The sequence below is a fragment of the Myotis yumanensis genome, unplaced genomic scaffold (assembly GCF_028538775.1).
Source record: "Myotis yumanensis isolate MYYU_CA2020_CCGP unplaced genomic scaffold, mMyoYum1.0.hap1 SCAF_12, whole genome shotgun sequence".
NCBI lineage: Eukaryota > Metazoa > Chordata > Mammalia > Chiroptera > Vespertilionidae > Myotis > Myotis yumanensis.
Window position 1 is genome coordinate 35,891,679 of NW_027223763.1, and position 288,358 is coordinate 36,180,036.

General features: G+C 40.6%; 1 protein-coding gene, 1 non-coding gene and 1 pseudogene across 6 annotated transcripts; 1 reads left to right on the plus strand and 2 right to left on the minus strand.

Annotated features, from left to right (window-relative positions):
* Positions 1-6,316: 6,316 nt before the first annotated feature.
* On the plus strand, positions 6,317-6,817 carry LOC139021123 (ferritin light chain pseudogene; annotated as a pseudogene).
* Positions 6,818-74,743: 67,926 nt separating this feature from the next.
* LOC139021363 (5S ribosomal RNA) lies at positions 74,744-74,862 on the minus strand. Its single transcript, XR_011473474.1, has one exon. It is a non-coding gene; the product is annotated as a 5S ribosomal RNA (ribosomal RNA).
* A 15,945-nt stretch (positions 74,863-90,807) lies between these two features.
* LOC139021165 (transducin-like enhancer protein 4) lies at positions 90,808-237,337 on the minus strand. Of its 5 annotated transcripts, none has more exons than XM_070431452.1 (20): positions 236,454-237,337; positions 235,492-235,589; positions 234,294-234,357; positions 233,074-233,118; positions 202,307-202,369; positions 185,799-185,873; positions 161,555-161,756; positions 160,044-160,060; positions 113,073-113,192; positions 111,995-112,048; positions 111,349-111,501; positions 109,808-109,940; positions 109,261-109,454; positions 108,694-108,770; positions 99,566-99,815; positions 98,190-98,437; positions 96,659-96,806; positions 96,051-96,201; positions 95,623-95,699; positions 90,808-92,485 (listed from the first exon to the last, which is right to left on the minus strand). In XM_070431452.1, exons 1-20 carry the CDS (start codon positions 236,496-236,498, stop codon positions 92,378-92,380), a joined length of 2,322 nt encoding a protein of 773 aa, XP_070287553.1. In that variant the 5' UTR covers positions 236,499-237,337; the 3' UTR covers positions 90,808-92,377. The 5 variants fall into 5 exon arrangements, with proteins under 5 accessions (XP_070287553.1, XP_070287552.1, XP_070287554.1 ...); XM_070431451.1 differs by having other exon boundaries at positions 161,555-161,759; XM_070431453.1 differs by lacking the exon at positions 185,799-185,873 and having other exon boundaries at positions 161,555-161,759.
* Positions 237,338-288,358: the final 51,021 nt, after the last annotated feature.

Genomic DNA, 288,358 nt, shown 5'->3' on the forward strand with positions numbered 1-288,358 from the left:
GGTGATTCGTTTGCACATTAAGTTTAAGAACCATTACCCAAATTTATAGCCATCCTTGCTAAAATGAAAACTAATCTCTCGATTAATTGATTATGAGAAGAACAGATATTCTTAGTACTAAAGTTAGTCAGAAATTTCTCCCTAGGGTCCTCCTAGCAAAACTCCCATGCAATACTTTCAGTAGCAACCTTTTAGAGAACACACAAAATGCACTTCTTGGGACTCTTCTAGAATATTCTTTGCTATATGATGATGGCGCCTCAGCAAAAAGCAGTTTATTAAACACAATCTAATGCTGAACCAACACTGTAAGAAGAGGATCTAGCTTATTGGTGGAGCTTGGTCCAGAGGGTAATTTTAGAATATCTGGTGGAATTGATGAAATGAATGGCTTTGGAACAAGCTTCCCTTCATAAATGTTGTTTCAGCTTGAATTTTGCTAAATGCTGAGTGGGCCCCTTGTGGGGCTAGCTTATGTGCCTTGTTAAATACAGACATATATCTAAACAAACAATAGATTCTGGTTTGATAGCCTTTATAAAATTTGAGTCATTTAATAAGAACTAACAATGGTGTATTCATTTCTAGTCTGGTCATAATGCCACAGACTAGGTGGCTTAAACAACAGAAGTTTTTCTTACTATTCTGGAAGATAGAAGTCTGAGATCAAGGTGCTGGCAGGGCTTGTTTCTTCTAAGGCCTCTCTCCTTGGCTTGCAGTTGGCATTCTTCTCCCTATGTCCTACTCTGGTCTTCCCTCTGTGCATGTCTGTGTCTTTATCTCTCTCTCCCCTTCTTATAAGGACATCAGTCATTTTGAATTAGGGCCCACCCATATGATCTCATTTTACCTTACTTACCTCTCCAATGGCCTTATCTCCAAGCCATGTTCTGAGGTGCTGGGGGTTAGGGTTCCAACATACGAATTTGGGAAAAGGTGGTGACACAATTCAGCCCCAAGCAAATTCCTAAGTAGGAGATCATACTGCTGGCAACAGGAATATGTTCAGGGTGAGCATGTTCCCCAAAGCCAGACCAATAAGAGTCTATTTCTCTGGGGTAAACAAGGGTCTCTTTTCATTGGGAGTTTCAGCTTTGGAAATGTAGCCAGGAGTTGGTCAAATGTGCATCCCACGTCTGGGATGGGCTAGAGTCAGTCCCCCTGAACCTCAGAGACTAAGAGTGTGGGGAAAGTAAGCAGACGTTGTGCAGGTTCAGGGCACGAAGGGCTGAGTGGTGCATTGAGAGGGTAAGGGCAGGATGTGTTCCAGTCTCCAAGGTACCATGCCACTCTGGAGCATGTTTTGTACATTCACAGAGAGTTGTCAAATGCACTAGAAGACCTGGTATAATTAGGAGATCGGGGATTGTATGCTAGGCACACAAAACTACCCAAGGTGCACTATACTTTCCCCAAACCCTTCTATTCCAGTCCCCCATCTCTTCCTAAACTTTTGTACATGCATATTCAATGTAATCTATGGGTCTCAAGTTTATAAATTTTGGTCCACTAAGTATGCAAAAACAAAGCTCTCTCTATGTCAAACTTCACGGAACCCTTGTGTCTAGAATTGAGCTCCAGGTTCCCAGGACCATAGGCCTCTTGGATTAGCCATTATTTTGTTCACACATCTCACACACAGGCCGCTATTGTAAAGAATCCTTTGATTTCTACCTCCAATCTATCCCTCAGTGGCCAAGGTCTTGCTACTGAGTGCTCCTTCCTTACTGAAGCTTCGTGTCAGGTTTAAGGTGTGTGTGTACTATTTATTTTTATTATTGTAACACTCAGCATTTGATCAGTCAGAAGTAGAACTTCTATGGATGGTCTCAAATAGAAATGTATTCCAGTGGTTAGACTGTGCCTACTCATGAGAGCTGATGAAGCAGTCTGTGCAATTATGGTAATTTGCAGACTGCAGCTGGGAAGGAAAGTGGATGAGGATGAGAAGACGGACAAACTGCAACCCTTGAGGACAAACTGGTGCTTGAATCTGCTGTTCGCCACCTCCAACCCTAGTGCTTTGGATGGTCTGCAGGAAAACCTGTGCTCTGAGTGGGACCTTCGTGCCCACACAGTTCAGGAAGTGAAGAAACTGAAAGAGCAGGTCTGGTGGAGCCAGGGTGGGGGTGGGGGTGGGTGGCCCCCCAGGCAGCACGGTGAGCTGGCGGACAGAGACAACATGTGTGAGCTGCCACCATGTCTGGCATACTGTACCAACCTTCCAAAAATAACAAAATGGCTTTGGCTTCACTTTGGCCTTCCAAATCTTGTACAAATTTTCCTGGTGGCCAACTTGAACCAGAAACCAAAAAGGAATGGATATTCTAGGAAGTGTAGTTCCGCTTAATTAAATTGGCACACTACAAACCACCAGACCTAGCAAGTCTAAATGTATTTATTTGACTATAAAAATGTTGTCTACTTCTTAACTGCACCATACATAAGTCTATATTAAGGCTATTCTAAGAAAAATACACTCAAAATAAAACTGCATAAACCTTAGCTAATGAGTAAATACAGGTTAATGTCTTTAGCTGGAAAGAAGTATTAATAGATCTGTGTTAAAAGGTAATCATTTTTTAGTCTAAATGTGTCATACATTGTACATATAGAGTTTACACAATGACTTCACATGTATTATTACTTAAACATCCAGTCCTTCCCATGATGTGTAGGGCCTGATGCCCTCTGACCCACTCACTATACAGGGTAGAGCAAAGGATATTTATAGTTGCTCATATGGCAAACAATACAATAATTAATAAATAATAATATAAGAATAAACTCTGTCTCACACACTCACAACTGTAAATCTACTTTTGCCACACCCTTTATAATACCCACAAGACTTCTGGCCCTCTCCACTTGGGACTTCCACAGGTTTCATTTTTACCAACAGCTTTAGGAACTTCAAAAGGTCAAATCTAGCCCTGGATGATGTTGCTAAGTGGTTAGAGCATCGGCCCACACACTGAAGGGTTTTGGGTTCGATTCCAGTCAAGGTTTGCAAGTTTGATCCCCAGCCTCAGTCAGGGTACGTATAGGAGGCAACCAATTGATGTGTCTCTCTCACATGGCTATTTCTTTCTCTCTCTCTCTCTCTCTCTCTCTCTCTCCCTCCCTCCCTCCCTTCCACTCTCTCTAAAAATCAATGGGAAAAAAATATCGTTTGGTGAAGATTAACAACAACAAACAAAGGTGAAATCTAATCTCTAATCTGTTTCCATGTTGATAAATTGGTGTAATCTTCTGTTATGTAATGTAACTGTTCACTTAAAGGGGAATGCACCTATATAATGTAGAACTATTCAGCTTTTACAACTGATATTGTAGAGAAGCATATTTAACACATTGTGGATGGATCACGAGAATTCTCGCTTCGTATTATACAGTGTTTTACAAGGTATTGTACTTTAAAAAGGTATTAGCTTGCAAGAACATGTAATAAATAACTTCAAAATGCAATGAGTATTTAATTTTAAAGCGTACCTTTAACATTTATGTAAAATGTTTTTTGTACTCCTTCAATAGAAACTTATCTGGCCACTGGGTAAAGCTAGCAATAAAACTACTGGTCCGTAATGTGTCAACTACTCAGAGCTATGGGAATGAAGAGAAAACAAGTTACATAAGAACATAGTCTCACTTTTGTAATCCACAGCATATGTGTGATAGAACCGTCCACGTGCAGACGAGCTGACTCTAGGTGCTTGGCTATAGTATTTGTTGCTGGCAGCTGAGAGTCATATGAAGCAGAGACACCAAGTATGTATGATACGAACTAACTTAGAAACTTGGTTTGTCTTTTATCCTTCCGCTCTAGTTGGCTTTAGAAACCTCAAAAGCTGCAAGATGCGTAAAGTTTATCTGGATTATCTTGTCATTTGGAGCACTCAAGTGTCTGCTTCAATATGCCTTAGAATCCCAATTGCCAAAGGAAAGCAATACTGTGTGCTTCTCACATAGCTTCTCCCAAGGATCCCAAAGCACTGGAGAAATGCTTTCATCTCCCTTCACTTCCCTGAAGAAACTCAGGATATAGTCCTGGACAACTTGACTCCTAAAATGTGTCAATTAATCCAAAGATAAACTGTCCAGAGCATGTTTCTACAAATAGATATATCTTATCCCTAATGTATATATACCATATAGATATAGAAATATAGATATAGATATAGATATAGATATATAAATATATAGATATATAGATATAGATATATAGATATATCTGAAAAAAATACCAAACTTTTTGTCCTCCTATGGATTGTACCATACTTTTTTTTTTCTTTCTGCATCTTTGTGCTGGCCTTTCAACTTTTAAAAGCAAATGGAATTACCTTACTATTTAAATTCATAACAGGAATGCAACCAGAGATAACGGATTCCCTTACATATGTCTTAGCTCTGTGATGCTGATATATATCAGCTTTAGTGATTACTGGGTAGAAGCCATTCTTTCAGGCCTGTCTTCCACTAATTAGCATAGTTGGATCCACATGGTACACGTCTTGCCCAAGCTCTCTCTGCACTCAGCGCCAGTGACCAAGAGAAAGCTCTTGGTGTCCTCACTCCACACTGCTTCACACCAATCTATTTTTTCTTCATTATTTTCATTCTCAAATTATGATTTGGTCACACAAGTTTCCTATATATACACTTATTTGAAATCGAAATCCAGGGTAGTTTTGAAAGACTGTACTACCTTCATTAATAATAAATACTTTAAAGCCATTTATTTGATAACTAGAGGCCCAATGCATGAAATTTGTGCGAGAGTAGGCCTTCCTTCCCCTGGCTGCTGGCACCGGCTTCCCTCTGGCACCCAGGACCCAGGCTTCCCTCGCAGCCTCAGCTTCATCTGGAAGTTCTTCCAGAAGGATGTCTGGAAGGATGTCCAGTCTAATTAGCATATTATGCTTTTATTATTATAGATTATTGCAATATATCTTTGGAGGTCAATTTTGCCTTCTATGAAGTATATGTATTATGTCTTAATTTATTTATATGCATAATTTTTAAGAGCCTTGGAAATCTAAAATGTCCAGAGTTACTGTTATCTGAATATGTTTAAGAGACCTATTCAGTAATTTGGTGAAAGAAAGTACAGTAGGATTTATACATACATGAATGAATAAGTTATATTTTTAAAACTGGGATTTTTCTCTCTAGAATGTGAAATTTTTTTGCTTTGCTTTTATTCCACACATTTAACTTTGAAATAAATAGGTTGCTCCATACCCTAGTAATTGTGGATGGACAGGGTCACCAGGAAACAATAAAACTGTCAACACAAACTAACGACAGCTGAGCACAGGGTAGCAAATAGGACATGAGTGTTTTATGAGAAGAGGTCGGGAGGTTCGATTCACGGGAAAGAAAGATGGGTTTTGCCATCCAAACAGAGCACAGTTTACAAGTTAATTAGGCTTCTAGAACTTGTTCCAGATGGTGGGGAAATCACGTGGGAGAGACATACATGCCAGTGATTGAGGAGTCAGGGATGAGACACAAAGCCACGTCTGGAGTTGAGATCTGGGAAGAAGTTGATTAGGTCAGGAAGAAGACAGAGACATGGGACCCGGAGCAACAGGATGAGATGAGGGCAGCATAAAGCCAGAGATGAGGCCAGAGGACCGGAAGTGGGAAAAGCACAGAGCCCTCACTGTGCCAAGGCCACGGGCATACCATTAGCTCTCTCCTTCACCTGCTGTTTGTGGCACCTGGTACTGATGTAGACAACAACTCAGCCTCAGAACCAGAGGCGGTGCTGTGCAGTGGGATTTCCCAGCTGAGCTAAGAAGCACGGAATCAAACCACCATGCTCGGATATGCTTTATGTGTCAACCTGCTGAATCTAAATTATACCTACTTTATATTTTTGAGGATTCTATAAGGTCAAATTAATTATATGTAAGCAAAAAGTTATATACATCAAAATATACATATGTTATTTATTATGCAAAATCTACATTAAGAGAGTACACATCTTATGTCTGGTAACAGTTACTAACTAGACATTGCAATATACACAAATATTGAATCATTATGTTGTATACCTGCAACTAACATAATTTTATATGCCAATTATGCCTCAATAAAACAAATGTTAAGCAAGAGTACACACACAGTGCCCTCGGCGGTCCTGGATCTGTCTCTTGCTTCACCAGTATTTGGACGAAACAGACCCAGGGACACCCCTTCTTCCAGCCCCTACCACTGTCCTGTGTCTAGTCACCACCTTCAGAACCACCTCCGAGACCAGCCAACACACCATTGTTGTTTTTCTACCTTAACTCCTTATTGCCGAACAACCATGAGCTCCCAAATTCGTCAGAATTATCCCACCCAGGTGGAGGCTGCAGTCAACCGCCTGGCCATCCTGCATCTGCGGGCCGCACACACCTACCTCTCTCTGGGCATCTTTTTGCACCTCGATGATGTGGTTCTGGGGGGCGAGTTGACTCTTAAAGTTGCAAGAAGCGCGGTGGCCACATTCTCTTCCAGGACATGCTGAAGCCTCCCCAAGATGAGTGGGCAGAACTCAGGACGCCATGGAAGCCGCCCTGGCCTTGGAGAGGAACTGAACCAGATCCTTTTGGAGCTGCAGGCCCTGGTTCTACCCATGCAGACCCTCAGCTCTGTGGCTTCCTGGAGAACCACTTCCGGGGTGAGGAGGTGAAACTCATCAAGAAGATGGGCGACACCTGACTCACCTCCGCAGGCTGGAGGCCCCCAGGCTGGGCGGGGCGGGTATCTCTTCGAAAGGCTCCCCATCAAGCACAACGAGGAGCCTTTGGAACCCAGAGGCCTTTGAGGGGCCCCTCTGCATCCTCCAGTGTCTGACTTTTACCTGAGCCTCTCCCAGAAACTACCAGCCATTCTTTTAGCCACCCTGAGGCCCTCTCCCATGCATTGGACCAAATGGAAATAAAGAAAAAAGGAAAAAAAAGAGTACACCTGGTACATAAATGCAATTATAAAAATGATACACTGCAAACCTTCCTTAACAAAGTCCTGTGACCTATGCCTACACTGGGAGGCAGGGCCAGGCTAGGGTGAGGAAAGTGAGGCAGGCACTTCAGCTACAAAATTTAAAGGGGTGCCAAAAATCTTAACCATCAAGACAGCTAACATTTAGTGCAATATTTTTTAAAAGATCAAAATGAATTTTATCTATGATGAACAAAATATCAAAATTTTAAATAAAGACAGAATCCCACTCGTGCCTTTCAGGACTCACCTCGCCCCCTCACCCTAACCCTGGTCCTGTAGGAGTCTGATTACAGAGGGTGTTTTTTTTTTTTAGTGCCTTCATGAATTTTCCACCCAGGAACCAGAGCCCAGTGTCTTGTTGGCCTCACCCAAGTTCCAGCCCTAGTGTGAGGTCTTTGATAAAAGAATAGGCCACCATTAACAGTCCTCTGTCCTCCCAAGTCCCCCAGCATTTCCACTAAGCTGCTGAAGGGGCAGCCCTTCTACCTCCTCAGATGCCAGAGTCCCCTCCAAACTCCAGTCCCCACAGATCCAAGGCCTCGCTCCAGAGTTAGAACTGTCATTATTAGGTTCTGCTGAGTGACTATCACCTGAGTCCTGTGCTCTCCCACCAGCCGATCAATCCTGGGGGAGTGGGACCCTCTCTATGAACTCTCACCAGATCACCAGCATCTACACAGTCCCTGGCGCACCCCAGACACCCACTAAACACTTGAATAAACAAGGCTACATGCAGAAGTGAATAAAATCAGAGACAAAGAAATCCCCAAACAAAAGAAAAAGTTAGTGGTAGTTAAAGAAATGAATTAGCAGGCTGTTTAAATTGCAGTCTGAAGAATCTCGATTCAGAACGTTCAAATCGCTTAGAAAATAAATTGGCAAACACTCATTTGACACACTTGTATACAGCAGGAGCTTGTAGCCTGAGGCCCACGGGGGAAGGGGCTTTGAAAGTTCAGAGCCCTTGAAATTAATTGCAAAACGTATATGCATGTTTCGGGGGTGAGTAGAAGGCAAATGCGTTTCTCGATTTTGTTAACAATCACTGTTCTAAAGACTATATTAAATGGCAAAGCTCATCCCAGACTTGGCCCAGTAAAATATATTTTATAAAGTAAAATACCACTAATTATGATGCATTTCACTCTACCGGGTGGGGGGGAGGTGTCATAGTGGCACCAATGACATGCCCTTTAAATTCTGTTACTACCAGTACACCTCTGTCCATAAGTGTTCTAAAGTTGATAATTCGGCTTGGGTTTGACAGCCTGGAGCCCTGCCAGAGATGGACAGAAAATCGCATCAAGTGTCCTAAACATAAATCACTTTACAAGCAGCCCTTGCCTCTGGCCATTTGGCAACTTCACCGGCCCCTGGAGGAAAAATGTCCGTGGAACACCTGGTGCTGCTTTCTTCACCCATTAGTGCAGTGGTTCTCAACCTTGGCTGCACATTAGAATCACCTGGGAATCTTTTTAAAATCCTGATTTCTGGGCCTCATCCTCCGGAAATTCTGTTTCTTTGTTATGGGGTGGGGCCACAACATTAGTAACAAAGAAACAGAATTTCCGGAGGATGAGGCCCAGAATTTTAAATCAGGATTTTAAAAAGATTCCCAGGTGATTCTAATGTGCAGCCAAGGTTGAGAACCACTGTATTAGTGCCTCTGCCCCTGCCCCTGCTCTCCACTACAATGCTAAAAGCTCCTGCACACTCAGACCTACAACTGTCCACAAGCATCTTAGATTTAATGATTCTAGGTACTGGCAGGAATCTAATGATTGTTCCAGAAGTTTCCACACAGAACCAGGGATTAAAGGGTCATATTTTATTTCCCACCCTCATCCCTGCCTCCTCCCACATACATACCAGAGAAATATCGGTGTTCTGTACAATACTTACTTGGGGGAAATAGAGTTATAAGAGGGCACTCATTTCACCAAGGAAGAGAGAAAGCATTAAGCCATTACTATATTACTCAGGACTCTTAGTAGCAATGATAGAATGCCAGTCAAACTGCCTTATGGTAGAAAAAGAGCAGAGGGATGTATCGGCTTATTAAGGAAATGACAGGGTCATGGGGATTACCAGCCTCAGGTGAGGCTGGACCAGCGGTTCTCACGGGGTACTCAGTACTGGATCGCTTTCTGTCTGTGGGTCAGTTCTCTCCCACCTGGCTTTATTCTTAGTCTGATCCTTCACAGTGACTGCCAGACAGCCCCAGGTGCCCACCCCCACACTTTAGAAATGTCAGCAAACAGCTGGATTGCTCAATAATTTCATATTCAGTCCTGACATTGAATCTCATTGTCTAGTTCTCTGTCACATGTCCATTCTTGAACCAGTCATTGTGGGCAGAGGGCATGGGACAATCTGATTGGCCAGACCTGAGTAACATGCCTGTATCTAGAACTCAGGCATGAGACCAGCCTCACCCAGACTGTGGGGTCTCAGAGCAAGGAGCTGGTATTTTCTCAGAGGAAACTCGGGGTGCTGTTAATAGAAGAAAATAATATGGTGCCGAGCAGTCTGTAATAAACAAGCATACAAAAACTAGACCCCATTACGAATGGGGAAATTAAATGACATGCCCAAGGTCAAATAGAACTCAGGAGTGACAGAGACAGCACAAAAACCTGTATTTCTTTTTCTTTGAATATATTTGACCTGTATTTTTTGATTTGCAAGTTAGGTGGATAAATTCATTTGCTAGGGCTGCCCTAACAAAATACCACTGCCTGGATGGCTTTAATAACAGAAATTTGTTTTCTCACAGTTCTGGAGGCTGGAAGTCTAAGATCAAGGTGTCAGCAGGGCTGGTTTCTTCTGAGGCCTCTCTCCGTGGCTTGCCGATGGCTGAGTCCCTCTGTGTCTTCACATGGACTTTCAACTGTGTGTGCCTATGCTCTAATCTCCTCTTCTTATAAGGATACCAGTCATATTGGACTTGAGCTCACTCTAATGACCTCATTTTAATATAATTATGTTTTTAAAGGTCCTATCTCCAAATACAGTCACATTCTGAAATGGGTTAGGACTTCAACATATAAATTTGGTAGAAGAGAACATGATGCAGAATATAACTTGGAGTTTCATTACACAAAGCAAGTTGTATGTACTTTACATGAGTGAGTGAAGGTAAAGACATAAACAGTGACCACACACACAGAGATGGGTATGAATGCATACCTGCCCTGGCCATATATGCATAGGGGAACACATTTGCCATCGGGATACCCTAGTGAGTACACATGTACCAAAGATGACCTAAACAGGTGAACAGCCTTCTGCCATCACAAATTTCGCCTATTCAAGGTTACATAAACTATGCTTGCAGCAATTCTAACATTTTTTTCAAATAAACTACTTTAAAAACTAGCAAGTTCTCATGAAATTTTTATCAAATAAGATAAGTCTTTTACCCCATTTATATAAATGTCAGCCTCCACATTATCTTTTTCACACTCCTTATGCATAGGGCAATAAGGAATGGAAAGTACAGAGATTAATTTAGGTAACAATTACCATAATGCACAATTGCATTAGCACCTATTAAGCTTCATTGTTCTGTGGAAATTTTAATGATACATTCTTGAGTGAATAAAAGCAGAAGATGATTGGAAATAAAATTGTTTCTATGTATGCTGACAGGACTGCTGAGTGTAATTATATATTTCAGAGGCGACCTGTTTGGAGTTTACTCCATAATTTTATGTAAATGTTAAATAACTTCATGTGTTCTTCCGCCTGGGTTAAATGCTAATTTGTGTTATTCCAACAAGGAGAGTGCTGCAGTGTTATTAACAAACTTGCTCTGCCAACGAAGCTGGCTTCTGAAAAATAGCTCCACAGACTTCAAAACAACAAAGGTATTTTCTTACTAGGGGGCTGCCAAACTTTTAGTTTCAAAAACAGCTACTCATTCTTAAAATTTGTAGCCAAAACCCAAGAAGTATGAAAGTATTTTCTTAAGTATAATCAAGTACATTCCTAATGTTGGTTTGCATCAATTTCTTCAGTCCCAAAGGAAAACAGGTAGATAGAAATCTTCTATTTCTAGGTACCATAAATGTAATATGTGATACAAATGGCTATGTCCTGGTTTCTCCTATTTCTTAGAGATTAGAGTCAGCACATAGTAGGTGTTCTTAAGTATGTGCTGACTGTAAGAAAACTCCTGATATTTACAAATGCTCATTCAACAAATGGGAATAAAATATGCTGAAGTGTAGTGGGTCTGTTTTGCATCTGCAGAAATTCTCACTCTTATTGCCCATATATGCATGTCCTCAAATCAATAGAGAACAAGAACAGACACAGATGGAGAAAGGAGAGGGTGTAACAAATAACACAGCCATTTAAGAGGGTTGAAAAACTATAGTACTTTCTTCCACAATTTCATTATCAGATCCTAAAGCAAGACAATCAAAACATTCTGCTTTAATATTACAAGGTATTTTGGAGATGAGTTGAAAAACAGTCAAATCATTTGCTTTGGCCTTTGAGTGCCACAGGGAGGAATTGGGGGATGTGAGTTTTTGAAGGAGACTTGAAGGTCATCCAGTGAGAGAATGCCCCAAGTGGTATGACAACCCCAGCCGGATTCACAAGCGAGACAGAGCAGTGCCCCAGCATTGGATGTCTGGCTTGTCTAACTCCAAGATCCATGTCCCTCTTCTTTCATCCACAGCCCAACCTAAGGATGACCAGGCTGAAATATCCTTCCTGCTTTCTCTTGGCACCATGGAGCAGTGTTTTGGGGTGAAGAAATCAACAGTCTTTGGTTGAGTCTAGTTAGAATGGGTCTCAGCTCTTCTGCTTACATGCAGTGCAATGTGAGCCAATTGCTGACTTGTCTAAACTATCCCAGCTCTTCGGCATGAATGTGTGAATGATCAATCATAGAAGTTCTTGTTCTGAAACAGTAGCAAGGATCTGGTTGAACATTCAGTTGAGTTCTGAACTATAATTAACAGAGGATTATAGGAATTATACTGATAGCTGTCTGATATTATATGAAAGCATAACCATATTGTTCAACATTGTAATAAGCTATACTATAATTTTTTAAATTCATTTGCACATTTTCTAGTTCCACAGAATTCTGGAGGTTAATAAGCTGTGCTTCCTAATTACTTTCTCATAAAAACAATTTCTCTCTCAGATATTTCAATATCTAAAGGTTAATCAGTGTTGATTTCTCTACCACTGTATAAGTTTGCTAAGGCAACTCTCATTTTGAGAAACATTTCTCAAATAGAATGTCATCATGAATGTTGTCATCAAAATCACCATCAACAAACCTTAGGTGATTTCCTCTAGTAGGCAAAGGCTTTGTTCCTAAGGGAGATGCTAACCTAGTTTCTAGGGACCAAAATCCGTAGTAAAAGTCTACAGTTATCTGAACTCCAAGGTGGTTGCCTGAATTGCACTGAAGTTCTTAACTTCAATTTGACTTTCCTTTGTGAGATCCTATTTCTCCAATACCTCTGCCTTCTCTGTTCTCCTTCTCTCTGTTCCAAACGTGCTTATGCCTCCTGTTCTACTAATGCAAAAACATGTTTCATAGATAGTCTCCTCCATAGCAAGTTTTGCCAACTTTATCCCAGTTTCACAAACACATATACAGAGATGTCACATGTAGTGATAACATGGCCTAGAGTAAGATAAAACAGAAGCCAATGGTGGATAAATTTTAAAACAAGGCACTATTTTGGTGATTCAGATAGCAGATGTCAACTCAGAATATATAGTGACACATATCAGGAAGCAACTGCTGTTGAGAATTTAGGAACTACAAATAACTATTGAATCATTTCCCAAACAACTCACCATGCTAAGGAAAGAGTCAAAAAATAGAAGTACATTGAGTACTTCAGTTTGTCTCCAAAGTTAGGGGCACTGATTACTTATTTTTATTCTTAAATGCTCTTCTACTAATATGAGCTAAGTCTGTGTTTATCGCCACCAGACCTAAAATTGTCTTTTCTGTCAATATCTGCCTTCTTACCCAGTTTTATTTTCCAACAAAGTACTTCAATTCTTGAAAATTTAATAAAAATATTTTTAATCTATCTGTCTTCCCAAGACATTAGAACCAAGCTGAATGACAGTAGGGCTCATATCTGTTTTGTTTATTGTTGTATCTCCAGTCCTAGAAGAGTCTCTGGTATGTGGTAGGTGCTTGATAATATTTTTGAAAGAATAAGTGAAGTGTTCATGCAAATAGCTGGTACCAACTACTTAGGAAAGGCAGGGTATTGGGTGACCAAGTAATTGATGCCATAGAACATTTTGGTGGGAATAGAAGCATAATGGGACTAGCAAGTGGCTTCTAAGTAAACTAGAGAATTTAGGAGGGAAAGAAAGTGATGAACTCAGGGCTTTGATTTATCAGCTCAAGGTCTGAGTAAGGGATCAGAATGCTTCTGTGATTTCCCTACAAATAACCATTTTTTCCCTGTAGACACAGGGTCAAAAGTTCTGAAAAAACAAAAAACCAACTAAAAATCAAATCTTTCTGGTAGTTGAATTACAAGGCGAATTGAATTCACAACCCCGAAGGGTTTCTTATAGTAAAGTTAGGACATTGATTAAGATAAAACAGAAGTATTAATTATTTTTATTCCTAAATGCTCTTCTACTAAAAATTAGAATTGGGACACATGGACAAATTGTAGTGAAGCTGGAGACCACGAACCCCTGAATTCTGCTGAGGATCCTTTGTAGGTAGAAGCCCTTCCTCCTGATGGAGGTCAGTATTCCATTTCCTAAAACTCTACAATAGCTTCCCTTGAGGAATTTCCCAACCAGCACTGCTTATCCTTGTTTCTAAACTTGAAAGCTGACTCAAATCTCACCAGGACCCCTGGTGTGAGCCATGAAAAGATGCGAGTCACCGAATATTGCAAGATTTTGTTAATTATACAACAAAACCCGAGGAACATGTATGGAAATGGATTCTAAGGGTATTGATTCAGGATGAAAGGAATATAAGGGACAAAGATGAAATCATTGATGTGAAGGTTCTAAGCCAAGATCCTGGATTCAATGGGCCACTTTGTGTGGCTCTAAGAATTTGCTTGGTTAAATCACTGAAATCTGGTAGCTGAAACACTAAATGAAGATGAAATGACAAAAGTCCAGTGGTATGTTGTAAAAGACAGTATCCAAGGCCCAGGGAAATTAGAATGCTAAACTAAAATTATCATTTAAAAATTGCTCACCCTCTGAAAGAGGGTCCAGAAATGCTTTGCCAAGGCAGTTAGAAATACCACTGTAAAGGGAGCAGCTGCGTCCTGGAAGCTCTCTTCAGTGTCTCTTCTCTGTGGATCAGTAATGACCGTTGAGAACTGCTGCTACTAAACTGGGCTCCCTGTGTCAACGCAGGTGACGGAAGCAGGTAAGGAAGGGTAAGCTGAGTGTGGGTACTGAAATGGCGGTGAGCTGAAGCAGTAATCAGGTAGCTTCATACAGAAATCTTTGTCATTGGCTAATTTATCATATATTCTTGCAACTGATTTGATTAAACAAGAAAGCTCTTGGTGTGATGAATAGAGGTCTAATATTGATCGCCACAAATGTTTATTCAAATCCTTTGCAACTGGAATCATTGCAGCATTATTCACAATAACCAAGACATGGAAACGTGTGTCCTTCAGTGGATGATTGAATAAAGAAGATGTGTTACATATATACAGTGAAATACTACTCAGCCACTAAAAAAAAATTGCCATTTGCAAAAACATGGATGGATCTTGAGGGTTTTATGCTAAGTGAAATAAGTCAGATGGAAAAAGAAAAGAACCATGTGATTTCACTCATATATGGGCTAGAAAACAAATAGCAACAAATGAACAAAGGAAACGAACATACAAACAAACTAACTAAACAATACTCATGGATATAGACAACAAAATGGTAGTTACCAGAGGGGAAAAGAGTGGAAGCAGGATGAAGAGGGTAAAAGGTCAAATATAAGGTGATAGAAGGAGACTAGACATCAAGTGGTGAGCACACAACAGAATATAGTGATGTCATATTATAGACTTGTATACCTGGAATTTATATAATGTTATTAACCAATATTACCCCAATAAATTTAGTAAAAATTTAAAAATAAAAAGAAAGCCCTGGCCAGTGTAGCTTGAAAATATGGTAGGTTTGATTCCCAGTCAGGGCATACACCCTGGATTCAAAATCAGTTTTAAAAAATTTTTATAAAAAGAAAACCATGTTCAAGTTTCTCAGAACTGATAACCAAGAATGAGATCTCTTTAAGGATATTTTATTCACTCTTGGCCTTTATATGTGACCTTTAATTTATAAAATAAGATTTCCTCTTGTCCTGTATCTTAACTTCTTACTTTCTTTGTGTGGGGGGATTTGGTGATGGTGACCAGAATTTATTATTTCCCTTCTTTGCATTTTGAAGATGAAAAAAAATTATCTGTGCATATTTTAAACTCCTGAATTATTATTAGTAATAATTATTAGTAATAATAGTTATATGTAGTATTTACCTGAAATGATTCTATAAATTAAGAAAAATCTAATTTTGATTTCTTTTTTAATGGTATTGAATTTGGGTACATTCAGAAAATGTCCATGAGGGTACTCTGTGGAGGGTGGGCTTCATGCTGCTCTGCCAACAGATTTCTGACATTAACATCTCAATTTCCTTTTTGTTTCCCCTTTCAGCTTCCCTTTATCTTCAAAGACTATCATCCTACAGTCACCACCTGCTTTCTCTCATGTGACATGAGCACACATTATTTCTCACTCAGCACTGCATACTACAGTTTACCATTAATTTTAATATCTAACTGTACATGAATGATTACTGTCCATCTGAAAGTCAAACCACACTATGAAGCCTCCACCTACTTCACCCCAAAGGTTATAATTTGTAACAATATTTATATTCCTTTAGGAAAATTATTATAGAAATTCCTGGAATATCTTCACACTCGCTATTTAAATTCACATGGTCATGCAATCAATACAGTAGAGGAAATCTTCCTGAAATTTTATATTGTCATTAAAAGTGTAATCTTGCTGAAAGAAAAAAAAGTCATTAAATTGGAAGAATTTTATATCTCCAAGTGAAGATTCTGAATACTGCATCTTTGAAGAAAAGAGCTACTTTGATGGAAAAGTCCACTCGGCCATGTGCCTGTCATGTTGTAAGTGCTCATAAATACTTGTTGCATGAAAATTGTAAAGTTCACCCACTCCTAAAACCATAGAAAGCTTTTCTAATTTTTCTTTTGCCACTTTTAAATAGCATACCAACTTATTTCCACTATAAAAAAAATTTCCTTCTACGCCTACCTAAAAATTTAATTATAATGAAGGAGTAAAGGAAGAGGAAAGATTGAGAAAGAAAAGAGGAAAATAAAGAAAAAAGAAGAGAAAGAGGAAGACAAGAGGAGGAAGGAAGGAAATGAAACAATCTGCCTCCACATTTGGTTGCTGTCCTGAGATTAAGCCCAACTACACAAAGCCCAAAGGAAGCAAGCATCATTTCACATTCAACTTGCGATTCATTTTGTGACTCTATCTTCATGCCAGCGCATTTGTCTGCAGTTTAAAATGTGTTATAAAGTCAAAACTTAGAAGTAAAATTCTTTCACTTCCTAACACTAGAGTAAGCGTAATACATCTGCCTGTTTTGGATCATTTCTAAGCATTTCTCAAAGGTTAGTTCCACTTTGCCTAAAAGATAGTGTTTTGAACCATTGAAAACTGTTTAATCAAAACTTCATCAGATCATAATTTATTTTTTAAAATTCCCCATTGGCAGATATTACTATTCAAATGGTTTAACATGAATCACCTTGCCCTCTTAATATTATTTCTAAAAGGCCTCTTGAATATGTGCCCTTGCCCATGCCTGAGGCACTGTCTGTACGTCCTGAACACCTCCCATCGGGCCTGGCATGAGGTCCTGGGCTGACGTCTGTTCCAATCTTTTCTAATGCAATTACTTCTTTAGGCTGTTATCAGGATTATTTTCCCATGACATAAAATAAATTGTGAGTTTATTTTCTCCCAAAGCCTTCAATGATTTTCATTTACTTACAGAATAAAGTCTGAACTGCTTCAAAATCTTTCATCATCTACTTCCCAAATACCTTCCCAGCCTCAACCTCTCCTTCATCCTTCTAGATTTTTGTACCGATAAGTTCCACAAACATTTTCACATTGCTTTGTCTTTGCTCATGGGAATTCCTCATCCAGAATGTCTTTACTCTGTTTTTATAGTTATGGAAATCCTAGCTCAACTTAAATACTGCCCCCTTATGCAGCCTTGGGTTCATTCCCAGCTGTAGGTCATTGCTCTTTACTCCGACCTCCTATAGCACCTGGAGTAAATGAATATAGTAGTGTTGGGAAAAGTTTTACAGTTCAATCAAATTCTGTTCGGGGATCATCTTGGTGTTAGAGAGATGATTTTGTTTCCAATGAAATACTAAGTAAATGAGGGTAAATAAAAGAAGTATTTATTTACTCCTATAACCCAAAACCCAGTTGAACTGGTTGAATGCAGTGCCCAGCCAGTTCTCAGGATCTGCCCTTCATTATATTTCTTGGCTCTGGTTTCTTCCATGTTGATTTCAGTCTTCAGCAGATCCTTCACTCATGGGTGATAGGAAAGTCGTTCTCAAAAGCCCCAGCTTTACATGGTATTTTTAGCTTTTAATCTCAGGAGAGAAATCGTCTTCCACAGCACTTATGTCAACACCCCCCGCCCCCTCACCACCACCACTACCACCACCACCACAGGCCACGGATTGCCCCTGTTTGGGTCATGTGTCCACCTTGGCTCTATCCCTGTTTCTGGGAAGTTTGGGTTCTCTGATTGGCCAGCATAGATCATATGCTTGTTCTATGATGAAGAAGGTGGGGCCAGTGATAGACAAGTACATCAGAATCCTGTAGACTTATATGCATTACCTCCTCTATTGGATACTTGTATTGTGTCCTCTGTTGAAGCTCACTGTTTAATTCTAAACTTATTGAGAACAAGTTACTGTACACATGCAATAAATATTAGCTAAATCCAGTAAATGTTAGCTGAGTAAAGGACAAATCAGGGAGCTGACAAATGAAATAGCAACCAAAGTTACCATTTTAATAAACTAAGTTGTTGTTTTTTACATTTCATAGCCTCATTAATTATAGGATATTTTTCAGTGATTAAAGGAGATTAAAGTTCACAGAAAGTGGGGGAGAGGTTAATATTCAAGAAACAATCGATTTGTTTAAAATATCACACCCCACATGCTTTTAGCTATGATTTGGCTAGGAAAAATACATTTAAATTAAAAATTTTTGACTTAGAAAAATTATTTTTCTTAGTAGATACAATGTTGATGTAGTTTATTACCATTGCTAAAACAATAATGCTTAAAACCTGCATTTGTAACTTCTCACAATTTGGCAGTCAGTTTTTTTTTATACTCTTAGAAAGTATAAAGTCTTGCCAACTAGATTATTTAAATCTTCAAAATGGAAAATTAAAGACTAGTTCCGCATTTCTTTCCTTTTCTTAGTAACTTTAAATAATCTAAGAAAGTAACCCTGCTTTGCATGTTTTTACTCGAAATAGCCCAAGTGCTTTATGTAAACTAGTCATTTCATTAGCATGATGCTACACAAGACAAGTGATCACACTTGGCCATGACATGGACAGCATAGCACTGTGAAGAACTAATTTGGATTGTTTCCTTCAAGAAACTCTTTTCTCTCTCTCTTTTTAAAATTGATTTTAGAGAGGGGGAAAGGGAGAGAGAGAGAGAGAGAGAGAGAGAGAGAGAGAGAGAGAGAGAGAGAAACATCAGTGTGAGGGACTAACATCAATTGGTTGCCCCAACCAGAGATCAAACCCAAAATCTGGGTATGTGCCCAGACCAGGATTTGAACTGCAACTTTTTGGTATACCAGATGACACTCCAACCAACTGAGCCACACTGACCATAGTTTAATGAGCTTTTAACAACGCAGTTTCTAACATTGTTTTCATCAAATTTTGATGGAGAGGTTAAGTGTTCTGGATTTGGAGCCAGACTTAATCTGATATTAAATCTAACTCTGCCACTAATTAGCTCTGGGCTACTTAGCCTCCCTGAATTTCAGTTTATTCATCTGTAAAATGGGACTAATAATATCTGGCTCATCGATTTGTGAAGATTAGGGAGGATTCTGTGACATTGCGTATGAACTACATGGCATATTCTAAAGGTCCAATATATTATTATGATGGCTATATTGTACTTCTACTGGTACCTATTAATTTAGAAAGAACACAAAGCTGGAAATCACAGGGAATGGAATTTTCTTTTTTGTTTGTTTGTTAATCCTCACCTGAGGATAATTTTTCTATTGATATTTTTAGAGAGAGTGGGAGGGGAAAGACAGAGAAAGAGAAACATCGATGTAAGAGAGACATATTGATTGGTCGCCTCCCAATCAAACCTGCAACCTAGGTACTTACCCTTGACTGGAATCGAACCCTTGACCCTTTAGTCAAAGGCTGATGCTCTAACCACTAAGCAAACCGGCTAGGGTGGGATGGAATATTTGAGCAGTTGTATTAAAAATACTCCTGTTTAAAATGGAAAATGTTTGTGATGTTAATGTTGGCATTTAAAAGACAGAACATTGTCCTTATTTCATCGCTGATATGATTGATGTTCTGCTTTCAATTCCTGATGAACTAATGTTTTATTCTTGCAACTCCTACCCCCAGCAATGCTCCTCCTCCCCAACTGAGACTACCAGTATTCTGTGCCTGAAGACACCGTCTCCATAGGTAAACCATGAGGATCACAGGCCAGTTCCCATGTGACTTTTCACCTCCCACAGGATAGAAATAGCTAACTCTATCTGAGATTAAATTTAATCTTCTGGGCAAATGTAAAGCTGCTGTACTCCAATTTCTTAAATATAAAGATGTGAGATGAAGCGAGGCATGGCACACTGGGAGATCTAACAAGGCATCCCTGGGCCCTAATGAGGCCACAAATCACGAAATGTCATTATGATTAGAGCCATGGTGGTATTAGAGTGACAGTGGCTTGCTTTACAGTTGCCATGATTCTGGATTGAACATACTACCTCCTGTAAAGAACACTTGTGTTTAGCACGTGACACGGCAGGTGTCCATTCTTATGCCAGTCCCTGCCCACTGGCATTAGAAACTTTTATTTTGCTAACATTTCAAAGTTACAGCAATGTTGCAAGACCAGTTAAGAAAGCTGTGTCACTTTTGCTCAGATTCACACATTTTGTTTTGAATGAACAAATGTTCAGGATGTTAACTCATTATTAATGAGGGAAACAGGTGAATTTATAAACAGTTTAAAGGTTCATTTATCGATCAGGAATATGGAAATGAATTTGCAAATGGATACAAAACTGGCTTCTTCCACAGTGGGGGAGGGAGGTCCGCTGAGCCTCCACTGGACAGAACTCATTTGCCCGCCTTCAGACAAGAATTTTTCGGCTTTGCCCTGATGATTCACTAATATTTAACATTTTGCCACATAGCTATGCCTTCTTCCTCTAATTAAATTTTTTCTGAACCCTTTGAGAATAATTTGCATGCATCACGCCCTATACCCATTCATACCTTTAATTCACTGTGAATTGTGAGAGAAAACACATTCCCTTACATAACCACAGCAAGTCATTAAATTCAGAAAATGTAACTTTACAGTCCATGTGATCAATTGTTCTAGTAAAAATTTTTTGAATATATTTTTATTGATTTCATAGATGAAAGAAAAGAGAGAATCATCATTGATTGGCTGCATACGGCATGCCCCACACTGGGGATCAAGACCACAACAACCCTGGCAAACTCCCTGACTGGGAATCGAACCATGACCTCCTGGTTTATAGGTCAATGCTCAACCACTGAGCCACTCTAGCTGGGCTGTTCTAGTAATATTCTTGATGGCGTTTTTCATTCTCTAGTACTGAATTCAGTCCAGGGCCACATATTTTATATAGTTATCGTGTCTCTTTAGTCCTCTTTATATATTTTAGAAAAATTTGAAATTGGAAATTTAGCCAAAGATTGTGGCATTTCTGTATTTGCCTGTGGGTTTGTGTTGCTTCATTGATGATAATATCCTCAGCTATTATGTCAAAAGCTGACTTTTTTAAAAAATGCATTTTGACTCCAAAGTAATACTTGAGGGGGAAAGGGAAAATAGCAAGCATAAATCAGAACATCAAAGTAAGTCCCATCATGCCTACAGTGTACAAATAGCTGTTGATGAGTTTGCCATGCTTACTGAACTGAGTAAGTATAAAAGCTTTTCGTGTGCATTTCTATTTTCAGGCCCCATACAGTGCGTTAACCTCAGAATATCAAAAGGAATCAGGGGTTCTGAGCAGTGCCGCCTGCGAAGCAGTTCGAGTGACACTCTTCATTACACTATCTAGATTCAGGCTTCCGACAAGCAGAACCGGCACTTTCCAACCTCTCCCCTAAAGTCAGACATACACAGCCGCCCAAATCAGCGGCTGCCTTCCCCCAAAGGCTCCCAGACCTCTGAGAATGTGGAGTCCACTGAGGCCCCCCCCAAAAGATGAGCCTGAAATTGTTAGGAAGAAGCTCGTTGCAAAGAATCTCTTCTTGCGAGGCCCAAATACCAGTAAACAGTCCCTGCAAGGCTGCTAGCCACACAGTATGTCAGCACGTATTATGCAGTCTGGAGCTGAGGGGATGTGTCAGCTGCCCATTAGACCACACTAAAATAGAATTGCTGGGCGCCTGAAGCATGAAGCATGATATTAGATAAAGTGATGAAATTGCACTCGATTAAAGAGCCAGGTCAAGGACAGTTACCTCAGGAAATTCCTTTTTTCCTCGAATATTCTCGCAACTTTGATGAATTTATCATTTTCTTGCTTATTTTTCATTATTGTCTGGGGCTTTATGAACAATAAAATGTGCCCTCAGCAGGCACTGACATATTGGAGCGATCAGGATCAGAGGGTATGTTGATTCAAAGAAAGAAGGTGGGGGCGGGGGTAAGGGGATTGACATTGCAGCAGGTCAAAAGCCCCAGGAAATGTTGGATTGATTTGCTTAGACAGTTGTTTGATATCTCTCTTCTCTCTCTCTCTCTCTCTCTCTCTCTCTTTCCCCCTTTTTCTCCCCCCTCTCTCTCTAACTCATTTTTCCCCTAGTAAAGGGATAAGAAAAAGAACAGAAAAGGGTAATCTTTTTTATTTTAGGCCAGTTGAAGGATAGGAGCAGAAGCATATGGCTTGGCAGAAATTTTTATTTTTATTTATTTGATTTATAAGGACAGGAGAGAAATGCTTCTTGCACAGGGCTTCTTTTATCAAAAGGACTTGCAGGCTGAAAGTAAATGACTGCATACCTGCCTTGCCTCTTAAAACCTGGGGTGGAAAACCACAGCTAGCCAGGAGAAAGCTGCCTGCCTGTTCCCAGAGAAGAAAACGCATTTTGGTTCATGAGGACTGTACTCTGACTTAATTTTACTTATAATAACATTTAAGAAGCAGAAGACAAGGAAACGTGAATATTCAGAGAACTTCAGTTTCACCTGTAGAGGGTACTGGTTCTCCCAATCCCTCCCCCGCCCCTCATACACTGCCTTGGAGACGGAGGTTCTGAAGTGAGAAGGACATCCCTGGACATCCCCAAGGGAGCAGCACCAAGGCCAGCCAGGCTGCAGGATCACGTAGAACTCTCATTCAGTTGGTTCTGTTTCTCCTTCTTTAGGCCAGAAAAATCCACAGTTGCAAACATACTCATATGGAGGGTTGGGAATATTTCTGAGGTATAAGCCTTCAGCATCATTACAAACTCAGTACATGATTGAGTAGCCTGAGTTCAAGGACTTTGTGTGCAATATTTTAACTCCGGTGCTCAGGTCTGTCCTAGGTATGTAGGCTGCTGGAGGATTTAGATTCCTTTTCCTCCCTTCATAAAACAGGGATAATATTAGCTTATTGTACCTCTTCTAACCAACAGGACTGTTAATGAAGATGAAATCAGTTCACCTATGCACAAGAATGTTGCGTTCTTCAGGGAAAATGTGTTATCTAGATCCCAACCAGTGCCATAATTATATTTCCATGACAATATTAAATTTTAATATTGGGGGACCAAGAATTTGTGGGACCCGCTGCACTTACTTGGAATGTGAACCAGAGATACACTTAAAATTTTTATCTTCTTAGGCATTACCTGAATGTCTCCAGGAATCAAATGTCTTTTATAACAACATTTCCTAGGTAAGAATCGATGTTCAAGGAAAGACCACGTTAAATAATAGTCTGGTGGGACAGGAAGAAAATGCAGGAGGGCTTGCTGGGCATAATATTGGTGCCTCAGAGCCTTCATATCTGATAGGACAAAAAAATTCCTTTTAATTACAGAAAAAATGCACAATTATTTGCTATATAGAAATGTTAGACAATTGCTTTCGGTTCTGATCAACTGTAATCCTTCCTTTCTTTGTCCCCTGGAACTAATGGGTTTTGGGATTTGTTTGTTTTTCAAAAGATTGAAGTGGTTTGAAAGATTGGAAGGCAGTTGTGCTAAATTCTCTATTATTAGCATGGGAGTGATAACAGCTTTCTCATCCCCTGGGAGCAGAGGCAGCAGTTGGAGGCTGTGGATTTCTCAGTGCAGTAGCCGCAAGCTTTTCACCAAAATAAAAGACGGAGCAAGACTAATAAAATGATGGCTCTGTTACTTTCTCTAAGTGGGATGTGAGGGTGAGAGACACACAGATAGAGAACAGTGAGGGCCAGGAAACGGGTGGAGCTTCAAACCCTCCCTTCCACGTTGTCAGTGAATCGGATCGTGGTCTGTCGGAGGCCATGGACTGCTGGGCTTCATTGGACACGTTTTCTTCCTCTTCACCAAACCTTGGGCAGCACCAGGCAAGAACTGGATTCTACTTCTGGTCATCTTGCTCATGATAAAATTACAGGTTTTATCCTGAGCAACAATTTTTAAAAAATTCCTTTGAAAGCTCTTCGTTGGCTCTTCTAATGAACACAGTAGAGAAGAATATGCTTATCCAAAATCACCCTCCTCTCTCCATGATACACTCAGCAAAGTTTCCATTAGAAGAAGGGTTTGCTTTCCCTCGTGGATCGTGAAATCTCTTGGGTTATATAAAGAGAAAATGCAGTTCAAAGTTCCTCAGAGCTTCGCTCGAGGCAATGGGTGCTTTTTATTTTTTCATTCTTTCCTAAGAGGCTCCGATTAGCCCAACGCTCATTTGGTGCAATAATGGAACAGGAAATTTCCTACAGGCGACTGCATCGGAGCCTGAGTGGAGTGTGCTCCCCTGGGAGAATCGGGTCATTTTCATATCCGCTGGGGAAACACACGCTCCCTGTGAGAAATGGATGGGGCAGCTGACCTCCCAGGCCCCGAGGGAAACTCCCCTAGCAGAACATTCCCAAGCAGTGCTGCGGTGAGGGCTTGTCTTCCCAATCAAGTCACCTTTGAGCTTTCTTCGCCTTTTTAAACCAGATGTGATTATTGTTTTTACTTCATTTTAGCATTAGAACTGCAAGGAGGGAATGCTCTTGTCTTCTAGTTTGAAGGGCGCGTCATTTCAGTTCTGAACACCGATTTCTGTCACCTCTGCCAGCCCGGAGAGAGACACATTTCTTTTTCTCACCCTGATGCCTTCAATGACATGACACACGAATGATGGACTATGTAATGATTTCACCAAGCCTGATCTTTCTGCCTGGGGGCACATGGCACTTAAAGCCTCAGCGAGGGGGGAGGATATTTACTTATTTATCTACTTAACCAGTGGTTCTCAACCTTCTGGCCCTTTAAATACAGTTCCTCATGTTGTGACCCAACCATAAAATTATTTTCGTTGCTACTTCATAACTGTAATGTTGCTGCTGTTATGAATCGTAATGTAAATACTTGATATGCAGGATGGTCTTAGGCGACCCCTGTGAAAGGGTCGTTTGACCACCAAAGGGGTCTCGACCCACAGGTTGAGAACCACTGAATCTCTCAAGTCAAGAAACCAAAATATTTAAAAACCTATCTACTCTTTAATCTTTCACACAGATAATTTTGTTTCTGAGCAACTGTCCCCAACAACCAAAATGGCCAAGTTCTAGTTACAAGAAAATTATACTAATATTGTAATTGTGACTCGTTCATGTTTTTAGTTGCTATGGTTTTTGTATGACACACTCATCCCACCTCCCACCCCTGCTTTGCCTGGGCTCTGTGCAGAGGACAAATTACTTGTCCTTCAATCTTAAGGTTAATCCACCAGTCACGTCACTTTGACTGATTATTTTCTTCCCCAAGGTACCACATGGCACCCGCTTTCTGCTGGATTCAGCCAGATTCATTCCCCTCTGGTTCATTGTGTCTCTGGTGATGGGATGTGCCAGAGAGCTTGCTCGCAGCCAACGCTGGATTTCCTAAGAGCACTCGAGCACCTCTTGAATGACATGGGAATTCCTCGAACACCACTGACATGGTGATTCTTTAGCATAAAACATGCCGTGGTCTTTTTCCCCCCCTTCCTGCCCAGTTTATCCAGGGAGGGTTTACTATAGGGATGAGTGAGTGAACAGAAAGGAAATGAGGTAGGTCACCTAGAACTGGGTTTTAGATTAATTATAGCCACACATCACATTAAAAATTAAACTACATTTGAAGTGGCCTCAGGAGAAATCTGTCAATTCCCAAGATCCAATGGCATTTCAATATCATTCAGGACAAAATTGAAAAGTGGCCAATTCATCTTAAAACCCATCATAAAGTGCGTAAACAAAGAGCATAAAGGAATAGCAGAAATATATTTTGTTTTGAAAGGCCTCGACAATTGAGATGTGTTCAAAGACGGTTCTCAGTGGCCCTGTCTGTAATATGTTGTTAATTGTGACAAAGGTTGATTGAATATCAGATCCCAAGCAATAAAGGAGAGAAGAGGGGTGGGTACTGCTGGTGAGGGAGGAACAGAGGGATAGAGGTTAAAGAAAGTGTCATTGAGAAATGGCATTTGATCAAGATCTTGAAGCAGATGATTATGCCAGCCTTATAGAATCTTTCAGGTAGAAATAACAGCAAGTCAAAGGCCATGAGGTAGGTTATGCCTGGTGAGGAGACCAGGTTTTCATAGACTGTTGCTGTAAATGGGGAGATAGAAGAACATGTGGGGCCATAAGGACATGTGGGGCCAGTGTCAAGATGCTTGATCCTGGCAGGCATGACCCAGTAGACTGGGAGAAATTCATAGTATAGAGAGAAGGTTGGGAGAGGGGAGGTCTGGGGGGTTAGGTTCAAATAAGAGAGGAGAGATGAAATCTGGTCTATATATGGAGAGTTGGCTATGGAGGAGCTTAACATTTTACCTATCCTTGGGCACTCCTCCAGGGAACAAGGGAGACTTGATATTGAGAGTTTTGAAAGTTCTCTTCTGAGTGTGTGTGTGTGTGTGTGTGTGTAGTCATTGACTGAGAGTAAGAACAAGGAATATATATATAGAGGTTTGAGGAAGGGGAAAACGTCATAAACTAGTCATGTGGGGCAGTGATTCTCAAAGTGTGGTCCAGGCCAGCAGCAGCAGCAGCACCTGGGCACTTGTTGGAAGTGCAGTTGTTCAAATCTCACCCCAAGCAGAATGATTCAGAAACTTTGGAAATGGGGCCTAGCAATCTGAGTGTTCACATGTCTCTTGCCAGTGACTCTGTGGTAGTCTCAAGTTTGAGAACCACTAGTTCTGGGTAACAGGAGAGTGACAGATTGTGGAAATGTATGATTGGTGGACAGAACAAAGGACTTCCTTTAGGACAATGGTCAGGAATTTAAAATGAGATCATTCAACAAGCTTGTATGGCTTTCTCCAGCCATGATCATCTCTGTGGGTGCCAGGGCAAACCAAGAACATTTAAACAAGACTGCTAAGAATATATTCAAATGCATAATATAGTGATAGACCATCACAAAGTAGGTAAGGGGGGAACCAAAGGATCATGAAAATCTATGACCAATGGTTAATAGCTCCTAGTGGGGCCAAAGTTTCTTAGAGTTGGGGTATTAGTGAGAATGGGCTAGAAAGAGAGAATGCTTGAAATTGCAATTCTGGAGGAGTTACACATGTCTAGGGTATGAACTTTGGAGTGAATGGTTGAGGCAGAGTAGAGATATGAGAAGTGGAGAAGATGGCGTAAAGAAACTGAGAGTCTAGGATATTGGAAAGATCATATATATGGATATTGAATTCACCAAATATGCTAAAGAAGTGGTAGTGAACCAGGAGCCAAAATTTTCAAGGAATTAAGATTTCAATCTGGAGGTTTGTAGGTGACTGTGACAAGTTGGAACAGTGATTGATAAAGACCAATGACATGACATTTAAAGATAATAATTTTGTTGTTGTTGTTGTGGTGGTGGTGGTGGTGGTCATAAGAGGCTATATGAAACAAAAAAAAATAACTACACTCACCTCCAGGCCTAGAAGTTCAATAATATTGCAAGACACAACAGTCACCAATTCAGGGGGCTGGGTGAAAAGCCAGTCATTTCCTGAGAGGAGAGTCAGTTCATTTAGAGCAAGTGAATGTTCTGAGAACCGTGAGGGAGCTCATGTCTGAGCATGAATTCCAGAAGGCAGGGTGGAAGGGCTCCAGGACTTGGGGACAGGTTGTGGAGTAGATGAAAAATGGGAAAATATAGAAATAGTTGAGGACAAGAGTTCAGGAAGATGAGAAATGATTGGGAGAACTAGGCTTCATGTGGGGTCCGACATACATCAGAGAACAGGGCACAATGAGGTTTGCCTCGATGTTCTCAAAGTAGACATTGAGGACAAGGCTGGGAGTGTTTTAGGGCAGTGAGTGTGGGGGTCTTGCCAGGAGCATTATCAGGCCCTGTCTGTATTCCTGTTAAAGGTGGTATGAGGCCAGGCATGGGCTGTCTTATCCGTGGTATCTGGATATCTAGAAGACAAGTAAAGACTGGGTATAGGTAATCTTCAGTTGGATCTATAAATGTCTCTCCAATCACAGTAGGTTTGGAGGTGTCTTGGAAAATGGTGTTGGAAGTGAGTTGAAGAATAGATAAGTGGAGACTACTTTAATTTCAACATCCTAAACTCCAAAGTTACGAGGTAGTAATAAAAGTTCCACTTACCTATTCTTATTTTTGTTAAGCCTTGGAAGTGAAAAAGAAAAAAATATGTAAAAAAGTCTGGATTTGTATCTATTTTCCCTTCAGTTTTGTGAGATCCAGTGATTGTACCTCAAGTGGATCCACTGATATGATTTCCAGCAGGAAGGACCTCTTCATCCCACATTGGTGCTCCATTCATTCCTCCTGGCATGTTTCCACATGAGGAGGTATTTGGTTTGTTTACTGGAGAAGAGATGCTCTTAGGAGTCATTCTGGTTTGGTGGCTGGAGCACAGGCCTTCGGTGGGAGGAGTACCTCTCTGATGTACGAGAACGTACTTTTCTGGGGATGCATACCTGGAATGCAGTGAGGAGGACTACTAAAACAGCAGTTGTTTTGGATGCCAAACCCTTTCAGAACAGCTAACTCCAGAGGAAACCTCTTCAAGTCTGGCAAAAATTCCAAGGTCTCTGGGCAGCATACACTCAGTTTTCACAATCTAAGCCCCTTGCTTAGTGTGGAAATGCTCAAACGCATTAGAATTCATGTAATGTGCCTTTAGTTGCGTAGGATCATATGCAGAGAGAGAAGACCCATTTAATGCACTCGCCCTCATAGCTAGGCTTAATGTGTGGCAAGGGAGGGGACTGATGAAACATAATGCCTCAATGATTAAAGATCAATTGTAGAAGTATTTAAAGAGGGTATTATCAAGGAAATGGGTAACAGAGGAATGTCTGTACAGCTGCTAGCCACTGGGAGTATCTGAAGAGAGCTGAAGGGATGACAGAAAAAGATTTGCTTCTCCAAGGCCTGTACTAAGAAACAAAACAACAACAACAACAAAGCGTGAAATGACAAACAACCCTTTAAACCTGTAAAGGGACTTATCTTTACAGTGGAATGTCAATCCCTTTCTCAGCCACTCACTTTTCATTACTGTTACCACTAACCACGTTAACAGTTTCCTCTCCTGATATTTTCTTCAATTAGAAAATATCATTTTAAAAACACAAATGGAATCAAACTATAAATATTATTCTGTAATTTTATTTTTAATTTCATGTGTTTTGGCATGAAGATTTACTGTAATCCTTTTTTCAATTGTCTAGTGTTCTATATATAATTATGGCATAATTTATACAACTCATCCTTGTGAACATTGAAATGGCTTTTATTTGGGTCCATTACAAAAGAAAAAACCAACACACCCTGCAATTGATATCCATGTGCATATATTTTTGTGCACTAATGCATGCCTATCTACGGCCTAAATTCCTAGAAGTGTAATTCCTGGGTCAGAGAATGCAGCATATTTTTTTAGCTTGATAAATAATGCATGTTATTTTAGTTTCAAAGTGTTCTTATGAATAAGTCAAAGATAAAAAAATTTAGGAAACTAAATTAAGAAAAATGTATATGATAGACAAAGAGATACAACTGGTTATTAAGAAATGAAAAGATACTCAATGTCATTTATAATTAAAGAAACAACAATTTAAACACAATTGTATTTTACCTGTAAAACTGATAAATACTTCTAAGTATTTGATCCTACATGTGCAAGCAGTCATCACTTGTTTGGAAGGCACCTTAGCAATAGCTTTGCCAATGTTTTAACTCCCTCATGCCCTGCCACTTGGCCTCAAGCTACATACACTCTGCTCACCTGATTAGAAGATCTTTAGGCACTAATTATAGTTTATTCCTCAGTTTAGAATGATATCTGACTTACCTCACTATGGATTGATTTACTAGTCTAACACTGAAAGCATTTTATTTCATTCATTTAATGAGTGTTTATTAGGCATCTACTATGTGCCACTGGAATGTAGCAGGAGGCACAGTGTTGAATAACAATGGATGTGGCAGGCAAGGCCTCTGCCCTCTCAGAATTTTTATTCTAATGGGAGAAGGTGGCAACAAGCAAACACACAATCTGATATATGATGTACAACAGGAGCTGACAAGTGCTGTGGTGGAAACAAGACAGGTAAAGTCATGGCTATTGATTGAGAGGTGGGGGGTTATTTAGATAGGACAACAGATACTCTCTCTAAAGAGATGACATTGAAGCTAAATGCTGAATGACAAGAAAGAGCTGTCATGCAAAGACCTGAAAAGAGCCCTCCCAGTAGAGACCACAGCATTAACAAAGGCCATGGGCTGGCAGAAGGACCAGTGCTGGGGAGTGAATTGTGTCCCCCCAAAATTTACATGTTGAAACCCGAACACCCAATGTGACAGCATTTGGAGGTAGGGCCTTTAAAGAGGTCATTAAAGTTAACTCAGTCATAAAGGCAGGGCCCAATTCTAATATGACTGGTGTCCTTATAACCAGTGGAAGAGACACCGGGAGTATGCAGGCCAGAGGGAAGGTGATATGAGATGGCAGCCACCTGCATCTCAGAAGAAACTGAGCCTGCTGCCACCATGATCTCAAGCTTCCAGCCTCCAGAATTACAAGAAAACAAATGTGTGTTGTTTAAGCCACTTGTCTGTGGTAATATGTTGTGCAGCTCAAACACACTAAGACAACCAGTATGGCTAAGCTTACTGGCCAGAAGGTAATAGGGCGGACATAGAGTTTGAGATGTAGGCAGAAGCCAGGATGACAAGGGCTTTAAGGTCTGGGGTTAAGTGGCTGGGTTTGGTTCTAAGAGTGATGGGAAGGCATGAGAGGGTGACATTTTAAAACCTCACTCTGACTGCTTTGAAGAGAATGGAATGGGATGGGCAAACAGAAAGCAGAAAAGACATAAAAAGCTCTTCACAGAAGTTCATGAGAGAGAACAAATGATGGTGTTGGCTAGAGTGTAGAGATGGAGATGGGGAGAGAGGAACTGACAGGGGCTATGGTTTGGGGTAGGTGAGGGAAGCCAAGGGGGTCCCCCCTGAAGGCAGGGTGGTGAGAATGATCTATCTTGGTAATACAACCAAGTGATACTGCGTCTGTAGGGAATTTTAAGACAATAATAACACCGACCAAAATCCTCCTCTGTTTTTTGTTATCATCATGCGCTGACAATCCTAGACAATGTCAGTAATAAAACATTCCTCACAGCAAGCATGGGCATCTACCATCCCACCACCCACCTTGGTATCCCACTGCCTGGAACTAGGCACTGGGAGAGGGAGTGTGAGCCCGGTAACTGTACCCACTACTTACAATGAGGTTAAATGAGTATTTCAAGTTCTCCTTATAAGACCAGTAACTTCTCCTTCCTCCTCAAAGGATGAGCGGCTAACGGTGTGAATGGAGAAAGCAAAGAAAGCAACAGAACCTCCTTTGCCAACATTTTCCCTCATGATGAGACAGAGGTCATCTCTCTTCTGTGCCTGAGGCACAAATATAGGGAAAGGTGGCAGGGTATCCCGAATTCTCCTCAGCCTTCTCTTCTATCTCCAACCTGTGGACTAATGGTTAAGGCTACAGTCAGCCAAGGACAAGGCTATCCGCTGAAGGAGGGTGCTAGCAGGGTGTCAGGGCAGTCCTGCCTCTCTTGGGCAATTCCCCAAAACCCAGCAAGACTCTACTCTGAATATCATTTCCTGGCTGAAGTGAGCTGCATAGCTTAGCTTGTGCGCCAAGGGATATGGAAGGGTCATACAAGGACATTAAGGTATTTCAAAGGCTCAAGTTGAACCGTAGGCTGAATTCTTATCTCAAACTATATCCCAACACATTGACCAAAATAGCTCATCAGAGATTATGGATCCAAATCACACAACATTGATGCTCCAAATATAAACAACGGATCACTTCTCTCACTGTTAAAGTTCTCAAAGAAATTAGTGTTCCAGAGGGAAATCAAAATGGAAATCCCTTTCCCTTTCCTTTAATTCTTACCTTCCTCTTCCATTTCCCAATCTGCTGAGAGCCTGGGAGTCCCACCCAGCTGCTGCAGGCTGTGCCAAATCCCCCTAAGAATGGATTTGTCCACCCTCTTAATTCTAACGTAACCCATGTTTCTTAAAGAGTCAAAAAGTCACCTGACTTAGGAGATGATTGAACGGTGCATCAGACCCGTCCAAATAGCATTCGTCTATGATCCCCAGCGGAAGCATATCAGAAATAGAAGCAATGTGCCCCTCTTGCTTGAGCCAGCAGTGGATCAAAGCAGAGAGTTGGTGGAGGAAATAGCACAGAGGGGGGAAAAGTATGAAGAAAAAAAATCAGCTTGTCTTTAGATTTGCCAGGATGCCAGTTACGCTATGCCAGCTGTCTGGAGTATACAACATGTTCACTTAAACTCAATGGGGAAATTTTTCCATCGTGAGCTTCCACATTCTGCCATATGCTCCACCCTGAGCCTTACATAAGGCCAAAGCTTCCTTGCCTGAGCCCCTGCTGTCGGAACTTTCTCCCTCAAAATGCTGAGGAGAAGCCGGCCTCTGTTTGCCATGTGCTTATTCCCCCAAAACCTGCAGTAGCTGTGGATTCCTTTAGCTTTAGCTTTGTGTGGCTATCAGAATCCCCCAAACACGTACTTCAGTGCCCCCTGAGAAATAATGACCCCAAAGGCTTTGTCTTCTCAATTTTTTTCTTAATTTAACTGCACAGAGGCGACAAAAAACACACAAAAAACCCATATTAACCACCCATTTCCTGGTTCATTAAGGCCACCAAGCAAGTATCATGGCAAAGCTGGCAACTACTAAATGTGGTGAAATGAACGTTTGATCCTCTAACCCAGCGGTTCTCAACCTGTGGGTCGCGACCCCTTTGGCGGTCGAACGACCCTTTCACAGGGGTCGCCTGAGACCATCCTGCATATCAGATATTTACATTATGATTCATAACAGTAGCAACATTACAGTTATGAAGTAGCAACGAAAATAATTTTATGGTTGGGTCACAACATGAGGAACTGTATTTAAAGGGCCAGAAGGTTGAGAACCATTGCTCTAACCCAAACAGCTCCATAGGCCAGGACTAGAAGTTTGCTGAAACAGGTGTGCACCCAGCTGTGCATACCTGGGCATGGGGTTTGAAAGAAGATGCCAGTCTTTTTCCAATTATAAGACAGAGTAACCCCACCCGTTAGGAAAGCATGAGCCATTGAATACCAGCTTCTGACTATTTGGATTGGCTACTTCTCCAGTAGGAAAGAGTAAGGTACAGAGAAAGAGGAGAGAGACAAAGAGATTGAAAACGGGAGAACACTAAGTGTTTACTGTAACACTTCCTTTGCTCAAAGTGCCAGACTGAGAGGCATGAGTGTATTAGTGGTCAGGATTCCATCAGAGAAACAGCAGCCGTAGGGTGTGTGTGTGTGTGTGTGTGCGTGCGCTCGTGTGTGTAAAATAATATGTATTGCAAAGAATTTGCTCACCCAGTTGTAAGGACTGGCTAGGCAAGTCTGAAATCCGCAGAGTGGATCATTAGGAAGGCCAGGCCGGAAACTCTGGGGCAGGAGCTGCCACTGCTGTCCACGAGGAATGTTTTCAGTCGGAAATCTCAGGCCTTCAGCTGCCTCAATCCAGCCCACCTGGATTATCCAGGCTAATCTGTTTTGTTTAGAGATGATTGATTACAGCTGATAATCACATCTACAAAATACCTCCACAACAACATCTAGGTTAGTGTTTGAATAACCAGGGACTATAGTGTAGCCAAGTAGACACATAAGACCAAGCATCACGAAGTGAGGAGAAATGTCTACCCTCCTCCAACCGCTGGGAAAAGATGAGGGGGAGAGTTTCAGACAGTGAGAGCAGCGAGCGCAAAGAGGAACTGGGGGAAGCTCAGAGTGAGGAAGGAAAAGCTCACAGAGTTGGATTGAAAAATAGGCAGAGGCAAAGTCATGAGTTCTCTGGAATTTTAGAGCTAGAAAGTTTGAATTTGATCCAGATAGAGATGTCTTGGGGTTTTAAGATAGGAATATGATGAGAAACGTGTTGTGCAAGGATTAAGTGGATGTCTTATTGGAAGTGCCTGGAAGAGGCAAAACTGGGGACCAGATGGCCAGCGAAGAGATAGTGGAAAGGATCCAGGTCGTCAGAAATGTGTTTCTAGGGGTAATGTGGGAGAGCAGGGTATAAATTCATCACCCCTTTAGAATATTTAGAAAGTTGAATTTTCAACACATGGTAAGGATTGAACGGGGTTGGGAAACAGAGAAGTCCAGTTGGATGTGATTTTGGTCATGCATGTGCTGAATTAGGGAATTGGGAAGGAGATAGGATTGGTGTGCCCTCTGTTCACGTGTCCTGTGTGTAATGGATTCCGTATGAGAGGGTGTCTGTGAACATCCACATGTCGACGGGCAATTCTGGAGCCCTGGGGAGATGGCTGAGCTAAAAACAAAAATTTGATTTGTGATCTGTTATATATATCTGATCATATATATTTAATAGTGATTTTTGCAACTGGAAGAGATTATTTAGGAAGTCTGAGAGCAGAAGACCCCGAAGAGAATAGGAAAAGAGGAAATGAGAGCATAAATGAAGAGAAAAGGGCCAATGAGAGAATCCTTGGGGACAGTGAAATTTAGTGGGTTGGGTAGGAAATGAATCTAGTGAATAACAAAAATGAGATGAAGAGGAAGCGCATGCTCTTTCCAACCACTCCCTAAATGATGATTTTTAATGAAGTGCTACCTTTCATCCTCCTCCATTGCATTTCACCAGGGATCTGTCAAATGCCCTCTGGTGTGAGACACTATTTTGGAGACAAAGTGATGAGCAAGTTATGACTTCAGCCCTCAAGTACTCAACACCAGGGTTCTCTACATGGCCACTGCTGACATTTTGACTCAGATAATCCATTGTTGGGAGCGGGGAGGCTGTCCTCTACATGTAGGCTGTTTAGTGGCAGTTCCTCTACCCCAAATGTAACAGGCCAGTGTGTATGTAAACATTGTCACATATCCCCTGATGAAGAAAAATCACAGCCAGTTGAGAACCACTGCCCTCAAATCAAATGGCAGAGACAGACACGTAACCAGAATAAAATTATATCACGATTAATATTACATCAGGTTTGCTATTGATCAAGATAGTTGCAAATGACTGAATCCATTCTTGCTATGTAATCAGAAATAAATGATAAATATTGCCAGATATTAGGTAGCTTATGGAATCCATGAAAGACTGCCCAGAACAACACAGCCAGAAGCATTGCGGCCAGAAAAAATTCTGAAGCACACCTCCGTGTGACCCTGGTGAAACACCACCACTCCACCGCCGCCACTTGACAGTGAGTATATGAGACTGGGTGCCAGAGCCCCGGTAGCTACCCTCGGGAAACCTGTCCACACTTCTGCCCCCAGAAGTTCCAAATGACCTACCCAAGTGATGCCTACCCACTCCCAAATTTTCCATCAGTATGTCTGATTGGCAAAACCAAAGTTACATGCCAGGTTGTGGGAAAATAGTGCCAGTTATGAAACAAGGAAATGAAACTTTATTCACAATTTTAAAATATAACATCCCTTTCCAGCTTACAACCTTTGAATTTTACATTCAAATTCAAAGTCATCAATAAGTATCTTCTTTATTCCTTTGCATGAGCCTTCTACTTCTAACTGACTTCTACATATCTTCACTGAATGACCCAACCTGTATTGCAGCTTAACTCCTCTTAATAACCACCCCATTCTGCCAGGTGTCTAGTCAAGAAAACTTGGCAACAACTTCGATGTTCCTTTAGCCTGTGTCTATTCAGCTGTCACATTCCATGGACTCTACTATCCCATTCCCTCTGTCCCCAGTTCAGGTTTTGGACATTTCTCTTAATTTATGTGAGTCTAGCCAGTTATCCTATTCAAGCTCCTTCTCTCCCTGGCTGCCTAAGTGCAGAAAGAAGGAATTAAATTCATTGAAATTCTATGATGTGTCAGATGTTGTGGCAGGGACTTTGCATAACTGATCTCATTTAGAAGCAACTGGATAGTGCGAACTTTATAGGAAGAACTATAAAGTAAGATAATTCTAAAAAAGCACAAGCAACCAAAAAATAGATCAATTAGATTTTACAAAATTAAAGTCTTTTGTGCATCAAAGGATACTGTCAAGAAAGTGAAAAAGACAGCACATAGAATGGGAGAAAATACTACAAATCATATAGCTGATAAGGGATTAGTCATCAGAACACTTAAAGGACTCACACAAAGAGACAAACCCAATATCACACAGACAAATGCATTAATTTAAAAATTAAAAGATAGAATTTACTCAATCAAGGATACCTGAGCTTTCAGATCTTAAAGAAGAGTATGTTCTTATCATTTCCTTTTTAAACATGATAACCAACTAATGGCTTAACAAAATGATGAGGGAAAGAGAAATCCGTAACATATATTTAATCTTGTGCTTTTGTTAGCAAAACAAATATGGAATGAATGTGTTTTTACCACATCTGCTTAACCTTGGAAATTCACCCTTCTGTTCGCTCTTGTTCTGAAAGTTTTAAATGGCAAAGTCGTCCCTGGTTTCATTTGCAGTCTGAATGAGTAATTCAATAATAACAGTGACATCTGAAATATTTGTGGTTTTGTATAACATTTCCTGTGAGAATTCTAAATAAACCAAAAATACTGAATAATGCAAAGAAGACCCTCCTTAAAAACTATAGAAGAAAACAAGACAGTGAAAAAAGACCTTTTTTTGTAGTGTAGCCTCATTAATAGCAGAACTCACATGACCCAGCCTTGTCTTGACCAGTCAATTCATTAATAATAAATTTCAGTAAACATTAATGAATCGGTATCTAGCTCTCCTGTTCTGAGCTAGTAACAATGTTTGCTTAGTAATAGTAAAATGCAGGTACTGTTTTTAAACTTTCCTTATTTTATTTATTTATTTTTGAAAGTATTACATATATTCCCTTTTTTCCCCATTGACCCCTTCTAGCTTGGCCCTGCCCCCAAAATACAGGTTTTTTTTAAAAAATTCGATTATGTAAGTTATACAATATGTTCATTGAATATAAAATGATTGTATGTAATATTCTAGTTAAAAAGATACTCCAGTAAACTGAGCCTAAATCCACTCATGCTCCTGTAGGTATCTTTTTAAGGTGTGCACACAATATTAACTGATCTCCCAAACTAATTGATCTCCCATTTTTAGAACATAAGTATTTAAAGTAACTATAAGTCCTTTATGAATTAAACAGACCACTAGCCGAAACATCAAAATACTTCCAAAGAAACTTCATTAAAAATACCATGCTTAAGCTTTCTCCGCTACTTCTGGCTAAATGAACTAAAAAAAAAAAGGGGGGGGGAAATTTCCTCCAAATATAGGAAGCAAAAGACTTCAGAAATCCAAGAGGAATGACACACATTTTAAAAATAATATTGGGTTTTAAATTAGAGACTTAACTAAATGTGGATCAAAAATTAATGTGCTCTGCCTCAGGGCCAGAGAATTCCAACAGAGGTCTAAGTACACAGTAGGTGCTCAATAAATCATTGCTGATTGGTAGAAAAGCAGTGACCAAATCTCAAGTTTTTCTATAAATGGGCTGAGTCAAGGTTTTCTCTTTGTCTGAGGGTCCACTTTTATTCTATGCGATGTGGATGAGCCAGAGAGTGTGACAGTAAGATGGCAAACTGAAGTAAGACAGAGACACCCATAAAAAGGTGTGAAAGAGGGACTTTGGAATTGGCAAAGACAAAAAGACCAGTTTTTCGTTTTCCTACCCCTAACTGATGGTATTTTCTCTATTTTCTAGTGTGGGAGCCACCAGTCACATGTGCCCCTTTAAATGGAAATTAATTAAATGGAGAATAAATCTGGGACAGGCCTAGATCTCCCTAATCAATTGGCCCTCATTATTCTAGTAGGTGGGTAAGAAAAAGATGGCTTCCATTTTTGAGTAATTATGGATTCCTTCACCTCTCCAGGTCCTCCTCAATACCCAAAAAGTACACAAAATGGGGGACAGTGGGACCATCTGGGGAACTCTCCCCCACTGTTTCTTTAATCTCCTATTGAATGACACCTTACGGTGCCCAGATGAATGTTATTGCTCCCTGGGTGTGCTGTGGGTGTTTGTACAGAAGGTGTAACCCCGAGGAGACTAAAGCACAGAGAAACTGAATGGTTACTGTTCTAGAGGATGACAGGTGGCACATCCACAAAAATTAAGGAATATTTTTCCAAGCGCACTGGTCAAGCGATGAACGTCACATGCACCTTCATCAATCCTATGCGAAAACACCAGTGCTTCCCTCTCTTAAAAGTGTTACCATTAAAAGGGAATTAGCCTACTTAGGAAAGAGGGCTGTGTGTATTTAACTTGAAAACAAGATTTGACAAGGTGACCATCTGTTTTCCCTTTCCCACTTAATTACAAAAAAGAATGGTACTTGAAGCCAACCAAAATACCCGGGGAGGAATTGGGATTATGACGTATTCATTTTCTCTGCAAAGCGGAAACCTCACGCTTGCTCAAATGGCCACACTGATGAGCAGCAGAATTAGGGACCCTGCGACTCATCTCCCACCACAGCCACTGGGCATGAAGCCAGCCAACCTGAAAACAGTGACAAACTCAACCCATTGGTAAAGCCTTCCCTGGGGAGGGACCAATGTCCCACTGGATGGCGCTTGCATGGATTCATCCCCCGCCCGCCCCCCCCCCCCCCCCCCCCCGCCCCAAAGTCAGAGTTTCTATCAGCAATTTATTTGGTGTTTATTTGTTTTCAAATAAATTATGCTTGAATGCCAATGTAGGGAAATAGCTCCTTGTAATGGAAAGCACAACACAGAAGTAATTACTTCAGAATATTTGCCCCTGTGTAGACATGAGTTTGCAAGAGCAAAAGTAAAATCTGTGTCCCTTAATTCTTTGGTATCTTCCTGAAAATACAGTGACCTTCATTCTAGTGCTGCACTCTCTAGTGTGGGAGCTACCAGCCACCTGTGCCCATTTGAATGGAAATTAATTAAATTTAAATAAATGTACATTTTAATGCCTCAGTCATACTAACCACATTTCGAGTGCTTTATAGCCCCAGGTGGCTGGTGACCAGCATGCTGGATAGTATAGAGAACATTGCCACATTGAAAGTTCTATTGGACAGCACACTAAAAACGTAAGGCTGCCCGCCTAGTGTGTCTCAGTTGAGCGTCAACCTATGAACCAGGAGGTCATGGTTCAAATCCTGGTCAGGGCACATGCCCATGTTGTGGGTTCAATCCCCATTAGGGGGCGTACAGGAGGCAGCCAATTAATGATTCTCATTATTAATGTTTTTCTCTCTCCCCGTCCCTTCCTCTCTGAAATCAATAAAAATATATTTTTAAAAAAGTAATGCTTTACTGAGATGGAAGTGGGGAGGTAGGGATAGTATATTCTTTCAAGTTCAAGCTTTGACTTGATTCTGCCTTTTACTTGGGCAAATGACTTAAACTCCCTAAGACTCAGTTTTCTTCATCTAAAAAAATGGGGATAATAACAGTAATGCTTCATAGGATAATTATGAAGGTTAACTAAAATAATATAGGCAAAGTATCTAGCATATTATACCACATCCCATAAATGTCATTACTGCATTTCATCAAGTCTAAGATGCAGAACTTTTCACATTTTAACATATCTCAAATTCACATGTAATTCATAGTCAGTGCCAAAAAAAACTTGGCAGAGGAGTGAGTTGTGACATGGATGTCAATGCCTGCACATGTGCATAATTAATATGTGCCTAGAAGGTTATAGATTCCTCTGAGTCTCACCTAAGCTCACATAGAAGCTCATTAGCATGAAATGCATTTGAACTTTATTTTAAATTTTGACTATAATTATTTAAAACTAGAGGCCCAATGCATGAAACTTGTGCATGGGTAGGGTCCCTAGGCCTGGCCAGTGATTGGGCCGATCTGTGGGGCAACTGGTAGGGCGATTGGGCGACCCCTGCTGGCACCCACCTTGGCTGGCCTGGGGCCTACGGGCTGGGGGCAGCTCCTGCGTTGAGTGACATTAATGTATTAATGTTTATTGTATGTAACATTATTGCATGGAAGCCCGGATCCTGGGTGCCAGCGGCAAGAGGGAAGCCCGGGTCCTAGGTGCCGGAGGGAAGCCAGTGCTGGAAGCCGGGAAAAGGAAGGCCTACTCTTGCACAAATTTTGTGCATCGAGCCTCTAGTAGTTTATTAAAAACTAGGGGCCCAGTGCACAAATTTGTGCACCTTAAAAGGAACTGTGATCCGAGAGGCTGCGGTGGGCACAGGGGCAGGTCTTGGCCCATCCTCCATGCCTCTGCCCAGCCCCTCCCACCATGGTCCCCAGTCCCTTGTCTGCTGGCAGCCCCGCTCCCACCACCGCTCCCACGTGCTGATGGCACCAGCCCCGCTCGCATCTGCTGAAGGCTCGGAGCGATTGGGGCTGGTGCCATCAGCAGGTGCGAGCAGCAGCTGCTGCCCCAATCACCCCTCAGGAACAGGGGGAGGTGGAGAAGCCCTGAGAGGTGATCAGGGCCAGCAGCTGCTGCTCGCACCCATTGATGGTGCCAAGCAATCAGGACCGGCGCTGGGCACAGGCAGCAGGTGCGAGCGGCGGCTCTGGCGCTGGCTGCGGGTGTGAGTGGGGCTGGCACTGGCAGTGAGTGTGAGAGACGGCTGCCAGCCCTGATCTCCCCTCAGGAGCAGGGGGAAGTGGAGAAGCCCTGAGAGGCGATCAGGGCCGGTAGCTGCCGCTCGCACCTGCTGATGGTGCCGAGCGATCAGGGTCGGTGCCAGGTGCTGGCAGTGGATGCGAGTGGGGCCAGCACCAACAGCAGGTGGGCAGCAGGTGGGAGCGCAGGGTGGGACCGTGAGGTGTGGGAGCAAAGAATTTTCAGGAATCACCAGAGACTTGCCCCAATAACAGTGACTGGTACCCTGCCTTGGTCTGGCGCCCCCACTCACCTGCTCGACCACCCCACCATTGCCGACACCCACCATGTTCTGCACACGCACCCTCCCCCACCGCCCCCCCGGGTGATCAGCGCACATCATAACAACCAGTTGTTCAGTTTTCTGGTTGTTCCGCCATTCGGTCTATTTGCATATTAGCCTTTTATTATATAGGATAGACTAGGAGATGAAGTGGAAGAGGTCACCATGACAATAGACAGTGTCCAAAATAGACTCAGGAGCACATTTGGACTCTAAACGTACAAAGGCTTTGGCTCAAACAAAACTTATGAACTAAAAGATGTATGTCTATCAGAAAGAGAAAAAAAGTTGTGCCCTAGCTGGTTTAGCTCATGAATAGAGCATCGGCCTATGGACTGAAGGGTCCCAGGTTCAATTCCAGTCAAGGGCATATTCTGGGCTTGCGGGCTCAACCCCCCGCAGGGGGCATGCAGGAGGTAGCTGATCAATGATTCTCTCTCATATTTCTATCTCTCTCTCCCTCTCCCTTCCTCTCTGAAATCAATGAAAATATATTTAAAAAAAAGAAAAGTTGTGAAATATTGTAGGTGTTCAGTTTTTTCTAAAATTCTGTTTCAAAATTAATGATGTATGAAACAACTTATGGTATCAGGTATCATGAAATGTCCTTGTGCATTAGAAAGAATTCAGGAAAACAATAACAATAACTGAAGAAAAAATTACTGTCCCAGAATCTCATCAATATTGGCGGCAATTTGATATATTTTCTTCCGATTTTTTCCTTGTACACTAATTATGAGAAGACTGATTATGCAATTTTGTTTGTACTGTTTTCACTTAGTATTTCCCAAAACAATAAATGTTCTACCAAAAAAATGCAGAAGGGAATCCAACAGGAATCACTTTTGTATTCAAAGTGATTGATTTTTGTATTTCCCCACATGATTTCATTGAAAGATAATGTATATTTTTAATAGAACTTGAGAAAGTGCTCCACTATTGACTATGGGCTTTTCTCCCAAGGGGCTGACACACTGTTGGCAAGTGCTGACGCTGCTACTTCTCTGACCTTCTCAGACAACGTTAGGACATATATTTCTTCTTCAAATGTCTCTACTTGGTTTGCTGTCTGAAATCTCAAAGGATCATAGTGGATCCAGTAATGAATAAATTAAATCCTTACCCTTCTGCTCTGTTTTTGTGTTTTCTACACACACAATGACTTTTTCTATCAATGCATAATCCATAGTATAATCTTTTGGGGGGAAATTTTTAGTAATGATTAAACTCAACACATGGAATAGTGATAATGCCCATAATAAGACTGAAGTGATAATAGTGTAGTCATACCACATGCTGAGGCAAGGACAGCATGGTATAATTATCAGCTGAGAAATTACACAATGCTTTTGATTATGGTAAGAATCACCTGATGGTAGAAAATGCCATCTTAAAAATCAATGACTATCAGTTTATAAGGAAATATTAAAGGTATACTAAACTAATATGGGGATCCAGTCAGCAAAACCCAGACCGCAGGAAACTCTACAGGTCAAACAAGCTGGTTTCTTCAAATAAGTTACGAGAGGGTGGGAGGAGAAGGAGGAAGAGAATAGATTAACAGAGACTTAGAAGACATTAAAAAATATATCAATCCAGCTCAATGTATTACCATATTCATGAGACAACTAGAAATGTGAACACTGATTGAATAGTTTAAAATATCAGATAATTATTATTCAACTAGAGGCCCAGTGCACGAATTTGTGAACCAGTGGGGTCCCTCATCCTGGCCTGCGGGATTGGGCCGAAACCGGCTCTCCGACATCCCGAGGGGTCCCAGATTGCGAGAGGGTTCAGGCCAGGCTGAGGGACCCCACCTGTGCATGATCAGGGCCAGGGAGGGATGCAGGAGGGCTCCAGGGCATGTCCGGCCCAACTTGCTCAGTCCCGATTGGCCAGACCCCAGTAACAAGCTAACCTACCGGTCAGTTAGCATCTGCTCCCTGATGGTCAGTGCATGTCATAGTGAGCAGTTGAGTGGCCTTAGCATATTACGCTTTGATTGGTTAAATGGCTGACTGGGCGACCGAACACTCAGCATATTAGGCTTTTATTGTATAGGATTTTAGGTGCAGAGATGGCATTATGGTTATATATATTTTTTGAAAGAGCCTTTATCTTTTAGAGATACATGTTGAAATATTTACAGAAGAGATAAGATGAAATCTGAGATTTGCTTCAAAATAATATGGAAGATAGAAGTGAACAGGGGCCTGTCTATGTAATAGGCAGACCTCTAAAAGAGCCGCCAAAGATCCCCACCTTCTAGTAGTTACACCCTCATGTAATTCCCTCCCCTTTAGCATGGGCTAGACCTAGTGACTTTTTTCTAAAGGATAGAATTCAGAATGGATGATGAAATACCTCTCTGATGATTCGGTTGCAATAGACCAGTGATGGCGAACCTATGACACGTGTGTCAGAGGTGACACGCAAACTCATTTTTTTGGTTGATTTTTCTTTGTTAAATGGCATTTAAATATATAAAATAAATATCAAAAATATAAGTCTTTGTTTTACTATGGTTGTAAATATCAAAAAATTTCTATATGTGACATGGCACCAGAGTTAAGTTAGGGTTTTTCAAAATGCTGACACACGGAGCTCAAAAGGTTCGCCATCACTGCAAAAGACTATGACTTCCTATCTTGCTTGTCTCCCTCGCTCTCTTTCTCACTGGCGCTGTGATGAAGCAAGCTGCCCAGTTGTGAGGTGCTTTGTAACAACGTCCACCTGGAAAGAAAGGGAGGGAGGTCTCTTTCCAAGGGCTCAGGGGTAAATGGATCCTCCCAACAACCACCTGAGTAAGCAAGGGAGGAAATCCTTCCCCAGTGAGATTTGAGATAACTACAGCAGTGGTTCTCAACCTTGGCTGCACATTAGAATCACCTGGGAATCTTTTTAAAATCCTGATTTCTGGGCCTCATCCTCTGGAAATTGTCTCTTTGTTATGGTCCCATAATGTTGTGGCCCCACCCCATAACAAAGAAACAGAATTTCCAGAGGATGAGGCCCAGAAATCAGGATTTTAAAAAGATTCCCAGGTGATTCTAATGTGCAACCAAGGCTGAGAACCACTGAACTATAGCCTTGTGGGAGACCCAGAGCCAGAGACTCCACATTAGCCCTGCCTGTAGAAACCATGAGATAATAAATGTATATGTTGTCTTAAGCTGCTAAATTTGTGGGTAATTTGTTTTACCCCAATAGATTACCAATACATTATGCGACCAGACTGGCCATGGTTTGTTGACTTTGAGGCCAGTGAAAAGTGTATGGGGGCTCATTTCTTATTCTTTCTACTTTTGTATATGTTTGAAATTCTCCTTAATAAAGAACACTTTAAAAAGCAATCAGTGAAATTTGGTGGTAAGAATTCACTGCTTTTCTTGTCTTCTGCCATTTAATGGCAGTACAGTTATTTTCCATATGGCTAAGGTTAGTCTGTTTCTTCCATTTTGGTATGTTTTCTATTCTGATTTGTCTACTGGGCTCTCTAAGACAGTAAATATTTATTGAGCATCTGCTAACGAAGACGTGGTCTAATGCACCAAAAAAGAAAACAATTAAGAGAAAAGACTCTTCTTGAATTAATTTTATAATCAATTTGGGAAATGGAAACAGGATAAATGAATATAAACTGAAGTGATGATTAAAAGAATCTATAATAATATTAGCATAATATGCTAATTAGACCGGACAGCTGAATGACCTTCTGGACGTCATTCAGGAAGTCCTTCTAGACAAAGTTAAGGTGGCAGAGGCTGAGGCAGAGGCAGTTAGAGGCAATCAGGCAGGCAGACAAGTAGTTAGGGGTGATTAGGCAGGCAGGTAGAGTGGTTAGGGGTGAACAGGCAGGCAGGCAAGTGGTTAGAAGCCAGTGGTCCTGGATTTCAAGAGGGGTGTCCGACTGCCGGTTTAGGCCTGATCCTGGGATCAGGTCTAAACCGGCAGTCGGACATCCCCTGAGGGGTCCCAGATTGTGAGAGGGTATAGGCTGGGCTGAGGGACCCTCCCCCACCATGCACAAATTTTGTGCACTGGGCCTCTAGTATATAAATAAAAAGTGGGGAGGTGCTCTGGAGTTAGACTTAGGAAACACAGATAAGGACAAATTTGTTAGTTCAATTTCTAGGCTATGGATTAATTGGTGTCTCTGTTTTTGTTTTGTTTTGTTTTGTTCTGTTTTGTTCAATGTGCCTTAATTTTTACTATTTCACTGGTTTTTAAACTTCTATTGGCAGGGCAGGAGAGAAAACATGTAATTCAGTAGTCAGATATTACCCCTTGTCAACACACGTAGAAAATACTAGAGATGATGGGAACAAATACCAAAAAATAAATATTGAGTTAATTAACGCAAATTAAATATTGAGTGGGGACTTGAATTCCTAGCATGCAGCTTGCAGATGCATTATAGGTCTAAGTTTATAAGGTCACATCTCGATAAAATTTAACAAGTGTTTTAGAAGAGATATAAAATGTTTTTTTTTTTATCAAACCCACATGTAATTTTCTTATCTTCTTTTGACAGGGATAATTTTAAATGAGCTATTTGCCACTTTGTTCTCATAAAACGATTATAGGATGTGACTCACTGAGGCCTAAATTATGTGAAAATGCTAGAAAGACATCTGCTGAGCATCAGCAATTAAGGGCCAGTAACATGGCATCTGTGGGAGCAGGTTTCCTTCCCTTGCGATCTAGTCCACATGGGGAGAAACTGTGTATAAGTAGTTCAATGTACAAGTTCTGGATGGAAGCACCTGGATTTAAACCTGAACTCTGTGACTTACTCAGGGTACAAACTTGGGCTGTGTGTTACAGGGATCCAGTGAAATAGCACATGTAAGTGACTGAGCACAGTGAGGCACCATAACTGTCCCTCATTATTATTATCACCAAAACCAACAGATCAGAGACTCTTGGCTACCCAAACCCATACTCGTAGGATGTATGAAGGTGAATTATGGTCTAGAGTACAATAAACCTCCCACTCCTCTTCACTTAATATTTTCATGTGAAAACTGGGGAGGTAAAGTTAGGAGGATAAGTTTATACACATAATTTGCTTTATTATGATACTGCAACGGAATATACTTTTAAGATCCTAGTACTGGCCTACCTCGGTGATTCTCAAGCTGGGGGCAGTTTTTGCCCCCTAGTGGGTCCTAGGGGACATTTGACAATTTGGGACATCTGAAGACATTTTTCATTGTCACAACTGGGAAGGTGCTACTGTCGTCTCGTGGGGAGAAATCAGGGATGCTGCTAAACATCCTACAATACACAGGACAGCCCTCAACCAGAAAGAATTATCCAAATCAAGATGTCAGTATAACTGAGGTTAAGAAATTCTGCCCGAAATTTCTCCTTTTAATTGGCCTTTAACGGTTTGGAGCAAGCATATAACAACAGCTAAGACTGCTTTGAAGCTCTTCTGCTTTCAGCCAATGGAACTGCTTGTGATTCTTTCATCACAATGGCCAAGACTTCGGAAGGCCTCTTCCTGATGCTGTTAGCTAAAACAGACTTTACTTTTTGAGAAGAAAGAGGAAAAGAATAGTTATAACCTTGAATAAACCAAAATCTCATATTGTTCCTCATTACTGTGACCTGGAAAAACAAATACATATATTGTATACGTTATAAATATATGACATATAAAGATAATGCACCATTTTGTACCTTCCTCTACCAAGAGCTTGTGACCCAACTGACCCAACCCCACTGCATGTTAAGGGTGAGTAGAAGAGGGTAGAATTGAGCACCACTTACATTTCTTCAGTAGCTCAGATCTCCCAACCAACCCTTCTCTCCACTTCAGTCAAAACACTTCTAACAGGCTCTGTGAATATTTCTCCACTAAAAACCAACAATAGACCCCCCACTGCCATCAGCTAACACACCATTTCACACCACCTCTTATTATTTGAAGAGGTTGAAATCAGAAGTCATATTTTTCCACACTGAAAATATTTGAATGGGCTGTCAAAAAGCCTCTCAGAAACGTGCCCCATCCAACAGCAACAAACCCTGTGCAAACAAATCAAGTGGTGCAGAAATCCTTTGCACAAGATGACAGGGGAGGCCTCCATGCTGACACTGTAGGCAAGCCAAGTTTTCATGTACTTGGATGGCTGACCTCCAACTTCTGACATATTCATTATATTCCAGCATGTCGGCTGCAGATTGCATTGAAGTGATGACAGCTACAAGACAGCCAACGAGGAATATGGCCATTCTGGCAACAGGTGGCCTTTCCCTTGTACTGGGAAAGTTAATCTAGTTTATCATCAAAGTATATTATGTTCAAGGAGTGTCATGTTTTGAGAGTTCTAGTGACAGATCAAATAGAGAAAGCATTCTTCCGTGGAACATGACATTTTGGGGAGACCAATCCTTTCAAACCCTTCATTGTTTATGCCTGATTCAGATCAGTTAAGTTACTCTATTGTCTCAAGGTTTACCTTACAGGTTCCAAATTATGGTTTGTGTTCCCTGTCAAAGGCTAATGGAGCACAATCTCACCTTAAATAATCAACTGCCTCTACTGTAAGGAAATTTTAATGACCTTAATTTGTCAGCAGAAAAATATACTGAAGAAAAGGCCAGCAGTAAAAGTATATTCATATCCAATGCAAATTGACCATCACATTTCCAGATGAATTTTCAAATTATAGATGTTCAAAACCAGCTCTGCCTACCCCCATTCAAAATATAATTTTTTAAAATAATCAGTAACATAATGTTCTACCCAAGGCTCATAATGGAGAAACAATGGCCCCTGGAGGGTACTAGCTTCTCTTTGGGTTTAACCTTGGATTTTGGCAGGAAATCCCTCTCCAACCTCTCTCCCATTCCCACGAAAGCCTGAGATAAATGATGCTACATGGTAATATTTATTCAGTCATCCACTCAATGGCTGCCTTCCAAGTTGGATGATTATGTTTTGCTGCACTTTGGACCCCATTTGAAGAACTCTTAATACTTCTAAAACATAGGGAGGCAATCAAACTGCTCATTTGCCTTGTGGAAAATAATTTTGATTTGCTTGAAAGTCTTATAGCCTATTTGGCTCATTCTTTATAAAAAGTCTTAATATGGGAGAAATAGAGTAATACTATTTATATTTATTTCATTCTATGCGAACTCTTTTTTGCCCAGGAACAGTTCAAAACATTTAATCTCTAAAAGCAAATTAATGTTTCTAATCCACAAATACTTTTCTGCATTTAAAAGGATGGCAATGGCCCCATAAGCATACATAGAGAAGGTTACCTATTCATAATGCTTACCTCCTAATCTTGGTCTCTTTTGAAGAACTAAGAGCTAGGCATCAGCTGGCTCATCTCAGATGTTGATTCTAGAGCATTAACCTTCCATCCTAGAAATCTGGCCAGTGCTTCCTTGGGTATTGGTCAAATTGAGTACTTTAAGGCCAACAGTCTCATATCATGTAGTTCTTCTAGCCACTGAACACTTCAGAGAAAAAGAAATATTGGCACATGTACATTAGAGTGACATGGTTTAGTTCTGTTCTATGAGTACTCCATCCACCAGTTACTTAAAACATGAATTCAGTATTTTGTTTTATCTTACTTAAACAATCACTTACATAGCACTTAGGATGTATTAGACATTGTTCTCAGTACTTTTCATATATATCCAGATATTTAATCCTCATAAAAATACCATGGGGTAGATACTATTATTATACAGGTGTGGCAAAAGTAGGTTTATAATTGTTCATATGGAATATAATACAATAATTAATAAATAATAGTACAAGGCTAAACTCTGTGTTTCACATACTCACAACTATAAACCTACTTTTTCCCCACCCTGTATCCTTTTTATTGACGAGAAAACTGAGGCAAAAGAGAATAAGTGACTTTCCATGGACACTTAGCTTTGCTCCAGAGTCCATGATATTAACCACAATGTTATGCTATCTCCACCAACAGCTTAAGAACAATACTAATAGTACCTAAAATTCAATGAGCCACTATGAATGACATCTTTAATCCTTACCACAACCCATGGAGGGAGAAGATATGATTTTCACCCCCACTATGCACATAAGGAAATTGAGGATTAGGGAGGTTCAATCACTCACCTAAACTCTCACAGCTAGCAAGTGGAACTTGGGCTGGAGATTTTGGAGGTAAAGAGGTGAAACAGAAAACAGTTCTGTGTCTTAAGTTTCTAATCATTTATGAAAGAAGATGTTCATTGGTCTGGAAGCAATTGGGGACATTTTAGAAATGTGATCTTTACTCTCCCTAGAAATGGAAAGTGAAGCTGATATTCTGATGTGCTGACTTCCTGGGACATTATAAGTCCTATTTCTAAAGGACTTGGAGATTTAGTTGTTACTCCACTAGGTTAATCAGACCCTAAATCTTTTAAAATACCCAAAGCTAATTCACTTATGAAAGGGAAGTAAAAAGAAAAAAATGAATTATTTCACAAAGGTAAAATTGCATTGCCTTTAAGAATCTCAGCATTATAATGCTTATTTTTTTTAAAAAATTATAATTAGAAATGTAAAACATTGACTTAGAAAATATACTGATATCAGGAAGTAAAACATACTAGCAAATGTCATTGTTTTATCAGGCAGAATACAAGGCTTTCATAAAAAAATGTAATACAAATAAATAATCAGAATAAAATATTAAGGTTAAAATCCCCACAAATACTGGAATATTGTGTAATCACTTAAAATTGTGTTTAAAAAGATTATTTTGGGCTTGAGATCATATTTATTTATGTTAAACAACAAAGTAGCATAAAGTTCGTATACAAAGTATAAATCCAATTCTTTTTTAAAACCCTATTCTTTTAGTCATTTATATGCATATAAATTTCAGGTGGTAAGTGCACCAAAATGTTAACAAAGGATAGTCCTAAATTGTAGGATTAAAAGTGGTATTTATAGTCTTATTTATACTCTTTATATTTTTAAAAATTTTTACAACTCAGCATATAGTATTACTTTTATAATCAGGAATAAAATAACAGCAATTAGAAAACCATGGACTAACATCCCACTCAGCATTTTGCTTCCACAGCCCAGGTCTGAAGGTCTGAAGACAGGTTCTCAAACTAAACTGAAACCTAGCTGGAGGGCTATTCAACCGAGGAAAGGCATGATATACAGGAATCATAAAAATCATTGTCAAAAGAGCCAGAGAAACAAATGAAGTCCGTCGATGGATGTGACAAGATCCTGGGTGAGAGCACAATGGTACCCTCCCCGTGGGATATGTGGAACAAAGTCCATGGTCTGGAAGAACAGAGCCAAAGAGGAGAGCTGGAGCAGAAGAGGATTAAATTCAGAAAGAGGACCAGGCATAGCCAGAAGCTACAGACCTTTACTTTTGTGAGTTAAGTAGCTTAAGGAAGGCATGCAAGGCTGGACTCAAATCAAAAAGACAGATAAGCTTTTTCCCCCCCTTTCCTTGGGCTGGTAAGTTGCTTTGTGGTTTGATGGTCGTTTGTTTGTTTGGTACCCACTGCCTCCATACTGCTGTCATTTAAAGTAATTCCTATATGTGGGGCTCCTATATGTGGGGATTTCTAGATACTTATTTATACACTTATATATGCAGCACATTTAGGCAATTTAAAGGGTGAAATAAAACTACCAGTATTTTTAAACATTCTGTGAATCATGATAACTTCACACTATCAATAGGTAATCCCTTTGTTGTGGGTATAAATTCACATGTGAAAAGGCCTTCCTGGTAATTTCCAAGCATTAGGTCCAATAAATTAGATGACTAGATTGTTATTGTTTTATCTTTTAAATGGATAAATACGCACTCATATTAAGGGTGGGTTAAATGCCAGCTCTGCCAAGTTCTTGATGTTTGCCTGTGCTTAATCATTGTTATTATATTTTATCTGGGATGTATTTGCAGGAATCCTTTAGCCCACTTCCCATCTAAAGGTTGAGATGCAAACAAGATTCCCTATTAAAATCAACCACTGAAACAGGCCCATATAGGCTATAAGAGGTTGCAGGATGCTGAAAGCAAGCAAATGGACGACCATCTGCCAACATCCCATTTTTTTGTGGAACACTCAAAAATAAGTCAACCAGTAAATTAAATACAGTATTAGTAAATTTAATTTCTTTTTTATAATATGTTAACAGAATTAGAAGATATAACAATAAGTAGAATTTTTAATATTTTCCCACCAAAGCTCAATAGATACTTTCATGGAGACATGCTTTATAGGCTAGACAGTCTACTATATTATTTCCCTGAGTTTAATCAACAAACAAGTTTTTTTTTCTTTTGTTTTTGGCAAATAAATGTAAGGTGAAAAATCAGATAATAAGTGTGCTTACATTTCATTAGCTTAAATTCATATTAGCTACAGGAATATGCATATGTTTTTGTTACTATTGGCCTTCTGAGCAAAAGGAGGGAGAAGCTCAATCTCAAGACTAAAACTGTAGAGCCTTTAAATATTTGTTATTCCAGTTGTCCTGCTTTCCTTCTTTGAAAATTGGCAGCTCTGGAGATCGATGCATTTAGATAGTTAGTTTATGTTAAATCAGCACAATTATCTTGTAAAAATTCTGCATCATAAGTGGTTTGGTAAGCACATTAGCTGATTCGCATATTACCCAAGAGGAGACATGTCAACCAGAGGTGCTGATAGATCTAAGTTTTAAATTTTCCAAATACAACAGTCACTTATCTGCATGTTTAGTAGCCGTGTTTGCCATTTTACTCATTATTCACCCGTGATCTAAACTTTTCTTCTTTATTTCTCTTGGTAATGAGAGAATTTAAACACCAATATCTCAGAGACATTCATAGTATGCCATCTATACTGATTAGCAAACTTTTTAAAAAAATTGTATCTACTTTTTCCCTGCTCTATTTTGTGAAAATTCCATTATCATTATTTCCTTCTACTAACAAACTCCATTTGCTTTTTGGCTATTATCTTTTCCTTGTCATTCGTAACAAATGGGGCCGAATCTTGTTTAATTTTTTCCCATCTATTCTATTCCTGTCATGCTTTTTTATTTTTTTAAAATATATTTTATTGATTTTTTACAGAGAGGAAGGGAGAGGGATAGAGAGTTAGAAACATCAATGCGAGAGAAACATCGATCAGCTGCCTCCTGCACACCCCCTACCGGGGATGTGCCCGCAACCAAGGTACATGCCCTTGACTAGAATCGAACCTGGGACCCTTCAGTCTGCAGGCCGGCGCTCTATCCACTGAGCCAAACAGGTTAGGGCCCTGTCATGCTTTTATTCCCCCCCTTACACATAGATCTTAAAATAAGTCAAAGGAAGCAGTTCATTAAAAAATTATGTGAATGCTTCTCGCAGCACACAGGCTTTCATTTGGGTGTCAGTTTAGATTCTTCATCTCATTCTTATTCTCCCAATTGGCTCTTTCTCCTAGCATGGAATACAAGGAAAACCTTTAAAATAATCTTCCTTAAAGTCTGATACCCACTGCTATGATCTGTAAAACTAATTTGTACGATAGCCTTCAGTTAACCATGGTAACTGAAAAACTATTGGCCTGTTATAATTAATTGAAAGCTCTTAAAAGCAGCCAGATATCATAAGACACAGCTCTTTATCCTCCACCAAACCTGCTCCAATATTCCAATAAATTACATGCATTCGAGACATAGTATCCTAAACTTTTCCATCTATTTCCAGTGGGCATGCTAATAGACATTAAATTAATTGAAGGGAGAACGCCAGAAACAATCATAAAAATAGCAGTATAGAGTACTGATAGCAATTCTTAAAAGTAATTACTTCTTGGAAGGAGTGTGTGATTAAGAAATGAGAGACAAGGTGAAGAGGCATTCAATTGCTACTATACCCCCTTCTGTATCAATTTAGTATTTTATAGCAAGCATGTATTTGTGATGGTTTAAAATAATATAAGAAAGGAAGAGAGCATATGAAAAATAATCACCTGTTTAAGTTCAATACTTCTACAAATAACTGTAAAAATTAATTAACTGCCTGGATAAGTAATTAGCTATTTCCAGCAAATAATATATCCTAAAGTGATAGTCAAAACACTAGTGGTTTTTCTGAGTTAAAAATAGCTATATTTAAAATATATTAAATGCACATTTATATTAAGTATACTTACCATATGTTAAAATGTATGTTTGTAAGTCAAATGTATCTTTTACACATCTTGCATATTATGTTTTAAGGTCATTTTATGGTTGAGGTCCATATAGGCTGTTTCTCTGTAGAAACAGAATTTCCGGAGGATGAGGCCCAGAAATCAGGATTTTAAAAAGATTCCCAGGTGATTCTAATGTGCAGCCAAGGTTGAGAACCACTGATATAGGCAGTAGTTGGATGCCCAGGCATTCAGTTCAGTTCCCACCTACTCTGGGTAAAGAACGAGGGACTTTATCCAGAGCACTTAAACTAGAGGCTCTGACCAGGCACACCTGATCATTGGGATCCTGCCTAAAGTAGAAAAGAGGGCAATTACAGTGAAAATGTGCAGACTAACCAGTGATCTCCTGGTCGCTTCCCTGGTTGCCTTTTAGAACGTTGGCAGGCAGTCTCCTAACCTGCCCCATCCTCACAGGAAAATGGAAAAATCTGAATGACCCAATGAAATTGTCAGTAAACCCACCCAGCAAAGACCACCAGTTGCTAGAGCCCTATCACACCCTAAAGCTTCCACTCACCTTTATTGCCTTGTTTTTCCATGTCATCATTTTGGCCAGAGATCTCCAGGGTTCACCAACAACAAGTATGAAGATGCAAGATCAAAACAAACAAATAAAGAAAAAATGCAGAAAAAAATAAGAGAAAATTATAACTAAAATTTCAAGATGTTAGAGGGACTCAATTCCATGAAACAAGAACAAAATGCTATTTTTTTTAAAAAAAGAACATGGAAACAATAAAAAATATCTTATAAAATTAAAAATATGACAGAAATAAATGATCGAAAAAACTTAACCTTCTGTGCCTATTTTCTCAGAAATCAACTGATGTATTCAACCAAAATAAATAAACTAAAACTGAGGAGTACTTGTCAGATAATTCATTTTTGTCCTGATTTACTTGAATCTGTTTATCTATCTATCTAATGTTTTATGTACTATCCTACAAGAATGATATCATACTTTGCATACTGTTTTATAAATCACTTCTCTCACAAAATAACATATCAACATCCTCTCATAGCAAGTAATACAGGTCTACAGATTTTCATCACTATTTTAAACCCTGTCTAGTAAGGCTTATAAGCATTATTGGACTTTATTAATCCCAATTTCATTTACATATATGAAATAATGTAGCATATACATTATGGAAGTGTCTTCTTATGAACTGGAATGTTTGAGGGGATCTGTAATACCTCTGCTCTATGACTTCCGTGGCCCACACACTGGAAACTACAGCATTACAGGGAAAAACAAGCTCATACGCAAGGAACCGAAGTCCCGTAGTCATGTGCATGTAACACACCGCAGGTGCCTTGGTGGAAGTCAGTTTCAGAACAAAGCCCTACAGTGTCTTGAATTCAGAAGGAAAAGGAATCTTAAAACAGCATGATAATGAAAAATAATATAAGAATACCCAGAAAGCCTAGAAGCAAATAGTCTATGAAAAAGATGTTGTCTGTTTATTTTTATTTAGATGGGATTTTTATCTTTAAGATGAACTATTTGAGGGTCTGTTTTTATTAATGCAACACCGAGGGGGCGGGGGTGCCTTTATGCTGATTTTTTAGCTCCTCCAGGGATTAAAAGTAAAAGCTACATGACAATTTAAAACTTGCTTTTCTGCACCTTTCCAAACCCACTACTTTTGCCAATTGCATTAAGGTTAGAATTTGCTGGAAGCCAAGAATATGACCCAAAATAAGGCACAGTCTCTGCCCAATATAAACATCACCGAAGACGTCTGCTTTCAACTGCATGAATGGTTTTGTGGTATTTTTCCTAGTTATTCTTCTGGAAAGTCCCTATTAACATTACCAAATAACTCCAGTCCAAGAAAGAAGTCAATCGAGATAATCTGAAGTCCAGAAACCTGGCTCCCAGTGATCCAGCACAATCCGTAATGTCTGAGAGCCAAGTAGACCAGAGTAAGATGACACTTCCTGTCCTTCCCTCCTGGCGTCCGCCTCAAACAGGTTTCCTGCCATGAACAGCTGTCATCATAGAGGACTTCCCAATTGCATCCTACCCGGTGCAATATGTGTCAAAAGAAAAGTTATTTTCTCATCAGTCTCGCTACCTTAATACCAAGACAAACACATAATTTTTCCAAGTTGAGAGGTAGGAAAGTCTGATGGCGCAAGCTGCTAACCAGTTACTTGTTGTTTCCGAAACACTCACTTCAGAAGACATATTTTATGTTAATGTCAATTTATACAATAATATTTGAATTTCGCTGGTGATTACTGCCAGTTGAAAATCAAAATCACAAGCATAACACCACTGAAAATATTAAGCTGTAACTGTATCGCCAGCCTCAGAAGAATGCCTGGCACACAGAAGGCACTCAATATATGTTTGTGGAGTCAATGACTATTCACAATAAATAGCAATTTACTAGCCAAAAAAGGAGATATGATTATGCTTGGGGAGTGTGGGGAGGGAGAAATAAAGGGAAAATAAGGGAAGAAAAAGAAGGCCTTAGAACTAACCTAAATGGGAAACACCTAAAAGAAAGGGTGGACAGAACAAAGAAAGTCTATAAAAACCTGAGTAGGGGAAGCCAGAAAGATAGAGGAACCCCCCCCTCCCCCCGCAAAAAAAGTATGGAAGAGTAAACAGACTATTTCAGGATAGGGTATAACATTTCCCCTTTTTTCACCACCCTTTTTCTTTCTCTACAGTCTTCTTAAACAAATGGATCCATCTTCACCTTCAAATTTCACTCTGATCTTTTATAAAAACCAATATTACATATCCATTATTGGATCCAGTACAAGAACAAATATTAGAAAAGAACTAATTTCTTTTTTTAATATATATTTTATTGATTTCAGAGAGGAAGAGAAAGGGAAAGAGAGATAGAAACATCAATGATGAGAGAGAATCATTGATTGACTGCCTCCTGCACGCCCCACACTGGGGATCGAGCCCACAACCCGGGCATGTGCCCTGACCGGGAATCAAACCATGACCTCTAGGTTCATAGGTCTATACTCAACCACTGCGCAACACCGGCCAGGCAGAACTAATTTCAATAGAAGCATTTTTCTCTCATAATAAGAAAAACAGATGGATATATCGAAGATACATGAATGGTTTAATACCTCACAGTATCAATTTCATTTTCATAGAAAGTAGCCTGAATAAGACAAGTGTTCCAATAAACAGTGAGAAGCTGCCTCACTTTTCGTATCTTGGAAATCACACAGCATCCCTTTTGCATATTCTACTGGTTGAAGCAATCACAAGTCCACCAGATTCAAGGGGAGGAATATGAGACTCGGCCTCTTGATTGGGGAGTAGAAAGTCCCATTGTAGAAGAGTGTGGAAGACTAAAGCTATTGTGGCCATCGTTGGAAAATACCACCTGCCCCCATGACTTTCTGAAGCTCCAGGTGCGGTCAAAGGCCTGGAGCCATCTTGTGCTACTGCCTTTCCCTGGGAATGCTCCTTACCCCGAGACCAAACCTTCTTCAATCACCACAAAATTTCTTGCTCAGCGGGAGTTGCTACATTCAGTACTGTCAACTGAATTCCTCAATCACTCAGTCTTCTGAATGCAATAAGAAAATAATGTTTTTCAAGTACCAGTCTTGTAGAAGAGAAATATTGCCATGGGAGACTGGGAGAAAGAGGTGAAGGGATTAAGAAATACAGATTGGTAGTTACAAAACAGTCATGGGGATGTAAAGTACAGTATAGGGAATATAGTCAGTAATACTATGATAACTATGTAAGGTGTCAGGTGGGTACTGGAAATATCGGGGGAAACACTGTAAAGTATATAATTATCTAACCACTATTCTGTACACCTGAAACTAATACAAAATAATATTGAATGTAAGGTATAACTGAAAAATAAAATTTTTTAAAATATATTTTTATTGATTTTAGAGAGGAAGGGAGAGGGATAGAGAGATAGAAACATCAATGATGAGAGAGAATCATTGATCGGCTGCCTCCTGCACGCCCCCCCTGGGAATCGAGCCTGCAACCCAGGTATGTGCCCTTGGCTGGAATTGAACCTGGGACCCTTCAGTCCGCAGGCCGACACTATCCACTGAGCCAGACCAGCGAGGGCTGAAAAGTAAAATTTAAATTAAATATTTTTTAAAAAGAAAAAATTCCTTCTCCTAAACACAAGAGCTTACACTTCCTCCCTATTCTGACTCTGATGAAATAAGGCCCTCCTTCCTCAGTGCTTCATTCTATAGTTCTTACTATTGTCCTTACCAAATAGCACTGCAGAAATCTCATGGCTTGTCTATCTCCCAAATAACGCACCCAAGAGGGATGGTATTTCATTCATCTTTGTAAAATGCAGGTCTAATCCTAACTAACCAATCCTGTCTTGAAAATCATAATGTCGTAATGACAAAACGCCAGGACATGGAGACAGAAAACCTGGATTTCTATGACACAGGCCAATGCACTCAACTTCTCTGAGCCTCGGTTTTCTCATCATTAACATGGGGATATGACAACCTGACCTGCTTATATAACACAAGGATTATTTTGAGAATCAGCTGAAATGATAAGCTATCAAATTACAAGGCAATATTTTCTAAGATTAGTTTCTAAATATAGATCTTTACTCTTTATTGCCAAAGCTTATAAAATTTCAGTACTTTGCACTAAATATTTTCTCTGGTCCATCAATCATACCAGACTCTGTTGACCTTTGTGTTTAGGGTCATAAATCTAAGTTACACGAGAATATAAATTTTAATTCACTTTAAGGAACCAAGCCAGAGTTTAAAACAGGTATATCAAGTGGTTTCTCCACAGAGTATTTCAATTCAAAGCAGGAAAATAAATTCCTGAATAAATAAAGAAAGGATTCCTCAGGAGCACAAAAGAAATGAAAAGGGGCCCTGGCCAGTGTGGCTTAGTTGGTTGAGCATCACCCCATGCATCGAGAGGTCCCCAGTTTGATTCCAGGTGGAGGGCTTGATCCCAGTAGGGGGCTTGCAGGAGGCAGCTGCTCAGTCTTTCTCTCCCTCTCCCTTTTTCTCTTTCTAAAAAAGTCAATAAAAACACATTTTTAAAAAAAGAAATGAAAAGGGCACAATAGGTCACTATGAACTTACTAAAGAAATATGTAACATCTTCCTAAGATTTTGCTTGGCATTTTGCATTTAGAAATAGTCTTTTTAAAAGTACTTGTTAAAAAAACACATATCGGTCCTCATTCATTGTATCATTTGTTTTAGAGAAATAAAATAATTCACCCTCAAATCGATGAGTATTTGCTACTTGGAAAGCAATGAAAATTAAATCATGCTAATAGTCCTTCTTTTCAATCCTCAAATCTTATTTGCTCAAAACAAATACTTACATATAATAAAGATTGTGAGGTTACTACATTTAACAAAAACAAGAACCAAATTATAAATATTCCACACTAACATAAAATTGGTATGATTTCTCTCTGGGGAAATTAGCAACTCAAAATGTAAGAAAATATATGATGAGTCAAGTATAATTTTTATATTCATTATCTCTAATGCATAGAAAATTAACAAAATATAAGTGAGAAAAAAAGACATTAATTAATATTTATGTGCAATTAGTTTTTATACAGAAAGGTTTCCAAATGAATCTTAATTGTATCAAGGGGCATTTCCCACTCATAGTGACATGTATCTAGACTTCTGTCTCTGATGTTGACATGGACCAGAAGTTCCCGTTCTGCCCAGGGAACTAAGGGATGTAGAATATCACCAGGTGATTCAGATGGTTAAGCAGGCTTGGAAACCATGACCCGAGTTACGTTCCATTTGCCATCTTCTTACTGCCTCTCCTTGTATCTTTCAAATTCTCCATCCCCCATTTGGCCCACTTGGCTCTGTGCCTCTTTCTTCCAGCTCACAAGCAATGCTGGCACCATAATACCCCAATGTTCTCAGGGTTAACCAGTATGGTTTTGACTCTTTAGACCATGAAGGGCCAAAAAAGGTGATGAAATTGGTCATGTTGCCAAAGCAGTACTGTGAATCCTCTGTATTGCAACACTTTAAAAGGTCAGGAGTCATTTTAGCAAGAGAGTATGCCCACTTCTCAGCTCCCCCTGCAAGCAGAAACCAGTCCTCAAAGAAAAGTAAATGTCGACTGCTAGTAATGCAGGGGAAGACAGCATGAGGAGGAGCACTGTGCATATGATGGTCCTTAGCCAGAAAATCAGAGTTGATGAAACAGCTCATGCGGTATATTCACTGCATTACTCTAAACATCCCTAGAGCCTTTTCAAGTAACTTGGCAAAGCCTCCCACTGTGGGCAAGGTGATTTGCTCTGCCCCTTACTCTGGATTCAAGCATGTGACTTGCCTTGCCCAGTAAAAAGAGGTATTGGTTGCCAGCTTTAGCAAATAAAAAGAAAACCGGACACCCAGATTGAAAAATGGTAAGCCAGTTCCAAGCCTAGGCCTCAAGAGTCCTTGCCTATTCTACTCGCCTTTCTGCCTCATCTTCCTGAGCCAGTCTGGTGGATCCCAAAGGACTCCCTGAAGCATGAGCAATAGACATTGCTAGTTATAGGCCAATGAGCTTGTGGTTATTTGTAATAGAGCATCATTATATTAATAGATGGCTAATATAGCCCATAAAGGGAAATACTTATGCAATAGTGGAGTTTGTGAATTTGCTAATTAGAGATTGTGGTTAGCTACTAGAGCTGATTAATGATTTCCTTCTAAATGCTAATGAATATGCACCTCTCCCTTCCCACCTCATCCTTGAAACACTAAGGAGGGTAGATCTTGTTTTCTACTAGAGGTCCGGTGCACAAATTCGTGCACGGTGGGGTCCCTCGGGGTGGCCTGCAGGGATCAGGCTGAAACCAGCAGTCCCACACCTATGGTCCATCAGTGCCTGGCCCATTCTCTAGAGATTGGACCTGCAGGGCTACTGAGGGAGTTAGTGGCTGCTCCAGGCTGGTGGGCCGACAGGACGGGTCAGTCAGCTGAGCAGTGCTCCTGCTGTGGGAGCATACTGACCACCAGGGGGCAACTCCTGCATTAAGCATCTGCCCTTTGATGGTCAGTGCACATCATAGCGACCAGTCAACCGGTTGACTGGTCATTCGGTCCCTTAGGCTTTTATATATATAGACTACAGGCCCGGTGCACGAAATTCATGCATGGGCGGGTCCCCTCAGCCCAGCCTGCACCCTCTTCAAACTGGGACCACTCAGGGGATGTCTGACTGCCGGTTTAGGCCCGATCCCGCCCCCCACCAGCCTGGTCACCCCCTACTGCTCCCTCTGCCAGCCTGGTTGTCCCACACAGCCTGCTGTTCAGTCGTTTGGTCACCCTCACTAAACCCCCCTGCAGGCTTTGTTGCTCCACACAGCCTGCTGTTCAGTCATTACTGTTACTGTGATGGCATCCTGGACAATTTGCATATTCCTCTATTATTAGTATAGATTCTTCCCCTCAGAAATGGGCTAAGCCTTTCCTACCTGTCCATTACCCTCCACACCTCTACCTCCAAGAATTGGGTAGAAGTCTTGGCATTGTCTAGACCAGTGGTCGGCAAACTGCGGCCCCTTGAGTGTGGCTCTTCCACAAAATACCATGTGTGCGCGTGCACGTACAGTGCGATTGAAACTTTGTGGCCACACTCAAGGGGCCAAAGAGCCACATGTGGCTCACGAGCCACAGTTTGCCGACCACTGGTCTAGGGCAATATAAATAAAAAGGACTGGTCCCAAAAGGCTTACTGTTCTGTGGCTTCTGAAGTAGTCAGGCCTAATAGGTTTACCTAACATCCCTGGGCAGGGCCAGAGTAGAGGCACATACTAGACAATAGGAGTTACTTCAGGTAAGATGTGCAGCAGCATGTTAGAATAGAACTCTTCCAGTCTCAGTACAACAGATACCATATAGCAAAGTGAGAGTAAGACAAGACCTTCACCTCTGTGTACAAATGGCCAAAGGAAATGGCCTCAGAAACTTATCCTGTGAATCCTGAACCTTTTAGCCAAATAAAAAATATAAAAGGAGACCAGAGAGAGTAGAAAAAGGAAATTTTTTATTCATTTTTTTAAACTTCCCTTTTCTTTTTGTAAAGGTGTTGCTGTATTGTGAACCTCCTTCCTCCCTTTTGTGGAAGAGTGATGGGGGTACTACCTTCTGTCTTCAAGAATGGTGATGAGAGTTTTGAGGACCCCTCCGAAAATGTTGAGGCCCATTGGGCAAAGGATCCTGGGAACTGATGTGAGGCATGCCAGAGAGAGACCCAGCTCGTCTTGTCCTGCCCAATAAGGAAACACAGCAGGTGAGAAGACCCCAGCAGAAGGAGATGGAAGGATGTCACTGGATACCTATGGGCTGAGGGAGGAGTTCCAAATGACCAACCGCAATCAAGATGAGTCCCCATAGGTCATGGAAGATGCAGGAGGAAGAGCTCAACAGGGGACCTCAAAGAGCCCCAAAAAGCGGTCATGGAGAAAAGGTCTGTTTTAATCATCAGCAAACCTGACAAATCTGGGCAGCTTTAGGCCCAGGGTACCAAAGCTGCCAGCCTCGTGAAAACCATAATGTTCCCTTCTCTTCTCCTACTTTGACCTTGGAAAGGAACCAGCAGGTGAGGAAATCTGCAGGGAGGAAGAGGTGAGCAAGGAGGGCAAGGTGAGCAGGGTGGGCGAGGAGTACAGCGGGGAGGGGAGCAGAGAGAGGCAGCTGCGAAGTGAAGACTAGAGAAGCATGCCTGAAGTAGGTCAGAGCTAAAGGAAGGCTAAAGATTGAATGCTGTCACATTCAAAGTTTTGATTAACATCTTTACCATGACATTCTAATTACTGCATTGAGATTGTATTTGCAACCTAAAGTGACCGTGGAGTACCTTTTATATATAACACTGGAGGCAAAAGCTGTAAGACCTGCCAGAGCTGACATCTGGGGCAGGGGATATTAGTCTCGTGGAATCAAGCTTAAAGGTATGTTGGGTGCAAGACTGACTACAGTGCTGTGTTTTGTTTATGTCACAAGTGACCGTTGTTAAACTTGCCTGTTACTGTGGAAGCTGCGTTTTTGACTTGATTATTTATATACATTCTCTCCAGTGTCTTGTCTGCACTTAGGAATGGGTGAAATTCTTTTGCTTTCAGTCACTGTATCCAGGTTGTGGTCAGGAAGAGACTGCAGAAGGTGACTTGTTAGGGATCAACAGTATTGGGGTGTAAAATATACAAGGTAGACTGGACAGATGAGGGAACATTTTTCACCTCCTTTCGGGTTTCTGCTGATCACATGGACTGAATGAACCATGTCCAGTCCTGCCACCTGCTTCCGAAGACTCCTCCTCTTCTGTGTCTTCCATAGCCCAGCTAAATTGCCCAGTCCTCATATTTTGTCTCCATGTATTTATATAAGATTTCCCTACCATAGAAGTCTGCTAAAATAGACAAAGGCCAGTGTCCCTTGAGAAAGTAGAGATGAGAATTTATTTCAAGATCTAGAGATTGTCTAATACTTCATATAGCTAGGGGCAATTAGAGATATAGAACATTCCCTAGGTTTTAAAAACATATGGAAAATAATAAAGTAAAATTTAAAAATACTGATGTAGAAAGAGAAGAAGAATCCTCAATTCATTTTTTTCTATTTTTAAACTATTGGACCTTGTCCCTAAGATATATAAAAATGATCACAGCTTATTATTTTTAAAAAGGAAAGGTAAGCTTTGCCTTGGGGCTGGTGAGGCTAATCCTCAATCAGGATTATTTTTTATTTAAAGGTAAGTTGTTGCTTACATTACCCCATCATCTCCTTATGCTGTACTAGTCCAAGCCTGACAGGGAAGAGTCCGCCTCACACTTCAGACTTAAGGCTGAGAGAGGAGTGAGGAGGACAGCAACCCCAAGGGAACCCAGAGAGGCCCCCGTTTACTGATAAACCAAGCTCTCAAAAAGGAAAAGGAGATGCTAGTGAGGCCTTTAGAATACCCCACCCCCCAAAAAGAAGCCTGTTTAATTAATTTTTTAAAAAGCAAAAAGGACCAAAAGATCATGGTCGGGGGGGAGAGATGAGGAGTATCGATTGTTTATGGAGGAAATATAGTTGACCCTGGAACAACAGGGGTATGAACTTCACAAGTCCCCTTATATACAGGTTTCTTTCAAATGCATGCTGTAAGTGTATTTTTCTTCCTTATGATTTTCTTAGTAACATTTTCTCTAGCTTACTTTATTGTAAGAATATAGTATACAGCATAATACATATGACATACAAATGTGTGTTAATTGACTGTTTATGTTCTTGGTAAGGTTTCCAGTCAACAGTAAGCTATTAGTAATTAAGTTTGGGGGGATCAGTAGTTATATGTGGATCTATGACTGCACGAGGGGTTGGCATGTTGCTCCAGGTTCAATGGCAGATCTGGACTGACTTGGTGTGGAAACCTCCCAAACTGCAGATGTGTCTCCTCCCTTGGAGCGCTCATCTACTACTGCCTCCATCCACCACACAAATCTTCACACTTTCAGAAACATTTGATGTTCTGAGTTCAAGCTGGACTATGGAAGAGTTTTAATCTACTTCAATTCAACAAGAAGTTATTAAGCATCCAGTTTGTACAAGGCACTGCGCAAGGTGACATGGAAGCAGCAATCCTACCCTCAGAGAGCTTTCTGTCAAGGTTAGACATGAACCAAAGCAATAACTAAACGACAAGATAGTCTTTGGCTCATGCTATAATACAGGGAGCACAAAGGAGAGAAAGATTAAACCAGCTCAATGAAGAGGGGAAACAATATTGGGGAAGCTTATAGACAAAGCAGTCTCTCAGATGCACATTGAAGGGTATAGAGCAGTGGTCAGCAAACCTCGGCTTGCGAGCCACATGCAGCTCTTTGGCCCCTTGAGTGTGGCTCTTCCACAAAATACCGGCTCTTCCACAAAATACCAACTTCTGCGCATGGGCCACGAAGTTTCAATTGCACTGTACGTGCACGCCCGCACGTGGTATTTTGTGGAAGAGCCACACTCAAGGGGCCAAAGAGCCGCATGTGGCTCGCAAGCCGCAGTTTGCCGACCATGGGTATAGAGGATTTCAAGAGGTGGGGGGAAAGGGAAGTGCCATGGAAGAGCCTGCGGATAATGAAATCGTAGCATTTCCACCCTGCATTGGACTAGCCCATCCTGAGGCCAAATGGACAGAATTCCTGAAGATCATGGCATTGGAGATGAATTGGAAACAATGTGTTGCCACTAAGGTCATGGGATAAGAACAGAGCAGGGAATCAGGCCCTGCTCCTTCTCCACCCTTAAACATGCCTGTTTTCATGAATAGCTGAGCATGTCTTAGATCATAATGAGCTAGTCCAGTGCCATCCAGCCTGGGTCCTGGTGGCCCTTCACCTGCCACTACGGTAAGTGGCTACTGTGAAAAACAGCACAGTGGCAACACTTGGGATTTACAGCCTAAGTTTTGACCCACTTGCCTTAGTCAATTCCACATCCTTTCTTACTCACTTTACTTTAATTTTCCAATATTATCTGCCAGCAAGCTCCCAATAATCCCAGTTTATCTTTCCACTGCAGTATCATAGGTGCTTTGATAAGACCACCAGGGTTCAACCAGTGCCTGGCTCTGGGCCTCCTGCCCTGGTCACGTCTGCAGGCAAATCTCACACCACATTCTACTGAGTTCAAAGAGCAGGAGTGGGTCTCAAATGCAGTGTGAGGGCTGCTGCCATCCCACCCAAAGTATTCTTCATTGCCAATGGAGTAATTGGGTATTTAATTCCTTTTTTAATCTCTCTTTATTTGTTTTAAAGTAGCCATGACAGAAAATACAATATGCAATTTGGATTTTGTTCCACAGATGGATTCAAACAGAATGGGCTATCAAAACTCCTTTAAAGGTTCATCTGAGAAGGGATGCATGTTGATGCCTTTGCTTTGGAAAGACATGTGGGATGTTTTCTTAAGGAAACCTTTGGAGCAGCGTTTGCCAGCCGGTGGTCCTCGGACCACTGGTGGTCCATGAGGTCTGAAAGGTTGGCGACTGCCATTCTAGAACCACAGGCCCAAGGTCAGAGACTGATGGGAGATCTGTAAACTACAGGTGTTGCCCATAGACATGACCACCAGGCCACCTGCTTCATGGCACAGTCAGGCCTAATATCAGTGACTCCCCGTCTCTCCCTTGCTCTGTCTGCACTGTCTGTCACTGTCTGAAACAAACATGTGAATTGCTTAGTGAAAAAATGGTTCAGAACAGATCATTTAGGGGGAACTGGGAATTGCCACCTTCAAGTCAATCACTCTAAAGCTAAAATGACTCCTACTAATTGAAGGGCATGAAGAAAGCCTCGCCTCTCTCTGCCTCAGTTTCTCCCTTTGTGCAACGGGGATAAAAATGGTGCCTACCTCATAGAAGTGCTACGAGGAATAAGTAAGACAGAAGAGCGCTTAAAAACAATCCACGGCACACAGTAAGCATCAGTAAGTGAGCGCACGGGATGAATGGATACAGTGTCAGCCCTGCAGAACACCCGGCCCGAGCGGCATGGCGAGATGGAGGCTGAGCAGGATGCCATTCCCACCTCCTTGCTGCTAACCAAAACCACACGCTGAGAGGAATAGAAAGGCTTTCTAAAGAAAGAATTCCTCCTTAGTCATAGCTTCAGCTCTTTTCCTCACATCCGAACCCACCCCTCTGTGCCGTTACAGTCTCAACCACAAGCGTGGTTATGTGGCTTTTCAAATGACCACACGCCCCACCAATGCTTTCCTTGGCTTAACAGGCGTCTCAGGCGGTTGCATGCTCCATTGTCTCAGATCACAATCAATAAGGAGATGTCAAAAGCTTGGAGAAGCCCCATGTAGATTCATTCCAGCAACTTCAGTGATCATTCCTGAACAGAATTAAATCAATGAGATTTCGCTCTACCCTTTCTGCTTAAAGGGACACACACCAACAAACCTATGAAAGAAAACCCAACATTCCAAATGACTTGTGTGGAGATAGGATACTTTCACTCCCTCATCCCTGATTTCCTAGGAACTGTGCCCGGAATCGGGAGATGAAGATGTGCCCACCAGGCCCCGCTACAAGGGAAAAGGGAAGAGAACTCATCTTGCAGAGTCTCCACCACATGGCCTGCTCTGCTGAGTTCTCTTCTATCAATTAATCCAACTAAACTTCACATTATTAGAAGATCTCTAGATTTTTTATGCTAATTTCCATTTCTGCTTTCTTAAGGGACCCTGACTTTTAGATTCCCTAAACAGAACGTGTGTGGTAAATCTTTAAAAAGATGGACAGAGACTTAGTCTCCGGGAAATCCCTGGAGAAGGGGATTCTGTTGGCTGCTGCTGACTCGGCAAGGGCATGTGTGCATCCATTTTCCAGATAAAGAAACTGAGTCTAAGTGAGGTTAAATGGCATCTGACAATTACAAAGATACTAAGTTTGCACACCAGGAGGATTGATGTTACTACCTATCAGCTTTCAAGTTCAACATTCTCTCCATACCACTCCACGGTCCTCCAGTCCCACAAGCATCTTTGGTTCTTGCAGGAAGTAAACAAAAGGCAAAACAGAAAGTGGTTACCAGAGCTCACAGGCAGGGAGGGGCCCATTCAGCAGAAGGACCCAGGCTGGATGCACCTGGCCTGTGGTTAGGTACAGTCCTGCTGGTCATTTCTGAAACAGAGAGAGGAACTGTTCTTATGCCTGCTGGGTCCAGAGTGAATATAGTTGGAGACAGGAAATGGGCTGGCAACTCAATGACAAGAAGAAAACGCAAAGCAATACTACAGAAGTGAATCTGAAGGGGGTTTTCTGCTTCCTTCCTCCAAGTGGAATGCACTATAGTTCAGCAACCACCACGGGAACCCAGAGACCAGACATACAAAACTGCTGATTCAGACGTCCATTGGAGTCTCAAAGAAGTAACAAGGGGCCTCCGGCCAGGTCGGAGTTGGGAGTGTGAAATCCCCAAAGGAGGCAGCCTTGGAAGAGAAGCCCTGGAAAGGGAGCCTCCTGCTTCCCAGAGGCAGAGAGTGAGGAGAACGGGCCATAGGGCAGATGTTCTGGGCAGAAAAGAGTAGTTCCGATAGTCCTAGATAGTCTAAATCTATGTATGGCTTTCCCTCTGCGAACTGAATTTCTTTCTACAAACTTACATGCATAGAACTGATAAAAGACTTTCCAATCCCTGTCCATCTAGAGAAGACATGCCCTGGGAATGAAAGAGAAGGTAATGAACCTGAACTAGGGTCCTGACAGCAGGTCTGAATGCGTCCCTCGTCCTGGCATCATCCAGCGGAGATAGCAAACGCCGGGTTCCTTGCCTGGTGTGTGGACTTGGTGCCCGCCAGCACCTTTCCTCCCCTCAAAGTGGCAGCATCATCTGCGAATGGAGCTGGGGCTGCAAAGCTGGTGAGGTATTGAACTGCCTGCTCACAGGAAGTGGACTCCATGGATTCCTGGGGAGAGAAAGATGCCACACTCAAATTCAGACGTCCTTCTTCCTGAAGAAAAGCAAGAGAATAGATCATTACAGCAGGATTTTTTGTTTGTTTGTTTGTTTTTTGGGGGGTGTTTATTTTTTAAGAACTCATAAGGAAAGGACAGCCCAGATGAAAGGCTGGTTCTCTGGCAGGCTCTTTTTGTATTTCTCTGTGACATTAGAGGTGAAAGCTGTTAGGTATGAAGTCTGGCCTACTTCAAAGCTGGAGGTCTTGACTTAGGGGATCATAGTTATTTAAGTTTCAACCTTCCCATGGTATCATCACTAAAATGTAAGAAAAGAAAATGCCTAGAGTTGAGGTTGTTTTTTTAAAAATGTCATTAAAAATATACAAGGTATAAACTATAAAGTATACAAGGCATGAACTCTAAAATGTGTGGGGGAAATATGTGTCAGAACTCTGATAAAATGGAACAGGAGGAAACATGGAAGGCTTGATCTTGTGCAAACTGGAACATCACTGTAATTCCTTTACTATTTCTTTTAATATTTCTTTACTATTCATTCATGTTATTCATACTGACTTTGTTAATGTCAAAAGAGTAACATGGAAAGAAGAAAGTTACACTGACAAAATTCCACCTATTTTATTCAGACCTAGGATGGATGTTTGAGCTGGTGTATCTCACTTTATGTAACAGATGGGTTGTGGGGAAACTGCAAGTAATTTGGGCACAGTATTATACATGTGCAAGGAAGTGTCACTACTTAAAGGTATTTATGTATTCAGCAATTGTTAAGTATTCGGGTAAATTATTTTGTAGAGATCAATCTTTTAGGAGAGGCCTTATCACTCTAAATATATCTGGGTTTTCACATCCTGAGATTTCCTATAGTGAGGCAGGACTGTGTTTTATCATCTTATTATTTCTGATTGGCTTGATTTTTCTTTAAAGAGCCTTGTACAATTTGTACTGCTGGTATAAAAGTATACGAGCCCTGACCCTATAAGTGAGAAGAGAATAAATTGGAGGCCACTTGGGTACAATTTGGCATATTAACTCACCCCTGATTTAAAATTTAACCTAATAGAGTGAAGTCACAGCTGGGTGGAGAGAAGAATGGTTTCCTGCGAGTCAGTGTAGCACTGACTCAGTAGAGAGAGGGACCACTGGCTCCCGGGTGGGTAGTAACATGGGCGGAAGGGTTCAAGTTTCCTTAACTCACACATGGCCACAGATACACGTGTGCACCAGCCCTATGGCATTATGTAGAATGCAGGTTGTTACAACAAAGATCCCAAATAATAGGGGTTTTAAGAAAGCAACTTATTTCTCACACATAAAAGGAAAATAGGAAAACTTAAGGCTGTCTGGCAACTCCTCATTTATCGGGGATTCAGCATGCTTCTAGACTTTCTGTCCTCTGTCACTGGCTGCCATCCTCATGGTTCAGGCAATCATTCCATTTCCCAAAAAGTATTAGAGAAGAGAGACTGTTGAGGGAATTTCATATTTACTATTTAGTCTCCCTTTCTGAAGTAATGGAAGCCACATGGCGGCCTGGAATAAAGTTCTATTCCCAGTCTCCCTTGCAGCTAGAACTTCTGGCTAATGGGAGGCGAGGGAAGGAGACGTGTCACTTCCTGGTTGTGTCACTAAAGGTGGTGGCAGTACAGCCCTTCTTCCTCCTTTCCTCCATCTGGGACAATGAGGTCAAAGGTCACCGGGACACACAAGGGTCCACTACACCAATCTTAGCCTGCACTGCCTACATGAAGACTTTTACATGGGAGCGAAATAAACGTCTGTCTTTTCAGCCCCTGCTATCTGGGTCTCTGTTAAATGCTGCTGAAACTAAAGCCTACCTAATACATTCATCTTAAGGGAATTTCATGGAGAGAAAAAGGTCAATATTTTAATTTACTAGGGTGCCAAAGTCTCACCAATAGCCCTTTCATTTGCACATTTAATAACATTTACCTAACATCCGCAATGTTCCAGACGGTGTTCCGGACCCTTAGGGCAATGCAAAATGAATGTGCCCTGCTCCTTCCCTCAAGGAACTTAATATCAAATAGAGGAAAGAATTAAGGGAGCCAATACAGTGGAATGCTAATGTGTTGGGCACTGCTGTTGCTGTTCTTATGTGTTTTATATCAATTGCATCATTTGAATCTCACTCCTCATTTCATAGATATGGACATGCAAGGTCTGAGGCTTATGGAATTTTCCCAGGACTACACCTATAACAAGTGGGGGGATCAAGATCTAGGTTCAGAATTCTGACTTGTGAGTCAGTCAAACAAAGGTGCAAGGTTCCCTGTGACAAGGACCAATACTTCAAATGCTTCAGCTGATGTGCAACTAACTTCTTGAGAGGCCACCAGCCATTCTAGTTTCCCCAATGCCACTGTGTCCTGGATCAAGCACAGCTTGGTCTTCCCCTTCTATAAGGAAGGCTAAGCCCACTCAAGGCCATCACACCTACCTCATGGGCGCTTGCTTTTCTTAACCATTTTACACTAACTTTATTCAAAAGGAATCCTATCTTCTAGATCGCTATCTTCTCTAGCATTATGTTTTTAAGATTCATCCACCTTGATGCATGAAGCTATATTTTACTCACTTTTGCAGCAGTTGCATGAATGAATATCACAATATTAATTTATCTCTTCTATTAGGTGGCCATTTTAGTTTTCAGTTGGAAATTTTTGCTATTAGGAACTACACTAACGGGAATATTCTTGTGTATTTCCTAGTGTACATATGCAAGAATCTCCATAGGGGATACACCGAGGAAGGGAAATGCTGGGTTGTAGAGTATTTAAACGCTCTGCTTTACTACATAAGATGAAATGGTTTCCAAAGTGAACACACCAATGCACAATGCCACCGGCGTGTATGAGGGTTCTTTCTGTATTGTGTCCTCACCAACATAGTGAGACTTCCCCACCCCACCCCCCCACTCTGGTGGGTGTAAAATGAGATCTTATTGTCATTTTAATTTGCATTTCCATCAGGACATGCTTTCATCACACGTGGATTCAAGAAACCAAGGTGAAACCCAAAGCGATGTGTCAGAAATATTCTTTCAAACTGGGTAAACTTCACAAGCCAGGCCCCTTTTCATAAAGGAGGTCAAATAATTGGAAAAGGCACAATTATTCATTGTTGGGCCTTAGGAAATACCAAAGGGCTTATGCTACTGTTTGTGGTGTAGGTTCAACAGCTGTTTCTTAACTGGCTCCTTTTAGGGGGTTAATGTTATTATCTGAAGTCATGGGAAAAGCAAGTACATTTCAGGGACATTATAAACATTTCTTTTATCTTACCAGATAAAGAGATTTAGTATAAATCCTAATGCACCCATTTGACTGTACACAATTTACAGCAGATGAAGGGTTTGAAACACTTTCGTGTAAACAATCCTGGGTTTTTTCGAAGGTTGCTAAAAGGCTGTTTGACACTCTTTGTAAGTGGGGAGCATCTCAGAGTAAGAACCGGTTCTGGATAATATCAGAATTTATTTCCCACTAGCAAAGCAGCTCCATTAAGCACTGTTTTCATCTCTGAGGCCTTTACTTTTGTGTAATGTTTACATCATTGACACCTTCTATTACTGAGTCCCTAACATAAACAAGAGATGTAATAAGCCCTAATGTATTTTAACGAGATTTTAAGAAATGTGGCTACGGGATGATGACAACCAAATGGAGTACGCATTAAAGCAAAATTTTTATAACACCTCAATCTCATGGGACAAAGACAACTCCATAATTTAAGTCCAGGAGAGAAGCATTCTCCCTGTGTTTCTTCATCAATTAGAATTTGATGGACTCCAAATGTCAACGGACCTGCCAAATTCCCGAGCACAGCCTTTTAGCAGAAAATTAGAAACTCAGTTCTATTTGGAAGAGAGACGTGAAAATAAATTTACTTTGCTCCATAATATCTACATACTCATGACAATTGGGAGCTTTATGAACCACAACAGTAATACATGAAAAGCAAATCTTTTGTAATTTAACATCTTAATGCAATAACATGAGACGATCCATCCATGACTAAAATTTTGCCTGATTTATTTTAGCTGAAAAGGGTTATTCTAAAGTGGATTTAGTAACCGTCTGACAAACCTAGATGGAAGGGTGCTTTCTAATTAATTCTCATCCCCATGTTTTTATTCTCTGGGAGGCTCTCTGGTGTTTTCTGACAAAGACCCGTGAGTTCCAGGCAGTGACAGGGTCACTGTGGAGGGAGGCGGCCAGTGTACATGTCTCCGATGAGGGCTTGAGTGTGGTCTGCGGGCTGGCGTCAGCCCATGAACCCTTTTTACCAGTCTTCAGTAAGAACGGAAAGCAAGTGGAGAGTAAGTGTTTAAAACTTTTATAGCAACCACCCAAGGAGTGGTTGCTGGATTTATCTCCCTGAATAGGACATTTTACAAAAGAATGGGTTAGTGACAAATTTATAAAAATAAAAATAAATTGTTAATTTAAAAAAAATTTAAAATCCTTGCCCTTCACCATAGATAGTCTAGGGGTAGTGTTAAAAAGCAGATTCTCGATCACCATCCCAGAGATTGAGATTCAGTAGATTTCAGGTGAGGCTTGAAGTTGCATTTCAAAGAAAATCCCAGGTGAGGCTGTTGCTGCTGGTCAGAATTACACGTTAAGTGGCACTGAGCTAACTCAAACAAGACACTATATTCTCCCCATTTGTCACCGTTGACTGACAAACCTGGATATTTTAATTTAGTGGTCCCAAATATAACACCTTTCAGATATTTATATTTGGCGCCTCCTGTTTTTAGGACAACGTGGAAGTTGCCATTTGTCCGCCTCAGAGGGTTCTGCTTTTCAAGACCTCTCCATGTTACCACCCTCCACCCTCTTGGAACTGGCCTACGGTGACATTCTGAGCTTCCTCTTCCACTGTTGGAAAGATTTGCCAATGTGTTCACAGCATACAACACGCTGGGTCTCAAGACCACAGCAGGCAATGCCTTCTGGAAGTAGACATGAATTATAGCCGGCATCTGGACTGACCAGAACTTTTAAGACATATTCATGAAAGAGGGTAAAGTCTAGACCAGTGGTTCTCAACCTTCCTAATGCCGTGACCCTTTAATACAGTTCCTCATGTTGTGGTGACCCCCAACCATAAAATTATTTTTGTTGCTACTTCATAACTGTAATTTTGCTACTGTTATGAATCATAATATAAATATTTGATATGCAGGATGTATTTTCATTGTTACAAATTGAACATAATTAAAGCATAGTGATTAATCACAAAAACAATATGTAATTCTATGTTTTCCAATGGGGTCGCGACCCACAGGTTGAGAACCACTGGTCTAGACCATCCAAACTGCTCAAGTCATCTTAATGACTCCTCTGAGTTTCTTTGTTGCAGTTCCTAGAAGACCAGCCAATTCAAGTTCTCTTCCAAATGAACAAAGCCGAGCACTTAGGAAATTAACAGCCTCTGAAAACAGTGGTCACCTTCTCTCCTCCTGCGAATATCGAATATCGGGAGAGAACAACCCAGCAGCTCCTGGGCCTCTTCAAGGCTTCCATGGGCAGCACTGCCGTAGAAATGCAGGCGCAACTCCATCACTGAGTCAGTTCTCACAGGGCGTGGCAGGCTTTTAGAGAGATGAAATTACCCTTTCTACTGCAAGAAAGTGATCAGTTCCCCAATGGGACCCCTCTAATCATCCATTTGCTCAGTTACAGTGTACTCCCACTGGCCAATTATCTAGTCTGATCCACATGTTTGAATAAATGCTCTAGATTCTGGGAAGGGTGGCACAATTCAGTGAGTTGCTTGTACGTGAGAAAGGGGCCAGTCCTCTCAAAGGAGGAAAATGTTCTCAGGCATCTGAGAGACTGAAACCAAATCTCTAAATAAAGCCATTTGAAGAAAGTTCTGAAGGACTACGTTTTAAATTCTGAGTCTATCCCAACTGAATTCGGTACTACTAAATATCTGTGTTTGGATCTCTGCACCTCAGTTTTCTGGTCTGCAAAATGGGAATAGTGATGGTACTTACCTCATAGAGTTTTGGTAAGGATGAAATGAATTAATAAATGTCAAGACTTGAAAGTAGCCCCTGGTATATAGTAAGTATTACATAAAATTTCCTAGAATCTCACAGTTACAAAGAGTCTTAGTGATTTAGTGTGCCCCCTCCCCACTCCCAGTAACTTGCATCCCCTAGCCTAAATATGAATATTAGCCATGCCGGAGTACACCGGAAATAGCATAGATTGACTCTGCCCAATAGGAATATGAGTCACATATGTAACATTGAAATTTTTTAAAAGTAAAAAAGGGCTGAAACTACTTTTAATATTTAAAATTTTAAGCCAATCCACCCAAATATTATCATTTAAACATTTCATTAATATAAAATTTTTTAATAAGATATTTCATATTCTTTGTTTCACAATAAGTCTTTGAAACATGTCTATTTTAAGTAACAGCACATTCCAGTTGGGATGCTAAATTTCCATTGGGGATACTTGATGAGTATTTTAGATTTCATAAAATTTTCAATTGAAAAAGTAGATTCATTTAACAAATTGTTACAGATACACTTAAACTTTTTCCCATAACTAAACGGAGTTTTCCAATAACTAAATTCATATGAATTTTTTAAATTTAAGTTAAAAAATTATAAATTTAGTTTCTCAGTTGCACTCACCCTATTTTAAGTGCTTGGGAGCCACACAGTGCTAGTGGCTACCGTATTGGATGGTGCAGGTGCACACTTTGAAAACAGACAGTCCTGCCACTCCATCATACAGTTTTGGACATGTTATCTAACTTTTCTTAGCCTCAAGAAAATTTCTGATTTACAATTTACAAATACACAACAGAAAAATATAATGTCCCCCATCTATTATCCTCAGGAATATTAGAAGTACTATATCTAAAATGCATAGCAGTGATAACAGATTCTACAATTTCAAGTAAATGAAATCATATAATATGTAGTCCTTTGTGTAAGTTTCTTTTACTCTGCATGATGTTTTTTGCTTCTTTTTTTGTTTTTGCAGCCTACAGCACCCAGAATTCCCAGGCGGTCTCCCATCCAAGTACTAACCAGGCCCAACCCTGCTTAGCTTCCGAGATCAGATGAGATCGGGCGCATTCAGGGTGGTATGGCTGTAGATTGCATAATGTTTTTGAGATTCATCCATGTTGTTGTGTATTTACTCCTCTTTATTACTGAGCAGTAATGTGGCTGTTTTTAATCAAGAGAACTCCTGACCTGACTCCACCCCCCAATCAGCTATTCCATTCTTTCACAGCTCTAGAAATTCTTCATCCTGTCACTCTAACATGGACCTCCCTAATGTTTCTAGCTTTTGATGCTAACTCAACAATTAGTGAAAGTACTTTTACATCATCCTGTAAATTTTATGTGCAGTTAAAAAGTTCTCCTGAGCCTTCTATGGAGAGGCAAAAACCTTCCTAATTCCTTCAGTTCTTCATACAACGTCTCGGTTTTAACTTCCTGGTCATTTTCTATGTTCACTCTTTTAGCACAATTTTCAGCTCATATTTATTTGTTTTCTTGTTTATTGAATATCTCCTTTATTAGATTGTAAGTTCCATAGGACAAAATCATATTTATTTTATGCACCAGGGTCCACCTAGCACTTAGCACAATGCCTGGCAATTGGAAAACCCTCAACAAATATTTGTTGAGTAAGGGAGCATATAAAGTAAAGAAGGAAGTCACTTTTGAACATGCTGTGTATTTGTCTATATGTTAAGTATACATGGCACAGCAGGCAGCATTCGGGGGCGGTGGCGGGGCAAGCCTGGAGCTTGGAGAAAACACTCATTTCTATGAGATACACCTCTGGGGATGCACCAGCCAAATGCACTGACTTCATTCCTGGCCGGAAGGATAGCCTTGAGTCTATCTGCGTCCCTTTTCCAGTGACCCAAAGAGTAGCCTAGACTGTGGTCGGCAAACTGCGGCTTGCGAGCCACATGCGGCTCTTTGGCCCCTTGAATGTGGCTCTTCCTAAGCCTTAGGAGTACCCTAATTAAGTTAATAACAATGTACCTACCTATATAGTTTAAGTTTAAAAAATTTGGCTCTCAAAAGAAATTTCAATCTTTGTACTGTTGATATTTGGCTCTGTTGACTAATGAGTTTGCCAACCACTGGCCTAGACCAAAATCAGAAATTTCCCTTAAAACCTAAAATCAATCGTAATCAGCTGGGCCCTGCTTTTACTTCCCAGCCCTGCTCAGGTCTCCAGATTAAGTAGGACATTGACCTCTTGCCATCATGCTCCAAAGTCCAAATGTGGGAGAGGAATATTTTAAATATTGATTTGTTTTGCTCTTCCTGTGTTTTTCTCCCCCCCACCCCCCCTCCTTTTCAAGCAGCAAGCCAGACCTTTGTATTTACTTCCTCGCTTTAGAGGAGTCTGTGATCCATAAAGGCAGAAATTGCCTTTAGGTGATTTGACTCTCAGGCTTGTTTTGCCAGAAGATAGGGTTCTTGAAAGAACCATCCTGGAGATGGGAGGGAGGGGGAATGCGAGGATTGTAAAGGAAGAAGACCTATTTCCCCAGACTGGAAAGGGGTTCAGGCTGGCACACCCCTCAAACAGGGTGACTCACACCCAGCTTCCCAGCACCACAGAGGGTAGCAGGACCCCAGAAGGAAATAGCTGTGGGTCCCAGCAGGAGTGCTGACTGAGAGGAGCCCCAGCTCCACAAGGACCCCTTCAGTGGGTCCCGTGGCCTGGGACACACAGTTTCAGTGGTGAGTCTGACATCCTAAAGGGAGAGGGCTTTCTTCTGATTTTTGTTCGATGTCCCCAGAGAAAGAGAAAGAAGAGAATTCCGTCCTCATGTTCTCCTTCATAGTGGCTAAGATTGCACTTTCTTGCTGTTTAGGAGAGGTAGAGACTCAGGGGTGAAAGGATAAGGAAATATTCCATTTATTAAGCAGTTGAGAGTTTGCAGTCAGAGTTTTAAGGACAGAGAAGAAGGAGAAATACAGCCATAACAAAGAGAAGAGAAAGGTAAACAACAGAGAATGAGGGGAAAGAAGGCAAAATGTGGCAAGAGTTCAAATAGCGGCCCACCCACCATCGAGCTAGTAATTGTAAAATAAGTTAACAAGCTGCTCAATCATATATTCTGTCTCATTCCTTGACAAATGAATAGTCACAGAGGTAGAAAGAACAACTTTGTTTAAAGCTATGGTTTTTATATGACTGAAAGTCAACAAACCCTCAAAGATGACTGGATTTAATTATATCGTGCATGTCTGGGTGTTCACATGATGGGCTAGTAATGTGTGATAAGTAATAAAATAGCTCATTAATTCACAGATACATTCCATAAATTTTTTTCTTGCCTTTGTTTCAGCAAAACACTAATTATGCCACCATCAACTCTCCCACACATTTTATATTCTATTGACAGTAATGCTAAAAGAGACATTTTCTTGAAATATTACAGTTTTCAGGTAATTTTTTATTATTAATTTCTATCTGGAGAACATTTATTCTACTAAAGTAGTAGCGACTGAAGTTGTTAATCAAATTCCTTTATATGTCATGTTCAAACATTGTATTTGAGTTACATATAATAGGTTACGGTCAACACAAAAATATACAAAGTATTTTAATTTTAATATGTAAATTATCATCATGATTTCCACCATCTTTTAATGTAATATGTAGAGCCATATAATAATGTAAAGAAAAATACTTCTCACATCATATCTAGATCCGCAACCATACAGATTTAGCAGTCATTTGGATCATTTCAGAAAACGTTTTTAAGATTCCATGTGCTAGTGCTCTGTGCTAATTTGTAAATACCTCTGGAAGCATAAAGAGAAATAAAAAAGTGGATGCTCACTACAACTGGGAAATGATACTTATCACGAGACCCTGTCACATTCACACTATTAAAGAAAGTGACTTGACAAGTTCATTAATTTGTCTTTTCTCTTACCTAAGCACTTGTGCTGCTCCGATCTTTCCACGTGCATCAAGGTGGTGTCCATCTCTGGTGCAAGTAGCAGCATCACAGCCCATAGTGTTCATGGCATTCGGAGTCCCTTTCTCCTTTCTAAGGACAAAGGACAAGGATAGAGAAGTAATTCCTGGGGGCCTGAACAGTGTCATTTCTGAAAGTGAGCGAGTTAGGGTCACACTGTCCCAGCACGGCACACTGGGCCCCATGTGACAGAGGTGCCCACGTGTCCTTTCATGTATTTGTGTCTCTTTGTGAAAAGTGGAGCTCTCTAAAGTGTGAGGCCAGGCAAGAGTCCCTTTTGTCTGGTCTAATTCAGTACTGAGAAGGAGAAAGGGGAATGAAGAGAGGGAAGGAGACAAAAGGAAAGAAAGGAACAATACATGATAAATAATCTCAAACTACTTCCCACACCCCCAAGAAATAAAAGCCCTTAACCTAACAGGCTTTGTCAGAGATACCCCTAAACTCTAGAGTGCCCAAGGGGAAACTTCAACTCAGCTAGGTTAAAGGACTTCTAGAAACAAATACATGCAATTATGTGAACCCATGTATTTTATGTAACTTACATATAATTACATTATAAATAATTTAAATATGTAAATATATATCCTCTTGCTTTTCTTTTAAGTATATAGCAAATGGAACTCTTTCCTTCTTTCTGTTTCCTTCTGCTTTACCCCTTTTTAAAAATATATTTTATTGATTTTTTACAGAGAAGAAGGGAGAGAGATAGAGAGTTAGAAACATCAATGAGAGAGAAACATCGATCAGCTGCCTCCTGCACACCCCCTACTGGGGATGTGCCCACAACCAAGGTACATACCCTTGACTGGAATCGAACCTGGGACCCTTCAGTCCACAGGCTGGCGCTCTAGCCACTGAGCCAAACCGGTTAGGGCTGCTTTGCCCCTTTTTATAATCTCTTCACTGATGGGATTTTGGGGATGTGGGTGTAGGATGGTGAAGACAATAAATAACATATTCAGCATTACTGGTCCCCAGATTTAGGACTTCAGGGAACAGTAGGATTTTTTTTTTTTTGGTTAATTTAGAAATGAATAAGGAACTGACCATTTGCTAACAAGGAAGGGCAAAATAGGCTATTGAAAATAAACATCAACCACCTATAATTTCCATCGATTCATGGAAAAGACATTTCTAACACATATACACACAGTCATGAGGAACATCAACTTAGAATAAAGACCATTTCTTTAAATGGATTCATTTTTAAAAACTGACTTATTATACTTATTTATTCATTTGTTTGCTCATTCATTTGTTGAAAAGATCTGGTGAAAATATCATCAGGAACATGATGTTGTCCTTGGACCGACTTTTGGGATCCTGCACCTGGGTATGCCCAACCAAGATGGGCCCATGAAGCTCTTACAAGATCTCTGCTGAAAGACAGCAGAGCTATGATACTGTAGGACACATGTTTTGTGTGAACAGGTTGGTGAGGAATTTATCACCAAACCAATAGAAGTCTAGAAATCTTTGGATATTTTCATTGAACTGGCTTCAAAATATCCCTACAATGATGGTCCTGAAGTATCAAGTCATCAAGATGTATTTGGCTTATTTAGATTTTAAGCAAAAGAAACCCAATAATATATCCCTCTAAATTGAACCAGGGACTAGAGAAGGATGGAGAGAGCCCCAGATGTCACTGTGAAACATATGACCAGGTGAACGGCACAAACACATGCACTCTAAGGGCCCAGATGACAGCTGGATGACAGCCATCCCAGAGGAATGAACGAGGACTTTTTGCTCACCCTGAAAATTGAAAGGCTCACAGAGTGTTGACAAGTGGCGTTTTAATCCCCTCTGTAATGCAGGCCTGGTGCTGAACTACGATATGGAACCTCTCAACAGAATTGCCAGAGTGGCTGGCCTCTGAGCTCCCACTGCTCCCCTGTAGAAGTGGGAAGGCACAACCCAGGCTACACGGCAAAGGCTCACTGGTCTCCTAGGATAATCAGGCTTTCTTCTCAATGCAACCTACAGCGTGCATTCCTCACAAGAGGAAAAGATGAAGCAGCTGATCATGGGCCATCAAGCTCAAGTTGGGTAGACTGAACACACCACTTACTGGTTAGACTCTGGGCCCATCCCTTCATTTCCCTGAACCTCCATTTCCATGCATTTAACTTGGGCTGATGCCATTTACATAACTGTGTTACCAAGGGAATTAAATAAAATGTTGTAAATGGGGTAACCTACTCAGCAGACACTATTATCTCTCTTCTAATGATATTATTTTCCTACCTGAATATCGACATCCCATAATCTGCCCAAATTTTCTATAGGCCCATCATTTCACAAAATGACTACCACCATCAAAAAATAAGGAGGAGGAAGAGAATGCCTGTCATCTTAGAGGATGAGATGTCACCAACTACCTGTGGGCAGCCCTGATGCTCTGTGACACCTCGGAACTTTCTCGGCCTCCTCTGCAACCCTCCAGCCAGCCCAGCATCCCAAACCAAGCATGAGGTTTACTGCTACAGGAAACACCCCAACTTCTCAAGGAGCACATTCAAGAGAATGGCTATTTGCTGGGCCCCTTCCCTCCTTCAGTCACTACTTGCCAGCTCACAAGAGCTGAGCTGTCCTGTCCGGTACACACTAGCTGCCTTCACTCACATGCAAAATATCACAATGGAAGCCCCCCCTCGAGGGCATGAACCGGATTCCTGCTATTTATAAGCAGCGGCCCACAGGCAGGCTTTCTTCTGTAACTTGCATTTCTCGGCAAGCTGCACCAGAATAGAGATGTGTTCATACTTTCCAGTCACCCAGATTGCCACTTCAAAAAGGGAGTGATAGACAAATATGGTGCAACCCGTTTACAACATTTTCCCATGTTTAACTTCCAAAGTCGAGAGTATTAAGCACAATTGCCAAAAACAAATTTTTTTCTAAATGCAATTTTTTTCTTAGTCTCTTAGTAAATGGTAACTGAATTTTCCCCCTACTGTTGCTTCTTAGAGGCCAAGAGCTTTTCACTCCCAATCTGCAATACCCTGCCTGGGCTATCACCCAAATGGCTTTCACACTTAAAGTGAGAAAGAATTAAATGCTCCTGTAATCAAAAAAAATGGTTCTGTCTGCCTAGGAGTCACACAACTCTCTTTCCTGAACTATCGCTTTGAGACCCCAAAGCTAAGTGTACCAATGGGCCTACGATTGTGCCAAGAAGGTAACTAGAGAAGGAAGAAAATCCCTTCGTTTCCTTGTCTGGAGCACATCCAGGTGTGTTCTCCTAGTTTTTAACCTACAAATGTTTTGAGGGGAAGGAGTTTTCACATCTATTCGCTGGTTTTCCTACAAATGAGTTTGGTACAACTTCAGAAGTTGTCATCTTCATTTCCACATAGTAACAGGCTAGGCTGGTTGCTGAACAGATTTTCCTAAGTTAGTTAGAGGGAGATTTCACCTGTGCATCTAATATGTATAAGCAGCAGCTCAACAGGCAGACTTTATTCTATAACTGGCATTTTATCATATTATCATCTAATATGATATTGAATTTATCCTAATGACAGGGGGGAAAAAGCAGTTAAACCAATCTCCATCAGTGATTCTTCTCTTTGGAGGGCTAAACAAATCTCTTCATATCTCAAAGTATATGTTATCCTGTAATCTTCGTGTATCTTTTACAAGGCAAGCTTGCCGAGGGGAAGAAATATTTGAATCAATTTGCCTTAAACATCTTTACCTATATCACTAAGCATTACCTATTGTCAACCCCCTATAATGGTAACCTCTTAAATCCCAGTTTTGTTTAAGGCCAAACTCAGAGTAGTGAAGATGGCCTAGCAAATCTTTGAGATTTTGCCAATTCATGAAACACTCTAGACTTCAGTTCTTCGTACCCTGTGTGTTTTTTTCCCCAATTAACTGTAAATGTTCAAGTCATCATTTCCTTTAAGTGTTTACCCTTACATCACTTCTAAGCACATCTAATGACGTTTTTCAAAAGCAATTTTTAAAAATTCGATGGAGATCAGTGTGGCCACAAAAAAATAAGATCTATATTTGAGAAAGGGATAGCTCTGAAAATCATAGAGTACTCAGTTTAGCTTTCATACTTTGAAAAATACTAGAACAAATGATCAAAAAATCAATTTGCAAACACCCAGATGATCCCAGAATCCCAGGTAATAATCAACATTGCTTTGTGAAGAGCAGTCTTGTCAGAACCATCTAATTTCCTTCTAAAACAGAGTGACGGGCCCGGCAGATCAGAGGGGTGAAATAGATGTAATGGAACTTGAATTTTACAAAGCTCTTGATTCCATCTTCCATGATATGCTCATCAACAGATGACTTCAGAGGAAATCTGTTGTCAAGACACAGTTCTCAGTGTCTCAGCTTTAAGTTGGTGGGTAGGGTGTTGGGTAGAAGCTATTTGGTGTGATATCTGGCCCAAAAATGAATAGCTCCTGGATGGTCTATTAGGCTCATCAGTCCCAAACACAGTCCTAGTACGGGCTCAATCAATACTTTCCACTTGTTCAGTGAAAAGATGATGGGTAGGAGAGCTATTGCTTGGTGAGTCATCATGACTCCAAAGTGAACAGGTGGGTAGGGACCAGCATATTAGGGAAGAAAAAATTTGCCCCTCCTTACGCTAAACAGTCCATTTGTGTCATTTGCCCAGTTCTTCATTGGAACATTTTCTAATTGATTTGTAAAAGCTAATCATATACAAAAATATTAAAACTTTGTCATATATGTTACAAACATTTCATACTGTTGTTATTTGCATGGTTACATAAGAGTGACTTGAAGGTTAAATAAAGAACTACGGTCCCCATTCCTTTTTTTGCGAAACAGTATTTTAATTGCTCTTTCAGGGAATTCTCTAATGCAATAATACCCACCAGCTCTTAAGGATCATTAAATTATTTGAGTATAATGAGAATATAATCGCCACTTAACATTTTCTTTAAAACTTCCAGATTTCATTTAGCTCTCTGCCCTCCCAGGGAGAAATAGTGCCGCTGCCTCTAAGAGCTGACCATTTTTGCATGAAGGAAATGCTCAAATACTATCGGCAGGTTCTTTCCAATCTCGACATCTCCCCATCTTGACAACTTTCCTTTCTTATTTTTATCAAGTCAGTTTCCTTGGCCTCCGTTTTCTCCCTATAACTAAAGAAAGCCTTCTTTGTATATTTTACTCCTTAGATGTTAACAAAATGTGTTCAAACAATAAAAATCCCAAGACGTTACAGTTATAGGACTTCATCATGCTTACAGAGAAAAATAAATAGATATGGCTATAAATGAACAAGTAACCCCTGAAAGTCATTATTGGTTTAATAATAATTTGGAGGGAGATCAGAAATAAAAGGTGATGTAAAGAGAACTGAATAACAGAACTGGATTTATGTAGGAGGAACAACAGTTACAGACACTGTGTTCTGCATTTTTATTGCTGCATAATAAATTACCTCAAAACTTAGTAGCGTAAAGCAGCAAGTTTACTATCTCATAATTCCTGTGGGTCAAAAATCCAGGAGTGGCTTAGCCTGGTGATAATGGCTCAGGGTCTTTCATGAATCTACAAACGAAGTGTGGCCAGGGCTGAGGGTCTGCTTCCAAGCTCACTGACATGAGGGCTGGCCAGAGGCCTGAGATGCTCAGCACACCGCTCCCTTGGGTGCTCACAGCAGGGCAGCCGGCAGAGTGAGTGGTCCAAGAGGGAGAGAGAGAGAGAGCAAAACAGAATCCAGGGTCTTTCCTGAGACAGGAAATGACTAATACCACCTCATTTGACAGCAGCACTCTAGAACCAATGGCGCCTTGGGCTCTTGCAGACTCTGAAGAGAAACTCCCTGCTTCCTGGATCCCCAGGCTGCTTGCTCACTGCTGTTTGATTCTGTGGCCTATCCTCAAGGCCTTTCAAGAGATGCTCCTCTCCTCTCCCTCTCCTCTACCTCCCCCCCCCCCCCTACTTTTTTGTGCTTAAACTCTTTGAAGTTTCCCTGTTCTCTGCCATCTCTTGGCATTTGCACTGGTTTCCTCTCCCATTTACATAAACTCCTTATCGGATCAATCCCTACACATTCTCCAGGTTTTAGCTTAGATGTCACCTCTTTCTAAAATCTATCCCGACTACCTTCCAAAAGCCAACCCTGACCCTCCAATGGGCTAGGCTCCCTTCTGTGTGGCCCTGTAGTGCTCTGAACTCTCCTAGCATCCTACCCATCCAACTATGTTTTCACCAATTACTTACTTACACAAAGTCCTGTTCCATCCCAAACCCTGTGAGGTTAGGGACCATCTCTGTTCTGTGGATTTCTGTGTCTGTGTCCAGCTCATTTCCTTAAGATTAAGGGTCTTAGAAAACATTGGACTAAAACAGAATTTTGTTTTTAAAAAGTTCCCTCCATCTTCATTATAAACAGTTGTGCAGTATTTTCTTTTTGAACACCATTGCCAACCTGCTTGATTACTGCCACATGGCAACTTCTATGCATATCCGTTAGTCAAACAATAGTCTGGAAAGGAATCCACTAAAAATGCTCTCTTACGTAACAGCATTCGGGAAAGTGGGTGAATCAGGGAAGGAACTAACATTTCTCACTGCCTGGTGTGCCAGCCACTGGCATCATAAACAACCATTACCTCCAAAGAGAGGGTGACATGAGCAGGGCATCACTGTTCAAATATGGACATAGTGATACTCCGGGCTATTAGATATTTCAGGAAAGATTTTTCAGGACCACAGATGAACAGGATTACGGTTTTGCCACATCCCTAAAATGTGATCCTTAAAACACTCACAGCTGCTCCCTTCTCCTGGAGGAACCCAATTACGCACTTGTCTAAACAGCCATGCATCTCTGCCCTGGTTCCAGCAGCCCCGTTTTTTTCATAGGAAAGCAATCCGATAGTAACTTGACTGGTCCGAGTTCTATGATGAGATCTTAATTAAAATTCTACAAAGTCATCTCTTCGAACACCCTAAGAGTTCTTTGTTTGGTGGTGGAGAGAATTGACCTTTTTAATAGAGGTGCGTGTTATCAAGCACTTAGTACATAATCAAACTGTCCCTGAACCAGAGCAATCAATCAAAACGCCTTTGTGAGCCCAGAATAGTGGCTCCCAGGATTTCAAACTACCTGTGTCCTTTGCCTTGAAGCTCAATCTGTCCTGTGAGCAGGGCCTCCAGTCACCTCAGTGAAATTTTAACATGAGTGAAAACACTTCTTTTTTAACCACCATGGTTGGGCCTTCATGAGCTCATACATCAAAACACACACTAGTAATCAAAGAAAATCTTCCCATGTGACCCATCTTTCAAATAAGACTATTTTTCACGCGACAAAGTGCTTTACAAAAAAAAAAAAAAAAAGAAGAAAAAAAGTCCCAAACAAAACACGCCATTTTATCGAAAGAGCAATACAAAGTAAAAAAAAAAAATTTTTAAGTTAATTACATTTAAAGTTTGAAAGAGAAAGAAAACACATGAACTAAAACACTTCCAATTAGAAATTGAAAGATATCAACCTAGCTGGTTTGGCTCAGTGGATAAAGTATCAGCCTGAGGACTGAAGGGTCCCCAGTTCGATTCCAGTCAAGGGCAGATACCTCGGTTGCAGGCTCCTGGCCCTTGTCAGGGGCATGCAAAAGGCAACCAACTGGTGTTTCTCTCTGTCTCTCCCTCTCCCTTCCACTCTCTCTAAAAATCAATGGAAAAAATATCGAGTGAGGATTAAAAAAAAAAATTGAAAGATATTTTTGATGGCACATCTTTCTTGCTGATGTTTTGGTTACCATTAAAGTAACCAAAACTTGTAACAATACCTGTTGACTAAAGATCAGACTTTTAGTCACGGAGAAAATATCATCACCAAGAAGCAAGCTTCTCAGAGCTGAGACCACTTGTAGCAAAGCCCAGGCTCACCTTTTTTTTTAAAGAAAATGTATGAACGTTTGCTTGTGCATGGTGAGAGAGTAATGTTCAGTTACTGATTAGAAGAAGAGAGCAGAGAGCACATGGAAGTGGTATATGGGAGTGAGACAGAGCCATATAAAAGAGGGAGCCAAAGGAACACTCTGGGCAACCGTGTTCCGGTCACTGACCTGCTGACCGTGGGGAGAGGCGGAGGACACGAGCTCTATTCAATTCACTAGTCATTCAAGTCATTTGGCATCTGTGGATCCAATTTCTCACCTGTAACACGGGGAATACAGAGGTACAGACCCACAAATCCCTATTTCCAATGCCAAGATGGAATATTCGAAGAATACCAGAAGTTTTTTCATGATGCATTTGGGGCAAAACTTCCAGCTATAAGATGAGTAAGTTCTGGGGAATCATATATACAGCATGGTGACTATTGGTAGCAATACTGTATTATATATTTGAAAATTACTGAGAGTAAATCTTAATTGTTGTCACACACACACAAATTGAGGTGATGCATGTGTTAACTAACCTTATTGTGACAACCATTTCACGATATATATGTATCAAATCATCACCTTGTATACATACCTTCAACTTACATAATATGTCATAACCTATTAAAGCTGTGGGAAAAGACAACTTTATAAACCTGAGCAACACCAACGTGCTGTATCTTCTTCCCCTTGCAGGTCTATGGTCGGGTTACAAGTTTACATGAGTTTTACAAACCTAATAATATGTAATAGGAAAGAGACATCACTGTTTTTTGTAACTCACGCAAAAACAAATCTTCGGCAGAAAAAGTCAAACAAGCACAAAATTCCACTACGTGGAAATGGTGTCTTCCAAGTCTGAAGGAACTGAATACAAGTCCTTTTGGTTCTTCTGGCTCAAAGCGCACCCACAGAAGGTCTGCAAGGTCCAGCCCAACCATTCACTGTGAAAGTGAGTCCACCCCCTCAGCAACTGGGGCTAAATCCTTCACTCTTAGTTTGAGTCACCACTGAAAATCTCATTAGGGACACTTCACCCTTTGTTTTTAAGGCCATCTCTTCTCAGGAACCCAGTGTCTGGGAACCAAGGCCACTAGCCTCAGAGTCATCTTCACAACTGTCTGGTACCCAGGAGGCTGTTCTTGACCATACTAAGACTTTGATGCTTAAAGATGTGCCTGGAGTCAGGTGGACCCATCATCATTGTAGAAAGCCCAAGTTTCCCAGCTCAGTCATAAAACTGGAAATTACATTTCATTGACACTGATTGCTTGGAGAAGAAATAAAAGGGACAGTGAAAATCTGAGATTTAAGAACAAAGTTTAGCCCTAATCGGTTTGGCTCAGTGGATAGAGTGTCGGCCTGCGGACTGAAAGGTCCCAGGTTCGATTCCGGTCAAGGGCATGTGCCTTGGTTGCAGGCACATCCCCAGTGGGGGGTGTGCAGGAGGCAGCTGATCCATGTTTCTCTCTCATTGATGTTTCCGACTCTCTCTCTCCCTTCCTCTCTGTAAAAAATCAATAAAATATATATATTTTAAAAAGAAAAAAGTTTAACACGATTTCTTATTTCTTGAGTGAATCCAGAAACAAAGTCTTGTTTTCATTCACCCAGGAACCACTAATAGGCTTGGGGGGGGGGGGGGGGGGGGGATTCTCTGTTCCCAGATGCACAGCCTCCTCTGCACTGGATGCACGGTGCCAAGACTTGACCTAATAGATGTTGGGGGCAAGTAGGCTTTATACTGAAGTTCTTCAACTAATGAGAAGCTGTCCTGTAAGGAAAACTGCTCTGCTTGCTGCATGGCGGTTCCAGTTCTCACTCCAGCCCTCGTGATGGTTCCTGTCGGGTGTCTCTTCCTGTCCCCACGGTGCTGGCCCTGGGAGAAGGCAGGCACATGCTGACCTGGTTGTTTTCTGTGTTGGAGCCCTTGTGATCACAAGGCCGGCAGCGTTCTATCTTTGACTTAGTTCCCACTGCTAACACATTCTACTTCCTCAACCCTGGGGATGAACAAAAATCTCTAGCTCAAGGCCAACTCTCTGCCACATGACACAGGATATGGCCAGGGTACTCCCTACGCTAGTTTCTGTCAGAAGAGACTGTGAAGTTTGGGAAATGGCCAACTGCTACCTGGGTGTGGGGAGAAAAGCTGGGCCACTGAAAACCATTTGGGCATTAGCTTGGACTCCACCGTAACAGAGTGCAAAAATTTACTGCCTACATTCTCAAAACCACATACTCCACAAGTACCTTCTAGTGTGTGTGTGTGTGTGTGTGTGTGTGTGTGTGTGTGTGTGTATCTTGCTGGGCTCAAGTCAAATAAAGCATGACATTTATGTGAGTTTGTTCTTCCAAAATAACATTAAACTTGTTGGTTCTGGATGTTCTCATCAAGCCACAATATGAAGTTAATGGGGGAGGCTCCCTGCCTGTGGCGATGCCAAGGGTCACCAGGGTCACGACTAGAGAAGCCCACTCACCCACAAGTGGGTTTTTGCCTTGTATGTACTACATTGTCCACAGTAGGCACATACATCACAGGAACTAAGAACACAATTTGTCATGGATTTAAGGAGTTTTCCAGACGTTTTGTGATGCTGAAATCTCAAGCCAGCTAATGTGTGTGAAACTGAGAAACAAAGAGCAGGGAGGTGGAAGCATGTGGAACATTTTCTCGTTTTTCTTCCAACCTGTCGTGTTGGGCAACCGGCATGGAATTTCAACTGCAATTCGGAGCATTGGGGTTCAGGTCAGCTAGTTTTCCGTGGGAGGGTAGGGAGTTTGGGTGAACCGCTTTTCTCATACTCCAGTCCTTTGGGTGCCCTGTGTAAATTGTGTTCCAGCATCCGGCTGTGTGGGCCTGCTGTGAGATCAAGGGGGGCTTCTGCAAAAAGGCTTGTGCTCATGATTTTCCTCTGGACACAGGCAGCCCTGTGGGAACCCTCCTTCCCTGCAGGCCCAGTACCTAAGATTCCAGCTGGGAATTTCCCTACTAATTCTACCTGAGACCCAAACGATTCTGTCACTTGCTGCCAAAAGCCCAAACAAAACTAAAATAAAATGTCACTGGCAGCTTACAGCCAGAGTTAGTCCCTACCATTATGATAGCATCACTGTTAAAGTGTAATATCCAAGAGGTTGTCTGATGTGCTCGGGTTGACAAAAATGTCATTTCCACTGTCAGTTCTGAACAGAAGTTGGAATAGGAAAGTAAATCAATGCAATTAGCTCAAAACAACAGGACGGGTCGGTAGCCTCTGATGGGCGGCAGGCCCCACAGCTCATTGGTGAAAGTCACTCTGCAGGTGGCCCAGGAGTTGGGGAGCTACAGAAATGAGCAGCCTGGAGTGTGAAGGAATCAAGTTTTTTTGTACTGACATCTTGGCAATTTTGTAATTGCTTACTTGAGGCAGTAAAGATTTTCTTACAACTGCCAAAATTCTCAGCGGACAGTGTTGGACATCTTGTTTCTGTCTGTAGTCTTCTCACTCTGGGGTGTCAATTTCCCCTACTCCTGGCTGCAGTGTCCCAGAATCCCAGGGCTATGAGAGATGCTTTCAAAGTTTCTGTCCCATGACTGTGCAATTCCAACCACTTGTAGGTGTTTCAGGCTGCAGTTCCAAGTTTCAGCGTTCACCATTCCAGGACTCAGCTGATTTTTTGCAGCTCACTAGCCAAGAAGCCAACCTGGCTAAATAGTGGCCCAAAAGTGAGGTGTGTATCTGCAGACACTTGAAGATCTTTTTCTCCATTTCACCTGCCAGTCTTAGAAAGGTCTGATGGCTTTAGTCTGGATTTTTTCCCCCCATTTCTTGGTAATTTCACGTAATTTAATCTTCCAGTCCTATACCACTCTGTTCTTTCACTGGAACTAATTTTCCCTTGGGTGTTTCTTATCTGTTGTTGTTCAGACTCTGCAACACCATACTTGGGAGTAAAAACTATGGTAAACCAAGTTATGATTACAACAACAACATTAAGATTTCTGTGCAGGTCAATCCAGGCCTGAGTATTCTATAGAAGATGTAACAACTGAATCTGATAAAACCTCTGCAATGAGAGGAGACAGATGCCTATTTAAAGAGGTAGATCTATTTACGGATTCATCTCAATTTTTATTCCAGTACAACAGACAATGTTTGGGTCAGAAAAAAACTGAAGGACATCCCAGATTTGACATATCAGACACCAAAAGGAATTAAGTTCCTGAGTGTGGCACTTCCTCCTTCTGGAAGCTTAAACTCAGTATGCAAATGTCCTACTGTTTGTGCCAAAATGATTTTACTCTAGATCTCACTTTTTAAGAAGTTTTAATAAGGATACACTGCAATTAATTGAGCTAAGAATACTTAAAAAATGTTATCATCTGATGTAGCAGCTCTCACAGTACTCACACTTGAAGTGCTGCTTCCAACCTTGTGTTGATGAACACTGAACTCTTAGCACAAGAAGTCAACACCTCTTACCACTGAGCACTGAGCACACTTCACACCACCGTGGGGCTCCCATCTCAGGCTCCCACCCAGCAAAGCCTGAAAATAACAGGTGTTTGAGTCCCAGGAATTTAGAATTCTTTAAGCTCCTCCTAATGCCAAATTTTCACACCCAACCAGTAGCAGTCCACGAGGCCTTGTGCTGTAAGAGACTTCATGCACTGTGTTGGGAATGCTTCCCAAACCCACATGGCTGGAAATGGTATGTGTGGGCGATTCAAAAGCAGCGTTGGTCCCACAGACCTTACCTTAATGATGGAAAGGTTCTACCAATTTGTGTCGACCCATAACCACTTGAAATGTAGTTAGTGTGACTGATAAACTGAATATTTAATTTTAATAAACCGACTTAAACCGGCACAGATGGCTAGTGATAACCACTGAGCAGCAGTTCTAAAGCATCAAGGCTATGTTACTCAAAGCCTTGATGGACAATATTTTTACACACCAAAGAGGCACGCAATAAATAGTTGGTAGCAACCTGTCATTGATAACCTCTCCCCCTCTAGCTCTTCTCAAGTAAAAGTAAATATAAAAATAAAATAGCAACAATAAAAAGTTCACATTAGTTTAACACTACTCTTCTTGAATAAAACCTATAATTTTTAATAGCTAGAAGTGGCATAGTCCAAGACAAAAATAAACTATCGCCAGCAGATCAAAGAATTAGAAATGAGCATACTAGAAGTTATTTATGTTTAATGCTTAAAAGTCTGAATGCACAAACAATCTACCATTATAGAAGTACTGGTGGTCAATACAATGCATTAAAACTATGTACAATGCACAGTTTAGTATCAAAATCTTTCTACACTGTAGGGTTTTACGAAACTGTTAATGACATCAAACACTAAGCACTTAAGACACCAGTTTTTTTTTTCTGCTACCACATTAGGAACGTCAATGGACAGCCCATTTCAACTTGCAGCATCCATCCATTTCTAGTATGAAATTAAGTAATTTTCTACTTATACAATAAAGTTTATCTACACGGTTCTCTTGATTTTGATCCATAGCAGCAAAGGCACTGTACATCAGCAGATCCACAGACTTAGAAGATTTTTAAAGCATTCAAACAAAAAATAATAATAAAAAAAGAAGTCACATATCATAGTTTAACAGCAACAACGACAACATAAAAGATAACACAATGTTTCTGGCACAATGGCACAGCCTGTGTCCATTTCAGGGACATCCAACTAAGACATGGAAAGAAGCGGAGGTAAGGAAGTAAGTCCTCATCCCAGGCGAGAGTCCATTCTTTCTGGGGGTCAGAGGGGGGGTCCTTGCAAATCCTTCTCTGCTGTCCTTGTTTTGTAAAAGACTTGACTTGCACAGCGGGAGGAATCTGTGCAGTCTGTGAACATGCCAAAAAATAGCCCATAATCTCTCCTAATGACAAAACTGCCCCAAGAGAAACTTCTCCCTTTGCAAAGAAATGTGGCAAAAATATTCAAGAGGGATTAAGTTCTCTCTTTGAGGCAAAATTTAACTTGTTCATTTGTCTATAATACAATAAAAAAAGGAATTAGGAACATATTACAAAGACACTTGCCAACAAGTCCAAAAAAAAAAAAAAAAAAGAGAAAAAGTCCAATTACTTTTATCGAATATAATCTAAAGCTATAGATATACTGATTAAAGTTGTCCAAATAGACTCAAATGAATATGATGTGGCCTGTCATGTTCTAATTGTTCAAATTTCCAAACATCTTGAAAATAAGTAGAAAATAAATCTAACAACACAGCAACATATTGCTTCAATATGTAATTATACATTTCACATCTCTATACAGTCATTAGTCTACATTTAGTGACATTTTTAATCAATTATTTTAAACCTTCCTTTCCCCTCCTTTGCCAAAAAAAGGGGGGAGGGGTACCAAATACAACGCATCTTCATTATCAATGCAGGAGCAGACAGCTTTATTTAGTCAGTCATTGTTAGAAAGCCTTCTTTAAACAAAATAAATATATTACAGATATAATACATAAAGTTTCCATTCACTGTTAAGTATGGTTATTCCATGTTCTTCCAAGTAGAGAGCTGAAGATTTGGTATCACAGGTTCTCTTAAATGAGTATTCACAATTCCATAGCAAGGAGGAGGGGGAAGGTAGGGGGCTCGACGCCACTACTGCAATGAGTATTTGAAATCCTTGGTTTTAGATGGGGGTGAGGGGCCCGGGGAGGCTGACAGAACAAAGTGCTACAAGGAGAAGGAGTCCAGTCCGCATGGAGATTTGTCCTTAATAAATAACTTCGTAAACCGTGGCTTTCTTATCCCCAGAGCCAGTGACAATATATTTGTCATCCACAGAAATGTCACAGCTGAGCACCGATGAGGATTCTTTGGACTGGGAAAGAAAAATAAAAATAAAAAGATTAAATACAAAAGAGAAGCCCATTAATACTGCGAGGCAGGACTGGAGAACTTAGAGCGAAAGAAGCATAGTGTGTTCCGCTGCCCAAAGAGGAGCCGAAGCAGGAAAGGCAGTCATGGTGCTTCCTTAACACAGCAGAGGAGCCAGGCGCCCTCCAGGGACACTTCACCTGTGAGTCTACAGGCTCTTGCCCCGGGGACATCAGGTGCCAGGCAAGTTACCTGATGAAGCAAGGCCCTATTTCAAATCCTGTTCTCCAGACAGGTCAGAGCAGAGCGTCTTAGTACGAAACCCCTCAGCTTCACTCCTTTGACTTGGATTCAGGTGGAGCTACAAACACCAGACATGTCACTTAACCTGCCTGAGCCTCACAGTTTCTTTCCACTTGTTTATATCTTCTTCTCTTTTTTTCAATGGTCTATAGTTTTCTGAGTACAGGCGTTTTGCCTCCTTGGTTAAGTTTATTCCTAAGTATCTTAATTTTTTTGTTGCAATGGTATATGAGATTGTTTAGTTTCTCTTTCTGAGAATTCATTATTAGTGTATAAAAAAGCCATCGATTTTGGGGTGTTGATTTTGTATCCTGCTACATTGCCAAATTCATTTATTAAATCTAGTTTTTTGGTAGAGTCTTTAAGGGTTTTCTATGTTCAATATCATGCCATCTGCAAATAATGAGAGTTTTACTTCCTCCTTTCCAATTTGGATGCTTTTTATTTCTTCTTGTCTGATTGCTGTGGCTAGGACTTCCAGTACTATGTTGAAGATGAGTGGTGAAAGCGGACATCCCTGTCTTGTTCCTGTTCTTAGGGGAAATCTTTTAACTTTTGCCCACTGAGTATGATATTGGCTGTAGGTTTGTCATATATGACCTTTATCATGTTGAGATATGCTCCCTCTGTTCCCACTTTGCTGAGAGTTTTTATAAAAAATGAGTGTTGGATTTTGTTGAATGCTTTTTCTGCATCTATTGATACGATCATGTGACTTTTGTCTTTCAATTTATTTATGTGATGTATCACGTTTATTGATTTGCGAATATTGTACCAGCCTTGCATCCCTGGAATAAATCCCATTTGGTAATGGTGTATAGTTTCCTAATAAAGGCACACAGGTGAAGACATCTTACTGTCCTGCCCTCTCTAGAGGGTTGCCATAGTGTTCAAGTAAGGTAATACATGGGCCAGAGCAATGAAAACACTGGGATTAGCCAAAGAACATGTATGCAAAATCCATGGACACAGACAACAAAGCGGTGATGGTCAGAGGAGAAGAGGGCGGGGGTAGGGTAGAGGTGGGCAAAGAAGGGGGAACTGGGGACATCTGTAATAGTGTCAACAATAATAAAATTAAGATAAAACACTACATTTTTTAATGGGAATGTAAAAATATTTCTAATTTTCCCCTGTGAAAAACTGGAACACAATTAGCAAGCAGGGAGGGGGTCAATATTTAGAAAGAAAAATGTATCACACTTCGAGCTCTTGGATACCTTGTTCAATTGTACTAACTACAAAGGGGTTAATGTTAACTTTTAACTGAACTGTGCTAACAAACGATCAAATAAAAAAACAAAAATACCCACAGGATTTTAACTAGGACTTTGAATAATTAAAAAATCAATGTTTGACATGCAGCTGCTAACCCACGACCAGTGTTTCTCAAACTTTTTTTATGTTTTTTTTAAAAAACTGATTTTAGGGAAAGAGGGAGGGATGAAGTGTGGGAGAAACATCAATGTGAGAAAGAAACATTGATCAGTTGCCTCACTTATGTGGTCCGACCTGGGATCAAACCCCCAACCTAGGTATATGCCCTGACTGGGAATCAACCAAATCCTTTCTGGTACACAGGCTGATGCTCCAGCCTACTGAGACACCCAGCCGGGGTCCTCAAACTTTTTTGATTACGACCTGAATAAATACATTTTACTTTACAATCCAATATACACATAAGATACACATGTATACTTGCTACAAAACATGTACTCTAATATTATTATTTTTTAAAGGCCTAGTTGGGACCATATAAGAGGCTGTGACCCACAATACAAAAAACCTGCCACTTATATTAGATTATAAACTTTATGACGGCAAGAATCAGCAATTTTACTTCTATTGATTACCTTGCACAGTATTTTCACTCAATCTATGTATTTTTTGATTCAATTATAACCTACTCTACGATGACTTAATATCACTGGGTCAAGAAAAACTGCAAATCTGTTATGTTATTAATACAAAAAAAAGAACCTAAAAAAATAACATCCTAAGTAAATAAGGTTAAAAAGAGAATCTTCTTTAACTTGCCTATAAAACTCTCCATACCAATAAGAGAATGAAGAGATTATGTGTATCATGTCTAAAATTTATTTCTTTTACAAATAATTTCACAAACTACAAAAAGTACCACTAAGTCAGTAAGAATAAAAGTTTATAAAATTAAACAAGATTTATTGAACTTTTTCCATAACACTCTTTTTTGGGGGGGGGGGGGGAATTGAAAGAAAGAGCAATAATAATAATAGTAGTCAGCAAAATGCTAAAATATTAAACAAAAATTTTAAGTAAACCATGCAAACAAAAAAGAATTACAGAAACAAAAACCCTCCATGACAGCGTCTAAGGAGGTTGAGGCACAAAGAGCTGGCCATGCAGCAGGCACAGCACCTGGGCTCTGGGCGCAGAGAGAACCGGAGAGGCTCCCGGCTCCACGGCTTGTGGCTGTGACACTAGCCTCCCCAGGCACAGTTTTCTTTCTCTGTGCAACAGGAATCACACTAACTCCTACTTCCTAGACCAGCGGTTCTCAACCTGTGGGTCATGACCCCTTTGGTGGTCGAACGACCCTTTCACAGGGGTCGCCTAAGACCATCCTGCATATCAGATATTTACATTACGATTCATAACAGTAGCAACATTACAGTTATGAAGTAGCAACGAAAATAATTTTATGGTTGGGTCACAACATGAGGAACTGTATTTAAAGGGCCAGAAGGTTGAGAACCACTGTCCTGCCCATTACTAATCTGCAAGGATGCACGGAAAGAGCTTGTTAAACTACTCCCATGCAGTGAGCACAAGGTAAGTGAAAGCTAAACCAGCTGTTACCTGGAATATACTGGCTCCATACGGTGTTCTCCAGGCGTTCAGAAGGTTGTCCTTTCCAGTGCTCACAAACCATTTGCCTATAGGAAGAGGATTTCGAGAAAAGCAGTTTGTGATACTCTGTCAGACACTGAGACCTGCTTTACAGAGCTTCAAGCTATTCACAGGAAACTCATCTAATTTGCAACAAATAAGAGTTATTTTCACTGAAAATTATAGCTCACGCTCCTACATTCAGCTGATTATACTATGACAAGGACAAAGTGGCTGAATGCCAGGAAATTGCATGGCGTTAGGAAAGTAGGCTTGTGTAAGGAAGTGGTAGTTTTGAGGAGAGACAGGTTCACGAACTGCAGGGCCTGACTTAAAATGCATCAACAGGTCAGAAGGCAGGATTCTGGCTGACAGAAGAGGACAGAGGGCTTGCTTACCACAGTGGGCAAACTTGAGTGACAGCACGCAGCTCTCGTGCAGATGGAGCTGATACTTGTCTGGCTTGGTGACATGGAGCACTTCCACGTTACTGTTCTCCATCCCCACTGCAAGCCACTCTCCGGTTGGGCAATAGCCCAGAGAAAATATCTAGAATTAAAACAGGTGACAGTTATAATGGCTAGAGAAGACACACTTCCTCTAATTGGGAGGCACTGTTTCTTTTGGGTATACTACTTAAATTATAAAGGAAATCAAGATTATTTACATTGTACAGGGGAAAAAATCAAAGCCAAACAAGTGATCCCAAATTAATGAGACAGATCTCCACAAATATAATTTAGTAATAAATGATGTACAATTCAACTATATATAGAGTAATGGACTTTGAAAGAAAAACATGCTAAAAGCTTATAATAAAAGAGATTTATTAACCCTTCAATAGAATATATAGTGTTTTATGTTGATAGAAAACAATGGAATTTTCAGCTGTCTAATCCAGAGTCAAAAGTGACTTTGTCTCACAATAAAGGAAGCGCCCCTTCTTAAGCACGTCACCTATTTCACAAAACCAAGGCTTCTGAAACATTATGGCGCAAGACTGTACCTGGGAGGTGAAGTCGTGCTGCTGCAGCTGCCGCCCTTCACGCAGGTCCCAGGATCTGACCGTGTTGTCCAGGCCGCCCGTCCAGAGCTTGGTGCCATCATTAGAAATGTCAATACAGCTGGCCCCGTCTGTGTGGCCCTGGAATTGCCTAAAAATGTCAAAATGGAGAGAAAAATCCTTGAAAAGTTAGTTTTTAGGTGAATTCACTTTACAATTCCACAGCAATCAATTTTATTGCAGGTCTTATTTGTGGATTACCTTATGTTTTCTGATTATTCTTAGTAATGACAAAGCACATATGTAAGAGAGATTAAAGTTAAATTGAAAGGCTGTATTTTTATTTACCCATAAACACTTATGAAATACTTGAAATTACTGTTAAGCAATAACTGATGGAAAAAAATCTCCAACTGAAGTGAACAAATAAAAACACACTGTGGCATATGTATGGACTATATAAGCCATATTTGAGGCCTATCCTCTCGCTGAGATATGAGGGGAGGAGAGAATGCAAGAGGGAGGAGGGAATATCTCCCTTTACAGACTATGGGGAAGGGCGCAGGGAGAAGGAATTCTTCTAGGTGCAAGTGCAGGAGGCTGTGATCTCAGGTTAAGGCACAGGAAAGAAACTCGGGGTGACTCAGCTGCCGCAGGAGCTGGTACACTGTCAAAGACACTGGGGGAAGAAGGGATTAGAAGCAGTTCCTCTTAAGAACCTTACCCAAAGGGAACACAGTAATGACTATTTTGTTATTGGAATCATACACAGAGCTTCGTCCTGCCACATATCTTGCAACAGACAGCAGAGGCCTCTTCTCCTGCACACGCCCCCGACTTGTAGCTAGGCTTGATTACAACCTTCCCACACCCGTTAGCGGATCACACCTCTTGCTTCCTGCTCTCTCTGGTGCTGACATGTGGAGACTTGTTTCAGGGCCTTACATATCAACACCACCTTCTACAATCTCATTTCTAAACAGACATCTTAGTTATGTCTATCCACCCTTAAAAGTGGGACTACAGATAATCCAGACTTTTCAGGGTAAACAGTACCGAACACATGCCTGGCCCATGGCAGGTGCTCAACAGTCACTTGCTGAAGAACGACCATATCAGATGCGTGTGGCACCAATAGCACCATGTATTGTGAGTCTTCTCAGAGAGCGGCTATCGACAATGGTGGTTTGTTAGCAAGCAGATGGCAAATTACGGATGTTTAACGAGCTCATTAGGTCATGAGAACCTTATGTACATTACTTATGTAAAAGTGACCTCACTTTTTAAAAACCTGAATGACACCAGTTAGTATAATGTCAAAAAGAATAAAAGGAATAAAGAAGGCAACCCCATTCATTTGATAAAGTTTACGGCAGAAAACAAAGATTTTATATTAATAATGTTCCTAGCATCTTAAAGTGGGCCTATTAGTTCTATTTCATCTTTTAGGCAGACAGACACGCATGCAGATCTCGGGTACAATGTGGTACAACAGCTCCTCCTCCATCCCTGGTGAGGAATCTTGCTGACCCACCTCACCAGCGTCTGGTTGTGCAGGTCCCACACGGCGATGTTGCCGTCGCTGCAGCAGGAGAAGCAGACCTTGGAGTCCGGGCTGATGGCCAGGGCGTAGCAGGCAGGGGCCGAGGACGTCAGCTCCGCCTTGATGCGAGGGGTCGGGGCGGCCAGGTCCCAGATGGACAGAGTGCTGGCCTCCCCTCCCACAATTAGGGTGCGACCATCAGGGAGCAATCGGCAGGAACGGATGTAGTTATCCCTGTTCTGTAGAGACAAAAACCATCAAGAGATTACTCATGAGGAAAGGAAAACAGCATTAACACGAGAGCAGAAATCCATAAAGTATTGTGTTCCCTCCTGGTTTTAATGAGCCATTTTTACTTATGACAATGATAAAGTGGATTAATGCTAGAAAATTACATGAAATTAGAGAAGTACTTAAACTTGATCTACAAAATTTAGCACTGAGATATTTAATCTTAATTAGCATATAAATGCAAAGATCTAGACCTACTCCCACCACCACCAAATCAACCAGCTGCCCGAGTCATTTGCACACACAGGCGCGCACGCTCATTAGCGCAGCGACCCACGCAGTCCTGAAGCACCAAGCCTGGGGACCTGGCACACTCAACCTGGCGGGGGAGAGGTCCCACCACTGCTGCCAAACTGCCAGGCTGCTGAGGAGACCTAACAGTCTCCTCCTTCCACCTGGCCCTGCATTACCTGGCTAAAGGCTTCCTGGGTTTGAGTGATTAAGCAGCATCAGCTGGAGGCAAAATATGATTAAGGAGCATTAAATGACAGGAAAAAAAATAATTTCATCTCAGTTCATGAGGTCACGAGAATCTTGTGTAAGTTAATTATGTTAAACTGACCTAGCATCGTGCTGTAGCAAAAATCCTGCTGCTGGTCTAAGGAAGAAAATCAAACTAAAATTTCCTTAAAAACTCAAGGACAAATACCCATGAAACAGCCAAGGGGGTCTGCAGTGTTTGTCACAGGATATATTAAGTTACTCTCGTCTCGCAATGTGACAAATTAGGACAGTTAGGTGCACTCTCCCAGAAACCACGTGGGCTCTTCCTTTTCCTAAACCCCTTTACCAGACAGAAAAACAAGTGGTTTGCAGGCTCCTAGGCACTGAGCCAGCTGATGACAGCTACCCTGGTGCAGTGTCACATGAACAACTGGATAATTTCGCCCTAAGGAACTGAAAGAAGACGTGCATCCTCGCCAACGCTTTACATCTCCACGTGAAAGACTACAAACCACTGAAAACAACTGCCCACTTGGGGTCAACACCGTGTGTGGCTCGTACATCCTGGTCTCTCACCGTCCCACCCTATTTTCTGAAAAGAGGTCTAAGCCCTGTGCATCATGCTCACTCACCAGACAGTCAAGCTGAGAGACAGGGCTCTTATTGCCGGGGTGGCTGATGTCCCAGACCTTGACGCAGCCCTTCCCACCCGTGTACACGTGTCTCGTAGGGTTGCTGATGGTCACTGCGCACACCACCTCCCCGTGGTTCAGGGTGTTGATCTGGCGAGCGTGCCGGGGGATGCCGGGTCCGATGAGGGCGTCGGGGGGGAAAGGGACAGGCTGCATCTGCCCGTCTGCCGTCACATGGAAGGAGTATGCTCTAAGGCCGCGGAGGGGAGAAAAGACAGAAAGAAGGGAATGTGAAAGGTGGTACTTAACTGATCAGTGCAATGAGATGAAACATTGAACATTCTCAGCGCTACTTATGATTTGCAAACAAGTCAAATTTACCCAGTACAGTGGAAAGAATATAATTTCCAGAGTCACAGCTAGAACTATAATCACTCCTCAGGTCAACTCTTTACTAGGCGCTGTATGACTTCAGTAGTCACGTAGGGCACTGCCTTCCACTCTGGATGATTCAGAACCTGTGATGAGACTTTGCCTATAGATCACTTCACACCAATCAAGACTTACTGGTTGGAGATCAATAAGCCAAAACTATGGAGCTTAAGGAGGCTCCAGGCCTACACGGTGAGATGGCAAACGTGCCACAAAAGAAAAAAAAAAAAAAGTCCTATAGGACTTGAATAACAAATCCTAGTAATTCTAAATGAAATTAGAACCTGAAAGTGTCCTGTGTGACTGCCCCCAGGCCTACCTGTGGATACCTCTCAGCAGCTCCATCTCCAGTAAAGTACCTGGTTCTCAATGCAGCTTAAGTTAGAGCATCTCCCTCACAGACCTCTCTATTCTGAGGGCACTTAAGTCAGCCGGGGATGAGAGTGGGCTGTTATGCCTCTGGAGGCAGGAGGTGTGGGCGGTGGCGGGGGTGGGGTGTGGGGTTGGGCCTGTCTTGGGGGTATAGAGCCCATTTGAAATGATGCCATTCTGCTTTGCATGGAGCTTCAGAATGTGCTGTTTATGGAAGAAGTTGACCAAAGTCATACCAAGGGAAAGCATCTGTGGGTACACAAAGGACAAGCACTTGGAGCAACTGCAGAGAAGATTTAGAATCAAATTAAAACAGTTTATGGTTCCTTAATGCAAACATCTATAGGACAGCCACATTCATCAAAATTCAGCCCATCACTGAGGGGCCCCATGAGGATGAAGCACGTATGTGGCTATGGAAGATGTGGGGACCAGAGAGGGGGAGAGCTTTCTCTGTCTGTGCAGACCTCAGAACTGTCTGTAGAAGAAAAGCAGCATGTCAGACTTGCTGAGGAGGAAGGAGGGGGGAAGCTAGGAACACAACAGACACAGGTACTTCTCTGGTCAAATCAATAGAACTTGGAGAGACCGTGGATGTGTGACCTGACACAGAGAGGTACTGAGGAGGACTCTAAGGCTTGGAGCCCAGGTGACTAGGTTGACTGCAGTACATTAAAAGGTTTGGTTTTCTTTAACTTGAGGGTCTAGGGGAACCCAAACAACTCAACAAGAAGTTGAGCACTGAGATTCAGGAAGAGAAGTCAGGCTAAAAGATCAGTCTGGTCATCCACAAAGAAGTGACAGTGAAGCTAAGGAGCAGGAAGAATAATCTGGAGCAGAGTATATCATGAGCAGAACAGATGCAGAATCTGAGAGCCTGCTACCTTTAAGGAATCTATAGCAAGAACAACCAGGGAGGCAGATAATCAGGAGAGAAGATGCAATGGAAAGAAAGGGGGAGAAGATGGTTCATTATATGACAACCAAGAGATTCATTCATTCAACACTCATTTCCTGGGTACCCCAGTGTGCCAAGCACTATGCTAACAGGACGGGATACAACAGAAAGAAAAAACCCACGTACCCCTGTTCTCCTGAAGTTAGAGCCTGGGGGTAGGTGGAAGCAGGTGGGTGCAAGGGCAACTTCATTAGTGAGAGATTCACATAAATAAATATTAAAATGTCAGATGGTCAATGCTGTGAACAGTGCTCATACCACGGCTCTCTGGCAACTTGACAAGGTGAGAGGACAGGGAAATGGCAATGGGGCTGCAATCTAGGAATGGGTGTTAACTTCCTCAGCAAGGTTAGTATGAGAAGGAAGAGCATGGAAAACTGAAGAGTAGAGTGAGATACAATGCTTATCATTTAGTCAGAGAATATTTATTAAATGCCTCGGAGCCCCGTTCTAGCAGGTGCTGGAGAATCAGAGTGAGTAAGACAGACAAAGCCCCTATCCACCAGAGCCTACATCTCAGAAGGGAAAAGACATCATATCAGCATATAAATAACCTCAATGGTGGTTTCTCTCTCTCTCTCTCTCTCTCTCTCTCTCTCTCTCTCTCTCTCTCTCTCTCACACACACACACACACACACTTTATTTTCAGATAAAAGAGACTAAAGATGCAGGGAGAGGTCTGAGGTAGTGTTTGAACGAGACCAGAAGGAAGGACACAGGCTTTGCACATGTGAAGGGGAACGTTATGGAAGAGGAGCAGGAAATACAAAGTCCTTGAAGCAGAACCAAGCAAGAAGGCCTAGCCCAGTGGAGAAGGACAAGATGAAGAGAGGCAGGGCCATGTTCACAAGGACTGTGTTAGGTTGTCATGAGGAGTGTGGGCATTATTCTGAGCAGAATGAGAAGTCACTGAATACTCTGTACAGGGGAGTGACATGATTCAGTTAATGTTTTAAAGGATCATTCTGATTGCTGGGTGAAGAGTGAAATGTTAGTGGCAGGATAAAAGAAGGAAAAGTAGCCAGGGGCTAGTGTGGTAATCTAGGGGAGAAGTGGGTAGCTAGGGCTTGGGAGACTGTGAGAAAGCTGGGAATAAATTTGCAATTCAAAAAATTACTCTGGCTGGGTGAAGGTAGATGAAACTGTGTTGGATGGGACATTTGAATTTTGAAGGTGACACAGTGAGGGGTGATGACAAGGTCTTTTTTGTGAGTGTGTGAGTAGGTAACAAAAGTTGAAAAAGGCAGAAACTCACTGGAGGTGACCCGGTCCAAGGCCCAAGATGCAGTTACTGTGGGACTGACCTTGTGAACGAACACCAGGTCACCCAGGATGATGGTGAACTCTGCTGGGAGGGAGACCCTAAGCCAGTGCCAAGACCTTAATAAATTGGAGAAAGTCCCCCAACAAGGTAAAAAAGCAGGTAGAGTCCAAGGGCATGAGCCTGAAAGGCACAGTGTTTTCAGAAAAAAGGTAAGAGTCTGATTCTAGAAGAGATCGGAGAAGCGAGTGGGGATGGAGGACAATGACAACACAACCTTTATCACCCCGCCATGGCCCTGAGGATTGTGGCTATGAAACAGGGCTGCAGTGGAGGGCCCCCATGAGAGAGCCAGGTGTCGGCTCAGGCAAGGAGGGGAAGGTGGTGCTGCCTGTAGAGAAAGGCCGAGATTCTGAGGGATGATGACCAAAAAAAAGGCTAATTGATTTAGCAATTAAGAGGTCATGAAGACTAAATCTTAAAGGCAGGGAAAGAAAGGTTATTCCAAGTTTAGACGGTGTTATACATTCTTAATGATAATTTACTTGAAAAGACATCCCTTCTCTCCTCTCTAGAATCACTAAGTGGTTTTTAAAGAGCTTTGAGAATTTAAATAGTTAAGAAACCAGACATACTATTTCTTTTGAGGTTTTCAAAAGAATTCTTCAATTTAACCACAACCACTCTGTGAACACCTACGATGGTCCTGGAACTCCCTTATTAAGAATTTCAAAAGCCTATATGCATGAAGGACATAATGTGGTCCTCTGTTTGCTACAAGCTTATGTGAGATACTTAAGACTAAAAAAAATAAAATAAAGCTCTAGTACATACTATGTATCAAATTTCAATAAACTCTTTGATGTGTACATTGCAGTAAGTACTGGCATGAGTACTAAAAGCCAAACTTGCTAAAAATCAGAGCTACCCAAGCTTGAAGAACTATTCTTTTTCTATCCAATTAGATGCACCAGGAAGTACACTCCAAGCCACATACTCTGATATGTCATGCTAAGAATACAAAATCAGGCAGGGCACTGGCCTTACCCACAAATGGTTTATCATCTAAGCAGTGTGATGAGAAAAATACAGAAGTGACTGTAATACCAATGTTGCATTGATGTTATAATAGATTCAGTGAATGCTTAGTGATTAAGTGCAAATATATATATGCACTTAATATATATATATATTTATATATATTTGCACTCCTTGGTAACAAGGAGTATGATGGTAGGAGGAATAACACACACTTATTTCAATAATCTAGATGAGAGGTAATGAGGATCCTGAACTAGGAAGGAGAAGAAGGCTAACTCACTAGAAGCAACAGATAGAAGATTCTATAGGACTGAAATTATGAGATGTGAGGAGGGAGCCAATAATAACTGAGTTTCTGACTTCAGGAAAAAAAGAAACAATATTAGTAGTTACTGAAAAATGGGTAAATTGGGAGAGGGATTTTGTGAATAAGATGAATTTGAAGAGGAAGTAATACATACTCATGATGCCTAGCTGAGAAGACCAGCAAATACCTAGAAACACAGGGCTGGAGGGAGAGGGTGCGGGGAGCCAGAGAAATATATAGTGACCAGCCGTGCACACAGGCAGATGAAGCTACTAAGAGCTAAGAATGGATCTCTAAAGCAGATGGTGAAGAGAACATAGGAAGTTTGAACTTTCTGACAGAACTGTACTTCAAACAATCAACGAATCTGCAAATCATTCTTTTTTTAAAAAAGCTCATTACAATTATTTTATTTGGATCATCACCTTTTGATGAAATCCCAGCTTAAAGAAGGTCCTTGGCCTTCCCACAATCCACCTCCTTTTCCCTCTCTAAGAGGCCCAATTCTGTAATGTTACATTCTCCCTTCTCATACTTTGCAACACCTTCTCCAATTTTTCAATGTTTCAAGACTGAACTAGACCTTGAATTCACAATTAAAGGTCTGGCTGTCATACTTTATAAAGTATGATAGAAAAGTAGGTTCTGTAAGTAGCATATGAACTTACTAATAGGTTAGCCAGTCAACAAACACTTAAGGATTTACCATGTTTCAAGCATTGTTCCTATTTTGAAAAATCTTGCTTTATTCAAAAAATGAAAACCAAAAAAAAAAAACCAGCATGAAAAGACTTCTGAATTGTGAGCAGCCTAAACCCCATAAACCTGAGGTCTTTGTTATGGCTGAATTCACATGCCATAGCCTATAATACAATTAGTACCATGGCTTTAATCGAATAGTTTCACACTATTTATAGAAGCCTCATTTAAGCAGAGTTGAGAGAGAAAGTCCATTTTGGCTTATGTTGAAATTAAACTATGTTGTCATTCCAATTACATACTGAGTGGAACTGAGTGGAACCCTTGCTAATTCACCAGAAGAGACGAGAGCACCCAATGTGAATTATCAAATAAATGCTATTTTATTCATTAGTTTAGAACATGCATTTAATTATAATTTTTTTATAATACCTAGCAATTCATTTTGTAAAACTAATTAGGACAGAGATGCTCAACTCTTAAAGTCTTTCTGGGGAAAGGCAGTTACTCTGTGTGTGTGTGTGTGTGTGTGTGTGTGTGTGTGTGTGTGTATGTGTGGGGTGGGGAGACCTTAGGTGATTTATTCTGTTTTACTAGTGTCCTGGTGCACGGATCCGTGCACATCGAAAGGAAATTAATTAGAATATTTTAATAGCGCTATTCGCCCTTTCTCTATAATAGAAGTGTCAACCAAATTCACAATCAACAATAACAGACTAAAACACACGCATGTGCGATTGGTGCCAGTGAGAGCTTTAAATGTATCTTGCAAGCGCGAGTCAGCTTAGTCTTTTATATATATAGATAAACTTGCTTAATTAGACCTGCTTTCTGATTTAGCTAAACTTCTTCCAGCCCAGTGAAGCACCCCAACTTCTCTTTCAGGCAATTGTCAGCAACACAGCAGTAAATATCAACATGAAGCAGATTACTGTAGATCACACAGGGAGAACAAAGGGTAAAATATTTAATTGCAGCAGTGTTTGACTATATTCTGTGCAGTGAGAAAACCTGAAGTCATTTTCAAGTTCCACCATTTCTTACTTCTTTTTAGTAGGGTCACTTTTCTAAGCTTTCTAAATCTCCATTTTCCAGCTAATGAAAATAGGATTCCATCAAGTCCCCTGTCTACCTACTCCAGGACTTCTGTAAGGATCAAATGAGATGAGGCATGGGAAACGCTTCACAGACATTTGGTTAAAGAGTAAAATGTTTCCACCTGGCTATAAAGCAAGCAAGTTGTGTTCCTGGGCTGAAGAAACTGCAAGGAGGCTAATCGCTAGGGAGAGGAAGCCAGGCACTGCTACATGGTGTCATTACCTAGACGGACACTTAGCATATTAGCCTTTTATATATATAGATGTTCTAGCACAAAATATAGTTTTTCTGTTGAAAAGTATGCACAACACAAAGTTTCACAATTTTGTATCTTATAATCTAAAGAGTCACATAATCATTATAATCATTTCTTCTGTAAACATCTATAATAAAAGTATATTATCTCTATATGTGTAAATGAATGTGAATTTACGCCTTGATGCTGTTATAGAAAGACATAGCAATAACAGGAATGCGGAGTTTAATGTACTCAATCTAAACTTCTTTGGCCATTTCTGCACCCTACAATATGAGGTTGAAAAACTGGTAAAACCCTGGGGCAAAGTTAAACAGAAAATAATACTGCAGTTGAGTGAATAGCTACTGTGTATCAAACATGGTACTAAACATGTAACATATGTTCTTATTTCATCCTCACATCCTCCTTGTTTGGTGATGCAAGCCCTAGTTTACAGATAAGCCAACTGAAGCTCACAAAGTTAAGAAACTGAATGAAGTCACTCTCTTCACAGTTGTCAATTGGCAGAGTCAGAATCGAACTTGCATCTGCCTCACTCCAGAACCCATACTCTGAGGACCATCCCACATTCTCTTTGGGATTCCTGGTATCATCTGCCAATTACATTAGTTGTGACTCTTATCACTCCTAGGAACAAAATTTCTCAACCATCCTCCACCCTTCTAAAAGGCTTTCACAATGTTTATAATACTGGGAGTCAAGACTGGGGGAAGGAAGGGAGCCTCTGGGCAGCAGCTGAGAGAAGCACCACCTCATCTGCTCTGGTGGTTTTACTATAGCTGTGGGTGCAACTGCTGTTTAAGCAGTGACTACAGAACCTGAACACGGGACGATGCCTCTTCCCTAAGGGACCCCTCCATCCCCATAGCTTCATATAGAACTCATAGGTATTTGAGTTATTTGATTAATCCCTTGACCTTGTTATTTAATCACTGCTTGCAATAGACCAAACTTTTCACCCTCAAATACATCAGAGTTCTTGATCAACAAGACTTGTCAGTAAACAACTATTTCCAGAACACACATAAGTACACAGAATTTTATGATAATTGATTATACCTTCAACTCTCAAGGAACTTGAAGTCTAATTTGTCTTGCCTCCCTTATTAATCAAATATTTACTGAGCAACTTGACTACAGAGCCAGCACGTGTCTGATCCAACAGAAAAGCGTCTGTAAAGCAGTAAGTTACAGAAGGAAGAACCAAGAGTTTGATGTATCAGGTGGAAAGTGAAGAAAAGGATTACGGTCAGGAATGATTAACACTGAGGGGCAGGCAACTTGGGGAGAGAAAGAGAACACATAGGAAACAAAAATGTGACCAGTCCCTGAGTGTATACTTAGTAAATAACTAAGCAATGGGAGGTCAGAAAAGGGAGAGATTGGCACATATTTTCTTCTATCCATCCATCCATCCATCCATCCAATAGGTATAAATTGTGATCAACAACTATGAACCAGGTACCATTCTAGGCACTTCTGTAACTGAACAGCCAAGAGCTCTTCTGCTCTGTTATCATGTAACTTACATTCAAGTGGGGAGAGACAGATAATGGCTATAGGCAAGTATGAAAAAGGCAAGGAACAGTAAAGAAGGATGGGGAGAAAAGGCAAGGAGGATGCTATTTTAGATAGGGTTGTTAGGGCTGAACACTCAAAGTGACATCTTAGTATAGACCCGAAGTGAGACAATAGGCCACAGAAGACCTGAATGTGCATGAAGGACCAGAGAAAGCAAATGTCCCAAGGTAGGCAAGCCAGTAGGGAAGCCTCTGTGCGAAGGGGATTCAGCTGCTACTAAGGGCCAAGTTATGAAAGCAGAGGGCAGGTGAGAAAGCAGTAGTGATTGGGGAAGCAGCATTTTTATGGTGTGTAAAGGTGACAGACAGGATGCCAGTGGAAAGAGCAATGAGGATAGAAAACACATGTGACTAATAAGGTAGGGAGGGCCTGAGGGGACGCTTCCCAAAAGAGAGGAAGGAGAGAGGAAGCGAGCTGAGATTTTAAAGGAAAAGCCAGTGTTATTTTATAGTAAATGCTTTGTATCTGGAAAGATGAAGCCAAATAGCAGAGACCTGTCTACGGTTATATTAACTGAAAGTTACACTGGATTGAAATGAAGGATGTGGAATGAGATATGGCAAGATCGGAATGTTCAAGAAGAGGCTGGAACAATGATGTGTACAGGTTTCGCATTCATGACTCAAGGGGGCTGTGAATACAGGGACTCCAAATACCCAGCTCCCAAGACAAGAAGCCAGCTGACAACAGAGCAAGCCACCTTTTCCGGAAACACAATTGAGCATAAAACCACACTTCTTTCTTTTCAGCCGTTAAAGTCTGGCATGTCTTTTCCCAACATGCTCAAATTTTGAGCATCCAGGTTTACATATGAGACTTTTTTTTTAAGGCAACAAAAGAATTGCCTCGAAAACAGTAACAGACGTAGAGAAAACCTGATTGCTGGAGATGCCTCAGCAATTTGCATTTTCATATTAGCAGCTCAAGATTTTAAACTGAAAACACAAACCCCACCTCATTACCTCTTTCCTTATGCTAAGAGAAAATGGAAAATTCTTTGCACAGAAAAAAATGCAAGCCGTGGGAACTGCCCTACACTGTCTAGCAGTGCCCAAAGTTTAAAGGGCCAGCAGAGCCCAGGGCCTGGCGCATGGTGAGGTGGGGGACAAAGATACTCACGGTTTTCCTCCTGGAATGCCTGTCAGGTTTGGAGGTATTGCTGGCACACGCATGTGATGGTGTGGATCAAATCCAACCTACATTTTTTTTTTGCAAGAAAAATAATAAAAACAGACAGTTACATTTACTCATTTCATCTTAATATCTTTTCTAAAACCTGGGAGAACAGATTCTTTAAAAATAACATTTTAGAAACATATATGGAATTATCTATTTATTGATGAAATGATGGGATGTGTATGATTTCAAGGTAACATAATTGGGAGTGGCATATACTTAAAAATATACTGCTAATTATTCATGCTTATGAAAGAAAGGAAGCACTCACAAAATTATTAAACTACTTGCTGTACTTTGGTACATTTAAAAAATTTTTAAATGGAATACAAATTAAAAAAAGAAATTCCCTCACAAGAGAAAATGGATCTCATGATATAATTACATATAGTTTAATTTATAAATATACACTATAAATAACTCAAATTATACAGACTGCATTAAAAGAACATGCATGAACAATCCTCTGTGCTCTGAAATGTTTATTTTGTAAAAAACCCTCAGACGTACCACTGGTGATCTCCCATAGGCAGCGGCTGCGGCGGCGGCGGCAGCAGCAGCACTCATCTGCGGGGAGATGTTGTGCAGCCCTGCATAGGCGGCTCCAGGGCTCGTCAGCTCCCCATTCATCCCAGCATGGGGCACGATCCCAAACGGGGTTGGATATGGACAAGGAACTGCCATTGGGGTCCTTAGGCTTGAAGCTACAGGCAAGGACGGAGGAGGAAAGAGAAAAACAAAGAACACAGGTAACAATAATGAAGACATTCTTATATACATTAAAAATAGGTTCAATGATTCAAATAAGCTTATTTTTATATTCTCAAAAGTCATTCAGGCCTTCATCAGAGTTCGTTCATTCACTCTATTTTACTAAACATCTACTATGTGCCAGACATAGTAGGTACATCATGCCTGGTTGGGTTAAATAACTTAGTCAAACAGCCAATAAATGCTGGTTATTAATACTCTTAAAGAACTGTACTCTTTAAACTGCTTTAATTTCTGTAAAAAACAAGCAACATATAAATATGGAGAAAACTTTTTTTTTACTAACCCAAGGGGTCGACACCTGGTGGTTTTCCAGGTACAGGCCTCAATCCAGGAGTGGAATTACTGCCTGGGGTGGGTGCATCGGTTCGTGGAGTAGGGGTATTGGACTTTGAAACAGGAGTAGTAGATTTTTCATTCTAACAAGAGATGCAATAAGATACACTGGTAATGAGAACAAAGTTTTAAGAATGATGTTTTACATTTTAAAAGGTAAAGAAAAAAGAAAAACAGGAAAAGGTTCTTCAGTTTGGGCCTTTATTTTCATTAATTAAAGAAAGCTAAAAAGAGTCCCCCGAGACCACAAAACCAATGTTCAGGAGAACATACAAGGAAGCTGAATTTACTAGAGTAAAGTAGACCACTTCCAGAAAACCGATGAGTGTCCTATGGAGGCGGACAGGTCATGCGTTCTATGACCGCCACTTGCTGGTGGCTTTAATATTGAATGGTTTGAGTTGGGCTCCTGGTGGACAGTTTAAGTCACTGGGACTTCCGGGTTAACAGATCCCATTAGAAAAGATCCAAGCCTGAATCATCATACAGATCAGCACAGAGGAGTTGCCATTACGAAAAGGCAAAAAGGCCCGAGAAACAAACAAAAAAATTAATCTAGCGCCCTAACCGGTTTGGCTCAGCGGATAGAGCGTCGGCCTGGGGACTGAAGGGTCCCAGGTTCAATTCCAGTCAAGGGCATGTACCCGGGTTGCGGGCACATCCCCAGTAGGGGGCGTGCAAGAGGCAGCTGAATCGATGATTCTCTCATCAATGTTTCTAACTATCTCTCTCCCTCTCCCTTCCTCTCTGTAAAAAATCAATAAAATATATTTTTAAAAAAAATTAATCTAGCTCTCGGTCAGACATACTCCATTAATTTGCAGAAAAACTGATGAATTTTCTTTCTTTTAGCAGTGATTTCAAAAAGTTACTTAAAAACTAAATTTGTATTTTTGTTGTTGTTGTTAATGTTATGTTACAAGGAAATAACAGGTGAGGAAAAAGGAGGGCGCCACAAAAAACAAAATTAACTGCATAGCCACAGAAGGGGTTATGAGGAGATCACCCTGACTTGCGAGCAGTTACATTTGCATTTCTGATTTGTAGTGAGTGTCAAGGTGGATTTTTTAAAATGAGAGAATATTTTTTAGATAGAAAAAGAAAATTACTGCAGTCATATATAGCGTGGTAATTCAACCAAAACTAGCAACAAAATCACATCCATGCCAAAAACTAAATTTACCATAAACCACAGGTGACAAAACTATATCTGTGACCCCAGCGTGCATTTCTCCATCTTCACTAAGACATGTTTTACTCAATGTCCCCACCTCCCCCTCTCGCCTGGCAGAAAGACTCACAAGACAAACATCCATCACTGACAAGTCGGTAAACCCATCTGTTCCAAAAATGCTTGTCAATTAAACTTGAATGCTGAACATATACATACATTTGGAAATAAATGTCCTATAGAAAAATGTGAAAAGAAAAAAAAGGTCAAACCCAACCATCCTGAAACAGCAATACTGAGAAAGATGGTGAACTGCTTACAAGGCTAAGTTCTTTGGATTTGGAGGAAGGAGTACTGCTGGAGGATGCAATTGAGGCTGGGCTGATGGGGGCATCTTTCTTGAGCAGGCGAGTCTTGTCCAGGCCATTCTCTCTGGGGGAATGTGCTGGGCTCCCTCGAGGGGAAGACGGATCCTACAAAGTAACATCTCGGGTATTAATGCAGCATGGAACATTCACAATGCTGAGTACGTGGGTGTGGACGTTTCTAACTGTTATGTATTTAATAGCTTAGAAGCGCAAAATGTTCTGGAATAGGTAAGAGTCACCGAATCACTGAAGAAAATATTCAGTATCGAGGTCAAAGAAAATACTACAAATTTATAGTATTTATTTAAAACAAAAATCCAAACTCTAAAAATTGGCAAGTCACTTGTCAATAAGATCTATAGGCTAATGCAGAGGTCTGGTGTGCATTTGTGGTGGTAGCAAAACACACTTGCACATCATAGAAAATCGCAATAACAAAGATTGGTACCATAGAAAGTCAGTATTACACAAATTTTCCACGTAACTATAAAGCAGGTCCTTTTAGAAATTAAGAAAACATTGTGGATACCAATTTTTAGGACACTAGTCATTGTTAAAGCTGGGTAAAAATAGGAAGTTAAACGAGCCGTAAACATACCTCATTGGAGACGTCAACCACCAAGTTGTCATCACTCTTCTCACCATCGCTGTCCTGTATTGACAAGTGACAAGTATTATCTCCTCCCCCAGTTTTTTTTTTTGTTTTTTTTTAAAAACAATCACAAAAGTTAAGACCAGACTAACTGGTCATGTCTTATAAAAATGAACTGTACCAAACGATCAAACGATGCTAAACACTCTACAGTGTACTATGTCCTTTAATCCTCATGCTGGAAGCTCTGAGGTAGGTAATATGATGATTCCATTCTACAGTTTGAAAAATTGAAGCTTATAGCTTCCTTGTTACCCTATAGTATCAGCAGCAAACTGGCACACCCACACTGAATCTGCCTACACATGGGTGTGATGTGTTTGTTCCGTTAGTGTTTTTTTAAAACCCGGGTATAAGTAGCCATAATTTTAAAATTGGCAGTTTTCACATGAAAATCCTCATTTTCAGCCTACACTCCCCACCCCACCCCCGGTCCGCCCTTCAGGCCTGCAGTCCTGCTAGGCATCATCACAGGAGGTAGAGTGGGGACTGCTTGCCTCCATCCCCATCCCATCCAGCTTGCTCCCTTTACTACGCGACCTAAAGAACCAGTCACTGAAGAAAAATGAGTGTCAACCAACACCAGGGACATACTGGATGTCTCTGCAAGTCCGAGACCATAGGCTTTCTGTACTCCTCAGCACAGGAGGTCATCTAAACATTGTAACAGGTTTCCTATGATTTTGTATTTTTCTTTCACATTTCTAGCTGACCACAAAAAATTCAGCCACCTGGAAATATATGGAGGGAAACAAATACATCTATAGAAATAATAATATAGAACACACAAGTTTTCTATTAGTTGCCAGATAAAGCACTCTGTTCTCGTCACATACATGTGTGCACTACAGGACTTCGGGCTAATCAGTTAAGACAAAACTTTGACTGCAATAAATTTTCCTCCTTCCTAGGATGTTGTTATCCTGTATTCTAGTTTTGGCTGGTAACAGTTAAAGGATAACATGGCTACTGATAAAAAGCAAGGTAAACTGGCCTCCCCCAAAGCAAAGGTGAATGAACCTACATAACGAGCTGCAATTTCCTTTTCTTCAGTTTTCTGCTTTTTGCTATCAGAGGAGTAGTCTGTGGAGTTTCTGTGCTTCTCAGCACCTCGGAAACTGGCTGACGGAGATACTGAAGAGCTCTGAAATCAGAAAGGGAAGCAAGGTTGAGAGACTATCAGCCATTTAACAGTGTGTTGTTGTTTTTTTAATTTTATTTTTTCCTTTATTGATTAAGGTATTACATATGTGTCCTTATCCCCCCGGCTCGTGCCCTCACCCCACTAGCGTCTGTGTCCATTGGGTATTGCTTATATGCATGCATACAAGTCCTTTATCATTTTGAGACTTTATCTCCTTTTTGTTCATTAGTACACACTTGCAAAGCTGGTACCACGAAATAGGAGAGAGAAGGAAGTGAAAAAGAAAAGAGATATAGAGAGAAAAACAAGGAGAAAAAGAAGAAAGAGAAGAGGAGCAGGAAAAAAGGAAAGAACAAGACAGAATCAGAGATGAGACAGAGGGAGCAGAGGAATAAAAGGGAGGCAGGGAATAGCGCAAACTCCAAAGACAGAGAATGGCTTTGTCTAAATGAGTTGCTAATATTAAACTATTAAAGGAGCTTTAGAGAACTGAGAAAGGAGGCAAATACAAGAGAAAAAGTAAGGAAGAAGAGGCAGGCTTCTTTTTTTGAAGTTGGCTGGTTAATGGGAAGTCAGTATTTTAAGGCTCTACAGAGAAACTGAATAATTAAGAGGTCAACTTGAGAGATAATTAGTAGTTCCTCAATGAGAAAAAGAGGAGAGGTACTCTTTGGGGATTTAAGCATCCTAATATGATGATCATGTGCACAATTTACAGAATTTTGCTTCATCCCACACCTTAAGGGCTTGGGAGATGCAGTGACAGATTAAAACAAAACAATAAAACCTACACCTACAAAAATACACTTTATTCCTTTCTGACTCCTGGAGCTAGTATAACCCCACTCTTTTTTCTCTCTGGAATCCCAGGTACCCCATTAGGCCCAGGGAGTGGAGGAAGGTGGTCCCTCCTTCGGGATCAAGGTCAGGGGCAAACTGTATGAGCTCATGTCACCTCTGTCATCTCTGCTCTTTCAAAGAGCTCTTAACCTGAGGAGTTCCATACACAGAAAACAAATACCACAGACAAGATCTGAAGCACAGCGAATGAATGAGTCTGTCTGCCATTAAGGCCAAGTGGTTACTGGGCACATCTAGATGGTTTGAGAGCTTAAACCCATAGATGAAGAAGTAAAGAAAGCATTGATAAAAACTGGAACTAACCTTAAGAGCTAAATGGCTAGTGGCTCAGTTTCAGAAAGACCAAACGGAAGCTCTCCATAAAGGTGAGGTGTAAGAGAAGGCTCAGGGCTGAGTGCAGGGCTAACCAGCTGAGTGAGGACTGAAAACGCCTGAGAAGCCAGTCCCTTGGTAGGCACCAGCGCAAGACTCCAAGTGCTAAATTAGCCCAACCTGAGGTCGCAAAGGGCTGATTTAAAGGGCAAGAATACTTGAAGATAAGAACAATAGTTCTAGGAAGAACAAAGAATCACCACAAGAATATCCTTGCCTGGCATCCAAATCAGTTCAGAAAATTGTTCAGTGAAGGTCTTCTATAAAATTAACTCCTTAGCAAAATAGCAGACATTTGTTGTAGCAAAATCTTTACCGACACAACTCCTAGGGCGATGGAAAGTAAGGAGAAAATAAACAAATGGGACTACATCAAAATAAAAAGCTTCTGCACAGCAAAAGAGACCATCAACAAAACAAGAAAGCCCACTGCATGGGAGAACATATTTGCCAATGTTATCTCTGATAAGGATTTAATCTCCACAATTTATAGGGAACTCATACAACTTAAGAAAAGGAAGATAAACAATCCAATCAAAAAATGGGCAAAGGACCTAAACAGACACTTTTTGAAAGAGGACATACAGAAGGCCAAGAGACATATGAAAACATGTTCAAAGTCACTAATCATCCTAGAGATGCAAATCAAAACAACCATGAAGTACCATCTCACACCTGTTAGAATGGCTGTCATCAACAAATCAACAAAGGACAAGTGCTGGAGAGGATACTGAGAAAAAGGAACCCTCTTGCACTGCTGGTGGGAATGCAGATTGGTGAAGCCGCTGTGGAAAACAGTATGGCGTTTCCTCAAAAAATTAAAAATGGAACTGCCACTTGACCCAGTAATATCACTTCTAGGTATATATCCCAAGAAAACAGAAACACCAATCAGAAAGGATATATGCAGCACTATGTTCATAGCAGCACGATTAACAATAGCTAAGATTTGGAAACAGGCCTAAATTGCCCTACAGCAGATGAGTGAATTAGAAAATTGTGGTACATCTACACAATGGAATACTATGATGCTGTAAAAAAGAAGGAATTCTTACCATTTGCAACACCACATGGATGGAACTGGAGAGCATTATGCTAAGCGAAATAAGCCAGTCAGAGAAAGATAAATATCACATGATCTCACTCATTTATGGAATATAATGAACATCATAAACTGATGAACAGAAATAGATACAGAAACAAAGAAGCATCGAACAGACTGTCAAACTACAGCGGGAAGGCAGGGAAGGGTTGGGGAGGGGTGGCGTAAGAGATCAACCAAAGGACTCGTATGCATGCATATAAGGATAACCAATGGACACAGAAAATGGGGGGGGGGGGGGCAAGGTGTAAGGGCATGTGAGGGGGAGGGGGATAGAGGAGGCTGGAGGGAGGTCAATGGGGGAAAAAGGAGACATGCGTACTACTATTTGTAATACTTTAAACAAACAAATAAATAAATAAAAATAATAAAATCAACTCCTGTACTTTTTTTCCTTTATCTTAGTTTGCTAGTAATAATGAAAACATATAAAGATACACAAAATTTCCAAGGACATTTTAACTAACTATGGAAGGCAGTGTGATAACCAGAACTTTGGGCTCTATATTCTGTTTTACTTCCATTGTACCATGATGCCACATGCTCCTTTCTGGCTAAACTTTCAAGCATGTTGTTAGAGGAAAACCAATAAACTTTTTCCTCACCCGGGCTGGTGTAGCTACCATGAGATCACCCCCTAGTGGTCATCTGTAGTGATGACAACTCCACCACCAGCTCCAAAGGCAGGGATATAAGGTGGGAGTAGAGGAGAACCATCAGAATGACCAGTGAGTGGGTTCCACTGATAGGGGCTGGATATTTCTAAATTCTTCCTTCCTGTACCAATTCCTCTCAAGGTTTTTTATGAATACTCTTCATGCATGCACCAAAACCTGTAATTATCCATATCAAATGTTCATCCTTAAGCTTAGTGGCAGAAAAGATGGCAGGCATTATTTAGTAAGGAGGAAGACTAAAACATTAGAAGCCAAACGGTTTTAAAAGTGGACTGCTTCTTGACGATCATATATCTCCACTGAGTCCTCCATCCCAAGATATAAGACTTGGTTCAATGCTTCTGCTTTGCTTTCACACCATGGCCCAATGAACTCAGGTTTTTATGACCATCGCTCCACTGAAATCATGCACAAAACCATCATCTGTGAGTTACCACAGTTAATGCCAGAGCCCCTTATCTAGCTCCTCCCCTCTCCGGTCTATCCTCTACATTTCTGAGACTCATACTTTCCAGATATTCAACAAACTGAATCCCTAAAAAATCAACAAGTGGTTTCCCACCATCCAAATTTCTGAGTAGAGTTTCTTTTCTAAAGGCCTTCACTTCTTGCTCTGATGCAGAGTCCTGGCTTCTCTCAGCATTATGAGCTTATCTAGTATTGTTCCCCCATTCTCCGTCTATTTATATTGCATCTGTAGCCTTTTTGCCAGGCTCCCGAGAATGCCCTTTCCCTCAACATCTTTTGAAATTTCCTCATTCTTAAGAACCAGCTCTACTATCACTTTTCAAAACTCCTTCAGACACTGGTAGGTAGAATTACTCACTCATTCCTCTGTCCCCTTAACATTTTGTTCACCCAAGGAACAGAGCCCTGATATTCAATTTATGGCTATTTGTTTGCAAGGCCACTTCCCACTCCAGCTGTAGGATCCTGGGGGCAGGGGAACCCGGCATAGGGAGCGGCACAGAACTGCCCAGAAATGTTGTTGAACATAAATGACAAAACATCCCCTCTGCATTCCTTAAAATCTTAATCCCAAATTCCTATGATACATTTTCCTTCAGATTGGCCTCTAGGCTGAACAATTCCACGGGAAACCATTCGCTACAATAAGATCTGAGTAGTGATGCCCCTTGGAACTGGCAATATGGAATGTCTGTCTCTTCTTCACCTTTACTCCTTCTACAATCGATTTTAGCCAAAAGACCGAGAAGTGATAACCTACGTCTAAATACCTTAGTCCTACTAATTTGATATTTTAAAAAAATTAATGTACATGTGTATGATTAATAACTATCTGATTATTTTGATTCTGATATACTTTATTAAAAGTTATTTCCATTCTATCCAAAAGGACAAATTGATTTGTAAATAATGATTAAGTACTTTCTTAAAAATTAATACTAAATGATAATGCTTATTTAGATTTTTATGCTTATTTATTGGCACACATATACAAAGAGCAATATTTTATTTGTGAATTTTACTGTAGATCAGAGGTACAGGTTGGAGTTTCCTGGTAGAACAATAAAGTAGTTAATTATCACTAGCATTTAAAGGTTAAGCTGAACAATGGGCACTGGGGCAATAAGCGATGTTTAATAGCATGATTGCTCTGGAATCAAATTGGACTTGCATGGACTCTCATGAATCTTACAAATCCACCATTCTGCCACTGAAGACCACCTCGGTCTTTGCTAGGCACGTGAACAGGAGGGATTAAATAAATGCCGACAAAACAGCGTCTCACTTTTACAAGAAACGCTTACATTAATTTCTTTATTCTGATTTTAAAAGCTTAGCTATTTCCCTCTCTTACTACATAAGAAACTACTGGAGCTGCATCATGATTCTCTAAAAATCTATACATCTAGAAACATTAAACATAAATATTTTCTTACTACAGTTTGATCATATAAATATACTAGCAAATTTGTTATGAACAGAAAGCCTGTGGCCAATCTAAAGAGGGCAAAATACCTTAAATGTGAGTATTTAGTAAAAAGCTCTGAAAAATAAAACAATCATCTAGAATTAACTTTTAATAAAGCTCTGTATTTTTAAAAAATGAACACTTCTATTGGAATATTAAAAAGAAGAAGATAGAGGTTTAATGAAAGAAAAAGAGGAGGGAAATAAACAAGGAGAAACTAAGGAAAATAATTTATAAGCCTTATTCTACGGAAAATTCTAATTGCTTTGTTAGTAAGAGATAAGCTTTAAAGACAGTTATAAGTAACATTACAAATTATGTTTATCTCAAAATGAGAAAAATTATAGATCCTAGTTTGAAATCCAACCTAGACTTAGTAAGACTGTTTGACAAGTCAGCTGGAAAAAGTGATACCTCCAGCAATCTAAAGAGATGACTCGCCCCTTCACTTTATTCCTCTGCCACCTCAGGATCAAAGATGGCCTTGTATAAGAAAGAGTTCTATAAAAACGATTACCCCTAGAAAAGGTAGTATTGTTATAATTAGCTAATTTTAATAACAGGTAGCCCAGACTTTACTAGCAGGCAAGAGCATCTCTCTGAGTCAGACTCCCTGGGTTTGAGTCTAGAATTTTCCACTTAATAGGTGTGTAGCCTTGGGGATGCTGCTCAGTTTCAACCCGTCTGTGGTCAACAACACCCCACCCACTTCCTCAACTGCAGTGCTTGGAGAACTAAGTGAAAGAATCCACATAAGGTACAAGGCACAGTCCCAGGCAGACAACTGAGCCCTCTACAATAGCAACTCAGCACTACTGTGGACTGCACTCTATTTACTATAGAGCTGGTGTGGATCTTCTATTTTAAGCCTCACATAAGGACTATTCTAGGTATTTGTGTAGCACTACCCCTTCAGCATAGATATACAAATGGTCCATAATGATAGGGTTTCAATAGGCTGCTATTAACCAAAACGTCTCCTTTCAACAATCACAGTAAGCTTTTGGTTCAATACTGCAGGCAGGACTATAAATACCACCTCCACATTGGACTTTCTAATTTGATTTCAAATGCACATCAAGCTGATTACGCTTTCCCTTTGCATAGGTGCAGCGCTCAAACTTCCCTGCTCACTTACAAGATTCCAACCAGAAAGAATATGCTAAAGGCCAACTGGACAACCAGGATCAAGAACTCTCAACTCCTTTGTTACTATCTGTGTGACCATCAGCTACAGCCTTCTAATACCCCATCTACTTGGCACCAAATGGTAAATCCATTTTCAAACAGATAAAGGGGATGATGACAGGGCAGGGACACCACAAAAATCTACTCTACCTGTAGTTCATTCTGTACAGGAATTAGTTTGGTCAGGAATAATTCAGGGGGAGTCTGTTTATGGCAGTGGGGATGGGTAGGATGGAGAGGACAGGGTCACGAGCCTTGTAGACCCTTTACTGATGCTATAACCAAAGTACCCAATTACCATTTCCTCTGCAAAAGACCAATACCTAGAACAGAGACGAATATTGGTGACTTCCTTGAATTCAGAAAGGCCAATGTACTCCTGGAGCTCTGGAGGGACTAAACCCACTCCTAAGCAGAAACCCACAACCACAGTCATTCAGAATCAACTCTGGTCACCAGTCCTCAGGCATTTCAGTTACAAAATACTTTCAGCAAGTCCTGAAGAAAAAGAGTATCCTGAATAAACCTATGTACACCAAACCCCATCCCAGTGCATTTCTGATTGAGATTTTATGTAAACAAAATGTTTACATATTCCTGTTTACAGAGCTCTTTTTAACTGATAAAACATTTTAAAGTTTATTATCTCATTTATAAGGAAATAACCAGGAGAGATGAAAAAAATAATCCTCAACTAGGAAAAAGTAAATATAAGAACTTTAAAAAAAATTATTTGGTCAAAATGCACATATCTTACTGCCTGATAACACATGCGATTGTATGTAAATTAGCTTAAAATGTCTCACATGTTAGTGGTGAAATACTTGACTATGGTGTCAGTTTATTGCTCATTACAATAAAGCTTTTTAAAATTAAGGAAGTCATTAAAAACACAATCTGTATATAACCCTCAAAGAACTCACTTTTTTCAAATTAATGTAAATCAAAATTCATCTTCAAAATGACTGGGACTTTCTGCAGACCTGCCCTTGCTAAAACAAGATTTAATATAATCTCCATATAAAGTAATGAGTCTGTTCTTAATAAAGGTTTCACCTTTTATAAAATTTCATGAACAACATGTTCTTTAAAATGTTCCATTGTTGTCTTTGTCTTCCAACTTCTCCTCGGATAAGACACACTTGGTTTACAATGAATTTCTTTTGCAGATAATCAAAATTCTATCAAATCAGAGAGGCAGTAGCTACAATGGTCATGCTATGGGTACTCGAGTCAGAGAGCCCTGGGCTCAAAGCCAAGCTGTACCACTTGTTGTACGACCATGGACAAGTTAATGAATCTCTCCAAGCTTCTGTTTCCCCGGTGGGTAAAACGAGGATAATAGGAGTACTTCCTTGGAAGGTTGCTGCAAGGATTCAGGAGTGCTTGCATGCTGTGAAGCACAGCACCCAGCACCTCGAAAAGCTACTGCTAATGTGGAACCCACCACACAATCGTAGTCCAATTATGGATTCACTCAGTATTTACTGAGTACCCTTGCCCTCCAATAAGGATCCCTGAGGTGAAAGTACTTAGAATACAGAAGTCCGACATAGTTTTTTCCTCATGTGGTACAATATACAGCACTCCGGTATTCAGTCACTCATGTTTTGCTGCCATGGACTCAGCATTATGTATTACTTGGTCAGGATAAAATGCCGTAATAATTTATAAGGCATCAATAAAATTGATTTTAAATTAGAACATTATCTTAATGTCCTCTTGGGGTTTCTTGACTGTTATTTCCTCTTCCTGGAATAAAGCTGTTGGCTCCACCCCAGAAATTTCATTAAATACTGTTACTTTAGCTGGTGAGCTGAGCTGCTGGAACAAGATGCTTTGACACCAAAGATATAGGTTTAAATCTTATGTAGGCACCTTAGTTTCCTCTTGACAGCCATTGGCTGCATGTGGTCCAAACTGGTTCACATGAGGAAGGAAGGAACTAGAGGAATTGAGAGAGGACAAGTGCATTCCCTGACCACTGATGGAGGAGAGCCCAAGCACAAGCTAAATTAGTCAAGTAATCTCACTCCTGAGTTTAGAGATGGCAGAGGATTAACAGCCTCCCACAGACTGTAAAAAAAAAAAAAAAAAAGGAAAAAAAAAGCCAGTGCACATAAATGTAGCACAGAAGTCACTTACATCTTTTACAAGTAAACTGTCTAATCACTCAAGGCCACTGCATGCTCTCCAATCCAATGGACCTCCTCCAAGTTTGCAAGACCTAACATTCCTAAGTGCACTTGTACTCCACCAAGAAATCCCTTCCTTCTACAAATCTTGTATGCAGACACTATGTAAATTAATCATAAAGACTCATCACCTTATTCTGAGATTACTTTTTTCTGTTTAGCACCTATCAAATATATCCTAAATCATTCATTTACCTATTGCCTTATAATCAACTAGAGGCCCGGTGAATGAAAATTCATGCACTGGAGGTGGGGGGGGGGGGGGGGGGGGGGTCCCTCAGCCCGGCCTGCCCCCTCTCACAAGTCTGGGAGCCCTCTGGGGCGGGAGGCAACCCAGTGATCAGGGGAAGGCGATGCCCAATCACACATCTGCTGCTGCCACTGCTGGCAGGGCAAGCCTCGGCTGGCCCTGGTTACCTGAGCCTCGGGTGGCCCTGGGCGGCTGGGCAGCTGCCATCTGAGGTTTGCCTGTGCCTCGGGCCGGCCCTGGGCAGCTGGGCAGCCACCATCCGAGGTTTGCCTGTGCCTCAGGCTGGCCCTGGGTGACTGAGGGGACTGGGGGTCTCCAGAGGCAGGCACATGGAGTGGTCAGGCCTGCCTGGGGGCAGGCCCATCCTTGCCACATGCCTGCAGCCCCAGTGGGGCTGAGGGGACTGGGTGCCGCCATCTTGTGGCAATGGGTGCCGCCATCTTTGAGGGCAGGACAGTCAATTAGCATATTCCCTCCTTATTGGCTGTGGGCGCCACCATCTTTGTGATGGCATGAGGGTCAATTAACATATTCCCTCTTTATTAGATAGGATGTTACTAAGTCTCATTGACAAATACAAATCAGTATAGGAGTTTGATTGCCCTAAAAACAAGGGGGGTGGAGCCCAAAAATTTTCTTCCTGAATTTTCTGGGAGGGTGAATTGGTGTTAGATTTATTCTTCTACTGTGCTCTGTTCTTGAATCAAAATATGTACATACTTTTTCTAACAGCTGCTTTGAAAGAAGCTAAAGTAGGGTAGCTAGCTGCTCAGAGAAAATAAGTGACTCAGCTTTAAGACTTGGCAAGCTGTATCTTAATGGACCAGAATCCTCATTTTAGTAACTATTAACATTTATTGAAAAAGGAAGTATTTTCATGTTGCTATTTTTTTCCAGTAAACTGTTTTAATCTATCTGAAAGGCTAAACATTTTTTTTTCTTCCAAAGAGTGTTAACTCTACAGAGCCTTATATATATCCTTATGTATTATGTATGCAAATGTACTCTATAATCTTGTAGGGTAATTCCACAGGAACAGAGAAGGAAATGACAGTACATCAATTTAAAGGTAGGCTGCCTAGCAGTTTTAGGATTGCTAATCCTTAAAAACTCCAGGTCTTCTTTGTACCACCACAAAGGGTGAAATATTTTTTAATGATCACTTAGTCAATGTGGTTTTAAGGCCTTTCATTAAAGTATTGACATGAGTTGTGTTCTAGAACATAACGGACAGACAGAAACAGAATATGAGCTATATATGTATTTTAAGTTTTTCTAGTAGTCAGATTTAAAAAAATTAAAATAAACATATGAAATTTTAATGAATTTTATTTAGCCCAATGTATCCATCCAAAAATGCCATGTCAACATGTAATCAATATCTAAATTATTAATGAGATATTTTGCATTCTTTTTTAGTACTAGGTCTTTAAAATCTGGTGCACACTTTAGCACATCTCAATTTGGACTGGCCATATATTTCTGGGGCTCAATAACCACATGTGGCTTGTGGCTACCATATTAGATGGCATAGGTCTAAAATTTCTTGAATAGGAATCAACACCTATTAATAGAAGCATCTAGTGCTTTATAGAAGTACAGGCCCGATGTGGCTGCTGCCTCTTTCCTCCAATCTCAGCTGAAAGCCTCTTTTCCTTGAGTACTGACACCCCATCTCTTTCACCTCTCAGCACAGGCTTCTGCCAAGAACTCTTTTCCCCAGACTCTGAGTGACTAACCTCTTTCCACCGTTTATATCTCAGCTTTATATGCCACCTTCTTAGAAAGATCTGGTGAATGATGCTATCCAAGATTCCTCCTGAAAATCTCTATCAAAGCCCCCTTTTAAAATTTCCTAGCATTTGTATCACAACTATTATTTTGATTAGAAGTTCCTGGAAGGCAAGGTCTATGCCTGGTTTCATCACATGAAAATCCAGTACTTGCTTTAATGCCTAATGAACAGTTGCTGGACAAACAAATGAGTATAGCACTTGACTTGCTCATGCACCAATGCCTATGCATATGCCTTCCTTGTGCCCACATTATTTTCATTATGTTGAGATTAGAAATTAGGCATTCCTAACAGGCATGCACTATTGTATCTTACTTCTTTGTATTCTTAGCACTCAATATGATTGCCAGAGTCAGAAGAATAGCTGTGTGTGTGTGTGTGTGTGTGTGTGTGTGTGTGTGTGTGTGTGTGGTATATGCAGGGGCATGTATGCAGGCACACCAAAGGAAGGACACAACCTTCAAAAGTGGTAATTTTGAAAGTGATATAGCGGTAAAACAATTTTCAGGACTGTGCTGATATCAAGAGGTAATACAAAAAATAAAAGTGAAACAAAGATCAGAATGGTACCAGGTAGAGAAGGTCAATAGTGGTGCCTTTTCCCTGTTTGCTCCTCTAATCAAACGCACAGGCCCCTTCCCCCAAGGTTAGCACAGGCTTGACCTCTGGGTAGGCATGCAAGAAATATGTGTTGTTGCATAACTGTATCAAGGCCTCCAATTTTTCTTTATTCAAAAAGAGATAAATCTTCAGCATAAGGGAGACACTTTTCAACTGGTTAGTCCTTGTCCTCATCTTTCATCATGTATGTTTGTGACCAGGGAGAAACAAATCTCACTCAAGTCTGGCCACTGAAAAGGCAGGATTTAAATGAATCCTGCTTAACTGACCACCACGTGAAGAGTACAGCACCAGCAGTTTTTCTGTGGCTGCTTATTTGGAGAATGGGGATCCCTGGGGAATTCCTGGAAATGTCTATCCCTCAAGGAGGTATGCAGTAAAAAGAAAAAAATCCTCAATACTTCCTTTTTTTTTTTTTTTTCTGGATAGTAAATCACCACCATACAGGTGATGAAAGAGAAAGCCAAATATAGGGTAGACAATATAATACTTTTTGTTTTGTTTTTAAAAGAGCTTTACATTGGTCTATTTTTAAATCATAGACCATCATCTAGAACTCTATGTGAATTTTTTGTATAGAAAGCATTAATGTCAGTTTAACAATGACTTCAGTATACGGAGGAATGAAAACAAATGAGACACAGCTACTTAGAGACATAATTTAAAATCATTCCAAAGAAATGATTTCAAGCCGCAGCTTTCATTTGACAACTTAGACCTAAAGTTGCGAGTATTTGAACAAAATAAACAAACATTGGAAGAACAGGTCAATTCATCAAACATGTGCCACAATGACTCCGGTCCAACCAGGGCTGAGTTGCTGAAAGGGAAATCAGGTCAAGGTCAAATCTCCCTGCTCCCCTCAAATAATCATAGGTCACTATGGAAAATGTCCCAGAGCTCTGTCTACTTGCCATCCCAAGCAAGTGTGAGTGCTGCTCTGCAGCTCCTACTCCTCTGACCTTTCCCTCCTCCATCTCCCTCCCCCTTACCCGGCCCCCACCTGCCAGCAATACCTCTGTCAATACTTAGTCCTGCCAGTTGCACTATGGGCTAAAGAGGTTGTTGACCCTTATTCTAACATGTCCTTTTAGGTTAATTACTTTTGTATACTCAGTGTACCCAGTGACATTTAATCATTATAGTGCTACTCGGGTAAACAGAACTGAATGGAGCCAACTGCAATTTGGCATCGAGCTAAATGGTGCGGTAATAGCAGCATGCTGAAAATGGACTAGAAGAAAATCCTCTCACTCACCACACTGAGAAACGAGGCGAATACCATTCGATCAATCACTATTTTATTAAAAAGGAAGAACATCAGCTCAGTGGAATGCCTTTGCTATTTAATAGGAAATATGGCTGGAAGGACATCCTGCACTTTGTAGCCTAAGTACACTCTAGTAAGTATTTGCTGAACAAATGAATAAAGATAAAAATAACTACAAGTGTAGGTATGATTTTTGTGGCACGTCAGTCTCTTCACATGTGCGTGTGTGTACGTGTACACACACACACACACACACACACACACACACATCCCATTACAGGACAGCCCTCTGCTGTCAGCCAACAGTCTACTATTATGCTAATCTTTTGATTTATAAGCATCCAGGGAACAGGCACCTTAGATGCAGAAGATTCCACAACCTAGTCCATACAAAAAAGCATCCATGAGCACAGGATTAAGAAAAATGTCATGTCGCAGACCTTTGAGCCATTGACAAAGTTTGCTAGAGCAGGTACCCATGACCTTCCTTCTACGGGGAATAGAGAGTAGGTCAGAAAGGCCATTAGCAGCCTTGACAAAGCCAGCCAGACCACTGAAAGCAGGTGACTCTCTAGTACAGTGGTCGGCAAACTCATTAGTCAACAGAGCCAAATATCAACAGTACAACGACTGAAATTTCTTTTGAGAGCCAAATTTTTTAAACTTAAACTATATAGGTAGGTACATTGTTATTAACTTAATTAGGGTACTCCTAAGCTGGCCTTTGCTAAAAACGTCCTCAATCTGAGGGGTCAATTTCAGCGAACGTACCTCCACTTCTTCTAATGCCACTTCTTCAAAATAGACTCATCCAGGCTGAAAACCGACTTCTGCACATGGGCCACGAAGTTTCAATCGCACTGTACGTGTGTGCCCGCACATGGTATTTTGTGGAAGAGCCACACTTAAGGGGCCAAAGAGCCGCATGTGGCTCACAAGCCAAGGCTTGGCGACCACTGCTCTAAGTACTTTCAATATTAGTTAGTAAATGGAAAAATGAGGCTTTACTCCTCTATCTGAAGAATAATAGGCTCTGCAAGCAAAGGCTCATGTTGTGACGCCAGTCGAATCCTGTAGTGTAGCTGAATGGCTACTCTTTGCTAGACACTGGGGACACCAAGTGAATAAGGCACCAGTGTCACAGCACTGTGGGGTCTAGAGGGAAGGGGATGGAATGGAATAATAATTACAGGCTCTAGCGGCGATTTTCAACCTTATTCATCTCATGGCACACATAAATTACTAAAATTCTGCGGCACACCAAAAAATACAGTCTTTGCTGACATGACAAAAATAAGGGGGAGGGGGGGTAATTTTGATTCACTCATACCGGACAGCTATTGTTGTGCTGGCTCTTACCATTTTTTAATTTGATAATCTAAGGGAAAAGAGGTCAGTGCCCCTGACTCAATAGTCAGATACTTCACGCTTTACAAATTCTTGCGGCACACCAGCTGAAAATTGCTGCTCCAGAGTGAAGAGCACTCCGGTTTCAAATCTCAACTCCAGTACTTATTAACTGTGTACTGGCAACGTTAACCTCTCAAGGCCTCAATTTTCATACCTGTAAAATAGAGATAAGGATATTTATCCTACTGAATTGTCATAAAGTCTAAATGAGATAACTACATGAAGTGGCAGACACACTACTCTTCCTTTCATGCTTATTTCTGGAATCTGACCTAAAAGTCAAAGGCCAAGCCTTTACTAGCAACTCAACCCAATCCAGGCACAGCAGGAGGCCTGGAGAGCAGCAGTGAGGCTGTGACTGTCTCCTCTTGGCCTTCCTTTGAAAGAGGTCAATTGGCACTTCCTCAAGCCTTGGATTCTGGGGGAAACCGACTGTCCAGATTCAAACATTTCAGAAGGCATGTTCTTCAGTCTAGGCATCTACCTGCCTTCTCTGCTTGGTGCCCCCTTTCAAAGTTCAGCTCTTTCTTCTTATCTGTATAATGCATGTCAAACCCACCTTTTAGCATGACCTTGAATTAAGAGTGACAATGGAACCTGACAAATGACTCTAAAGTGAGTGAGGCATCAGGACTAATGGGGTGAGGGAACACAGCACGTACCCCTTCTTAATAACTGAATACCGTCAGCTGCTGAATGGAGTCCCAACTATGTGCCAGGCAGTCTGCTGGGCCCTACAGCACTGAGACTGGGAACACAATTAAAGAGAGGAGGAGGACCCTGCCCTCATAGAGCACTCGTTCTAGTAAGTCATGCACAAGTAAAGTCAATTAAATTATTATTAACAAAATTAATTTTAAAAAAGTACAAATGACAATGTGGTACAGCAGAGATAAACAGAATGCTAAGACTGAGACAACGAAGTGGTCAGCGGTGGCCTCTTCAAAGAGACAACATTCAGTCTGACACTGAAAACAAATGTTGGAGCCAACCACTTGAATAGCCAGGAAAACAATGCTGCAGACAGAGGGAACGGCCCAGGCATAGGCTCCGAAGGGGAAAACTTAAGGTGATACTGGAGGGACAAGAAGGCTAGGTGCGGCCATGGAGGGAGAGCATGAGGAAACAACGTGGGGAGGAGAGAGGGGCTGGGCAGGGCCCAGCAGGCCATGGTGAAGTCTGGGTTTTATGCTAAGTGCCACCGAAGGGGAAAAATGAGATGACATACATGTGTGTATTAAAATCTCCCAGGAGATCTTCAGAAAGTTCTAGGACCAGAGTCAGAGTAATACTTTTAAAAGCACTTCAGAACAGAAGAGACTGTGTTGCCCAATACTAAGCACACACTATAACCTTATAGGTATGTTAAAAATAAAATAGTAAAATTCCCAATCAGCTCATCCAAGCTGAGCTGTCATCACTTTTGGTATCCCTGCTTTACAAGTGTTGTCAGCATGGGCTTGAGTGGGCCTGCAAGGTAACAGAGCTTTGGAGGGAAGCAGCGTCTGGGGAGATGCTGGTGTCTCGGACTGGAAAAGGTGGTGGAGAAGGGAAGAAGATGGATTGAGAGACATATAGAGGTGTAACCCATTGACTCATACAAATATTGGGTATGTGTGTGCACATAAGTATGCATGGGTGTGTGTAAGTATATATGCATGTGTATAATTAGAATGGAATCAAGTGTGTCAACATACTGATGTCATCTTCATGCATCTGCAATCTGATATAGGCTCTTACTGGAAAAAGAAAGGGCAGGAGTCTTAGGTAGCCCACAAGAATGCTCCCAACCTCAACTGGCTCATGGGACCCACATCCTCTGAGTTTATTACAGAGGGGAGAAACACAACTGGGAGGGTTAGAACTGCTGATCTAATAAACCTGAATTGCATTTCCACAGAGTGGTAGACCAGGTATTTGAGATAGATGCTGAAGCATAAATGCTGATCCTTACTCAAAGAAACTTGGAATAAAGGAAAGGAAGACACATTTCTATGATCAACAGAAAACTGAATTATAAAAGCACAGGGAGACATTAATAAGAAACGGTGCTCTCAGGTTTCAGAAGTGGGCGTTATCCACTGAGACTTCCCATGGGAGACACAGGCCCAGGAACTGCTTGGGATGGGGAAGTAAACACTGCAGGGCCCACACCCGGACTGCAGCGTTTCGGGCATGTGAGGAGGCTGTTTTTGAGGAAATGAAGGAAGGAGAAAGGTACAGAGCAGCAAAGCCCCCCAAAAGGTGCCCTGTCTTGTGGGGACAATGGACAAGGTCATGAGCTGGGAGGGATAAGACAAACTGGCAGGTTTCAAACAAAATTCAACCCTGGCTGCTTGTCAGAATTACCTATGGAGCTTAAAAAACAAACAAATCCCGAAACAAAAATAGGCCAGCCCGGGCCCAGCCTGACTCTTTGGAAGCCCCCAGGTGATTCAGAGGCTGAGAGCCTCTGGTCTTAGGCATACTGCGAATCAGCAGGCACTGTGACTGCTGTCAGGTATAAGGCCTCATCAACGAGTCCCACCTACCCATTAGTATCCACCACACCTCCAGCCCTTTCACAGGGCACACAGTTAGCTCCGTGGTAGTGACTTGATCTCTGTGGTTGTTCTCATGATGAACTACATTTAACTAGTAAGAAATAACATATTTCAAAATCAAAGTTTGGAGTTGGGAGAGAGAACAATTCAATCACAACCATGTCACAAAATGAGGCATGATGCTCTTTATATGCTCTCTGAATGCCTGAATGTGGTGTTCCCATGTGTGACCCTACAATGCTGACAAAGTGATGTATTTTGATTGCCACAATTAAAACAATAACCTCAATAAAGTGGGCATTATGAGATAATTGGCCCTCCTCAGGTATTAAGCAAACTGTGGTAAAAGCCAAGGATACTCACTGCCAAGGTCAATTACAATAATTGCTTATCTGAATTACATTATTGCTATTGTAAACCCCACTTGATTAAAAAAATAAAACTATAAAAACTGATCTAACACACACCACAGGGAAACACTTGAGGAGTTCTTGTTGTTTGACTACTGGTCATTTAAGAATTCCAGTAAGCAACCCTATCCCTTTAAAGTATGTTTCCTCAGCTTTGCAGTCTGAGTTCACTAGGGAAACATGCCTATCAGACATTAGAGAAGTGGCTCAGAAGGGCAACATGTGTTAACATATAGAAAAATGAATAGGCTCTAAACTAATCATATAAACAGTGGCTACAAGAAAAACTCCTTGAGTTGTACCCTCCAACCCACCATCAGCACATTAGAGGAGAGGTCTTCACTGCCTTTGCAAAATCGGAGTCTCAGTTAGGCTGGTGGGAAGGTATTTCGCCCTGCACATGCCATTGTCAGCTTGTCTACATTTCGCCAGGCTCCAGTAACTAATGGTCAAGCAGAAAAGAATCGGGAAAAGCTTTGAAGGCCAGAAGAGTGAAAACAGAAATTTTGACCTTCCTTCGGGTAATTGGAATGTATGTGGCAATCGAAGAGTATAAAACTTCTTTTTTAAGCTGTGATTAAACATCGAGACTTTGATGTTTTATACAGTATTTTTTCCCAGTAATTAACTGTGCTAATGAAGTTAATTAGTGGGGAAGAATGCCGTATAAAACATCAAAGCCTTGATGTTTAGTGTCATCATCAGTTCAACTAAACAGTAATAAAGAAATAATTTCTTAAACGCATTTATGCATGCTCAGCATTTCTATTTACCAGCTCAAATTGTATGACAGGAATATTTTTCAAAATACCCAAAGATGCTATCCACAATGCAACTCAACTGCACTGACAGCAACAACATACCATTTAATGTGGTGTAATTAAGTGGCCAAGAACGCCACATAAAGCAAAAGAACTGAGACATTTAATCATAGTTAGCAGGATGATTATAAATCTACCATTGCTGTGTGATGAAGGAATGGGGGAAACCCAAGGCAAATAGCCACAAGAACTATGTAGCCTGAAGGAGAATGCTAATTATGCATTGGATAGTGGGTTTAGCTTTAGACTCAGAAAAAAAAGGGGGGGGCCAAAGCTATAAAACAAGAAGTTCAGACAGCAGGTCTATGGAGCACTATCGGATGGCACCGAGTGCTCTTCGCACTTTTCTTTGAACACAGTGTGCTGAGATGGTAAGAATCCTGGAATGTGAAGACCAGCAAGCAGTGGGGCTCAGTGTGAAGGTCGCAGCTACTAATAGGCTCTACCAAACAAGGCAGGAAAGTTCTCATAGTTAGCTGGGAGAGACCAGAGAAGACATCTAGCTCCTTGCTACACACAGTGTGGTGCACGGTCCAGCAGCACTGAGATGTGAGCACTTGCTAGAAATTCTGCATCTCTGGCCCCAACTCCCCAGACCTACTGAATCAGAATCTGCATTTTAAGTCACATGCGTGCTTCTTATGCTCATTAAAGGTTCGAGGAGCACCTACCTATCTGCTTCAACCCCTTCACTTCACATAGGAAGAAACCTGAATCCCAAGGAATGATGTAACTCACGCAACGTAACTCAGACAAATCTAGAAGACAATCCAGTCCTCTGATTTTAATAACAGGCACAAGAAATGATGCCTGGATACTGTGAAAAGAAACAAACTGGTTTCTAGAGCAGCAAAACACCATTAATAAAAGAGGACACAAAAGAGGTCAAGGGAATGACAACGGGGCCTGCTTCATTAAGTCTGACAGATCTGGGTTCATATCTATTTGACTTAGGCCAAGAACTCTATCAAACATGTATGAAGTGAAAACTTACAAATTCTGTAAAAACGAAAGATGAAAAGGACCTTAAAATGTGCAAAGCCCCTCCTCCCCCAAAACAAACAAACAAACAAACAAACAAAACTTAGAAAGGCTATTTTTTTGAAGGGAGAGGAAGAAGAGGAAAAAAAATGTGGAAAATGTGACATCCAAGGGGCCTCTACATGTGACTGCAGAGGATGTGGGTTGCACAAGCCAGGACTGTGACTGTGCTCTGCACTACTGCACGGGCCACCCAAGCCCATGGGCAAGTTTGTTGCTTCATCTAAGATTGGATTGAAAGGTCAATTAGAATTCCAGGGGATGAAAAAAAAAAAAGGAACAAGAATGTAGGCTATATAGAAGCCAACTGAGACAATTTCATCAGACTTGTTAATCATATAATGAATGTGTCTCCCCCCAATGAAATGTAAGCTCCATGAGGGTAGACACTTCATTGTCTTTTTTAACCACTATAGCCCCACAGCTATAGCTCAGTGCTAACACTTGGCTAGGCATGGGATAACAAATTTTTGAAAACATTTAACACATAACAATTTTGTGGCTTATTATATATAGATGCTGACAGATAAACTTAACTCTTGGGAGCCATATTGGTTTCCTAGGGCTGACCTAACATACTTCCAACAAAGCAGGTAGGTTAAAACAATATAAATGTATTCTTCCACAGTTCTAGAGAATAGAGGGCCAAGATCAAGGGGTCTGCAGGCCACTCTGAAAGTTCTGGGAAAAGTCCTTCCTTGCCTCTAGATTCTGGTGGTTGCTGGCAAATCCAGCATTGCTGGGTTTGTGGCAGCATAACTCCAATGCCTGCCCCTACCTTCACATGGCCACCTTCTTTCTAGTTTATGTACTTCCCTGTCCCCACACCAACTAGCAGCAATGATGACAATGTCACTGAAGTATCTCAGTAACTATTTCTTCTAGATGACTTTCTCACCATATCCATATGGCTGGCTTTTTTAAAGCCAGGATCCCTATACAAAAGTTCTCCCATCCATTTCCTATTTCTTTTGGACCCTTGCATCATCTCCACCTAAGGAATTCAACCTGTAGCCCTTCTCCAGAAAACAATATTTACAATACAAAAATGATAACATGACCATCCAAACATTCTCTGACTCAACTTAAATGAGTGAAGGCAGCAACTTAAATGAGTGAAGGCAGCAAACAAGGTGTGACAGACCCACAAAAATGCTCCTTATGCAATATATGGTGGGTCCTTTGAGACAAAGGGCTACTGGGTTGAAAAAGAGCTAAAAGTACATGAGCTATTTCCTTGAAAAAAAAAATTTTTTTTAAGTTTAATGATATGCCTAAATAATGTGAATACATAAATGTTCTTTATTACTTAGGAGTCAATATGTGCCATCAATACAGTTTCAATCATGAAGTTATTTCTGATCTGAAACTACTTTTTGGGTAAGCAATAAGCAAACTCAGGACCTTTTCAAAATTCAAGCCAACATAGCTAAAAAGCAGAAATCATACTCTCTTACATCCTAATATCTGCCAAGAAGTTAAGTGTGATAATTCACATTCAGACATATGACCTTCTGTTCAATTCACATGAGTTATCTTTAGATATTTTGTGATGACTATTCTTGGAATTTAAGTACCTCATAATAAAATCCATCTTTCGTTTTGCTTTTGTTTAGAAAAGGCTTGAATAATCTCCCTAAAACGTTTTTCTGGCAAACACTCTTAAATTATGTAATTCACCAGGTTCAGTTCTGCTGGTACAATCACTTTCAAAGAAGATGGCTATAATACATTATCATTATAGCCATACAAACCAAGTTGAATTTTCCTTGGCTGAATTCCTAACATTTTAATGCTGAAATTGATCTGTTTTAAAAACATCATGTGAAGGGTTTTTAAATACCATACATGCCCAAGCTCTTTACTTTAAATGCTTTAGAAATGAGCTTGCATAAACAGAAAAAAAAAAATCTGTTCTCTAATCTAGCATTAAGCATATTTTAAAGAACAACAGGCATGTTTCCAAACAAACTCCTGCAGTATACAAATTACCCAGCAGGGATGAGGATAACCTAGAGAAAGCTGACATTTCATCAAAGTTGTCTTGGAAACAATATTCTTTGTATTATTTAAAACACAAGAAGTGTGTATTTGGGCATGGGCTATTTCTTTCCCAGCAGTCAGATTGTGAGGTTTCCAAGGCTCTAGTTTAGTGATGAGGAATGTGAGTGTATGTAAGCTCTGAAATTATGCAAGCCATTCATAAGAACATGGGACCACCAGGACTCATAACACCAGGCTACAATCTTGTTTCCACTTGGGCACATTTTTCTTTACCTGCAAGACCATTGTGTAGACAAGCTTTAATAGTGGCTAAGATTTTTCACACCTCCCTGTATCTGCATTTGGCAATGCTCTGTCATACTGATGTCAGACTTGGTTATGTGACTTGCTTTGGCCAAGGACTCAGTAACATACCTGATGCAAAGAGAGGCCTCTTGGGCAATGCCACTGTCAAAAGAACAAGCCTGCTGGAGGGTAATGAGAACCCTGGGGAAGAGCCAGGTTACCTGAGCTGAAGACATTCTAGAACACCCAGCTGACTGAAGACACATGAGCAAGTTCAGCCAAGATCAGCCAAGCCCAGCTCAGGGAAAAGGACTTCCCCTGACAGTGGACACAAACACTAATACTTCAAGAAATGAATCAAAATATATAAAAATGGTAAATGATCATAAACTCAAACCAAGTAACATCTGAAAACACTCCCTAATTTTCAGATTGTTTCCACATATTGTATATGCCCTCCACTCCACAAGTTTGTTAGGATAGTATTATTATCACCATGTTAGTGATGAGCAAACAGAACTTTAGCAAGATTCAGTGACTGCTTAAGGTCATACAGATAGAAAGAAGTAAAGCTGGTATTAGAATATAGGACACCTCACTGTAGACCTCAACTGATTTTCACTAATACCCTCATAAGAACTAAGAATATGAAAAGGTCAGTGACATTACTCACTTTATCAATTCATAGAGTAATAAAAGAAGATATACTGATGTACCTGAAATAATTCAGAGGAAAAAGAATGTCTCACAGTATGCACACTAAATTACCTTGATATTCCAGGATTACATAATTTATCCATGTAGCGTTAAGTTTTAAAAAGTCATTTATTTAAAAAACAGTGACTATTTTCCCAAATCAGTATTTTTAAAAATATTTTCAGTATTCAAATTGTGTATACAACTTTGTGAATCAAAGGAATTTTTAAGATAAAGGGACGAAAGTAATGAATACCATCGTAAAATTAGTCTCGACAGGCACTGTGGAAGCTCTATAATTGGTTCTCTCCACATTTTATTATTAAAAGAATTCTCATGTTTATGCTCAGCTTATTTCTACATATCGTTTTCATTATAATTTCTTCTTGAAAAGAATTTTGAAGGGGGATAAAAAGCATTCATCTTTTAGGGTTAGCATCTCATGAAAAAAAGTACCACCTAAGCCCTAGAAGAATGACCATATTCTTGTTTCTTTGTTTACAACTCTTAAAAAAATATAAAAACTAGTCTTAGCTCATAGGCTACAAACAAACCCAGAAAATGGACTTAGCCTGTGGACTATAGCTTGCCCACCCCCTCGTCCATGTAGCTAAAACAGAATGTGGTGTATTCCTACAATTTTTATCATCCAAAAACTATCACCATGACAATCTTATCAAGAGTCTAGCATTCACTCCTCAGGGTGCACTAAATAGGACTCCAGAAAAGAGAGATGAGGGTCTACAGATATGATCTCCAGTTCCATCCAGGAGTCATTTCACCACTCGGAGATGCTTGAGTAATTTAATTTTCATAATTTTAAATGCAGGGGAAAGGTCATAAGTCATGATCTGATAACTTCAGTTATTAGTCAACTCAGTTTCATGTTTTAACTATGTCTAGGACACTGGAGAAAATGTTGGCTGACTTATTTGGGGTAGAATGGGCTAAAGCTGCCTGAACATTCTTCTCCCCCTTTACTGATTTATTCAAGAGTGTAACAAATGACTACTATAACAGAGGTTACAGGAATACAAGGATGTTCAAAGCTGAAAAGGACAAGGTCTTTGCCCTAAAAGAGTCTTGAAAAGTTAGAGATAAGATAAGCACATAAATTCCAAGGCTACAACTAGAGACTGCATGTCAGAAAATCCTTTGGGGCCAGATGTGCTTTGAAATTCAGTACTTTAATAAGCTGAGGAGAAAGGTAATGATACATTTATTATAGCAGTGTCTAAGATAAAACCCTGACAGTCAAGCATTAAAATTTCTATAGTCAAGTCAGTTTTGTTACCAAATGAGTTGCAAAAACAAACAAAAACAAACCCTGCTTTCAGAGCTTTTTGGGTTTCAGAGTAGTGGATAAGGGATTGTGGGCCTGTCTAATCTTAGAAGAGTTGGCAAATTTATCTCTCTCTCTCTCTCTTTTAAAACAAAATTTTAACTTAAGAGAACCACAGGATGTGGTGATTTCAGATCTAAATTCTAAGCAATTGCCAACCTCTGCTGAACTAATGTGACCTTCTTTATGGCATCAGATCCTTACAGGAATAGGTCACCAGTTACACCTGTGAGGTGAGTCCAAGCTAATTAAGACTTGACTTTTAGTAGCATTTTCTTCTGCCACACAAGAGTCATTAAAAAAGCAGATTAAAAAATACATCTAGGAGGTAGTTAAGAATCTTTGGGAATTATGTAGCATGGCTTTCCTAATAAATTACCAATCAAATCACTAAATACCAAGAGAACACGCTCAAACACCTAGTAAGAAAGCTAGCGATCTTCTGGCCCTCTCAGTGTATATGTCCTGTCATTCTATAGGGGAAAAGTCTGTGCCCAATTCACCTTTGCTTCTGCTACAAGATCTGTATACAGCAAGCCCCTTATCAAAATCTAACAAATACATGAAAGCCATTTCCATTGGCATACCTAAACATGAAGAACAAAACATATCATTAATTGAATTGGCAGATGGCAAGTTCCTTTTACCAGAGTGGATAGAGTATATCCAAGACTCAATACATAACTTGCCCCAGATTGAATCTTAACTTAATGTTTAGATGTAGACACAAGCTTAGAGAGCTTTCAGTCCAAATACTTTAATGTTAATACTAAGTAAAAGCAAATGAAGGGACTTGTCTGAAGTCCTATAGTTAGTAAGAAGCAAAGCTAGGATTAAAATAAGGTGTCTGCATGTGGTTTCAAATACAAGCTGGCAATGAAATTCTGTTGATAAACTAGTACATTTATCGAATACAATATGTACAGATTAAAGTCTACAGATTGTTTTTGGTCTTACTACTTTAGGTCCACAGAGTCCGAATTAAGAGGAAACACAGGTTCTAATTATCAAAGAGACAGTATCATATGTAACTGGATGAAGCTCATCATCCCTGGACCTAAATATCCTGGATCCTTGGTAAGCCTGTGTACAATTCCTTTCCTGCCTCATAGTTCACGTATTTCCTACTATTTTCTAAAACAGACACAGGGACTGTATTCAGTATTAAATAGTTCCTTGAACTTGTATAGCAGTTGCATCATTTACTACTTGCTTTGCTAATAAGATTCTGATTTCATACTCACCTTTACACACAAACACAGAAAAAAGAATTTTACTAAGACTATCTGGGGTAAGGTTAACCTCTCAGTAATGTTCCTTCTGAAGTTTCTGAGATTGGTAAGTGTAAAGAATCTTTTACATTGCCTACTTCTGATTCTGTAAGTTAAAGAGCACCCACAATTAGACCACATTTATACAGATAGGAAATGACAAGCCTAAAAAATCCTGATGGTTGTGAGGATGTCACATCTTAAAACTTCTAGGATAGTGCAGACTCAATATAAGTTCGTTTTGGTTATATATAATTTCAGAAGACAGAAGTTTCTTATAAAAGAGCTTAATGAATAAGTAACTATTAACAAGTTTATAGGACCCACGATTATCAATTTTTAAAAATTTAAAATTTTCTACTGTCATCTCGTCCCTGCTGTTATCTTAGTCCAGTACTTACAGGTAATTAAAATCTTGAAGAACAAGGAAAGGACACCCTAAAATGTGACAAGGCACGGAAAGCACATAGACCGCATGTCTGATCCACAACACGCGCTCCAGATGCTTAGTGAAGCTATTAATACTGTTTCTACTGTGGATGCATCTTCAGAAGAAGATAAAATCATGAAGATGCCACAAACTGAATTAATCTAGGCACTTCAACTTTTAGCATGCAAGGAGTGTTTTCAATTAGCCAGAATACCATTTTAAATACATGATGTTAGTATTTACTGGGAACTGAGACTGGTTGCCAAGAACTTTGCAAAGGACTTTACACACATTGTCTCATTTAATTTTGTAATAACACAATGAAATGGGTAATATCATTAATGTTGTCATTATTTTGAAAATGACAGTATTACTGTTGGGAGAAACAGTAATTTTCTAAGTCATCTATCCCTAGTCTGTGAAAGACTGTGATTTGAAACTAAATTTATCCAATTCCAAATCTAGGCTCCTTCCATTATACCACCGATTCATGGCTAAATCCAAAATTCTCACTGAATTTTTTTGGGGAAATAAAGCTTCAAACAGAAAATAAATTAAAATATCAAAAAAATTTTTGAAATGCATGTCTGAGTCAGCTCCAACATTCCATTTAGAATACCTGAATGTAGAGGAAAATAACACCTGGCTCTAATATACTGGGACTTCTGCATAGTAAAATACTACTAATAAGAAAAATACTTCACAGGGCTTATCATGAATACACCAATAAACTCTAGGTTCAAGAGAACCTGACCAGTCATGCAGTATGATGAGAAACCTGCGGCTGAAAGAGAACAGAGGGCACACTCGAGGTCAGATGCTGGTGACAGATCCCGATTCCCAGTCCAGAGCTCTTTCTACAATATCCCTAGTTGGCTTTCCCCCCCTTCTTTCTACATATTAAAAAAAAAATCAATGAGTTAGACTACTTAACCAAGACAGTGTCAGTGGTAACAAAAGCAAGAATTTGTTTACTTTATCCACTGTGCCCTTTGCTAGAAAGGCCTTGGGGAACAAAAACAGTGAAGATCCCATTAATTAGAGTATCTAAAACAAATATCAGTGGCAATTAACAGATCATCAAATATGACAGTAGAATAAAATGTGCATAATAAAATAGGTTCCCTTACTGCCTCTCTTTACCAGGGCACACTAGGTTTAAGTATCTTGCATGATGCCTGTGATCCAATCAGATCAAATTGGCTGGAATAGGATTCTAAGACATCTCTTTCGCCTAACTTTAGGTCCCTAATGTAAGCTGAAAATTGTGTTTAAAAGAGAAGCAAAATGACTTATCACAGTGATACTGACAGTGCTTAGTTAACAAAAGAGTAATCTTGAAAATGATTAACACCCCCCCCCCATCACAAATAGCTGTTAATGATTATACATTCTGGATTTACAGGATAGCCTGGTAGCATGCTTTATTTTTGTTTTCAATAAAGGTGGCTTGTTAAATGTAGAATAAATGAGATTTAATTTCTCTGTCTTAATTCTTTTTAAGTGGATTCACAAATCAGTACAAAAATGCTTTTGTCAAGCCATGGGGCCTAATTTGGTATTCTAAAAGTATAAATCACCATCACATGCAGCCCTCAACTTAATTCCTCCAGTTATCCTCAACAAACTGATATAGCACTGGAATCAAGCACTCATTCCTCTATGACTCCCACCCAACCACCCCATTTACTCTATTCTAAAGGTATTTGTCAGTCCCTCCTCAATTCATGTCATAAATCTCCAAAAGTCGGTTGACAGGTCAGCAGCCAAAACACTGAAAGCATGAGCCTTTGTTCATCAATTAAAGATCAGAAAGCATAAATAAATTTAAAAATTATAAGTTATTACGATATTTAGTTAAAAAAATATCACTAAATGTAGGTAGTGGTTTTTAAAAACACAAAGCAAAACAAAAAACTACTCTTGCTTCTCCATGAAATGAAAATGACAACTAACTATAAAATCCAAATTAAGGAATTCTATTATTGTAAGAATATTCCTATTAACCTCCAAAAACTGATGAGACTATAAGTTAAATTCTTTGTCAGATATTTTAATTTGCATAAATTTTAATTAACCAGATTCTGAGCTGTAAGAGGAGGAGGATACATCTGCTAGATATGAGACATTTAACACAAAACACACATAGAACTATGTGTGTGTGATGACATTCCAAAATGCTGTGAAATAAAAATGGTCTCAAATCACCATTTTGAAGACATACAAAATATGAACTATTAAAAATACGCCACCTCCTCCCTTTGTGCAAAGCTCATACCCTAAGGAATATGACAGGTAAGTCACACAAAAGAATACATCACAACAGCATTGCTACAGATATACAAAATCAGCATCTATTTAGTTTGGATTTTTGTGGATGTGATAGACAAGAAAGAGAAGAAGCTCATGTATCACTTATTTATTGACTGCCTGCATGGCAGGCTGGGTCTCCTCATAGATGGCTCCAATATTTACTTCGCGTACACCAAGTAAGGTAAATCCAGATGAGGTTTAAACTGACCCTGGTATAGAGATTAAGAGGATGGGCTTTAGAGATTAACTTGGTTCTGAATAGCTCAGCTGATAGGTTACATTCTGGGTGACTGTGGACAAGCTGCTTAGGCCGCTGCTGTGTCTTATTTTCCTCATTTGCAATTTAGAAATAACAATAAACTCCACCTTAGTGGGCTCTTATGACCTGGCCAGCACACAGTAAATGCACCCTTAGTACTAATTATTTTTATCATTGTCCAAGGTCAAAAAGCTAGCAGGTGGCACAGTTGTCTCTAGAACCCTTGACAGCAGCCACAAAGCACACGCTTTTCATTCTGTGGTAAGCAGCCTTCTAGCAATTTTCATAAACACAGAGAAAAAGGAATAAGCCACCTCTGAATTTTTCTTATCTGGGAAGGAAAGCCTGAGGCAAGTGTCATGTGCTAAGACTAGAGAAGGTGAGGGCAATTATGAGGAAGAACCCAGTGTGATGGGCCCAGGGCCAGCCAGAAGCAGGAGCCATCAGGCACTGACCAGAACTGCCCCTCTACAAAGTCATGCCACAGAGGAGGGCATACACAGCCAGGACTGGAAGCAACTGGGCACAAACTACTCACACATGACAATGACCAATCACTACAAGTATTCTGAGCCTGTGTTTTGTTTCACATTTACTACATTTGATCTAGTTGTGGCTTATGGTTTTGGTGGCTGACAATGAATGAAATGTAAATTATGCTACTACTTTTAATTTCTTTTTATGGAAAAGTTTACATGAAAAACTTCCTAGGTATTAAAATAACAAACTAAAACATGCAAAGTAGGGAATCGACAGGAGCATTTCATTTGGGGTAGACTCCTCCCACAAAAGAAAATACTTCAATATAGAAAGTAATCTGTAAGGGAAACTACATTTTAAAAATCATATAGTATATTTCAAAGATAGACAAACATTTTTTAAATCAATTACCACCAATCCATGTACATGGATTCCAGGAGGTAAGAAAACATGAAGAAAAAACGTCCAAGACTAACCCACTTTGTTTTCTTTTAATGGAATTGGGTTCCATTCAATATTGTTTTAAGTAAGTGGACAACTGGTTGGGGATCTAGAAAATGTTTGGTTATAAGGATATTTTTGTTGTAAAGATATTTGTTATAATCAGATTTGATTTGTACGTCTCCCAAAAAAAAATGTTGTGACAACCATTAAAAAAATTTCTAGGATCTTAGGCCAAACAAAACTAGATCTTTAAAAATTTCATTCCTTGTAGAATGTGCAATGTAGAATGTACAATTCTCTCTGATATTTATTCTGAATATTTCAGTGATGTAGCTCCCACATTTTTGAAAGCCAAGGGCAGATAATTTATAGCACGGTTTCTGAAACCGTGCCCTTTTCACTGGTTGCTGGCATTTAAAGCATGTTTTCACACATCTTGCAATGTTCTAAGACTATCCAAATTGATTGGAATTACATTTTTAAAGCATTTTTAATTGAGTCCCTGGGCTCAGAGTGTTCTACACCTCACCTGCCCTCACTTGCACTTGTTTCTTTACCAGAACTCTAATGGTGGCCTAGAAAGTTTCCACTTCGAATCCTTTTCTCAATAAGTTTCTAAGTTACATTAATACATATTCCCTTTCCTTATCTTTTAAATAAAATAAATCTCCACAAAAAAACAGGGTTGTTGTTTAGTTTGATAACCAGAAAAATCTGAATTCCTCTTCAACAGATTCCCAACCTGAGCTAAAAAACTTTCCGAAGTGACATCTCAGGTAGGAGAAAGTAGAGAGATGCAAAGAGCCAGGAATTCTCAAGCACAGCTGACCCCAGCAAGGCTTCCTGGGCCTTTGGTGGAGATATCACTTTCCTAAATACAAAGGTTTGGTGGTTGCTGAATGGGCCACTTGATGGCTCCCAGGTCATATTCTCAAAGAAAACATCATCTAGGGAGATGGCATTGAACTTCCAGGAGGTAATTCTTATAAAAACAGTCACCTGAAAGACACTTGCAAGGCTTTGCCAGGTGGCCCTGGCACCGTGGAGAGCTGACATCCTATCTGCTTAAATGCCCTTGGAGGCCCAGCCCCAGTGGGAAACCTGGCTCTGTCAGCATCCTCCCCATGAGGGCAAGCACCACCCTATGCCCAGAGTGGATCCTCTTTCCAGAACTCTGGCCCTCTCATCATTCCTATTAAGATAACATGGAAATTTGCTAGAACCGTTGGCGTGACTCTGAGTAATGCGAATTCACATTCTGGACAGCCTCTCCCCATGAGAAGAGACAGGAGGGTTCCCTCATTTGGTAAGCTCTGAGAAAGACAGCGTGCAGAGAGATCGGATCACTGAAATGGCACACGCCAAAAAATAAGCGAAGACAAGTAAAGTAATATTCCAACAGCCTAAAAAGCACAGGCAGTATAAAATCTTTCAGACTGACAATTTTTTGAGAAACTGGGGCTAAACTCTCTACTGAAAACACAGCAACCAGGCTATCACCCCGTGGGAACCCTCCTCTTCTCACCATTCACATTTATGAGAGCATTTCTCAAACAGGGCTGGGCTCCGTCCTTACCCTGCCCCACTGGGCCTGGGCCTGCTGTCCCCAGAGCACTCTCAATATTGCAAATGTCCTTTTTTCCTCAGAGGCACCCCTGCCAAAATATGTTTCCAGTCTGCTTGTCACTGCCTCGTGAGACTCCTGTTAACTCAGCCTGAAGGGAAAACAAGGAGCTGCAGATCAATCAGCGTTACAGTGCAGGGAAATATGTTCCTTTCCAAAACAGCCAACCTTGCTGACAGGGGATTAGGTGTCTGAGTAGTAAAATAATAGAAAGCAGCAAGTCTCTCCCCTGCTCCACAAGCATCTGTTGGGTGTATTCCCTTCTCCCCACACAATTAGGGGGGCGCCAGAATTGTTATGGCTTACCAGACTGGCGGGAGAAGTCCATTTTACAGATAATCTGACATGGCAATAACAGAGGCTCTCTGCAAAACGCAAGGACCATGGTCAAAGGCCACTCCCTCAGTGCCTGTCAGGCTAGTTAGTAGCTTCTCCTCCCACCAGAAGCACACAGAGCCAGCACAGCAGGTCAATCACTTGTAAAAGGAGGATTTAGATTGAGACTGACAGGAACCCACAAGGTTCTCCCTGTTTGGTCTCCAATTTCATCTATTATGAGTGGCAAGTGGTTTTTGCTGTAAAATACATAAAAGTCACGTTCTCAGCCGAGGCTGAACTATCCCGAAACCTGAAATCCCTTTTGGAATTAAATATGTGCTCAGATCAGCTAAAGTTAATTCTCAACCATCTGCACGTACAAGATCCATTTTGTAGATTTTTTTTTACAGCAAAATTTTAATCCCAGAATAATTTTCCCCACAGCCTGGCACATTTCTAGTTTACTTCTTTTCTGCTGTCAGTCTGGTGCTTGCCTGTGGAATGCAAGTTAATTTAAAGATTAAACCCCAAAAGAATAAATGAAAAATAAGTTATTTTCAAATTATCCATATTGTGTACTAAAAAAAAAAAAAACAGTACCTAAGTATCAGGCACCTTTGAAAAGTTGCCTTTACTATCCCTATTAGGAGTAAACAGAATGTGAGAGAAGTAGCTCGCCAAAGTCACAGGTTGGTAAATGTCGAAGGCAGGAGTTGAACCCAGGCCCCCTGACTCCTGAGCTTGAGTTTCTAACCAGTATCCCAGCACTGTCTCTCACCTGCAGGCTGACTAGAGGTCACAAGGTGTCACATGCACAGATGTGGATAGGTCACAACACACACCAGCTTCCCACTTCAGTAATGTGGTTCATACAGAGCGTACAAACAGCCACCCTGAGTCACTCTTTTCAAGCGTGTTATTTTAGTTGTAAGAGCACAGTGAGCATAATAATACCCATTGAGTAGTGGGAAAGGAGGAGGAGGGAAGACAGACCCATCTGTCTATAAAACCGGCCTCTTCCAAAATATGCTTACTCTTGTAGCTCTGGACACTGCCTGAGGGGTGCAGGTACCAATCTATTTGTCTTGGCTAAGTCAATTTCTCTTGAACTCATTCTTTTCACTTGTGAGCCTTTTACTGTGTTTTTGCCCACGGTCTCTCATAATTTTGGAGTCATGCTGAGTCAAGTCTGGAGTCTCGGCTCAATCTCTCTTTTCTTCTTCTAGCTTGTTAACAATGATAAACTTCTTGCCTCACTATCTTTTAAAGTTTCCTAACTTGTATGATTTCCTCACCCCGTCTCCTGAGGACAAAACCCCAGAAGACACCAACTTCTCAGTCACAGAGATGCATTTTCCTCCACTCAGTACCAGATCTTTCAGGGGCTTCTTCCTTACAAACTTCAGATCTAGGTCCCTACACTTAATCATCTAGTACTTAAATAAGCAAAATGTCACCTGTGAGCTGAAACCTGGGGAGCATTAATTTCGTGTTTCTTTTTAGCAAACTACAGAGCACAGTCACATAATATATACTACCATTTCTGTTTACCCATCAAGTCACCACCTATCAATTGACTACTAGTCTCTAGGGCCAGAGATTCTAAAAAGATCAAAATAGTCTACCATTCCCATTTTTAACATAACATAGTAGATTCTTATCGTTTCCCGCTATAATTCCTTAGGACTTGGTCATATGAGGTACTGGAACCAAAGAACAATGACACAAAGGTACAAGCCATTCTTCTTGTCACTCGTAGGGGAGGGAATGTAACAGAGGAGGTAGGAGAACAGAACACATAAAGAGGAAGCACCAGGCTTCTCCTTGGTCTAGCACTGGGACTCCCCAGTATTCCAAATCCTTTCCTTGCCAGGGAAGGCAATTCTGTGCCAGTTATCCACCTACTGCATTCTGGTGAGCTGTGCTGCTCAGTGCCTTTAAACAACTCCTGTAGACCTATTCAGATGAAATCTGCAGAGATTTTTCTCTGAAGCCTGCCCACCTCCACTGACCATCTGCGCACAGAAAACACACTCTGTAGCTTTTAAGGCAATACTCAAAGAGAACTTTCATTTCAAGAAATTTTAAAGGGAGAAATATGCACACAATCCTCAGCCAAGAAGACTCTATATTTTGGTTTGTGCTAGGAAAATACATGCACAAGTGAAGCCTGTGGAAGGACTAAATGCAAAATGAAATCACCGAGCAGAAGGACAGCGGCTTCCCCGACACTCAATCATTTTCAGTCACACTATGCTGTCCGGTAACCTGCATTGATAATTCCTCATGAATAAAGTGCCAGCATTATCATCTGCAGCTATGTTGTTGACATGCTTTTGCTATTTCACTAAAAATACCATTAATTTTCTGGCTTCACAACAGCTGAGCTACTCCCAATTTGAATATACAAAAGAGTATTTTGTTTAAACCAAATTAAAAGCGTTCCAGTAAATGACTTCCATTTTCCTAGCTATACTATTTTAGCGTATACTGTTTTTCTTAATCCTCTCTACCTCAATGTCATGCCTGTAATCTCCCCAAGCCAAAATACTTCCATTATTAAAAAAGCTTTTTTTTTTCTAAGTTGGGGAGGGGGAGTCCAGAAACTATTTCTGTTACAGCATTCCTGGCCAGCAACACACCTGAAGGACATACGTATAAGGTGGCTTTTTAAAGTTTATAAGACATGACATGGTGGCTCCTTAATTCTCTCACCTCTTTGAGCCAAGGTAATAAACAGCAAAGGACTTTCCAGTTTGGTACCTGAAAAGAAAACAGCTACACACACACACACACACACACACACACTTTACACCTTCCATTTCCCATCTAGATAAGTTCTGACATCCCCCATTTAAGTCAGAATGAAAACCACAACTGCTGCCAAGCCCTCCTGGCATCTCACCACTTTATTTGTTCCCATTTGTATCTAATGCTTTTGTCAACAGTTCAACAAAAGTCAAAGCAAACAACCCACTGCAAACACTGGGGGTAACAGCAACAAGCATGAATCCTTCACAATTATCCAGCCCAACTGCTCTGAGCTCACTTGGGCTGCTTTCATTTACAACAGTGTCAACAAAAGACTGAAACCCAATAACTAGATGGGCTAATCCAGCCACTGCATACCCACTGGAGGAGGAAACGCCTTGCGCCTCCTATGCTGCGTGGGCAAACACATACAATAATTCAGTCAGATGGACAAGTGCTTGTCTAATCATTTGTTATGTGAATTATTCAACAACTTTCCATGTAAACTACTAAACAGGGCTCTTGAAATATTTCTGTGACACTTCCAGCTGTCCGACTGCCCATGTGGAAGCACAAGAAAGGAACAAAAACAGATGAAAACCGAAATCATGACCCGAGTTAGTTCCCAGGGATAATCTCGAGCCCAGCCTCTCCATCTAATCCTGTTAAGTCTAACCTGGCTTGGCACTACCACCACAGGCTGAAGCTTCACTATGGACCAGTCTGGGACTCAGCCGTCAGAACAACCCACAACCATGGCCCTTGGCCATCTTTTACCTTGTTCGACTTTAAAAATTAACCCCTCCCTTTCATAAGCACTGCCAATAGGTGCAGTATGTGTTTATGACTTTTAGGAGTATTTTAGAATACAGTTAGACATGTATTAACAAGTTACAAAGTGTAGTTTAAAAATACCTGTTTCTAAAGATTGTATTTTAGAATATCAATTTATGGACTAATTTTGATTAAAATGTTGATGTTCATTTAACAAAGAATTATTCTGAGATGCAACAGTTGCAAATTCCCACTTCCCTTTCTTTCCTCTTAAATGTATGGCTCGTGAAATCATATACAAACCGAACAGCCTGGCAAGAGGGGCCCCTGACCTGGGGTCTGGGCCCTCATGTGGCTAAGCCCCTCCTCAGGACCAAGGGAACACGCCCACACTCTGCCCACCCGCTCTAGACCATGAGCTGGATACCAGGACCCTGAAATTCCCTTCCCAAAAGCCCAAGTTCAGGATTGATCAGTCTTTTTCCTGGGATTTTCAGGGGTAAACTAAGCTGTTGGTTTGAGCACACTTAGACCTAAGGGAAGCCAATGGGGTGAAAGGAAGCTTTGATGTGAGGAAGAAAAAAACGGCGGGGGGGGTGGGGGGGGGTATAGCCCCGTGGTGCCAGCAATAAAAGGCAAGGAGCCTGAGAAATTAAAGTTCAAACTTGGCCTTTCAGATCATAATGAGGGTATATTTATTAAGTGGGTTTATAACTTTTAAATACTCAGACATATATGAGGGCCTTCACTTTTATTTTTTTCCAGGCCCCACAATTGCCCGGGGTGGTCCCAACAGGAAGGTATCATATTCAGTTTTAGGGACTCCACCTTTTGAGATGAGTCCTATCACCCAATGCACTATAATCTGTATTTAAGAAAACCATGCAAGAATTTTTCCTCTTGAATACCTTTTGTTTTTACAGGTCCACATATCCACACCAGTAATGAAAATGTTCATTTTATTTCTATAAATTCTTTAAAAATACGGTAATAATTAAAAATAAAAGTCAAAGATTATTGCTGTTTGCTGGGCTATCACATACAGTAGGGATAAAAAAATCTGAATGCTAGAGACCTTTTCTCTTCTAGATTGTTTGTGATCTCTTTCCCTTCCCAGCCTTTGAACATCCAGATTACAAAATTACTGCTTTTAACACAGTCAAACACAGATGAAGGAAACAGAGAGTCAAACTCATTCAAACTAATTTTCATTTTTCATCATAGCCAGTTTACTCACTGCCATTTATCACTGTGGTGGAATTTTCCCTTCTTACTACAAGGGTCTAAAATTTTTCAGTTTGGGGCATAAAGAATTGTGCTTTCAAAAACCAAATACTTATATAGGATATGAAAAACACAACTTGAGAATTCTACCTCCTTCCTTTTTTTAAAAAAATATATTTTATTGAATTTTTACAGAGAGGAAGGGAGAGGGATAGAAAGTTAGAAACATCGATCAGCTGCCTCCTGCATGCCCCCCACTGGGGATGTGCCGGCCACCAAGGTACATGCCCTTGACCAGAATCGAACCTGGAACCCTTCAGTCCGCAGGCCGATGCTCTATCCACTGAGCCAAACCGGTTAGGGCTCTACTTCCTTCTAACAGACTCTATTAACACCTTTAACTGTTGTATTTCTGAAGCTGTATTTCTAGAAAGTTGGTACCTGAAAAAATAAAATATCATCTGAATAGAAATGGGGCTATTTACTGAGAGCAACAACAAAAAACTTTTAAAAGAAACTGCCTGTAAAGCAAGTGAGGGGGTTCAAACACCCACAAGTCCGACATGAGTATTTTCTTTTGCTGATTCCTACAAAGCACTAACTGAATGCCAGCAAAAGGCAAGGTCAAGATTGGGAGTCTATATAGACGGTCACCACTGGTGTTGCTGTCAATGTTTGCTAAAGGCTCCCTGTTTGCATGTATTTGCACATCAGCCCTGGCAGCTTCCTGGGAATACTGCCTTCAGAAGCCAGCCCTCCAATCATCATAAGCTAGTTTTATGTGCACATTTTTAAGGAATTCAGAACTAACCGGAAGCTGAGAGAAATGAAGAAGAACAATCCATTAATATATTTTACTGTCCACAGAAGGCAGCATTATCTCAGTTCCATACTTTAATATAAAAATGGTTTGAGGCCAGGAATTGAATCTAATCTTTACTATGTGCCCCCAATAATGCAATGCAGACCTATTTGCCCTCTGGCTGCCAAATCAATACCTACTAACTTTAAATATTTTATTTAGACTTCATTGCTCAATTTTTAAGCTTATCTATCAACACCAACAGGTTTCAAAGTCAGAAACCATTAAAATAATCATTTTTGGTTAGTTATCTAACAGTAAATCAAGAAAATCTCTTGCTACAAAACTACAGTGGTACCTTTTTAATGTCCAAAGGAAAACATGCACAGATCAACAAGTAGTTCTTCCTACTTAAGTGCCCTCAATATTAATGGCAATCAAGCAAATTGAATGGACTAGCATGCAGCTCACACTTTAGTCTTAATACACTTATTAGAGAAATTTCTCATCCTAAATATTAAACATTCGGACCACATCAGCATGAGTGAGGCGTCAAATGTAATAGTCTTTCTTTATTCCCTTGAAAGAAAAAGGGTTGACCCTTAAGGAATAATGCAAGAAGAGGAAAAACAAGGGGAGGAGAAAAAGGAAGAGAAGAGATGGGTATAATAAAAGCCTAATATGCAAATTGACTGAACAGTGAAATGACAGGTCGCTATGCTGTGCACTGACCACCAGGGGGCAGACACTCGATGCAGGAGCTGCCCCCTGGTGGTCAGTGTGCTCCCACAGGGGGAGTGCCACTCAGCCAGAAGCCGGGCTCATGGCTGGTGAGTGCAGCGGCGGTGGTGGGATCCTCTCCCGCCTCCACTGCAGCGCTAAGGATGTCCAAGGTCTCCCAGACTGCCAGAGGGCGCAGGCCGGCTGAGAGAGGCCCCTCCCCCCCGCCCCCCAGTGCACAAATTCCATGCACCGAGCCTCTAGTTGAAAATGACAAGGGTGAGTAAAACAGTGACAAGTGAGCCTCTGGCACAGGGCATGAGGAACTGAACTGGCTGCAGAGTGGTGCGCCAGTCTCAAGAGGGAGGCAAGGGCAGGAAAGGGGAAGAAGTGAGGAAAAGCCTATTAGGAGAGAGGGAGTAACTAGCCAAAGGATTGCTCCTGAATGCTTCTCTATTTAGTCATTGTTTGTTCTATTCTCCCTAGGGCAAAAATGTCACTAGTTTAGTTTAAAATTTCTCTAAGTAAGGTCAGACTAGGATACTACCCGATTTATCAAAACAGATCCCAGACAAGGCAGCCAATTCCGGAGTCCCGTTCAGACTAGTCCAATATAGTTTGGTTATAATCCCTGGGGGGAAGATCTCTGGGGTGGAGATCCCCAGGGCACAGGCTGGGCCTGGGTTAGGGGCTGGGACAAAGATGTAGAATATAAAACTCAGAGACCTTTCAAATCCTGATAACTGTGGTATAAACACAAGTGATTATTTCAATTTTCTCTAAAGATTATTTTTTCAGGGCAGCCCAATCAACCCAATAATGCTCAGATTTACTAGAAAAATTTTTGTTCATTTCCCCATGCACCAGAAAGTAAGCTAATAATGTCCTACTGAGAGTTGTCAGGCCCAATCCCTCCACTGCTGAATGCACTACCAGGATAAATCTCCCCTTACTTGCCATTCCACCATCCACTTTAGGGCAAGGCCCTGGGGACCGCTCCAGATTACCCCTCCACACACCATGTCTCAGGCACAAGCCCGAGTGGCCCAATCAGTGCCAAGAAAAGAACAAACTAAAAGAGATTAATTCACAGATGTTCATGCATTTCACATACACTGTGCCCCATGGTCGGTTGCTAGGGCAACGGGAGACCACCAGTTCGAGCTTTATTGGCTTTATGAAGTGCGTCTCGGGGACTATAGTCCGAGAATGCTGCATAATAATAGTGTAGCTTTTCTAAAGCCTTGTTTTGTGTTTATCCACATTTAACCTTCTGAGTATTATAAAGAGCATCGTTATGCATAGCCTTCAAACCCCCTACCATCACCATCACCATCACCACCACTATCACCTTCGCCTCCAAACTGCCTCAACTTCTTTCTATCTAGGAACATTAAAATGCATCTCCTAGGGGTCCATTTTGAGAAGATCCATGTTAAACTGCTCAATCAGTTCCACAGGGAAAAAGAACACCTACAACCATTTAAAGATCGCTATATTAGTGCAGCCAACCATGCCTGTGCAGCATAGAAGCTACAAAACCACAATACACACATGCCCCTTATTTCCTGGGCATCGGGAAGAACCTTGCTTTGCAGTTTTGGTAGTCAGTTTTCACAGATGGAACGGCAGAAACAGCAGGCTTATCAGCCCCAAGTCTCTTCCTATCAAACAGAATGTCCAAAGAGGATGGGAATGTTCTGCCTCTGCATTGGTAGGGCAGTTGCCACAGCCACATGTGGCAACTGAGCACTTGAAATGTGGCTAATGCAACTGAGAAACTGGGGTTTCCAATATCATTTCATTTAAACTAATTTAAATGTAAATTGCTTCATGTGGCTAGTGGCTACCATATTGCACGGACAGTGGAGGTTTAGAGGCTTACCAATGCAGGTTTATAAAAGTTCATAAAAAGCTGTCTCTCCATGCTTTTATAGTTTCTGCTTAATTCATAAAAAATATAAGTCCAAGTAAATGTACACAGAACAGCATTCAGGACTGCGGCTGCTGCTCGCTGTGCCAGTTCCAAACAGTTCTCAGCACTCGGCCTCAGCAGCCTGGTTCTTTGTCCAAAAGGCCCAGAAATGAAGACTGACTTCCCCCTTCCTCCTCTTCCCCTCCCCTTCTCCACTCAAGGTGGGAGGTTAAAATCACAAATGTCACAACTCTCAGAACAGTAGCACAGATCAAGTGTTAATCTAAAGGGAAGGGGTGGCTGAGGGGGAGAATACAGGCTGATGGGGTGAGAGAGGATCTGGAATGAAGAGGGAGAAAATAAAACCAGTGAATAGATCAGTAGAAGCAACAGCTTACATTCAAATTCACAGGAGAAAGAACACACAGAGACAATCATTTCCTGGGAAAAGCTCAAGCCTAATGAGAATTTACTCTGCTCCTTTATGTGACAACCAGCCCTTTCGTGGCACGGGCTTCCTGACTGACAGGAACCCAGGGCCCCTTAATAGGATTTCCATATTATTTCCAACACCTGCCCAGAAGTTATTTGTTTACATTGAAGGAGGCAAGATTCTCAAATCAGACATCTGCTTCTAGTTCAGGCATATCTTAGGAAACCATCTAGAAAGCAGCTTTGTTACCATGGCGACATTTTTATTTTCCTCCTTTAGTTGGCTTAAAACATTAGCATTTCCAATTTTATTTTGTTGTTCAAAAGGCCAAATGTCGCTCAAGAAAACAGAAGTTTAAAAAAAGATCAATGAATGAAATACTCAAAATTTTCTAGAATAATGAAAATGACCATAAGGAAGAATGCATAAAAATGAGGTGGTATTATATGGCTTCTCTCATTGGGTGGCATCATTAACCTATTTACCTAACCACCTCCTTGGTCCTTACATTTGAGCATTCAGCAACTTGAAAAGTATGAATTTGGGAAAAATAGTTCAAGAATCCTTGGGGTGTGACACAATTCATTAATGAGTCATTTCCATAAAAAAGAATTCCTCAAGCTCACCTTATCTTCGAAAGTTCACTTACAATACTTAAGCCATTTTAATGTCCATCTCACTGCCTGCAATTCAGTCAAGGAGAGGGTGGTAAAGGACAGGAAAGAGTAAGCTTTTCATGAACATTCAAATGGTTGAAGAGGCGACAGAATATCAAGCAGTGTGAGGGAAGACAGGCAGACTGTGCGTGAGTGGAGTGTGTGTGTGTGTGTGTGTGTGTGTGTGTTTTGTTGTTGTTTTCCTGTTTCTCAGGAAGGAAAACTGGAGGCCTCACAGAACCTGGGGGACGGGGGACTTGGCCACTAATTACAACTATTACACATAAACACAAATTAAAGTTCTAATACTAGTATTTGAAGCTTAAAATGTTTTTTAAAGCAGTATAATTTATTACATACAGAAATAAATGGATTGGTTCTGCATAATAAATCTGATCAACCTAAAGTAATACTCTATTCAATATTTAGATCATTTCCAAGATTTAAAGTTTTGATTTGTCATATCTAAGAGCATTATTTAATCTTGAAATATGATTTTATTACTTTCACTTAAGAGCAAGTTTATTTAAAAGAATTACACACAAAGTATTACTTAGCAAACTTCTTTCTAGCCCTCTTTCATGAAGCCGGAATTCTGTTCAATCCCGTCCCAAAGCAGTTGCCATATAATAATTATGTCCTCTTCATGTCCAAAATTATAAACTTTGCTAGTAGTTGCCCCAAAGTATAGAGTCTTTAACCCAGAATTACTTTAAATCACTGTATAACAAAATATTTAAGTTGGATAGAGGTAGATTTAAGAATGCAAGAAATGAGAGTAATACACTTCCCCCTGGGTGATTTTATGGTTTTCCCAGAATGGTTTATGGGAAAATGTTAGTATTAAGAATACAGAAAAGGTGAACAATTATTTGGAAGAATTATCTACATTTTGAGAAGCAAATGTGAAAATCATGTGCTAGTTATATAAAACTTTATGGTGTAGTATTTTTGCAAGAGATGAAATGCATTCTAATTAAGAAAATTAAAGACACTGGACATCAGGATGAAAATGTTTGTTATAACTAAGAGGGTTCATTTATGGAGGAAAAGAATTAAACCACCCTTGCCAAAAATCAGCTTGAAAAGGCAGACCCCACAACCAGCCCACCGTTAATTAATATTTGTTCTGCTTTGGTGACCCCTACAAGAGGGCACAACAAACAAGCATGTCTCCCCCTATCATGCTCACCACATGCGGACTGGCTGTGCCCTAAATATATTTATTCATCTGTTGGACAAACAATTACAACATATTTTCTGGAATTAAAGCACCTGTTACATTTCACAAACCTTACACACCCAGAGGCAGGTATCAATTAATACTGAAAAAGTACTGCATCATAAACCCATAAAATAAAACTTCCTGATTGTTCTTTGATAAGGTAAAGTAAAATACATGGTAGAAATAAATGTCTCGACAAACAATTAAAAAGCAACAGTAGTATACCGAAACATTGAACTTCAAATTACCAGTTAAACATTAAATGCTTAAAAGGCATAATTTAAACCACTAAACTATTCCCCTACAACCCAACACCCAAAATAAAATATAATCACCGTTGTGTTTATTTGGCTAATACTATGGCTAATTTTATTGCTGAAACATATCCTTTGGTATAAGGTTTTTATTGTAAAATTCATTTCTAGGATAGGGTTGAATGACATAAGAAAATATCCACATTCCAAATGCGTAGAGTAGTAGTTTCGAGACACAGGAAGTTAAGTGACTTGCCCATTGACACACAGCTTGCCTAGAGGGGGAGAGGGGATATCCAGCACAGAGTGGGGGTTTTCCTAATTCTATTACAATTCCTTTCTCAAATTAATCCTTGATTTGTCCTATGAACTTCCACAAAGAAGTTTGAATCTTGCCCTCAAGGAGCTAAAAATTTAATGGGAAAGAACTTTACTCTGTGGGAAACAGGCATCAGGGACACCACCTACAAGGAAATAATTTTACTTAATATATTTTAAAAACCCTACTTAAAAATGTACTTGAAAGTATATCTTAATACTTATGTTTGGAAAGTGGAGTTGAATTTTAAGCACATCACAGTCTGTATTTAAAGGTTAAAGGATGCAAAAAGAATTCTATTGATTGATGATCAGCATACATTTCTAGATATTTTACTCCCTTAATTACTGGTAAGTTTCATTAAACTGTTCATCACTAACATGTACATACAAATCTAGACTTAGTTTTTCTACCAACATGGCCATCCATCTTCTACTGGCTCCCCTTTCCTCAAGTGGTTTCTTCTCTGGTATTCTCCCACACAGTGCATGCCAAGGGGTAAACATCTTAAAGGCACCTCTTTTCAGACTGATATTCCTCTGAGACAGGAAAAATGGGGGTGGTGGACCAAGTCACACAGGTCACACAAGATCCTGGACTATAACCCTGACCATTAAGTCTGGGTTTACAAAGAGAAGAGACAAAAAGATGTCATCATTCTGTTAATTCACACTAAAAACCCACTTTGACCTGTAACACCAACTAACAGCAGCATAAGTTCTTTTTTGGTCTGAAGCATACATATGCTTCAATTTGAACAGAAAAACAGCTCTAGTCTAATTTCCCACTGATAAACCTTTATTGCCAACAGAAAGTACGTGAAAGAGACAAGAATAAAAGCAATGCATGATGGTTTAGTCATCTACATAGAATATACACCAAAATATAGCTGGGGTTGAATAAACAGGCATTGCCTTATAACAAGTAATGAATGGATCATTATGAAAACACTTAAAAATAAAGAATCCACAGAGGAGGAGAAAAAGCTTAGCATATACACTCACAGAAAAGTATTCAGCTTAAAAAATAACTGTATACAGGTTGGGGCAAAAGTAGGTTTACTGTTGTGAGTATGTAAAACAGTTTATTCTTGAATTATTTGTTAATTATTGTATTCTTTTCCCTACAAACAACTGTAACCCTACTTTTGCCCCACTCTGTATATTAATTTTTTAAAGTACACAATTCATACTTAGCCTAGCAAAAACTGCAAAAACTATAAAGTTCAATATTGGAGGATCGTGTGGAAACATACTCAAGTGCTGGTGGCATGTTAAAATGGTAGTGTTTCTGGAGATAAATTTGGCAATGTATAAGTCACTAAAAATGATCATACTATTTGATGACCATATAGCATTTGGGGGAAGATATTCCAATGAAATAATAAAAATAATACCACTTAGAGGTAAGGAAGGTACTAATGCAAAATTTTACAAATAGAACATGGCAAATCCCTCATAGACCTGACTTGAGGAGATTACTGTGTTCAGGAGGACCATGTAGATACTACATATAAAGGTCTTATGAAGTAATAAACCATACAAGATAATACCAAGTTGGGAGAGGCCATAGGGGTAATCAATAGCTGGTGATAGTGAATTTTGCTCTTTATATTCAAGCTGGTCTTGATTTTGGTGCCTATTTTTTGCTTGAAGGTATTAGAACTGTCAGACATTTGGAAGGGGATGGATAATTAGACTAATTTCTCAACTTCAAATTCGTACTGAGATTTAGGCAATTTGTCCTTCACAGCTCTGAATCATCACCCTCATTCCAGCCACTCAGATGAAAACTGACAGTGATGTGAGGAAACTAATGACTCCTTCATGAGCTGGAACCTCAAGCAACTGGGAAGCAATTGGCAGCATGTGGGAATGTCCTCTCTGCCACCACTTGTAGCCAACCAACTTCTACCTCTCAGCCCTCAGTAGGAGTGATGGGCAGGAGGAAGGGGAAAGACCCATCACCTCAGAACATACTTCCTTGGTTTTCACTTATGCTTTTTCATGGGATGGATGAGAGAAATGGTTTTAAACACTCTAGAAGGCTATGAGAAGCCCCCACCCAGAAAAGAGAAATGGGAACCTATTTGGAGGCTTTTTAGAGGTTTGGGCTTTCTACCCTACCACTAAGCATGAGAGTGGATAATGGTCTGTTTCTTGCTATTTTAACACTTGGAGTGGGGGAAACGAGTTAAGTCGGCTCGCGTGAATTGCGCGTACTCCGCGGGAGCCTTGGTTCATATAGATTTGCGGTGGAGTGCGGGAAACGTGTAAACTCAGGCCGATTGTAACTGCGTATTACCAAATATTTGTTTGTTTGCCGTTCACAAAGATACCTACCTGCGTATGCGAACCGTTTCATACCCATTGGGGTAATAGGTATCATAAAAATCCCTGATTTTGCGCGGGAAACCTAAATAATTGCCCGCGCCATCTTATATTTTGGCGGGAAATTCACCCCACACCAGAGTGTTAAGCTCCCAAATCTAGGGTTTACTGTTGGGCACATGGAGTCACTGGATAGCCAAGTGACAAGCGGGTGTCAACAACCCTAGAACATACACCGTTCTGGTTTCTTATCACCAAATAAGTTGATTCTTGGGCTCCTACAGTGCTTTGTCCTTTAGGTCCATATTTACATTCACCACCAGTGTTGAAAAACTTCAGATACAGGCCTGCAAATAACAGGCTTAGGAATGAACCTGGCTACTGGAGATATAGAAAACAAGATCAATAAAGCCAATAGCATGTGGTTTAGTGTCCACAGAACTTTTTAAAAAGAGGAAAAAGCTCAACGCTTTTAAAGGTGAATTTCTTTCATTTTATTTGACACCTAAAGGTAAAGCACTTTAATTACCTGAATCTTTACATTAACTTTAAATTTATATTTTATGAGCTATTGACATCTGCTCTGTATAATAATCTGTAACATCAAGAAAACATTTTAAAGTGTCTTTCACAATTAAACGTATCCACAACCTTGTATAAATCAAAATTTTGCTACCATATCAAAATGTTACACTGGGGCTGTATAACACTACCCACATCCTCATTACATGCAACACTAATTACTACCAGCAGATTCAGAATTTTCTGCACATTACAGGCTTTTAGAGGAGCTATAAAAAATTTCAGGCACCATTAATTTAAATTTGTATTGAAATTTCCTTTTGACAGATGGCCAAAAATTACTTATTATTTAGAGTACCAGAGCTGCCTGTTTGCACATTAGAAGAGGAAAGGGAAAAATTAAAAGCAAGAAGGAAATTTATGTCACATTCATTACCTGTTAAATGTTAAGGAGCATTATCCTGCATGAATAAATTATTCCATACAAGCCTGACTCCAGCTGCAGGCAACTGGCACGCTCTGGCTGATACAAACCATCTCAAGTCACACAGCAGACAATCATAAAAAGCCCTCCTAACCAGGAACCACTTACAGGATGAGAACGATGGATGGAACAAGCAACTAACTGCTCTCTGAGCATCACAGAACACAGTTCAGAAAATTAGCAAACTATTTCACCTTGCAAAGCCATAGGCCAGCCCTGAACGGTACTCGATGACTTCAAATTTCAGAAGGATACCCTCCTCCCCCAATCTATTTGTGGCTACCATTCCATAACAAATCAAGAAAAATCATCCACCTTTATTTCCTTTATGTTTTCCCCCTTGCGTCTAACCATTTAGAAACTCACTCCCAGACTCATACTGAATGATTATAGATGATTTCAAAATACACCCTACTCTAATGTGAGAAAATATCAAATGTAATTGACACAAAAGTGTGCACTGGAGTGTAAATATTTTCACAGTCTTCTGCGAGTGGGGCAGGAGAGAAGGCTTTTGTTTAGTTCACTGGCCTGCCTAAAGGTATGTATCCTATATAATAAAAGGGTAGTATGCAAATTGACCCTAACAGCAGAACAACTGGGAATAACTGGTCACTATGACACACACTGACCACCAGGGTGAAGATGCTCAATGCAGGAGCTTCCCCCTGGTGGTCAGTGCACTCCCACAGGGGGAGCTCTGCTCAGCCACAAGCCAGGCTGATGGCTGCTAGTACAGAGGTGGTGGTGAGAGCCTCTCCCGCCTCCTCAGCAGCACTAAGGATGTCTGACTGCAGCTAGGCCTGCTCCCTGCTGGCAAGTGGACATCCCCTGAGGGCTCCTGGGCTACCAGAGGGATGTCTGACTTCCAGCTTAGGCCCAATTCCCCGGGGAGTGGGACTAAGCAAGCAGGTGGTCATTCCCTGAGGGGTCCCAGACTGCGAGAGGGCACAGGCCGGGCTGAGGGACTCCCCGAGTGCACAAATTTTTGTGCACCGGGCCTCTAGTTTATCATAAAAAGGCAGGCACTGTTTATAGTATGGCTTCAGAATAACTAGACAGGCGTTCCAATGGCTGCTACCAGCTAATTCTGGTCAGTGCATATACTTACTACAGCCTAAGCACACATGGGTGGAACACTTACTATAGTCTAAGAATGTTTTTAAATCTAGGTATTGATATGTATATTATATGACAAAATACAACTGTAAATGCATTAATTAAATAATTCAATGTGTGTTCTAATTTGTAAATGTTGACATTTCTATGGGTGGGCAGATGCCCTTTCAAATTACAAAGATACTCAAAGGGTAAAAGACATTAATTTTTATTTTCCATTATTTAAGGCCTTTGGCAAAAACCCTACTTCCCTTTGATTGAATAAGGACAGAAATTCCAAGAGGCATTCCAAGTGATAGCACAGGTGGCTCTAGGGAAGATTTTAGTCTTCATACAGAACTTCACTGCCTGTGCTCCCAAACATTCAACTGTGAAATACAAGCAAAGTAACTGACAGCATCTGTACTTTGGCCATCGCTTGAGAACTGTCCTGTCCTTCCTAATTTACACAGAACACAATGGCATACACAATACAATTATACATAATCAGTACCATATTTACATTGCGCCTGGCTCAAAAGTGATCAAGCAATTTTCACCTTATTTTACTCATTTCCTGCCATGGTAGCCTGTTTTTCTTATGTGCTTAAAATCAGGGATCCTTAGCATATCTTATTCTGGTATTACACAAGCATATCCAAAGCATTAGGCCCTCGATACTTTTCTGTTCCTGAAAACTTGTTTTCAGAGAGAGAGAAGGCAAATAAGACAGATGCAAAACTTAAGGAGAATAACTTGCTATACTGGAAACCAAGATGTTATTGAATTAAAAAAAAAAAAAACACACACATACAAAAAACTAGAGGCCCAGTACACGAAATTTGTGTAAGGGGGTTGCCTCGCAGCCATGGCTTCATCCGGAGGGTCTTTCGGCTGTCTGGTCTAATCAGCATATTAGGCTTTTATTATTATAGATTATCTCTGGTGAAGAAAAATTTTAAACAAATGTTTTGATAAGGAGTTTTGTAGGATGAAATTTTTTCCCAAAATATGAGACTAATGCGTATTTCCTTATAAACTAATTTATTTACTTCATTTCCTTATTATTTATCTTATATCCCAAATCTGAAGAAAAACAGTTTTTCCATTTGTTTGCTTTTCACATGTCAAGACATAAGAAAATGAGCAATGTAAGCCAGATCTCATAATTCAATCTTGGTATACAAATCTAATTCTGATAGAGAAATGGAACTAATATTTTCAAAAATTTTAACCACACAACTGAAAGTAATCCAAAAATGCAGCTAACCACTATTTGGTAAGGCCCACCAAATCATTCTCTAAATTTCGAATCCATTACTCACTATACTCAGATCACTCTGAGCCCCTTACAACCATTCCTTCGCCTGTGAATTTGAGTCCTACCTTGATGGAGTCTCTGTCTACAGGCAAAACAGCAACAACACACGTAGATCAAGTGGTGGGAAGAAGAAAAAAGGAAAAGAACTAGTTAGTTTACATAAAAGCATACATTTATCAAACCTGAACACTGCTAAATCATAAATGACAGAGATGTCAACTTTGCGGTAAAGTTAATTATTAATACTACTCAACCAGATTCACAAAAGCCAATCTACCTTTAACACAATTTCGGAAACTAAAGCTGGATATTCCTATTCATATTCTTATCAACTTCCCAGCTTATAAAAGTGTTTACAATCATGCCTTAACTCAGAACCATAACAGTAAGATAACTGGACGACAAATATTGCAGTGCTTCTAACATTAGAGATGGGAAATTTCTTTCTTTCTTTTCTTTTTTTTTTTTTAATATATTTTATTGATTTTTTACAGAGAGGAAGGGAGAGAGAGAGAGAGTCAGAAACATCGATGAGAGAGAAACATCGATCAGCTGCCTCCTGCACATCTCCTACTGGGGATGTGCCCGCAACCCAGGTACATGCCCTTGACCGGAATCGAACCTGGGACCTTCCAGTCCGCAGGCCGACGCTCTATCCACTGAGCCAAACCGGTTTCGGCGGAAATTTATTTCATGTGATAAATATCATTTACCCAGGATTATAATTCATGGTAATGACATTGCAACAGGAGTAGGTAAAAGGTTTTAATTATGAACCACACCCTTCCAACCAATGAACCATCCTGGTGCTAAAAGTTAATTCCCACAAAGGAAGGCTGGGAGAGACCTTTTCATTTGCTTTTCTGCCATTAACTAAAAAAAAATTATTAGTAAGCACCATACAAACATACAGTCACATCAAAAGGTCTCTGCACCATCATCTACTTTAGTGTAGAGAGGAAACCAACCTAAAGGAGCAGAACTGGCCTTTAAATCAATTATGCTGCACAAACAATTGTGTTTTTATAGAAAAAAAGGAGTTAATTTCATGCTTGTAATCAGACTGGATGAGAAAGGTAGTTAAACCAACAGATTCACTAATTTGGGCTGTATTTCCTCAATTACTCAGACTACTAAAATTGTTTTCATACCTGTGAGATTTTTACTGTACTATATAGGCTGATCTGATTCATAAATAATAATTGATTCTGTCAAACAATAAAGTGAGCCTTTATCAGCAAGTCTTTCCCCAAAATAGATTTCGTGAAAATTAGCTATTAATGACACTCACTATTTCAAACACAGAGCACTGTGGAATTTCATTATTGATTTAGACTCAGGGAACCTAGGAGATAGTAGCAAGGGATCAAAGGTAATAACTAGGAAACAGAAGCCCTTACCTAGGAGGAGTGCCATTAACTCTTGCCAACCACTAGGGTATCTTTTGGCAAAAGACTGCTTCCAATAATTAATTTACCTTCCAGCAGAAATCCTTTGTTTAGTCAATGGTAAAATTAAATCCAGAGAGAAACAATAAACAATGGCATGAGCAGCAGGTAGGTAATGTCAGGCTCACCTCTTTGGTGATCATTGTCATGGTGCTTCTTCTCATCTTTAATTGGAAGGTGGGACTGGCCTCCCAGGGCACTGGAGAGGGCCAGAAGGCCAGCACTGCTACCAATGGGTGGAATGGCAGGAGGTGGCAGCCCCGAAGGGTGTGGGGTCAGAGGCACAGGCAGACCATGTCCATGTGATAAATGCTGGGCCTGGAGTTGTTGCTGCTGTGAGAAATGAGACAAAGATATTGAACTTGTTCCCTAATTCTGCACCTGCCCCCACCCAAATAAAAGTAGACAAGACATACGATAAGATCATGGAAAACTCAGCACCCATGAAGGAAAGATTTAACCTTTATATATATATTCAAAAGAGGAGGGAGGAAGATGTTTAATGGAGAAATGTTGTCTTTTGATTAGATCTGAGGATTTTGCAATGCACTGTAAATAACTTAATTTTTAAATAGTGAAATTATCTAAGTAACTTTTAATAGCCAAAATTCAGCTTCCTTTAATAAAGCATCTGTATTTTGTTCTCCAAAACATAAGGCCGCACCATCATGCATTTCTAATCAAAACATATACGTGACTAACTGTTAAAGCAGTTATGTTGAACAAAAAAGCTGAAAACTGAGAAAATTAGTGTTAAACAGTTCTCCCAGAATCACTGCACAGCATGCAGTGCGAGTTAATTTGAAAGAGAAAACCTGAATTAACAACCCAGAGAAGGAAACTGGTTGCAGCCACCGTTTTAAGCCCCTTTAAGTGTCCTCAGCGGTACTTGAGCAAATTACTAAAGAAAATCTAATGTAGCAAGGCTTGGGTCCTCCTGTAGGCTTGCTCAATAATGCTGAAATAATTGGGCACTCTGTGCACGTTTAGTGATGCTCGAATGAAAAGCTAGAGCCTGCCCTTGTACGCTTCCCCGGCAGCCGCCTCTGTGTTGTGACAGGTTTATCTGAGTGGGACTGTGAGGCATGCACCAGTAACTGTGCTGACAAGAGTTTAAAGTCATTTTTACCAGCACACTGGCAACACACGGAGAAAGCCCTCGAGAGGCTGGAATGGGAGTGCTTGACCTCAGCAGAGGCCGCATCTAGATTGAGGCTGCATCAAGCTTGGCTGTGGGCAGGCCTTGCTGCCTCTTCTAGTGGAAAGGGGGAGGGGAGAGATGACAGGAGGATGTTGAGTTAATACGTCCCTCAACAGAAATCCCTTCAACTTGAGACCCTGCTTAACAATATTCTATGAGAACAAGTGCTGAGAAATTCTCTAACTTCTGTAGTGATTACATTTTAACTAATGCCTTTAAATAAATGACCTGTCAGGGCTATCCTATGATAGCCCAATAGTCTTTTCTATAATTTTCTAAGCAGAATTTCAAAAAATAGCTTATTAAAAATATGTAGAGTGGCAAATTCTGCCTCCCTTCACTGGTAAGAAGGATTCTGAAATGCGTTTATTTTTAAAGAAAATACTTCAAGGAAAAAAATAAGAATTTTTTTCTGCTCCCAAAATTACTTCTATTTCCTTCCTCTTCCCCTCTATTTGGCTTCCTGTGTCCGACTATAAAAGTGAAAGCATAGCACTAATTACTAGCTCTTTTCTCCAATTGACCTGCACCTATATTCTGGCTTCGTGCACTTAAAATACTGTAGTAAGGTACTAACACTTCTAAGGCAAGTTGACATACATAAGATGGAAAAATCAGTGCCATGATCCAGATACTCCACCCAGCCATGCCCACATCCAAGTCCTGCCAAAGTAGTAACTAGCTGTCTAGTTCAAAATAATGTATTTCTTCATTTGTGTGGCCAAAATCATGTTCGTAATTCTTTATGTACTGTTATTTAGTTGTGACCAGAAAGTATGAGCGCACAATCACATTTTCTAATTGTGTTGAAAATAATGCCTATGAAGAAAACAAGGCCTTCAGGTAAATATATGGCAAATTTATTTCAAGACCTTGTTTAAGTGAAATTGCCAGAAAATTGCTCCAATTCTCTTTCTCCTCTAAATCCCCTAATACTTTACTTTGTGTGTACAGGCTGAGCACATAGCTACTTTCTATCTCAGACCAGAGTGCAATTGGCAAGCATTTATTAAGAGCCAGTATATATGTCTCTCTGATCATCTTTCCTAGACTCTAAAGCTCTGTGAGAACCTACAGCTGACACAAACCCTAGATGACTAAAGAGCACTAAGACACTCATATAATATCTGAGCTATTTAAAAAGATACGTCTATTTCTTTAGACATCAAAAAACAAACCTGCAGCCAAAACCAACACCTTCAGAGATGCATGTGTTTCACTTTTATTCTTTTCTTATAGCACAAAAAGGAGGCACCAACATTCCCATTTTTCCATCTGACCAGGAACTTTTCAAAGGCAGAAACTATACCCCTATTCTGTCAGTTGCACATGCCATTCATAGTGAAGACTTCCTGGGATCCTCACTTGTGCTCTATTCTACCTCCAAAGAGCTCTAACACTACCTTACCCTCTTCTGCCCTATGCCTTAGAGGAGGAGGCCCCCCTTTCCCGCCAAGGCTGAACCTCACTAGCACAAGGGAATCATCTTTCCCCTTCCTTGTCTCATTGCTCCATCAGTTCATCTCTCTCCCCCATCTTCACTGTTCTGCCACTGATTGTGCCCTTCTGCTTGCAAGCTTAATACCAGGGTACCTAACATTTTGCTTAAGATGAACTGCCTATCTAATGCCAAAAGAACTTGAGGTAGCATTTTTTTTCAGGAGGGAAAAAAACTATATTTTAATGACATTTTGTGTCCTCCATTGCCCCTAACAGTGCCTTACACATTAATTGGCACATAAATATTTTTAAATTTAATTAAAATAACCTTCTTTTGCTCTCTTCAGCTTCTGCCACCACCAGGGCAGCTCTGCAACTCTCTGACTGTGCCCCTTACATCTCCTTCTGGGCTTTTCCTTCTCCCGCTCACTAAAGGGGAAGAGTCCTAAATCTTTTGCTCCTCTTCCATGCTCCAGTATCTCTGGTCTAGTTTCTTGCCAAACAGTTCCACTTGGCAGTCCAGCATTTTCTGGAAATGAAAATGTTTAACACAAATTCCCTAAGTAACTTCCACTGGGTCAAGATATCTATCAGTCACCATCAATTCATTTTTCCTCTGTGCTCCTCTATTCATAAACACCGACTCCTGTCCATTCTCAAATAACCTTTTATTTCTACTGCCACCACACTAGTCAGACCCTTATCACCCCATACTTTGATTACCACAAGTCTCCATTAGCTCATTTCCATTCCAATCCTGCATTATCATGGGCAATTTCTTTTTCAAAATTCATGTCATCTTTCCTCTCTTAGAACAACCTCTCCATTACTTATCTGAATTAAGCTGCACTCACCGATCTCAGCTCAGCTTATGTTTCATCTGTTCTGCAAAGGCTTTTCCAAATACCCCAAGTGTCTTACAGGGCTCCTGGTACCATTCACTGATACAGTCTGCCTTTTAAAGGCACAGTTATCCATCTTTTTATGAACAAGAAGACCTGACTTGCCAGTAAGATTGCAAGACTCTGGAATGAAGAGACCAGTATCAGGCCTCTTTGCACCCCTGGCACCTAGAGCACTACTATTTAGTCATACAAATATGTATTTAAAGCATTTGATGAATTAAATTTCTACTAAATATGAAGAGAGTTCCTATATACCTTTTACCCAGCATCCACTAATGTTATCATCTTATATGAACATATGTTAATTTTTTAGTTTTGATAAAAATCTAAGTACATTACTATTAATCAGACTATAAACTTTCTTCAGAGTTCCCCAGTTTTTCCACTAATATCATGATCCAGGATGTTATACTGCATTTAGAGAGGTTCTGATTTTTCCCTTGTTATCATTCCAAAATAATAAAGCCATTTTCAAGATTTTTATGAAGGGCAATATCCACATTATAGTCAAATTGCTTAGCAGAATACTCCTTGAGCTTAGGTGAGAAATAAATTGAGAGTTGGCTACCATAAATCTATTTTACAAATCATCCATTATACATTAAAAATATCAAATAAACAAAAGCACACTCAGTAGAGAGTCCTATAGAAAAGAGCAATTTTTATCATATAAAATTATAAGATTAAATAAGTCACCAAAGGCATATGACAAAAATTAAGAGAAATATACTGAAATACTATAGTAGGTTTTAAAATGTTTACATCAGTGAAACAGACCACTTTCTGTATTCAGTGGTCATTTTTAAGCTTCTTTGTAATTTTTCCCCTTAGAAACTACCTTAGCAGTAGAGTGGCAGATGTACTTATAATTGATAATGACTCCCAATTAGTCAGTACAACCAATGTATTAGAGGCAATCTATATATATAAAAGGCTAATATGCAAAGTGTCCCCTCGGGAATTTGACCAGGGAGTTCGATCACTTGCTATGATGTGCGCTGACAAACCAGGGGGCGGCGCAGAACAAAGGAAGGCCCTGGCCGGCAGCTGGACAGCCCTGATTGCTGCATGAGACCCTACCAGTGCACAAATTTCATGCACCGGGCCTCTAGTCTTTAAATAAAAACACTAATGTCACCAACAGCTAACCTGAATTTCACCCTTTCCTCTATCCTATCAGTTAGGGGCAATCAGGCCGGCAGGGGAGCAGTTAGGCGTTGATCAGGCTGGCAAGCAGAAGCGGTTAGGGGCAATCAGGCAGGCAGGCGAGCGGTTGGGAGCCAGCAATCCTGAATTGTGAGAATAAAAGAGTAATATGCAAAATGACCATCACTCCAACACACAAGATGGCCACCCCCATGTGGACACAAGATGGCCGGCAGGGGAGGGCAGTTGGGGGTGACCAGGCTGGCAAGGGAGGGCAGTTGGGGGCAATCAGGCCGGCAGGGCAGCAGTTAGGCATCGATCAGGCTGGCAGGGGAGTGGTTAGGGGGTGATCAGGTTGGCAGGCAGAAGCAGTTAGGGGCAATCAGGCAGGCAGGGAGGCAGGCGAGTGGTTGGGAGCCAGCAATCCTGGATTGTGAGAAGGATGTCCGACTGCCCAGTGGGATCGGGTCTAAACGGGCAGTCGGACATCCCTCAAGGGGTCCCAGATTGGAAAGGGTGCAGGCTGGGCTGAGGGACACCCCCCCCCCCCACCCCGGGCCCACGAATTTCGTGCACTGGGCCTCTAGTCTATCATAATAATCTATAATAATAAAAGCATAATATGCTTATTAGACCAGATGTCCTTCTGGACAAAGCCAAAGCTGCCAGGAAAGCCCGGGGCCCGGGTGCCTACCGGCGGCTGGAGGGAAGCTGATGCAGGCAGCCGGGGCAAGGAAGGCCTACTGTTGCACAAATTTCATGCATCGGGCCTCCAGTTTTAAATAAATGGCTTTAACTTGTCAAATTTAAAACAAAACACAAGAATTCAATATATTTTAAAAATCTCTATCAAGTCTTCTCAACAACAGAGAGCAACTCAAAGCAGACTCCCTGGAAACAGAGTCAGATCTCTGTAAATATTGTTCAAGGAACTGAGAAGAGTGTCACCTCAGGGACTGTCCTACAACACAGGAAAAGCTTGCTCACTTTTCCCTAGAGTTTTCCCCCCGTCCTCTGATCTCTGCCTCTGCCCCATCAGTGTTAATTATGGAGCAATTAACCTGCAAAGGTTTACTACTTTATCCTCTAGTCACACTCACACTAAGAAATACAGATGAAGGAAAGGAAAAGGATAAGAGGGCTGATTTGTTACTAAAATAATTTAAGATAAATCCTCACTCACGATAATTATAATTCTGCAGTTTAAAAAGTTTGACTTCAGAAGAAAAAAATCAAAACGATCAAGCCAAAGAATCAAAGAGGAGGGCACAGACCAATTAAATATTTAAATAAAATACACTCTATGTAAACAAAATTGAGAAACTAGGCAGAAGTTTTCTTTCTACCATGCTGCATTTCTTCTACACTATCAACAGCAGAAGAAACCTTAAAATCTTGCTTAGATGCAATGATACCTAGTAGCTATGAGAACACTTAGTGCCATATCTTAGTTGCTTAAAAAAAAAAAGGCGAGCAAGAAAGTAGTCTAATGAGGAGTGACAAATAGGACAACGAACAAAACAGGAGTATTCATTGGCAAAACTTGAGACAATATAAGCATCATAAAGAATAATAACTGTAATAGATCATAACACCTTTTTAACAAGTTTCCAGGACTGAGCTGCTTTAGCAAATTAATCAAACCAAAGAAGGGGGTTGTTGGCAGCACAGATGACAACCTGGACTTGCAACTGTCATCTGAAGTGGGGTGGGGAGCTCTGTGATAGGGCTAAGCCCTGAACTTGTGGGATCTAATACTATCGCTAGATAGCATCAGAATTGAGGTGAATTGTAGGGTACTCAGATAGTGTCAGAGAATAGCTTGGTGGTGTGGGAAAACCACCCCACATTGGAATTGGGTGCAGGATTTTACAGTCCAACACCAGCCCATGTGAGGCCCAAGATAAAGTCATGGGAGATCTATCAGCATTGAGAATGGAGCACAAGTCCCTACCATCCAGTCCAGTGGTGTACTGGCTACACCGTCAGGACCTTGCCGAACTAGTGAGGTCTTACCGTAAGAGGTAAGCAATCATTTATTCATGAGAATCAATAGACAGCCACTCTGGGAAATGAGTTGAACTGCCACCTGAAGGATGAGAATGAGAGCACCTTGCAGAGAGCTGGGAGAAGAGAATCAGAGATGAGAGAAAAGCAGTTGCAAAGACCCAGAATAGGAAAGGCTCTGTAGCAACCAAGGAAGAAAAAGGAAGTCTGGTGGGAACCCAACAAGCAAGAGAAAGTGCGGTACAATGCAAATGTAACGGAAATCAGATCATGGTTTCAGACTCACGTAAGAATACTGAGACCTTTAGGCTGTGGTGAGTTTTTTTTGGTTTTAAGTTAGACTTTTAGTTTGTAGTTACTGGTATAAACTGGATCATAATCATGTGTTGGCTATGTGTTACAAATATCTTCTCTCAGTTACTGACTTGTCTTTTTCTTTTCTTTAGGATATCTTTTGATAAACAGATGTTTTTAATTTTAACTGAGCAATATTAGCAATCTTTTTCTTATAGTTTAAGTTTCCTGTGACCCAGTAAGAAATCCTTTTCTACCCCAAGATAAAAAAAGTTTTTTTTTTCTTTTTCTGAAAATGTTTTGCACATGAGACAAGTAGATCCAATTTCACTTTTAGCACAAAAATATCTATCCCCCTGGTACTATTTACTACTGTCCATCTTTCCCAACTGAGATGGTCCTTTTGACATTCGAATGGGCCTGTTTGGAGTACTTTATTTCACTGGGCGACATAAAGACTAGTAAGTCTTCAGCTGTGAGGAAGGCTGAACAGAGCCCCTCGAATGCTTTACCTTCCATAGTAGGAGGTAGGATCTGTTCTGCCTGCAAGAAAACACACCCCCAAGCCTGCCTCAACACCTAACTTTGCTCAGAAGCTATTCTGAAGTTATTAGCTGAAACAAACCCAAAAGTAACCTCTGAGCTTTCAATCCCAATAGACAGCAGCTTAAACTGTCTTTCTCCCCTCAACAGTTTCTTCTCCCAGATATTACTGTGTCTACAAATTACTTTGGGTCAACCCAGAAACACTCTGGGGAAATAAGTAAATAAACATACAACGTGACTGCCACTTTGCTTTGGGACCATAGTGGCACTGCCCTTATTGGTCACAGAAGACCATATGGGCCAAGATAAGCTATCCCCTTTTTTATGAATCTACCAAAGGGGAAAATGTATGAGAACCACAAAGAGCAGACTAGCTATGGAGTAAAAATGGTTCAAGAAATGTGCCATTTTTAGTTTTTCTACAAAGTCTGGGGGGGCGGGGGGGTTGCTCTAAATTCTTGATAATTATTAGGTCAACATTGTTATTTAAGTTTGTAATATTACTACATCCCAAGAATTAGCTGTTATTCACAAGTAGGACAAAATTTTCTAAAGATGGAGAAATAGAGGCAGAGGAAAAGTACAGTATATCATATGGCAACGAAATAATTTCAAAAATATGCTGGCAATGCCTATGGTTCTAAACCAGGGGTCCTCAAACTTTTTAAACAGGGGGCCAGTTCACTGTCCCTCAGACCGTTGGAGGGCTGGACTATAGTTTAAAAAATAACTATGAACAAATTCCTATGCACACTGCACATATCTTATTTTGAAGTAAAAAAACAAAACGGGAACAAATACAATATTTGTATTTGCATGTGGCCCGAGGGCCGTAGTTTGAGGACCCCTGTTCTAAACCAATGATCCTTGATTGGCCTCTGGTGTGAGCCTTTTATTGTCCTCCCCTACCTGTCATCTCCCTCCCTCACTCACTGCTCCCTCATTCACCTGGTAACTGCTACCCCATTCTAACTTCCCCTGTCCGTTCATAACTTTATATAAACACTAGTGGCCCAGTACACGAAATTTGTGCATGGGGGGAGGGGAGATGTGTGTTCCCTCAGCCCAGCCTGCACCCTCTCCAATCTGGGACCCCTCAGGAGATGTCCGACTGCCGGTTTAGGCCCGATACCTGTGGGATCAGGCCTAAACCGGCAGTCAGACATCCCTCTTGCAATCCAGGACTACTGACTCCTAACCGCTCACCTGCCTGCCAGCCTGATCGCCCCTAACCACACCACCCGCCGGCCTGCTTGCCCCCAACTGCCCCTCCCCGGCCGGCCTTCTCGCCCCCAACTGCCCCCCCTCCGCCTCCGCCAGCCTGATCACCCCCAACTGCTCTACCCTCCTGGCTTAATCGCCCCTAACCGCCTCTGCCTCAGCCCCGCCACCATGGCTTTGTCCACAAGGTCTCCCGGTCTAATTAGCATATTATCCTTTTTTAGTATAGATGACTTATCCATCTATGTATTGTATATATCCTTCCCAAGAAACCATAAACACCAACAAGGCAGGGGCCAGTTCTGAGTTGTCATTGAGCCCCAGAACTTTTAAGCACTGATTTTCATTCTTTTTCATCTCATGGCACACATATGTTACTAAAATTCTGTAGCACATCAAAAACTGTATTTTTTACCAATCTGATAAAAAAAATAAGTATCACTTTTGATTCATTCACACTGGATGGCTATTGTCATTTTTTTTATTTGACTAAAGGGAAAATAGGTAGGGCTTGACTAAGTAGTCAAGTATTGCACTATTTTTAAATTCATGCAGTACACCAGTTAAAAATCGCTGCTTTAAAGGATGACTCCACGAACAGGAAACAAACAACCAGAAACAAGTAAACTGAAGGAATATTTGCTTGCATGTTTTTTCTTCTGATATGACTACATAAGCTGCTAGCTCCAATTATTTCTTCTTAATCTAAGCATAATCCCATGCAATCATTATTATTCATTGTTAGTTAAAGCTTAAAAGTTTAATTTGGCTAACTTATTTTCCATAATACCTCTGACAGTATAAACAAAACATAGCTTTGTTGCGTGTGTGTGTGTGTTTTAACCTGTCAACAGTTCAAGAACTCCCCAACCCCTGGGCAATATTTACAAACAAATTCAGTGTACACTCAGGATTTCCAGGCTTCTGAACCATCATCCAGTATTATCTCCTTATAATGCTATAGACAACTGTTTTCTGTCTACATGTACTCCACCAAATATTTTATTATTTCACATCTAGATATTGTATAGTTCTAGTCCTGTAAAGCACAGGTTCAAACCTTTTTTTGATGTCATGGGAACCTTTATGATTCTAAGACCAAAATTTCTTCTCCAGAAAATGTGCACTGCTACCACCCCCACTCTCCCCCACAGACACTCAATTCTGCAAACATTTCAGGGAATTAAAGGACAGCCTAACACCCAAGCATGAAATCTGAGAGGATCCACGGACCTAGGTTTAAAACGCCTGCCTTGCAGTGGTGTTTATGAAGACTCTTGATTCTTGCATATGAGAGTGACAACACACAGGAAGAAACCTAGTATCATATGAGTCAAGGGTATCCAAGTGTACTATGGAACTAATATAATTCAGACAATTTATGCTAACCAATTAGTATGTGCATCAGGCACACCCAATTTCCATTTTCCTTGTTGAGCTCTGAACACTAAACACTGGGCAATCCTATTAGTGGATAGGAATGAAGAAACTACTGATCTTAGTGTGAAAGAAAAAAGAACAGGAGTTAAGGGAACAAAAAAAAGACAAGTGTTAGTGCGTGAGCTCTGAAGTCTAGGTTTAGATCCCAGTTCTGCCACTTTGACCCTGTGTGGCCTTCAGAAAACTACTTATCCTCCCCTTCAGAGCCGTGGTCTCATTATTTGTAAAGCTGGGGCAGGACAATTATCCTACCACCTTCCACATGGGGTTGATGTGAAGATTAAACAAAATAACACATGCAAATGCTTAGCCCAGTATAGTACCTGACAAAAAGCAAGTATTCAATAAATATTTTCTATTTTTAGTTACTCATTTGGGGGGAAAAAATATAAGCCTGAGGATATGCCAAATCTAGAGAAATAACTGACAGGAAGGTCCCTAAGCTAAAAGAACAAAGGACTCCATAGTCATCAAAACAAATATGATTACAAAACCATACAATGTCAGAAAACTAGATAGCACTTTAGAAACTATTAGCTCCATCCTTGAATTCTGCAGGCGAGAAAATGAAATCCCTAAGATAATACTGTAAGTGACACCCAGGAAAGTGTATTTCCTACTAGTCCATGTTTTCTTTCAATCTTGGTTCAAAATTATAGAGGGAAAAAGCCAAATGTGAAAATAGTTCAAATTAGAATATCTGTTCCTTTAATAAATACTTACTGGACATATCTTCATTAAATATTATAAACACAGTACTGCATGTGTATTGAACAAATAGTTACTGAGTATACACTGTACAAATATTTAATGAAATTAATGAGCTACATATTGTTCTAGGCACCATGGCTATAAAAGTGAACAAGATCTCACTTGCTAGTGAAGGGAAAGTGACATACACATCAATAAATGGTTAAGTGCCATATGGAAAATAAAACATGTTAATGGGACAGAGAGTGAACTAGGTGAAGGAGCTACTAAAGTCTGCCAGCCAGGGAAGTCCTTTCTCAGGAAGTTACATCTGAGCTGGGACTTTAAGGATGACATGAGGAAGACCATGTCAAGACACAGAGGATGAGTTTCTAGAGGTGGAATAGCTGATGCACACACCCTCAGTCAAGAGGGTGCCTGGGGTGACCCAGGGACAGGAGAAAACGGCCAACGTGGCTGAAGGGCAGTCAAGTGAAGAGAGAAAGTGGTGTGTGAAGTCAGGGAGGCAGGTGAAGGGTAGGTGCACACAGTCTTGAAGGCCGTGGTAAGAAACTTAAGCTTCATTCTAAGAAAAATGGGCAGCCATCAGCGAAAGGTTTTAAGCAGAGGAGCAACTGGATCTAATTTATATTTCAGAAAAAGATTACTCAGGTTGCTGTGTGCAGAATAAAGTGCAGAAAACAAATGCACAAACAAGCCTCATAAGGAGGAGGTTACTAGAGACTAGAATAGGTGTACCTGGGGCCAGGAGGAGATGGAAGATGTACTCACACTTGAGGGAACAGTTTGGGGTCAGAAGAGACACCATTTTTGACATAATAGAAAGTTTTTCTATTGAGATTGGATTCTTTCCCATATGTCAGTCTCTAGGATACCAACAGTAAGAACCTGAGATCTGAGGGGTACTGGAAAGACGAAAAAAACAGTAAAGTACTAAATAAGCACAAAATGTAATGGAAAATATCAATAATGAAAGCTACAGAATGCAAGACACATATCGTTGGCAAAAGAACACTCAGTTTAACATAAGAGAATACAGTCCAGAAATGGACCCACATATATTGTCAATAGGTTTTTAACAATGGTACAAAGGAAATTCAATAGAGAAAAGACAGTATATTTAAAAAATGATGCTGAACAACTGAACCAGATGTCCATCTGGAAAACAGAAGGAAGGACGGGAGGGAAAGAGAGAGAGGAAGAGGAAGAAAGAGAGGAGAAAGGGAGGAATTAAGGAAGAAACTCAACCTACATCTCAAACCATAAACAAAAATTAACTGAAAGTGTATCATGGGCCTAAACATAAAATTTCTAGAAGAATATCAGGGAGAAAATCTTTGTGGTCTTGAATGAATCAAAGATTACTGATAGATAATACCAAAAGTAAGACTCATAAAGGAAAAAAAGTACATAAACAAGAGTTCATCAATGTTACTTCTGCTCTTCAAAAGATACCATCCTATCTAATAATAGACAAACATGGTAATTAACTGTACCTCCGACACGCTTCCCATTGGCTAATCAGGGCGATATGCAAATTAACTGCCAACCAAGATGGCAGCCGGCAGCCAGGCAGCTGAAGCGAACAGGAGGCTTGCTTGCTCCAGTGATGGAGGAAGCCAAGGTTCCCTGCCTGCCGCTGCTGGCCTCTGAGCTGCATTCTAAGAAACAATGTTGCAATTATAGAAGCTAAACAAACCCCAGAAACCTGCTTTCAGCCAGCCGGCCTCGGGAGCTGGAGCTGCAACAGTGTTTCAATTATGGAAGCCAAACAAACCCAGATATCTACTTTCAGCAGCTGAGGTCTCAGAGCTGGAGCCGAGCCTCAGAGCTAAAGCCAGCTCTCAGTTCCAGTGACAGCCCTCGAAGGCAAATAAATCCCAGAATAAAAAAAGAAAAAGAAAAAAGGAGAGGTTGGGAGCTTCAGTCACCCACCAGCCTGCAAACAGCCATCAGCCCCTCATCCAGGCTGGCCGGGCACCCAAGCGGGACCCCCACCCTGATCCGGATCACCCTTCAGGGCAAACCAGCCGGCCTCCACCCGTGCACCAGGCCTCTATCCTATATAGTAAAAAGGTAATATGCAAACTGACCCTAACAGCAGAAGGACTGGGAATGACTGGTCACTATGACACACACTGACCACCAGAGGGCAGACGCTCAATGCAGGAGCTGCCCTCTGGTGGTCAGGGCGCTCTCACATGGGAGGAGCTCTGCTCAGCCACAAGCCAGGATGATGGCTGCCAGTACAGAGGTGGTGGTGGGAGCCTCTCCTGCCTCCTCAGCAGCGCTAAGGATGTCCGACTGCAGTTTAGGCCTGCTCCCTGCTGGCAAGTGAACATCCCCCGAGGGCTGCCGGGCTGCCAGAGGGATGTCTGATTGCCATCTTAGGCCCAATCCCCCGGGGAGCGGGCCTAAGCCAGCAGGTGGTCATCCCCTGAGGGGTCCCAGACTGCGAGAGGGCACAGGCCTGGCTGAGGGACCCCCCTCCCCTCCGAGTGCACAAATTTTTGTGCACCGGGCCTCTAGTTAAAAAAATAAAAGACAACTACAGATTGTAAAAAAGATATTTGCAAAATACATAAATGAATTATATCCAGAATATTAAAAAGCTCTCAAAACTTAATAAAAATAACTGACAAGGGAAAAATGAGGTAAAGATACTTATCAAAGAAGATAGCAAATAAGCACCCCCCCCCCAAAAAAAGACATTCAAGGTCATTAGCTGTTGTGGAAGTGCATAAAAACACAAGTTCCACCAATCAAAAATTGGGCAAAGGACCTAAATAGACACTTTTCAAAAGAGGACATATAGAAGGCCAGGAGAAATATGAAAACACCAGAGGCCCAGTGCATCTATTCCTACACCGGTGGAGTCCCTTGGCCTGTCCTGCAGGGATCCAGCTGAAACCAGTAGTCAGACATCCCCTGAGGGGTCCTGGAGTGTGACAGGGCACGCTGCAAAGTTGTTGCTTGGCAGCTCCTGCGTTGAGCGTCTGCCCCGATGGTCAGTGCGCATCATAGCTACCGGCCAGTAGGCTGGTCAGCCGGTCTCTTAGACTTATATATACACTAGAGGCCCGGTGCATGAAATTCGTGCAGGGGGGGGGGGGGAGGGGGGGGGGGCGGTGTCCCTCAGCCCAGCCTGAACCCTCTCCAATCTGGGACCCCTCCCTCAGTGGGATCGGGCCTAAAGAGGCAGCCGGACATCCCTCTCACAATCCAGGACTGCTGGCTCCCAGCCGCTCGCCTGCCTGATTGCTTCTAACCACTCCCCTGCCAGCCTGATAGATGCCTAACTGCTCCCCTGTTGGCTCGACTGCCCCCAACTGTCCTCCCCTCCAGGCCTGGTCCCTCCCAACTGCCCTACCCTGCAGGCTCGGTCCCTCCCAACTGCCCTCCCCTACAGGCCCGGTCCCTCCCAACTGTCCTCCTCTGCCAGCCTGGTCACCCCTAACTGCCCTCCCCTGCAGGCCATCTTTGACCACACGGGGGCGGCCATCTTGTGTGTTGGAGTGATGGTCAATTTGCATATTACTCTTTTATTAGATAGGATAGATCAGGGGTGGGCAAACTTTTTGACTCGAGGGCCACAATGGGTTCTTAAACTGGACCGGAGGGCCGGAACAAAAGCATGGATGGAGTGTTTGTGTGAACTAATATAAATTCAAAGTAAACATCATTACATAAAAGAGTACAGTCTTTTTTTTTTTTTTTTTTTTTAGTTTTATTCATTTCAAACGGGCCGGATCCGGCCCACAGGCCGTAGTTTGCCCACGGCTGGGATAGATGCTCAAAGTCACTAATCATCTGAGAGATGCAAATCAAAATGACAATGAGGTACCATCTCACACCTCTCAGAATGGCTATCATCAACAAATCAACAAATGACAAGTGTAGGCGAGGATGCGGAGAAAAGGGAACCCCCGTGCACTGCTGGTGGGATTGCAGACTGGTGCAGCCAGTGTGGAAAACAGTATGGAGTTTCCTCAAAAAACTAAAAATGGAACTCCCATTTGACCTAGTGATCGCACTTCTAGGAATATATCCCAAGAAATCAGAAACACCAATCAGAAAGGATATATGCACCCCTATGTTCATAGCAGCACAATTCAACATAGCTAAGATTTGGAAACAGCCTAAGTGCCCATCAGCAGATAAGTGGATTAAAAAACTGTAGTACATCTAAACAATGGAATACTATGCTGCTATAAAAAAGAAGGAACTCTTACCATTTGCAACAGCATGGATGGAACTGGTGAGCATTATGCTAAGTGAAATAAACCAGTCGGAGAAAGATAAATATCACACGATCTCACTCATTTGTGGAGTATAATGAACAATATGAACAGAAGAACAAAAATAGATCCAGAGACATAGAAGCATCGAATGGACTATCCAAACTATGGGTGAGGGGGTAAGAGATCAACCAAAGGACTTGTATGCATGCATATAAGCATAACCAATGGATACAGACAGTAGGGGGGGTGAGAGGGCATGTGCTAGGCGGGGTGGGAAAAAATAAACAACAACAACAACAACAAAAAAACACAGGTTCCACTATTGATCTATCAGAAATGGCTAAAAACCTACAATTCCAAGTGCTGATAAGGATGTGGAGCAAAACTCTCTCCCACATCTTAGTGAGACTACAAACACTGTGGTCACTTTGAAAAACAGTATGTCAGTTACTTAGAAAGTTAAATACAGACTTACCATATAACTCAGCAATCCCACTTCTAGATAATGACCCAAAAGAAAGGAAAACATATTCATTTACAAAAACCTGCATATGAATATTTATTGGAGCTTTATTCACAATCACCAAAAAGTGGAGATAAATCCAACTGTCCTTCAAGGAGTGAATGGCTAGATAAAGTGTTATATCTGCACAATGGAATATATTATTCAGCTATACAAAGGAACTCACTACTGATATAAACAACCAAATCATGCACTGTGATTTGGAAACTCAAAAGGCTATATACATGGTATATAATTCCATATATATGATAGCCTCAAAAAGGCCTACTTTTGGCCCTAGTTGGTGTGGCTCAGTTGATTGGAGTGTCTGTCGTCCTGTGCACTGAGAGATGCAAGTTTGATTCCTAGCCAAGATACATGCCCAGGTTTCAGGTTTCATCCCAGGCACTGCAGGAGGCAACCAATCAACGTTTCTCTCGCACATTGATGTTTCTATCTTGTCCTTCCTCTCCCTAAAAAATCAACAAAAGTATTTTAAAAGGCCCCTTCTGGATTGGACAAGGTCTAGGATAGGGAAAAAAAAACTGACTACAAAGAACAAAGGAATTTGAAGGAGTAGGGCAGAGCAGAAGATAGTCTAGTCAAGCATGTCAAACTCACGGCTGGCAGGCTGCATGACCACCAGCCGTGAGTTTGACATGCTTGTTCTAGATCTTGATAGTGGTGGTAGATAGTTACATGACTGTATTCGGTTGTCAAGTCTCACAGAACTGTATGCTAGAAGGGGTAAATTTTACTTTATGCAAATTATACATTGATAAATCTGACTTTAAAAAAGAATACAAAATATATAAGCAATGAATGTGTACTGCTAGATTCCTAATTCCACATATCCACAAGTATAAAGAAATATACAAATTTGTAAATGTATAACCTCATTTTTATTATTTTTTTTTAATTGTCTGTTTCCCTTTACTCTGCTATCCTTGGAAACTAAACTTTTATTGAAATTAAAGTGTGTTAATTGAAAGTTGATTAGGTATAGTAAAATGTAAAACCTGGAACCTTACAACTACCAAAACTTTAATAAGATGATTTAAATGTAATTTGAAGATCATTTCAGAAAACATTGAAAAATATCATTCTAAAATGCGCCCCTCTAATAGGACTTGGTAAAGGTACTTAAATATTTGCTGAATGAATGAGTAGATGTAATGATTAATCACTCTTATTATTCTCCTAAAAGATTCTACCCTTTTTGCAAAGATGCCTAGAACACTCAAAATCACAAATGCATTTTTTGGGTAAAAGAATTCCCCGACTGATTTCCCAGAGATTTCCAATCCTGCTTAAAACTTAGCTTAAGCTATTAACCTTTAAGTGGCCTATTTGGAATGAGCCTACCTCATCCCTCCCTCCCAACTCTCAGGGACACAGGCAGGCTGGGTCCACAAGGGAAAAGGTCTGACTAAATGGAAGTTGGTGATGTTGCTTGTAGGAACACTACTGGGAAGCAGTAAGAAAATTAGAAAAGATGTAGCAAAATGGAAAGAATAAAAACCTAAGCAATTAAAAAAAAGGGGGGGTAACAATGTACAAGCTTGCAAACTGCTATGAGTGTAACCTGCTTCTCTGTAACATTTCCATCAGGATCCCTGGGCCCCTACACAGGCCTGGAGTGAATGAAATGCAGATTCACAGACCTGGGAAACTGCTTTCTAAAGTGGAAGCCCAGTGTCCACAAGCCTTAAGCAATGTACGATATACCCACCCAGACACACTCAGCATCTCCCGTAACACGGTGTGCTGAACTCTACCCTGACCTGTGGAAATACATTAGGAGGAAGGAGGGAAAGACGGGCTCCTTTCCGGAACAAAAGAATAGTAGCACTTCGTAGTAGCAACAATTAAAAAACAACAAAATCTGAGACTAGGTTCTAGAAATTTCTTCTAGAGAAACTTTGCAATAGAAATTAATGGAGTACAGAACATAAGGACAAATTAGAAATCCTGTCCTTTACCTAGATTTTTTGGGAGTTCTGAAATGGAGACAGAGCTAAAAAATGATTTAAATAATATGAGTCTTTGTTATGAGAAGAGAAATTATTGCCTCTTAGAGCCTCACTGAATTATAGCACAAAGATTAGATTATGACTACATCACTGATCAACAGTACATGAACCAGTTAAAAACAAGGGTGAAGTGCAGACCTACAACATAAAACTGCTTTGGCTTATGTGCAATCACAGCTTCATCATACTCCGTGAGAGTGGTGAGCAAAGCCTTACAATTGCAGAAAAACTGCCTTTGGCCCCCAACCCTCATCCCAGCAAGCTGTGTACATGAAGTAGCCAGTGGCCAGAATATTTTATAAAGCCTTTAAGCTCCATGCACATTGTTCAGTGAAGACAGTAACAAAGCTAGAACAATCTCTGATAAAATGCAAATCTAGGTTATAGCTCAGTTTTAAGTTTATCCTATATAATATACATTTAGAAAATAGCAGTAGTAATCAGTTGGGAGAAGAACAAGAAAGGGAAGCTCACCTAATAAGTTTATTGAAAAGTATTTATTTTAAAAATAATGTAAAAGATGAGCTGTTCACAAATCATGCTTCTAGCCCGTGAGATGAGTTTAGCTGCCTACCTACACCAGAAAACCCCCTTACAGAGCCTGAGGCCTGAGTCCAGTGCCCAGTGTCTCAGTTCCTAGAGCAGCGGTTCTCAACCTGTGGGTCGCGACCCCTTTAGGGGTCGAACGACCCTTTCACAGGGGTTGCCTACGACCATCGGAAAACACATATATAATTACATATTGTTTTAGTGATTAATCACTATGCTTTAATTATGTTCAATTTGTAACAATGAAAATACATCCTGCATATCAGATATTTACATTACGATTCATAACAGTAGCAAAATTACAGTTATGAAGTAGCAACGAAAATAATTTTATGGTTGGGGGTCACCACAACATGAGGAACTGTATTAAAGGGTCACGGCATTAGGAAGGTTGAGAACCACTGTCCTAGAGGGAAGCAGAGGAGGAACAGGGCTTGGCTGCAGGTAATTGAGAGAGGATTCCAGAGCAGGAGTAGGGACCTAGGGAAAATTAATCAGAGGAGGGAAACACAAAACAAGGATGTATTCTTGATCACTACACCAAGAGTTGATCACTACCATGGGCAACTTAAGCTCCATCCCACTGGGACCCTTTGTGGAGGAATGTAGAAAGCACTTCAAAATTGTCTACCCAAGGGGCAGGAGGGGCACATTCCACTGCCTATTTGCCTGTAGATCCAGGATTTACCCCACAGGGTGGTGACTCTCCCACCTTTCAGAGCTGCATATGCATAAATGAAGAGTGGAGTCCCACAAAGGCCCCAGGAAAAGCACTGTAGCTAAGCAGAGCTGTCCAGCCAGGCCATAGGTAAAGGCAATGACTAGAGAGACAGGGGTTATGAGTGGGCCCAGGAAGAACATTTGTGTCCAGAAAGATAATAGCACAACTACTGTAAAACGAATAATACCTCTGGAAAGCCCTTTGTTATCAAACACAGAAGAGATGAAAACAGAGCTCTTGGATACTTACTACATTTTTGCTTTTGTTTAAAAGCAGTTACATTTTTTATTTTATTTCAAATTTTGTGTTACTGAAGTCTGTGTTGTAAGGGAGGGAAAAACACACTCGTTTTTATATATGCCCATATATTTATATCTTTTAGTGTTTTTTGCCTTAATGCTAATCATTTTTTAAAGAGACTACAAGGGAAATTACCACAATGGTACATCTAAATGCCTCTGAAACTTAAAATGGCAGTTTTGAAATCTACCATGGAAAAAGAGTGGCATATATTTGAAAACTGTCATACTGCAAAACCTTCTGCCAAAAAGCCAATCTGGAATGTATACATATATAATTTAAGGGCAAATCATATGACAAGGACAATAAAACAAAATGCTAAGAGGAAGAAAAAAACCCCAAAGGTGTTGTCTTTCTTTTTTTTTAAAATAACTCTAACACATAGGGTAGTAAAGGCAAAGTCATTTAAATCATTTCCTTAGTAATACAAGTAATATTTAAATAGATTTAATAGTGCTGCTCCAAACCAATGAATTATGGGTTTAAAACCTATTAAAATGTAATGTTTTTTTCCTGAGCTGAGAGGAGAGAGATTTAAATCCACTGAATTTTAATATTTCAGCTTGAGCTGCAGGAGGTAGAGAAAGTCCAAATGAACTATTCCATCAGCACCATTCAAGCATGAACATTTTAATCAGTTTTACTTCCTTGGAGTTCTCTAACACAGTTTACGCTGTCATTCTGAAAGCACTTAACACAGAGAGTGTGAAAAACCACCAAGGCTTGTTATTGCCTTCACAATTGATGGCAAATAATTTTGCAGACTTCCTATCATTAAAATGTCACTGCTAAAAATTGAGGTTCAGCATTTCTTGTGCTAAACTGCATTTTCCTACAACACCACAGCATACCTGTTCTTGAAGGATTTTTTAAGGGGTGTGCTTTTTTAAAAAATGCATTATTTCTATCATGTTTTTTCTCCAAAGAGTTGGGTTTAAAAAGTGGGGGGAATCCACAGGAACCTCATTTCCTATTTTTACAAGCCAAACATTTTCGTTTCCAATGTTTATCCCTAATAAAACTTTTGTTTCTTTATGGTAGTTTCTTTGGTGAAATTTTATGAGGTTCCTATGCCAGCCTCCTTTATTAAGCATAACCACATTCACACAGCATGTGCTGATTATATAGTGTAATGGATTTAAAAAGCATTTTAAGATAGTCAGATGACTCAATTTAATAATATAGGAAATGAAAACATCATTTCTAATTAGATCATATTACTGATTTAAAACTACAATTTGTGTGTTGTTCCAACAGTGTGATCTCGCAGAGATTCTAATTTAAAAACACAGTGGCTAGTAGAACACATGACAAGATCAAGCTAAATGCATAACACTCCCTTAGCCCATTTCGAGGGAACTCCAGGAAGCTTCAAGGAAACAAGAGCTACAACGAATTCAAAACAAAACACAAAATATTAATTGTAGAAAACACAGGAATTTTCCTGTTTTTTTCTTATAAATAAAAGACAAATGATATTTAACTTATTTCAATCTATCAACAGTTTTAAACTGAACATGACCTGTGAAAGAAATCATTATAACTGTGTTTCATTCCATTAAGCACAACTAGCTTATTGTCAGGAGAACAAGCAGCCTCTGCAGGTTCCGGGCTCACTTCAGCATTTTGCATTTAAACAGCATGGATCACTGGTTTGGCTCATTTACCAATGAAGGTAGAATAATATTGCAGAGTTAAAAAGGTGCTTCATCAGATTTCATTAAATCTGGGAACATTTGCACTTGTCTGGATGGTGTGCATACATATAAAAAAGATACACATATAGCGATAAATAAATGAAGGTCTGCAGGCACTTAGATGGGTCTTTGCTTCTCAGGAGAAAAATTTTCATCATCTCGGTGCATAAAATCATTGCAGACTACAGTCTAAGACTCAAGTAACAATCTAAAGTTGACCCCCATCACTTTTGCTTGCAGGTCAAATCACCATCACCTCACAACTCAGCCATGCCCAAGGGCAACAGCAGGTGCATTTAAAATTCTACAATGTTACAACTCAGAAACTACTGGACACAAGGCACTATCCGGGATGAAACAAAGACCAAGGAGACAGAACAGCAGCAGCAGAAATTCATCATGTGAGTTCATTTTCAAGCTCTTTCCTTCTCCCTAAAACTATGAGGTTTGTTTTTCTATTTCTGCAACCTATTTTTCAGAAGTCAGACTATGTGATTTAGACTTCATTTTCTGCTCAGATACAAATAATCTGGAATTGCCACCAGATCCACCAGCTATACATATGCTGCTTTTGACAGCATGCAGATCTACTGAGTTAGTTCTTCAAATAAGTTTTGAGGTCACAAAATTAAATTTAGTTTTATTTTAATAATTAAATCCATATATACACAATCTATAACAGTTATTCGGCTACAGTCTAATAAATCGCCCTTTCCCTGAGAAAAGGCAACCTGCCATCCCATTCAAAACCAAGCATGTAAAATGAAATAGATACAAAAGAGTAATAAAATATACTTTATGTGAAGGGAAGGAAACTTGTTCTCATTTTTATATCTTCCCTCATATTTTTAAGCAACATCCAACACAAAACAATGTTTTTTATTTAGATTAATCTCTCTACTGTACAGACAGTAACTAATAAGACTCAAAAAAGAAACAAAGTAAGTGTTCTGTTTTTCTAGAGAAGACTGCCAACCAGACATAAGGTAGGATAGATACCTATATTTTAGTAGTTCCGACAAACAATGGACACTAAGCCAGAAATGACCCAGCAAGCTCGCATTTCTCCCATTCTCACTCCTTCACCAGCAAACAGTGCAGTGCCTGACAAATGTAGGTTCTATCCCTAGTGACCTAATAATACATCCCAAGGTGAACACAGCACACATTTCAAGCAAGCACAGCTGTTATCTATCCTATGTAACAATCCTATATAATAAAAGCCTAATATGCTAATTGTCCCCTCAGGTGGTCGTTTGACCAGGAGACTAGGAGTTCGACTGCTTGCTATGATGTGCGCTGACCACCAGGGGGTGGCACGGAACATGGCGTACATCGGCAATGTGGTGCTAGCAGCGGACGGCAGTGGAGGCGCTGCCGGTCCCGACTGGCCCTGACGAGAGTGGGACCACGACGGGATGGTGGAGCAGGTGAGTGGGTGGTGCCAGACCAAGGTGGTTGCGAGCAGGGCTCGATCTCCCCGCCGATTGCCCCACCAATCGCCCCACAGACGGCTTCCAGTGGTGACGGCGGGGGAGCACGGTCGCCACCCAGCTCGCAGGTGCTGAGGAGCCAGGTGGGAGACCTGGCCCTGATCGATCACCCCACAGGCAGGATGGTGGAGCAGGTGAGGGGGAGAAGCCAAGGCAGGGTGCCAGGCAGGGCTGCAGGGCTGCGAGGCTGGGGGCATGAGCTGGGGCCCAATCTCCGCAGGCCACCCTGAAGGACCCCACCCGTGTACAAATTTGTGCACCGGGCCTTTAGAGTGTGTGAGAGTGTGTGTGTGTGTGTGTGTGTATATATACCTAAGCGACCATTAGACCATTCGACCGGTAGCTATGATGTGCACTGACCACCAGGGGGCAGATGCTCAATGCACAGGCATGGAAATATGGAACAGATGAATCTCACAGGGAAAGGGGGAGGGTGGGAAGAGATTAACCAAAGATCTTATATGCATACTAGAAGCCTGGTGCACGAATTTGTGCACCGGTGGGGTCCCGTAGCTTGGCCTGGGTGGATTGGGCTGAAACTGGCCGTCCAACATCCCCCGAAGGGTCCCGGATTGTGAGAGGGTGTAGACCAGGCCGAGAGACACTAGTTTTACATATAATTCTAACTTTAAAAACAATGCTCTGAAATTTTAGGAAATAACTAATTGTGAAATTTTTCCTCTCTGATCTCTCCCCCAACCCCCCAGGGAAGAAAATGTGTGACAAATGAGTCTACATGGTTTGTTCTGATTCAGCCTCTTCTTTCCAAGGGCACTTCCAAAGAAATAAAGGTCACTTTATTCCATGCATTACGTCTTCTAATTTACTATCAGTATTTTCCTGTGGTCAGAGGGACAGAAAATAAAGCTCAAAACAGCTCATTAAAAAACAAGCTACAATCAGACTATCTGCTCCACCACCACTGCAGTCATCCCAGAGTTCTGATTTCCTTGTTAAAAGACAGAGGCATAATTGAAGCAATATCTTCACTTCAGATTGATTATCAAGCGACCCTTATCCGCATCTTCACTCAGCAATTTGAATTTTAATGAAAGTAAATGGAATAATTAGCATTTCAAAGTGTGTTTGATACACTGGGGGAAAAAAAGAGAGAAGACTTTTGTGTATAATCTATACACAAAAGAAAAAATTTGGGAGGGGCAGAAAGAGGCAAGTACAGTTGTAGTGTCTTCATTACAATAACGAAGGAACTGCTTGTACAGGCCACATAAATAGAGATGTGAATACTGTGCTCTTTCAGCTACAAGTTCTCACTTGATTTCTAAGTTTTCGCACCTTATTTTATCACTTGTTACTTTAATCTGGGGGTGAACAAAAATACAAGTGGAGTTGGAGTGACTGCCCAAATCCATGAATTCCAGCAACAACATTATTAATGCTACTATCACCAGGAAAGATTTTATAACTGGGCCACTGATTTTCTAAAAGGTGTTGTTCATCTATCATTTCTACTACAAATGGATGCTAGTCCATAAGAGCCACTCATCACAGGATATAGTAGGGTGATGCAAAAATTTCATTTCATTAAAAATGAAATTAAGACACTCTGTACTTGAGGAAAGATAAAAGAAATCAGGTCATTTTAATATCAGGACGATATGAATCTTTTTCTGGCATAGGTTAGCAACAGAAGCTGACTGCAAAAGAAAGAAATATTATGAAAACTAACCAGTCTCTCTTTAGGGGAAAGTTTTCAGGGATATGTCAACTTGACTTGATGAGAGTACCATCCAAAGTTTCTAAGGTAGCCACCAAAATTCACATGAGATTAAAGGTAAAGTGCTTAATTTCATTTTGTGGTCCTCTACTGCCTTTTGCCCTTTTAATGGAATGAAATTTTTAAAGAGAATGAGAGAACTGATGACAAACACCAAAATCAGAGCTAAAATGGAAAGGCCACGTACCCCAATGATGGCGTTCAGTTCTGCCATGGTCACCTGCTTGGCCCGTTCCACAGCCTGCACCACTTGTTGCTGGTGCTATAAATGAAGATCAGAAACAGAATATAATTATTTGTTTTCTAGTAGATCAAGAATAGCTTTCCCTAGAATGTCCTCTAACTTCAATTACATACAAAACAGGATTTACGGGTCTCCACATTTCAAAGAAACACCTGGATAGTAGATGACTAAACGTCTATAGTACATTTGGGTCTAGACTGCTGAGAAGCAACTGGGCATCCAACTGTGCCCCCATGAAAGGTGCTCCCTTACAACTGGTAAAAGCAGTTTAAATGTTACTTTCATCTCAGTGGTACACTTTGACTCAACCTCTTCCCACCAGTACTAACAAACAAAATACAACAACCCATTTTATCTGCTTTCTTTGTAGTCCCTCTTCTCTATCTACCTACATAAAAAATATTCAAAATATTTCCTAGAAACACTTATTTTTTAAAATTTTCCTAATTTTGTTAAACACTAGAAGGATATGCAGAATTAAACGTTGATGTTTCCTCTATAAATGTGAAAAGAGTTCATATCTTAATGTAATGAGGGGCTACATATTTGAAAGGGATTTAAAATGTACAACTCTTGCTACTAGTCAAGTTTAAAAATTCCAGGTATTTCTTTTAAATGCAATGGAAAAACTAACACCTACAAGTTTAAGTCTTTTTTTTGGGGGGGGGGGGGGGGGGCGGGCTAAGATGGATAGTATACGGTCATTTCTCTATCCATGATTCAGTTCTACAAAAAATGATCTTGATTTACTAATATCTTACTGATATTAGTAAATTGTGTAATATTAGAAAAATTAAATAGCACAGAACTCTTCACATGGAGGCACTCACATCTGGACATACTCAAGTGCCCCAAATATAAATATCTTTCCCACCTAAATACACTTAACATTCTAGGATCAGTCTAAAATAGGTCTCTTCTGCACTCCTTTTAACTCAGTTTAGTGAATGAAGAGCCAAAGGGACTGTTCTGTGTCCCTGGGAACAGTCTTGTTTTGGTTTATCCCAATTGAGAAAAGTAGCTAATTTTCTCCACTGCTTTGAAGTGAATATGAAGCTCAGTAGTACATACAAAGAGCTAGGCCATCATGAAACATGAAATTTCCCTTGAGCTACCTGGTACTACACATTCCAAAACCCTCAAATAAGTAATTACTGAGGTTAACTAGGGTGACCACCATTTCCACCTCCCAGCTGTATAGGGGTAGTGGAGGAGGTGATATGAGAGAGGAAACTGCTTTAAATCAGTTATCTACATGTGGTGTTTTCACCCTTGATTTCCTAACAGTAATATGTATTTTGTGCCTAAAACTAATGGGAAAAAAACATGTCAAATAACAGATCATTGCATTTGAAGCTTTTAATAAACTCTAAACATTAAATATACCTTTGATTATTTTTAATGGTAAGACTTTTAAAACAAGGGCTTAAGAAGCAATCCCAATGTCTTTATAAATATCCCTGTTCACTCTCTTACTCTTCAATAATATATCTGCCAAGGTGAAATACTTCATTTTTCTCTTTCTCTGAAGAAAAGTAAAAACCCTAAAAATTGCCCAGCTGGTATGGGTAGTGGTGAAGCATAGACCTATGAACCAGGGGGTCATGGTTTGATTCTTAGTCAGGGCATGCAGGAGGCAGCCAATCAATGATTCTCTTTCATCATTGCTGTTTCTATTTCTCTCTCCCTCCCTCTCCCTTCCTCTCTGACATCAATGAAAATATATTTAGAAAAAAAAACTAAAAATTTATGAAAACACTAGGAGAGGCACAATCAATAAAATGACCAGTTATAATAATTTTCCCTTAAAGCCAACCTGACTATGTATACTTACTGAGTACCTACTTACTATGTGCCCAAGTACAGAGCTCACATTTAGATTATTTGGTATTCTGAGTAATGAAAATGGCAGTACTTGGAAAGCAGAGAAAAAGACAACATGTAGGACGATTCTAGGATTCATATAACCCCTAGAGTGCCGGGGAGCGCGATCGCGCTCCTCCTGCAGTGTCACTATTAGATGCTAGTAGTTCACTCTTTATTGACAGATGGCACCTAAGTGCAGATTACTTATGATGCCGAATGTTTATAGTTCTAAAATTGACCACTGGCATTTATTTGCCTAATTTTTTACAGGTACTACGATTTTATGAAGTTTACTCAGATTTTGTAGCCCTAAAGCTTCGAAATGGTGTCCAGTTCTAAGTCTGCTTTTATTAGTGATGATGATATTGCTAAATATGTCAATTCTTGCTGTGATGATGATGATTTTGTGGAAGATATTGGAGAAGGGTGTCCCTCTATTTTAACATTATATGTTTTGTTCAAATTTTTTTTCTACTAGTATTTTATAATACAATCAGCAAACAATATATGTCAAAGATGTAAACAAATGTAGTAAAGGCTTCCTTAAGTTTTTGAATATGTAACTTCATTTACTTGCGATTCATAATTTTTTTCCTAAACTGCTGTAAAATCAGCAAAAATGCCTTGGCAATTTTAGCATAGTTCCTAGGATATTGGTTGGTACTCAAAGGGTTAATGCCCAAAGTAAGTACAGTGGGGCCTTGACTTACGAGTGTCCCCACTAATGAGTTTTTCGAGATATGAGCCCTCTCTGGGGGGGATTTTTGCTTGAGTTGCGAGCTAAAATTCGGGTTACGAGCCAGCTTCAGATACCCCACCGCTAGTTGGCGCAGCAAACGTCACAGTGAACGCCACAACATCAGCCCAGCATCACGTGTCTCACTCGTTCACTGCTGATTTGACATACGAGTAATTTGAGTTACAAGCTCCGTCACGGAACGAATTAAACTTGTAAGTCAAGGCCCCACTGTATATGGACAGAAATTTTTATGATCTTTTCCACCTTTTATTTTCAACAATGGAATTGTTGAAATTCAACAATGGCTGCTCAAAACTTCTAAAAACCGGAAAGCCCAGGAACCACATGTACACATATCCAACACACATATCATTCATTCTACTCATGCATCCATTCATTCAATAAGCTTTTAAGCGTATCTTACTCTCTGCCATTTCTGTATATTACTAAAATAGCATATTACTAAAATAATTTGTATTAAGCATTCAAAGAACAGTTCCAAAAGATAAAGATGCAGAAAATACATCTAGTTAGGGCCTTTCTACCATAAATATTGTTCAACTCTTGCTTCTTAACACTTGGAGTGGGGGAAACGAGTTAAGTCGGCTCGCGTGAATTGCGCGTACTCCGCGGGAGCCGTCTTAACTCGGTTCATATAGATTTGCGGTGGAGTGCGGGAAACGTGTAAACTCGGGCCGATTGTAACTGCGTATTACCAAATATTTGTTTGTTTGCCGTTCACAAAGATACCTACCTGCGTATGCGAACCGTTTCATACCCATTGGGGTAATAGGTATCATAAAAATCCCTGATTTTGCGCGGGAAACCTAAATAATGGCCCGTGCCATCTTATATTTTGGCGGGAAATTCACCCCACACCGGAGTGTTAAACTGTATTCCAACTGCCAAGATAGGCAAAGCTGCCTTAGGCTGTGGGGATATCTTTCTGCCTCAGTATTAAAATCAAATGCATTGATTGAGAAAACCAGAAACACACACAAACCAGTGAGCCATAACACTGACATCTGATGTTCCTATAGAAACTTATTAAAAAGCTAAAATGACAATGGAAGTCATAATTCAGCTCCTTCCTTGTCTCTCACGGCAATGGCCATATTATGCCACATCTGAACTTTACTTATAGTTCAGAATTTTACTTCCCTATTTCTGCGAATCATCTGCTGTTTAAGCAAAGAGCCTTTGAACAGAAGCTCCTTAAGGCAAAAAATGCCTCCTCCCCTGTGTGCTCTGAAAGCACCAGAAACACCCCCACATGGCTCACTCAGCAACACACTACCATTATACCACAGACTAAAGAAGTGTGCACAAGGTATGCAAATTAAAACGAGAGAAGGGGCAAATGAGAAGAAAAAACACAGAAGCAGCCCACAGTACTCTCATAAACTGACCCAAAGGAAGCATTTTTTTTCTATGTTCAAATTTTAACAAATAATCTCTCTGAATCAGAAAATACAGCAAAAGTTTTTCACATCTTCTTAGAAACAGAATGGCGTTCCCATTATTTCTGCCATCTCTTCCCCTTTTCCTTCCCTTCCCCATCTGTTCCTCTCCTCCCACTCCACCCCACATCTCATTTCCTCTCCCACTTCCTGCCTATCCCCTCTGCCACCTCACCACAAGTGGTGAAGCCACTCTAGACCCAGTAAATCTGCATTAAGCAATAATCCTTATGGCCTCTTTTATTGCTCAAGCTGCTCACTCAGCTAAGCTCCTAGTTTGAACTTTATACCAGCACCAACAAATAAAATACCACTAAGAATGTATTAATAAGTCAAAGGTAAGATGGGTGTTCCTCTAACCAGGACTTGGAGAGAGAGACCTAATTATTCTTTAAAATACTCTGATTTATAATTTTTAAAGAATCCTTATTTTTTAAAAAACCCTACATTGTGGTTAAGGTTATACAACTCTAAATTTACGAAAAATCATTTAATTGTGCACTTAAAATGTGTAAATATTATAATGTGTAAATTATATCTCAATAAAATACTGTGATTTAAGGAATACAAGCATCTTTGGGAAACATGGTCACTAAATGAAATTCTATACATTAAATCAACTGCCAACTTACTTTCATCATAAAATTATTTTTTTGCATTTGTTCAGAAAAAGTATTGAAAATATAGATAACATAAGCTCCTAAGTCCAACAAAGCCTGCTAAGAAACAGACCTTAACAAACCACGAACTACAGTGTGTACAATGGGTGTTCAATACTCTCAGGAGATTATATGACAATACCTGCCATGCAAAAACTTTTCAAGCATGGCAATAGATATGGTACTTTTGATAAAAAAAATTTTAAAAAATACTACTCTACAGCAACTTAGAATTTTTTTATATACACATTTTTTATTTTATTGTTTAAAGTATTACAAATAGTAGTACATATGTCTCTTCTTTTCCCCCCTACTGACCTCCCCCGGCCTCCCCTACCACGCGGCACTTGCCCTTGTGCCCTCGCCCCCAGTGTCTTGCATCTGTTGGTTGTGCTTATATGCATGCTACAAGTCCTTTGGTTGACCTCTTACTCCTTCAACCCTCCCCTAACTTCCTGCTGTAGTTTGACAGTCTGTTCAATCCTTCTTTCCCTCTATTTTTGTCCAACAGTTTGTAATGTTCTTTATTGTCAATAAATGAGTGAGATCTTGTGGTATTTTTTTTAATACCCCCATTTATCGAAGGGATAGTAAAGGGAAAGTAAGGGCAACGATGTAAAATGAAGTAGGGTTCTTATAATGAACAATAATGTTCCTTACAAATGGAGATCCAATAGTGAGAAACAGATAATGGCCCCACTCCTCAAAGAGCTCCCAGACATACAGGAATGCAGGATAAGGAAGGTTATAAAAAGAAATGACAAAAGCATTTCCATCCATTAAGTATTTATTTAGCACCTAGTATGTACCTGGCACTATAGTAGGACTTGAGATAAAAGTAATAACAAGACATTCAGTGAATTAATAATACTCAAGAGGTTTTGTAATTACAATTAGAGGATCATTTTCATGAAGAAAATTACAGGATGGTACGCAATCACTTACCAGGGAAATATCTAATTGAATCTCAGGCTTGGGGGAGATTCCCTAGGGGAGCTCACCCAACAATTGAGACCTAAAGGATTTGCAGGAGTCTTGTGGATGAAGAGCAAGGAGAAAAGAATTTCTGGGAGAAGGAACAGTTTGGCTAAGGTCCCTGAAGGAGAAAGGAGCTTGTCTGTCAAGAAAGAGAAGAATGTGTGTCTAGAGGAGGTTATAGGGTACAGGAAAAGTTGGGAGAGACAGGCAGGTTGGATTTTGAGGGCCTTCTTGGGAATGGCAAGACACAATTCCAAACTCTTTAAAGTGGAAGAGATATTCACAGAAAGAACAACAAAGGCAAGTGCATGAAATCATTAGAGTACGGCATACACATACTCTATAGAACCACGTACTAGTGGGAAGTGGAATCCACAAGGCAAGAGGAGGTCAAACAGAGAAGGGCTTCAAATGTGCAAAGAAGTTGGGCCTGATCCCAGAAAACATTTTTTACTAAAAATGTTTAAGCAGCTGAGTGCTATCAGTTCTGCATTTTAGTAAGATATACCTGGTAACAGTAAGAAGGTGGATGGCAGGGAAGTGAACCAGACTGGAGGGAGCACAGTTAGAGGGTTAATCTAATAATCTAGGGTGAAATTTAGATAGGCCTGAACTTGGACCAAATCCCTTCCTGCTAATAGTAATCACTAGCCACAGGTACAAAAAGCCACTCACTCAGAACTAGAAAGGATCTTTAGAAATCGTGACACCCAGAATCCAGTAGTGCCCAAGCACTCTAACAACCAACCAACCAACAAATCTCTCCATACTTCCAAATGCTTACATATTTCCAAATGCTGCCTGAGTTGAGGGGATTGGGATGGTGGCACTGCCTTACCAACAACAGGCCAAAGGCCATTACTATATCCAACAGGTAGTTAGGCTGTCTCTGCTTGATCACATCCTTTGAAAGGGAATGCACTACCTCATGGATAAGCTTTTTCCCTTTGGGGATAATGGACTCTAATACAGAGTAGAAATTGAAGTAGATAACTTCTTCCCACTGGACCCAGTCTTTTGCCTCTAAATTCTCCTCCACTGGAGTGCACTTTGAGTATTTGAAAATGGAATAATGTCTGTTTTCAATTTTCTGTATTTCAGGTTGAACATCCACAGGTCATTGGCTCTGGGCCTCTCATTCTTCTGGCTACTCCTCTGGTTTTGCTCAATGCAACTAAACACAATACTTCAGGTACAGCTGAGCAGATCAAATCTGAGTGAAAAGTGTCACTCCATCTGCAGTAAGTCAGGCTGAAATCCTACCGAGCCTTTTTTCAGAAACTCTACCAAGTTTATTGACACAAATAAGCTTTAAACTTAACCAAAACTCAAGTGAGCCTTTCCTAAATGGTATTCTAAAAAATGTTAGTCCCACAAGAAATTAGGTGTTACAAAACAAACAACCCCACCATGATTAATTTAGCTAATACCTGGTAAACTGCAGGTCTTCTCTGAGCTTCAAATCTCACAGAGAGTGAGTATGCATGCAAAGCTTTATAAACAATTTCGGCTCTGGAATTTTGGAATTAAAGCTCTCAGCACACTGTGGGATTTGGGTTTGGCTCTGCCTTCTCCACCCTCACTCACACAGAGACAGGGCATTCTTCACTGATATGTCCAATAAGCTCTACAAGTCTGTGCTTCCAAGAGAACTTTCTGCAGTGCTGAAATTGTCCTAGGTCTGTGCTAATATAACCACTAGCCACATATGAGTGGGCACAGAGCAGTGCAACTGTGGCACTAGGGCTGGGGAACTCAATTTTTAACTTTATTTAATTAATTTTAATGTAAATCTAAAACCACATGTGGCTATGGCTACTATCTTAGACAATGCTGCCCTACTTAAAGTATTTTAAAGCTTAGCTTTAGTAATAAACTAATCACTATCTAACTGAAAGTCAAAGACATGAGTCAGTTTCTCAAATATACGTTAATTTTTTTTAGACACACAAATAAGGATTGGCACTGCTCTTTGGAAGGAGGCCTACACTGAAACCCCTCCTGAGAATCATCTTTCACTTACAGAAGGCAAATAGGCCATCATGTCACTATCAGGATTTCACCAAACATCCAATTGCCACCGTAATCACATACAATAAGCCAATTAGTCAACCAGGGAATGGGACAGGATTATGCTCTCTGATGCCTCATTCAGTATTGGGGGGGGAAGGGAGGTGGATTTTAAATGAAAGGTTATCCTATGCAAGAATCAGAAAACTGTACCAAATCCCCTGAAGCCCCAATCTAGGTGTACTTAGTCATTTCCAGACATTCCTTAGATATACAGAACTGTCATGACACATTAACCAACACTGACAAAAATGACCCTGACTGGGAAGCAGATGACACTGTGAAGCCTGCTGATACTTAATGAATGACTTCTGAAGATGGTCTTCCCGGTGTCAGTGCATACTTATCAGGAGATCTCTGGTGATTTCAGCCAGCCTCTCCTACATCAAACCATGTTATCACAAGTCATTGATTTCCTTACAAAGTTAACAAGCAGTAAGAGGAGTTAACCTGGTGCCATTATGAAGCGAGAACACTGCCACCAGTGCATGTAACCACTGTATTTTGTTCATTTCCTCCCTGAGGCTCAATATGAAAGTGGCTGATCACATTTTTCAACTTCCATTTTACAATTATTCCATACATGCAAAATGTGGTTCAGAGTAATTCAGCACCATTTTAAATTAACCCAGATGCCAAATAAGCAGCATTTAAGATACACCCATATCTCATAATGTAGAAAGGGTATATTTTACATCAAATTAAAAGGATCAAATCAATGGCATGTCTTATATAGAAATTCATGTATCATTTCATTTGACTAGTTACTCTAGCCTATTGGAATTAGAATTTATATAAATGCATATTATCATTATTATGTAATTCTGTATTATTTTCTACTATTTAGGTATAATGTAGAGCACCCAAATAAATCTACAGAATTCTGAAGCAAAACTCTTAACTACTTGGTACTACTCACTAGAAAAGCTAACAGGGAAATAAATCCCAAATTTGGGGTTAAGTTAAATTTGCACCAGAAAGCATTCAAGCTGGGATGTTCTCTTTCCCTAGGTAAATATAAGAATTTTAAAAAAAAGCTTAAAATGTTCACTTCTAATTTTCCTTTTATATTCCAAAACTTCTAATGATCATAGAAGTATTGTTAAATGTGGTCAGAAGAATGATTTCCATTTTTTTATCCTTACCCAAGGATATTTTTCCATTAATTTTTAGAAAGAGTAGAAGAGAGAGGAAAAGAGAGAGAGAAATATCAATGTGAAAGAAACACATCGATTGGTTGCCTCCCAAGCACGCCCCCCAACCAGGGCCTGGGGCGGGGAGAAGCCTGCAACCTAGGTACTTGCTCTTGACCCAAATCGAACCCAGGACCCTTTGGTCAGGCCGACGCTCTATCCACTGATCCAAACTGGCTAGGGCCGTGGCTGGCAAACTGCGGCTCGCGAGCCACATGTGGCTCTTTGGCCCCTTGAGTGTGGCTCTACCTAAGCCTTAGGAGTACCCTAATTAAGTTAGTAACAATGTACCTACCTATATAGTTTAAGTTTAAAAAATTTGGCTCTCAAAAGAAATTTCAATCGTTGTACGGTTGATATTTGGCTCTGTTGACTAATGAGTTTGCCGACCACTGGGCTAGGGCTAATTTGAGTTCTTTATTTCATTTGTTAAATCAATATTTACAGATGCAAGGAAAAATAGCTGCTCTCTGGTAAAACCAGGCCAAAAGGTGGGCCCCACCAGGACTCTGCTACAGCGCTCCCCAACCAGCCTCTAAGCAGCCCTCCTTCCACTTAAGTAACTCAATCACCAAGAAACTTAGCTATGGATTTACAGAGAAGTGGGGGAGGTGAGGGATATCTATCCTCCTTGGCACGGAAACAAGTTGTAACATTCTGCTGAAAACAAGGTTAAAGATGAATGCTATTTCTCCAAAGGTAACGATGACCAGGGGTTTAATAAATGGGAATTAGAAAGCCACTGGTCATAAGGAACTGCTTTTATGGTCTCTTGCTCTCTCCATACAGTACACACATTTCAAGTTACTTTAGGCTGGGGTCTGGAAATGGTTTGAGGCCTGAGACCAGTAAAATGGGGGGGGAAATTGCAAAAAATTTTAATCCCGTTCTCTCCAGATCAAAGGCAATACATATTCACAAGAATATGCCTGATGTCTGAGATATGTGAGGAGAAAGTTCTAAGTTAAAGACTTGCAAAATGTTCCACGCACCAGAAGAGACTTTCTTAACATAACTTCTCAATTCAATTAGCATTTTCCTTCCAGCCAGTCTACTACAAAATAGGGCAGGCCTATGTATGCTCTGCTACATCCCACCCTTCAATTAAGAGCTCTTCAAGAGTCTTTGTACTTTGAAAAATACAGGCATAAACATAAGCTGTGAATCTAGAACAGGGTGGGGAACTGTCCAGCCCGTGGGCTGTTTAAGGCCCTCAAAATCATTTGGTCTGGCCGTGACAAGGCATTAGGGGTGAGTCAATTAAATGTTTGATCAAATATAGCAGGCTAACTTTTAAGTTGATAACTTTGCATGGCCCACCAATAATGTTATAAATATCCAAATGGCCCTTGGCAGAAAAAAGGTTCCCCACCCCTGATGTAGACCTAGACAGCCCAGAGGGCCCATAACTGTTCATATGGGTTACTTTCCACCTCCTGTGAATGTATGAAGGATAAACAATCCCTGATGGGTGTTTTCCTCCTTATAATTCATACTTTGGAGGAGACTTCTATATTCTATAACAAGACATATGTTTATATTTTATGTGATAGATTAAAATACAAGTTGTACTAATTATAAAGTCAGAGCTAGAGTTTTCATATAAAGACACGCCACTGGCTCATATGACTTCCCTTCATACCAACAATGGCAGTAATAACAATGGCCACTGCTTTTATTTTATATGCAGCATGATGTCTAGAAGAAACCGCTAACTATCCCCTGATATTCCTTCTCTTATATTAGTATAAGGTTTAGGTGAGCCCAATGGCCACTCACCCTACATTTCCAAGTCTTCCTTGCAGCTAACTGTGGGCAGGTAATTAGGCATTGTTCATTGCAAAGTGAGCAAAAATATGAACATCTTCAACATCATACCATTAAAAAAAATGGCAAATGCTCTGTCTTCTCCTTCCGCTGGCTGGGGCAGGATATGATGCTACTAGTGATGATGGTAATACAAGAAGAACACCAGAGGCCGTTGGTGAAAATTTATTACATTATAGTTGAAAATCTTCTTAACTCAGGGCACAGTTGTATTTTTCAGAAACTCGCTTAAGTCACCAAATTAGCTACAGCTGTTTCTATGCAAACTGTTTTGTGAGAGAAAACAGCTTTTATCTTAACTAAACTATTATTCCTTTGATATTAAAGCAGCCAAATATCCAGGTAGGTTCTTTACACAGTCACGAATCCATATAAAACAACCCAATAGTATAGGTTTCCCATTACATGGATGAGGAGACTGCAGCCCAGGAAGTGAAGTATTTTACCCAGCATGATAAAGGAAGCAAGTGGCTGAGCCGGGATTGGGCTCCAGGTGTGCCTAACCCTCAGGATCTTATCACACTGCCTCTCTCACATAGCACAACTCTACCAATGAACTCTGTTCCTTGTTAGAGGAGCAGTGAGTTTCTGAAAAATACAACTGTGCCCTGAGGAGAGAAGATTTCCAACTATAACGTAATAAATTTTCACCTACAGCCTATCAGGGGTTTGAAGCTCTCAAAGGTCTTAGGAACATCTGTTGATCACCATGAACCATACACCCTGCTTGTCTCAAAAGTAAACAATTTTATTATCTAGGAAAAGAAGAGTTCAAAAAACACAACTGTCCTCCAAATCAGGTCCTCAGCTACTGCCTAATTTAATGCTTAATCTAACAGGTTAAGACCGTACTTACTGCTTCACCAAAAAACAAAGTCGTCGTGTCTCCCAACCCCCCCCCCCCCCCCCCCGGGCTTCTGAAAGATAATCTGTGTGGAGCTACCTGCCAGCTGCTAAAAGCAGCCCCTAAAGCTGCAAGGCCGACCTACCTTCACAGGAACGCTGCCAGCCAGCATTCTGAAATACCACCATGAACTCTTTCCAGCGTTTATAAGTCCTTCCTCTCCAAATGTCTTGGGACTCAAAATAAGCTGGATAGAATCCATTTCCCAGTAAAAGGAAAACAATACAATACTGGCCTTTACTATCCCAAGTGCTTTACATTTCAGTACATGCGATATACATTATTAAGATGGGGTTATTCCCACCATTCTACAGGAATACTAAGGCTCAGATAGATCAACTTTCCCAACACAAAGCCAGTAAGAGGCAGAGTTGGTCTGATTCCAAATTAGCAGAAACATTGCACCTTGCTGCCAGGGTGTAACAAGTGCCTATACTTTTTCAATCTACATTAGGAATTCCTTAAAGATATGTTCTTGGGAAAGGAGGAGGGGGACACTGGTGGCAAGTCTACTTACTGGCATTCTACAACTTTGCTCAGGGCCCTAATGTCTACAAAAGCTACATCCCGAAATCGCTGATGAAAAAAAGACTCCATCCACATAATCTACTTGTAAAACCAAAACCAACTTCAGCTAAGCCATCAGGTATATTTTGAAAACAGCCAGATCTCAATGGGATTGAGAAGTTTATTTTTCTGTATAACTTTGTGGGTAAAACACAGGCCCCATTCAAAACCACGATTTCTTCTGAGGTGAGTGCTATTGGTTGAGCACCCTGAATAGCTGTCATCTTATGGAGGGACCTTTGCTTGCTGACTGGGGAGAGACAGTTGTTTGCGAAATGGGAAAATTAATTTTTGGAGCTAGAAGAGAATCACTTTGGAGGCTACCTAATGCGTAAGATTTTCAGCTAGTGTTAGCCACGGGTTTGGTTTTAATTTACACTTTTTTTCCTTTACCAGAAGGACATTAGAGAGGAAGATAACAAATTCACAATTTCCCAAAAAGCAATGACTACAAGGAGGCGGGAGGGCTGACTCCAGGTCCTCTCACAAGGAAATCTAGCACTTCACTGCTGCTGTAGCTAGTACCGATGCTAGTAGTAAACATCAGGAGGTGCTTACTATGTGCTAAATTTCATGTACATAATCCAAGTAATCCCCAAAGTGACTGTGTGTTCCATGCTATTATTAACCTCATCACACAGATGAGGAAACTGAGGCTTAGAGAGGCAAATCACTTGCTAAAGGTCACCCAGCTTAACTCGGTTATAGAAAGCCACTCAATTTATAATAGGGAGGCCAAGACTTGGCCCAGATCTGACTGTCATCATCCTGGCATTTCTTGCTATGGAACTGCCAACTGGGGAGCTGATTATTTTTAGTTTCTTCCCTGCAAATAAGGCCCAAAGTGGGATAGAGAAGAGCTTCCCACTTACTACTTTGAGGTTTGCCTTTTAAAGAAGAAATTTGAGGGCAGCGGACTATAGATTAGCCTTTACCCATTCCTAAAAGCCAAAAGAAAGGGGGGGAAAACCCAGCTTTAGATGGGTACAGACACACAAGCTTTCTCTAAATTCTGATATTAGGAATCCTATAAAATTCTAAGAACTATAACTGATAGTTACTTTAATGACAAGAGTTGGCAATATCTTTTTTTAATGCCTGGACTTTGGAAGTAGTTGTATGTGAGTAAACAAGCACATCATTAAAATATATATTGACTATAATTTTTAAAATTTTCAAAATGTTTTAGTGAAATCTAATAGAAAATTAATTTTCTTTGTATTATATCCATACACTTCAAGAACTTTTTTTGTTGTGTTAATCTTCATCTAAGGATATTTTTTCCACTGATTTTCAGAGAGTAGAAAGGAGGAAGAGAGGGAGAGGTGGGGGGAGAGAGTGAGAGATAAACACTGATGTGAAAAAGACACATCACACATTGACTGGTGCCTCCCTCACACAACTCAGGTACATGCCCTTGACTGGGAATGGAGCCCCTTGACCCTTGTGTCCACAGACTGTCACTCTAACCACTGAATCACACTGGCCAAGATCCTTCAAGTACTTTTTGATCTACACTTACACAACTTATTTCTAAAATAAGGTCTTGCAGTCAAAACTAAATTTAATAGTTTCATTCAATACTATGTGTGTGTGTGTGTTTTAATTTCAGAAAATGTGGTACACTAGACACAAGCATTAAGCAAGTACATTAATCAACTCATGGGGGCTAACTTAAAAATAGACTACCTAAATGTATGTAATTTGCCTCTTGTTCCTATCAAATTGGAAAAAAAAAATTTCTCCAACCACTGTCCTATACCTCATGTACTAGTCCTTTAGGGAAGGTTTTTTTTTTTCTTTTCTCTAAATGCAATCATTTAATTTTAAAATAAAAACATTTTAAAATAAATTCTAATACTGCAGCTGCCGTTTTGGCAGTGAGACTGTCACACAGAGAGCTGGTGTTAAAAGATCAGATTAAGAGCCTTCAGTCCTGGCACCAGTGAGGCTCGCAGCCATGCAAGAGTGATTTTCCATGCCTCTGAAGAGACAGGAAATAGAATTCATCTTCCTCTAATAACCTGCCTCCTCGCTTCCCTCCACATTACCGTCCATCTGGCCTCAGGGTAAAGGCAAGGAGTCTGATGCTCACAGAATGCCCAGAAGGGGAAAGAAGGTGGGCAATGTTCAGACACAAAACATCAGAGAGGACTGGATTGGTCAGGAACAAACATGAGAAGATATAAACACACCTTAAGAAACTAAAAAAAGATGAGCCAATTAATCCAAAGTAAGCAGAAGATATACACAGAATTAGGATTTAGAAAACCATGACATAGGTCATTCATTACACATGAATCAAGCATTTCAACCAAGAAATGTCAAAGGTAGTGGGGGAAATAAACAGTAAGTGATGAGATTATGATGCCTACTCTCGCACCTCACACATAAAAGGAGCTGCCAGTATCGCCCCCATGGCTTTCCTCTACAGGGTACAACTTCTCAGCCAATTAATTCCAGTCCAGTCTTGCTCAGCAACACTACCATTACACATTTTGCTCCTACTGGACCTGCTTACACAAACAACATAACTCATGTGGGAAAACCACCTACTGGTAAATCAGCTCCACCATCATCCCCAAGACCTCCTTCCACTTCTAAATATAACACCACAGATCCTGCAGTAATGCCATGGGAAGAAACTGTCTAGTGATTATATAGAGGTCTGTGCCTGCAGAGGTCTAATACCACCTCAGGGATAATTCAAACTTCTTCTGCCTTGGGTTGTGTCACCTCAGCCTGGTTACAGCTCTGTGGGTTATGCATTCTTCCCATTCTCCATAAAGCAGAGCTGCTTCAAGTCAGAAGAAACACACACTGGTCTGGAATGGGCAAAGGGCACCCAGGCTTCCTAAAGGAATGCCTACAGGCCCTTGACTCTCCTTCACCACCCCATCTAATCTAGTTACAAGCAAATCCCGAGTGGAAATAGGTAAATGGAGATACAGTGGGTGGTGGTTCTGTGGTAACAGCTAAAGGGGGAGAAAGGCAAAACACCCTTTACTGTTTGTGATCCAGAAGAACATTTGAATTCAGGATTTTAACTTATGTCCAGGATTTGTGAATATGAGCACCAGAAAGGGATATATACCCAATGAAAGGTATCCATGGTTACTCAAGTCTAACCCAGTTCAGACCAAATAAGAAGTCACGGAGAATCCACATCTCTGTAACATACATGCATCGCAAATACCCTCTGCACACTAACATCAGCAGATCGTGCCCACTGATAGGCAGGCGACAAACCACTCTCCTTCAAAGCAGGGACAGACACACTTAAAAGAACAGAAGGGTAGAAGGAAAGTCGCTCAGTGCTTTCTATCCTACAACACATAGCTCTGTGACTGCAGGACATGCAGATATTTCATTAGTTAGCTTCTTCTCACAGCTTATCTTCCCTGAGCAATGAAGGATTTAGTAATACAAAATCAAAAAGTATCCCTTTCCAGCATGCTCACCTAAATTTCTAACTACCCAGAGCAAGCAAGCAAATGAACAACAACAAAAAAAAGCCACATGGAAGCCACCGTGCACTAGAAATGCACCTCCTCATTCCAGCATATGTACATCTGTGGACAGGTGGTGAGCAAGAGAGAGTGAGAGAGCTGCATGCCCCCTGGCCTTGGCAACGCATGAAGTCCATCGCGTTCAGAGCAGTGAGTCCACTGAGCCCATCTTGCATCTTTTCTCAAATGCACAGGCAATACAAAGACTTCATGAGGTAACAATAGTAACTTTTTAAGAGCAACTACACAAAAGTTACATTAGTTTGTGTTTACTACATAAAGTAGTTTCTATTTGATGCCTCTTCTGACAACTCACTGCCCAGTGACACAAGTGTAGAACAAGCTTTTGTCTTCTGGGAAATTTTTCAAACTACCCTATTAGATGCCATTAAGACAAACAGTTACAATTCTGAGTAACACTACATTGTCCAATGACAGCAGATATTTTAACAACTGAATTTTCCTTTGCATATTAGAAACATTCCATTATATAAACACAATTATTTTCCACTAAATGTAAGTAAGGTGTAGAAGTTGGAATACGAACACTGTACCTTAGAAATGTGTAATACAAACACCAAGAGGCCGACAAGGGCAAAGAGTCAGTCCCACAATCCCCCTTCTGCAAAACCACTAAAACGGCACCTTCTAGCCCAGTGCCTAAAACCAACTGCCTTACCTCTTGGGACAGGAAAGGAATGACTTGTGCACAGATAGCATTCAGCCTCTTGACAATCTCTGCCTGTAAAAAAACAAAAACAAAAAAAAGGAAAGGAAAGCAATGAAGAGAACAGTCAGCTGGTTACAAATTCCCAAAATATTAACAAGATGATATTAATACATACTTTATATTCTGGCTGGTATACTTCATAAGGAAGAGGAAAACACTCATCAGCTAGCCCACTAAAGGGCAGCAGTGACCACAGTGCCACATTAATAGCACAATTTATTAACCAGAATTCATCTTAAAAAGTCAACCTTCAAGAACCAGGACAACATAAAAAAATTTAATTTTCATAACTGGAAATCAGTTTCAAAAGCTTCAACAGGACCCTTATTCAATCTGATGTGGTTTTTCATAAAAACCCAAGTTTTTAGAATTTATATAATAAATATACATTCTTCTCTATATCTCAACTTCTCTCAATTAGTACTCACTGGGATTTTATAATTAAGTCCCCAACCTCTCCCCAAAAATAGCACCCAACCAACCCCCAAAAGTTGATTAATTCATATCCTTAGCAATAAATTGTTGAAAAAATGGCATGTTTTCTTTAACCATAAAAATTCCCAAGTGTATTAACCAAGATTTTCTGTGTGAAGAGGTTTAGAACATGCTAAAAATCTTCCTATACAAGCAATTTGTGTGTACATGGAAACTAACCTTGGGAACTAATCATAGCACTATATATCTGTAAAAGTCCCAATAATGTCAGATAACAGATTTTTCTCTAATAATTTTTGTAAGTATACACATTTTACAAAAATAGGATGCTGCAGTAAGTTTGAAGGAAGGAGGGAGGGAGGGAGGAAAGAAAGGAAGGTCGGCACTATGTTTTCTTTAAAACACTACTCAAAGCTTCACCAATGTTCAACTTAATTTGTAAATTTGTATTATCAGACTAGAGGCCCGGTGCAGGAAATTCTTGCACGGCGGGGTGGCGGGGGGGGGTCCCTCAGCCCAGCTTGCACCCTCTCGCAATCCGGGGACCCTTGGGGGATGTCCGACTGACAATTTAGGCCCAATCCGGCAGTCGGACATCCCTTTTGCAATCTGGGACTGCTGGCTCCTAACTGCTCACCTGCCTGCCTGATTACCCCTAACCACTCTGCCTGCCTGCCTGATTACCCCTAACCACTCGCATGCCTGCCTCCCTGATCGCCCCTAACTGCTTGCCTGCCTCATAGTCCCTAACCGCCTCTGCCTCGGCCCCTACTGCCGAGGCTTTGTCTGGATGTCCGGAATGACGTCCAGAAAGTCGTTCAGCTGTCCAGTCTAATTAGCATATTATGCTTTTATTATTATAGATGGCTCCTTATAGACTTTGGCATGTGACAGGTAAACACATTTCTTTTATATACATACAAATAAAATAGCTTATATTTTACTGATGAGGTGGGCAAAAGGAGAGGAGTACTGAAAGGCAGATAACATAAAGCAATTACTATTTTTCAAGCATTCTTAAAATAAATTCCATCAGCGTCAGTTCCTCATTTTTTAAAAGAACAAAATGCTCTCTTTCTTACTAAGTCATTATCAGAATGATAGCGACATGCCTTGTGCATTCTAGGTTTCCTTCTCTCATCAGCAACCCTTGACTTGATAGCAAAGCATCTTTTAAATGCCAGCACCTTACAAACTTTGCCAGCCAGGAGAAAACACAAATTCACCAAGTTCCAAACCTAAATTTTCCATTCCAATTCTGCATTCCTAACAGGATGGACAAAAACCTAGCACCAACAAGCAGCAGTGAATAAGGACCCAACTGTGCTGACCTGATTTAATTTATGGCACTTGCCCCATGGAGCATTTAGCTATCCTTTAAGAATGCTTAAACCACCATGAAAAGCTGCAATGGGAATCACCAAACCACTCTCCACCTGGACGAACATACCACAGCGGTTATGGGGTGAAATTCCAGTGTGAGCTGAGAAAAGAGAGTAGCATTCACCAGACTAAAAGCACGGTGTCTCAAAGGCATTTGGTTGTTAAGCTTTCTGTAGCAAGAGGTGGAGGGAGAGAGAATAAAAGATAATGAGACACTTTGGGGCAGACCAAACTGATGATTCTAATGCTTAGAACCATCTGCCAAGCATATTTTCCTCATTATGTTGTTTACATAAATAAAATAGTCCCTTGCTAGGAGAGTTGAAAAATGTGTGGGCACATAAGAAAACTGAGTTCTTTAGTTTGCCTATAGGCAATAAAAACTACTCTAAGGAAACTTAGCTGGCAAAACAAAGACCAAGAGTATTTATCTGGCTTCTTTAACTTTGGACCTAGGCTATTTCAAGTCTAAACAAATATGGAAAAAAAGTCTGTATTTTCTTTAAAAATGTAGAAAAGTCGTTTTATTGGTTCATTTATGTTTACATGCACACTTAACAGAAAAACCAGAGGGGGCGACCTCCCAAACATTTTCTTTAAAGGCCTCCTTTTGTTTAAAAGACTTCTTAATTTCTTTAAGTTGTCATGCCAATGGATTTTCATGGTCAGGCTAATTGGCAGCAGGGGGGTGGGATGTGTGTGTGATTTCATAAAATTAAGCCAGTCATTCTTCACTTTGAAAGCTAAAGTTGCCTCGGAAACACTGCTGCTTCCATGGTCATCTAATTTTGCTTCTTTTGTCCCATAGGATCCAGCTTTAGGGAGGCATCATTTATTTACAGGCCTTTCCACTGGGCTTCAGTGATCAGCCAATAATACTGCGGACACACACTTCTAATGGCCTATGTTTTGAAACTGAGTCTAATCTAATGGCGTGAGGTCCAAACTCCTTTTCCAGCACAGCCATTAAGGGATGTAGGTTATTGCTGTTGTCACCATTGATATTTGTCATTGTAATGTAATTAGGGCCCTAAAATGATGCATTACAGCCCTTGGCATAGCTTCTATTAAAATCTTTTCTTCTGCTCACTGAACTGCGACCTGCTTTCTGATGAATAACAGACAGCTAGCTTTAGGGTAAGGAGCAGATTCATCAAAGAAGTATTTTTCAGCTTTGGGGAAGGAGAGGGGGAAAATAGGCAACCTAGGAGGAAAAGCACTAGGGGAGAAAAAGCCACAATACACATTTGAATTTCATCTGACCACTTGAAATTCTGATTGCATCTGATGAATCTTGCTTAGACAATATATTCCCAGTCTTCGAATCACATGGTTAATCAGGGTTCTAATCTGCTATCCATCAGCCTAGGCCAGCACTGTAACTTCCAATCAAATTTATAGGTGATGTGGCTCATGCATCCCTGAGCAAGTACATTCACAGATAGCCCATTTAAACAGGCAGAGATTCTGAAATACTGCTGTTAGGGTTACTGGATGTTATCATGGTATTCGATGCTTTATGGACACCGCTAACTATTGCCTTCAGTTGCCCATGACATACCAAAATAGCATTAACGGCCCCAATAAAAGAACAATTGTTCATGTCAATATATAACAAAAAGATTGTTTTTGCAGCCATAGTTTGTCAAATACATTAACAATTTTTGACACTTCTATTATGTCTTCCTCTATCCATCAAAATATTCATTAAAAAAAACTAGTTGCACATATTCTCCCACCCTCAACTATCATTCTATTTCTTTCTTCTATAATTTCCCAGCTTTATTCCATCCCTCCAATAAAGAGGCAATAAAATTGATAACCATCTCTAATTTTAAAAAAACGTTTGAGCTAAATATTTTAGAAAAAAGTTAACTTTAAAAAAGGCATGCTATGAAAATCCTTTTCCTATGCACTCCATATCTGGCACATGAATGCTGACAAGCTAACTCCAAAGTGGTGATGGCCAGTGGACTAGTAGCACAACCAGTCAGTAATGAAACAGAAAAATGCTGACAAGAACCTTTTATCCCTTTCATCTTCACACTCCAACTCAAGAATCATTGAAAATTATTAACTACCATGCAACATGGAAAAGCAATGCCATGCATTGAAAAGAATGCCACGATTCAATCACTAGATTACAAAGCAACAAATACTAAAGCACACAGTATCAAAAACATATTTTCTTTATCATATATAACAAATTACATTAGTCATTTAAGTAAGACAAAAAACTGGTTAAGCCTATGCTTAAATTGAATTGCAACCTCTCAAATAGTTCTAATACAATAAATCTAAATTTTATGTATATTATTTCCGCCTACATAATATCCTTTAAAAAAATTAAACAAATTTTATTTTAACCACATAATAAACTTGAGAGAAAGTACAGATGACTTTATTTTAGTAACCAAGAGTCATATCAAAATCAATCATTTTAAAATTTTTCTTAGAATTTTTAGCCTCTCATTGAAATAGGAAAAACACTATTACATATTATTGAAATAAAACAGAATAACAAAACATTAGAAAACCATTTTAGCAGCCAACCAGAAAAAAATTTAAAAGGAACAAAAAATAGATAAACAATTATAGTTTCAGAAAAACATTCTTTAATAACATCTCATGACTAATGTTTTCTACAGCAGTTTCTTTGCCAAAATTTTTTTCCGAAGATGAATCTATTTATTTTATTATGTGCTTATCAAGAACATAACACCCACTATGTATAAACACTTTTTTTTTAATGTGAAGAATAATTCCTTCTTATTCTGTCTGAAATCTGTTTTGGAATAAGTACAAATAAATCTTGCAATTCTCTCCTTCACCCTCCCTTTACCACTACAGAATCAAAGACTATAATTTTAATTCAATCAGAAAATTATCTCGATTTGTTCATCAACCTACTCCAAATTTTCTGAGAAACACTACAACTTTTGGAACTGATTTTGCCTGCCTCTAGATTTAAAAAAAAAAAAAAAAATCAGAGAACTAATGAGAAATTATTCCGAACTTAATAAAAATCCATACTAACTGTAATGAAAATATTCTAGTACTATTGCTCTACACCAGTGGTTCTCAACCTTCCTAATGCCGCGACCCTTTAATACAGTTCCTCATGTTGTGGTGACCCTCAACCATAAAATTATTTTCATTGCTACTTCAAACTGTAATTTTGCTACTGTTATGAATCGTAATGTAAATATCTGATATGCAGGATGTATTTTCATTGTTACAAATTGAACATAATTAAAGCATAGTGATTAATCACTAAAACAATATATAATTATATATGTGTTTTCCGATGGTCTTCCAGTGGTCGGCAAACTGTGGCTAGGCAAACCGTGGCTCGCGAGCCACGTGCAGCTCTTTGGCCCCTTGAGTGTGGCTCTTCCACAAAATACCAACTTCTGCACATGGGCCACGAAGTTTCAATCGCACTGTACATGCGTGCCCGCACATGGTATTTTGTGGAAGAGCCACACTCAAAGGGGCAAAGAGCCGCATGTGGCTCGCGAGCCGCAGTTTGCCGACCACAGTTAGGCGACCCACACGTTGAGAACCACTGCTCTACACTGACAACTCAGATTTTATCTTATCAAAATTCAACTTTACAAAAGATCTAAGAACATGTAATGGATAACACAAATTGTATTTTTTTTTTGTTTCGTTTTGTTTTAAAAGCCAGACTGGAATAAGGCTTAGAGATTTAGATCAAAAGTACTGTCAGCATACTTCAAGTGATTACTTTATATTACTAATAAAGCAATAAAATGAAGTAATAACATATTAACAATCAATTTAATAGGACATCTATCAGTTCCCTAAAGGACTGATTCAAACTACCAACACTTTTTTTTACCAAGTATATTTCTCCTTAGTACCAAGAAGAAAGTGGTACTAAGGAGTGCTCATTTAGAACTGAAAGTGCCAATATTCAACCCTTTTTTTACCCCAACCCCAGAAGTTTAACTAAAGCAATCTTCTTTGTGTTTTGAACTCATATATATGCGATTTTCCTGTGTGCTACGTGTGCACAGTTCAGCTAACGGCACACACTGAAGTACTCCATTTGTTTGTCCTAAGACATAGGAGTGCTACAGTAGGGATATGCAGGACAATGTCTTTCCCAGAGAGTTATCACAGTATACCTGCATTTCGTGAAACTATTCCCATCTGTCCTCAAAGGTGAAGTAGTATTTTACTAAAGCATTTTTGCAATTATTAGAAAAAAGGGCCCCTATCTCTCACCCCTTAAGCTTTTTAAAAGGCCTTTAAGGGAAATCCCAGATACCTGTATTTGACTATTATTTTACCTACATCTTCTGGGCTCTGGTTATTGTAGTTAAATACTGTTTCAAATGTTAAGAGTGATATAGTATCAAGGCTGAGAATGATTGATGATCACTGTGATGATATCCAGTTACTCCTAAAAGGTCAAATCATTTCAGTTCTCAAGTCTAAATAACACTGTAACCAATGTAATCACTGTTATACTCAGCTCTACCACAGAGGTGGGGCAGGGAAAATGGAAAAAAGGTGGGAGAGAAAAGTGGGATGTCAGGAGTAGGGAAAGAAAATGTTTTTCTCTGATGAGCTTAACTTCAGCCTTCAGGGAGCAAGGTGGGTTTGGTCACAGACCCAGATTATTCTGTACTAAAACACCCACACCCAAGTTGTGCAAATGCTCATTTACTCAGTACTCCTGGGCAAGCAAGCACTACCAGCTACTTTTTGATGTCTCTTCTTCTCTCCCTCTATCTCAGAACCTCTCTCACTCTGAATCTGAATCTCCTGCTCTCTCTTTCTCTTTTCCCCCTACTATTTCCTACTGACATAAATGTATAGGAACCTTTGAATGCTGATGCACGATTAGCATTATGATAATTAACCATAGTGGAGGGGACAAATATTCCTGTGCCCATCATAGGTGAAGATCATTCACTACGTTTTTCCCCCACATGATGTATATGAATAAAATGTGATAAAATGCCTAAAAGACAAAGGAACTTTGGATACTAGAATAAAACCAAAAAGAAAAACACTAGCTTCTTACCAAGTTCTCATCAAGGATAGCTATAACCAGGGAAACAATAAGACACCTTCTATACACTGAGAAATATGCTGTATTTCTCACCCACAGGTGAGGCCAAAGACTTTGTCTCTTTTTTTCTTATTTATCTCCATTTCTCAACAAAACTTCATCAATATCCAAACCCCTCAACATTTCCTTTCCTCTTGTCCTTTCAATTCTAGCCTCTATTGCCCTTCCTCCTCCCAAGTATATATAATTTCAACTCTCTGAAGCCATCACTGCCAAGTTACCCTTCCATCCCCTTGGATTATGTTCTTCCCATGATAAATAGCCAGCTCTTACCAAAACAAAAGTGTTGCTCTTCTGCTGTTTGCACTTGCCAAATAATACATTACCAACCAGGTCCAGGCACAGGAGACAAGTGACTCCGCAGATAGAGCACAGAGGGGGAGAAGCAAAGGTGTGACCCCGGCATCAAAAAAGACAGGTGTGGACAAAGCACGGCAAGGATGAAGGAGGGTCCCTCGTCTGACCTGCCTTCCCCTTATCTTCCCAGGGCTAGTCCCAACTCATCATTTAAGTCTTGGCCCACAGGACACCTCCTCAGACATCCTTACTCACCCCTCCTCTATGACTCCTTCTCCCACTCATCCCACTCACTCTGCCTATTACAGTCTTTTCTTCACAGCATTTATAATCATCTGAAATTAGCTAACATGTTTTTGTTTTCATGAACTAAAGAGAAGTACTTCAACAACTTCAATGTGCACACTAATCACATGGGAATCTTGTTCAAATCCAGCCTGGAGTGGGACCTAAGATACTTCTAACAACCCTAAGGTGACATTATGCTGTGGGGTCCACAGACCACACCCCAGGAAGCAAGGTTCCAAAGAATTGCCTGGTATGTAGAAGACACTCAATAACACTAATTGAATGAACAGAAGTAACTGCAGCTCAGGTTAGGTTGCAAGCTCCTGAAATCTTTGCAAGCATGCTGAAAGTGGGAAAGTTAGAGCAAGACCTGCTTTAGAGTCTGATTTGGTTTGTTAACCTTCCTCACACACACCTTTTCTGGCATTTAGGATGCTAAGCAACTCAAAAATAGTAAGTGATCATAGTGGACCCCCAAAGGAAATACTAATTCATTTAAGACAATTCCTCACTGATAAGTAAATGATTAAAGTTCCATTCTGAAACCTTTGCAGGACATGTTTTAAAAGACTATTTTAGAAATGCAATAAAGGAGATGCCACTTAACCTCCCTCCTGAAATAACTCACACCAGACTGCCATCACTTGATTCACTGGAATTAGGGTAACCGTTAAGACAGCACAATGGATGGGCACCTTGTGTGCTGAGTCACAATAATCTCCACAATGCTATCTCCAGAGTGAACCAGGGGGATGAATCCAAGAGCCCAAAAAAAGGCCCTACCCAGGCACCAACATCCCTGGTGTCACAGGAAATAAAGAGTGGTCCGGATACACTCAGCACCTGGAGAGTCAGAAACAGGTGTAGGAAGCCAGGGACACAACTATAGCATGAGGACTTCTAGAGAGAACATGCCATGGGAATTCCTTCCAAACGAAGCCCAGGAATGCCACAGCTCCACATGAATGGGACTCTAAGTATGGATTCGGGTACACAAAGACCCTACCCACTGGCCCTGACAAACGTGTTGAAATACTCTCACTGTAGTAATAATTAGAAGTTTTTACTTAGAACCTACTAATTCCTTGCCTGTTTTTAATTTTTGTCATTGATACTGGGTGTCCTACACAAAAGCCCACTATTGCTCACTGATTCCTCACCTAAACTCTTATAATGTCTCACATAGGTGTGACCCCTGGTACTCTGGTTAAAAAATTAAAAGAGAAAAAATAACTCCCATCCCATAGACCAGTGATGGCGAACTTATGACACGCGTGTCAGAGTTGACACGTGAACTCATTTTTTTGGTTGATTTTTCTTTGTTAAATGGCATTTAAATATATAAAATAAATATCAAAAATATACATCTTTGTTTTACTATGATTGCAAATATCAAAAAATTTCTATATGTGACACGGCACCAGAGTTAAGTTAGGGTTTTCAAAATGCTGACACGCCGAGCTCAAAAGGTACACCATCACTGCCATACACCAAGAACTCTCTCTAATCAGAAAAGTAATAGTATTCTCTCTACAATCAGGCTCATATCTATTTTTCCTTGTTTTCTTTGTTTTAATACTTTAGTAGGCAGGTTGAGAAAATTAAAGGTATAGAAAACTACTGTCATCTATATTTGCTCCTGTATTCCTATTACTTTTAAAAATGTATTTCAAGCTTTTAATTAAATTGTGCAGGCAGTTTAAAATATTTAAACATATGTACATTAGTAAAAGCCAAAAACATGAAGGTATTGCTTTCTGTTCATTCAAATATTTATTAAGCACCTACTATCTATGAGGCCTATTTTAGGGGATGAATGGAGACACAAGGGTGAACAAGACAAATAAGTTCCTGCTGTCATGGAGTTCACATCACAGAGCGGGAGACAGAAGCAAACATATAAGTATGTAAAGAAGAATTACAGATGCTGAAAAATGCTGAGAAAAGAAGCCTGAGGCAGGGGGTGGTACAGCTTAGATACAATCAAGGAAAGACAAATAAAAAAGTGACTTAAAAGCTAATGTGGCTGGGTACAGCATGGCCCAAAGCAGATTCTAGACTAAGTTTAGCAGATGTCATTAACAGGTATCACATACATAAAGAGCTCTCTGATCAGATTACTTCACAGAGGTTAAACCGGTTTCTTTCTTGTTGAACATCTCAGCGCCTCTTACTTGATAATGTTATAAATCTCTAGAAAGGAGTACATAAAATGCAGTCCTATCAAACTTCTTTGACTATAAAATCCTTTCTTCTCAAAGCTCTTAGAGGAGATTATATTTTGTGGGCAACACTGAGTCAGTCAATGGTTTCCAGCCCTGGCTTTACACTAGCATTACAAGTGGATCTTTCACAAACACCAACACCCAGGCTTCACCCCAGACCAACGAACTCACACTCTCAGAGGGTAGAACCCACCTGCCAGTATTTTATTTTAAAGCTCCTGGGGTGATTCTAATGTACAGGCCAAGATTGAAAACCATTAAGCCAGAGCACAGGATGCATGCAATAAAAAACCAAGTGGAAAATAAGGACAGAAAGGGTTCACTGGGGTCAGACTGTGGAAGGTCTTGAATGCCACGCTAAAGAGCTTGAACTTTATTTGGAAGGCAGCAAGGACCTATCAAGGACAATTCCTAGGAAAGCTGTGATAAATACCAGACAGGAGGTTAAGACACTCCAGTGCATTTCTGCCCTGCACACCCCTTTCTTGCCACTGATTATATTTAAGTGGCTGTGGAAGGACAGAAAAGATTTATAACCACAAAACATACCAAAAGAGGAAAGATGGAGGATGAAAGATAATTTCAAAATAGAAACATTATGAATTCCCATAACACCACAGACTTAGGAAATTCAACAAGATGCTTTCAGATATCGGCTCATTCATTCACTCTTACCTTAAGCTAGCAGCTATGGTAGAAACAGCAGTGAATGCCCAATTGATCTGGGCCTTGAAGTGTTTATAATCGAGTGAACCAGAAGAACAAATGGAAATAAGTACAGTAACAGACACCATGTGGTATCAAGGTGGTACACAGAGGAGCCCTAGAAACGCAAGTGTGAGGATGGCAGAAACCCCTTCTGGCTGAAGTCATTACAGTGGCTTTGGGGAGAGAGCAACATGTAACCCATATCAATTCCGGTTTTCAGCAGTTGTCTACAATACTGTCAGGCCAGTGTAACAGTCTGAGAAAAAGAGTAGGTGAACAAGAAAGATTTATAGAGCTCATAATCTAGCAAATGAGACAGACATTTAAGTAAAATGTAGGGTAGTTTTAAATGCTTAACAGGGGACTGTTTCCCTGAGTAACTGATGGTGGAGTGAGTCTGCTAGACAAAGAAGAGCAGGGAAAGGGGAAAACATTCCAAAGAGTGAATGGACAAGTTGTCCAAATTCATTCAAATTGGACACATGGGACCAAGTGAAAGGGAACGGGCGGCACAGAATGAGGCTGGAAAAGCAGATCCAGCAGAGCCTAGTGTACCAGGATTATCTCCACCAAGATTAGACCAGGTAGGCGATGAGAGCATTACTCATGATGAGAGCCATCTTAATTATGGTGTCTAAGAGTGCTAGTCATCATCGTCGCCATCATCACCATCATCCTAAAATTCATGGAAAGCTCCTTAAACTCAGAACAATTTTAAGAGGATTACTGCTGTCCCATTTTATAGATCAAACCAAGAAAGTGTCAAGTGTTAACTCACCATGATCAGACAGCTGGAGAGAAGTAAACAAATGGAGGAGTAACTGGGAGTAGATTCCAAGAAACCAGATGATGGCCTGTGTGCAGCTAAAGAGTGAGAGGGAAAAGCAATCCTCACCTGCCTCTGGATTTCTGGCTTGAGAAATTGGGTGGATGCTGCTGGCATTTCCTGAGATAGAGATCACTGGACCAAGAGCAGGCTTGTGCAGGAGGATGTCTTTTTGGGACATGCTGAGTTTAAGTACCCATGAATTCTCAGTTATATATAATGGTCTCAGAAGAGACATCCAGGCTATAGAAAAAATTTGGTGAGCCATCTACTTAGCAGCATGGACAAAATCACCTATGTAATGGGTAAAAGGAGCAGAGAAGAGCAGAGGCATGTTGGAGATATTGGCTGGATTTCCAGGAGTAGAGAGGGCCCCCAAATAACAACCCAATGTGAATAGATAGAGGAGTGTACCCTGAGCTTCTGCAGCCCAGATAAAGGAGCAGAGAGGGCAAAGGCGGCAGATGCAGTGATCAGCCGGAGGCCAGCACAGCAATCCAGGCATAATAAGAGTCTGGTGGAACGATGGTGAGGAAAGGAGACACGCTGCACAGGGAGACAAGCAACAATGAAAGTAAGAAGTCCATGATTCCAATGTGTAAAGCCTGGATATGGTGCTACTGTTCATTAAAATAGGAAGTCACAAGGTTTGCTTTGGGGGACAGTAATGGAAAGGCAAGGGAAAAATCCAGATTCAAGTGATAAAACAATCTGGAAAGCACACCACATATTGTGAACAATACAACTGTGAAGTCAATTCCCATGATGACTCTAATTACTAACCCAGCTGAACCATACTCTAAACCAGCGGTTCTCAACTTGTGGGTCGCGACCCCTTTGGCGGTCGAACGACCCTTTCACAGGGGTCGCCTAAGACCATCCTGCATATCAGATATTTACATTACGATTCATAACAGTAGCAACATTACAGTTATGAAGTAGCAACGAAAATAATTTTATGATTGGGTCACAACATGAGGAACTGTATTTAAAGGGCCAGAAGGTTGAGAACCACTGCCTTAAAGTAAGTAGTTCTGTTCTAAGAACTGAGATTAGATAGTGCTACAAATTGAGTAGCTGTATTGTTACGTATCGATTCAAACTTAGGGCTCTTCCTGTCTCTCAATTAAGAAGACATCCCTGGGGTGGGAGGTGGGGGAGCAGACTCACTGGCACAGTAACAACAGAGGACAGTAGGTCAGTGCCTCCGGACTGATTGGAAAGAGAAGTGAGGTCATAGGCCTAGTCCCAGAAAATTTGCTATTTCTCCACTTTCTTGAACTGTGACCCAGAAAAGACATTGTCAGTATTTATGTTTCGTTACTGGCAAAGAATCTCTCTTCCTCTTTTCTTGGCAAACAGATACTTGCCCTGGATGCAGTAAATTTTGTATATAGTAGTAAAAAAGTAAAGACTATAAGGCTGGGGGGAGTGGGGGGGACAAGAAGAGAAGTGGAGGGGAAGTCAGGCTGAATTTCAAAGCTTGCAATTTAAGACTACATAATAACAGTTGTGTGAGACCTATAGAAATATGTGCTTTCCACTGAGTAGATGGCAAAATGAAAAACAAAAATTGTTTAAGGCAAGCTATTTAGAATTCAGAAGTACTAAAAGAACTTAAAGGAGTTTTGCATTAACCAAAGCAAACTGTACTGTCTCTTACAGCTTCCTACTTGCAGAATCTGTGTAAACTGCCTTGACTATTTTGCACATGTCCCCACCACCTTGAACTGAATCACACCTTTAACCTAACTTGTCTTTAAACTTACCTTTTATTTTTTGGGTTACATTTCCCTTTATTTTACTAACTTTGACTTCGGTCTATTCCTAATTTATAAAAACAACCCTAATAAACCTCTAATGCAGTGCTACTGAAAGCAGTCAATCCCCAAATTGTTATCCATTGACAAGAAGATAATGGGCTTGTACTGGAATTAAATAAACTATAGTTAGGTGGGTTTTTTAATTCTTTTTCTTTTCTTAATAAAGACATTCTTGATGAAGTAGTATATTGACTTATAGTCTGGCACAAGCTCCTTATATCGCCCACCTTTAAAAAATAGTTCACAGACCTGCAGCAGCCTACAGACCTCACTGAGTAGCACTGCTCTAGAGCAACACTTCTAAATCATAAACTGCCTGGGACTTCAGAATAGGTGACAGGGATATTCCTTCAGGGCAACAAAACTCTCCAACACAGCCCTAATAAGTGGTGCAGTACATGATCCCCACGCTAGTTTATGCAGAAAAGGGAAGTGCTCAAAATTGTACTTAACTACTTAAAGGTAGGTGACAGCCTAAAAATCAGCTCTGCAGATCCGCCAGCCAAGGTCTTCCCACTCATCATGCTGCCTGCTAGTCTGTTGCTGTGCTACAACAAACAAAAATAATGGACTACACAGTTCTAAACAGTATTTTCTTATTCCCAAATGACAGGGTTAAAGAAGAGCATGAAAAACATGACAGTACAAGGATGTTTGTGCTTCTACCACAACAAAATAAACTGCAAAACTGGAGTTTTGCTTGCTCTTTAAATTACGTTTAATGTATTTTCTGCAGAGAATGTGCTCAAAGAGAAACCAAATTGAAATAAAATGTACTACTTCATGATTCTTTTTGCCCATTTAACTAAAATACAGCTCAGGAATTAGAAGGCACTACTATGGGTAGGGTAGCCACTCAAGGATAAAAAGAAGAGAGACAGAATTTGAAAGTGTAAGTAACTATTAGAGTAGGGTCTCAGTGAGCAGAGAAGGGAGAAATGGAAAGTACCCCTCTTCTAGGCAGTAGTGTGCCAACTCTTCAGCCGCCAGCTGGACCTCAAGGCAGGCTACCTAAAGCAAGGTATAGTACCATTATAATGACTTGAATTGGCTGACTTATCCCAGAGATGCAACAAAGGTTATGCAGATACCACTCTATGTATATAGACATCCTAGTCAGGGGTCTCATTCAAGCAGAACATGGATTCCCATGTACTATATAAATTAAACCATGGAAATAAGAAATGACATAAATATGAAAGACATTTTGGAGATTTCTGGCTCCTTGCTACTCAATATGTGGTTAGTGGACCAGCAGCATCAGTATCATCTGGGCATTAAAAATGGAGAATATCAGGCACTACTCCAGGCCTGCAGAAATAATCTGACTTTAACATGATCCCCAGTGGCTTGTATGCACATTAAAGTTTGAGAAGCACTGCTCTAGTTCACTGGTTCTCAACCCTGCTGCACTTTAGAAATACCTTGGAGCGTTCAGAAAAATACTGATGCCCAGGTCCCAGGTTAGGGACCCGGGAACCAGCATTTTATAAAACACACTGATCAAGTCCTATTCCCTTGTTTTATGGCTATGGATAAGAAGCTGAGACTCAGAAAAGTTAAATGATTTACCAAGATTACAGGAAATTACTGGCTGAATTAAGGGTAGATCCTAAAAAATATTTAGGATTGTGTTACTCATAAAAAAATGTTGAAGCAACCATAGTTACCAATAAACCAAAATTAATTTTAAAGATCTAAGGTTTCATTTTACTATACATTATGTTGTACTTCTGTACTTTTTAAAGAAAGAAGGGTACATTATGCTTATTTTATGTACCACCCTTTGGAACTTAACCTGTATTTTCCATAGAGGGTAAGGAGCATAATTCTCCATCTACTACAGCATTTAGGTCAGAGTAGTAGAACCATGGGTGAGTCTTTTAATTTCTTTTGCTTTCTAAAATTTCTTTAATGTGAATACATTCTTTTTTCAGCAAAAAAACCAAAGCACTTCAAAACTACCTTTTAAGAGAAACCTCACTTTAACTTAGATTGAAAAGTCCAAAAAACAAGGACAAACACTGTGTTCTGATTATAAGTTTCCCAAAGCAGAGAACTGATACTTAACACACCTAAGACAAGAAACTTCTGCCACAACTGCTGACCCTTTTGGTGGTTGATGATTATGCCATTACATTTAAATTGCCCATAAATTAGCACTAGATACATGGGCATGTGGTGGGAGGTGTGGGTGGAGTGAAGGAAATTAAAAGCTGCGGTCAGACTTGAAAAAAAATACCCCATAAAGCAACGTATGTTTCTCACAGTTGAAACAGACTGCATGACAGACAGCAAAACCACATTTCCGCATTTTTTTTTTTTTTTTTTGGAATGGATCTGTGGCTTCATGCCACCAAGCAATATTTTGGTTTACCAAAATGTACTCTTATGGCCTTTTTAATTTCATGTTTACTTAACTTTCCTTACCATCACTGCTGTTCTCACTCAACTACAGCAGCTTAAGACTAGCATCTAAAGGAGGGAAAGTTTAAAATATAGTTTAAAATGCCTTACATTAGGAAAAAAGGAAGAAAATTAACCACACACTTATAATTCACATTGACTAAAGCATCCATTGTCATTTTAGTGTTTAACTCATACATAATGAACAATGAAAAGAATTATTTTTTTTAAATATAGTATGTCTCAAGAGAATTACAGACTTGGTCTCATGTTTACATGAAATTTCTCAACACAAAAAGGATAAGGAATCGCTGACCTGTTCACAGTTCTTAGCCAATAATATAAAAATTAAAAAGAAACAGAAGAATGACTGAGCAAGGAGTTTCCATAGCTGATGAATAATTTAGAGCAGCAGTCACCAACCTTTCAGACCTCATGGACCACCGGTTGGCAACTGCTGCTCCAAAGGTTTCCTTAAACCAGCAATCGCCAACCTTTTGGACTTCATGGACCACCAGTGGGCCTCAGACCACCGGTTGGCGACCGCTGATTTAGAGCATCTTGTGTCTATTTCCAATGTTTAAAAAAAGTTTAAAGAGTAAAAGAAAGAAAAAAAAGGTAATTTTATATATTTAATCCTATATAATAAAAAGGTAATATGCAAATTGACCAAACAGCAGAACTACTGGAACACCTGCGGCCCCTTGCCCTGCCCCCACCCCGATCAGGGACGGGGCCGGCCAGCAAACCCCTCACCCCAGCTAGCCCCACCCACGGCCCCTCACCCCAGCCAGCCCACCAATTGCCCCCATCGGGGCAGGCCAGCTGGACCCCACCAGTGCACGAATTTGAGCACCAGGCCTCTAGTATCTAGAGCAGCCGTGGGCAAACTACAGCCCGCGGGCCGGATCCGGCCCATTTGAAATGAATAAAACTAAAAAAAAAAAAGACCGTACCCTTTTATGTAATGATGTTTACTTTGAATTTATATTAGTTCACACAAACACTCCATCCATGCTTTTGTTCCGGCCCTCCGGTCCAGTTTAAGAACCCATTGTGGCCCTCAAGTCAAAAAGTTTGCCCACCCCTGATCTAGAGGCAGTGATCAAGCAAAATGAAGAAAAACACTCTCTCATACACTAACACAAAGGTAGAACACCTTTCTTAAAATCCTAAGTTTTTAAAACCACTGCCCACAGAGGGCTGCCTGGCAAAATCCACTATGGTCTGGGGTACAGAACAAAGGCACAAATACAGGTCTTGCTGAAAAAGAATCCGAGAGGTTCTTGGCAAGAGTACCGATTTGCCAGGAGATGAAGGGAAAGTGCTGATATGAAGACATGAATGAAGGTGAAAGAAGCAACAAACCCACTTTCATTCCCTCCTCATCTTTCTATCACGCCTTAGGCACCTCACCCGCTAGCATAACCAAGACCAAGTTCCCTTTTCTATTAATGGTACTCTGATTCTGCCAGTCTGCAGAGGTCACTGTCTTAGGCCTTTCCCTATGCATTTACACACTATCCAATGAGCTGTTGGGTAACTTGGGTTTCTCCTTTCCAGCCACATGTCACCTGCTCAACCCTGTCCCTCTCCAGTATTTATTGAAGATTTGCTGTCAGATACCAGGCTAGCTGCTGAGAATAAAGCAAATTAACCAAACAGACATGATCCTTCCCTACTGTCTGATTAATCTTCCCTTTGTTTTCCTTCAATAGCCCTCTACTAGAGCTAGCATTCAAGGCCTATTATAAGGCATCCCAAACCTACCTTCTTACCTATTCTCTCCTATATCACCCAACAAGCTGGAAATGCTAACCACAGCCTGAATATGCACAGCAGTTTCCTTCCTTTGTGGCTTCTACTTGGAATCCTCCTCCTTTCCTTTCCTCCTGCCTAAGTGACTCTCTGCTCTGACGTGCCACTAAAATGTCCCTATATCCTCCGTAACAGCATCCTTAATCACTCTTCTGCCTATGTCACAACAGTGTCATCACCACACTGCCTTGCACTGTTCACACTAGGCTAAATGCCATAAAAAAGATTGGAATCTCCATGGAGGCAAGTGCTCTACCTCCTAGCCCTCAAAGCACCCTGCACATAATATGAGGTCAAGTAACATTTGTTGAATGAATGATTAAAAGCCATCATTGCCTTTTTACCTTACATCTGAGGTGTCCAACACTCTCCCTTAACCAAGTATCTCTCTCAGCAAAGGAAGACTACAAGAATCTCATGAGGATTAAGTTCTTTTTCAGGTTTAAATCTTTAGGTTATAATCTTCTTTATCTTTTAAGTCTAGTTCTAGGTATTTCAGTTTGAGAAGCTAAATATTTTCATTTAGAAAGATAGTTTTGGAGATGAGCCTCCAACACACAAAAACGACAAAAGCATAACCCCAAACTATAAACTGAATAACAAAGAAAGAGTGAAATTTAAATCTAATCTAGGAAAAGGCATGAACTCCATCTCACAATCCAACAAGGATTTCACCTATTTTCTTTTTCTGTATGCATCCTAAACTGATACAAAATATCCTGAATTTTTGCTTATAAGGGAATCCCTATTAGCTCCCCTTAAATCTGGTTAAAGCAGGCCTAACTATGGGCCTCCTTCTTAGGCCAGCTATATAGAGCATTTGGAAACGAGGTGCCATGTTAAAAAGCAAGGTGGTTTTTTAAAAAATATATTTTATTGATTTTTTACAGAGAGGAAGGGAGAGGGATAGAGAGTTAGAAACATTGATGAGAGAGTAACACCGATCAGCTGCCTCCTGCACACTCCCTACTGGGTATGTGCCCGCAACCAAGGTACATGCCCTTGACTGGAATTGAACCCGGGACCCTTGAGTCCGCAGGCCGATGCTCTATCCACTGAGCCAAACCAATTAGGGCTAAAAAAAAGCAAGGTTTTTGTACACAGATGTACTATGCCTGACCTAGACTCTCCTAAATCTCATGAATGTAAGGAAAAAGCTTACAAGGAAGTAGAGCTGTCATCCCCACCTTCTTGGAACTTACATAAAAGAAAAGCTCACTGGAATTTTGCAGGACACAATTTCTCCATTAAAAAGCCCAAACAAGCATTTTGTCTTTCCCAATTTAGCCAAGAAAATGTTCAAGCAAGTAACTGTGGAATTACCACTACACTTTTTATTGGCCACTTAAAGTGAACTATTATTTTTTGAGGTTAACCAAGGCAGGCATACTTAGAGGTAATAAGCCACATTCTAAAACAGTTCTGTCCCCCCCAAAAAATCAAAAGCTTTTAAAATAGTTACCCACATTCATAGCACAGCACAACCGAATATGCAGGGGGGGAAAGTCAGCCCAAATAAAACTAAGGTTCACTGATCAGTGCCCACACATACAAAAATAAAATGAACCCATGTTCCAGACTCACACGTTACTTAGAAAATCCAACATTCCATTTTGTTTATTTATTACAATGTGATCAGGACCACACAGAGACAAACACAATGCACGCTGACCTAACCATGAAGCCAAGCATGTCAAACTCAAAGGTTAACACGGACCAAATAAACGAGGCGTGCGGCCCACGGGCCACGAGTTTGACATGTTTGCATGAGTTAAGTGAAAGAGCAGAAGGACTATTTTGCAGCAAGATCTGCCCTGATCCTCAGATGGGACAGAACAGACCAAGGTGCCATGTTTATTTCTCAGGTGGCCCAGTCTATCATCTTTGTACTAAAAGCACTGGTATTATATATAAGTATGTCTTTTATTACATGTTTTACAATAACTGCTCTAGTTCTGCATCATCGTTACTTTAGTCTGAATGCCATCCCTGAAAAAATCACTGAATTCTAACCATCTACTAATTGACTGTGGGACTTTTAACACCTGAGTCATCTTATTCATGTACATGAAGAGGAAAATCCTTTAGCAACATTATAATATGAATGAAAAAGTACCTAATAAAATATAAAGTACTATATCTATTTATCTATCTATATACAGGGTAGGACAAAAATAGGTTGTCTGCATGGAAAATAATACAATAATCCTATATAATAAAAAGCTAATATGCAAAAAGACCAAATAGCAGAACCACCAAACCAGTCGCAATAACATGCGCTGACCACTAGGGGGTGTGCACGGAACATGACAGGCGTCAGCAGCAAGTGGCAGAGGGCAGAACATGGTGGGCATCGGCCGCGGCGAGATGGTGTGGCAGGTGAGCAGGGGCGCCAAACCAAGGCGGGGCGCTGGTCACTGTCATTGGGGCGAGCTTCTGGTGGTTATGGAAAATTCTTTGCTCCTGCACACCGCAGTCCCACCCTGCGCTTGCACCTGCTGTCGGCACTGGAGCCACCATTCACACCTGCTGCCAGCACCTGGCACCGGCCCCAATCGTTCGGCGCCATCAGCGGGTGCAAGCGGCAGCTGCTGGCCCCAATCGCTCCTCAGGGCTTCTCCACCTCCTCCTGCTCCTGAGAGGCAACTGGGGCTGGCAGCCTCCTCTCACACCCACTGCCAGCGCTGGAGCCGCCACTCGCACCCGCTGCCGGCACTTGGCGCCATCAGCGGGTGCAAGCAGCGGTTACCAGCCCCAATCGTCCCTGAGGGCTCCTCCACCTCCCCCTGCTCCTGAGGGGCGATCAGGGCAGCAGCCGCTGCTTGCACCAGCTGACAGTGCCGGCCCCACTCGCACCCGCTGCTGGCACTGGCCCCAATTGCTCCGCGCAGTCAGCGGGTGTGAGCGGGGCCAGCGCCGTCAGCATGTGGGAGCGGAGGCGGTGACAGGAGTGGGGCTGCCCGCAGACAGGGGACCGGGGACCGCAGCAGGAGGGACCAGGCAGGGGTGCAGCAGATGGGCCGAGACCTGCCCCTATGCCTACAGCAGCCTTGTGGCCCATAGTTCCTTTCCAGGTGCACGAATTCATGCACTGGGCCCCTACTTAATAAATAATACAAGAATTAACTATTTCCCATACTCACAACTGTAAACCTACTTTTGTCCCACCATGTATAAATAAAATATAAAGTACTATATAAAATGTAGACAGATATCCATTTATATTCATAACTTTACTAGGTTAATTTTGGACTTAATAAAACCTCTGAAAATAATTGTTAAAAGGGACTTTCTGAGACTAAAAGAAATGATAGATGTCTCAATTTCTGTTCACTAGGTCACAGAAAATAACAAACTAAAACCAAACAGTCAGCTTAGACCGAAGAAGCTAAAAGAGATCTTGGTCTGCATTTACACTCTAATTTTAAGTTGAAAAGAGCAGTCCTGAGAAGTTAAGGTACTAGGCAATATCACACAGCTGGATACCAGCAAGGTCAGAACTAGAATCTGAATGCTCTGACCAATCAAGTATTCTAGGAAAGGTAGTAGAGAATGCTGGTAATACACAGTGTTCCAAACGAAGCATATGGAATATAGCAGACAAAACTATCATACCAGTGATCTGAAATTGAGTCAAAACACAGGACCTATTTTACTGGCTGGTTGATCTCACATTATTTATCTACATCTCAGCCTCCTCATATATAAAATAGAAATATAATCAATTATAATCTCAGAAAGTTGTTGAGAGACTAAGTAAAATATTACCTGCACGATAAGCTCTCTAAAATAGCTTTTTGTTATGATTATTACTCATTCAACAACACTATCCCATCTTCACTAATAAAAAACACATTATCTTCAAAGTTCCTTGTCCATTGAAAAGAACTAGAAGCTTACACTTTTACTGATTTGGAGGGAAGTTAGCTGAACACACCACAGTGTAGTTAAGATCAGTATCTCCCCACACTCACTCAAACCACATGCATACTGACCTATTAATAGTACAAGAATTCTTCATCACACAGACTAGTGATAGAGTGATGTTCAAACTGAATTTTAAATTCTGTTAGGAAGGATTCATGTTTGCATTTTCAAAAAGGCAGATTCCTCATGATAAAATAAACTCTACTGCAACTGGCCTAACTCTCTCTTGAAAGGCACACCAAGTTCAGTTGCTTTTACTTTCCTTTCTGCCTTGCATTTTTCCACAAATTTAACAAGCAGGTACCACAGACCTATCTAAGTTTGGAAGCTCTGCATTTGTTATCCAGCAACTGATATATATCCTTAAAATTATTAAACCACATATATTCTTGGCTAGTTCAATCTGAATGCAAGTATTCCCTCATTCACCAAATATTTCCGAGCACCTACTGTGTGAGAGGCACAGTTCTCAGCACCAGGGACACAACAGAGAACAATAAACACCCGTTCCCAGGGAGCTTACCTTCTAGTGCAGTGGTTCTCAACCTGTGGGTCGCGACCCCTTTGGCGGTCGAACGACCCTTTCACAGGAGTCGCCTAAGACCATCCTGCATATCAGACATTTACATTACGATTCGTAACAGTAGCAACATTACAGTTATGAAGTAGCAACGAAAATAATTCTATGGTTGGGTCACAACATGAGGAACTGTATTTAAAGGGCCAGAAGGTTGAGAACCACTGTTGTAGTGGGACAGGGGAGACTGGCAAGAAACAAGTTTCTATATGGTACATTGTGTTTGCACAATACACTTTTGGAATGCAGGAACAGCCAGTTTTATTAAGCGCTTTGCTTAAAATAATTCATATTTTAAGTTGTGGATCCTAGCCTCCCTTTGGGCAAGGCCCAGGCACAGAAGGAAGAAGACAGAGGCTTTGTACTCATGCACATTCACACAGATCAGATCTCTAGCTAGAGATGATACCGTACCACCTCCTAGACTGCCAGTAGCACCCCCTGCTCCTCATATTGCATAGCGTCAAGAACATCATAGAAACAAGCACACTATTTGCTGTATGAAAATAGGATGGTCAGTGAAAGGAGCCCTGGAAGGGCAGTCAAGAAACCCATTTCCTTTTCTGCCAGAGACTGGCTATGCAACCTCGGGCCGTTTGCAGACCTACGTAAATCCTGGTGTCCCCGCCAGCATGCTGATCCTCCAATACTCTGACACTGGGCTAGTCTAAGCCCTTAAGCCTCAGTGTCATCTGTTTAAGAAGGCCATTGGAATGACACTGCTTGGCAAACTGTCGGGTACTCCACCAACAGAAGCTATTTAAGTAAGTACATGGATCCAAGCGTGCTACTTGCTTTATAGGAACATCAGGAAGGTTAAGAAGAACATATAAAATGCCTTAAGCTCTCTGTAAAGAAAGAGTACTAGAGCTCATAATTTCTACGATTACTATTCTTTCCAGTTATGTGTCCTTGCATTTTCAAATTCTTCAACCAAAATAATCCATACATAGCAGGACACATAGTCAGAAAATCAGAACAGAATCCTAATTAGAATAGTAACTGAAATAAGCTTGCTACAAAAACCAGAAAGTCAATATCCACCTCCCTTCCCTGAACCTCTCACTGCCTAAGTTGCTGCAAATACCAGGTCACGGCAGGACCTGAGGCACACCGTGACCAGCCAGGCTGAGAATGGAGCCCAAAGCCTGCGCCAGCACAGCAGCCATCCTTTCTTTCCATGAAACACAGAAGCTCCCTTCACAATACAAACTGTAAAGTACTTGTGGGCAAAATCCTCAAAAATGAAGACAAACTGATCTACTCACCAGAAAACAGAATATTTAGGGGGCATCAGGAAGGCTTTCTCTTCTGCTTCTTTGACAAGCCGGCTAAGAAAATTCACACCTTGACCTTCGTCCCCCTGGATCGAGTACAGATTACACACTGCAACTCTCTGAGGAAAGTTTTGGCTTGGTGGTAAAGAAACAGCAAGAGCTTGGCATAAGCGCTGGGTCAAGTCCAATGAAAACAGAGAGGGTATACAGATTTGCGTTGATGAATGCCAGCTAAATCCCTCTTTACAGACATAAAACAACTACCACGAGCAGCTGTTACTAAGGCAAAGTCAAAACAACTCCAATTTTTGTTTGACTGTAAGTTTTGAGGCCCTTCCCCCTTAAAGCAGAGCAATAATTTCATGAGCTGTTTGCAGTGCACTAATTCCACACAAGTCAGGTCCTAAGCCTTGCAGACTGTCATCACCAGTGGAAATACTCAGCTGCGGGCACCTAACAGCCACGCTCACCAAACTGATGATACCTTGGCCACGGGGCCCTGGGTGTGCTACCATTGCTGCAGTGCTAGAGTTCTCTAAGAGGAAGTGGGGGGAGGGATCAAGGGAAAGTACCTTCTAAATATCACATTCCTTTCACTGGCTCCAAAGCCATCAAATATACTATTGCTGAAGTGATAAACCAGACTAACCAGTCAAATCAAAGGCAATAAAAATGTTCTCATTAGAAACAAATAACTCCTAAGTGCACATTTTAAACATTTAATTCCCAAATGACTTTACCTATTCGATTGTGCAAAAAGATTTTTTTTAAAAAGGAAAATTCTAGGAAAGATAAAATGAAGAATGTGAGGTAATGCCAGTGTCTGCACTATCTTGACTTCTCCAAGGAGGCTGCAACAGTACCTACCAGTAAGACTCTTCTTATTCTCAACCCATTAGTCCAACCTAGCTTTAAGTAATATTACTTAGGATACAAAGAACTTTGCCCACCAAAACAAAAAAAAAAATACATAAACGATATCCAGTGGAGAATACGATATCCAGTGGAGAATACGGGGCAGTGAGAAGGGACTATCCCTTTGTTTGAATGCTGTAAAGCAACTCTTTTAACAATAGCAAAACATTTGCCTTCATTTAAAAGTTTGAGTTGCGTGTGATTTCCTGCAACTAAAAACCTCTTTCTGAACTACAAAGAGGCCACAAAACATCACATTTTCCCCTCCCAGCTTCCCCCTTCAAAAACCCACAAGATGGTGATTAACAAACAGCCTCTTGTCTTCAGGCATAGTTTTAGAAGCCACAAGGAAAAGATGAAAGTTAAATGGAAGAGCAAGTTTATAAACAAATGAGAAATAGGTTGCCCAGGGAGGAAGCAAATGAGATCTTGATAAGCAAACAGCTCTTTGCCCCATTTGTGGGGAAACTCCATGTCAAAGAAAGCATTGCCTGCCTTCTTATCCACTAAAAACAGTCTGGATGGAGTCCAGGCCCAACTTTCTACCTCTGTGTAGACAGAGCTGCAGAGAATGCCTATCAACCCAGGAGTTCTGGGTATGAGCATGAAGTTCAGTGACTCAAGGACAAACCCAAGGACTCTCCGAGCCTTCCAGAGGCTCTCCATTCCTGAAATGAACAGAGGCTGAATTTCCACCCTGCATAGACCCATCTCCTAGACCAGTGATGGCGAACCTTTTGAGCTCGGCGTGTCAGCATTTTGAAAAACACTAACTTAACTCTGGTGCCGTGTCACATATAGAAATTTTTTGATATTTGCAACCATAGTAAAATAAAGATGTATATTTTTGATATTTATTTTATATATTTAAATGCCATTTAACAAAGAAAGTTTGCCATCACTGTCCTAGACAGTCGTCGGCAAACTGCGGCTCTTTGGCACCTTGAGTGTGGCTCTTCCACAAAATACCACGTGCGGGCGTGCATGTACAGTGCGACTGAAACTTCGTGCCCCATGCGCAGAAGTCGGTATTTTGTGGAAGAGCCACACTCAAGGGGCCAAAGAGCCGCATGTGGCTCGCAAGCCGCAGTTTGCCGACCACTGTGACCTAGGAGACATCCTCCCAGGTCAATTCATCCTAAATCCTGAATCCACTACCTAATAACTATATCATCTTATACAGATCTGATCCAGTATAATCATCCTTTGACTGGACATAATCCCTTTCTTAGAAGCATTGTGAGAATTAAAGAATTTTGGCAATGTGCCCCATCAGTGGTAAGCATGTGCTAGATATATAATAAACATTCACTTCCATTAAAAGGAAATTCCAATTCCACTCCACAATTACTGCTGTAGGTGAAACATGTTCAGATATCCTATGAGAACTCAAGAATGAGAAAACTAAGAACCCAACATGCAAGAAAAAAGGGGGGGGGCGAACCTATGACATCCAGAAAACACTCCTAATTATGCACATACCCTAACAGGTAAAATTTCCTCCACCAGATCTGCTTCTTTTGAAGACTCTGTGATAAATAAAACGACAGGTCACTGGGTCCTGCCCAAGGCACTGCCACTTGGTATCAACTGTCCTAATGTTAGATCCTCTCTCAGTTTTGTAAGAAATATAACAAAATCTACATACATCTAGACTTACCAAACAGGGCAGAAGTTGTCTCCTTACCCCCAAAAATGTCCAATTCAGAGCAGCAGGGAGAAAAAAAAAAAAAAAAAAAATAACATCCATTTGGCTACTATTAACTGTGGAATATTATTGAAGTACTAGAGGCCCGGTGCATGAAATTCATGCACGGGTAGGGTCCCTAGGCCTGGGGCCTGCGGGCTGGGGGCAGCTCCTACAATGAGCGTCTGCCCCCTGGTGGTCAGTGCATGTCATACCGACGGGTCATTCCGCCATTCAGTCGATTTGCATAATAGGCTTTTATTACTGAAGTATGAATAATCTTAAGTTAGAAAAAGTGGCTTTAAACCTTAATGAAAAACAAATAAAAATGCAAATAATCCTACATCATACATGTGCATGATCACCTAATGATACCTGGAGTTTTTTTTGCAGTCATCAAAATTTCACTTATATTCTCTCTTTGGGATTTTCCAGTCTAGTACAGTCCACCCACTCACTGTTCAGCCCCTCTAGATTATTTACCAGTGTTTCTACAGCAAAAACAAGTTCCCTCAGCAAAATTTTTATTGTTTTATTAAGTACTTTCAGATAGAAAACCTGAGCTCTATTAGTTCACTTCCATTATTATACAAGATTTAATCACATCCTTTTCTAAAAGTCATTGTGTAAGAATATAAGACACATCTTTGTCTATATTCTCAAACACCTACTCCTGCAAATCTAACCATAAACAATCTAAGACAGGAGATGTACAAGAAATCAGTAATGCTCAAAAGAAAAGTTTTCTTATGGGAAATCTAGTCTAAACAGAACTTTAAACAAACTGACTTCCAGTGCAAGCACTGGAATAAATTTACTGCACCCTAGAATCAAGCACACTCAAAGCTGCAATGTCATGCCAGTCATATATTACTTCAACCTCAATAAATCTCTTTCTACTCTCCAAATCCTCAGCTGCTTTCTAAAATAGTTCACGAAAAAGCACCAACCTAATTAACAACAGCTTCCTCTGCAACTGTGGCCTTGATTTCACTTATTTACACATTAACTGCAGCCACTTTTTGGCCAATCCAGTCTATTCTCTTTACCATGCCGAGCCTTTTATCTGCCCTGGACAGCATTTTCTCCAGCAGATGAAGTAGATGCCGATTGATTTGCTGTCGAGCATGGTAAATTAATAGCAACAAATTGCTGAGGGCCCGTCTCCCTGCTCCACCATGCTTCGGCAGTTTTGCTTTATTTGCTCCATGATGGGCAGCAGTCGGCCTCTTCAAGTCAATTTCTTCTTAACAACCTGCAATACTTTTCAATGGTGAAAATAGAGCTGTTCCTTGTAAGTCAGAAATCAATATCCTATTGCCCTTAGAAAATGCTAAACAAGCAGTATTGGCAATCCACTTGGTACTAGAGGGTATCAGATATAATGCAAATCCATACTGCTTCCCTCCTTGTAGTTATTACAGTTTGCTAAAAGGTTCCTAATGTCATTTATCATCATTTACCATCGACCAGAGAGGCTATGATTATGATATCCTATCAGTTGGCAAGGCCCTTTCATTTCTATTCAATTAATATTTTAGCAGCACTCAAATGGTTGCAGCCCAAATCTCATAATAAAAGTTACATGGCTTGGAGTGAAACAGGAGTTTCCTTGCTCAGATTTTTAAAAAATAGTAATTTTATGTATATACACATATACATGCATACACACATGCATTTACACACACACATGCATATATAAATATGTAGTACTTTTTTAGGTTCTAAGTATTATAGATTTCTAAAATGTTCTAATTTCTAAAATTCAAATACTAAGCTAAATTTTTTTAGAAGCAAAGAGAGATTCAGACTACAGAATATTAACTATGAGGAAGTCACAAGATGCTCTCAAAAGTTCATCTCCATTTACAGTTCCTAGAGGATGAATTCACATACTACCTATTTTGCCTAATGTGCATCCAATATTCACTTTTTAAAGTCGTAACTACTGCTGTCAGATTAAATCAGGGCAGTCTTCTTTAATTACAGCATTACAGGTGAAGGTTGGGAACAACTAGCATTTAGCAATGTTATCAACTGCATGCATCACCCTGTTCTGCCCACGGTCACTGACCCATTTAGAAGCCACAAACAAAACACAAAAACTCCACACTTAGGAAAATCCTTAGGGAATAAACACCAATGTTCTTTCATTATTAAAAGTCCCATTATGAAGACATCACAATAAAACGTGCCATTTCTAACCATGTCCCATTTGTCACCTTCACTTTCATACTAACTTAAGACAGTGGTGAAGCATTAACTCACGTTACAGCCTAGGATACTCCTCCCTAACTTTTCTGGGGTTTTTCCCCAGCTTCATCTGCTCAGCTCTATCAATCCTACTAAAGATTACCAGAAATTAGATTCATATTTTATGCTCTAATTCCATATCATGTCACCGAGTTCCCCTTTTAAAAAAAAATTCAACTAATTCTACCAGACTAATGCTATTTACTCAGTTACCAAAATTTAAATTAATTATGTTCTCAAACATAATTGTTAAAAATTGGCAACATTATGCAGGCTTAATTAAGATTAAATCCAATTTACTAAATGTACTTTAATTGGTACTAATTACATTAGCTTTCATTTCAGAATGACAAATTCCCCATAGGTTTCACTTTATAGTCCTCTATCAGAATCAACACAGGGTGACTGACAATGAGCATCATACAGAAAGGGGAGGGGCCATGATACCAGACCCCCAACCCTGTTTGTCACTGCTTTGTGCTTTTATCCTTTTATCCATTTGCTAAGTCACAGAGTCATGACTCCATCACAGCCATCATTTTCTGTTCCAATGAAAAATTTCTCTAAAAATAAATACTCTGTGGCTGGCAGCAGCCAAGAAGAACAGGAGCGTTAACCAAAAAAATACACAAAGGTTTCAAATATCAGGGCCACCAATTACTAGGGTGCTTCCAAGGACTCCGGGGACTCCTACTCTTGAACCCTTCAGAGACACAAATCTAATAAGTGAATAAGCCTAACCCGATCTTGAGAACTAGGCCCAATTATGCCGCAGGGCAACTTCCCTGCATTATTGCTGCTTTCCATTACGAGGGTATCCAACGAGTGCATCTGGAAGAGAGGCCAAGAGGAACCAAGGCTGTCTGCCTAGGAAAACAAATAAAGACAGATATGCCTCTGTGCTTAAGGGGGAAAAGAAAGAAAATATAATAAGTAGGTGGTTTGCAGGGCTGTCTGTATTTCATAATGTGATAAACTGCCCTCAGGATTCTTGATATGATTGAATTTAAAAGCAAGAGAAAAAAAGGGAAAATGTACTCCATTCTCAATTTTAAATAGATGGCATTTGAGGCCAGCTGGGGAAGAAAATGACAGAATTACAAAGGTATAAAATGTGCAAAATTAAGGGATCTCCCATACAGCCCCCCCACCACCACCAAAAAAATACATACAGCCAAATACTATCAACTCTGTGCATCCTGTAAATGGTACAGAAAGACCTGGAGGCTAACTGGCTATGGTAAATAAGATACAGGAGGATAAATAAAGGGACATTAATCATCTGGTCCAATCTTTAAAAAGGCACCAATTAATCTTGGATGGTGGGGTGAGGACAAAAAAAAAAAAAAAAGACAAGTTGTATACAAGATTCAGACCTAAAATGACATGTAATGAGGATAATTAACAAATAGTATCCCTCATGTAATTTATTCCTGTAAAGTAGCGCTACAGGGAGTCCATCCATAAGCTTCATGGGTTTTGTTTAAGCAGGAGATATTTACATTACTAATCTAAACAGAAATGGCAAAGATGCCAAAATAAGAATCTAATTTTAACATGGAGCAAACTATATTATAATGTTAATATTGACATAACCAAATAGCATATAAAGTAAAAAAGGTATCTGAAATAAAAACTCCTCAGTATAAGGAACAACTCATTTTTCTCCCCAACTTTTTCAAATACTGCCTATCTGATCACTTTTATTATCTAACAGTCATCTTTTAAAACTCTGCCGAGTATATTGAGTACATGGTAATTAACTACATCCAAAAAGGAATCCATAAGTAATAAAAGCGTAATAATGTGTGATCATTTCATATTTTTTAAACCCAGAAGGCAGTGACATCCACCCTGAATATAATAAGGGATGAAAAGGATTAAGTTTCCCTCGTCTTATCCCAGCAGGTAAATACATACACACCTAACTCTGAAATGGTTGAGACAGACCTGAAGCACTTTCACTAGGCGATCACTAAAAACAAATGTCTCCTAGAGGAATTATTATTGCCAAACAATGTTTTTTATGTATATGCTGTTTTTCTATCCCGGAAATATAAGCCATTTTACACACACACACACACACACACACACACACAGGCTGTTTGAATCACACTTCTCAATGCTTTCTGACTAATGATTATCTTTTTTCTTTTCCTTTTTTGGCTGTACCAATTAATAGGTTTCAAGACCCAGTGTTGAACCTTATCACATCCTCCTATCAGCCCCGTTTATGCGGTACAAATTTTGGGAGTAACAACAGGTAAGATCCAACTAAATAGCCTCAGGGGGGCCAGTACAAAGATTTTACATCAATTTCTTTTGTAGCGCCACAGATTTCATTCTGATCCTCCCAGCTCACCCTCTATCCATTCTTTCACACCAAGCCAATGAGGCTCCACACAAATTAGTTTTCCTTTTTTAATATTTTCCAAGAAAAACTCTTAACAAGTTTGCAATGCCCGAAATACATAAAATTAACTCTTTCAAATGAAAAATAAAACCTATTTTAAAATTTAGCATCCTACTTTCGAAAGGGTACAAAGTTGAATATGCAGCAGACATTTTAAATCACATTTTTAAATGATTAAAATTAAAATAATACATACAAAAATGGGAAAACCACACCTGAAAAAAATAGCATTCCCACCAGTAGCCTTTTAAAATACTGTAGTTACAAAAACGTGCATAATAACACTACAAAACATACAAGTTTCTTTCCAAAATGTCATTTAAAATGGTTATAAAGAAATAAATAACTCACCTGCTTATGCATTTCTATATTCAACCCATAGGACATCTCATAATACTGTCAAAGAAGGAAAAGCAATTAACTTTATGTCTTTCATCAATCTCCCTTGTTTGTTCAAAACGCCCCCCAAGTATGTTTAAAACAAACATAAAAGCCTCACCTAAACCAAAATATCCATACCTATGCTGTTAAATGAGGAGAAACATTCTACCACTATCTTCAGCCCAATAAACTAGGCGCCACCCTAAAACAGGGACTCTAAGAGAATAACTCACAAAACTCAGATTAAGTTCAAACAGAGCATTCTAAACAGCTCTGGTTGTCTTTATACATCACAAGCAGGTGAATGAACAAGGTCTGATGAAAATCTGGTGCCACAGAGTCTCTAATTCCTAGGCACAGCAGGCAAGTTAATGGCAAATATGTGTCTCAGACACATGCAGATGTTTTGAAAGAACTGTTCAAAAAGGTGATGCTACTTCAGAGTTCAGTTTCTCAGACGGGTGCACTGCTAATATTCATACATTAAAAGGAAAAAGGCTTGACAGGAAATGAATGAGTTACTCTGGATCCTTTATGAACAAGCATAAAAATATGCTTGGTAATACTTTTGAAAAAGCAGATCTGATTTTTCTGAACATGTGGTATGACTGGCATTATAGAAATTTGGTTATACAGAAGACAGCACTCCTCAAACCAATGTAACACTATGGACATTGAAAACCGCACAACACACACACAAATACACATACCCTAGTAACATAGAGTGGGGAAAATTTAAAAAGGTATCTGGTGTCTTTTGCTATCCATCATTCTTAAAAAGAAATAACACATTAAAATCTTAACAGTTTCCAGAAAAACTGGTTAACACTGTTTGGAGCAAAAGCAATAAAACAACAAAGAAAACCACTAACAAAAACATTTTGCTTGTGACTCTAAACAAAACATAAATGAGGTGGGGTGTTGTTGTTTTTTTCTAATCTGTAAAAACAAAGCACAGAAAATTATACCCGTGTAGGTGAACTTTTTGAAATTTCAAATCAAAGCTGGTTGTCAGAGGCAAGTTGTAATGTCCTGGAATGACAGGTTGCTAATGGTCACAATCCCACAACCTCAACTGCACTGACACTGAGACTGCGATCTATCCTGCATCCCCTAGCAAGGCGAAGGTATTCTTGCTTTCAGTATCCCAAACTATGAGACACTACGAATCTATGACACAGTTTTCTTACCATGACATAATGCCGCTGCATCTCCGTCTTCTCACTGGCCAGTTTCTCACATTCTAGCTTCAGGCTGTTCAAGACATAAGGAAATCTAAGTACAACACAGATTTTGACTTACTTCCTTTAAATGTAAAGACACATTCTCTCCTCTAAAACATCACCTACAAAACACCAGTCAACTATCTTAAATACCACCCTCATTATTCAAGGTGAGGCAGGAGAGAAAAGGGATGATTGGAAACAGCCTGGACTTGCCCGTTCAATGAGAATCAACTGTGGGGTTTTGTTTTAAGAAAAACAAACAAACAAAAACCCTCCAGCCAATCTAATTCGGAACCTCATCCAGACTTGAATATTCACTAAATTCACTTAATAAAGAACAAGAAAATAAACATCAATATCTATCTATCCAAGCACAAATAAGTCCCTCAAAATGCCACAAGGGAATTTTTTCTTTAGTGTTCCACGGTGAGATTAATGAAAATATGAATCAAGCCATCCCTTATGAATGATGTCTTTTTTTTTTCCCCCCTCCAAAACAGAGACAAGTTGAATACCACCACCCAGGGGGCAAAGTGTGGATTGGGTTCAGTGACTTGTTTTGGTTCTTGCATTTATAAAATAAGAATTACACTTCACTTAGAAGCCAGTGAAAGAAAATATTTCAAAAGCACTCTAAGCCCACTGATCGTTTCTAAAACAACAACAAAAAATTTTCTTTTTTCAGCTTAAAAGTAATGAAATCGCTCACTTGTGACTTCCCAGAGCTCGCGGCTCATGGTATTTCAGTGAAATGGCAGAAAGAAGTGAGAAGGAATCAAGCCCGGAGTAATAAAGAACCAAGGAAGTCAAAAGGCCCCAGAATCTTCCCAACCTTCCATTCTCCTGGCCCCAATAAATCAATATCGAAAGTTTAGCCTCAGCGTTTTCCAAGTCTCTCCAGTTTCAATTGTTCTGCCTCTCTCTCTTTTTTTTTTTTTTTTTTAATTTACGGGAGGGAGAAGGGAGGAAATGCTTAATTTCTTTACACCTGCCTAAGAAAAAGAGGCCCTGACATGCCCTTTCTGCCCACAAGGAAAAATTACAGTAATGCATTTGTAGTGGGGGGGAGGGGGGCGATGGGGGGGTGTTTGTGTGTATATGTGGGGGAGGGGGGGACAAGAGCTAAGCAAACAGGAGGATCAGCTAAAGTAAATATCATTACCTGTGATATTGAGCCTGTAAAAACTGAAACTCTTCCTTAATCCGATCACAGGACTCGGATATTGTAAATTTAAAGGGTTGAGCAGGCTGATGCGGTGCCTAAAGAACAACAATAAAATATTTAATTAGCCCACATCACAGGCGAGGTGGGGAGATGGAGAAAACACACCACGCGGCGCTGGGGGTTGGGGGGGGACACCGCGCAGGCAGGCAAAGAGCGATGAGAACTCTCCTCCCGCCACCCCCCCTTCTCCGCACAGCCCCGCAGGAGCTGGTTCCGGGTGGCCCCGGGCCCCCGCGTCATCCTACCCGCCCCGGACGCCGCGGGTGGGAGACCCCGCTCCCCTCCCTCGCCAACGGCGTGCGCCCAGGGGCCGGCGCACCCAGCCACCCCGTCTCCGCACCCGGAATCGAAACTGGCCCGTCGGGGGGACCCGCGCCATGGCGTCGGGCCGCAGCCAGGTCTAGGGAGGGCGGGACGAGGCCACCACCCTCTCCGGCTGGACGGCCAGCTGCCTCGCTCGCTAGTCCCCGGGGCCCGAAGCGTTAGGGGCCGGTGCCCCGCACTCGCGAGCCGCCGCCGGACCAGCCGCGCCGCCGCCGCCGAGGGCGCCCTCCCCGCCCCGGCGCGGAGTCGCGCCTCCTTCATCGCTCGCCCCCCCACCCCCCTCCTCCAAGACGCGGCGCTGGGACGACGAACGGCTCCGCACAGCTTCCAGGGGCTTCAAAGACAACAATAAGAAAATGGCTACAACTCAATCGCCTCTCTGCACCCCCTCTTCGAGAGTGCCCCCGCGCGGGAGGTCGGGGTGAGGAGCGGCGGGCAGCCCCCCGAGCGGGACGCAGGGTCCGAGCCGCCCTCCACGCCCCGGGGACCCAAGACGCAACTCCGCGCTCGGGGGGCGACGCGGGGAACCGCACACCCGTGCCCGGCGAGCCCGCGCCCCCGCCGCCCGCACTCACCGGGTGTCTGGTCTGCGGGTACATCTTGCTCAGGTCGCGAATCATCCAAACCGATTTAGTGGGCTGCGCTGGGCAGAGGCGCGCGGCTCATTGGGTTGAATGGCCCGGAGGAGGAGGAGGCGGCGGCGGCGGCGGCGGCCGGCCGGGTCCGAGGGGCGGCTCGGGCGGTCCCGACCCCCGCCGGGTCTCGCGCGATGCGGGCAGCAGGAACGTCCGGCCGAGGCGACGACTGGGTGCGGGCGGGCCGCCGGGCCGCTCCGCATTCCCCGCGGGCGTCACTGGCCCGCCGCGGGCATTGTCCGGCGCGCGTCTCTCGCGGCCACGCTCCGACGTTCGCTCCGCCGAGCCCGGCGCCGCAGCCGCGCCGCTCCCCCGGCCGGGAAAGTGCGGGCTTCGCGCCCCAGTGCCCGCCGGCAGCGACGCCCGCCGGCTCGCTCGCTCCGCGTCCCACTCCAAACTTTTTTTTTATTTGTCTTTTAATTGGTTGTTATTCCTTCGAATGAATGATCGCTCTCTTCTTTCCTAAAAGCAAACACAAACTCCTTTGGTTCGGAAGAGGTCTCGGCGGTGCTTTCTGGTTTCTCTGGAGATTTTTTTTTTCCACTTCACAGCAACGATCTTTTAAAGGCACCTTTTAGCTTCTTTTACCACATCTCATTTCCTTATTTTTCTTCCTTCCTGTTTTCTTGTCTTTTTTTTTAACCCCAAATTGAAGGGGATTATAAAAATAAGAGTGAAACGCTTGCGGCTTTTTAAAAAATTCTCTCCCCTTTGAAACTCTGCGAACACCACCTCAAAATAATATACAAGTGTGTGAGAGAGGGGGAAGACAGCAGCCAACAGCCCAAACACCCGCTCAGAACAGCTCTAACAACACGCTCTGTGTAGGTGACTTCTATGACCAAATTTAGCATCAGCTAATCATTAACATTCTGATACATATTCACAACCGGCCGTGGAGGGACCGCGGGGCATCCCGGGAGATGTAGTGCGCCCCTGGCGACTACAGCTGAGGATTCGGCCAGATTGACTACAATCACCGGCCCGCCACGCGACCGCTCTGGGGCGCTCTCCTAGCGCCCCGCCCACCCTCGGCGCACTAGGCGTCTCCAGCAACCAATCAGAGATGGCTGAACATTAATCGCCGTTCTGTGTTACTGCCCATCATTTCACTGCTGACAAATGGCGAGCCAGGGGGGTGGAGCCGGCCGAGCTGGAACCCACGTGGGGGCCGGGCGTCGTCCGTAGTTGGGACCAATGAACAGAACGAAATGGGGCTGGCGTAGGCGGGCGGAGTTGGCCTGCCCTAGGCGGAGCTGCGCGCAGGCTGACGTTCCTTAGCGCGAGCATTCGAACCCGGCAAACATTTGTTCAGCTGTCAATCAAAGTAACGTGGGCCTGGGAGAAGCGGCGGTGGCTGCTGCTGCTGTTGCTGCTGCCCTGGCTGCATCTTCAGAATGGGTGTTGGTGGCGATGGTGGTGGCAAAGTAAAGAGGGTGGAGGGGGCGGTGAGACTAGAGGTTAGTCTCCTTCCGAGTCTCGGACTCCCACCCGCCCCCTCCACCCCCAACACCCCATCCCCATGCTCCCTGGTCCTGCCAGGAATGCGGACTAATTAGGGTCCAATGTCTCCTTAAAGAGACAAGCTCGGCCTTGTGTAACGCGCCGAAACCCCTGTTGAGACAAGAGAGGGAGGATCAGGCCGATCCCACTTCGTTCGGTTCACATCAATTTTACGCGCCGCTGGAGCCGGCATAATTTTCCATGTGAACGCGGACTCGGGCCTCTGTTCTTGTTTGGAGCGGGCGACCGAGCTGCGAAGCGCAGATCCGGACCGGAGGGGAAGGGAGGGAGGGGGGGTGCCTCTCTGAGCCCCGAGGGGGCTGTGATTGCCGTTTAACCCCCGAAGCGGAGCACCCTTCCCCAAGCCACTTTGCAAGGAAGTGCCCCAGGATGCTTCGCCTGGGAGTCCCGAGGAGGAGTGGGGGGATGGGGGGTGGGGGGCGTAGCCGAAGAGTATTGGGGGGCGGGGGAGGGGCTGGAGGCCTGTGGCAGGGATCGCTCGGTTCCCAAAGAAACTTTGTGGTGGGGGCTACCCGCACCCCGCAGACTGAGTCGGCCCGCACTGAAGCAGTGTCAACTGAGTGCCAGCTCCAGGCACTGGGAAGAAAACGCCCCTGCGCACCCTGAGATGCTCCCTTCTCCAGTTCCGTAGGAAGAAGACTGCCCCTCTTTTTCCTGATTTTTGGAGGAACTAGTCAGGTTGGTCGTGGTTGAAAAGGACGCGTGCCTAGAGATGGAAGGTCTGAGGATCTGAGGGTCCACCGCCGCGGGGAGGAGGGCTGGGAAGGTGGAGGTGGCCCGGGGCCAGAGGCTGGGGGAGGGGCATTCTTAGGGGAAGGGGCTAAGTAGGTGGGCGAGAACTCGGTGGCAAGAAGGGTCAGCCCGGGGCAGGCACGCCTCCACCCTTAGTCCTCATCCAGAGGAGGCCGGAAGCTCGCAGCCTTTCCTGGTGAGCCTATAACTTTTGGTGAGGAAGGAATTTGGAAAAAGTCAAGCCGGGGATTGGCTGATTTAAGAGTCTGGCTGGGTTTTGGACATTCATTTCTGGGCATCCTTTGCCTACTCTAACTTGAGACATTGGCCAAGATGGTTTATCATTAGTGGAAAACTATTCTCCTTCATGATATCCCTTGCCTTAGTGGACAGATCAAACAATGACCTAGCACATTATATGAGCCTTTCCCTGTGTTGTGCACTATGGAGGGCTGAGGCAAAGGCCATGGTGGTCTTCAACTTCCTCTAATACGTTTTTTTTATTATTATTAAAATCCTGGAACTTGAGATCACAAAATGTTTCAATTAAGCAAATATCTTCTCCATCCCCAAAATAAGAGGATGAAGGGCTTCGTGGGCAGTTTTCTAAACTTTCTTTGTTCAATCCCCCTCTCATGGCTGTTGGGCACTTGAAATGTGGACAGTCCAAAATGGTATGTGCTGTAAATACACAACACCAATTTTGAAGTTAGTACAAAAATAGGAAATAACTCAATAATGTATGATAATTGCATGTTGAAATTCTAATTTTTTAAATATAATTGGTTAAATGAAATACATTACTAACATTAATTTGTATATTTCTTTTTACTTTTTTAACCCAGATACTAGAAAAATTTAAATTACTTTATGTGGCTTACATATTTCCATTGGACAGCACTGTTTTGAAACCTTTGCAAGAACCAAAAATTAGAAGATTGAATGATATCATTTCTACACGAGAACAGTGATTTCCTAAGAGCATCAGCAAAGACCATGTTTTAGTCTACAGTTGGTAATTCGTTGCCCCTGGAGCTTTTCAATCATTCCTTAAATCACCCACAGTGCCTCTGTAGAAAGTTCCGTGTTATCTGTTCTTGCCAGAATCTTAGCAAGTTCCATGAGAAGAGGGACCTGTTGTGTTCATGGCTGCATTCCAAATTCTAGAATGATGTCTTGCGCATAGTTGGCACTCAGTAAATATCTGTTGAAGGCATTCTGAGTGAATGAAACATTGTGTCAATGTAGCAAGCTTCCTCATCTTTTGGGCCACACTTCTTGAAATTCTCTGCAGTCCTTTCCCAGAACAGGGAATGAGAATCCTAATAAAAGCTCCTGAAGAGCTATTGAAAGGGTCAGTGGACAAAGGGGAAAACTTTGCTCTGTTAGGAAGTATCAAATCACTTGTAGCAGGGTCATGTCTCCTCAACTCTCAACAGTTTGTGTCAACAGAAGAGTGTCTAGAGAAATGAGGATGTTTCTTTATTTTTGTAAAAGTTTTAAAATACAGCACTTGGATGTGTTTCACATTTTGCCTACAAGACAGATCTACATAATCTACAGCGATGTCTCACAAAGATGCCAAGTGAAGCAACCAGTGGCTCAGCCTGGGCCCAAACACAAAGGGGTGCCCATGGTTGCATTTGTCTCCTCTATGCTGGTACTTCTCTCACTGTGCTTCTCACAAACTGTTGAGCCAAGATGTGAAGTCACTTGGGTGCTTGTTTTATCCCTACTGCACAGTGGGGAGCTTCAGAAGTTCCATATGGGAGAGAGCTTAGCAACAGCATTCACATTGGAAACTAGGCCTGGGGATTCCATTCCTAACGTGGAGTATACAAGCAAGCATGTTGTTTTTGCTTATGTTATATGTTACACATCATTTATTCTTCCATCAAATATTTATTGAGCACCTAATATGTGCCAGAATAAGGGACCTGAACGGTAAATGTGGCTATTTTTTATTTATTATCTCTGAGTTCCAAATGCATCCTCTTTGCCTGCTCTGAGAAAATGGATCTGGGCCTCTTAAGTAGTTTCCTTTGCCAGCTGGTGCCAAAGCTTTGTCAATAGAGGCACTAGAGAAACATTACAAGAGGAAAGAGTTTTGCTTCCTGGTTCTGGTATGCAAGCCAGACAGGTTCCTATAGCACAGGTGGCAATCAGTGGCACCCAGCAGCCAACAGCTTCCTTAAGTGGTTTTGGAGTTGAGTACCTCTGATGACACATCTCCCTGCGTAGCTTTCCCTGGTCCCCCAGAGAATGGATTTCCAGTAAGTTCTGGAGTATAGATTTCTGGCAAGTTTCAGAAGGCCAATTTCCAGCAGGGTCCATCTGCTCCAGCTGTGTGTCCTCAAAAAAGACCTGGATTTCAGCCATAGGGGCGGGTAGGTCTTGGGGAGGCGCTTTCTTGAGTCCTCCATATCGGCCTCAGGGGTAGCAGCTGCTCTTTATATCTGCTCTTTCTATATTCTTTAGGGCTCTCTCTACTTCTTACTCACCAGTCCCTCTTTATTCCCATTTCTGGTTATAGTTAATCATTCTTTATATTGAACTTTCCTTGCTCAAATTACTGTGTGCTTTTTCTCCTAATTGAACTTAGACTGATATAGTAAACAGCATAAGCAAAGTCTCTTCCCTGTTGGGCTTACATTCTGATAAAGGGAAGTAGACAAACAGTTGAATGAGTAGCATAATATGAAGGATGCAGTATATGCTCTGAAGAGAAATAAAGCAGGGTAAGGGGGTAGAAATAACAAGTGATGGATCTTGGACAAATGGGGAGTGGTGGAAATCTCAGAGAAGTTGACACTAAGCAGAGGCGTGGATGTCAAGAAAGAGCCACCATGGCAGAGATCACTGAGGAGCAAATTTCAGGTGGGTGCAAAGGCTCCCTCTCTGGAGGTATTGGTGAATGTGAGGATTTTTAAATGACTGGTGTGTGCCAGAGTAAAATAGTGTAAAATCAATTCACAGTCATATCTATGAATCCAGATCATATGGAACTTCTTATACCTGATAAAGGCATTTGTTTCATATTCTGAGTGCAGTGGAAAGCCATTGTTGGGGGAGGAAGGATTGTAAGCAGAGAGTAACAGGATCATTACAAAGGTGTGGTTTAGGAGTGCCCTTATTCACATTTGACCTAATATTAAGAAACACCTTTTTCCATATTAAAAAATAACCATTATTTTTATTTTGAGCAGTGATACTGCCACTGCCTAATCCCCACTAGTGAGTGATGGGTAAATTTTAATTTGCAATTCAGAAATGTCAAGCTCTGCTTTGAATATACAACTGGAATAGCAATGATCTTAGAGAATCAAGGACATGATCCATTTCCAGAACAGTAATTAACTTGACACTACCTTCCCTTCTATGAGAAAGTGGAATAACTGTAACCTATACTCATTATTTTAAAAGATTTAGTATATCAATGTCCATGAGAGAGACAAATTTCTGAACTTGTCTGGTTACGCTGAGCCTTATCTTTGCCAACTGCCTCTATGTTTAGTGGTGGGGATTGCCAAGCTGTCTTTTTGTTAAGATATCTCTTCATAACTTGATGGATAAAAAGCAAGTGAATACCCATTGCTGTTTATTGAGTGGGGGCACTAGACTTGGGGGTAGGGTGGACAAATTTGCATAGGGACCAAGGAGGTTTCTGGAAGAAAAGAACTCTATTTAAATGCTACATTGTTCGAATCCCTTGAGATGGTCCTAATTAAGTCTGCTGGCAAGAGGGAGCACAGGCCTTTTTTCCCTCTCCCATGGTTTGGGGTGCAGACAAGGTGGGGTGTGGAAGGTTGTCTATAACTCACCATGAAGTCTACAGAAGAATGGACCTGTTGACCAGGTTCAGCCTGAGTAGCTATAGGCAGGGTGTTGTGGATCTTTCTTATTCTGAAAACTCATGGTTGCAGATAGGCATCCCCTTTGGGGGCCTACTCATCTGGCACTAATAGTGTGCTTTGGGATAAATGGCTGAGTGCGTAAGGATGAGAAAGGTCTTATAGGACACCCGTCTTCAATAGTCACACCTTATATCCGCAATCATCCTGAGTGTCAGAGAGGAATCCAGGACTTCTAGCTAGTCTGAACAATTAATTGTCAATATTTAAAGCATCTGTGAAGTTATTTATACTCAAAGCTGATAAAGCAAATCATATATAAGAAAAACATTACGAAAAATATCTCTCTTGCTCAAGAAATACTCATATTATCTTTACTTTCCTTGAATCTAGAAGGTATCTTTAAGAGTGTTTTTCTTTTCCATTATCCTACCTTTAAATAAACAAGATAGACTTATTCCCACTTTGAAGATTAGTCAACTGAGACTCAGAAACAAGTTTACTTGCCTACGGTTATATAGCTTGTAAGTATTGAAGCCGAGATCAGAACTTGGGTCTCCTACCTCCTTATTTCATTCCTGTATAAAACCAGAGTTCCACAAGTGGATATTCAATTAAAGTATGCAATGTAAGCATTACCCAACTCACCTGCATGCTTTACTCCTTTTCAAGCAGATGTTTTATTGCTTAAGTGGGGGTAGAGGAGAATCAGGGAGATGACTGTGTTGCAGCTGCCACTGGGCAAAAGCTAAACCTGAGGATTCCCAAGGCCGTAGGAAGCAAACCTGGCTTTCTTCTTCCTTCCCTCCCTCTCTCCAACCTCCAACCTGGGAGTCTCTGAAGGTGTGATAAGCATAGTTCAAGAGAGATGAATGGTGCTTAAGCTCTAGTCCTTTACTTTCCATTATCAGCAGGGTTCACACCTATTCAGCAGCTCTTTCCATGCCTTCACACAGGCCCCCACTCCTGCTAACTATCACAATAGCCTGTAGGACAGATATTAGAGGAGACAAACTGTGTATTTACTTTCTGAAATGGGTGGCGTGGGAATGAGGTAGGTGTAGGAAAGAATAACTAGATACCACACTGCTTTGTGAGAGAAAATTCATGTAAGTCCAGTATTATTTTCCCTGAAACTGGGGCTCAATACATAACCTACCATGATCTGATTAACTTTGGTTAGTCCCTTTAACCATTCTAATCTCATTCATATGGTATCTCACCCATAAAGGAGGTATGATCTCTAAACCCATCTCCGCTAAATGCACATATTTATAGCTCTAAAAAGGTTTCATTTTATAACCTGAGAATGTTGTAGAGAATGGATTTTTATTCAAGGTCATCTGTTAAGCTTGATCACTTCCCCCTGCCCCCTTTTAATACCTCCAAAGAAATGAACTTCTGGAATGAATATTATCTGGGGAAAGTGGAAGCAGATGCATTTTGTTGAAAATTGATTAGTTCTCTTATAAAGTGATCAAAACAGAAAGGATCTATAGTCTTGATGCTAGGATGTGAGTTCCCACTGCTATAATTTAATTCAGGACTTGTCCTCAATATTATGTAGCCTGGAACAATTCTGGTAAATCACATGACTTCCTTTAATAGAAATCCTGTAAGAATAGTGTGAATTAGCCATCATTCACAGCATAATATCTAGTCCAGTGCACTATTACTTTTAGAAAAGATTATAATATTATGGGAAATTTTCATTCATGAAGATACCCCCCTGCTTCCACTGCTTGATTTTATATAGAACAATATTTGAATGCTTTTATTATAGACTAGAGGCCCAGTGCACAAAAATCATGCACTGGTTGGGGGCATGGCCTGTGGGGATCAACCTGCTGTGGGAGCAGTCACTCATCCTGGTCAGCCGTGTGGTGCTCCCACTGTGGGAGCACACTGACCACCAGGGGGCAGCTCCTGCATTGAGCGTCTGCCCCCTGGTGGTCAGTGTGCATCATAGCGACTGGTCGTTTGGCCGTTCGGTCTATTTGCATATTAGGCTTCTATTATATAGGATTTTTATAAATATGTCCACAAAAGAGACCATTTGATACCTTATATCTACATGGATTATGAGTGTCTATATAGTGCTGTCACATATTATTATATCTGGTGAAATATAAAGTCACTGAGAGGTAGCAAGGATGGGTATTAAAATCCCCATTTTACAGACTAGGAAACGAACGGTCAGAGGAACCATTGGCCTCTTCAAGTATACAACTAGTAAGCAAGCAAGTTGGAAATCAAAGTTGAGCTTTCAGATTCCACTTCTTTCCACTACACTACAACTTCCTTTAAATGACTCACATCAATTATAATGCTTTGTGCTTTACAAAGTGTTTCCACGTGCCTCTTCCTTTCTTACAAACTCTGTTAGGTTGGGAGAGCAAGTATTGCAACCATCTTACAAATGTGACACTGTAAGTCAGAGAAAAGTGACTGGCCTGACTCATGTGTATATATAATACAGGTACATATCAACTCTATAATCTATATTTATATGTATATTGATATAAAATAATAATAACTAATATCCTAAAATATATGTAGTCAGAAAGGTGTTATCAGTATATCCCATATGCCAGCTAATTGGACTCCCTCATCTTCCAGCCTGCTGGACTCCTTGCTCTTACAGCTTTCAACAGGAATGATTCATCATTAACTATGTACCATCAGAGACCCGACATCCTTCTCTGTAGCTGGGGATTCTGGAGGGGCTCTGTTTCTCTGAATCATCACTGTCTGTGATCTCTTGCTTCTGATGAAAGCTTGATCTCCACTCTGTGCCTCTGCTTATCTGTCTCTTTTCTATACCAGGCTACACTTTAGGATATTCTTCTCTTCGGAAATACCCTCAATACAAACTGTATGAAGCACACTTTTACTGAAGGTTTGGATGATGGAGGAAGTTAACTTAGAAGGGCAGCCAAATGAAAGTAGACTATTAACCATCCCTGTCCCTTGGTTATCTCAGTCCTGTTGAACTGCTCAGTCGTAGACACCACCCAGCTTTGTTCCATCTAGCAAATCTCCTTCCTTCATCTGCCCTCATCTCATAGGAAAGGTCCCAATAAGTGCTTGGCATGCCTCTCTATTATACAGTTACTACTGTGTGCTGCTTTTGTAGCTTAGGATTGATTTCTGAATCTGATGGATTTTTTCAACATCTGTATATAAAAGAGAAATGCAGAAATGACTTGCTCATTCTCCATTCTCAATTTGTAATCCAAACCAAAACTTTTTAAAAATAATTTATCCAGTTCTTCATAACCTAAATAGAAATTAAGGATTTTTAAAGGGAAGCGATGCTGGAAATCATCTTATAATCTCCAGGAATGACATTCATCAAGGATTTAAATAGCAGCATAGACTCTTTTTCCTCTGCAGGCTTAAGAAATTTGGCACTTATGCTTTCTTGAAAAGAAACAGTTTGTTTTTAAGTCCTTGGAGGCTTTTATATTCTTTGAAAATTGTAAAATATATAATTAATCATGTGGCAAATGATTTATTATGATGGTAATTGTCATGTAGAAGTAAAATTTAATAAGATATTTAAAGTGTAAAATGAAGAATTGTCAAATGTTTATTGCAAATTGTATTTAGAAACCTTTTTATAACATTTAGACTCTATGCAGCAATCAATGTTCTCTAACAACTTGCTCCCAAAACAGTAAACATGTGAATCATGTTGTAAAACTTAGATTCAGAAATGTACTCTAAGCTCTAAAAATGCTACCTAGTAATAACTGTACTGGCAAAAGGTATGCTAACTGTACATTTTCTGTCTGTTCTAGAATGTTTACAATAGCCTAACACAACCAACCATATTTAACAGTTAGCTTTTGAAAGTTCACTCTTTGTTGAATGAAGTATGTTAGTCACATACATTTTTGAATTATTTATGCAATGCTTAGGAAAATTTATCATCAAAGTTGCATCAAAGTAAGTTTAATTAAATTTTCATTATCTGTAAAGCTACTGCATGCACAACTAGAACTTTACTAATTATTAAAACCAAATATATGTGAAGTCATAGCTTACGGAGGAAGAATTACCAAATAAAGTACTATCTGGTCCATTCAACTGGAAATTTAAATAGTGGTTAAAAAAATGGGTGGGGGAATGTGTAATTTTGTTTTTAATCTTTTGAGTATCAAGACTTAGGATGTTGGAAAGCTTCTGATTTCTATTATGAACCCTGACTCACAGAATTCCGTTCTATCCTAGGAATGATCTGTACTTATTCTATGGCTAGGTTACATCTAATCAGCCCCACCAGCAGCTAACATTTATTGAGTGTGCCAAACATGTCATATGAATGATCTAATAGACTATCTTAATCTTCATCTCATCTTCATTTTAAAGGTGAGTCCATTGACTCTTGGACAGGTCCCCTAACTTACATAAATTTCCCAACCTACAAATTGGAGAGTAAGATTTAAATCCAGGACTGTTTTACTCTAAAAGGTTTTTTGTTTTGTTTTGCTTTGTTTTTATTTTCAGGGCATAAGCTGTGGTTAATGACACATGTTATGTATCTCTCTGTGCTGTGGGATCTTCTTTAGAAGGATTTTGATATGAACCAGTGCATCAACAAATGGTTGCTAAGTTTATATTTCCTCCATTGAATAAGATTAAAACCTAATTCAAATTGTTTTCATGTTATGATGAATAAACAAATGACCAACTCTATAAGCCTATCTTTTTATTTTTTAACTAGTGGCCCGGTGCATGAAATTCAGGCATGGGAAGGGGGGAGTGTCTCTCAACCTGGCCTGCACCCTCTCCAATCTGGGACCCCTTGTTTTGATTAGATGAATAATAAGTAAAGCTAGAACAAGACACCGTACTGTTTGAGAAGAAGACCCTTGACACATTTTAGGTTGACTATTCATAAAGATCCTTTTTCTTAGCAAGGCTCACTTGAGATAGAGTCTAATGTAAAAAATATAGAAAAGGAAAAGAAAAAGAATATCATGTTATTAACTGTTATTTTGCTAACAAACTTAGATTTATGAGCACTATGACTGTCAGAAAAATCAAAATTTTATACCAAAGTGGAGGACAGAAATCAGCCGAATTCAAGTGTTTGTGTTCTCAAACACTGCCGAATACATTGTCCGGATTGTGCCACAGAAGGCTGAAAGCAAAACACGGGTGGGTCTGTCAAACAATCCCTGACTGTGTTTATAACAACTGAAGCTGTGCCTTTCATATCACTGTCCCATCGGAAAGGGGAGGGGGGAGGAAGAGATAAGCCCATCAGTGAAATAGTAGCCTTTAACAACAACCAGTCGCTTCCTGCAATCAAAACCATGCTAGCATGTGGCTTGTTCAAATAAAAATTACTGGACTGGAGCCAAACAAGGAAAAAGTAATTGATAATGTGGTTTTTCAGAAACCATCCATCCATCAAATGTGTCAGTCCTTCATAATACTTTATTTCCCTTCTGAACAAAGATCTTTAAAATTCATTGTGTGCACTTAAAAACAAAGTGTCCTTGTGCTGGTTTATAAAGATTCTCTTTTTAGTTTGGGTTTGTTTTGTTATTTGATTACATTCCCTCCCATCCTGCATTTTTTTCTTTCCAGATAGTTGCTGGAAATTTCTGCCATTCTTAAACAAAGCATCTTTGTGCTGTATCAGCTTGCATTTTCCTTGGATTGTATTTGGATGATGCCTTTTCACTGACTTCAGCACTGGAGTATTGTACCCACAGCTTTAGTAAGTAGACTGTAACAAACAGATTCACTGGCCCTTTTTGTGTGTTGCATCCTATTAACCTGCTGGTGGGAAATGCTACTCAGGGTAAGGCACAGGAGCAATTGCAAACAGGAGAAAAAATTGATGAGGAAATACTGGACCATACTTGCACCTGGAGAAAGCCATTAACAGAATATATATATATATATATATATATATATATATATATATTCACACACACATATATATGTGTATATATATGTATATATAGCTTTGTGTATGTGTGTGTCTGTGTATGTGTGTATACAGGGTGGGGCAAACATAGGTTTACAGTTGTTCATATGGAAAATAATACAATAATTAATAAATAATTCAAGAATAAAATCTCACGTACTCACAACTGTAAACCTACTTTTGCCACACCTTGTACACGTAAGTTCTACCTCCAATAATCCTTCCAATATATGTGAAAATCTCTTAACTAAAACATTTCATTCATTTTAAGATCCTAAATATCAGTTTGCAAAGCTGATGAGAGTTTAGCTCACCATCAGAATCCTAAAGAAAAGTCTGTAATGTGAATTTCAGCAACATTCACTCCCGCTCTTGGCAATTTCCTTATTCAAGTCAAGCATTCTAGAGATTAAGTGCTACACAGACAACACACACACACACACACACACACACACACGCACACACACACACACACACACAATTTTGTCCTGAAATATGGTAAAGGTCACAACTTAAAGTGCATATTTAAAGAATATGGTAGTTTCCTAGAAATTGTATTTTAAGTGGTGATTATGTGATTAAGACACTGAAAGTAGAAGAAATAATGAGGTTTTGGTGAAGAAAAAATAAGAAAAAGTCTGTGTGATTCTGTAAGTTTTTCACTTGGGGCAATTATATTATAATCTCTTTTGTATACTTCTAGTACTATTAACTGTTGACCTGCCAATTACGTTAGGTTTATGTTAAGATTTTGTCATCACTGACAAAAGACAGTCAAGCCAGGAGAACGGCCCTTATAGATCATTGTTTCTCATGCATCTAGCTAAGTCCTGACCAGAGAAACCACTCCTATCACCTCACTGGGAATCTCAATAAAGTTTCTTGTTAAAAATGCAATGATGAAAAGGCCTCAGCAGTAGCACAAAACCTCTACATTATAATCCTGCCCCTGGAATTTATCTTTTGGAATGCTCCAAAATAATAGTTTAAAAAAGAGATATTTATATAAGATAATAAAAATTTCATTTGTAATCTCTATTCCGCCAATGAGATATTAAAATTGAAAATATTATATATTTGCTCCTCATCCCAAGATTACAACACAGAGAAATACAAACTTGTCTAAGGCTCCAGAGTTATTTTTGGTGGGACAGATATTATCAACTTGAAAATGGCAAAAAGGTCAACTACTAAGTCAACATCCACAGTTGGGTCCCTTGAAAATTAGATCTTATTTATTTATTTATTTTGGGGGGAGGGGGGTGGAAAATTGCCAAGAAAGTCAATGATACAAATTCTGCCTTCAGTGGCACTCACACAGAAAGTCTGTGGGAACAAGTAGAAATATTTTCATTCTTTGTTTTTCTGCTAGAATTTATTACAGGTCGATTTTGCCCATTGCTCCATGGTAGGCCTTGTGGGGAGGGGAAATTGAAACAAGGTATAATTTTTAATGTGCTTTGATTTTTATTTGTTTTGTATTTTCTTAAACTGAGCTTCTCCCCATTCTGCCAGAGGCATCCAAAAAGCATGCTTCCTAGAAGTTTAAGATTTTTATAGAAGTGGTTTAAAGAGGAAAAAAAAGAACTAAATATTCAATTTCTGATACCCAAAAGGATTTTGTCACAGTCAGTGTAGTCTGGAAAGCCAGGTTTGGTTGAAACAGAAAGGACTTTCCAAATTCTTTGTATACTCATATCAAGAGCTAGATATGGCTGAATGGATGAGTTTCCTCCATGGGCAGGGGAAGCTAGATGGTGAAGCCTGCTGCCCTGGGGTAGCAGGAGGATGCAATGACAAGAAACAAAAAGCCCAAAGCTTATCCCTCTTGGCCTAGGGCAGTGGTCTGCAAACCGCGGCTCGAGCCACATGCGGCTCTTTGGCCCCTTGAGTGTGGCTCTTCCACAAAATACCACGTGCGGGCACGCACATACAGTGCGATTGAAACTTCATGGCCCAGAAGTCGGTTTTCGGAAAGGAGTTGGACAAAACAAGTATACAAGACGAGTGTGGATGGGAGAGTTGGAAGGGGTGGACCTCAGCGAACGTACCTCAATCAGATTGAGGACGTTTTTAGCAAAGGCCAGCTCAGGAGTACCCTCATTAAGTTAATAACAATGTACCTACCTATATAGTTTAAGTTTAAAAAATTTGGCTCTCAAAAGAAATTTCAATCATTGTACTATTGATATTTGGCTCTGTTGACTAATGAGTTTGCCGACCACTGGCATAGAGGATTGTGGAGAGAAGGAAATGAGAGAGGAAGGTTAGTAGTGGTCTGGCCTGTGTCTCTGTATTTCTTCTTGAGTCCAACGTTTGTTGGACAGGAACGTAAGTGATTCGCTGATTTGATATACTCATATTTTCACATTTTTACATCCCTGAAACCAGGATTCACTGGGATGTGTCATAGTTTCCTAGGCACTGTTATTTTCTTGATGCCCAGTTAGTCATTTATAAAGGGGGTCAGTGAAGATAAAAAGGAAAGAAACTATGTTTTCTATCAATATTTTATTTCTACTAAAAGTGAAAACGTGATTTGAGGATCCCAGAATAATGAAGAGATTCCTAGTACTCTCAAAAAGTCTAGAATATAGAGTAGTAATATGAGAACCTATATAAATATAGCATAAGGTACCCATTAACCTAAGAGCCTATGAGAAATCATCTTTCAACTATGCATAAATTAGCAAATTATGATTCTATGGCCTATACTGTAGTATTAATGGTGTTTCAATTGAACCAAAGGATACTGTCTCTATTAACATTGTTTCTACATCTTAATAGTACTCCCTGATCCTGATTAAGAAAGAAGCAGATGCTATGGGTGGGTTATTATCCTTTTGATGGTAACAGTTAAATACATGTGAACACAGAAGTATCAGAGTTGGAAAAAAATCATTGTCTGCTTGCCAAAGGGCCTTTTCAAGATATAACGCAAAACAGTAAAAGAAAAAAAAATGAGCAGATGTCAGGGACATACGGATAAGTGCATTTTGAGGGCCCGACAAGACAAGTACTTTGTGGAGGAGGTAAGCAGGATTGGGAAAGGGCTAGAAATGGCTCCCTGTCCTTCTTGGACATGTCAACTCCAATGTTTTGTCCTGGTATCTTAAGTCCTCACCTATGCCCCCCTGATGGCTGTGGCTCAGGGAGAGAAAGGTAGTGGGCACCTCCCACCCTTGCTCTGGAGTTGAATACCAGGGTCTCATCAGCTACTGGGAAATGCTTCTCTGGATGCTGAATGTAATCTGCTTTTATTCTTCCTTCAGCCCGGTGCTCCAGATTCCTGCAGCCCCAAAAGGTGGGTGTGCTGGGCGAACAGAGTGGATGGACCATTCTGTCACAATAAGAGAGAAAACATTGAACATCCCTTTTAATGCAAATGAGTCCCCTCTTTAGAAAGCTTGGCTTATTGATTAAAGACCATTATCACGGTGAGACCCAATGGGAGGAAGCAGTTAAACATGCTCTTTTTCCCCTTTTGTGTTTATAGCTGCCCAGAAATGAACATCAATATTTAAATGTCTGAATTATCTTAGGCTTGTAAAAAACCAATTAGCTGCCCCCTGGGCTCAGTGTTTGGGGCTTCCTCCAGGCAGAGTATGGGACTGTTTAGCTCTTGCGGTCAAAGGCTGGGAGCTCGGGAGAGGTCAGAGTGGCAAGGGTCATTGCTGGGTTAGTGGGGTCTCCTGGGACCATCTATCCTGAGGAGGCCAGGCCAGGGCGGGGTCAGGACTCTGTGGCAGCCCTTGTAAGGCTGTCAGGAAGGATTTAGCAGGATTGTTGGCAGGGCTTGGAAAGCTTGGCCAGCATAGCTGCAGCAGGAAAACACGTTACGGCCTGGAGCCGCTCATTCTGGGCAGTTTAGGGCCATCTCTGCCTCCAGGTACAAACCTTTGGGCGACCTACAGTAATCCTGGTTCCTCTGAAGAAGTCAGTCCACCTCTCAGCCAGAGCTTACGTGTGTGTACCAGAGAGGAGGGCCCCATATTCAGACTTAGCATTTCCTCTTGCTTGGCATGGGGCTGAGGGAGTGCACCATGGGGACCAAGGCTCGTGTTCATTAGGAAGGTTTCCCACTTCCTTTGTGGTCCGGATTCCCATGGTTTCTAACTCTCAGAGGGCCATGATTATTGTCTCTTTTGTAGTAGATTTTTCTTTTTTTCTGGCAGACATCACTATTTGTCTGCCCAATTCTTCCTTACTAATAGAACTCCGTATCTGTTGGTGGCCACAAAGGACCCAGTTCCAAGTGGGATATGTGATTCCCAACCTCCATGGCAGCTGGGAACGGTGAAAGAAGAGTAAGCAGAAGATGCCAGGGCAATGGTTTCTGGGAAAGATTTATGTCCCTTATCCAAGAAGACGGATGCAATGGGCCTGGCTCTTCCTGCCTTGACCTCAGATGTGTTGTCTGGGGCTGTGATGGGATCAGCACGTGGCTGATTAGAGTTCAGAGGTCAGAGGCTCGTTCTGTTTCTTACTTGCATTTATTCAACAATTATTTTCTGAGCACCTGCTACATTTCCAGCTCAGTGCACAAGACATAGACAAAGGGTCCATATTCATTTCTCCTATCAGTTATGGCATCACCCAGGGCTCCTGTTTGTATCAGAAATTACTGGAATAAATACATTAAAATAGAAAATATTTTATATTTCATAGAAGATACTGGATACTGGAGAGTTGCACTGGGAGATGGAAAATGTGACTTAGGAAATGGACAGAAGACAGGGAGGGAAGAAAGGCATCAGGAGGCACTGCCCTGGTCACCCCCAGGAATGGTCAAGCTAGAATCAGGTCAAGGCCACCATAAGGCATGGGCCATACCTATTGTTGCTCACAGCCCCCATCACCCCCAGGAATGGTCAAGTTAGAATCAGGTCAAGGCCACCATAAGGCATGGGCCACATCTATTGCTGCTGCTGACCTCCACTCATGTTCTAGAGCCAATATCTCAGAAGCAAGCATCCAATTTCGATGAGCTTTCTCACAGGCCTGCACATTGGCAATTTCAGAAATGAGAGGAAGCAGGATCTGATGCCTCCACCCTTGCCCTACTTTTTGTGGATGGGAGTATTGGACTCACCCTCCCGCCAAGGTCACACTCCCAGTGCCCAAGGACAACCCCCAAAGGAGAGAGATAGTAGGCTCTGGGAAGAAGGATCAATGTTAAGTAGCCAAAATAAATTTTAAAAGTGCTGATAGCAAAAATAATTTAGATAGGGTATTACAGTTTTCAAAGTGGAAACCAGTAAAAATAACTTTCATACATTATTTTAAAGGTTTCAATTATATCTAATTTTCACAAGAATGAGATATAGGCAGAGCAGGTATTATATCTGAGCCTCAAAATGATGAGATTATTTTTATGACATATAAAGTGTTGTTATTATCTGACTTTTTATTTTAAAAAGAAAGAGATGTATAACCTTAAGTCTGGGGCAATTTGGAGGGCAAACACATGTTTCGGTAAACAATGTTGATTTATATCTACAAATGAACTAATTTACCAATAAGTGAAGATATTCTACTTGGAATTTTAGGTGGTTATTTTTCATCTTAGGCTCTTCTTAAATTTTATTTCAAATGCTTATCAAATTCTCAAATTCTTCGAAAAGATAAAGCCACCTAGCAGACCTGATCTTACGCCTAATTGGTAAAGAACAAAGATGGGGAAACATGACATATGTCTTGTTACTCTTCTCTCTCTTGACCTTTGCAGACACAACTAATTAATCATGACATTCTTTCTCATGAGCCCAGACGTGGCCTCAGAGTCCCTCTCAAGGCAGCACTGGAAGCAGCCCCACCCATCAATCAGAGTTGGCAACCCTAGAGGAGCAGTATTCTATGTGGAGTCATAGGAGTCAGGGATTTCGCTCATTTTCCCAGAATGTGAGTGTACCCTGCTTCCTCGGGAAAAGGCTTCCAAGCATGTGGTTCAAACCCTGGGCTGTGAAGCAGATTTGAAGTTGGACTGTTGTCCGTGGTCTTTTGGGATCCAAAAGATGTCTATCTATGAAGGATGTTGAAGGATGTGGTAGAAAAATGTCACGCTAGTGGAATGAGGAAGCTAGCTCTTAGGGCATTCAGTATGGTGTTGCTAGAGAAAGGTGTGCTTTGGCCGTGTTAAAGGCAGACCTTCAGGAAAGAGAAATGGCTGTGTTAGGAGAATCCCATTTTATCCCTCAGCAGTATTCCTGTTCTACTGAAGGTCTCACGTTGATGCAAGTTGCACAAGTCCATTTCTCAGCCCAAGCTAAAGTGGAATCCTGGGAAAAGCTCCGGGGAATTGGGAAGTCTGATTTCACCAGCCCTCCCAAGTGTTAGCTGGGGTGAGAGGAGAGGTTAGTTTTGGCTCCCTTACCCGGAGACAGAGGCAGAGATCTAATACTTTATTTATTTATTTATTTATTTATTTATTTATTTATTTATTTATGGGGAGCGCAGTGGGGCAGTTTCCCATCTCTCTGATCCTTTATTATTTATTTACTTACTTAATTATTGTTAATCCTCACCCAAGGATATTTTTTCCATTGATTTTTAGAGAGTGGAAGAGAGAGGGAGGGACAGAGAGAAACATCGATGTGAGAGAAACACATCGATTGGTTGCCTCCTGCATGAGCCCCAACCAAGACCCAGCCAACGAGGAGCCGTGCCCTTGACCAGAATTGAACCTGGAACCCTTTGTCCACAGGCTAACACTCTATCCACTGAGCCAAACTGGCTAAGGCAAGATCTGCTACTTTAAACTAAGACAGGGCAGATAGAGGCAAGGAGGAAAAAGTGACAGTGATGTTTAGTTCAAATATCAGTCTGGACTACATTTCTGGTGCTGGTTAATGAGTAGTTATGATATTGCCAGAGAAATGTCAAATCTGAACACAGGAGCCAGCGATTGTGTAGGCCCTAGGAAAACCGTTAAGCCTCTAGATCTACAACAATTGTAGGTGAGCTGAGTGGTTAAAATGTCCAAACTCCCCAAAGCCTCTGTCCCTTCTCTCGAGGTTGCTGCCAAAGATAATGGAGGAGGAAGATTTCCCAGCTGGCAGAACCTGAGCTACCAGATTGGCCAATTAAAGAACTCAGCATACTGCCAGGGAAATGATTCAACAATGAAACCTACCAAAGTCATCATTTATCTTATTATCCCTGACAAGAAGGATTTTTTTTTTTTTTTTTTTTTTTTTTTTGGTGAGGAGGATTGGGGTGGTGGTGGGGGGGAGTGGGGATGAGGAATGCTGGAATCCACCTCTTACCAAGGCCACATAGATATAATTCCTAAGGGCAACTCCCAAAAGCAATTGGAGCAAGGATCAATAGCAAAGATCAGTACTGTGTGTAGCATTTGCCCTTGCATGTGGCTTCCCTATCTCTCATTTCTAAATGGGAAGCTTTGTTTGAGTGGCATCATTCTAATTTTATGCCACATTAAATATTAATATCAGAAAAGTCACATTTGTACCTAATGGACAGGAACAGACATCACTCTGTGATACTGGACAATCAGCCATTGAGGTGCGCTGGATATATCTGTGTTTATATGTGGGATTATTGCATTTGTAATCTGGAGGCTATATTGGTTATCTATCTCTTCAAAAATTTTATGAACATGCAACCACAAAATCCAGTGGCTTAAAACAACAACCATTTATTTAGTTCATGAGTTTGTGGGTTGGTTGGGTAATCCTTCAGCCTTGGCTAGGCTTGACTGATCTTGGCTGAGCTCGCTCATGCGTCTATGACTCAGCTGGTGAGTTGGCTGGGGGCTGCCTGGTCTAAAATGACCTCACCCAACATGATCTGCCTCCAAAGTTTTTCATCCTCCATCAGACTAGCTTGAGCTTGTTCTAATGGTGGTAGGGTTCTAATGGAAACAACAGAAGCCTAGGTTCAAAACTAGCCCTGTTACTTCTGGTCTATTCTATTGCCATAGCAAGTTACAGGCCAGCCCAAATTCAAATACAGTGGGGCCTTGACTTACGAGTTTAATCCGTTCCGTGACGGAGCTCGTAACTGAAATTACTCGTTTGTCAAATCTTAAAGTGAACGAGTGAGACACGTGATGCTGGGCTGATGTTGTGGCGTTCACTGTAACATTTGCTGCACCAACTAGCAGTGGGGTATCTGAAACTGGCTCGTAACCCGAATTTTAGCTCGCAACTCAAAGCAAAAAATCGGCCGAGAGACGGCTCGTATCTCGAAAAACTCATTAGTCGGGACACTTGTAAGTCAAGGCCCCACTGTAGTGGGAAAATGGACTCTACCACTTTTTTTTTTTTTTTAATCCTCACCCAAGGATATTTTTTCCATTGATTTTTAGACATAGTGGAAGGGAGGCAGGAGGGAGTAGAGAGAGAAACATCAACATGAGAGAGACACATCGATTGGTTGCCTCCCGCATGCATCCCACTGGGGTGGGGGATTGAACCTGCAACCGAAGCACATGCTCTTGACTGGAAATCAAACCCTTGACCCTTCGGGCCGAGGGCTGATGGTCTAACCATTGAGCACCTGCCAGGGCTAGACTCTACCTCTTGATGGAAGTTGCTGCAAAGTCACATTGCAAAGGGTGTGAGTAAGGGGCAAGGTGGGGGATGGGAGCCATTTTTGCAATCAATCAACCACAGTGGTTTTGGGGAAATTACCTAAAGTGTATGAGAGAGTTAGGTGGCCAAGAGAGGGACAGTGGTGGAGATTTATCTCTAAGATCTGCCCAGGACTCTTCTATTCTTTTACAAGCAGCACCCACCTCCTGTCTTCTAAGAAATGCTTATTTTAACCACAGGCTTTATTTAAAAGGAAGCTGACATCTCCCTATTGACTCTGCTTCCTGGCCATAGTAATTAGACAGAGATGGGCACCTGACACAACTTAGATTAATCAGAGTCCTCCATATCTTGCCTTAGTGCTTGGTCTAGTTGTGGAGATAGCCTCATTCAAGTTAGTCAAAATGCTTCCACTGGTGAAAGAGCTGAGAATCTGTGAATTCAGGAATTGACATCAGCCATGGGCAGTGTGGATGATGCAAGACTGCAGCAATGAAATTGATATCCAGAGAGGAACAGGGAAAAAAGGAGGTGAGTGAATGCTTGGGGGCATTCCAGTTCCTGGTGCAGTTATCCCTGAAACATGTCACAGTGTCACATCTGTCCTTCCTATCACCTCTGTCTCTCTTTAAACTCAAGTTGGGAGTTAGTCCATTGCAACTACTATAGATTTGGAACATAGTCCTCCTGCCCCCAAAACATCCTCTCATCTTCCTACAACTAAGACCTAGGCAGCTAGAGTTACAGTGTTTTTCTATTAGCAATTCATTCTTTGAGTTAGAAAGGTGTATGAATTAGAATGAGCCATGCATTTTGATACCACCATCTATAGCCTGGAAAGTCTCCCCAACCCTGACCTTGCAAACCTGTTTTCACCTTTCAACGCTCAGCTCCACATCACTCATATTTTGAAGTTCTTTTTCTCTTCTTCTTCTGCCATGTCCAAATAATTGGGCTTTTTGCCTTCATGCTCCCAAAATACTTTAAATATATTTCTAGCATACCACTCATATATCGCATTCTATGCTCCCAGCTTCATAAATGTCTCCCTAGTTAAATTATGATTCCTTCTTTTAGGTAGACATTTAAAAAATCTCATTGACCTTTGTATTGTTGGGCATAGTATTGCATTGCTTTTAATAAAAATGCAAGTATTCTAAAGGTTAGTCCATTAAAACTTTAAGCCATTAATATCTTAGCTTGAATTCGTTGATAAATATTATTTAAGAACATATTCAACCCTTGGTAGTTCTAAATCTTGGTTGCACATTAGAATCACCTAGGGAGCTTTTTAAATATATTGATGCTTGAACATCACCCCAGACCAATTAAGTCAGAATTGTTGGGATAGGGGCCCAGACATCAATATTTTAAATAGATTTCCATGTGGTTTCTAAAAATGTATTTTTAATGTGGTTTCTAGCTGTTATGAAGAGCTAGCTCTGAAGGAAAGATTCCATCTAGTTGAAAAGGAAGCCTTCATAGAAACGATGCCTTTTGAATTAAATCTTAATGGGTGGGTAGAATTTCAGTAGGGAAACATAAGGGTAGAAAATAGAATGTATACAGATGGGGAATACCGGCTATGTACAGGAAGCAGTATATCCAGCTTATCTGTAGTACATGGGTGTACTGAGAGATAGTATGTATTGAGTACTCTGTGCTAAGCATTATACACACCTTTCTCAATTAATCCTCACAATTACTTCTGAGGAAAGAACTACTTTGTGGATGAGATGACTGAAGCCTAGACAGTTTAAACACTTGCTGAAGGTCATATCACTAGCTGGTGGTGGATCTGGGACCTAAGCCCAGATCTAGGTTGGTTTCCAAGCCAATGCATACAACCCATTTTGTATTGATGCAATGCTCCAAGTTTTCAGAAATGCCGTTAGTCATATTTTCAGCATTAGCATTAGCCTGAAGCACTTAGCATGCTCTCATGTGAACCTGTGTAGATCCTGTTTCTGCCCTGTGGTCTAGCCCCTTGTCTACTCTCTTCCACTTACCCCTCCAGATCCCTGGGCCACCGTCTCTATTCATGCTGTGGGCCTGGGAAGCTGACATGCACCACCCAGCTCCCTTTGGCTTTGGTTGAGACCTATGATTAGGATGCATCAATGGAGATGAGAGGGCAGGAAGCATGCGAGGTTGGGGTATCTATTCCTCAGGCTCCCCGAGCCAGGATGCTCTGCTTTAGCTGCCTCTCTTCTTTGGTGGCCCTTTCCAGTCAGCTGCCCAGCCTGGGTCCCAGGGACTGCTCCATCTTTGTTCCTTCAAGCCCAAAGTTGACAACAGCTCCTTGCTTACTACCCCCACAGGAACTGCCCTAACATTATTGGTTTCCCTACACCCTGCCCACACTTCTGTAAGTAGTCTATTAAACCTTTCTCAACTGTTCACTTTTTGTGTGCCATCTGTTTCCTGCTGAATTTCTTATGTGTTCCTTGTGTATAGCTTAGTCTTATATGCTACAATGATGGAAAGTTCTGGTCAATCAACATTCCTCCCACTCCAACATGTTAACAAAATTAAAGCATGGTATTTTTCCAATCCCATTGACATAACTAGTACTGTTTCCACAGAGCCATCAGCAAGAGCTGTTTTAACAGACTTATTTTAAATAACATAATGTTTACTAATAGTGGAAATATAAAATTAGCTGAAATCAAAATGATAGAAAAATACATTTACGCTTTATCATTCCACATTCTAAGCTGCTTTCATTTTCTTACCATCTACTTAAAAGTAAAGCAGACCTTGTTTATTATTTTTTCACATGTTATATCATCAATTTTCCCAGATTCTTATAATTTAAATTTTTTAAAAATATGTTTTTATGTATTTTTAGGGAGAGAGAGGAAGTGAGAGGGATAGAGAGCTAGAAACATCAATGAGAGAGAAATGTCATTGATCAGCTGCCTCCTGCACATCTCAAACTCCCAAAACCTAGTCACGTGCCCTGACCGGGAATTGAACCAGTGACCTCTGGGGTCGACACTCAACCACTAAGCAACACATTCTGGGAGAAATGTTTTTTTAATTTTTCCATTGAGAGCTTGCAGTGTATCTTTTTTACATTGTTCCTCTCACTATCATGAAGATTGCAAGTCATTTTTATTTAGGGATTGGTATGATATTTAATTATAGAACCAAATATGTTACTTTGGAAACAGGTTCAAAGAATTCATTATTGGACTCAGATTTCCTAATTGGAAACAAATTCACACATATCAAATTCCTTAATTAGCACATGCCAAACTTTTTTTTTTTTTTTTTTTTTTACTGTTGGAAGTAACTTTGCTAATAATAAGTTTTTATGCTCCTGTAAACTCATCTCATTATAACCCTTCTACCTGATCTCACATGCCTTTGTATTTTGTTGAAGAAGTCTGCTATGGAACTGTTAGAGCAAAATGGGGAAGTGATTCTTAAAGCATAGGCTCCGGAAGTTCAAATCTGAGCTAGGAAAAAAGACAGAAAAAAATTTTCTGGAGAGAAAAATGTTTAATCATCTTTAATCCAGACCATAGAGGTAACAATCTGATGAGATTAATCCCTTCCTCTGGGTTAAATCACAAACTATTTGTCAGTGTCTTTTTTGTTTTGTTTTGTTTTGTTAACCCTCACCTGAAGATATTTTTTCCACTCTTTTTTTTAGAGAGAGTGGAAAGGAGAGACAGAGATAAATATCAATGTGAGAAACACTGATTGGTTGCCTCTCGCATGAGCCCTGACCAGAGCCTGGGATCAAATCTGCAACCCAGGTATGTGCCCTTGCCTAGGAATTGAACCGGAGACCTGTTGGTGCATGGGCTGACACTCTAACCACTGTGCAACACTGGCCAGGGCTGTCAGTCTTTATGGAAGTTCCTGACTCTGGGTTCAAACATTTAAATTGGGAATGGGCTATATGATGATGCAGAATCCTAAACTGATACATTTTTCTAGTAAGTAAACTTGTCCCTTAACTCATCAGGTGATAGTGAGAAATTCTGAAATCACCTCAAGTTGTCTAATATGAAGCCCCAAAGTTGGCCTTTTAAATATGTACTAGTAATAAAAACTTATGCGCAGTAATATATCCTTATCTACCAATTTCCTATATGCCTTAAAATGATCATTATTTAAGTGTGACTATTATTTTTTTCAGATCCTATATTGTCTAGATCAGTGATGGCGCACCTTTTGAGCTTGGCGTGTCAGCATTTTGAAAAACCCTAACTTAACTCTGGTGCCGTGTCACATATAGAAATTTTTTGATATTTGCAACCATAGTAAAACAAAGACTTATATTTTTGATATTTATTTTATATATTTAAATGCCATTTAACAAAGAAAAATCAACCGAAAAAATGAGTTCATAGGTTCGCCATCACTGGTCTAGATCCCTGCTACTTGAAAAATGGTCTATGGACCTGTGGTGTTGATATAACCTAGCAACTTGTTAGTAATGCAGAGTATCAGGTCTTACACAGATCGTCTGAATCTGCATTTTAACAAGCTTTCCAGGTGTATGTTAAAGTTTAAGAAGCATTGAATATACTCACACTTGTCTAATGAATGAAGAAATGTGTTTCTTACTTGTTTTTCAGACACTTGAATCATAGATGCAGAAAGGGATTTTAGAAATGATCTAGCCCTGCATTTCCCCCATGAATTTCATGGAACTGTTATTTCTATGAGTGTCAATAGAGGTTACGTTGAAAAAATTTAGGAAATACTGTTGGCTAAATAATGCAAATAATTTTCTTTGCTACAGGATTCCCCAGTATCTTTAATAAACTTCTGTGCATTGTGACTCTCCAGGGAGGGAGGGGAATGATTTAAACAGTGAGTGTATTGCAAACATATTTGAATATAGAACATTATTTTTCACCAGATATTGGATAGGACTAGTGTACACTGTGGTACATTTTGAAAATATCTAATTCAATCCTTTGTTTATCAGATTCATATCCTTTATTTTTATTACCTTATTTGATAAAAATAAGTAATTTATTCTAATATTGTATGGATTTTCCAATAAGAATGTGACTGCCACTGTATTGGTTAAGGCTGTAAAACACAGACTCAAAATGTAATGGTTTGCTCACATAGAGTCCAGGGGTTTTCTGGGGTGGGAGAGTGAGTGGGCATCAAGAACAGTGAATATCTAAGGTCTTACCCGACTCTCAAGCTAGCCTGGAGTAACTTTCACGAGTTTCATGGAAGCTCGCACAGAAGACACTAAATATCTGGGTTAGAGACAAGTGACTTTATTACTCATGCCACAGCAACAGCGTAAGTAAGCTTCATGTCCCCCAAGCCTTACAGGGGCAACACAGAGTCCCAAGCGAATTCTGCGTATGGAGTGGGCTTGAGTCACAGCTAAGGATCCTTGAATTTAGGAAACCCCAATCTTTTATAGAGAGCTGCAAGTAAAATGCCTTTTGCCCCAGAGGGGGATGTTGCCTTTATTATACTGGACAATAAAGAAACATTCCCTTTGGTTCTAAGGGAAATAGTAGCACTGTTTTCTAAAGTTGCTCATTATACCAATATCCTTGAAAAGATAGTCTGAAACAAAGGCAGCCAATGCCTGTGCTCACAGGACATGCAGAAACATGCAAGACCCTTGGAGAATTATCTCCCAACATCTGGGGTGAGAGAGGGAGATGATGACCTACTGCACAAAGTTATTCAAAGCTCCAGACTTATGGTGACTCTACTATGTTCAACACATGGCTTTTAAGGTGGGGCATGTCACCATCACAGACAGCTGGAAGGGGCAGGATTTGGAGGAGCATCCATGGGAGGTTTTATGAGCCAAGCTTGCACACCACTTTCTAACATTCCATCCCTAGAACTTGGACACATGGCCACACCTCACTGTAGAGGAGGATGGGAAATCTCACTTAACTCTGTGCCCAAGAAGAAGGAAAGAACAGGCTTGAGAGGAGACCCAGAAGTCTCTACCACATTGCCAATGTTGACAGTAATCAAGCCACAAGTTTCTCTGGTTTTCATCTCAAGTGAAATATATATATATATATCAGGGTGAGGCTTTATATTTCATAGCATAATAGAATTTTAGATTTGGAAGGACCCTTAGAATAATTCAGGCCAGCCATCTACCTCTCCCTTCATTTTAGGGGTGAAGAAACTGAAACTCAGAAGAGTTAAATGGCTTAGGTATGTGACTTGCTAAACACAATGGGTTATTCAGCTGAGTTGAGATTTCTCAGATCTCCGTTCTACTGCTCTTTGAACTGTGCCAAACTTGCCAGCTCATGGGACCCTTTTGCATTTTAAATAATCATTCCCCAATTAGTAGGTTTTTACTATTTGGAATTTTGATTATTAGGATTTCCTAAATCATGGAATGTCTATGTCATTTATTTATTTAAGACATTTATTGAGCCATAGCAGACATGGTTCTAGTTACTGGAAATACCACTGTGAATGGACCAGCTGGCCCATTCATAGAGCTAATATTGATATTCCATGATATTTAGAACTAGTGGCCTGGTGCACAAATTTGTGCACATTGAAAGGAAATTAATTAGAAGAAATATTTTAATATCACTATTCGCCTTTTCTCTATAATACAAGTGTCAAACAAATTCACAATCAGCAATGACAGATTGAAACACACATGTGCGATTGGCGCCAATGAGAGCTTTATATGTATTGTGCATGTGTGAGTCAACTTAGCCTTTTATATATATATAGATGAACTTGCTTAATTAGACCTGCTTTCGGATTTAGCTAAACTTTTTCCAGCCCAGTGAAGCACCCCAACTTCTCTTTCAGGCAATTGTCAGCAACACAGCAGTAAATATCAACATGAAGCAGATTAGTATTGTAGATCATGCAGGGAGAACAAAGGGTGAAATATTTAACTGTAGCAGTGTTTGATTATATTCCGGGCAGTGAGAAAACCTGAAGTCATTTTTAAGGTCCACCATTTCTTACTTCTTTTCAGTCGGTCAATTATCTAAGCTTTCTAAATCTCCGTTTTCTGGCTAATGAAAAGAAAATAGGATTCTACCAAGCCTCCTATATACCTACTCCAGGACTTCTGTGAGGATAAAATGAGATGAGGCACCTGAAAATGCTTCACAGACTTTGGTTAAAGTGTAAAATGTTTGCACCTGGCTATAAAGCAAGTCGTGTTCCTGGGCTGAAGAAACTCCAAGGAGGTTAGTCTTTAGGGAGAGGAAGCCAGGCGTTGCTATGTGATGTCATTACCTGGAGCACACAGCCACCATTTCCAGGCTGGGCTGGGCTGTGGGCTGCATTTTGTGCCATGGGGTCTTGGCAATGTCAGCTGCAATTTGGTGGGGTGTCTCTCCGAAGTGGTGGTGGGGCCTGTGTCCCACTTGGGGGAAGCTAAGTGTGGCTTTATTGGCGCCAGGTCCGAAGTGCTGTTTCTTTATAAATGGCCAGTGCGCATCACAGCAGCTCCTGCATTGAGCGTCTACCCCCTGGTGGTCAGTGTGTGTCATAGCGACCAGTCAGATGGTCAGAGGGACACTTAGCATATTAGCCATATATATACTAGAGGCCCAGCATGCATGAAATCATGTGTGGTTAGGGTTCCTAGGCCTAGCCTGGCCTCCATCGCTGGCCTCTGCCACTTTGCGATGCTATGTGAAGCTCCCCACCCTGGGATGTTCCGCGATGTTCGAGGCCCCTCGACTGCTCTGCGAGGCTCCCCTCACCCCATGACTGCTCCTTGAAACTCCCCCCACCCTGCAACTGCTCCATGAAACTCAATGCTGCCCGGTGACTGCTCTGTTAAGCTCGCTGCTGCCCCGAGAAGCAGCCCGCTGCCGCTGCTGCTGCTCAATAGTCCCTAGTCCCCCCCACCGCTCCCCCCCCCCCATGGTGAGCAGCTCAGGGGCCAGGGGGATGGGGGGGACCCAGAGGTGCTCCATGCACTTCATGGTGACCAGTCATTTGTTCATTCATTTCGGTCGTGACAGCACCTGGCTGTTTATATATTAGGATAGATAGTTGACTTTTCATTGTCGGAGACACTATGGCTAGTGTATGGTATAAGCCATTACATGTGGATTCCAAACAATTTACATACTCTATTGCCAGCTTAAATCAGATAGCAAAGACTCGGCAGCTTTTAAGTTTCTTTACAATTAGTTCATGGCAAGATTTCTTTTGTGATTCATATAAGAACTTTTGAAATAAGCCTGATGCATTACTTCTGTAACAAATAAGTTATTATTATTTTGTTGTTGCCTTCGGGTTAACAGTTTTTATTATGTTAAAGATGGAGCTTTATTTCAAGTCTCAAAACAAATTGGAACGTTTTTAATAGAATTCTTATTCACATGTTTTGATTTATCAAAGCAGTTTATGTTTACATCTAAAAAATTTCTTCCTGTTCCCTAGAGAGGTCCATAATGTACTCAGTGCAAGTTGAGCATCAGAAATATAATGCAGTCAAATGACGGAATAAAATTCAAGAGAAACTGCTGAAGCTTTGCTCTTTAAAAGAAAAATCTATGTTTCTACGTTACAATGTGTGTATGTATTATGGAAATATCTAGAAGATACACAGCACCCCATGCATAAAACTATTGTTTATGAACAAGTATATATAATGCAGTTTGTTGAAAAGGGGTTCGATTTAAAGCAATAGTGCATGAAATAAGCATAATCTGGCATGTGGCAAAGAGGTCTAGACTGTGAGTCTCAACAATCAGGATCTATTCATGGTGGTGCTTAAAAGACTATATCATATAAATATTTGTATAGCATTTTATGGTTGAGAAAGCCCCTCTCCACATTTGACAACAAGTAACATTTATTGAGCATTCGTCATGTGCCAGATGTGGTGATGTCATTTAATTCTTATAACACCTCTATGAGATAAGTGTTCAATGCCTCTTCAACCTCTCCCTCCTGCTTGACCTGATCCACTGACTGCCTGGACACCTCTCACCCAGACTGGGTCACTAGGGAGAGCTTTTGCTTCCCCCTTTGGCATACACTTCTCTCCTTCTGAAACTCGAATCTGCTTCACGGTATTGATTATTTGATAGAATGGGGGAGGCAACCTGGATACACAATCACATTATCTTTTTATTTCTGTACCTCACCAGGGTCAATGGGAGAATTAAATAGGCTCAGAGCAGAGTTCCCCCAAGTTCTCAGACATTCACACTTAGATTGATATCTTTTAAAGACCTCACAAAACCCCTTTCTTATATTGTTGCTTCTTTTGACTTTGCCCAGCTGTATTCCTCACCCAGCCTGGTTGGTCCCCAGTGCTGCCTACCTCCATGCTCAACTTAGAATTGCACATCTGTGCCTACTGTTAATCTGCCATTCAATGCAAGACAAGGGATGGGGTTCAGTTCTTGGCCCTATTATTTGACATCAGTGCATGTCTTCCTGGGAAGTAACTCCAATTCTATTTTGTTTATGTTTTTCTTTTTGGTTAATTCCATGTGTACAAACTGTCTATGCTTTTTAAATCCAAACTGTACAAAGGTTCAGGTACTTACTTCCCATTATATCTTCATTATATTTCTTGTTTTTCCCCATCTTTCAAATGTTCTTTTCAATGGCAGCCTGATTTTCTATACATTATGTCTGCTTATTTTTCAATTACCATTGGATCACCTTGTATATTATATATCTTTTCCCTTTAGTAAATACTCTCATATTACATTGATTCTAAGATGCATATTTTTTCACATTTTAGCATCTCTGAAATCAGCATGCATCTGACGGTGGTGGCCATCTCACAATTAATTGCAGCACTTTTAAAACTCCTTAATGGAATATGAAGTAATGATGCATTATAAATAATCAAGGCTCCTTACATTTGATGAAATAAAGTGGATACAATCATAACAAATGAAGAGTCTAAGGTACAAAGAGGACAGTCAACTTGTCAAAGATCATGCACTGTGACAGGTGAAGCTGGGCCACTTTTCCCTGAGCAAGCTGACTCCCAAGTCCTTGGTTTGTAATCTGTACTTTGGTGAGGAAAAGTGATGGGTAGGGAGGCAAGTGACTTGCTTAAGGGCATGAGGCTGCTATGAGATAGAATTAGGATTTGAATGCAGAGGCCATTCTTTTTCCACGTACCACACTAGTTGGTATATGACCTTAAAGGTCACTGAACTTCTCTAGTCCTCAGTTACACCATTCGAAATTCAGGAATGTTGCTTAGAAAAATCTCTATGGTCCAAGTGCCCTCTAAGATTCTGATTTAAAATAAAGCCAGTTTTTAATGTTTAAATGGTTTTAAAATACTGTCTAGTGTAGGTAATGTGAGCACGTGACACACAATTTTAAAAGTAACAAAGTATAAGAAAAAAGTAATGTTTCCATCTCATGCCCCAGCCACCCAATTCTACTCCCTAAAGGTAAACACTGCTACAAATCTCATGTGCATATTACAATATATATATATATATATATATATATATATATATATATATAATATTTATATGCATATAAAGTATATGTGTGTGTGTCTGTGTATGTGTGTATGTGTATATATATATAATATTTATATGCATATAAAGTATATGTGTGTGTGTCTGTGTATGTATGTATATATATATACACATTTCCAAATGATCAACCATGGCTTCACACGGATATCTCCAATCCCAATCCCACAACACAGGATTTGTTCTAATTTTCTCCCTTTCCAAATTTGTAACTCACATCTCCAACATAATCCTTAATATATTTCTTTATTGGATCAATTCCCTTGTATACAAGCAATCTCCTAGGCCATCATCCCTCGACTTTAGGGATATCCTTGTCATCTCATTGGCTCTGACACCTTGTGCTAACCTGCAGCCCATCCTGTCCCCTCCTCCATGTCGATGCTCTCTCCTCATCTAGGCTGGGCTCTGCCATCTCACACTAGTAGGGTTGGCAGATAAAATATAGGACATCCAGTTAAATGAGAATTTCAGGTAAACACTAATTTTTTAAAATATAAGTATGTCCCAAATATTGCATGGGATATACTTATACTAAAAATATTATTCATTGTTTAACTGAAATTTATTTTTTAAAAATATATTTTATTGATTTTTTTACAGAGAGGAAGGGAGAGAGATAGAGAGTTAGAAACATCGATGAGAGAGAAACATCGATCAGCTGCCTCCTGCACACCTCCTACTGGGGATGTGCCCGCAACCCAGGTACATGCCCTTGACCGGAATCGAACCTGGGACCTTTCAGTCCGCAGGCTGACGCTCTATCCACTGAGCCAAACCGGTTTCGGCTAACTGAAATTTAAATTTAACTGCGCTTCCTGTGTTTTTATTTGCTAAATTTGGCAACCTCACAGGCTGAGATACCTACCAGGACCTAGTGTGGAACCTTCTTCATCTCACTGAAGTTTTAACATGGCAAGCTGAGCTGTTTCCCTCCTCCACTCTGTCTGCCTCGATGGGTACTACGTGATAGCTTTTGTGCTATAATGTTGAGAAAGGAAATGAATGAAAGGGAAAGGGATGAGGGAAGAAAGAGACAGGGAAGGGAAGAAAAAGAATGTATTAGAGTTAAAATTTACATTTATGATAATAATTTTTCCCTTTACCTAAACTATATATGGCTGATGATTTAAAAAAAAACACAAAAAACCATCTACATGGTTAAAAATGCCACCTAGGATCTACGTAAGAATACTAAACTATGTCAAGCCTAAGTCAACTAATACTAAGTTAATTAAGTTAAGAACAATATTGAAGAGGAAAGTTTGAAAGTTCAGAAGGATTATGAAGTCCTGCTTTGGACAAAATCAGGTGGGCAAAATGTATTGTTGATGCTTAGTGCCTCCCAGAAAAAAAGAAAACCTTTTGCAGGAAAAAAGTATTTCAGGCCAATGAGCCTTCTTTTGATGACTGAAATAAGGAAACACACATATTACAAATAACACAAAAAGAAAGAAAACATTCCTCAAAAAAAGAGAAAACAAACAAAAAAAACCATTCCTCAAGCCAATCTTGCCTATTTTACAGATTGAATATTATCTTTTAGAAAATAACAACAATGAAACATTGGGTTACAATGTTTTATTTGGCTCAAAACAATAATCTTGGCTTTTTACAGACTTATGATTAATTTCAAAGCACAGGTACATTCAAAGTAAATGCCTTCCTGCTCTGTTTTTGTTTTCTTTTTCCCCTAGCCCAGTGGTTGGCAAACCGAGGCTCGTGAACCACATGCGGCTCTTTGGCCCCTTGAGTGTGGCTCTTCCACAAAATACCGACTTCTGCGCATGGGCCAGGAAGTTTCAATCACACTGTACGTGCGCTCTCGCACGTGGTATTTTGTGGAAGAGCCACACTCAAGGGGCCAAAGAGCCACATGTGGTTCTCGAGCTGTGGTTTGCCGACCACGGCCCTAGCCTAAAGTGGACAACCAGCAGATGAAGATGCTCAAACAAATGATTCAAAGTCAGGAATAGGGTTTGGCAAGACATCCATAGCATATGGAAATATTTTAAAAGGAAAAAGGGGGAAAGATCCGCAGAGAACACCTGGTTGTGTTGGTGCTGAGGGGAAACAATGAGAGCACAGGGGAGGCTCGAATTACTGGGAAAGGCATCAAGGAGGGCAAGATGCATAGGCAGATCCCAGACTTCCAGGCATTATGTTGTATGTGGAACAGTGGGACGTTCATTTTGTGCCTTCATAAGAGGAAATGTTCTAGAAGCAACTACATGTGTAGTATCTGGATATTGCCTTTTGGGCCAGAGTGAGGAACCACGGGTCAAGGAGTTGAACTGGTTTTTGGAGAAGAAGAATGCTCAGAAGTACAATATATTCCTGTACACTTCACCTTCATAGTCGAGAGCTGCGGGCAATTAGGACACTGATGGAAAGGAAACAGCTGGGAGCTCCCTCTGTCCCGCAGAAGGTCTCAAGATGGCTATGGAGGGAAGGGGAGTGTGAAGTGGGACAACGTGGGCTTTGGAGCCAAATGCAAGCTGGCTCCAAAGTTTTGTTTCCTACTTACTGGTTGACTAGGGCAGGAAACATGTTCCTCAGTTCTGCAATGGCTGTTTCTATTCTGTTGAAATACTACCTTGCCAGGTATTAAGAGGATCAACAAAGAAAAAGATAGGACAAAGGGTCTCCAGGTGTGGACCTGGACCAGCAGCATCAGCCCCACAGGGGATCTTGTTAGTATTGCAAGTTACCGGCTTCACCCCAGGCCCACTGAATGAGAGTCACTGATTCAATGGTTTAATTAGTCAGCTGGGTGATTCTGGTGATTTGAGAACCAGTGAATTAGGAAAAGCCCCTGGCACAGAACCCATGTGCAAAAGTGGTAACTACCTTTATAAGCATCATAAGCATGATCCTTCTTCATTTGCTGTCTCCCCTGTTTTTTCAACTCTCTCTCTGTTTTCATTATTAAAATACTAGAGGCCTGGTGCACAGAATTTTTGCACTCGGGGGGCGGGGGGGCTCTCAGCCCGGCCTGCACCCTCTTGCTGTCCGGGAGCCCTCAGAGGATGTCTGACTGACAGCTCCTGCGTTGAGCGTCTGCCCCCTGATGGTCAGTGTGTGTCATAGCAACCGGTCATTCTGCTGTTCAGTCCATTTGCATATTAACCTTTTATTATATAGGATATTAGTGTTGCCTACTGTCTTTTCTGTTATAAGGGAATGGGGTGCTGAGAGCAGAACGTGGGCAGAGGATGGGCTTCCACAATCAGACTCACGCACCAGGGATCCTGACACTCACCCCCTGATGCTTTGCAAGTCTCCAAGACTCCTGTTAAATGCCACCCCACTGGCACATGCATCAACCAGCCAACTCCCAAGACCCTTAAGGGGAGGTGAAGGAAGCTTGCAGGACGATTGTTCTCATCATCTGGCAGGCCCCAGCTGGTTGTGACATTTCCTCTCTCTCCATCTATCCTCCTTACTGCAGACAGGTCATCTTCCTAATTTAAAAAGATCTGAGCCTGTCCCTCTTCTACTAAAACCGTCTCTAGCTTCCATAAGATTTTGCCCTTAAGATTCAGCCAAAATCCTTAGCGTAACATGTAAGGCAATCCCCAATCTGACTCCAAAGGACCTCTGCAGCCTGATGCACCACTTACTCCCTGTATACCCCTGCTCTCCCAATCCCTTCACCCTCTTCTCCCCACCCCCAACACCCACAAGCACACATGCACATGCAGGATTTGGTCGGATGGGAAAGCCAGTGGTGAGAGGAGGCTTCCTGGTGGATGCTACCTTTGAAGTATTTCAGGCAAGAGGAACAGACATGTGAAACAGATGAGGAACTACAACGTGGTCTTGGGACTATTTATAAATTGTAAATTAGTAGGAGAGGGTGTGGAGACAGGGCTGAAAAGCAGGCTGAGGGCAGATCTTTAATGTTCTGCTCATTAAGGCACCCAACAAAAGCCAAGCTACACACACATATGCAAGTTTCAACACAATGCAGAGGGGCTACTAGTTAGATTAAGATGTTTTTGATAACAAGTAGGCTTGTTATCTCTATGAAATAGCTGGGGAAAGTGAGACTCGGAGAAGATCAACCATGATCCATGAGATGCTCACACTACCAAAATACTAAGGCTATGCTTCCAAGCTGTCCCTCTGCTCCCAACCACTGCACTGTTCTGCATCAAGTCTTTGCCTGGCCCTTTAAAAACCAGAGGTTGACTTCAAATTTGGACTGTCGCTCTATTTCCAACTCAAAATATTTTCACCAAGGTCCTCAATTACATTTTGATTGTAAGAGATTTCCTTGTAATTACAGCCTTAATTGTTATTATTTATTCCTTAACAACGTGGCGAGGGATAGTCTGAGAGTTACACAATTATTTCTTTTGAGGATCTCCTTGATAAATTCTTGATGGAGAGCCTCCTCTGTCTGCACAGCTGGTATGAATATCCATAGAAGGCTATTTATGCAATTTGTCAGCTCTGTAAGTATCAATTTCTCAGAGTGGGTGTCTTTAGTGGCCTCCACTTATGTTAGAAACCTTTTTTTGAATGTCTTTACTTCCGAATTCTTTTCTGAAAATATGTGGAAAAAACAACCTTGAAAATAATATTTTGTTCTTGAAGAGATGGCTGTTTTTCTCCATCTTTCAGAAGGTGATTGACCAAACTTACATCTAAGGAAGCATAGTGAACCCTTAAAGTATAGGGGGGAAAAAAAACAGAGATATCAGTGTGTCAAAATGGACTTAACTGAAATGACCCTAACAATGACAATGTTAATACAATATTAATAGCTACACTAAGGCTGATAAGTGATTTTAGTGAAGTATCTAAAACTTTTAAAGTGTTTTCTTTCCATGTTGACAAATCTTATATATACCTTAGTGGGGAAAGGGTTATTGATTCTTTTTGGCCTCCATTTAAATATTGTCAATATTAAGACATATCTTAAATTGGAAGAATATTTAAATTAATTAACTTCAGCTTGCTGAATTTCTCAAACTCTTATGTCCTTTGAAGGAAAATATTTTGTTTGCAATTTGTTATCACTACAGAGCTTATTCTATAGTATCAAAGCAAAAAAAATCTGTTGAATGAATTAATAACAATATTAATAAACCAGATCAATCAGCCTGAAAATATTTAGTAAATACTTCATCCTTTTGCACTGTGCACTATATGTCTTGGAACATGGCTTCCATTTAAAATTAGTTAAAATATACTTTTTGTTTCTAGATATTTATTTTACAAATAAAGAGGCATATGTGCAAATTAATCTAAGTACAGAAATATTCACTACAGCATAAGTTGTAATATAATAGCCAAAGATTAAAGCAATCTAAATGTCTGTCGACAGAAAACTAGTTACAATGGAATTCTATGCAGCCATCACCAAGAATGAGCATCTGTATACAAGCATATACTTGCAGATACTGTGGGTTTGATTACAGACCACCACAATAAAGTGAATGTAGCAATAAAATGAGTCACACATTTTTTTAATTTCCTAGTGCATATACAAATTATGTTTACATTATACTGAGTCTAGAAAGTGTGCAAAGTATTACATCTAAAAATGTAAATATCTTAATTTTAAAGTACTTTATTGCTTAAAAATGCTAACCATCATATGAACCTTCAATTAATTGTAATCTTTCTACTGGTGAAGGGTCTTACCTTCAATGTGTAAAAAAACCTGCAATACCTGTGAAGCGCAATAAAACAAAGCAAGCCTGTATATCACTAAAGTAAAACAGAAGAGTGCTTTAATTTTGAAAATCTCAACTTACAGAATGCTTGCATAGATAATACAAAATTCTTTTTTTCTATATATATATTTTTTAGAATAAGTTGCAGACATAATGCTTTCTCACTTCTGACTCCAACTTAAAATCCTACAAAATAAGGCAATCTCCAGCATACCATTAATACAAACATCAAAATCAGGAAAATAACCTCAGTATATTCCTGCCAACTACTCCTCGGATTTCTTTCCAGTTTTGTTAATTGTCCTTTTTTTTTTTTTTTAATAGCAAAAAGATGCAGTCCAAAATCATGCATCTCATTTTGCTGCCATTGAGTTCTAATCTCTGTGCTCACTCATGGTTTTCTCTGAACTTTTATGACCTTGACAGTTAATTTGTAGACTATTCCGTATTTGGGCTTGTTTGATGTTTCCTCATTTGTATAGGTTATACATAATTGGCAAGTTATTCTTCTCATTGTATCCTATCATGGTTTCAATTGATCTCATTACTGGATATTAACTTTGATCCTTTGATTAAGGTGAAGTCTGCCAGATTTCTCACTGTAAAGTTATTATTTTTTCCCTTTGTAATTAGTAAATATTTATAAGGATAGAGCTCTGATATGTGTTTATTTATATCTGTATGTATTGTATAGTTTAGGATAGCCTTAATGGAGCACAGGTTTTGTATTTTGACATAACCTCAATCTGACCAGGTATTGAAGCCCTATTTTCCTTTTCTCTAAGAAATTAAGCCTCCCAATTCTTTCATTTTCTTGTTCTCATGTAATTTTTCCTCATAATTTTAAAAAAATCTACACCCTTGAAAGAATATATTAAAGCAAGGGCACATAATAAAACAATGGGTGGGTTGTGAGGAGATGTAATATACCCTCGAAAAATAATAGAACACTCACTATTCTCAAAATATTCAATTTCATAATATTGCACATAGTAACCACTACTCCTGGTGACTACTAGTGACAGATATTGTCTGTTGCCCACCTAAAAATCGTTCCTGACCCCGTTCTTGCTTGTTCAGGTAGAGACCAAAGATCCCTGGATCTCTGGGAAGATAAGGATCCTCCCCTTATCCCCTAGGATAATTAGTTTATATGGGCCAAGGTGACTTTATTCCCTTTGGCCTATGATTGGTCAAGGAGAGGGTATATGACTCTGAACTGGCCAATAAAGTGTAAAGGGAGGGCTAGTAGGGAAGACTTTCCTTCCTGATTAATAATACAAAGCTACTTGAGAACAAGGTCTTTTAATCCCTCTCCTCCCAATGTAGATAATGCCTAAAGGCGCAATAGCCTTTCACAATTGCAAGGAGACAGCAAGAGGATAAAAGCCAACTTTCAAGAATGAGAGCATGGAAAAACAAGATCCAGGTCCCTGATCTATTGTTGAGCTGCTGACTCAATGCCAGCAACCACCTACCTCAGGGATTCTTGTTATAAGAGAAGAATAAAATGTCTATTTGTTCCAGTCTCTGAAAGTCAGGTTTTCTGTTATCTGCAGTCAAACGGCAGTCTTTCCAACTGAAAGGCTGATTAGAGAACTGTTCCACAGTCCCAATTTCTGCTAAGAAAAGATCACTGCTAGTATTCTATCCTTCACTGAAAGATAGGAACTGGAGAATTTAGGTAATAGGTAAGGGCTTTTTTTAGAAAGGCAACAGAGTAAATGAAAGTACAGTTCAGTGTCTGTATGTTAGTTTTGTGTTTAAGAGATTAAATGGTGCATTCATATTTTCGTGTACATACATAAAAAACACTTAAAGGACAAATACACACACAGCCACATAACTAAGGGCAAGAAGGAACAGATGGCGTGGGCATGCCGAGGGAATGAGGAATAAAAGCCAAACAGGAAATCCTATATAATAAAAGCCCAGCGACCGAAATGGTGGAACAACCAAAACAACCAGAGACCAGAACAACAGTGGCCCTTGGCCTGGCTGGCCCTGTCCCCCAGCAGGACCCCCACCCCAATCAGGGGCATGGCCAGCCTGCAAACCTCCTGTGGCCCCTCGCCACAGCCAGCCCACCCCCCAGCAGGGACCCCCACCCTGATCCAGGGCCCCAATCAGGGCAGGCCAGCTGGTCCCTACCCGTGCACTGGGCCTCTATCCTATATAATAAAAGGGTAATATGCAAATTGACCCTAATGGCGGAACGACCAGAACGACTGATCAACCAGTCACTATGAGGCATACTGACCACCTCTTGGTCCCTTTCCCTGGCCGGCAGGCTCTGATTGCCCAATGGTGAACAGGGAACTGGGGGTGGGTGGTAGGGGACCTGGGTGGTGCCAGGCCAACGCCCCCACCTCGCTGGTCACCCCACATACAGAGAGCGACCCATGGTGGGGGTGGGGCTGGCGAGCAAGCGGGAACGGCCAACCTCTCGGTCCCTTTCCCCAGCCATTAGGCTCCAATTGCCTGATGGGGAATGGGGAACTGGGGTTGGGTGGTGGCAGGGGCCGGAGCTGGCTGTGGGCAGCTGGGGAAGATGCCCCTGATTTCAGGCCAGGCCTAGGGACCATACCTACATATGAATTTTATGTGCCACGCCTCTAGTAGAAGAATAATTTCATTATGGAAAATTGTGTTTACAAAAAATACTTTTTTTTGGATAAAACTATATTTTGGTTTTTATAAGACCTTCTGGCTAATTTTGGGCAAATCACTTAAACTCTCAGTGTCTAGTTTTCTTACCTATAGGATGAGTAGCCAACAGCTGTGTAATTAGACCTTTTTAGCTCTAGAACTATACAATTCTGTGATGTATCATTCAATAATATCAACATATACAATAGTTAAATTGTTAAACTTAACAATTTAAATTATTCAAGTTACATCATTTCAACTGGAAATTCTCATCTGGACAACTTTACAATGGCTTAGTGGCAGCACCTTTGAAACAGCCTGGAATCGGTCAGGTTAAACAATTCTGACTTGTTTCCATTACTACACATTAAGCTATTTATCCTAGTTAATACTGCAACCTACCTTCCCTCCCCCTCATCTGCCCTTCCTGATCCTCTTTACTCTGCTCTACTTTTTTCTGTTCTCCATATCACTTGAGACTCCTAACATCCCAAATAATTAACTTATTAATTGTGCACGGTGTTAATGATCTCTGCCCCCACATTACAAACTTTGTTCTTAGTGTATATCATCTACTTGGTGAAGAGTAAGCACTCAACAACTGTTTTCTGAATGAGTGAATGAACGAAGTCATGGCAGTGTACCAGATCCATTTAAATGTCAAACCAACTTTTATATATATTTGGGAAGAACAACATAAAAGATCAGTTGTCAAACTTGGATGGTTGGCTGGTTTGTCAGGAAAATACAGACTTGGAAGTTGTTTGTTTGTTCCTGGCTCATATTTTATAAGAGAAAGTTATGCAGTAAAAGTTGGGATCTTAAGAACTCAATAATAGTAAGCAAATCTAATAGTCAACTGTTCAATATGAGTGTTAACCCAGATGCCCTGGGGTGCCGAGAGTGTGTGGGGGTGAGAATGAGTCACATTTTAAGACGACTCCTAAGGCTCAGAACTCAAGAGCTCCTTGCCCCTCAAAGAGAGACATTCAGCCCTTTTGCTTCCTTGGGTATCAGTTCAGGCTTCCAAAAGAGGTTTCTTCTCGTGAAATGCACCTCAGCCTGCCTGCTCCTCTGCTCTCCTGGGCCGTAGTTCTTGCTCAGCCTGTCCCATTGGTGGCTGAGTGCTGAACTGCTCTGAAGCCACCAGGCTGCTGTCACCTTAGGCTGCCCAGGCAGTGGTGTTGACCCATCCTGTACCTCAAATGCGATTGGGGTCAGTACTTTTCCCACTGCCTTCAGGGTAGTGCCTACCCCCTGAAGGTAGTGCTAAGGTTCCCCCTCTCTAGCAGCAACGGGCATGGGAGAGGGGCACCTCATAGAGTTGTTTGAACATTCAGTTGCATTTCTTTCAGTTTTGCAATTTCTTCTTCATCTTCCCAGGGCACTAAATTAGGGTGGATTTCAGTGCAGTAACCTTTATATCTTAAACCATGGTTCTTTTTCCCTACAAGCAGTTACTTGAGGCTGCGTTTATTTATGAATCTCTTCTCTCTCTCTCTCTCTCTCTCTCTCTCTCTCTCTCTCTCCCTCTCCCCCCCCCCTCTCCCCCTCTCACACACACACAAACACAAACACAAGCATCTTGATTGATATCTGTACGATCTTGTGTTCATAGTCCTCCTGCCCTGTAAGTGTGTCAACATGTCTATATATGTCTGAACTACAACAGTGGAAATGCTAACAATTTTTCTCATTTAAATCCCGGGTTCTATGAAAATTCAGGGACTATAACAGGTGTGTTTTGGTAGAGGGGGACAGCACTCCTAATTCAACATGTTAGGGTGAAAGAAGCATCCTGACCTGCGTTTGGAGCCTGGATCCACTTTTTGTTGTTGATTCTGTGACCTCTGGCAACTTACCTGCCTCTCTGAAAATCAGTGTCTGCATTTGTAAAATGGGCGTAGTGATAATACCTACCTCACAGGGTTATTTTAAAGACTATGTCAAGGGCATGTGAGGCACTAAAAGGAGGTCCTGGGTTTAAGTCTTAAAGGAGGGTCTAAGTTAATTCTCAAATGTTGCACTTATAACCATTATCATCTTTATTTTATCTCCTTCCTTCTCTCTCTTCCTTCACCATCATCATCACCATCACCACCACTATCACCATCATAACTACCACCATCACCACCATCATCCTGATCATCATCACCATCAACATCATCATCATCGTCATCATCACCATCTCGGATCTAGCTGCAACCTCTGCAACAGTAGATTTCTACCAGAACTCAATTACTGTATCTTCCCAACACAGCAAACACACTATTTAATTTTTTGGAGGAGAAGTTTTTAACTAAAACACAATTGTTAATTGATCAAGAATTTGAAAATTTAGAGGAATATGACAGAGAAAATACTGCTCATTGTAGCTTCTAATGTAAATAAATATCGAGAATTAAAAATTCCCTTTAAAAATCATCATACCTAAAAGAAAATCTTGAATTTTAGTCATAAAACTCAGTATCTAGAATTAAAGAAAATCACAGAAAAAAAACAAAACAAAACATGAAATTGGCTGTATTACAAAATTCTTACCCCTAAATGAAACAGAGAGAGGGTGTAGATATTCTGCTACCATCTAAGGCCCCCTCCTTTAAGTCCAAACTCTAGGAGAGAAAAGAGATAATTTTGAGGTACAATACCTCAAATGAAAATATGAGGTATTGTCTAAGAATGTAAAAATCTCTCTGTTTTTCTACAGGGGAGAGATATGATAGGTGGTCATATTGAGAACATTTATAAAGCTTTAGACAGGATATTTGGAAGATGGCCTCACTGAGAAATATTGGAAAGGGATGCACTTTGCCAAAATGATTCTTCGAGAAACTAGAAATCAATAAATTGAAATAGAGAAAAGTGGACATAAATTTGGAACTCAAATTTTGATATCCATCTCCTGGAAGACAGAACTGGGTGCAATAGACAATAATCTTTCCTTGTTATATTTTGAGAGTTTAATACAACTCTGAATTATTTTTTGTAGACTCTCTGGACCATTGTTCCTTACGTGTGTGTATGTGTGTTTGCGTGTGTGTGTGTGTGTGTGTGTGTGTGCATTTTAAAATCATGACTTCATGCTCTTTTATTAAAGGGTGGGGAAAATTAAGATTTTTTTTCTTAAATTTTCATTTTGAAATCATTTTAAACTTACATAAAATGTACAAAAACTCAAAAACCTCTGGTATACCCTTTAATCAGGTTCCCAAATATTGGCATTTTAGTACATTTTTTTATTTTTACCATTCTCTCTCTCCCTCACACACATACAAGCACACACTATACATAAATGTGCATATTACAATATATTTTTGAAGCATTTGAAATAAAGTTTCAGATAATTTACCCCATGGCTCTTTAATATTTCAATGTGTATCTTCTGAAAGTGAGGACACTCTCCTACAGAATCATAATCAAACATCGAGGAATTGACATTGATAAAATATTACCATCTAATCTACAGTTCCATTCAAAATTTTCCAACAGTCCTAATAATTTCCTTTATGAAGTCCAAGATCTAACCCAAGATTACATGTTGTGTTTAGTTGACATATTTATTCAGTTGTCTTCAATCTAAAAGACAATCTAGTTCCTTAGTCTTGCATAACCTTGATATGTTTGGATACAAACCAATTACGTTGTAGAATGTCCCACAATTTTGGTTTGTCTGATGTTTCCTTATAATTTATGGGTTTTTGGCAGAAGTATCATAGAAGTGATGTGTGTCTTCTCAGTGCATCATTACTAGAGGTACATTGATGTCCATATGTTTCATTCTTGGTGCTGTTAATTCTTATCACTTGCTTTAAATGGTATATTCTAAGTTTCTGTGTTGTAAGGTTATGTAATATGTATTTTGTATCTATTAATTAATGATTTTATCGTTGTAATTAATTTGAAAAGAAAAGTTTTGACTTTGTAAACATCCTATTCCTGAATCAGTTATTTCTATAATGGTTGGCAAATGGTGGTTTTGTAAATTCTATTATTCCTTTTACATGTATGACATTCTACTATAAAATACAGCTTTCCCTTCTCTATGAGAGAATCTATCTAACTACTGATAGATCTATCTATCCATCCATCTGTCATTTATACCAGTATTGACTCAGGTTTCTGTTTTACTCAATGTTTTATAATTCATTATCTATATACTAGAGGCTCGGTGCACGGATTCATGCACCGGCAGGGTCCTTCGGCCTGCCTGTGCCCTCTTGAAATCCGGGACTCCTCAGGGGATGTTGTACTGCTGGTTTCAGCCTGATCCCCACAGGCCAGGCCGAGGGACCCCACCGGTGCATGAATCTGTGCCCTGGGCCTCTAGTATGCATATAAGATCCCACCTCCCACCCCTTCCCTCTGAGATTATCAGTCTGTTCCATGTTTTCATGCCTGTGGTTTCTGCTCCTGCATTGAGTGTCTGCCCACTGGTGGTCAGTTTGTGCCATAGCTACTGGCTGGTCAGCCAGTTGCTTAGGCTTTTATATATCCTATATAATAAAAGCCTAATATGCAAATTGTCCCCTCGGGCAGTTGTCTGACTGGGAGACCAGGAGTTCGACCGCTCGCTATGACGTGTACTGACCACCAGGGGGGTAGTGCGGAACATGGCGGGTGTTGGTGACTACCGTGGGCAGTAGGGAGGCCCTGACAGCTCTGATGGGCCCTGATGAGAGCGGAACCACAGTGGGATGGTGGAGCAGGTGAGTGGGTGGCACCAGGCCAAGGAGGGTGCAAGCGGGGGCCCAATCACCTTGCCGATTGCCCTACAGATGGTGACCAGTGGCCAGCAGGCCCTGATTGTCTGATTGGGACTGGGCCCTGAGCTGGGAAAGGGAACTAGGGGTGTATGGCAGTGACCAACCTCCTGCGGCATCCAGGTGGGGGACTGCAACCTTTCGTTGGCTACCTGGGGGCAAAGGTAACTGGTCGGAGGTGCGGTGAGAATGCAGGATGTCTGCGGAGCTCGCTCTCACTCTCCCTGCTACTCTCCCCCAGGACTTCAGGGCTTGCATGCCAGGGAATCCCCTGTGTTCAGGTGCTGGGCACCCGTGAGGAGCCCGCCCGGCACCCACATAGCATCTTCCGGGTTAGCCGGGCTGCAGCTGCGGGGACCGCAGGGGCCCATCAGGTTCCCCGTGGGTTTCCGCAGGAGCTGATCTGCGAGGCCAGCTGGGAGAGAGCACACTGCCTGCCTTGCTTCCATACAGCACTGTTGGGAGGCCCAGAGGCCCACGCTGCGCCCCAGCCCACAATATTCGGCTGCGCTTAGCATCTCTGCGTGGGGACTCAGGCGCCATCACTCAGGTGGAGGGGGTTGCACGGGGGCCCGGGGGCCCAGAGGTCAGCTAGGACCTGCCATTCCATGCCAGACACTTGCTCTTCAATCGCCGGCCAGGCCTAGGGACCGCACCCGTGCACGAATTTCATGCATGTGCCTCTAGTATACTAGTAGATATAAAAGGCTAATTGACTGACTGACCATCTGTCTGACTGGCTGGTACATATGACACGCACTGGCAATTTAAAAATAAATGTTGACTGGTGCATGCATGATACATATAAAGTCTTGCTGGCACTATTCACACACGTGTTTCAATTTTACAATACTATATTCTATATACTATTTTGATAAGTAATTTTTTGCAGTAACATAATTACCACATGAATCTTTCTTCTAATTAATTTTCTTTCAATGTGCATGAATCTGTGTACCAGGCCACTAGTTATTATTATATATCTTGATTATCAAATTTACCGATAAAGCCCCTTCATGATTCTTTAGATATATTTTTACTTTCTGACACAAGATATTTTTTTTGTTTCCCTGCCCCCACCCTAGATTCAGACATTTCTCCAGAACCCTTTCTTCCTTCCTTCCTTCCTCCCTCCTTTCCTTCCTTTCTTCCTCCCTCCCTTTCTCCCTCCCTCCCTCCCTCCCTCCCTCCCTCTCTCTCTCTCTCTTTCTTTCTTTCAAATAAATTGAGGTATAATTGACATATAACATTATATTAGTTTTAGGTATACAACCTAATGATTCAATATTCATATACATTGTGAAATGATCACTGCAATAAGTCTCATTAACATCATTACCATACATAGTTACAAAAATATTTTTCTTGTGACGAGGACTTTGGTTTCTTTTAATAGAGAATACTATTTAGAAATCAAGATCCGAGTAGCTTGGATGCTAATTGCTACCAGGGGTCATTGTATCTAGGCCCTTTGTGTATACAAAACTAAGGAATAGATGCATGCATACACATACCCACATATGCACACATATAGTATATCTATTTCTATTTATGTATATTTGAAAACCATGATTCTACATTGACTCTTCCAATTCTAATTCAGAGCTACATGGTTAATCCCAGCATTCCCTCTTTTTATATTTGTAACCCCCCGCTCCCTTGGTGAGAAATATGCTTTCTATTATCCTCCTTTTCTTATTTGTATATTTGTTCAATACCCCTAAGTAGCCAATATTCTGATCTCATAGGCTTTCCCCTCAACCCTAACTCTGTCAACTAATTGCCCCCACCCCACTGAATGTGCCAATTGACTGCTTAGCTCCAACCATGGAGAATAAAGGGGAGGTTGGATATGTTATACTCTTGCATTGTTAACTTTACCTAGAGACAGGATGAAGAAAGAGAAACTTGAAATGCTAATAAAAAGTGTTCTGATGCATCAACTATTAAACTAAATATTTTGCCTGATTTATGCTAAGCATTATATTTTCTTCATTATATAGACTTTGGTGCTAGTCTACATTTATATAAATCTCCATTAGCAGTACAAATGGGAACTTAAAGACATTTAATTTATTCTAATAATTTTATAATTCAATTTATCATGCATGATTGACAGATGGACATATTTGGGGCACATCCATGATTTTATTGTTGTAAGTGATTATGAAAGCCAGGCAATGTAGGGCATACCACTGCCTCCCGGAAATGTGTAAGGACTGTCAGATTTGACTGGTTCTTTCTTCTCTGAAGCAAAGGTACTTATATCATAAAGCTGAATCTTGAAATTCTACTCTTGTCTCTTTTTTTCCCCCCTCAGAAAGGTGTTTTTCTTTCTTAGCATATTATGTACTTAAGAATAGGAGATTTCTTTGTAGGACATCTGGATCCCAAATATGGTTTGTGAGCATCTCTCTCTCTCTCAAACTGGGGGTGAAGTCAGAGTTTGCTGAAGTTGGTAGAAGATTTAAAAAAAAAAGAATTTTCATATTTTCCCCTTTTCCTTTCTTCATTTTAGAGTGACATTATTAGCAAAATGAAGATGGGATATAGAAATTTTGGGGGAGGAAAGGATTATTATCACATACAAGCAAATCCATGAAGTAACTATTTTCTGCACTGCCTCTGTCTCCCTTTACAAATCATAGTCACAATGCGCTAAAAAGCTTAAAAACATTAAAGTGATATGATGACCGAGGGCCTCCAAATAAATGATCACTTTATGGAAAATTTTATAAAATTTTGTTGACAAAATTTGTGTTCATGTGTTTATAGTCCTTAACAGAATAATTACACCGAAGCAGTTTCATCTTACTGTGTCATGATTTTTTTTAACTCTTAGTAATAGTCTATTTCAAGGAAATGTATAACAATTCTACATCCTCACATCCATTGGACATTATTTTTTAGTTAAATGTGTTCAAATAAATTGAGTCCTCAGAGCAGGAATGACAATTATGAGTTTGCTAGATTTTTCATGTTTTTTTTCCCCCCTAAAATTCTAAGAACCCACTAACTCTCTGAATTGGAAAATCTAGCTCTGGAGAATGTATCAATGCACTCAGAGAAATTAGAATAAATAATTTTAAACATAATGGTAAAGGTTGTCTATTAGAACATCTACAAACCATTATTTTGTTCAAATATTCAGGTACATAGAAGAATGCATATTGTATAACTTTGCTAATAGAGAACCTTTATGAAATAGATTAATTAGTGTCCAAGAAGGACTGAGATATCTTCAAATAAAGAGGGTTCCAGATTACAGATTGAGTACTTGATAGCATGTACTTGAAAGGGTCAGTCTAGAAATGTTCCATTAGTCAAGAAACAAGAGGCACTCTTAGGGATCAATGGAGGGGGATTAGATAGGAATATTGTCAATAACTTTTATGTAAAGTGATCATATTTAATTTGATTCCTTTACTTCCAATACTGGTCTAGTATATAAGTATACATTTTTATGTATAAAGCACTTTTCATATACATTACCTCATATAAATCTGCTTGAGCATATTTACAACGTGAAAAGTCAGAACCTTGCAAAAGGTTAAATTCAAACAGAAGGATTCTCAGAATTATATGATAATTTATGCTTGAAAATCTGGCACAAATTTAAATGTTTCTTAGTGTTCAGCCCATTAAACAAAGCTATAAGGATAGCCCTCAAAATCTGCCAATTAAATATATTCTGCTATTTTCTTTTTTGGTGGGGTGGTTTCTTTTATTGCTGAATTCTTCTAATTTAGTTTCAGATACAGAGTAAAACATGCATGACTTTTGCAAAGAGAAATAGATTACTTTTTTGGGGGGGGGGGAGGGAATGACAGAAGACTAAAGTTAGTTTTTTTGTTGTTGTTGTTTTTTGATTGTTTGTATGTTTTTAATGAATGTTGAAGAAGCGTTTTCTCCATAATGGATCTCTTATGGCTAGCTCTTGCATTACTTTTAGATTTACCAGTAAAAGTGGAAATCAGATTTTAATGCAATGGAGATACTGTGCCCTGGTGCCTAGGGAGTAGGCAGAGGTATGGAAGTGAGTGAATATTTTATGCAGTCAAGCTTGATCACCTTGGACAATGGCTGAGCAGTCCTGGTTCAGAGTAATTGGGTTGGAGAGACATATAGGCAGCATTTAGATTCCAGAAGTTTAAATTGAGGAGTTGGTTCTATTTTTATTTCACTTACAGAGGCCTGGTTTTCTATCCCTCGTACTAAAAACAAGAGGCTGTAAATTTTCCCAATTAAAACAGAAGATGCTCAGGCTGGGTTTATGAAGCACTAAGTAATTGGATGAGAAACTCCCTCACGATGGAGCCCTGCCCACGTTCACTCAAATACCCAGAGAGTTTGGCCCCAAACCTGCTAAACATTGGGTTTACAGGAAGATTATAGATGTTTGACTGAAGGCCTCAGTTTCCAGGCAGATGCTGTCTATCATTTTGTGTCCAAAGTTGGAGGGATAATTATATCTATGCACTAGTATATAATCTTGAGTATCTTCACTTCATCTATTGATCATATTTCTTTTACTGATGTCAACTGTACCAGCTAAACCAGAGGTTCTCAAGCATTTTGGTCTCAGGACCCCTTTAGGCTCCTAAAAATGTTTGAGAACTTAAAAGAGCTCTTGTTTATGTGGGTTTTATCAAATGATATTGACTATATTAGAAATTAAAATAATAGAGAGTGTAGGTGCTATCAGGAGAAGCCACAGTCTCCAAGATGAGTGAAAGCCTGGTGTATTGAAGGAACTGCAAGGAAGTCAGTATGGCTGAATCATTTAGATTTCAAGAGGATTGCAGTGGGGAGCTAGGGAGAAGACTGACATGTGAAGCCAGAAAGGAATGGACCTCACTTGGGTTCTATATTAAGGAGTTTGGACTTTATCCTAAAGGCAGACCATTACATGGATTCATCATACCCACCTATAAGAGAAAGTTGTGGGCTTCCAGACATATCCAAAAGGTACTGTACAGAGCCTCCGATCATCCTCTTGCTATGCAGATCCATAGCCAAGGAAGACACAAAACTCTTATCTGTATTTGTATATAGACATTGTAGCTTAATATTTATGAGATGCAATACCAAATGCCAATTTTCTTATTAAAACAAGCTTTTGTGCTTAACAGAACATCTGTAGGAAGTTACTTGATGCTACTAATTCAGAAGTAGGGAGTGATTAGTTTGCAAATTTCTATTTATTAACATAGAGGCAAAAATTAAATCCAGGAACATATAAAAAGAATAATAGAAAGAGTTTTTCTAGCAATAAAATTGGGAAAATGAATTAATGAAATTCACTACATTTATAGAGTAAAGGAGAAAAAATATATGATCATCTCAATACAGATGTATTAATGATACTTGATAAATCCAGCATTTATTTATAATAATAACTTAGTAAACTAGGAATAGAAAAGAACTTTTAAATTTTATAATGGATATCATAAAAATATAAAAAATAATCAACTTCAGTTTGAAATACTGAAAGTTTTACCCTGAGAATGGAAAAAGTATAAAGATGTCAGTTTTCATCATTTTAATTCAACATTTAACTAGAGGTCTTAGCAAGGAAAACAAAGGTAGAATAATTGCAAAGAGAAGAAGGAAAGCATTTTATTTGCAGATGGTGTAATTAGGTACATAGAAAATCTAAAAATAGAGTCAATGATAAATTATTATATCTATATATTAGAAAAAATTATTAAATATTAAAATAAAAATACATGCACAATAGTATAAAAATATAGTACCTAGGGATACATTTAACAGAGAATGAACAAAATTTCTGCACAAATACCTAAAAAAATTACTGAGACAATTTAAAATACCTAAATAAATGAAAGGGCATACCATTATTAAGGATTAGAAGACTTGTTATAGTTAAAATGTGAATCCACTAAAAAATTATATGAAGTTCCTTGAAATCCAGTTAAAATTTAAGATATTTGTTGTGTGAAAATTAACAACTCAATTCTAAACTTTATATGAAAGTACAAATGGCCAAAATTAGCAAAGATAATCTAAAGAAGAGGAAGAAAGAGGCCTATGTAGGCATTTATTAAGAGCACATTAATCAAAATAGTTTTATTGCAAAGATGACAAATGGAAAGAATAGAATCCAGAAACAAATTAACATAGATAGGGATTCACAATAAATGTGCCACTTCAATACAATGCAAAACAAGGTTCTTTTTTTGTTGTTAACCTTTACCTGAGGATATTTTTCCATTGATTTTTAGAGAGAGTGGAAGAGAGAGGAAAAGACAGAGAGAAACATTGATGTGAGAGAAACACATCGATTGGTTGCCTCCTACATGAGCCCCGGTGAGGGCCCTGGCTGGGGAGGAGCCTGCAACCAAGGTATGTGCCCTTGACCGTAATCAAACTCAGGACCCTTTGGTCCATAGGCCAATGCTCTATCCACTGAGCAAAACCGGCTAGGGCAAAACAAGATTCTTTTTAAAAAACAGTGCTCAATCAATTTGATATACCTATTTAAAAGAAAATGAATCTTGACACTTAACAACTCACACCAGACACAAAAATCACTTCCAGAAGCATCACAGAACTAAATGGACAAATTAAAACTAAACTCCTTAGAATATATAGAAGAGGTGTTTTTTTTAAAACCTTCAGTTAGGCAGTTTTCTTAAATAGAATGCAAAGAATGATAGCTATAGAAGAAAGTTTTATTAAGTGGACTGCATTCAAGTTCATCAAATGACATCATTCAGATAGTGAAGAGACTAGTGAGAGACTGGAAGAAGATATTTGCTATATATGATAAAATAAAACTCACATTTTGTATATCAATAAGAAAAAATAGACAACATAATATAAATGGGCAATAATTTGAACAAGCATTTTATTAAAAAGGGTATCTAAAGATCAATAAACATGTGGTATCTGGAAAATGCAAATAGAGATACTATTATATAGTCACAAGAATGACTAAACTAAATCCAAATAAAAAAACTCCAGAATACCTCAAGTGTTTGAGAGTTGTAGAGTAATTTGAACTCACATACACTTTGGGTAACTGACAATATCTTCTAAATATTAAAAATCTGCTTATCCTGTAACCTGGTAAATTTCCTTCTTGATGTATACCCAACAGAAATGTTATAGATGTGCACCAAAACATGTACAGGAATGTTCATAACAAGCCCAAATTAGGGAAAATCCAAACATCCATTAAAAGTGAATGGATCAATAAATTGTGGTACACGAATACAATGGAATATTATACAGCAATGAGAATGAATGAACGACAGCTATCTACGACAACGTGGATGAATCAAGTGATTAAAGTTTGCATGAATGAAGACAGACACAGATGAGGCCTATATAACACATTTATAAAAAGTGAAATATAGGAACACTGATCTTTGGTAGCAGATCCCAAAGTTTCTTTGCTGTGTGGTGGGAATGAGTTAAGTAATACCTTAGAAGGGGGTATGAAGGAGGCTTCTGGTTTTCTGGCAATAATCTATATCTGGATTATGTGGGGGTTATGTTTCTTTTGTAAAGTTCCTTAAAATGTTTATGTTAAATTTGTACAGTTTCTGGTATGTATGCTATAGTGTAATAAAAGAGTAAAACAAAACAAAACTGTTGTTTTCTAACTAGAATGCAGGCAAATATTTAGGACTCTCTCTGTTA

Excerpts from the sequence above, each read along its gene's own strand:
- LOC139021165 (XM_070431451.1), bottom strand. The coding sequence starts at position 236,498 with ATGATTCGCGACCTGAGCAAGATGTACCCGCAGACCAGACACCCG. Across the intron at positions 109,941-111,348 it reads AATCCAAAGAACTTAGCCTT|AATGAAAAATCTACTACTCC; the intron begins GTAAGCAGTTCA and ends ATCTCTTGTTAG. Across the intron at positions 108,771-109,260 it reads CCTATGGGAGATCACCAGTG|GTTGGATTTGATCCACACCA; the intron begins GTACGTCTGAGG and ends AAAAAAATGTAG.